The 288,320-nt window shown below is 33.5% G+C and overlaps 9 protein-coding genes, 1 long non-coding RNA gene and 1 other non-coding gene across 26 annotated transcripts; 6 read left to right on the forward strand and 5 right to left on the reverse strand.

The window, feature by feature from the left end:
* Nucleotides 1-10,586: 10,586 nt before the first annotated feature.
* On the forward strand, nt 10,587-39,869 carry LOC131853645 (nuclear receptor coactivator 2-like). The gene is made up of 17 exons (XM_059204618.1): nt 10,587-11,156; nt 18,332-18,451; nt 23,745-24,042; nt 24,341-24,627; nt 26,626-26,822; nt 27,349-28,466; nt 28,556-28,789; nt 28,895-29,256; nt 29,727-29,957; nt 30,933-31,113; nt 31,593-31,718; nt 32,053-32,199; nt 32,768-32,885; nt 32,973-33,049; nt 33,403-33,571; nt 36,159-36,341; nt 39,811-39,869. The coding sequence occupies exons 1-17, from the start codon at nt 10,984-10,986 to the stop codon at nt 39,867-39,869; spliced, it is 4,080 nt and encodes a 1,359-aa protein (XP_059060601.1). The 5' UTR covers nt 10,587-10,983.
* Nucleotides 39,870-53,321: 13,452 nt separating this feature from the next.
* On the forward strand, nt 53,322-161,683 carry LOC131853675 (tensin-1). 10 transcript variants are annotated; one of them, XM_059204664.1, is made up of 23 exons: nt 53,322-53,421; nt 84,345-84,453; nt 85,133-85,170; nt 108,955-109,053; nt 118,341-118,517; nt 131,194-131,244; nt 133,015-133,182; nt 133,528-133,712; nt 134,245-134,394; nt 135,269-135,432; nt 136,223-136,429; nt 137,197-137,376; nt 146,945-147,557; nt 156,286-156,567; nt 156,652-156,780; nt 156,878-157,004; nt 157,330-157,472; nt 158,185-158,360; nt 158,715-158,970; nt 159,177-159,333; nt 159,597-159,769; nt 160,057-160,171; nt 160,582-161,683. In XM_059204664.1, the coding sequence occupies exons 1-23, from the start codon at nt 53,344-53,346 to the stop codon at nt 160,618-160,620; spliced, it is 3,816 nt and encodes a 1,271-aa protein (XP_059060647.1). In that variant the 5' UTR covers nt 53,322-53,343; the 3' UTR covers nt 160,621-161,683. The 10 variants fall into 10 exon arrangements, with proteins under 10 accessions (XP_059060647.1, XP_059060649.1, XP_059060646.1 ...); XM_059204666.1 differs by having other exon boundaries at nt 53,329-53,391; XM_059204663.1 differs by lacking the exon at nt 53,322-53,421 and adding an exon at nt 54,641-54,749.
* Trnam-cau (transfer RNA methionine (anticodon CAU)) lies at nt 75,576-75,647 on the reverse strand. Its single transcript has one exon. It is a non-coding gene; the product is annotated as a tRNA-Met (tRNA).
* Nucleotides 161,684-166,367: 4,684 nt separating the features above from the next.
* Nucleotides 166,368-169,195, forward strand: LOC131853567 (uncharacterized abhydrolase domain-containing protein DDB_G0269086-like). Its single transcript, XM_059204489.1, has 5 exons — nt 166,368-166,442; nt 166,914-167,120; nt 167,507-167,679; nt 168,499-168,665; nt 168,831-169,195. The coding sequence occupies exons 1-5, from the start codon at nt 166,368-166,370 to the stop codon at nt 169,151-169,153; spliced, it is 945 nt and encodes a 314-aa protein (XP_059060472.1). The 3' UTR covers nt 169,154-169,195.
* A 1,352-nt stretch (nt 169,196-170,547) lies between these two features.
* Nucleotides 170,548-198,803, forward strand: LOC131853568 (thioester-containing protein 1 allele S1-like). Its single transcript, XM_059204490.1, is given in 28 exon segments — nt 170,548-170,697; nt 171,397-171,601; nt 172,730-172,795; nt 173,167-173,350; nt 173,659-173,837; nt 177,520-177,676; nt 177,979-178,115; nt 179,442-179,769; nt 180,691-180,867; nt 181,517-181,723; nt 182,462-182,623; nt 183,051-183,218; nt 184,076-184,192; nt 184,395-184,449; nt 184,737-184,893; nt 185,268-185,572; nt 186,218-186,378; nt 186,685-186,930; nt 187,591-187,721; nt 188,611-188,824; nt 189,165-189,342; nt 190,087-190,304; nt 195,176-195,313; nt 196,110-196,282; nt 196,836-196,938; nt 197,779-197,947; nt 198,546-198,657; nt 198,659-198,803. Coding segments are annotated over 27 exon segments (4,410 nt in total). The 5' UTR covers nt 170,548-170,697; nt 171,397-171,560; the 3' UTR covers nt 198,786-198,803.
* A 1,375-nt stretch (nt 198,804-200,178) lies between these two features.
* Nucleotides 200,179-204,815, reverse strand: LOC131853585 (peptidyl-prolyl cis-trans isomerase, rhodopsin-specific isozyme-like). 3 transcript variants are annotated; one of them, XM_059204524.1, is made up of 6 exons: nt 204,732-204,815; nt 201,686-201,890; nt 201,220-201,339; nt 201,016-201,098; nt 200,651-200,793; nt 200,179-200,333 (listed from the first exon to the last, which is right to left on the reverse strand). In XM_059204524.1, the coding sequence occupies exons 1-6, from the start codon at nt 204,750-204,752 to the stop codon at nt 200,237-200,239; spliced, it is 669 nt and encodes a 222-aa protein (XP_059060507.1). In that variant the 5' UTR covers nt 204,753-204,815; the 3' UTR covers nt 200,179-200,236. The 3 variants fall into 3 exon arrangements, with proteins under 3 accessions (XP_059060507.1, XP_059060505.1, XP_059060508.1); XM_059204522.1 differs by lacking the exon at nt 204,732-204,815 and adding an exon at nt 202,251-202,360; XM_059204525.1 differs by lacking the exons at nt 200,651-200,793; nt 204,732-204,815 and adding an exon at nt 202,251-202,360.
* On the reverse strand, nt 203,493-204,809 carry LOC131853584 (zinc finger protein 12-like). Its single transcript, XM_059204521.1, has one exon. It carries the CDS (start codon nt 204,784-204,786, stop codon nt 203,542-203,544), a length of 1,245 nt encoding a protein of 414 aa, XP_059060504.1. The 5' UTR covers nt 204,787-204,809; the 3' UTR covers nt 203,493-203,541.
* Nucleotides 204,816-207,620: 2,805 nt separating the features above from the next.
* LOC131853623 (enhancer of yellow 2 transcription factor-like) lies at nt 207,621-208,833 on the forward strand. 2 transcript variants are annotated; one of them, XM_059204590.1, is made up of 3 exons: nt 207,621-207,678; nt 208,424-208,490; nt 208,564-208,833. In XM_059204590.1, exons 2-3 carry the CDS (start codon nt 208,432-208,434, stop codon nt 208,784-208,786), a joined length of 282 nt encoding a protein of 93 aa, XP_059060573.1. In that variant the 5' UTR covers nt 207,621-207,678; nt 208,424-208,431; the 3' UTR covers nt 208,787-208,833. The 2 variants fall into 2 exon arrangements, with proteins under 2 accessions (XP_059060573.1, XP_059060572.1); XM_059204589.1 differs by lacking the exon at nt 207,621-207,678 and adding an exon at nt 207,688-207,856.
* Nucleotides 208,834-213,846: 5,013 nt separating this feature from the next.
* On the reverse strand, nt 213,847-228,450 carry LOC131853562 (multiple epidermal growth factor-like domains protein 8). Its single transcript, XM_059204484.1, has 22 exons — nt 228,280-228,450; nt 228,018-228,209; nt 227,705-227,931; nt 227,043-227,234; nt 226,676-226,775; nt 226,036-226,478; nt 225,785-225,949; nt 225,252-225,388; nt 224,941-225,174; nt 224,566-224,702; nt 223,795-224,017; nt 223,007-223,545; nt 220,202-222,926; nt 219,689-220,123; nt 219,193-219,357; nt 218,542-219,113; nt 217,858-218,106; nt 217,116-217,378; nt 216,533-216,780; nt 215,652-216,307; nt 214,788-214,942; nt 213,847-214,208 (listed from the first exon to the last, which is right to left on the reverse strand). Exons 1-22 carry the CDS (start codon nt 228,448-228,450, stop codon nt 214,061-214,063), a joined length of 8,376 nt encoding a protein of 2,791 aa, XP_059060467.1. The 3' UTR covers nt 213,847-214,060.
* Nucleotides 228,451-229,976: 1,526 nt separating this feature from the next.
* Nucleotides 229,977-242,312, forward strand: LOC131853632 (uncharacterized). 4 transcript variants are annotated; one of them, XR_009357994.1, is made up of 6 exons: nt 229,977-230,095; nt 231,014-231,161; nt 235,543-235,640; nt 237,091-237,197; nt 237,853-238,135; nt 241,943-242,312. It is a non-coding gene; the product is annotated as an uncharacterized LOC131853632 (long non-coding RNA). The 4 variants fall into 4 exon arrangements; XR_009357993.1 differs by having other exon boundaries at nt 237,853-238,056; XR_009357995.1 differs by lacking the exon at nt 241,943-242,312 and adding an exon at nt 241,354-241,500 and having other exon boundaries at nt 237,853-238,056.
* Nucleotides 242,313-278,106: 35,794 nt separating this feature from the next.
* Nucleotides 278,107-279,009, reverse strand: LOC131853635 (neural retina-specific leucine zipper protein-like). The gene has a single exon (XM_059204603.1). The coding sequence runs from the start codon at nt 279,007-279,009 to the stop codon at nt 278,107-278,109; it is 903 nt and encodes a 300-aa protein (XP_059060586.1).
* Between the last annotated feature and the right edge of the window lie 9,311 nt (nt 279,010-288,320).

The following is a 288,320-nucleotide window of genomic DNA, read 5'->3' on the forward strand; positions in this document are numbered from 1 at the left end:
CAACGTCCTCTTCGCCGCGCACTCATCTTGCGCAGTTTACCTATACATACATACTTCTACATACACTTAAGAAATCCCCGGAAGGATAATTATTACCTCGTAATAAATGTGGATAATTGTAAATATAAAAATCAGACCTATTATTTTTTATTATTACAATTTTACTAACTTAGTATACAACTACGGCTCCTTCTCTCTTTCTTAGAGCAGGTTATTAGTATACTATTACCACGTTGGCTAAATGGCTTAGTGATTGTTTTTATTTTGCACTATTATTTGTCTAGTCGTCTTCTGTGAACTTTGTAAAATGTACTTATATTTGGTTATGACACGCAATGAACTTGCTTACCTTTTTTCTCTATTGTAATTCATTTGAGTATCACAAACAGCTGAAAATAAGCTCTAAAATTAGCAATTTTCCTTATTCTGTAATATAAGTACTGGTCTGCTAGACTAGCAAAATAAATAATATTCATATGCAATTACCTGAGTAAAATTAGTGAGAGAATGTTGATTCATTTCTTATTTTCATCGTACTATGTAGTAGCGATGCTATTGAATAGCTTATTTGACATATCAAGGGTTCTAAGTTATACTTAATATTGACATCCCTATTGTATCTACTCTCTAACGTAAAACATAGTAGGTGAATTACTCGCCCGATGATTAGATGCTGCGTAGTTGCGCATGGTGCCACATAATTTGGCAGAAGTTGTGTAGGAACATTGCTAATATAAGTAAGTTTGTGTTGTATGTACCCAAAATTTCACAAATATTATATTTTTAAGGCTTTGTGTCGTCGCTGGTAGCACACAAGACAATTTTTAAATGTATGCAATGTGTGAAAAAATTACAATACTATTGGAAATAGTGCCTGAATCAGGTATTGGTTCAGTAGAAATGTAGGAGAGTAAATCCTCTACATATCTGCTCGTACTTAAATGTTCCTTTCCAATATTCACTGTAGTCTACCTTAAGATACCTATTCTACACAGGGGCTTTGTATTAAAAATCTGTGGAAACCGTATTTTTACGGTCTTTCCGAGTTATAATGCAAATAGATTATACCAGCTTATTGTTCAGCAGGCGTTTTATCGTCATGATTAACGATAGTGTTTCAAACAGGTGGCATATAGCCATGAAAGTTCAAATTAATATGATCTTCATCATAATTTTGGAAATCACATTCACTTCGTGTAACGACGTTTGGTCGATGCTATTTGTTTTAATGGCATTATGGAACTCTGTATATCTCTTACATTTCTATTTGAATCTCACGTACAGATAATAGAATTTCATATCATTTTTGGTTTGAATACTATCCGATCACTCGTAAAGGTCGCCACTGCAAGAACACAAATGGATCGCTTCAGTTCCTGTTCAGAATTTTCACCTTCTTGTCTAATGAAGTCACTACAATCATATTCCCCCAAGTAGTGTCTCGAGTAGCTCTTCTCTTCATATGCTGTTATTTGTTTTAACACGTCTCTTATATCCAAGCTTCAACCTATGTCCTTTTCTTTTTCTGATGTATATAATGATTTAACGTACCATGTTCAAATGTTATCCGACTTCGTATTAATTATTGACTAATTATTTCTTTAAAATTTAAAAGATTAACTGGTGGTTGCCAAGGTACAAGTTAATTTTATGGAATTTTCTAAAAGACTGGCCTAAACAAAATTGATTTAATTAATTAATTTGTTATGGTGAAATTATTTTATTCCAGTAATAATCTATCGAAATGTAGTTTACTTGTGGCACTGACTGAGACAGGTTAAATTATATTTTGTGCTTGTCTTTTATTTATGTTTGTTACTGTACAGTGTGAAATGGAGAAGTATAGCTATAATTTCAAATAGAAATATTAACAAAATAAAAGGAACTACTTGTAAAAATAAGTATTTAATATCCACTTAACAGTAAAGTCATTTTATTTGTAATTGCAATTTTGCCGTTAGTATATTTACTTTTATTCTTACAGTCAAATATAACGTATGAAATGTATAGTCATATGTATAAGTCTGAGTAAAGGTTGTATTAGTAATGCCTGAATATTAAATTACATCTCGTGATACTTCTGTGCAGTGCGTTAACTCAGTAAGTGTATAGTAAGATATGCTTGCAATCCCGTCATGAAATATTAGAAATTATACAAACGAATTAACCATTTTAGTTGTTACAAAATTCAGTAATTGGTTAGTTATTCTGAACATTTTTTTAATAAATGTCTACTAATTAGTACGTTAGGTTAGTTTGAGATACCGATAAAGGAATTCTATTGGTTTTTTTTATAATACCTGACTAGCAAAAATTTGATTTGATAAACAATCCTATGATAGTAACTTAGTAAGTTTAAAAATGATATCGGTGGGGTTTATAAATATTATTCAAATAACCGCATCTAACTGCTTATTAGTTTTGTAAATTCGTGTAGATCCACGTGGAGGCAAATAATGTAACTCTGTATAGCATAAGCAATATTTCAGCGGGAAGAAACATGACCTTGACCCCAGAGCATAGGCCTAACCTGCCCCAAAAGCGCTCAGTGAAAAGTTAGCGGTCGATATAGGAGACGAACGAGTTCGCGCAAGCGCTGGGTTTGGTACTAGCCTAATCGATCCACCCACCCACGTGACGCAACGCATTTGCGGGGATTCTTTGCTGAGAACTAAGCATAGTGCTTAATTTACACCTGTCCTTACATTAAATTAATTGTTAGTGCTATATTCACACTATGTCTGCGCTTATGTCTGTAACAACCATTAAAAATATTGTATTAGATGGATAAATTTTACTGACAGTTGTTTTTTGCGTTAAATATATTTTAAGTTCGTTTCTGCCTTTTCTATTATACTACGTAGGTTTTTCATTATTGCGTCTGCAGAAATAAATGATACACTAAAATTCGCTTCCTGTCATGTTATAAACCGAAATGTGGAAATATCAACTGTTGTGTTGTCGTTTACAGAATCGTTCATCACGATGTCGACAATTTCTCTGGCTACCCCATTTAACAAATAACATTTGATAACAATGTCGAGACAAACTTACATAATTTTTGCAAATTGTAGTCTTAAAATATTATCTTAAATATATATAGCTAGTAAACACTGCGGTAGATGTTTACAGAAATCATATTAAGTATAAGAGTTTTTAGCATTTTTGTTTATTTCTATGACTACCTCGATTCTGTAGTAATAGAGGTAGTGTGTCAGTTCACGATAACTATTTATTACCTTCCAATGACCGCGTGGTCGATCCCCGCACAATATAAACATTAAATTTATTTTATCTATTATTATAACAAAAATAACTTATGTCCACTAGATATTTAGTAATCACGGTAAAAGCTTTGCTTACTGTATTGTGTACTCGGACCCGAAATAAAATGAAAAGGTAGAAAAACGGATCTTAGATACCGTTAAAGTAACAAATCTATATTATGAGTCTATTTATGAAAAACTATCACACTAAAATGTAATGTCTTCGTTGATTTCTTAACGGATTTTGATAATTTGCACTATTGTAAATTTTACCACGATACAAGGACGTACTTATTGGGTATACAAAATCTTAGATATAATTAGTTTTAGGTTAATAATCTGGTGAATTTCTAACTACTATGTTCTAGGCAAAGAATATTCTTATTAAACATTCTAAAATATGAAATTAAATCCATACTGATATTATCACATGAATATGAAGTGTGTGCATCGATTTGTTACCTTTCACGATTAAACGGCTGAACGGATCATAATGAAATTTATACGTGTATAATACTACTTTATTTGACAGATTTTATTTACGCAATTGCCAATGCCAAATAACCATCAAGAAAAAGCCAAATACTAACCTTGCAAAAGCTCGTCCTGTCTTAGCTCGGGTAGTAATTCGTACTAGTAGCATAGACTTGGTTGATTCCCACGTATTGACTCGAACAGTTCAATTTCATAAATAGTGTAAATATGGTATAATTGTAATCAATCACAATCACCGTACCGTAATTGTTTTGTTAGTATATTAATATATTTTTTTACTATTATTTTTATTTTGTTTTATTCCAAGTTGGCTATAAATATCATAATAATATATAAAAAAAACGTATACTCTCTAGATTAATGATATATTTTTACACATAAAAATTAAATTAAAGTAAATTATGTTCTGTATACTACTTAAATACAGATTTGGTTGAGAAAAATAACCGAAAAATCTTTATTTTTAACCCAAAACATATCTACACTGATTAACATTTTATTTTATTTAAATCTAGTCCCTAGCTAAGCAATGCTTGTGTTTTGGGTAGCTACTAGACAACGAACAGATATACTTAGATATATTTTTTTGTAAATATATATCCACGACCATCAGAAGTAAAGCAGTGTCCTATATTGCTAGACTGCCGAGGCTGTCATGACTATACAATATAGGACGTGATAGGTGACCGTTCTTGTGACTAGTCGGTATATGTACAAATTAATTTACCTTGCCTTGGTTGCTACCTACTGCAGTAGTCAGTTGTCAGAAGAGTTTTCAATAGCCAATGATGTAATAGCATTTCATATTAATGAATATAAAAGGAAAATATAAAGTATTTTGAAATGTTCACTAAATTATATCAACTTAATGAACGAATGAAACAAATTTAATGTGTATGTACAGAGTACAGATACATACATATTATTATGCTTATTTGATTGAGATAACATGATGTATACAACATATTAGCGAGCTCGGGCCTCACAGTCCCCAACCAATATATTACGCCATTTATATTCTCATTAGTTGTTTCATTTGATCAAATTACTTATGCTCCCTTGAGGTAGCGGCTCATCATTTCTTGTCAACATCATATTAGTAGAGTTTCATTTAAACTTAACAGAGCGTAAGATTGTTGAATGAGCAAAGAGATTACCTTCCCATCCAAAATATTAAGTCTGTCATTAATGATGTATCAAAATGGACCGCCCAATTAAATAATTTTGACTATTTCTTGTACCCCGAAATTAGATTCGTTACAATAAAAAAATACCAATCGCAATCGTAGAGAAATATGCATCCATTATAAATAAAATAATTATCTATTCTCTTTATTAATCTACTGTATATTAACTAATATTTTGTGCAACTTTCACACTTTGAGTTTTACAAATATTTGTATTTGTGTTTGTCATATATTGTGGTATAAAAGCGTGGTAGGGACGTGGTAGAAAAGCGCCCTTTTCTATGTATTACGAGTTTATATATTTTGAATTAGGCAGGGAGAACTGAGTCAATTTGCTCTTTTCTTGCTCTTGTTACATGTTTAATAGAAATTAATTAAATACTATATTAACTATGTATTATATTATATATTTTATTTTCCGTGGAATCTTCTTTACCGATATATCACGAGGTATATCGTTAAGAAGTTGACTACTTGCCACTTTTGCTACATACAAGGCTCGAAAAATGAGAATAGTTTGGCATCACTTCTCCTCTTACATTTAGTGTCCTATTTATAAATGATGTAGAACTGGTTTGAATAGTTATTGTTGATACTTACTGTAATATTAGCAACAGGACCCAATGAATGTTACGGAACTAATAAATGTGGTTTAGTTTCTTATTATTTTAGTGTTTTGTGTATTATGTAAATGACAGGCACGGAGTAAAAATGTTTATATATTATTACTATTAAAGGCAATGTAAATATATGACAAAATATTAAAACTACAACATAGTCTTGTAAAAGAATTTAATTCTAAACTCTATATATGCGATACCATTCGACAGTAATGTGACATGAAAACAAATCCATAGTTATTATTTCTTAATTTTATAATTTAGTCGCCATTTTAATTCTATTTTGATTCTATAAAAATTATATTCTTTTTGTATATTGCAACATTACAATCGTGGCGTACAAGTACATATATTAATAGCAACAGTAACACGGGGGTTCACCCATGAGTGTTATGATAAAAAATATCTGTTAATCCATCTGCATTTACAATTAATTGTCAATATGAATAGCGTCATATAAATTTAGATTCATATACGGCGTTAATTAAAATGAAGGCTTCAATAGGCTAACGTTTAATTAATTTATTAGATCTATTTAGATTTGGTACGAGCATTTGCTGTCTACATAATAATATGCTGTGTACAGCTGTTAATAAATTACATAATCATAACATCACATGTTTATATCTATGAAATTTACCCATCATAGCTAGTTCAAATTAATAAATAATAATTATTAATAATTATTAAATAATAATTAAAAAGTAATTGGACAATGAGAAATGTTTTAAAATACTTTGTTGTAAGAAGAGTTTATAGTAAAGGGAAATAATTGTAAGTGGATACATTGACATTTTAGTCAATGTATTTATAAATAAATATTTATATCGCCAGGATAATCCAATAACTTGACGCCGTGATGTTTATCTTATTCCTTATGCGGTGTCTACCTGCACCTGGGGAATATAATGTTAGACAAATTCACGAGAAATTAACCCCGATGTTTCTTATCGCCAAAGTATATTGAATTTTATTTCTTTTGCAAGCGATATTAATATTATTATGACTGTACTGAAAATTAACTAAGCTTTACGATCAAGAGGCCGCCACTAGTGTATGTTTCAATATTACAGTTTGCAATGTCTTCCGGCTAAAACCTACAGTCTGTGGTCATCTTAAATAGTTTGTATCACTTGGTTGAAACATATACAACAGTACTAAATATTATTTCGAACATGATCAATTTCGTACCAGATAGTGTTTTTGCGGGGAGTTCTTCTTCACGACAAAAAAGGAAGATTTTTTTTGCATCGCATTATCACTGGCGATGAAAAGTGGATTCGTTATGACAACCCCAAGCGCAAAAGTAATGGTTCTGCCTGGACAGCCATCAACATCCTTCGCAAAGCCGAATATTCATGGCATGAAGCTTATGTTCTGTACTTGGTGGGACCAGCAGCGTGATCCACTACTGAGCTGCTCAAGCCGAATTAAATAATCACGGGCGAATGTTATCGGACTCTACTCTGACTGCAAATAAACGTCGCATTGAAACAAAATCGGCCGAAATTCGAAGCAAGGCCCAACAAAGCAGCATGACAACGCTCGCCCACATGTTACAAAATCGGTGAAAATCTACCTAGAAACTCTGAAATGGGAAGTCCTATACACACCCGCTGTAATCTCCATACATTACTTCTTCCGACTATTACTTGTTCCGCTCGATGACATATGTGTCTGTCCCAGCACAAGTTTAATTCATATGAACAATCCAAAAAATGGGTCGATGACTGGATTGCCTCAAAAGACGAATCGTGTTTTCGAGCTGGCATCCGAAATTTGCCAGAAAGATGGAAAAACGTAGTGGCCAGCGATGGACAATACTTCGATTAATATGTTTGTAACCATTATTTTAAAATAAATCCGTAAATTTCGAAAAAAAACGCTCATTATTAATTCAAGTATTATACATAGTAATTTTCACGCGTCAGTATAGCATTTGTTTCTGTTTATTCAAATATACTCTTATGTATTTAAAGCGATTACATATTGAAATTACAGAATAAGAGGCATGACATCTTAGTCCTCTGGAATGCCAACGTATCACAGGTGTCAGATGATAACATGATGTACGTTTATGTATGTAGACGACATTTACCACTTACCTACAGCTGAGCCGTCAGCTTGTTTGCTATTCTAATTACATAAAATAAAACAAAAAGATACCTCCTCAATTGTGAAATATTGATTTATTATCATTACTAGAATAATTTTCATTATAATAATTTAGTCATAATTGTGATTTCTTAAATACTGCTAACTAGTAACTCTTTGTATTATTATATAGTTCTAGTTTCAAATCCTGCCCGCGAAGACGGCTGACATATATTCAGACATGGTTTACCATACTATTGGAACACGTACCCTTCTAATAATGTGATTGTTTTACATACCACGGGGGTGGTAGAATAGCTTGCTTCTCATTTGAACGATTGCCGAAATCTTTTTATGCGTATTTTTAAAAACTCCGCCCTATTGTCTCATGAATAGAAATTATACCAGCTTTTAAAAAAAAGGCCCATTGAAATCGGTTCAGATGTTTGCGAGCTAAGATGCCACAGACCTTTACAAATACACATTTGGCCTTCAAACTTATAATAAATACTCTTTTTGTGTCGGGGCATATAAAACAACGTTTGAAATTTTAATGCACCCTTCCGCTGTGATGAACTGATTTTCATTTGAATCCGAAACCCTGGACGTCTCGATTTAGAATCTACAGAAACTAGACGTTCTTGTTAAATATTTAATTCTATGTCCATTATGAGCCACCATTTATCAGTTTTCATATCTGTGTCGACCTGAAGTTGGCATAGATGATGACCACAGATGACAGTAGCATTTCTAATAGCATTTGGTTATGAATGATACGAGTATATTAATATTTCTAAATAGTAAAAACTGTTATAATTGATAAATACTAATATAATATTAATATTAACTTTTAAAACTGTTAAACATTACCTATCTCATATCTATATTCCATAATAAACTCTAGACTGAGTATTATTAGTATAGTGTAGCACTCACTGTGGCGGAAGGATTAACACTCCTCTACTAGATTGTTCAAAGTGTATATGTATATATGTAGTCTCTGCTTAAAGTAGGGTTAAAGATAAGTACATCATTAGAAATCCGTACAAATAGTACCCCTTGGGCTCAAGCTGCCCACGGCGATGATTTAAATAATAGTGTTTCTTCTGGTAATATTTTTATATACATATAAATAGACTTAAAAATATAAACTTTGATTCAAATCGTTGGGAGCTATTTCTGAGATAGAAATCAGAAATGGTATTGTATAAATTTATAGATTTACGAGTAATAGCGGCGGAAAAATATTCGTGATATTATATAGCTGTCAGGAATACATATACACCAATAAGCGCATATTTAATATATGTACAAGCACAGCAAATAGTTGTAGTGGTTTCCAAGATTACACTTCACAAACACTAATTCAGAAAACTGTTTTCCTAAAATTATGTTCTATATTTTACTATTTATATCTATTATATCTAATCAAATTATGGAACCAACTAGAAAACAGTTTTTATAGATTTACTTTAAATAAAGTTATTTAATATTTATAAATTTAATGTATGGCAATAAATATAATGTTAACGGACAGGAAAATTTTAACCTATGAATATATGTCATCGCCTATAACTGGAACTATGACTGTAGGTCATACTAACGTGAATTATTTCAGTTGGTCAATGTCAAACGTTGATAAGTTAACATCGGTGTACTAGGTTCCCAAGCACCGATGTAAATAACTATTTGAATATATGTTACTGGTTAGGTAAGTATATTATGTTAGCGAACTTGGGGATGAAATAAAATAGGCAATTGTAGATAGGTGAGACCGGTGAAGCGGAATTAGAATGAAGTGCGCGCCGCGACTCGCCGCGGCCGTGTGCCACGTCATTGCCGTGACCTACTGACATAGATCCGCGGGGCCGCCTGCACCGATATCTGCACGCGCGCCGCGCTCTTCCTCTACTGCCCCTTTAATTTTATCATATCAATATATAATTCATACATACTTTTTCTTTATTAATCATTTGCACTGTAAAATATAACTGGTAGGTACATTATATGTGCGAATTAGAATTATCTGTCATTAATTAAAATTAATACATAATTAAAAATCTTTTGTAATTAAATTCATTCACTTATTAGAGTATTTAACTATAAAAGTATAGACAGCATACTAAAATATTTAATTCAAATCGTTGAAATATGTAGTATTATGCAACGAATGACCTCGTTATCTAAATTGTGCACTTGACACGAATGTTGTTCCATTTCACTTTCATGAAGGTATAGTTATGTAGTTATTTCACGTCACTGTTTACTGTGTCGTCTGTCACGATTCATGGGATACAGTAGGTACTATTTGTGATTGTACTATCAATAATCTATATCTATAATGTACACATTTCGGCGCAGTTCTTGTATAAACTATTTTTTAATTTTTCTATTTGTATTATAAAATATTGTTCGGATATGTGAATGAATATATTATTAAATAGCACACATCAAAACAAATATTTGCTGCTTTCTAATAAGTGTGACAGTATGAGTAGTACAAATAATCAGATAATGTATAATGTTTTTTTGTATTCTAAAATAAAAGGATTTACCTATTTCTTAAATGAAACGATACACGAAGCACAATAGATCGTAATTTTAATTCCGCACAATTGATTAATGATTGTTTATTACATTTCACTCTTGTTTCGCAACAAATGGATGGCTAATGAAATAGCAAACATTTTTTCTGTTTTTATCCATCGTATTAATTCGTTTATGATCGGTTAAGTTCGACAATCGTTTTCTACGAAATTCGTCTCAGTGAGCGAGATCGTGGTGGTTCTGCTATGTATGAGTAAGCGTGGGTGTGACTGGAGCAGCGATACTGTTCATGTTCAGTCCAGTCAGTCAGTCCAACTAATCCTGCTCGCAGCGCCGCCGCTGTCGCTGCCACAGACGTTTTGCGTCGTGCCGGGCTATGTTGATAATTTGTGAAGCGGTGAACGAAAAGGACGTATGTATACATACGTCTCGTCTTTCAGTTGACTTTCATCGTCGTTTTGTAGCGAACGTTTCGCACGGATATCGATAAGAAATTGCAGAATCGCTACGTAATAAACTTAATGCATGTTTTAATGGAAAAATATACTCGGTACAAGATCGAATACTGGACTAATAAGTTTCTATAACAGTTGAAAATTATTTCATATGTAGTGTGATATCTAGAAATCTCCATAATAAAAAATAGCGTCGCGGCGAGCGTGGCGCAATGCAGTGTATGTTTGGATACGGACACAAACTGTACTGTCCCAAGGTGGTACAGAGAGACGTTTGTCTCAAAAGTGGATGTGAGCACTCGTGGAGTGCGTTATAGTCATGCTACCTATGGTGCAGCCGGAACCAGTGATCTTCAACTGCGGAGGTCACTCTGTCAATGGGGCCGCCGCTCCGTTGGTCACGTTACCTCCATCATTCACACCGGAGTCTGACGTAGATGAACTAGTAGACATCTTTTTTGATGTTGATGTTGGAGTTAACACTTTTCCAAGGTAATTAAAATGCACCGAGCTGGGTGAACACTAGTGAACAGTGTGTGTATATCGAAACTCCTCAATGCGAACACGCCAAAATTAGTTACTTTGTTGAAGTCATTGTCAAAAGTTCAAAACACGTGTATTTTTTTCAACTTCGGAGGGTGATAGTGTTTATCTAATAATGGTGAAATAGGTCTATTAGACAAGAGTCATATAGACGAGAATCATATTTTTAAAAACTTTGTCCTATGCTCTAAATTGAATTCTATTTTACATAAATATAATCATTAATGAGAAACAGGGATGTGAAGATCAATAGTGTATCGCCTAATATAAACATTTATATTTGGCTTAATTATATTGAATCATGATGCATGTGTAATTCTCTTATCTATTCTACATCATACATATCACTGCATTCTGGAATCATAATGAAGTCGTCTTATAAATGTTATTTTACTCCCTTGAGACATCTATATCTACTAACATTATGAAAGTGAAAGTGTGTTTGTATTTTACTTTTTCATTACTAAACGGCTGAACATTATATTTGGCAGTAAAATTACCCTGTATAATGGCAACGCACTAGGGTTAAAACGAGTTTCACATTGTGATGTCCGTGCTGGCGCTTTTCATGTTATTTTCTATAACCAGGTTTCACAACACCGTGAAAAATATCAAAACAACTAAACACCAGTACAATGTTACAAAATAACCTGACATAGAATGTTAGCGGGTCACTGAATGTAGATAAAATTAATAATTACTAAGATAAGAGAAACTGAAATAAACAAATCGATACTAATCCTTAAACTAAGATTTGAAGTGGCTACAATGTATATTTACTCATATATTACATAGTTTTGCTGCAAATACTGTTACAAAGAAGTCATCCTATTGCATCAAAACATATTTTTTCTATTTTAGTATAATCGTATTTATTAGGTAAAATTCAGAAGCGATTAAAATTGATCCTACTGACTTTTTTTTTAGTTCCGATCCGACTTTGTCTTTTCATATATACAATAGGTACTAATTTTAGAAAGTAATGGTGTATGAATATAAAGTATTATTTTCTTCTTTCTGTAGACAGATTTTTTTTGATCTGTTCATTCTTTTTTGAAATAAAGAAATTAACAAAAAGTTTTTTACTTTTTTTTTTCTGAGAGTACCCAATGGAGTCCTCTTTTAAGATTATATATTCTAATTTAAGGCATGGGGGCATTTGTAGATTCCACATTTAGGTGCCTAGAAAATCCGTATTTTAAATAGCACAATTTTTAAGAAATTGTTAAATATCTACCCTTCACAAAATCTATATTCCATACTAATAATATAAATCCCAAAATGCATCTATCCGTTTGTTACCTTTTCTCAGCTGAAAGTGTGAATAGATCTATCGTTATCGTATGATAGATGTTGAGCGATGCTGTTACAACTTATTCATAAAAATATAGCTTAATTTTGCCTACATAGCATATACCCTATAAATGACACTTAAGACTTGAATTGATGAATGCTCACATTTAACTGCAATTACTACCCGACAAGCTTCTTTAGAGCTGTCTGCTTTAGATCTATAAATATGCTCTTTATTGTAATATGTAATATATAAACTTTCTTATTACAAATTGAAAACTAAAGGTAAACTTGAAAAAAATTACAGAGACGTATTTTATAACCATCAAATGTCGTCATCTTTTAAAATACTCGAAATCGTTACGGTTGTATCTGGAATAAGAGATGTTTAGTTGATTTTGCAACATAGTCAGGAACAAACAATTGGAATTTTAGATCAAGTATTTAGCCATTGTCGAGAAAACAGGTTTGAGTATCACACACAGACGTTGTTGTTGTCTAAAAATCGTTGAAGTCTTTCCTCTCTTTTTATATAGGTAATCTTTGGACCCTTAAACATAATAAAAATATATTTGATACTACCGGAAAATAGGGTAGAAACTGTGTTCATGTCCGAATGTACATTGTGTGTGGAGAGGTATTCATAATCTATAAAACACTGTATTTTATCCTCTAATGTTAAAAAAACATGTATAAAGAAATAAAGAGTTTTCTTTTTATGGTATATTTTATCAAGGATAGTAATAAAAATACGTAGTAATAAATTTACACAAAGGCCAAAATATATAAATAGGTTAGTTAGTAGAGGGCTTAGTTTTTTATGAATACATCGCTTAATTATTACAACGATAATCACGATAAATATTAGATACACCTGCGGTCTTGACCTTGTTAATATTTCATATTAAGGTAATGATACAAAATAATACTTTTAGAATATAAATACATTTTTGCTGGTTAACAGATATATGTGAGCAATTTGTCTTTAAAGAATGATTTATGCGATTTACCTAAAATTTTGCATTCAATATAATTTATTGTATAGTTAGCCCTATGTAAATTGTATCCAGAGCTCTAGGCGCATTTAGTTAGATTTATAATATTAAAAGTATAACTGCTTCCCAGTGAACTATTGATTATAGTAAAGAAACACAATCGAGGATACAATGTACAATAAAAGTTAAGCCGCTAAATATTAAAATAAATTGTTACACACGCGAACTTTCACTAAGAGCCAAGCTCATTTTTGACAATCATATCGCAATATTTCTCAAAATTATAGTAATATGCCAGAGGAAGACTTTTTCCAAGCATGCAGCGTATGTAAATTTCATCTATTTCAACTAGCCTTATTACAGCTTCCTTCTAAGTCGGGTTTCTGTTTAAGGGTAAGATAAGACAGTGAAATTACGAGAACTGAAAAGGTATGATATTTTAGTCCTTCGGAAAGAAACGCTTGAGCGGTATCACGGGAGACATGATAACGTAATGTCCGTAGTGCTGTTTATGTATATTAGCAGCAGTTATCACTTACCATCAACTGGACCGTCAGCACCATTGCCAGTCCCATTACATAAAAACGTTGTGTTTCGGTAAAAGAAGGGATATGCCATTGAAATTTCAGGGTGTCGGGCTCAACTTCTTAGTCGTCGCCATAGGGCGTCAAATGAAGTGATATCTGTTGCACTCTTCATTAATTAGCTATTTACCACCGGATGGCCCGTTTGTCATTCCATAAATATAAATAAAAGAAGTACTAATGTGACAAATGTATCATCAAAAGTATCAACAAGTAGAAGTGATAATGAAGAAGCCAGGAGTAACCAGCTGAACAGATAGGTTCTTAAGTATCGACCTTGTGTAGGAAAATGCAGTGTACGACTTGGAAATATTGAAAAATCGATGAACACTGAGTGGCATAATATGCGACAGCCCACACAACAGCGAAGTAAAAAGTTCTGTAGTCTGTGGGGCTTACCTATGTTTTTAGTGGGCTATAGGGAGGTTGTGAATGACAAGATTCACAACCTACCTATTGTTCACTAAACATTCTTATTTATACTTACATTGTAGTGGTTATTTAAAAAAGCAGACAAAGTGGCGAAGAACTAGTATTTTCGAATAACGTATTATGTAACGTATAATATTCGTACAATTATAGCTTTCTAATAATTCGATTGTTCGGACAAACATTAAATACATGGCAACTTTATTTACTTTACTACCAGGCCAGGCATAAATCGTTTAATTTACTCAGTTCGAACTATAGTATAATGATACAGCAATATAACTTGAGTAACCGATACTTTTTTCATGACGATGTTGGAATAATGATACCGTATACAATCATTATATTTAGATAAAAGGAGTTATTAATCTATTATAAAGCGACTTGTATCAATTAGCACACAGCCAATATTACTAAACTAAATAGTTTACTGGAAATTCACAGAACAATATTGATTATACGTATGCCAGCCGTGGCAAACACTTAGTAAATAAATGAATTTTGAAATGTATATACCATATAAAAATAGAATGTGGTGCAATATAATGCTATGACAGACGGTTGCACGGGAAGATTAACAAGTTGACGGAATAGTTAAGGCAATCCTAATTAGATATGTCCAACACATATTTGAATAAACCAACTTACGACTTTGTCTATGAAAATTTATTTTTCTGTTTTGGACAACTCTATATACCTACCTAATATTAGAATGCATGCATTTATTTTTAAAGAGCATTTTTCCCTGAATTTGTTTTGTAATTGGTTTTTCAATGTTAATAAGTAGCATCCTTGATTTTATACTGATCAGTCAAAGGTTATCATCTCTGGTTATGATTGTTTACTTGTTTGCTCATTATTGGCACCGAGAATATTGATATTCAAACTTTTCCCAATAGGACTTGTTTTGAACATTCTTGTGGACTACAATTCTGACTTGGTGTAAATATACTTTACACATTTTTGTTTTCTATGATGATACAAATATGGTAAAAGGAGAATATTTTTTTATGATGTCGTTTTGTAAATGTAAGGTTAAATTATGTCGGCTTCATACCGCATGTTATTCATATATGTATTTGAAGTCCTGATATTTCAGCAGTATTGCAAGTCCATGATCACGACTGAAGTGAAGATGATAGACAAATATGTGTGCCGCTCATAATCTACATTCAAACGTCATATTCATTGTCAACAGAATTTTCAGAATTTTAGTTGATGCTCATCTCACTACACTATACTCATCACGGCATGCTAGATAGTTTTACTTAATTTTAGTTTTAATCAACGCAATCACCGAATTCCACGTGTTTAGTCATCTTTCTGATTGAATTTATTTGTTACGAATCCTGCTTTCATCGTACTTTGAAATGATGTCGCTCCGCCTATTATCATAAGTTGTTGTAACTTAGTACAATAATTAGATCCCAATCTAGCAAACGTTCTTTTGTTACTGATTTTTTGAATTTATATGTACCTCAATACGATGCGCTATAGACATTATTTTAAGTTGCCACAAGTGGCGCTGATTTTATAAAGGTTTTTTTAAGTAATGGGAATAACTTAACGGCCCGTCTGATAGTAATCTGTAACTGTCGTCCATATACATGGACTACTACCACTATTTCGCCATTTCAGAGGACTAAGATGGCATGCTCTTATATTGTAATTTCACTGCTTAATCTGCATCCTACAATCTTAAACACACTTTTTACAGTCTACCTCTGGCTTTCTAGAGGAAAATCTTCAGAAATCTAAATCTACGTATTCAACATAACTAATGTTAGAGTTTCGCAAATCTTAATATAAAACAAACTGCACTGACGGTAGTGAAAACCATAAACTTCATAAAATTGCATCATTAACAAAAAGCTATGAAAACAAATGAACCCACGACATTCCATGAACAGTACTAGTTATTGTCCTACGATGGAAACTTCGGATATTCGCAGAACTTTGCTAATTTAGTTCTCATCATATGTTTATCCAATTCAATTATAATCTTCAATATACTGTCTTCACTATCATTAAGTAATATATAAAAGGTAGGCCGTCATAAACTGTGATGGTATGGAAATGTATGTCATAAAGAGTCTTAAATTCATATTAAAACAAAATAGACAAAACACAGTATATAAACATACTATAAAAGTTTTCGGAGTTTATGTTGGAATTTGAAATAACGCTACTATTTTGAATACTGAATAATTTAATCAGAAATAAAAAATTAAAATAAAATGAAATTTGGTTGTATATCTGATGCTACAGTAATTTTGGCTTTCAAGTTATGAAGGGTTTTCAAGACAATCTAGGAAGATTCACCATGCGAAAATGGACGTGTGTAAAAAATGAAAATCTGTACTACATATTTACTAAAGACTCGTTGTGGGATTTAATGAGTTAAATATATATTTTGAAGCACTTTAATTAGTATACTTCCTACTATAAATGTAAGAGTCATAATATACTATATAACGCACAATGTAATAGTGGACACCGTTTGGTCCACCTCCCATATAAAGATTGTCAGTGTTCTTTGTTAGATTTGTTTGATATAGCAAAATAATAATAATTGTGCAATTTGCGAGACGCAGTTGGACAACTGCGTCTAATAATTATTATTTTGCACCACCCAATGACAATTACCTGTTGAATGACAATTGAAAAAGCAAAACCTTCATCCGTAGACGCTTACGATACCAACTTTCACCTATTTCGATTCGAATCAACTACTGTGGCCGTAGCGCTAGTTTCTTATTTATTAGGAAAACAATATTTTTTAGTTATTAAGTTTAAATTATTTCATGGGATGGATATATCTGAATGATATCGACTACCTATTACTTACATATAAGAAAACCCTTTATTATAAAAAAAATCAACAGACAGAATATTCGCATGTGTTATATCAACATTCTAATCTAATGTATCCAAATACATGTTATGTGATCTGTTTATCGACATTGGTAGTAGTACTTCTGTACTTAGTCAGTCGGCATCATTTCCGGCATTTGATATTTCTCATTTGTTCTTTGTTGCACACATGTAGCGCAACAAATAAACAAAAGAACGTCCCAAACACACAGGATGTAGGCGCTAGCCATGCTAGGAGCTGGAGGCTTCAAAATTTTTCGAGAATTATTTATTATACTATTTCTGGTCACGCTTATGGCGCGTTGTTGTTATTCCGAACATTATTATTTCAAGGTTGCGCGGCCGTCGCAGTGAGGTTGCGTAGTGGGGCTCCTCGGTAGGCGTTCAACTGGTATCTCTGTCCCTGTTTCGCATTAAGCTTCAGTTGGCTTGCTCTGTACTTGGCGTTTGATATGTATGAGTCGAGTCAATGTGAACATAACTAGGTATTCCTTGATAGCAAACTATTCTTTCACGATAATGTACACATCAAGCTGAAGTTTTAACAAAGTAAATAATGTAACCTACCAATGAATGGATATTTTGTAATATAAAAACTTGTATAAACAAATAGCCAGCTACCTCAACGGCATTAAACAAATATGAGTCATACATTTGTACAACAATAATTATTAGTGATTGGGGAATTGTTTGAATTGTCTATCGTTCATCTGGGTAGGTATCTAGGTAGGTAGATAAAATAAATTGCAATGGCTTTTCAAATGCAAATTTGTTTCCCTTCATTTTCATTATTAGCATGTATATAAGTGGATTATTAAATTTCAATTTTACGTTATGCATATTTAAACAAAATATAAACTTCATATGCCCATGTATGTTGTTTTTATATTTAATTGATCATCAATAATTAAAATAACATTAACAGCTTATTTTTTTGCTGCTTCTGTAGAGTTGAATCCTGTGAGCTCCAACTGGGAGACACATGGAGGGGGATGCAAAGCAAGATGAGCGTGACAGCGCCGGTTAAGAAGATAAGAAAAAAGTCAGACAATAAACCGCAATCTCAAATGTACGTATGAGTTTAGGTGTTTTTATACATTTTGGGGTTTATCTTGTTTGCTTTTTCGAACATTCTACACTTTACACAATTTACCCATGACTTATTTATATTACATATTTATTAGTTGAATGACTTACGGAGAAAAAATAGGAAAAATAAAAAAAAAATTAATTATATGTAACTTGTGTCATATGCCGTATCGTAAAAACACATTATTCTCTTTAATTTCCGATTTGGCCTGGGCCTAACATTATATAAGATTCCATACTTCAAATTGATATAATCAGTTAATAGCATCAGTTCAAAAGTACCTTATTTCTTACTAATTATAAATGCGAAAGTTTGTGACTATGTATGAATATATGTATGGATAGATGTTTGTGACTGTTTCATCCAAAATCTATAGAAAGGTTTTTGATGAAACTTTACACTATTATAGCTTGTAGGTACATCAGAATAACTAGAAAAATACAGAGGCTATAAATTTCATGCGGGAACAGCTAGTGACGAATAAAGGACTATATTAAGCATTCTGAAAAGAACATTAGTAATTGATTACATTTTAATACTTTTAATTAAGCTTTAGGAAATCTACACTAATAAAACAATAAGAAAAATGTGGTTTCGTAGAGAAGGCTCTCCAAAAATGTTTTTGGTGAAGAGGATTAAGTACAAAACTACTAGCTTTGAGAAATTCTCTTACTTTTTGAAATATATATTATTACAATTATTAAGTGCCATTCAAACGGATATAAAACTGTGCGAAGGCAGGACGGGCTAGTAAAGCATAACACGTGCGACGTGAAAAATATAATTTGATAACTTAATTAACGTAATGTTACATAATTTATATTCTAACTTTTGACAATGGCTCGGTGTAGGTTTAATTTCTCATTAATTCTTAATTAGTAGCGTTTGAAGATTCACCTTTTTATCGTAATAGGTATTTTAAATTAAAAATGAATAACGTCACGGCTTAACGGTTTACTACTCCTTATAGGCAGCGAATGCAGTGAGTTCGAATCAGGCCCACACCAAAATTTTTTGTCTTATAACAAAACAAATAAAACACGTCAAATAAGCGAAATGTGGCCAAGTCACAACGACGTTAATAGTTGCTACTATCTCTAACGACCCTATCTATGATTACAGTCGCGACAGTACGTTATTGACATTCGGGTATAATTATAAGTAGTTTAGATATTCGAAATACATGTATTTCATAATATTATATCATGACTTCATTATGTAATCATTCATACACCGAAGTGGTAGTGTCCTGTACAGTATTACATTATAGATTTTAATGTTATCCTGTCTATTAATTTATGTATGTCACTTAGATAATTTTGATAATAACTGGACCTACTTATTTTTTGTATAACTACCTCTTAATCCTCTTTGATCTCTGATCTGTTCTACTGATACAGGTTTACGAAGTGTGAGAAAAACCACGTTGTTACTTTATATTTATTATCTATAAAATGTGTATTTTTTTAGAGCGTGTTAATTTATATAGTATTAGTCTACGTCATATAAGAATGTATACCCATTTCCCTTGGTAAAACCATAACTGGAAAACTTAATTGATTTCATTCGTTAGAGGCTACTTGGAATGAAAATTAATTGAAGAAAGAATAATGCTTAGAAAACTAGGAAATCCATAAACTTAACGACTATTTTAACTTAATATGCTTAATGAAATTCGCGCATTTACAAACACAAGACTTCGTCTGTCGGGTCAGATAGTCTTAAGGAAAAAAAATATCTCGATTTTATGAAGTGTTCTATAAGTGAACTGACCAACACACGCTGGGTGTACTATAATAGTACTCTTTATATACTTTGATTGATAAAAGGTAGCACAACAATATTTCGCGTATATTTACTTAATGTAGAACATACCTAATGTCTGTTCTTATTACCTTTAGTTAATATATGTTGCTGTTCATTAACGTAAGGAAAATGCGGTCAGAATAAATAAATTCGTTTTCATGATAGGAAATATTAGTATGGCACCTTTCTGATTTTAATACATTACACTACCTTAAATGTGAGTAAGTAATACAAATCTTATCAGCCTATTTAAAAAAATATGTTTATCGCGTTTCATTCATTTTATTTTTACGTATAAATAGTTTATTCATCATGCAATGAAAATACTTAAATGAGCTTATCACTTAAGATTCAAGAGTTATATATTATGTATAAGATATGAGGACTTTGTTGATATCGTGCTCTTCGTATAATTTTGGCCTGTTTAGTCGCGTACTTTGCTCATTATTTATACAAACTGCACAAACAACTAATTGACTGCAATTTTATTCGCCTAAGCTACGTGTACATTTATCAGCTTGATGTATCAATTTCAAGAAAGGTTTTTTCGGAGTTTCTTAACTTGTAATTCTTAATCAGGACTTAGACATTCGTCCCGGAACTCGTTCTTGATATTGTACTTTTTCTTCTTTTTTTTATAATAAAGAAAGAATAGAATAGAATAGAATAGAAAATCATTTATTCAAATTAACTTACATTGAAGCATTTGAAAAAAATTTTTTTTAATCTTCATCGGAATGCTGTCTCATCACAAGAAGAACAAGCAAGAAACTTGTGTGTTGCATTTTAAATAATTTATTCTTATAAATAGTTTAGTGTGTTCATCGATTGCACTAATGATGAAATAATAAAATAGAAAAAACATTCAATATACAACAACTGGTTAAACAATTAACAAGAGAAATAAGTATATATTAGTGTATAAGATGACGGATGAGCCAGCCACCACTTTGCTCGATATCGTGCTCTTCGTATAATTTTTGGCCTGTTTAGACCACGTCGTACTTTGCCTCATTATTTTATACAAATGCTGCACAAACAAAAACTAATTTCATATTTTAAAATAATTGAATCGCAATGAGATAAACAAATTATAACGTTGTATGCTAATAAACTAATTATTTATGATATGTTGTCGTCTATGAATGTCTATCCTGTAATAGGCTTTCTTACAAAAAATTGTTTAATATAAGATTTGAGCCTCTCTGTCAGAACAGATTCTGGCAGTTTATTATAAAATCTTACGCAATTACCATAGAATGAATTACTGACTTTGTGCAGGCGGTATGTAGGTAAAATTAGCTTATTTTTATGGCGTAAGTTTCTATTTGTACAGTCTTTAAGTTTTCTAAAACTCTCTAAATTCTTCCGTGTATACATGATATTCTCATTTTTTATAATAGGATATTTGAATCTTTAAAACAGAAATAATAGATTACAAATATGAAATGCATGGGAGCAATTATCATGTGTATTTTAAATGCTCCATTTTAATGGACTTTAGAATGAGTACTAAATATAGCACAGAGACAAGATTGAAACAATGAAATACACATTTGAATGTTTGTAGAGCTATGTATCTTGCTTCGCCAAGGTTCTTGCAGCGCTCATCCTATATAGTGAGGCATGGTTAATACGCTAACGCGATCAGTGAGATGGGACTCACTTGTTCTATATACACGCTGGTGCATACTTATTTAAGTGCACATTATAATATGGCAATATTGTAATCTCGCTGATATTTTAATAATTGTATAAATTACGTGGTATAGTTATTATGAAATCACGCGATTATTCTAATTGTTTATATTGCGGGGAAGAAATCAGCATTGAACGTGGTAGGAGTTACATAATGGAATATAAGGAACGAATTTAGTATTTATCATGAATATTTAAAATTAAAAAAAAAATTCGTTAGCAATATTTTTGTAGTGACATTGTAGTGATATATTTATAAAAAAAAAAAAAAATAATCCGTGCGATAGCGGGACATATTTACACAAGAGGTTTTATAAGCTTTTGTGTAAATTATTCATACTTTTTTTATCTGCGCCTCCATTTCGTTCCGGTTAATATGTGATCTACTTTACATGTAGAGCCATGTATGCATGTATTCCGTCAGATGGGTCATCAACTAGCCGGCCGTGTCAAGTTATAAAAAATATACGAGCAACAATGTATGTTGAAATTAGTATAGATATAAGTCAGTCTGATAAGAATGCAATATTATTGTGACAGTCTTGAATCGCAGTCAAGAAATGCCGAATAAACTGATTACAATGTTCGTTGATTACGCACTACGGAATAAATCTGTTGTTAGTTGACAATGCAAGAGTGAGATGAATACCAACATTTTGTTCTGTGTATAAAGAGTAAATGAATCGACACCTTTTCAAACATAAATTTATATGGACCATGACGATAGTTAGATATCTAAAAAATCCGTAAGAATAATAATAAATTGACATAGTTTTTTAATTTTTTAATATGTTCTGATATGTACGGTAAACAATCATGAATGAACCAAAATATACAAGTATATATTCTGTATTAGGATTTTCATGAAAATATTTTAAATATATATTTTTTTTGTTATTACTATTTTTTATTTGTATAAGAAAACATGAGTGATCAAACAACGTGGTGAGCTTACTTTCACTAAGAACTTTATAATTAGTCGTGATGTAGTTCACTGACATAATCATTAAAATGATCCGGCTATTAGGTAATTTATAATCTATTGAAAAAATTAGTTTTATTTTTAATCAGCCGAGCTACATATATCCAAGTGGTAGTCAGTAAAATCTTAATTAAGTATTATATTATTATTATTTTGCTATTCTCCTTTTGATGGGATACACCGAATTATCTTTGCCGCTAAAAATTATTAAGCAAATATATATATAAAAGAAATGATATTGATTTTTAATGTGGAGACATACTATGTGTTTTAACTTTATTTGAATAGAGGTTATTTCTGCTCTTCGCATATGATTCTGTACTGGAACTGTACTTCGAATTACAGTTTGAATAATATCAGATTTATTTAACTTTGTCAGCAAAAGGGCTTGAAATTTTTCAATTAATGTATTGTTTTTTAGCAAAGAGATATACATTTTTAAAAAAGTAAATAATTACCGATACGTAATCATCATCTGTTTTTAAATAATGATTGAGATATTTTTGCTTATAGTAGATATAATTTTGTTAGTGTTTTTAAATAATGATTGAGTTTGCTCATTGGTGGCATTCTAACTTTTAATTTCATAATTTTTCACAAACGTATCGTGTACGTACGTTCCCTAAATTGAGGAAATTAATTAATTACATTTGTTGTACAATACTGATTTTCATCAATAGTTCTTCTGCACTATGACACAACATTTATACATACCAAATACTACATCAATAACTACAACAATTCTACAATCATAATTTATAATTTTTTAATATTTATGCGTTTCAGAAATAAGTGTAACAACGAAAAGAAAAGACGGGAACTCGAAAACGAAACAATAAATCAGCTCGAGGAGCTCCTTGGTACATGTTTGGCCGAAGTTAAGCAGCCGGATAAGAACGGTATCGTCCGCGAGGCCACCCGTCAGATTCAGGAGGTGCTGAAGCGACGGCGTCAGTGCCCCGGCGAGTGCCCGCTGCGCGTCGCACAGTGTCTCTCGCCCGTCCAGGCTGGTGAGGTCAGCTCTACGCAGCCACAACCTCTGGCGTCTGGGTTGCATTATTCAGAGATTGCAACGCTTATTGAGGTGTGCATATCATTTTGTTATTTCAAACACTTAAATGCTTCGCTATAATAGTGATTTAGAATCAATTTAAAACACGATTAAAGCATCAGTTTTTAAATATTTGGTGTAATAGTAGTCACCGTCATTATCAATTGTCATTGGTGTGGTAGAATTAACACTTGACATGCCCACATATTGCTGTACGAATTTGATTTTAATATCACATGGGGCGAGGTAATTGCCGTGTCTCGGATTAATTACATTTTTGTTAAATGAAATTATTATAAATAAGTACACTAATGATAAAATATTGTTTTAGGCGCTTAAGCATTATACTGGAAGCCTCGGTTGGGTTTTATTGGAAATAAACTCAAAAGGAGAAATTGAATGTGTAACCGAAAATATAAAGGAACTTGTTCTGCAGGACAGAACAGATTTATATAAAAAGTCAATATTCTCTATTTTGCATGTCAACGATCAAGCTAAGTTAAGACCTTTGTTAAGAGACATACAGACATTTACGTGGAGTGCGGGCGAGATTGATAAGTTTCAAGCCATTCAAGCCCGGCTGCTTATCAAGAATCCTAATGGTACTGACGGATCTGGGTAAGTTTATATCTTTTATACTAACATTTACTAGGACCCTATACCAACTGGCGTCTAGTCTAGCGTCTAGTTATATACAAAATATATATGTTGCCCTCGGTCGTTATTATTACGAAAAGAACAGGTGTAGTTTCCGTAATTATGTAATTATTGATACGTTAACAATGATACCTAGAGAATTTTATGTTAACTTGTGAATTTGTTAATTAGTTGCTAATTATTGTATTAATTTATAAGACATTTTTTGTCTTGCAATGAGATACCGATAGTGGCAGTATCTTGAGCACTGTCTAGTGGTCTAGTGTACCAATTTACATATTTGATACCAAGTTTTATTTATTTTACTAAAACATTTCTGCACGCTGTATTCTAAGTAATGTTCTATATTTTTATTTTTTATTACTTAAAGTGTTATTTGTTAAGAAATGTTGTAGCAATATGTTATAGAGATCGTTTACTTTTTAGATACATTGATATTAGTTGAACATTATCTGTTTATAAATATATTTCGCTATTTCATTCTGATAGTCAATCGTGTTGGACGAACGATAAGATGTCGATTACACCTATCTATATTATAGCTTGATACACGAATGAAAGATACAAGTAGCTGTTGATTTTAAATAGAAGAATTATTGACTATTGACTGTTCATATGGTAATCAAATACTACAAAAGTTATATTTACGTTTATAATTCATAAAGATTATTAGTTTATTTTTGCTCTCATTAGCATACAGTGTCTAAAAATCTACTTCAGTTTATATAACTTTCCGAATTGAATAGATATGTCGCACTAAAGCATGGGGGCGTAATCTAGACTAGTACAGTTTCATCAGCAGGTTATATGAAATTAATTTATTTGTCACGCAAAAATAATATTTCATATGTATTATATTAAGCTACAAGTTCTAGATAAAAATAAGCGTTAATTAAGTTAGACTAATAAAATATACAACTGTCATTCTTGATATACATGATTCATTTAATGTAGCTTTGACATGTAGTGCCAGAAATAGATGGAAGAACAACATTGGAGACAGTGATACTTTTGGAGTCACGACTCAGTCATGACGTACCCGATCCATGACAGAGTAAACATGATATACATTTAATTTATCTTTGACATGTAGTGCCAGAAATAGATGGAAGAACAACATTGGAGACAGAGTAAACATGATGACACATACATGATTACAATTTATCTTTGACATGTAGTGCCAGAAATAGATGGAAGAACAACATTGGAGACAGTGATGCTTTTGGAGTCACGACTCAGTCATGACGTACCAGATGCATGACAGAGTAAACATGATATACATTTAATGTATTTGTGACATGTAGTGCCAGAAATAGATGGAAGAACAACATTGGAGACAGTGATGCTTTTGGAGTCACGACTCAGTCATGACGTTCCAGATGCATGACAGAGTAAACATGATATACATTTAATGTATTTGTGACATGTAGTGTCAGAAATATATGGAAGAACAACATTGGAGACAGTGATACTTTTGGAGTCACGACTCAGTCATGACGTTCCAGATGCATGACAGAGTAAACATGATATACATTTAATGTATTTGTGACATGTAGTGTCAGAAATATATGGAAGAACAACATTGGAGACAGTGATACTTTTGGAGTCATGATACAGCCATGACGGTACCTGCATGCATGACAGAGTAAACATGATATAGGCACAATTATGAAGCACGGTATTATTCGTACTAAAAACGCATAGTGCGTTATTAGCAATTTTAATTACACATCTAATCTTTGTTAGGTTTGTAACTAAACACACGTACCGTAACAAAGGACAGACGCACTCTTTTATTCACTACAACACCGTCCACGCCCCGCAATTTATCGTGCAGTCAATGTGTCCTGCGTTCTCGTTAAAGATTCACGTGTTTATAAATGGTCATTCTTCTCATAAAGCTATTTAACATTTACTCTGGCGTCGAACAATAATTATTAAGAAGTAGTGTTATTTAAGGTACGTGGAAGCAGTGATCCACGCTGCGCCAGTGCGCGGCTCGTCCTCGGAGGAGGCCGGCTCCGTCATGTGCGTCATCCGGCGCTGCGAGGACGCGTCGGCCGCACTACTCCCCGTCGACGGCGGCCCGCCCGCCATCACCACTAAACAAACTGATCATATCGTCTTTAGATTAGACTGCAACTATATCATTCTGTGTAAGTTATTTAAAAGCCTATTATATAAACGAGTCCTTGTTGAAAGTAGTAGTTGGCTGGTGGTATATATAATACACTATGTGGTTGTTCAGAGAAATGGACAAAATACATATTCCAATTATCATCATATTTTAGATTCGTAAGGACTAATGTGTGTCACAAATCTATTAATTTTAACTCCATTTACTATTGTATAAATCAAAACAGCTGTGCACAACTAATCGGCAGCAATGATACAAATGAAATGAAGATACCCATTTTAATTGAGACTAGGTCATGAGCAGGTCACGACATTGTCCAATCTTCCACTTGTTGGATCTGTTATTTGAGAACTGTGATCTATGTAATTAAAAATGATACCATAATATTATTATTTTAAAATACTGTACAAAAACCGGGTCTACTATGAAATAGTAATAAAAAATCAGTTTCTTCCTGGGTCTGAATCTTCATCGTGTAGAGATGAATGTTTTCAAAAATTCAGTTAATATTTATTCTTAAAGTGTTGTTTAAAATTTTCTTTCAGCTTGTGACTTAAGTGGCGTGGAAAACTATATAAACTCTCCTTTGTCTCTCGTGGGCACTCGCTATTTGGAACTAATCGAAAGTGTTGATCGTGTTCGTGTGGTGGCACATCTACAGCAAGCTGTTAGTTATCCCGCGCCGCCGACTATCAGTGGTCCTTTTCATATACGTATTGGTGTGGATCGACCTTGGCTTAGAGTCAGCGCTCGATCGCGACTGTTCCGGGCGAAACCTACTTCGGGCGAACCTGACTTCATAATGTCGACGCACACCGTGCTCGGCGACGACGATATGGACCTTCTCGAAGCTGACCAGCCCCGTTCTACTATCGGCGGCCCGCTGATGCCCTCCGTCGCTAACGGGGAGTCTTCTACTTGCGATAACCGATATCGTTCCCCGATGAGCCCGGAGCCCTATAGTATTTCTATTAACGATTTCGACCTGGATCCGTGGTCGTCGGCGTTTCAATTGACTGATATGTCGGGCGAAGATTCGAAGGATCGGAAAGACATCTCTACGGATGCGCCGTTGACTCCGCTGACGCCACAGACGCCACGTGCGCCGTCGACGCCGGGCGACCGCACCCCGCCGGCGGCCGCGCCGCCCGCGCCCCCCGCGCCGCCCGCGCCCCCCGCGCCGCCCGCCGCGCCCGCGCCGCCCGCCGCCGCGCACGCCGCGCTGCCGCCGCACCCCGCGCACCCCGCGCACCCCGCGCACCTCGCGCACCCCGCCCCCGCCTCCGCCGCCGCGTCGCCCGTCGAGGAACCCAATCGATTGCGCTCTCTGCTTAGTAAAAAACCGACGTCCAGTACCGCGGATAGCGGCATGAACTCCAACAATCGCATCTTGAAAGATCTTCTCAAACAGGAAGATGAAGAGGCGACTGGAAGCGAAACGTCTGCACCTCATACACCCCTCACTCCGCACACACCTCATACACCACACACGCCTGCGGCGGCGATGTCGCCGCTGCACACTACACAGTCACATTCACGACCATCGCCACATCCCCCACATCCTCCTCATCCACCGCATCCCCCACATCCTCCTCACGCTCCTCACCCTTCATCTGTGCAGCACACACTACAACAATCACATAATTCGGATGTTCTGTTAAGGGTGAGTGTGCTTTTTAATGATTTTGTTTATATTTTTGGTGAAATATATTTTTTTTTTAAGGATTCGCTAAAATGACATTTTATTTGTAGATATTAAACGATAAGTCGGACGAGGATGCAGAGGAAAGAAGAAATTCCGAAGGAAGAAGTACCTCGCAACCGAGTGCATTGCTCTCTCAATTACTTTCAAGCACAAATGGACCTGGTAATGGGCGAAGTCAAGATAACAATGACTATCTAGAGAGAATTGCTGGGGTCAAACGCAAGCTTGAAGAAAAAAGCACTTCTGGGAACGTCAAGCGAGCGACACCTGAAAATCAACAGGTTACATTCTTATTGTAGAATATATCAGAATAGCATGTAAATGTAGATGTGAGATTTGTGAAAGGAGGTATATCTTCCTAAATTGGCCATGTGGTCCATTGGCAGGTAACTTCGAGTGCCGTTCCCGTCGCATCGTCAACTCCATCTTCGACGGCGTCGAGCCCGGCGGCGACGAGTAACGCTGGCATGAGTCCACTGTGCCAGAAAAACCAAATCCTAGTATCGTTGTTGGCGCGGCAGCAGACGACGCCGACGACGCCGCTGCCGCTGCCGAACCCCAACTTGCGAGCGTACGGCCCACCGCTGGCTCGACTCCGCGCGCCGCCGCCGCACCCGCACGCGCACCCGCACCAGCAGCACCAGCAGCACCACCAGCATCAACAGCAGCAGCAGCAGCAGCAACAACAACAACAGAGACACTCACACCACCACTCCACCCTGTCGACGATACTCACCGGGCCCGCACAGTAAGATATTATATTTTTCTTAACTAATAACATTATCAAATCGAGTTCACTTCTGAATATGTTTCATTTCCATGGGACTTAAATGCTAAACAACCTGGCTTATCAGCAAGTAACTGGCGACCGTTGCCTATATACACGAACAGCACTACAGACCTTAGGTTATCAGGGCCGTGATACTCATGCGTATTGCCATTTCGGAGAAATAAGATGTCGTGCCCTTTATTCTGTAACTATGCTTAATTAGGCTTACAAAGTAAACTACTTAGCGGCTCAAATAGGCGAGACCGAGGTAACCAATGCGACGGCGTTGCACAAAATTTGTCCGAAAGAGATCGCTTAAGCGACGAGACCGCCTTTTGTAGCCATACGCTCTAAATATTGTTTAATAAATGAAGAAAGTCTACCCGAGCCACAATATTTTGTAGTCGTAATTCGGTAAGGTAACCTCGTTGAATGTTGTCGCCTCGCAGCAGTCGGGCGAGCACCGTGAACGGCGGCCCCGGGGCGGGCGCGGCGGGGGCGTCGGGCGCGGCGGGGGCGGCGGGGGCGGCGGGCGCGGCGGGCGGCGAGTGCGCGCCGCAGAGCCACCTGCAGATGGTGCTGCAGGGCTCCCGCGGCGCCTACGTGCCCGCGCCGCCCGCGCCCGCGCCCCTCCACTACGCCAACACCGCGCCACACCACGTCTACAACAACCATCCGCCGTCAGTATACTCCACGTTCTATTATACACGATAATAGTGATGTTGTTATGAGATGACAGGATCAGTGGTGAGAGTGTACGCACGGTTGGGTTGAAACTTCTGTATTTTGGTTCCTACATATTGATATCCTAAGCGACTTAAGTGACGTTAAATGCAGTGACTTACTGTATCTAACGTTACTTAAGACTACTGACTGGAATAATCTATTATCTTCCGTGCTGAAATACAATTACTATATCGCAGGACACACAGCGCGCTCGCACAGCATCATCTAGTTTCAAGTTAAGCAAAGTGTGTGTTATGGGAACTAGACTACTGATGTATAATACTTCTATCTAATACTTAGATATATATTTTTTTAAATACATGCGTAATAATTATACATAGAAAATACTCAGACCAATACAAACAATCATTTCATGGAAACAAATGTTTGTATCCATGACTATGATTGTGGTTGTACCGTAGAGCACCGAGGGCGTATAAAATATGCATTATATTATTTTCGCCACTAACTTTCATAAAATCTAATTTATAGCCCAAAGCTGTCTATAGCTAATAAACTGCTGATTTATAAGATTATCCTATAAAGTCTATGTGGACATATTTCTTCATTGTTATATATAGGGAAGCGGTTCAACCGCAAATATAAACATCATCCAAAGGTTACAAAATGGTATACTGAAGATGATATCTGGTGACCCTTGGTTTATTATGAACTAAATGGTGTAATTTACCCGACCTACAGTATAAATCGACTGACTCCTGAATTAGAAAACGAAGCTTGTTATTATTATGTAATTAAGCAGTAATTGATCACCACAATCTTAAGGTACTTATATATCCTTGATAACCTGTTCTTATACCCAATAAAAAAAATTCGTACTTCAGACATACCACAGTTGTGTTAGGAGTATAAAAAAGATTTGTGTGATAAATTAAAGAAAGCTTAAAAAGATGAGAATACATTTTCAGAGGTGGCAGTTCGCGGGCACAAGGCGGCGGCGGTGGCGGGGACAGTGAAGTGCCCAGCGATCAAACCCTATCTGATCTTCTAGACGAAGTAATCGACCATATGCCTGACTCAGACCGACCTGCGCCCGATGTTAGCGTACTAATAGATCAAGAGAGTACTAGACAATTAAGGTCTTACCAGGTTCGTAATTAAAACTGCTGATACTTTTGAAGTCAGGTGTAACCATACCATAACCCATAACCTCGACTTGTCTAAAAATATACTTTCAATTCTTTGGCATGTGATAGTATTTTGAATATTACGTAATACAATTACTATAATTACATAGTCATATTATATATAATAATATAGTGCAACATTAGTTCTAGCATGGTATAATTCTTTTACATAATTGGAATGGCAAACATGCCATATGATAGTAGCATAGTAACCGTCCACCTGTATACAGAAACGTCTCGTGATAACGTGATGTTCATGCGTTGCTATTCCGGAGTTCTAACATGTCATGCCTCTTATTCTAATACTGAGGAACTCACAGCTAAAATGTTACATTTTAAATTAATCTTAGCATGTAACAGAAAAAACAGCGTTGATCAAAAGATCATATTTTTGTTTACAGAATGATTTATACGGTATAGTGTTATTGTCGATGATTACAGGGTGTAAAAGAGAAAAATGCAATGATCAATGCAATCAGACAAAGTTTAATGCAGTGTGAAACTGTGACAAAAAGTCCCGTACCGTCGAGTCCAGGAACGCCCCCAGTTTACGACGTCCAAAGCCCGGTGAGATATTAACACAATGTCTAAAATTCTTTTGTTATAGTTATAATCAGTCAGGCGGTTGTAATGTTGCTTCTTGGGTGTAATGGACTTTTCAAATTTATAACGAATTAAATTTAGAGAATAAAAAAAGTGCAATTAACTGAGTATATCTTGTTGTACTCGCAAAGAAAATGTGATTAGCACACATTTTAGTATTTTAAATTACACCAAATTACAATGCACAAATACACCACGCACTAGGCGATAGCGCGCAAGTACTTACCTGACTGTATTTATGAAGTGCAAAGCACTACGCTTTGTCATTCCTATTGTTAACTAGATGTGGTGTTAGCAGGGGTCGTGCACCATGGGCGGCAACGTGGGCGGTGTGGGCGGCATGTACGGCAGCGCGGAGGCTGCGCGGGGCCGGGCGCTCGCCGAGCAGCATCGTGCGCGACTCCTGCAGATGCAGCGTTCACAGCAGATGCTTGTCTCTCCAGAGGTTCTTATTTATCACATACTTATTCCAGCCCTTCACACAGATGTTGGATCTAGGGCCAGTTACATAGGGCAGCGCTGCTTGTGAATGAGTCGGTACGAATAATGAGGAGTTTCCAAACTCTCACTTCTTCCGTTGATAGTATACACTTTAGTTCTACTGCAGTAGGGACTTATATCATCATTACATAGTATAAAACAATGTCTGTCTGTCCCTTTGTATGCTTAAATCTTTAAAACTTTGTAACGGATTATGAAGCTTTTTTTTATAGATAGAGTGATTCTAGAGGAAGGTTTATACATATAATACATGTATACTCGGGCGAAACCGGGGCGAGTAGCTAGTTTTTAATAAGACATCTCAACTATGTGTGCTTTAATGGTATAGGATTAGTGAATATTTCGTTGATATTTTTATTATATTTATTCCATATTCTTGTTTGAATCTTGTAGGTTAAGTAATAAGCGCTGATGTAAGTGGGTTCTTTTTCAGGAGAAATAAAGTACTAGGCTTCATCCATAGATAAATTACAATATTTTTTAATTAATTTTACTTGTTATATTGTCTCTAGGCTGCTGAGCAGCCACAGCCAGACCTGAGCTCCACCATTACTGCACTCGTATCGGGGACGCCACCTAATGTGGCTCTCACCCGCACAGCAGACTACCACCATTTATATCACCCATCCAGTGAGTGTATAATGTATAATGGTTTTTTTTTATAACTAATCTATTTTTATTGATTAGTTCTTTGAATGACTAATTTGTGTATTACAGATCAAATGGGTTCAAATTATGGTACAAACAAAATCACATCGTCGCAACAAAATCCAATGCTCAGCCGCCAGTTAAGTGTAAGTAACGATGTATATAGTATTTTGCATTTAGCCTCTTCACGTGTAAATTTACAATGTACATATGTAGTAATAACAATGAATTTGGTAAAAAACCATTGCTAAAGTAGTTATTTAAGAAATAGCAGAGGAAGAACTCAAAATTAATATATTTTGCTATATTATTATATATACTGCTGCTGTTCTCCTATCGGTCGTAGTGTATATCACGACTAATAGGAGCGGTGGATTTCAAACGGTCGGACTTTTTAAAATCCGTACAACAGAACCGGAAATTATTCCGAAGAAACAAACTTTACATCTTTATAGTATTGGTATAGTCGAGTTGTTGAATTGTATATGTGTGGCGGTAGGGCCCCGCGGGCACCGGGTACTCGGGCGGCGCGGGCTGCGCGGGCGGCGGCGGTGGCGCGGACAGGGGAGCGCCGCACTCGGTGGCGGCGCTGCACACGCCGCTCACTCCGCAGCCGCAGCCGCAGCCGCAGTACCACCGCGCGCCCACCGCACCCAGGCCCCATCTAGGTAACACATACGCTGCCACACATTATTAAACCGTGTCGCCTTTTAATCTAATCCATTCAGTATACACTGGTCAAGGAGCAAGTATGGAATACGATTTATTGTATGTGTATGTTGGCAATAATTGAGTTGTATTCGGTTTAAGATTGAAGTCCGTTTATTTGGTAATAACAAAAATTCTTTATATAGACCATTTGTTATTGTTGTTAACTATGCATATAAACTAATTTATATTTACTTTATTCAGATTTGTAAGTTACCGAAAACCGTCTGTAGCCAACAGTACCGATATCTTTATTACTTAAAATAATATATATTATTATGAACGCCCTAATTCCATATTTTAATTAATTTATTATACTTTTAATTTTCTATCTCAAGTATTATTTTAAATATTTATAAAAAAGGATATAATTACGAAAGGTTACGTATCAATTAAAGTAATACATTGAATGAAGATTATCTGGTTTATTTTCATTTATAATTAAGTAGAATAAATATAATCTATTTTCTAACCTAATTATAATTGTTACCTTTAATTGTGAGTAAATTATTATAGACTGTAAGTTATTTAATATCATATTACATCGTTAGGGAACCAAGACAGGTTATATCGCTTCTCTCCACTACTCCATGAAGCAGGTAGCTTATAGACGTAAATTATAAATAAGAGATATAAGTTTATTCAATTGATAGCCTTTTATATAAATACAAACATTAATTTGTTTAGTAGTTGTAATAAACTCTTTATAAAACAAGTATAAATCAGTCTGATCCAATTATTTCTTCTGTATGGTATGCTTTATTATTGACAAATACTAAAATTAACTTTTAAGGTAGATATAGATATTAGATTTTTTTATGTATAATTATAATGAGGCTTGTTGATTATATTCTAAATCGAAGCATGAACTTCTGAGAAATGTATTCTTAAGCATGCCCCGTAGTATTTTAGAAATAGTATTTATTGGATTCGGGCTTTCCGAATCTACATACCAATCTAAAACTAATTGCATGGCTTCCAATATCTTCATGTATTCAACTCGTGAAATCGAGGATCCGAGATCGACGCGATCGTTCGTGGGCCCGTGAAGGGACGTGTTGTCGAGAGTGAAACTGCGTCTCCGCGTTTCCAGTGTATATATATATTTAAATATTTAGTCATATACTTAGACGTCACGTAAATTCAAGAGCGTACACAATCGAGACATTCGCCGAAACCGAGCATGGAAATCGAATTCGGAGTTTCGCTACCGACAATTCCGGGGAAAGCGGGCCCGAGATGCGACGAAGTAGGTAGGTTCGTGCGACGCGAACGCACTGCGCGATAGGTAGCGCGTAGTGATAACGCAGCGTGTGTGGCAGTGGACGGCTACTACGAGGAGGGCGGCGCGGGCGGGGCGGGCGGTGCGGGCGCGGGCTACTGCGGCGACTACGCGCGCCGCGCGCCCCTGCCGCCGCACGCGCCCCACGCGCCGCACGCGCACGCGCTCGCGCACCCGCCGCACGCGCACGCGCCGCACGCGCACGTGCCGCACTCGCACGCGCCGCACCCGCACCACGACCCGCCGCTGCCCTGTGAGTACAGCCCCTCGCCCCGCGCCCCGCCGCACCCTCATGGAATCTACTCTACATCATGCACTCTACTCTACACCGCTCCTCGTCCGACTTCGATTGGAATGTTTAGCGACGGTGATTTATTTAGAGACACGACGGACCTGCAGTCTAGGGCTTTACCTTCAGATTGCTGTCGTAAACTACACTAATTTTAAATATTTATCTTCTTATTCTACTGATATATTCATATTACGATTTTATTCATTTCTGTACGTACTGTCGTGATCAACTAGCGACAATTAAAGGTCTTTCCATTTTCGTTTTAAGTATATTTAGCACATAGTTCGATATGTTGATGTATTGCGAAAACAATTTAATGGGAACTAGCTCCCTTACTTTCTCTTTCCATTAATCAAAGATGTACTAAGTATTTAGCCCGGAAACAGCTACTTCTTTTTAATGCTAGTAGCATTGAAAGGAAGACAAAACAAGTATGCTACTCCTAAACGCATCGTGTATTTCGGCAGAAATATTACATATACAATCAATAGCCATATTTTATAGAAAAAGAATGTCAATTATGAATTTAATCTTCTAAAAATGTCAGAACTGATGCTATCCAAAAACACAGTTCAAATTAGTTGAAAAATTGTTGAAATATCGGACTTCAATTAGTTGATCACGACTGTATATGACGGGAAGGTAAGACAAAAGTAGTTGCAGATTAATACGAGAATGGTGGTAGTGACTTTCATATTACTTTATTTTTCCTAACTATCGTTCTGCATGATTAAACTTTGCATTCGCTTAACGATCTTCGCTTCTCTGGAGCGATCGAGCGCATACGCGGCAGCGTGTGCGTTTGCAGATCGGTAGAGGGTTACGCTTTTAGTCTTGCTAGGTTGGATCAGTCTGTTGAAGTGTGTAAAGAGTGCTCGGAGCGGCGTCAACATCGCGAAGGAAAAAAAAAGATACTGTATCTGTCGAAGCGGTGTAACCACAGAGTCACTAAGGGCAACGTGGCATGGTATAGGTGCAGGGAACGGGAGTGGAGCCGGAAACGCTGGCGGCGCGGGCGGCGCGGGCGGCACGTCCGAGTACGTGCGCAACGAACTGCGCGCGGTCGTCGGCGCGCGCTCCGCCCGCCCCGACCTGCATCCGCCCATGCCGCCCTCCGACCTAGACCAGCTCATGTCCTTCGACATGTCTTCTAACGGTTAGTGATACCACTTGGTTAACTTCTTGATTCTGATTGGTTTACTACATTGACATATTGCAATGATTAACTTCTATTTTATGTCAACACTTAATAACATACTAACATATTAAATACTTATAAATGACTAAAATATATCTTAAAATAGCTATTATAGAATGTGATAATTTCGATTCTCAGTACATGAAGCGACATTAAAACTAAGCGAGCAAAGCTCAATACGAATGATTACAAATTTTCTAACGGAGACGCGTATTTCTAGACGGAATAGTGTCTCATATGCCACCATTACTATTATTTTATTTATCATATTTTATCTGCGTTATCTTCAAAAGATACACTCTCTCCTGTTTTGAATTCTGTAAGTACAGACATGTAATATTTTTATTTACATCTAATATTTTTATACTATTGTTAGTTGCCTACTTAGATTGTAGGATATAAAATAAGTATTTCTGAAATGATTGTGTATTTAGTAAATTATCTATTATATTTAAGTTTATAATCACACGACTAGGTAATCAAAAACAATCACAACGTTTAAAGTTTCAACATGACATGCTAAGTATTCGCTCGGAACATAGGCGAGCACTTTATTATTTTTTCCGGATTAATGTAGTTTATTGTCGATATTTTTCATCACCCAGGGAGTTAGGTAGAAATTTAAAATGATACACGTAAGTTTTTGTTGAGGCCCACATTGGTTCTCTCTAGACCTTTTTGGTCTATAACTTGGTGCAGTAAATCAGGCATGAGGGATGTTATAACTTTAACAATAGCTTACTTTACAGATTAGGTTGTTAACCGTTGAGTAAAGTATTATTTTAATATTGTTGTTTTTGACTTCCCGCTATTTTATTGAGCGCTTCTCAGAAACAACTCTAAAAACCATGTAACTACTAGGCATTACAAGCAAATTAAATGTTAAAGTTTGCAATTCTACAATTGCCGTAACCCAAGTAAAAACTTGCGTTATGGCAATGGTTTGCAAATCCATGATTTTGTAGAAAATATAAACAATGTTTAATATAATATCAACAAAGATCCATTTTTGGAATACATGAAAGACATTTTTTATCTATTATTTGTCGCTGTCTTATTATACATAAGACAGCGTTTATGAATTATTATTACTAGAGGATTATTAGTAGGATTATTAGTAGATTATTATTGCTTAATATAAAATTATAGTTATTAAAGAAATGTAAACTATTTCTGTGCCGGTCTGCCATTTATTAAATATATATGTACAGGACTGTAAATACTTTTGTTTAAGATAAAAAATAGACTAGACCATAAACAGAAGATTTATACCAGAATAATTTATTTCCGGAATGTTGTTTTTATTCTCTATAGATATGACATGTAATAAATATGGTAATTTTAATAAATAGAAATAGGACAATTTTTTTTTTATGTTACAATACAATTGCAGTTAATGTAAGGTTTATAATGTTGTCAATATAATATTTTAAATTTGCTGTTTTTACTGTTATACATATATTTTAACGGTGTCTTCATCAATGTTCTACACGAAATAAAAATTGAAGAAGTTGGTAATATGACGAGTCAACATTGCCAGTGTAGGGGATTATCACTGCCAATGTATACGTGTGTACGTATGTAGGTGGCGGCAGTGTGGTGGGGGGCCGAGCGTCCTCTACGTCGGCAAACACGTGGGAGTCGCAACAAAGCACCCCGGTAAGCTTGGGACGCGACTAGCGAGACCAATTTAGCCACTCCACTACTTTCTGTCGGTTTATTTTTTTTGTAGAATATCTATAATTATTATTACGTACTGAGTCTGCTCTGCTGCGTGTGTTGTCGAGTCGTCATCTTGATACTTAGATGCTACTTTAGAGAAATGTGCCAAGTACATACTCAAGATTCATTATACATGCAGAAATTCCTATAAAATTTATTTATTTATATTATTAAGAAATTTTGAATTTCAAAATTAAAGCAGGATCGCGTTTATGTCATTTTATTGGTACATTTCTGAGTATATTTATAAGCTTCTGTGATGTGATGTAATATAATATTTCTTGAACTAGTGAAACCTATTTTATATTATTTTTTACTATGTCTTCAAAATATTTAGAAGTACGAATTAGTTAAGTTATGAACTCACTCGCTTTTAGGTTTGAATTGATAGAGATATAAAACATTGTAAGAATCTTTTATAAGCTTTTCATACTTCAATCGGGAAAACATAGCATGCGCAAATTATAAATTATGGTGAAGGTTTTGTGATGTTGTAGTCTATTTATAAAATATAACAACAACACAATACAAAGGTATTATAATTTTGCAATAGATAGACGCTTATTATTTGCTTCTGACATGTTACTTTAGTGTTAAATTCTTATAATACTTAAGTAGTAGTTCTATTCATAAAATGATTGCATGGCGACGTTGAAAATTTCGAATTATGTCAATTTTTTTGGAAAAAAGCAATAATGGTGGCAATCAAACAGACCTGTGAAAGCCTGTAAAGATGAATCGGTTATAGGTTTAACATATGTGTACTTCAAGTCTGTTTAGATTTCTATAATTTCGAGCCTATATTTTTTATGTATTATATGCTTTTGAGTGACTATGATCATCTTACTCGATAGTAAAGGATCGTTTAATTATCATATGTTTATGGTAGTTTTGACAATACATTATTGCAAAATTGGCTTATCAATCAGTACAGTTTTAAGAACATTAGTATTGGAAGAAAAACTAGTACGTTATATATTTTTAGCATAAGTTTTAGTGCTTATTTTTTTCTATTCTATCGTATACGTACTAGTCAGAGTAAACAGCGAATACAATACGAAATTTAACTAAGTACATTCACATTATTTCTTTGAAATTACTTTAGTTGTCTGTGATTTCGAAACCTAAATTAAAATTGATCCTATCGTCTATTGGATGAGTTTGGAGTTACATATGCTTACACTCACAGCCTCCGTATGTATGCATAATAAATTGATGTGTTTTTATTGATAAAAGATTCAAAAGAATACTTTATTTTGTCCTGAAACTTATTTAGTAGCGACATTGTATTAAAAAAATATTACAAATGCATATAATTATTGTCTGAAATTTTACAAATTTAAAATAGTTTTGCTATGACTACAATATCGGTTATGTTAATATCTGATATTATATATAAGTTAATCTCGTTGAGCTTATTATTAATTGAAAATATAAAAATATGCGTTTGAAAGGCAACAAAATTATTTCTGATGTTATTGTTTCTCAAAATTTTAACGGTATATTGCAATTGTTTTTGTTTTCATTTCTTTATTTTACTTATGGAAAAGGTAGAGCCCCAAAGAAAAAATATAGACTATAATTTGCAGTCATATAATTTTAATTTATTTCATATAATATTTAGTAACAAGCAATTACATGTTGCTTATTTGACGATCGTAGGATGATTTAAAAGTGTTTAATATGGTGGAATTGTGACGCGCAGAGTACTACGGAGGCGGGCTCGGCGGAGGCGGCGTCGGCGGCGTCGGCGGCGGGCGGTGATGAGGCGCAGCCGGCGGCGGCGGCGGCGGCGGCGGCGGCGGCGGCAGCGGCGGCGGCCGCGGTGGCGGAGGGCGCGGCGGCGGCCGCTAAGGCCTCGCTGCTGCAGAAGCTGCTCTCCCAGTGATGCGCGCCGCGCCACCCGCTCCCCGCACGCGCGACCGTAGCCGCGCCCTCTCACTTCCACCCTCGCTGAAGTATGCATTTATTATACGTTTCGACGTCGCGCACGGACGATCATCGACGTTATCAAAATTCCATCGCAACGAATTTCGTCGTTCCGAGTTCATGGTCTACGCGGTACCTCTGTGGCTGTAAATCTCACTCTCGTGAGACCGATATAGTACACGTATTTATATAACGTCTTGCGACACAGTCTAGTAGTGCTAGTGATATTTTCGAGTTGTAAAAATTTTGTTACGATACGTTCCGTCTCGACTTCTCTAAGAAGGCTGAGGCGTTTAGTTAAGTTAACTTTATCTATGTATGTACAATATACCTCTTATAATTTTAGCTAAACACGATGCAAAATATAATGGTAGCTTCCTGTGACGGAATAAAAATAAGTGATTTACTATTACGATTGTCCTGTACGTTTAGTACGCATACACAACATACAATAGAAATATTCCGCGTGCAATATTGTATAGAAATAGAACACATATTTTGGCGTTGTGAACGTTATGTATTATAGTTCGAAGTCAGATGTTACCTGTTATGACAAAGTAATTGTATTATAGTATATAGACGTCGAATGGAAGTTTCTCAATCGATAATATTATTTTTATGTGTGTAAATAATATGTTGTTAAATTATAGCTGTTGCTTTATTGTAAATATTTTGTTACAAACATTACATTGTGTTTAATGTATCGTACCTATAATTTCATGTAACATTTAAACAATTTATTGATATTCATTAAAATATATATAATTTTATAATTTTACATTATTGTTCTTATGTTTTATGCCCATCTGTCGCAGGTTAGTATTTATTCAGCGTAGTTTGGTGTATATTATAACCACAGATATAAAACTTTAGTAGAGATACAATGATTGGAATTAAAATTTAAATAATAATATTATAAAAACATTCAACAAATTGTTACAATGTCAAATTATTTTATTAAACAACATAATATGCTTTTATGAAATAATAAATAATAATAAGAAAAATGAAATAATTATATTAAGATTAATTCTAGTAGAGTAAAATGTAAATCCATAAAATAAGCACAATTTTGGTATTAGAATGAAACAAACTAAAAATTGACAGATTTAATTAAATTTCCAATTGCAAATCGTACATAATAAATTATACTTGATGTTTCATACTGAAGCTATTTTTGCAAGGAAATATACATTGATGTGCAAAATATCCAACCACCTGTAATGAAGCATAACAGCGTTATTATATCTGTGTTTATAATATTAGTGTGTACGATAGTCACTTATTTATCCCTATGAAATTTTTCATAAAACATGTATATTAACGACATTACCTATGCAATCTATTGTTTGGCAGTGGTTATTTATTGCTTCTGATATGAAACAAATACAAATGTGTGTAATAAAAATGTAAATGGGACTAAACGCTATTACCATCGATGGTACAACGGAACACATAGTATTAGAGACATCACACTGATGATTTGCTTCAGAATTAATGTTAGGAATTCAAGAATTTAACTTTGTAATTGTGGGAAATGTATATGCTGTCTATGAATTGGTATTTTAGCTCGATTGACATATTATTTATATTTTGAATATAATTATGTAACTAAAGAAAATCATTAATTATAACGTGTTGAAATTAAGTCGCGAGTGACGCGTCTAAGAGAATAATTAAAGTATTGGACATCTATAGTCCTTCACTTACAAATATATTGCTGTTTTATTATAAAGGATAATCGAGGTGTCATGTCGTAATCCAGAAGTTGGAAAATTATGATACAAGCAGCATACGTAATTATATATATTAGGTATTTTCAACAAAAGCTATTGCGCATGCGCTTTGTCGTGCGGGGAAGATGGACGCAGTGGTAATGGTGCGATGTCACTGAAATGTGCAAATGTGAATATAAACATCTACGTTTGATGTCATCATTGGTAAATTTAAAATTTAAGCACCAATTATTAGCAGTGTTTTACTTGCTTCCACGGACAGTGATATCGACGTATGGCTGTGAGTTCTTATTGTTGGAATTTATATTATTATTGAAATATATTCATACTTCAAGCATTTTAACTACGAAACAAAAGATGATCCCTTCGTTATTACTGCCCGTGAATGCGATTTGTTTCAATATTTACAATTTAAGAAATTTAGAATTGCACAACGTTATAATTATAATAATTATTACTATGTGTAAATGTTCCATAATGTAACGTACATAATTAATGATGGCTGTAAGATCATTTGAATGTGGTGTCATGGTGTGTTTTCCTAATCGGTCTAACGCGCGCAATTTAATCTTTTGATCATATGTTATACCTAATTTAATTACTTAATGTAAGATCTAATGTTTGTTGTTCCCTCACATTGTTACTATGGGGACCACAGCTGTGACACTCCTAATAGGAAATATAGAAATAGTTACACTTGTAATAATAAAACATTTTCTACAGACGATGTTTACAACACGTCGATTTATATTGCTACATTATTATAGATTGCGTAGAACGAGAAACTAAACATTAAATCCCTTGACAAGTGGCAATAACTTAATGCGGGCTGTAAGTACTTAAGTAATACGAGTGTTGGCTCATTAGACATATGAAGACTAATGTTTCCTGATAATGTTGCTTCACAATAATATGTCGCTAGTACACTAACCGCAATGGATAGTTGTAGACCCACAGTAAATTGTGATTTTTATTACCTACCTAGTAATGAACGTACAAATAATATGTGTAGATTATCCATAAAGCAAGTTAACGTATAATCAGTATAGGACATAAAATATTTTTGTACCATTATGAGATAACAAATCTGAATGTTTAGACTATTGACCAAATTCATTTACATGTTATTGTTACATTGAAAAACGTGTTAATAGAAACGAAAGTGGTTATAATAGTGAGAGATAGCTTTACAGTTCTATGACCGTAGCAGTATAAAGTTTCATTCCATTTACACTATGCGGTAAGAATACGCGTCATAATGTGTTATAGCTAAATAGCTAACCGATAAAGTACAAGTGATGGCCTTGTTACGTCGACAACGTTAATCAAAATAGTTGAGAACTAGTCGAGTCTACCTACATTTATATTTAAATACATAGCCTATTTTATTGAAACATTAAATATAAAAGCACGAAATGCCCTCAATTAGCTTATGAACATTTCGATGTGAACGGAATGTACATGAAAAGTTATATTTTTTGCAGATTTACGATAACGTATCTAGTTTATGTAATCAAAACTATCTGAAATGTTCGGAAATACGTCCATGTCATTGATTAAAATTGGTTTTCCATAAATTGTAATGTAAATAAATCGAAACTATAATGACGAACGTATAGGTGCCTGAAAATATAGATAAAACATATTTTTTCAAAACCCACAAAATGGAGAAAATATTTAAAGATTATATTCAAATAGATATTAGCAAAACAAGCACGAAATATTGATTATTACATTATAAGGCAAAACGTAATTTCCATTAAAATTGCTGCTAATCGAAGTTTTTAAGGTAGGTAATTGAATAAAATAATTTCATTGTAAGTTGAGAATAGGTACTGTAATATAAAGAAATTTGACAATAGCTACTAATGCACTCTGCAATATTTTCGGTGTAACATTTTCGCGTACTATAATATAAAGTAGCGTGTAATAATGAAATGCTCACTGATCAATCATTCAATTGTTTGTAGTAATTTCGTCATGGGAGTAATTCCTAATTATTTTAGCTCTAGGAGTTCTTTTTTCTTAAAAATGTCAAACGAATTAAAGTATAACTTGGTAAATTATTGTCTTCCAAAATAGAAATTCACGAATATTATTTGAATAAATAGTAGTCACTTTCACTAAGCTAACAGTTATTACAAGCGCCCCAGTCTGCATCATATACTTAACTTAGCAGCACCGAACAGTTCAATTTGGTCCGTACATAGTTAAGATGTAAATGCAACAATTACAAAAGTATTAAAAAAGATATAGGTTCGTATATCCTCCAATATTTTCAATAAAATTAAGTGAAAGCAATGAATGTCTGCAAAAACGCCCAAGCGATTTGATCAAGCAGGCACATATTACTGCTAATAACTGAGGATTTATTAGAACCGTCTCCATCTACTGTGTTACATTTTAAATTAGGTTTTTAATTGAACTGTTTGACTGTTTACAGAGTTAAATAATAGGAAAGCCTATATTTTTGGCCATTGAAAACTAACACATGTAAAAGGAGCGGTGGAAATTTGTTGGTAGGTGTGGTATGAGTGAGAGATGGACCAGGCAGTTATGCACACATGCATTGTTATATTGGTTATATGTTAACATCACATCGAAAATTTCCATCGTTCTTTGTTCTTTTCCATCTATTTGTTCATTTGTTTTTTTTTATAAATATGGAGCGGTTCTTTCGTTGATCTTTCAAACAAACTACAAATATGTTGTAACAAGATATTAACTTAACATATTGAATATCACAAGTATTGTTAACTAACAACTCACCGATTGTACGCACATGTTTAATGGAATACCAGCCTAAAATGTATTTGAATAAAAAGATATTATTCGCGTGGAAATTGTCTAATATTATAAAAAAGTTTTAGAAGATATTCATCTTAATGTAATGGATTGTAATACCTCATTGTAAAAATGTTATAGTGGATAGTTAAAGTTGTACAAATCGCTACAATACCATTCAGAAATGTTAATATATCTTAGTCATTTTATTTTATTATAAAATACAATTAAATAAGTAACGACTTTACTATTATATATAAGATTGATGAACTATTTGGAGCTATTAATGGTAATGTCGAGTATATAATTAAATCACGGGCATATATTTTACAGAATACATTATATTACGCCTCTGAAAAATTGGTCTATATATGAAATGTTACATATAATTCGGAATTCTATGTAAGAAGAGCATTAAAATAACCGTAATTTGTATAAGGTATTATTAGTCCATTGTCACCGAGGAGGTTTACCTAATAAAATATAAATAGGGTCCAAGTTTTCCATCCAATGTTACAGAAAATACCAATTTGGACTTTAAAAAATGTGATACGTCGATATTTAATAGAAATATTTTTATACCACTATAGTTTGCTCTGTGACAAAGGACTAACAAATAAATTGGCGTTATGTACCGAGAAACATGGATGTGTACGGGAATCTTTGTTTCACACGGAAAGAACATAATTAGTTTCTAATTTTTTTTTTATTTTTATCAACGATATGAAATTTGATTGCATTATAGATTTTCATTGCAGTTTTTGTAGGGTTTATTGAAAATCCCTACGTAAGATTACGTGATAAATATTTATTATAGTTAGATGACAGTTGCTAACACAATGAGGCATTTCCCGTACATAACTGATTTATTTTTTTTTTTGTATAAAGTCGTGTCTCATGTCTTGGCCTGTCGTCTATGAACAAGGGTATTTTTATATATTATGTACATTTCTTAGGTTTACATATTTGTTTATAGTTTTAAACAAGCTAATTATGTTTTTCCAAGACGCTGCACAGTGATTTTAGGTATATTATCACTCGCAGAATGATCTTGGTAAACTTGCTTCTTAGTCGTTTTAGAGCAAACCGATACAAACAGAATAAACGGACTGGAATTTATTTCCGATTTTTTTATTGTAAAATAAATTTTAACAGGGCTTATTCATTAAAGCTAGTCGTTGCTTTTACAGTATATATTCTGCGGGTGGTTATTAAGTCTGTGTTATTTAGTTCTTCAAATGTTAGTTAAGGCCTCTTGTGTTGCTGTGCATTTCTACGCATTGTATGTATGTATGTTTATATATAGTATTGTACATAGCTAAAATACATATATTTTTACGAGTAGCATACACAACCAAAGTTGTTATAAAGTGATGGTTGATTTAATAATAAATTTAAAATAGGTCGTTATTTTTATTTTAGAAAAGATACAAATGAAACTGTACAGTTGTATATGGGTACATCCAATACCATGTCAAAGCCTTTACATAACCGCCCTGATATTAGAAATCGAATTTATTATTTTGGTATAAAAGTTGGATAGAACCAAAAGGCATATAAAATAGTTAAAATTAACAGAACCATGTAGTATGTGAGTGTGGCTTAAGCTCCTTTCGTTCCTAGTAGCTTGTTCAGGATCATTTACCATTACTTGGTATTTGTCAATTAATGAAACCGAAACTATTTCTTTCGAAGTATGTATTCGAAATGCGAATATTTTTATTCATTGATAAAATCCAGGTGTTGACTATCTTACATTAAGTTGTATTTTTTTGTACATTTTAGATTCGAAAATATATTAATATCTAAACGAAAGTGTTTTATTTATATGACATAGGTAAATGCAATTATATAATTTATTTCTTATATTTTTGTGGAATTATAATTTTAAAATCGTGATCAGGTGATTAGGGTGACTACTTTATACAAAGACATCTTACGTATTAAATCTTGGGTACGTAGTGTATTGTACGTAGTAGTGTATTGTAGTGTTTATTTGTATGGATGGTAATGGAGAGTTGCATCTGCATCTGATAACGGTACACGCTGCCGGACACCAATGGAGGATTATAGGATGAGCATGAAGTTAGATCAGTTAGCCCATCGTGACCTATTCACCAGGAATTAACCACAATAGTTTTCAGGAGAGACCGCGTGGAAGTCTACCCCATGTGATACATAGATAGCAAGGGCATCACTAGTTTCGCATTACTGACAATCCTTTCCCAGATACGTATATATATCGTAGTTGTTATAATAATAATATTATAACAACTGATACATTTTTATTGTAAATACATATTACAAACGCCGTTATATTCATTTCACCATTCAAAACCTATGCCAGTCTCAAGTCTGGCAATTTCTTTGATCACTAGGGGGTAATTTGTCAAAATAACTTGGACCTTGACACTAAACACTCATTTCTCTACTCCCCCCTTTATCTTAAGCAGCGCTGTCATGGCCAGTTCACTGTTACATCTCTAACATAATACCACCGGACTGCTCTCCTTTTACCTTTAGTTCAGTGTCCGTAGATGCTGTTAGAAAGACTATCCATTCCATTACTACCAAAGCCATCGGTAGTGATAACTTATGTTTCGATATGATTTTACCTGTTTTGGAGGAAATATTGCCCGTAATCACTCACATTATAAATTAGTCCCTTACGTGCAATGTATTTCCCACTCGATGGAAAAAGGCTCTTGTTATTCCACTTCCTAAAACTTCCAATCCGACTAGCTTCTTGTAATACCGTCCTATATCCATTCTTCCCTTCTTTTCCAAAGTCCTTGAATCAGTTGTCCATAATCAATTTTTCTCTGCCAACTACCTATTATGTCCCTCCCAATCTGGTATCCGTCCTTCTCACAGCACTATGGGGCACTGCTCAATATTACTGAGGACATTCCACTAGCCATGGATGACACTAAGTACTGCTATTATTTTACTTGACTACTAGTGCCTTCAATTCTGTTGATTTTGATCTTTTTGTTTTCTATTATTATTATTATTATTTTACAAAAATTCTCATCTCCTCTCCTTAAGAGGGGAGATGAGAATTTTTAGCAACTTACCCCCGGCAGAAGTACAGTCGGCCAGGGTTCAGGGCCCCAGGGAGAAAAACCGGCGTAATCTAAGAGCGGGCTAAATACGGGCAGAATCTAAGAGCACCGCTTTCTGCATCTTTGCCTCGGAATCCCAACCGTCTGAGATGTTGTTCATGACTGGTTGGGATAAGAGCGTTCACCGACATGACGATTGAAATGATTTCGGTAGACATCACCCCCCACATTTTGGTCACCACGTGAGCCAGGTCGAGATATTTTCTCTTTTTCTCGGTTTCGGCTTTCACGAGGTTCTCGTCATGCGGTTTGGTGACCAAAAACACCAACATGCACCAAAAACACCCTCGAGAGTGTCCGATCCATCACCACGACATCAGGTTTGTTCGCAAGAACGGTCCTGTCCGTGATGATGGATACCATAAGTACGGCAACCTCTCATTCGCGAGGTCGTACTTCAGAGCTAGCTCTTGATGGAGTATTTTGGCTACCTTTGTCACATTCTATGACCTCTCTAAACCTGCAAACCCTCGTCTCTGTTCTCCAGAAAATATGTCCTGAGGCTGTCAATCTCGCGATTGTGCATGATCTTAAGGCTTAACAAGCCTCGACCACCAGCCTTCCGCGGGATGTACAGCCTCATGACTGGATTTCGGATGATGCATTCTATAGGTCATAGTTATGTCATAGTTGTGCGGACTTTCCGATCCAGAGCTTCGAGTTCGGTTTGAGACCATCTGAGCACGCCAAAACTATAAAGGAGTACGGGTATGACCCAGCCGTTATATCCTTGGATCTTATTGCCACCCGACAAGGAACTTTTCAGTACTCTTGTAAGGCGCGCAAAAATGCGCGATGTTTTGTGATATGCCGAAATACCGTTATATTTCAGAGAGAGCCTCGGAGAGGGTTTTGATATTGGAGGGATCTGTAACAATCCCTTCAGTTTGAGTGACCTGTCCCCTCTGCACATGGAGGACAGCGCACTTGTCTATTCCGAGTGCCATCCTAAAACAGCTGGTATAATCGTTTACAATATTTAACAGCTCCGTCAGGCGTTCGACGCTCGGAGCTAGTAGTTTCAAGTCATCCATGTACAGAAGGTGAGACACTCGTGTACCTCCTCTCCGATACTTAAATCCAGTCCCCGAATTCTCCAGTAAATTACTGAGAGGATTCAGGGACAGGAAAAACCAAAGTGGACTCAAACAATCGCCCTGGAATATTCCCTTCTTAATCTCAATAACCGCTGACCGGAGCGGTATCCGTCAATCGCTCACCCTGGATAGTCAGGATCGTCGTCCATTGCCCCATGCATATCTCCAGGAACACCCGAACCGTATCGTCGATCTTGTACAGCTCGAGTATCCTCCGGAGCCAGGAGTGGGGCACGGAATCGAACGCTTTTTTTTAGTCAATCCAAGCGGCGGAGAAATTCCGACGGTTCCGCTTAACCACTTGGCCAGCGACAGCATCAATGAGGAGAAGCTCCTTCGATCCGCGGCTACCGCTCCTGCTGAGTTCTAGATAGGATCTTGTTTTCGTAGATATGACGAGAGATCTTAGCGCTCAGAACGGATCTTAACGTCTTATATATTGTCGTAAGAAGTGTTATGGGGCGATATTTATATGGATCCGCGGTATCATCCGTCTTAGGAGCTAAATGAGTGATCCCGGTTGTTTATTATTATTATTATTGTATTCTTATTTATATATTTAGAGTGTGTAAGTCTTTTTTTTAAAGTATACATTAGAATATTGTTATCTATTACAAAAACTCAAGCACTATCATTGCCCGCTAACTACCACCTCTGTCACAGCGTTAGGTTGGCTGGAAGAGATCTCTTGCAGAGATAAGCCTGCCCTTGCCCATATTTTTGTATAACTGTCTTTGTTTATTAATGTAATAAGTGCAATAAAGTATATATATATATTATATATTGTACATAGAAAACTCCCAGAACAATAGAAACAATCATACTCATGAATACATATGTTAGTACCGTGCAAGAGATCGAACCCGCTACCAACGAAGTTGTCAATGAGTAATAAAGCAATAATTGTAATCTATTTAGTTACGTAAAAAAGGTGAATCCGTATGAGCAAGCGAAGTATAGAAAAGTTCCTTTTAGAATGTTTTTTTATCTTTGATTCATAAATGTTTATTTTATAGGGATAAATGTTAAACTAAACTGTACTGATCTATAGCTAACAATATTTGTAAAGATACTGAACCCTTATTCGTTGGTTCTGTGTTTTGAAGAATTTCAAAGTACACAAGAACAATCTCAAAGTATCACAATTACTTGAAGTGGGTATAGAGTAAACAAGACATATATAAATAAAAACTTATTTAAAATCATACCTAATTGCAGCAATTCAAAAAAACAATGTTTTGCATATCGCTTATTAAGTGTTATTATATTTGGTAGGGGTGGACTAATAGAAATATTAGATAATTGAATCACTAACCTACCTAGTTGAAATTTGCTTGGTTTGTAAAACTCTGGCCTTAATGCTAATTGTTTTAATTTTAAAGTTGGATGTTTTTCGTTTATCGTGATGCTAATTTCAGTTAACAGTTCCTAGGTTATAGTACATACGTACCAGTATCTATAGTAACCACATAAGTGCGTTGATGCATCATCGTTCATTCGATTGCTATGTTTGGCTGTAGAGAGGTGCTTCATTCAGCTTTCAAGGGAAGTTAGATAGAAAAGTGATAGAATAATTACGTAAAGAAAGTGTTTGTTAAGTAATGCCTATATATTTACGAGATAAATTGCCGCAATTAATTCAAGATTATGAAAACGTATGGTTACTGGCAATTATTTTAATAAGTACGTGTTTTCTTTGTAATCTACTACGATTTAGAGTAACAATGCTATTTAGATGGTGGTCAAAAATTTTTGGTATCAGTGATCCCAGAACTGACAACGAAACAAATTCTGCATTGGCCTTGACTGAGGTTAGTACCTATTTATATTATTTACAAATATAACAAAATAATAATACTTGAACGATCTGTGGTAAAAGAGGGTACATAAAAACTATTTTTCGGAAAAAAAAGAGTGTCAAACATCAGGTAGCAAATGGTAAATTTCTAACGAGGTTGTAGTCAATAAATATATTTATAGAACATATAGGTACAAGACTACAAAAACACATTGCAATTGTAGATACCTAATGTAATATATTACCTGATATGAAACTGCCTCTTGTAGAGATTCATTTTAAAGAAGTAGGTGTTATAAAGTACTTCATAAATTGATATAAATAAATTATATATTTACTTTTCATAATCTAAAGTCGTATCCATCAGGCGGGACTTGCCCCCTAACATTCTATGAAGCTGTAAAGGCCACCTGAGGCCAACAGGTTAGAGTAGTCTGAAAAATGTATTCTTCATCATTTTTAGCGCGCCCTGCCGATAAACTGATTTTTTTTCAATCATTTTATTAATATAGGTACTACGTTCCTATCATGCACAGCTAAAACCACCGAGAAGAAAATGTTAATATTTTTATTATACATAGGTGCTTTTTTAATGTAATCTGTTATAGAAAGATTTCTTCAAATTATAAAAGCACCTAGTAACAGAAAAATAAATATTCAGAAAATTACAATTCAACGCACCTACCAATAGCTCTACCCCGATTAATGACAGGCGAATTAAGGCACAGGACAATTACCAATGGTTTTATAAGAGTTGGTACCGTCTTTATGACCGAATTTATTTAATAACAATAAATTGCAGTTTCACATAAAAATTGTTTTCATTTAATAGAGACAGGTTTGTATATGCAGTCAAAACCGCCAAAATGAAATTTGCTAGTAAAATATGTTGTATTAAAAAAAATTTTTACACATTTCTTCAGAAATTATTTTTTTCACAGATATGCAAGCATTAAGGAACCTTAATTTATAAACATCGTTTCCTTTTTAATTTTTTTTGTGGAAAAAAGTACAAAATTAATTTCAGTCCTCAGATTGACTCATTTTGTGAGACTGAAATGTATGAATGTACCCATGTACTGAATTAACTGAATAGTTTGTACTATCGGATGTAGGTATAAAGCTATAGTTGATTTGTCCTAATTAACTATTCACCGCCGATAGAGTAAATTAATTGATGAGGTCAGTTAAAATTGCATGAAATTGCCCTAAATTTGCTGGAACTGAGTGATAGATGTAAGAGTTTGAAAATATTTGAATACGTTATTACCGACACGATGTAATTAATATCAGGATGAAGGTATAGCCACAGTGATGGAAACGTGATAGTGAATAATTAACTCTATCATAATTTCTAATGCGAAAGGCAAATATTCTAGTTTGCGGAATTATGGGAACGATAAAAACAAAAGTACGCAAAATGCTGCTTCATAGCTGCTATGGGAATGATAGAAGCAAAAGTACGTAAAATATATTTCGAAGCAGTACAAGTCAAGCAGTACCTAATGCGCTATGCAGCTTTGCAGCTGCATAGCGCATTAGGTACAGTACACCTATTTGAACGAAATGAAGGTAAAACGTATTCTTGTGGATTGAGTTAATACCTTATAGGAGAGTTGTCTCTTCATCTTAGGTTGTACACAGATGTCGAATCGTTTAATATAACAATGAATTGTCAGTTATCATTCTAATCGGGTCAGTTTCCAGTCCCTGTTGCTGCTTACGATGCAGTTTTATATATGTATTTCCTATCTGTTGCTATTGCCAGATATTTGTGAATTCCTGTTTATGTAATAGGTACCATGGCAGAGTGTTGGTTAAAATATTTCATTTATGTATTTATTTGGATTCGGCACATTCACACAGATTTTCTCTCTTGTATGTATAAATTGTAATAACTTAGTGTATTTTGTAAATCAATATTTGTGTAAGGAAGAATTGTAATCTTCAAACACCGAGGGACAATTGCCTTGTTTGAGAATTACATTATTGGCACAAATTTTGCTTATGTTCTTATGTTTTGTTTTATAGAATAGATAGGGATGTTATCGGCAAATATAGTAGTCGTGATGAAATCTGAAGAAAAATCTCTAGTAAATCGTCTCTGAAGAAAATACTAGCGGAGTCCAGGATATGAAATAAAATTCTTTCAATTTAACATTGTTGTAGACAAATAAGTTTTAGGGGTAAATGTACCACTTCATATTATTCTAACAAGGCGCTAATAGGATGGAACTTGTGTTATTACGTAATAGTGAGTCTAAGGTACTTTTGTAAGTTTTCTAAAACTCTATAGAAAATCAATTTCAAAATGAGACTGTTTCATTGTTATGAATTGGAAGATTTTTTACAGTTCTTAGTGGTCCGTATTCTTGACGGGGGGCGGGCGTGCGCACGACTGTCGGCGGGAGCTTAGGTCGGGAGTGTTTGGGATGGTGTAATATGGCCTGGAGAGTCCGGATAGCCGATTGTCGTCTAGTCCCGACACGCGCGGTCGACGGTACGCACGCATGCGTACCTTTTTTTTATCCTGTTGCACGGGTATTGTACGCTCGTATCATACGAAACGTTAGTTAGAAACATGGGAATACGTAACCTTTGGTCCCTAAATTGTAAATAGCTTTAAGACTTTTTACTGTACTGCAGTATGCTCTATATACTAACGTAGAATTCTACATCTGTGTTTAGTGCTACAATAATTGTAACATAGAAGTAAAGGGTCAATAGTGCAAAGACTGATTATAAAAGGATCATAATAACTTTGAAAATATGCCTTGGAGTTGCCCATGGTCGCGGGACCGGCAGCAGCCGCCTGTGGTTAGCGCACCTCTGCCTTCTATATTGCAGGTTTGTTTATAAAACTTTACCGAAGTCGTTGTGTCGTAGCTATGGCAATAAAATCTGGATCTCTACAAAATTTTCATTGAACTATAAATACTATTAATTAATTAATTATTAAAGCAGTATTGTTTAATTATATTCTAGGAATTTAAAATGACAATAGGTTCTTTGTAGAATATACTTGTTTAGTGTTTTATAATTCGTCGTAGTTTCTCAGTTTTGTACTGCTCTACATTTTACGATCAAAATTTTAAGATAGTAATAGTCAATGAACCCATTATAAAATTCATATGGGGCTGGTTCCAACTCCACCAATTTGAGAGCTATAGCGGGACAATCGTTATAAGATAATGCTGGTAGCCGCACATAATCCCTGAGATTTGTTTTAATGGATTTAAAGTGTTGTATACATGTTTATGTCATGTCCATAAAATGCCTTGATATTAATGCATGACGAGCGACTTAAGTTGTGATAAGTGGTATAACGGGTGACATATCAACCTAATACCGAAGAGTATTGAAAGTTAACTAATATATTCCTATATAACGTATTTAAGAAGAGGTTTCTTGTATTTCATAGTTAACATTTTGCTAACATTAAAAGTACAACCAGAACTGTTATAATCTTGTATTATTTGAATAAGTTTGACCACTTTCAAAATGTTATAAAAAAAGGATATTCAATGAACAGTCAACTTGCAAAAATTTACCTGACTGTTACCTTTACCTTTAAACGTTTAGTTTTATGAAGTAATTGCAATTGCTTGTTTTTGTGACATTTTTAATCGGCTTTAAAAGTTATGTACCATTAAGCTATTTCAATAACATTAAAAAGTTGTTGATTCAAAATACTTGATAATATAGGTATAGATATTACTATATTAAACAATCAAGTGATTTGTAGATAGATACCCTATTAGTGGTTTAAAGTAATAGTGGATGATGATGAAACTGGGATCAGCTGGATGCGCGGTTAACATTACAAGATACTTTTCTACTTTAGTCTTGCTTTGTCTGTGCAGCCGGCCGGCCGCTTGTGCTATATATACATTTATAGTTTTTATACCCATAACATTCGTGATATGTACAGTAGTATACACAACATTCAATTTGTAAAATATTAAATGATTCTATTTTTATGATAAATTGGGATTAAATAAAAATTGTAAGACAAATTGCAAAGTGTTGTGCGCTTAGTTAAATATAAAGACATTTAAGATAATGATAACATTAAGTTGAAACATGCGCCAAAGATGCCTTGGAACTGCTTGTGGGGTTATGAAGCTCCACCACCAACGTGCCGTGTCAGTGGACCGCTGCACTTGATATTTCAAGTATGTTATTGTTTTTATTTATTTTGTATGTATTATTTTAACATAACCACAACTTTATACTATGGAATGTTCAATTCAATTCTATGGAATTCTAATAACATTTTAATATTTTATGCTTTTTACACAACAACATTTTTATTTCATTAGGCGTAGTAGGTGGCTGTAAAAAATGAAACTGTAAGATGTAAGAAATTTTATATATTAGTTAATAATTATTCTTAACATTTTAACTATTCCAACCCATAAGTTTCATTTCTATAGAGATATAGATTTTTTTAAATTATAATGGGCCCTGGAGATGACGAGTAGTAAAATTATATCATATCACAAAATGAACTTTTTCTCTTCATGTCACGTAAATTAAAAGCCATTGAATTGATTTTGTAGAAACTACGAATACCTGATCCACAATTTCGGCTATTTCTGGAAACTTCTAACGTTTATCGATAGGTGTATAGATGTAACAAAGCTATGTAAAATGGCTCAAACTGTTAATTTGGATTAGGTACATATATACGTATAAATAATTAAATGTTGGTCGATAACAATAAAGAGCATTCTAGTATAATAAAATTATTCTTAGCTGTATAATTGCTCATTAATTAATCGATAATCACCTACATACAATCATTCAATCTACTTATTATACAACAATAGAAAAATCTTGTACGTTACCTAACATCTATCTTCTAATTAACCTATTCGAAAAAGTAGTTTTCGGTATGTCCATTAGGAGCTTATTTACCTGATTTAGATTTACACCTTGCTTATCTCATGAGACATGGATTAAGGATTAAGGATATATATATACACACTGCAAATATTGCACTTGTTTTACTGAGCCCACATTACACATACTTGTAAAAGTACTTCAGTACTGTGTGTTCGAATTTCAAGTAAGAAAGTTCAGTGAGGCATAGGATATGTCGGCTTCTATCAGAATCAGAAGGAATATTATACCCTTTCCCACGCATTCATAGTTAATGAGTACAATTAGATATAATTGGTGCAGTGGTGCCGCATGGCCACCCAGATGTGATTTTGTATAGAGATCATTACTGATTCTATTTCATTTCTATCTTCATGTCACCTCGAATAGTGACGTATTCACTGACGATAGATTTTTTGTAACCCGTCTAACTTGGAAATGTGGAAGTCCATAGTACTTATTGATAAAATTACAAAGTAGATATGAATCATGTAATAAGATTATGGATGGATGAAGTTTGGATGAAGGTATAGGGAGAGAGACTCACACTAATCTAAGTAATATTGTATATTTATTTATATTATTCAGTATATATTGTGATCAAATAGTTAGTGCACACTTTGATGGTGGAGTCACGTGTCTTCGAAAACAGAGTGTATCATGAGACGATGAAAATTGAAAAGACTCTACCTTCTCTAACATACGGTTACCTCTGATTACCTCGTAAGGAACTTAGCGTAAAGATAATATAATAAGGGCTAAAACGTGGTAGTAAATCATTATCATTATTACCATAATTACCTAGCAACATCTTATGATTGGTCCGTGTTGGTGTATAGTCAATACCCTATAGAGTAATAGCGGCCTAATATCTACATTAGCCTGTTATTATCACGTTGATTAGGCAGTTTGCTAAAGGATTCTTACTTCGTCATTAGATGTCTAAAAATTATAATCTCTATCATAACAGATAAAAAATAATAGGTTTGCCTTGCCACATACACTATATGTAGTATATTTTTTATAGTCCTAATTATGCCTTACCAAAACATATAACACCACACAGCATTCTTATATGTATGTATATCTACAAAAGCGTCAGCTTGTTAGCTACCCACAAAAGTATAGACAAATATTGGTGTAACGTAGATTGCTTATTAAATATTGTGCAAGTTGTAAATGCTAGGTGTCTTATGTTATTTCGTTATCAATAAATGACTAGAGTAATATGAAAATATTTATGTAATATAATTAGGTATTACAATCTTATTTTCATAGACTCAATGCTATGTTTTCGCGTTTATTTTTCAACTCACAGTGAAGAAATACTTATATATATATTTAGCAATTTACGTTTCCCTTTATTTTATGGGCTATAACAATATGCTGTACAGAGAGGGGGAAGAGAATTGTTAGAAAGGTGGATTGCTGACCCTATTCCTAGCAATGTATCAGATCAGGTTGTCCTCCACGCTGTTGGATTCCCTTGGAAACCACCGTGATAAATTTCTGGTGAATTTACAACGATGGTATAACTGACCTCATGTTCATACCATCATTCTCCACTGGTGCCCCGCCAGCGTAAACCGTTAGTGTAGGCGGATGAACCATACCATTAAAATGCATTAAAAAAATACGTTATAAGAAAAATATTTATTAGATACACTATAACCGAGAAATCCATCCTAGTATCTGGTACTAGGACGTTTCCGAAGTATTCGTGACCTTACAAGTCGCCACTTGGAACCGCACCTTAGACCGCGTGATAGTATCGGGTGCATGGTATGCACGCAGCAGACCCGCACATACTCATGATCAGCGGTTTATCATCAGTAACGATATATTTTTCGATAATATTTCTTTTTAAATAAAAGTCATAAAGTTCATGTTTCTCCGTCTTACTGTTCTTACCATATTCAGCCCCCTAACAGTTTTTTTAAAAAAGGGAATTAAGACAGTGAAATTAACGGATACGGAGATACGAGAAGTCCCCGTAGTGTTGTAAGTACCAGTAAATGGCAACCGTTGTGTATAGTTACAATTACTTTTTTTAAGAATGGTAATGGAATCGATTCATCCTCCTGCAGTAACGGTTTACACTATTGTGGCGACAGTGGAGGATGATGAGATGAACATGAGGTCAGGTCAGTTAGCCTATCCTAACAACTTCACCAGGAATTTATCACGATGGTTTCCAGGGTGAACAGCGTGGAGGTCAACCTGTCATGGCACATTGCTAGCAATGGGGACATATGTCCACATTACTAACAATCCTCTTCCCTCCATTAACAAGTACTTGTAAGAATATATACAACGGTTGCCATTTCTTGTCAACTTATAAGGTAAGCATTCAGTTTCTTTGCTATTCCAATTAGGATTAATGTTTGTCTGTATGTGCTATATCGAATACTAAAACGTAACAAGTTTTTTTCTTGTTATTTAATATTTAATAATAACAATAAAAAAACTTGTTACACATTATTTTAAATGAAATGGCTATAAATAAATTTACTTAGTAATTATATTATGTGTCATATTCTCGAAAGACATCATTTATAATTATTATCTATTACGTAAGACACTTATGTACTTAAGTTTATTGAGTAACAATTATTTATAAAATTCATTTTGGGTATAAATATGAATTTACTGAACAGTATAATATTATATTATATACTAGTTTTAGTGTATATTATTAGTTATTTATAAATTCAAGTTCAGACAGTAAATTAATTAAGCGTAATTATTCCTAATGAGTAATTGTGTATAAATAATTAATTATTTAATAGTATTTCATTCACATTAGTACTTCTAAGACTGTAAATTTATTTAGTCGAAGCACTCAATTGAAATGATCCATAAAATAGTGAATTGAGCAATTGTAAGTACTAGGTATAGGCAACAATTCTGTTTTGTATGGACGGCATAGTGAGGTTACCTTGGCAAGGCAGTAGAGTTAACGGTAGAATGTTAATGTATTGTGGAGTTCATAGCGATGTCGCATGCGCTCGAGCACGCCCGGTACTAGCTTCCCGAATACTTGCGCAAGATCAAGTGCGCCACCGCCCACCACACCACGACCGGGCCTGTGCCCATTGACGCCTCTGCAAGTAGGTAAACATCATCACCTCAAGTTCATTGTCACTCACTTAAAAGAGATATTATGTTATCAAATATAGGGTAATACAAAAGTATGTTTCAAAAAAACTATACCTACCTACGTGTAATACTGGTAGACCATACAATAAATATTACGAACGAATAAACGAATTAACGAAAATGGCTAAATGGTTAATCTATATGCTGTCGAAATAGGAGAGAGAATATCAGCAAAATGTCTTTAAATCTTCTAAAAGATCTTGGCCTGTCTAGAACTGCAAGGGGTTCTATATTAGAGCGTGTACCTAAAGCAAGGCAATCTCCTACCAAATTTGGCTGAGTAGGGAGAGAAACACTAGCCGTGATGTGTGTTGTACATCGGCAAAGGGCCCCAGAAAAATACACTCGGGTCGCGTGTCCCAGGAACTGCCTTGAGTTTTTCTTTATACCATACGATGGACCCGGCATCCGCGCGGTGAATCCATGGAGAAAGCTAAGAAGTTTGTGTCTAGATAAGATTCCAATCATACATATAAATACAGGATACAAACGAAAATTGATCGCAATAAAGGGTACATTTATCTATTATTTTTGTATCATATAATAATAATAATAATATCTCAGGACAATTCACACAGCGCCATCATATACAAATATATTTTTTTTTTCGTAAATACATACATATTATATATATACTCATGAATATGTTTGTGCCGTGCTCGAACCCGCGACCATCGGACGTAAATATATATACCACTAGACCACCGAGGTCGTCGAATATATACTATAATATATATATATACTACTACTACTCGTCCCGGCTTCGCCTAGGTGTACATGTATTATACACATAAACCTTCCTCTTGAATCAATCTATCTATTTAAAAAAAACGTTTCAAAATCCGTTGCGTAGTTTTAAAGATTTAAACAGACAGGGACAGATAGCAACAGCGACTTTATTTTATTGTATGTAATGATGATATAATGTATGCGTATGTATTTATGTAACCTACATGCACAATGATTTGTAAATAATTGATTCAATACTGTGAATCCTCTTGTTAGCATCAAAAGAAAGGGCTCTTTGTAACTATTTATTCATACGTCTACTAGCTAGCCTTCGGTCTTAATATATAACTTAATTAGATGTGTGTATGCGCCTATCTGCGAACAACAAAACCATTCAACATAGTCGGCTCTTTTGATGTATCTATGAAACAGATGCAACTGGCTTTATTATTGAACTTTGTCGACATGATGGACCACCATTTATTTTCTTCACAATAATCTTTATTAATATTATCTTAATGTTGTTCACGAAATAGAGGAGTCCTATTACTATAATACATAGGTATTATATTTAACTGTACTATTTTATTCATTGCGAAAATTAAGATAAATGTAATTTTATATTATTGTTAAAATGTACTAAGAACTAAGTAATTGAAGAAAATGTCTACCCCCATGATTTTGGTAGAAATAGAAAAGAAAAAAGCTGCTGATAGATAGGTACCTACATATTCAAGTGACATACAAAGCTCTACTATCGTAGAGGTCGTCCCTGGGGTTGGATAAGTAAGTAGGTTACTTGATACCTTCATATTTCGGTCTACTGGAGAAACCATGTTATAGTACTCGCAATTAGATTTCGTATCTTCCGTATTATGCAATATTGTTATACAGTATAAAACGACAAATAATTAGGTACTATAGTAATGATTGATGGAGATCACGGTTGCTGGACATTGCCGAAAAAATGTTACGCATCGCTGCCTGCAATTCGATATTGTGCATTAGAGTTTACAAGTAGGTTAGTCAACTGTGAAGAACTTTAGAAAATTAATCTAGATTTAATAATTAGAGTAGTTAGGTATTAAAACGTCAATATACTATTCGGAGATGTGCTATGATAATTCTAGATGCATAGGTGGTATCGGGCTCTTCATTTTGAGATGACATTTCGCCTATCTTTGTGAGTTCTCCCAAATATACAACGGATTGTGTTCAAGGAAATTGTTTGACACAGTGCTTATAGCCATCTTCTACTACCTCAGTACTTACCATCAATAGAGAATTACTTCCTCCTCGTATCTTGTGAAACCTGAGTAGTCATGGATATTATGGTTTCACAGAAGTTTCTTCTCGTTCATACGTAGATCGCTGAATGGGTTACTTGTCGAGGTTTTTCTAGTGGTTACAGAAACTTTCAAGAATAGTAGGTATATTAAAGTTTCTTAAAAATCGGCATCGTGTAAGTGACACTGGTGTTTGCAGTGTCTATAGATACTTACGATAATACGTTTACCATTGGATGGCCTTATGTTCGTTTGTCATCACAAGTATAAAACAAAAGATGAGTACTATATAACATATTCAATGTAATAATGTAATGTTTTTTTTAAATAAACACTAAGACGCAATTAATATATAACAACAGTTATAATTGTGGTAACTCTCGAATTGAAATATGGAAATGTTGATAATTTAAATGTATCTAACGTGTAGGTATGTAACAGTGCGGTTTATAAAATTGAATAATATAACAATAATAACAAAATGTATTATAATATTGAATTAAAATATTTATAATACTCACTACGTACATTAATTTCAAAAATAGTCAGTGGTGTCTTTTATTCGTTTTTGTTTTGTGGACAAAATAGCTAAAATCAGACAAGTTAACTATAACTTGCCTGACATAGCTAAGCTTCCAAATTCATCGTGGCACAAGGTCTACCGTCGCGCCGTCTCTGCTGTGATACTCGTTTTGGGTGGTTATTTGAATATCAAATGCAATTCAGTAATAAATCAGGCTATCAAAATTGGCTTCTCATTACTTTTTTGTAATCTAACGTGATCAGACTTTATTGTCTGCGTCGTAATATCCGCGCCTATGTTGATGGTGTCAAGACAAATACAAAATTGATGTCATTATTTAGTAGTGTGCCTCTAATCCCTATTAGATGGCATACCTAGGTTCTCTAACTTTCATTCAGTACACCCATATATTCCCTTCTCAATTCGTTTGTTGTTTCTTATCGTGATTTCTTATTAATTTTAGGTGTAGTATAAAACTGAAGACACTGTAATTTGTTTTCATGTTGATCTAATTAAGAATCGATTTCAGACAAAGAAAATCTAAATTGATTAGTCTTCTACAATGTTATTGGACTAGGTATTTTCTATTGTGTTTATTTTGTATTCTGTGTCTTATCTAATTAGTCCATCTTAACTCTTAGCTTTATACTGGACAGTCAGAGAGAATTAAAACTTGTATATAGTTTTGACTACCGGTTATACCTCTGTTGATACCCGTTGCTTCATCTATTGCAACTACCTACTACTGTAATATTTCATGCAAGTTTGAATCATACAGTTAGTCTCTATGAAGTCAGTTTCTTTGTCTAAAGAATTTCAAATGACCTTCGACTAATTAGAGCATAGATTAGTCACTAGTTACCCATATGGATTTATATGATTTAATACTGTAAACAAATGATGCACATAAAATTTTAGTACTTTTAGTGAATAGGTACTTAAAGTCCTACTATATGTTTATGGCAAAGCAGCTATAGATTTTTTTAGTATACATACATAGATTATTAGTTACATTTAATTAGTGAATAATTCTACGGAACAAGCAATTAAAAGACATTCCTCATTTTCAATAAGCATATTGGTGATTGCACGCGGATGTTGCGTAACTATGAACCGGCGCAAAGCGTTTTGTTGAACGGAAACATGGTCTCGGCAGCGGGCATGCGGCGTGCTTCGGGGTCAGTTTACAGGTACCTCAGTACCTCTACCTGAGTAACGATGCTCTAATGAACGGCAGGAGCGGCCTCATTATACATAATGCGCAATACATTAGCGTCGGACATTTTAAACAGGTACCCAATAGAAAAGTCAATTAGCCGTTTAATACAATGACAATGTTTAATTTATATTCAAATCAAATTAATTTAAAATGAAATAAATTTATTTATGTGCTCTATTGTTATTAATTATTTATAATATTGTTAACAAATATGTAAACATGAAAATTTTACGTCAAGTTAATATACCTACAGCAAATAAAATATTCAATTCATTATGTGGGCGGGCCATCATAATGGAATTGCGGTTTTTAGAGACTGCAGTACCTACGTAACTTGATTTACTATTTAAGTTATTTTACAAGTGCCGCCGCCACTCTTCACATCTCATCATATTTCATCGTAACCCTGTTGCGTTTAAACTCGTCAAGCATCATACGTGTACACTAATAAGTCAGTATCGAAATGGTGTCTGGTGATAGAGCTGCATAAGAAACATTTCATTGTAAGTTATTGATATTGACGTGGAGCAAAAGATAATACCAATTTCAACATATGAAACTTGTTTCTTGAAAATTCTTCTCATATTTATAATTTACACAAACATAAGCCCAAACGCTAAAACAACTAGAAATTCTATTAATGCGTGTTCGACACGTTCTTGACCGGATAATTATGTGCATAATTTTTAATATCAATTAACTTACCAAAACGTCACTGTCTATAGTTTGCGCTCACTATTTTTTAAATGTATCTAAGATTTCGTTACTGAAATCCAAAACAAGTTGAAGTTTATTCAAAGCTTTGCAAAAAATATCGCGCTTCGCTAAACATGGTCGCCAGCTGGCGGATAAATAGCGTTGTTTCGACGCCCCATGTCTCGAAAGCACTTATTTCTGGCTTCTTCGTCCAAATTCAATTACACCCGATGAGTTTAATGGTCGATTATAATTGTAACAAATTCGCCGTCAAAACGCTTTCATACGTGTTTGAATGGCATCCTACCATGAATCAAACGTTTGAATATTACTAATAAAATAAATTTGATGCTCTCACTGGTAATAAACGGTGAAGTAAAAATAGTTCCTACCACCTGGTTGTTACATTCTATACTCAAGTCATAACTTAGTATAGTGTAAGGGAAAAAGATTTATGGGACTTTGAACCGAGCACAATGCGACCGCAAAAATAACCCTTGACATTTTTTTCTGTTGGATTAAATGTCCTCGTAATAATACTTATTTCGAGTGGTTTGGTTTTTTTTATTAGGAATGCTCATAAATATACAATGTGTATATATTTTTAACCCCTATAATATAAGGAAGCCATAAATTCATTAGACATTGGTAACAAAATACATTAATTCCGATCTAATTATATTTATCTATGAGAATGAGGCGAATTATAAATACAAAGCGTCATAATACTCGGACACATCCCAATATTTAAGAGTCATATAGTTTCTACACGATTGTATTTCAATTAATTGAAAATATATATATATATATATATATATTCTTATTAAATTTTAATATATGAATGAATAATAATAGAGTAATAATTATTATATAAATAAGGAAACTCTATCTGAAGGTTATATAATGTATGCAAATACGTCAATCAGCCATAAATGATTGCAAAACATTAGATTCAAATACACATTTGTATTTTTGAGTCATATATAGACTAGAAAAAAATTATTCTCGCTACCGTTTTTTACGGTATAGATATCATTATTAAAAATATTTAATACCGTAATAAATAACCTTGCGGTGAGATATGCTACGTAAAATATTGTACAGGTACAATATTTAAACAGATTTATTTGTTCAGCGCTTGGTAGTTATGATAGTAGATAATAATAATTTCACACGAATGCTTTTACAGTATATAAGAGTACAAGCACGTATTGGGTTTTTACACATAACACGACAGTTCAGTAGAGCGAGAAATTGTGGGTATCTATTTCTATAAACTTTATTCATGTGGTTTGGTGGTTAGAAATAAGGCGTAATAGTTCGGTTAATAAGTAAAATGTTTTATTTACCTCCTCGCTGCGCTCGAGTGGTGACCAATTATTTTGAATGCTCAAGTTAGAGTAAGTAGTGGGCAGACATTTTATAAATGATAATTCTCTGCACACATACAACGTGGGAGGTCCTCACAGATACATATCCACGTACAGAGTACATTAACTTGATTTATATTATTCCTAGAGAAATACGTTCTTTCTACTTAGTCATTTCAAAGAATGGATACACTATAATACATCAAATTAATTATTTAATACTATGTTAATGTAATAAAGAGAGAGAACGAGTTTTGCTACGAAGAACTAAATACCGGGATTAATGCTTAATCAAAACAAATAGCAAAAAGATATGGGAAATCTATTTGCTATTTGTTTTGATACATTATTCTAAAGTAACATAGACTGACTGTATTATGGTAATATATACAAAGTTAGTTATGAACACCCAGGCAAGCCGTAGCGTGTTACTGCTTACAATATAAACTATAAACACATACGATCCCATGGAATTCCTATTCCTTTTTAGAATTCGTGTTGCTATAGGCAGAATAAAATTTCATTCATGGTGTATTTTTTATAATCCTTCTCACTTGAATATTTGCACGTTTCACTTAAATTCTCGCGGAACGCCAATTTATGTATCTAAGTAACTACGAGTACGTCACTTTTGCCACTGACCTTCTCGAGTGCTAAATTTTATTGTCCGTTGTTAAGTCTCATCGTGGTGCTTTATGGTATAATAGGTACTCTATTTTTCATGGCTCATAACCCCGCTACCACATTGGCAAGTTACATTGGATTGTGTTATAATTATGGTCCATATTTTATATACATAGAAGATATGTACAATTTTAATTCCCTGTCTCATAAAAACCTATTGATAGGGTTTTATGCAGTTAGATAATTCGCTGTTACTTTGAATGTTTAATTATAATGCATACATGAAACAAACGATATTTTGCATATCTGAGTCTCATTAAATAATATTTTGGAAAAAAATACGTATAGTACAATCTTACTATTTTCGTTTACCAGTTATACTTAATTCTAAAATATATTTTTGCACACGCTTATATTTTTTTCATTTTGTGTATAATATTCAAATAATACAAATAACAGAATTTTTATGATTTATGTATACTTACAATGAAATAAAAAAGATAAAATTTACATTTAAATAAGTAACCTTATATTACTTTCATTAGTATATATTGTAAAATGTGTGGGGATTATAAAGTGAATTAAAAAAAGCTTTGCTGTTTGTATATCACTAAAACAAATCAACATCCTCAGCTGATATGTTATGTAGAGTTTTAATAAAAACTGAAAGATATTAAAGCTTGATTGTGACAATAAATATCCGTAGAAAGTGCCTTCAGTGATCAGTCAGTGTTGTGTACAAGTATATTTGTACACAACACTGATATAATGGTGGAAGACCGAATAATAAGGTACAAGAAAGCTAAGGCTAAAAGCTAGTTATAATACATACACATACACATAAGAAACAGGATTACCATTAAAAACTAAACTAAAAATTTCAACCTATTACCTCTCGTATACAAAAATCTCATATATTGGCTTTCCAACCTCGTACATAGTGATATTTTAACCAAATGGGAAGGGAGAGGGATTTGATTACGGCAGCCATTTCTATAGTAAGGGATGACATATATATATAAATATATAAAAAATTGAAAATAAAAATATTAACACATTTTCTTACAATTTTGTATGAGATTTAGATCTGGGGAAATTTATGAATTACCTGTTTGTTAATTTCCGTACATCTAAATCTCATACATAATTATACGAGAATTAGGATGTCCTTGCACTATTTACTTTATACCAAAGAATCTTTGAAGAAGTATTGAAGAATCTTCGTACGGTAGGCACCCCCGGTTGTATTCCTCTCGGCGCCCGCTTTTGACAGCTTGACTTATAGATGCGCGAGGCGGACGGCATCCCCTCATCACGTTATTCTTTTCACTCACTCCAACCGTTGACACTTCCAGCAATTAACTTGTCAATGCCATACGTAGTATAGGTACTACGTATACAATTAAGGACCACAGAGTGCTAACATTTTATTTACATTGATTTACGTTCTGAATGACTACGCAAACTTAAAAAATGTTTGAGACTTCCATTTAGTGAAGTTCTAAAATTCGAATTCTAAATAATAATAATAATTAGAAGAGTCCTGACTCGAAGCTATATCACTTTTATCCGTACTCATATTTGCTGCATTTCCATTTACAATATGGAAGCTTAGGCTACAGTGTTAGTTTCGTTTATAATGTTTTGGCCTTAAGGTCAGAGACTAGGTCTCGCATCTATACGTAAGGATCGAACAAATGTATTTTACTACGTTAGTTAAGTATTATAAACAAAAGCACATAATATATAAGTAGCAGTTGAGTTGTTATCTTAAAATGTATTAGGAAACTAATGATATTAATGCCTAAAGTAAAGTCTACAAGGTTCTTTTTATTTTATTACAAGGCACTCATGCATTTCATATGTACTTATATGGATAATCTAACTACTTTATGTTTTTTTACTAAACGCGTACCTACTATCTTTAGTAGCAGTTGTGAGGTCGACATTTACTTGCCGTTTATGGCTCTTTAGTATTCATGCATATTTAAGTATTACATTGTCTTTTTAAATGTAATTAGAAAACAAAGAGCTTCATAGTCACTGTAAAATGGTTATATAGTGTCTGAAATACAAGTTAACAGTTGCGTAAAGTGTGAGCGTTGATACGCAAACGTATGTACTTACACGAGACATGACGTCAGAGTAGTTTCAACACTGAATAAACAAAGCCACAAGCCAGCCTCTGGTACACAGGTTACCGTGTGCTCATTTCTCGGACAAACAAAGAATATAATTTGGGAAATAAATTTACGTTTATCATTAAACCCTTTGTGTACGGAAAAGATTAAACGAATTCCAGATAATAATTTCCAGAGTGTGTACTGGGTGCCCTACTACAATCAGAGGGCATTAATGAAATGGGTTAGGAATTCCCATTTGGCCCGCACAGTTAAGATTTAATTTAAGTACAGGCCGTATCGATCATTTTAACGAAGATAAATAGATTTTTGATTATATTTTATATGGGCCTAATGAAGATTTCTCTGATAATGTTTGAATAGCAAGTGAATTAGGTACTTCATTTTAACTTTGTTTGTTATTGCTGTGTATACGTGAATTATTGTGTTTGGAACTTGTAAGTGTTGAAGTTGTGTTAAGAATATGATTATATCATGCGAAATAAATTATTCATAATACTTTTACCGTTAAAATCATATTCCATAATATTAAAGCCAAGAAAAGGAAATCTCTATAAGCTAAAGCTCTATAAGGCTTTCATCATAGATTATAAGTCGACTTTGATATTTCATACTGCTGTTAAATGACAGAACATTAAACATTTGTAACATGGCATATAGTAACTAAATTTCTTAACATAAGTCTGAAACAGTAGAGTAATGCTATTCGTTTAAAGAGCTCCGCACAAATTTTATATTGTACGGAGGTAATATATACCGTAGGGGTAGATCACAATGTCCCGAAAAATGTATAATGTTATTCACACGAAAGTCTATGTTGCTATAAATACAGTATGAGCCAAATTTCTTTATACACATGGCCTCAAATTCTTTACATTTTTAAACAACTCTGGTTAATGCTCAACTAAGTACATATATGTTGCAAAGTAATATGCTTTGCAATACATATGTAATATGTGTTAATCGGCGTCTATATTTAAAATTATAATAGAAGTTTCACTTACTACACGATTAGATATAGCAGTATCTTTAGACTTCTGTGTAGGTATTATCGGCAACAGTGAAGTCGGACTCTTTAACAAAATAGAAGAAGCTTCACCAGGCCGTATCAATATACGTACGTACTATGCATTATTTGCGTCAACCTGATGACGATAATGATGATATTGTAGACTAAAAACAAAATGTCTACTAGGAACTATAAATGTGTACGTGGTACTTTTGCAGTTTCTGAGCATTTATGTAAGTAGTATCTTACTGTGATCTAACATTAAGTCGATAATGCTAATTGACATGGAGATCAAGCTAACAATTATTGCCTTCAACGAGAAATTAGTTCACTATACCTATAAACATGTAATTTAAAACATTTACCTGTAATACAAAATTATATGGGTAACTATATTTATACTTAATCTCCGCTAAGGTATAATAAGAAGAGTGATTATATTTCTCTATAATTTCTTGATAAAGTTTACTGTATTAAAATATAAATTAAGTAAAATACAAAATGTAAATAATATAATATATATAAGCTAATTCATATCTTGGGAAACACCATCTCATAAATAATTTGCAAAAGTGAACAAAAATATACAAAACACTGGTAATGGTGTATATTTACATCAGCCACAGCTTCTGAGTTTTGATACGTAGCAACGAGTCTAGTAGGTAGCGTACCAGGAAACTATCACAAATCAATCGTTATAAACCATAAATTTTATATCAGAACATACACTAGGTGTGTACTTATATGTAGCAAGAATACGATATACTGTTTATAATAAACATTATGTTCTACCGCATTCCAAAAATATTTTTGTTACAAAAACCTACTTTGAGATATACTTTATTTATGTGTGCTGTTAAGGTATAATCTGTGGTGATACAGAAAGATTTACTAATCTGTAACTCATTGTCTATGCATTCTCTCTGGTTTCTGTAATGTAGGTGTAAGTACCTAGTTGTTAGTAAAATGATTAAATAAAATAATTAGAACAAGTTAAACATCTTTATTATACATTAATTCACTGCGCTCTGCAATAATAACCACAGAAAACATCAGGTCATGGTCCCAGAAGTCGCAAGAAAAAGAAAATCAACAATTTGAATAAGGTGACGCAATACGCCATTTTGTTACTCAAAAGAAAAATTAAATTGAATAAAAATCAAGATGTTCAAATTGTATAATATGAAGCAATTCGATGGTGAAAATTATAACGCATGGATATTTAGATTACGAGCATTACTTCGCGAACAAGGTCTTATAGATGCCATAGAAAATACGCAGTTCAGTTCAAACAAAGAAAACGAAAATTTGGAAGCAAGAGCACAATCAATCATTATTCAATCCGTGGCAAACAGTCATCTGGAATATTTAAAAGATAAGTCAGCATATAATATGATAATAAATTTAAATAACAATTTCAAACGAAAAGGAACGAGAAGCAAAATATATTTAAGAAGAAAATTAACAGAAATTAAATACAATGAAAACAATTCATTAAAGGAACATTTCATTTCATTTGAACAAATATTCTCACAATTGGAGGACACCGGTACAAATATAACCGAAGACGAAAAAATTAATTATATTATATTGTCAATGCCCAAATCATATGAATCGGTAATCACAGCTATAGAAACAATAGAAGATTTAAAAATAGATTTTGTAAAAAACCGTTTATTAGGAGAAGAAGAAAAGAAAAAGAAACAAAACTTTAAACAAAACTGTGAAATGGTGAATGCATTTAATTGTTACAACTGTGGAAAGAAAGGACATAAGAAATATCAATGTTATTATAAAGGAAATCAATATGAAAAGACACAAGATGTTTGGAATAATAGAAATGGCAGTGAATATAGAGGTTATGAAAATAATAGAGGACAAGTATATAGAGGATACGTAAATAATAGAGGACAAGTATATAGAGGATACGGAAATAATAGAGGACAAGTATATAGAGGATACGGAAATAATAGAGGGCAAGTATATAGAGAACATACAGAACCAGGACGAGCAAATATAGGAAGAGGACCAATACAGAGAGGAAGAAGTCAAATACCTCTGTATTTGACTTGAGGAAGAGGACATAGATCCTACATAGCAGAAAGTGATAGTGATTATAGTGCATTTATGTGTAGAAAAATAAATCAGTGTAAAAATAATGAGCAAGAAATAGAGTGGTATATTGACTCAGGCTGTTCAGAACATTTAACTAATAATAGAGACATATATAGTGAGTATAGAGAGTTAAGTACCCCAATTAAGATATCAGCAGCTAAAAATGGTGTTATAATGGAAGCAATAGGTATAGGAAATATTCATATGAAAAGTTATTTTTTCAACACCGAACGTCATCATACAATAAGTAATGTATTATATGTACCAGAATTGAGGAGGAATTTATTGTCAGTAAGTAAAATTGAACAATCAGGATACAATGTATCATTCTGTAATAATAAAGTAAAAATTTGTAATATTAAACATAATTTGATTATGCTTGGACATAATGAAGGATCTTTATATATTATTAAGTTATATCTTAATGTTATAAATAAAATTGAATGTAACCAAACAAATTCGGTAAACAGTTCTATTAATTTGTGGCATAGACGTTATGGTCATTTAAATTTAAATAGTTTAAGAGATTTAATTAAAAAGGACATGGTATTAGGGATGAGCAATTTGAAAAATATTACAGTTGAACAACCATTATGTGAATATTGTATTTTAGGAAAAATGACACGACAACCATTTAACAAATTTGGCTGTAGAGCTACAAAACCTTTAGAATTAGTGCATAGCGATATATGTGGTCCTATAAAACCAACTACATGGGATGGAAACAATTATTTTGTAACTTTCATAGATGATTATACTCATTATGTTCGTATATATTTAATACAGGATAAATCACAAGTGTTTGATAAATTTAAACATTATTATAATTTAGCTACTACACATTTTAATTGTAAATTATTGAAATTGAGAACAGATAATGGAAGAGAGTATTTATCTAACAATTTTATTGATTTTTGTAACCAAAAAGGTATTATCTTACAAAACACAGTTCCATATAATCCTGAAATGAATGGAGTCGCAGAAAGAATGAATAGAACACTCATTGACAAAGCAAGGACTATTCTTTTAGAATCAGAAATGGAAAAGAAATTTTGGGGAGAAGCAGTATTGTATTCAGCTTATGTGACAAATAGAAGTCCTACAAATAATAAACAGCAAACTCCGTATGAATTATGGGAAGGTAAAAAGCCTAATGTAGCAAATTTAAAAACATTTGGTAGTATAGCATACAACCACATACCAAAGGAATTAAGATATAAATTAGATCCAAAAGGCAAGAAATTAACTATGGTTGGTTATAATATAAATGGATACAGATTATGGGATGATGAACAACAAAAAATTATCACAGGTCGCAATGTCATATTTGATGAAACACTTACAAAACAGGAGGGGATAGTACATATAAATAAAGAAGATTATTACTATGATTTTACAGAAAAACAACATTCTAGTGATAAAGAAAATAAATTATATATGGATCATTTTACATCCAATGAAGAAGAAGAACAAGAAAGTATTGAAAATATAGTAGAAGAAAGATTAACATCAACTACAAGAGAAGAAATAACAAGAGAGAATAAAGTACATGAAGATAATATACAAGAAAAAGCAAAAAGAAATAGACAAAAACCTAAGTGGCATAAAGATTACAATTTTAATGAAGAAAATGAAGAAGCATATCAAGCATATTGTTTTATGACAGATGAAGACACACCTACAAGTTATGAAGAAGCTATAAAAGATAAAAACTGGAAAGAAGCTATAAGTAAAGAAGTAGAAGCACTAACAAAGTTAGAAACATGGGAAGAAATTAAAGAAAAGAAAAATGTACAAGCAATAGAAACGAAATGGATATTTAAAGTTAAATCAGATGGTACTAAAAAGGCACGTTTAGTAGCAAAAGGTTTTCAATTAAAGAAAGAAAATGAATATGATGTAGTATATTCACCTGTAGCAAGATTATCAACCGTTAGAATGTTTATATCAAAAGCATTACAAGAAGATAAAGACATACATCAACTGGACATACCAACTGCATTCCTGAATGGAAAACTAAAGAATAATATATTTATAAAATTACCAGAAGGAGTTATATCAAAAAATAAAATTACAGTATTAAAATTAAAAAGAGCTTTATATGGATTATCACAATCACCAAAATGTTGGAATGAAACATTAAATGAATTTGCTGAGAAAGAAGGTTTTAAAAGATCAGATTATGATTACTGTTTATACTACAAAGAAGATTGCTGGATGCTTATATTTGTTGATACCATATTAACTATTGGAAATGATAAAAGTATAATTCACAATTTAAAGAAACAATTTAATGCTAAAGAAATGGGATTGTTGAAGAACTTTTTAGGAATGGAAATCGAAAGACAAAAGGATAAGATAATCATAAAACAGACAGAATTAATTAACAAAATACTAGACAGATTTGGAATGACATATTGTAAAGGTGCTAAAACCCCAATGGAAATAGACTTTAATATAGATCTGGAAGTTAATAAGAAACCCATTAATGTACCCTATCGTGAACTAATTGGCAGCTTAATGTACTTGAGTGTAACATCAAGACCAGACATAGCATTTTCAGTCTCATATTTAAGTAGATTCTTAGACAAACCAACAGAACAATTATGGTCAAGAGGAAAGAGGATATTGAGATACTTATCAGAAACAAAGAATAAGGGATTAATTTTTATAAAAACAAATGATACTAACTTATATGGATATTCTGACTCAGATTGGGGAGGAGATAGAAAAGATAGAAAGAGTATAAGTGGTTCAATTATATTTCATGGACAAAACCCTATTAATTGGCACTCAAAGAAACAAAGTTGTGTTGCATTATCATCACTGGAATCTGAATATATTGCAGCATCATTAACAGCACAAGAACTTGTAAACTTAAAAGGAATTAGGGAACATTTAGGTCAAACAGGACAAACTAAATTATTAATGGATAACTGGGGAGCTATTTTTATTTCTAAAACATATCAAAATTCTAAGAGAACTAAACACATAGATATAAGAGTTCATTATATAAAAGATTTAATAAGTAAAGATATAATTAAAGTAGAGTATGTACAAACAAAAGAGAATGTAGCTGATTTGTTTACTAAAAGTTTAGGAAAAATAAAATTCAATTATTTTGTAGAATTTATTTTGTATTAAGTTTAAGATGTCAATAAGTATATTTGGAAAAATGAGTGATTATAGTATGTTTAGTATAGAATAAAAGTGTATGAACAAAGTAAAAACTTTTGTATTGTATAATTAAGTAAAAGTAAGTTAGAAAGTAAAATAAGAATAAAGTTATTTTGAGTAAAATTATAAGTTAAAGAAGAAAACTATTTTATGTTAAGAATTTAAAATTAAGCAGACAGAGAGAATATTACTTTTATATAAATAATAAGGAAAAAGAAATGTTTATTAAAACTACATAGAGAAAATTATGAATGTTAATTAGTTTGTTTAGTAATTTGTATTGTTGTAAAAGATTCAGGTAAGGAAGCGATGTAAGCTTTTATTTTCTGAAGTTTAATAAAACCTTAAATCGAGGAGGGGTGTTAAGGTATAATCTGTGGTGATACAGAAAGATTTACTAATCTGTAACTCATTGTCTATGCATTCTCTCTGGTTTCTGTAATGTAGGTGTAAGTACCTAGTTGTTAGTAAAATGATTAAATAAAATAATTAGAACAAGTTAAACATCTTTATTATACATTAATTCACTGCGCTCTGCAATAATAACCACAGAAAACATCATGTGCTAAGACATTAACCATCTGATTTATAACAACTTAAGTATTATACCTATTAGGTACTATGTAATATCACTTTGTCGCTAAATATTGAAAAGGTCATTAATCTCAAAGCGAAGATAGACGAGTCAGTAGATATAAGAAATCTTAAAATTGACTTTTTAGTGAATATCGATATTAGTAATGACTAATATCGATAGCTGCAAAGATTAAGCGGTTCAAATGCAAAAATCTTCAATTAACTACTATTTTTTTTTGCATTTATATTAATAATAATATAGATAAAGTCATATGATTCTAAAGACTGCAGATATCTGTAGTTTATAGTTTATGTATTCTAAGTGTTTACTATTCATAGTAAAAATCTGTAAAAGTATGTAAATGTGACATTTTCGTGTCTGATTTCTACTGTCATTGTGCCATAACTTCATTCTGTAGTTTTTAAGGTCAACGACCCAGCAATAGGTAAAATGTTATTTCCTAACGTTACCGCTAGACTTCTATTTGTACAAGAAATGGATTGATTTCATGGCTCGATATTATTTTTTGCACTGTTTATGAGTTGAATGAAACGATCAACCGTTTCTACGAAGTGTTGTTCCCTAAGCTATACAGTAACACGTGCAATACGTGCCCTTGCACAATCATTATTTATAATCAAAAGTAAACGTCCGGTAATACGATAATTTGCGTTTTATTTGGGTCTTTGGTAGGTATAGGGGAACGGTGCGTGCGTGCAGCATGGTGCGCAGTTCTGTTATTTCAAGCGATCTACCGTCATACTGTACCGTACGTCAATTGCATAATTAACCACTTACTGTTATACAAATTCAGTAGACACAGACAATTGAGTTATATTGCGATAATTTGGAGAGATGAGTTTATTAAAGTGTAAATTTTATAGGTAGGTACTCCAATATTTGTACAGTACTTAGTCCTAAACTCTTTTGTAACAAAAATTTAAAGTAGTTACTAATGTTATATTATTTTAAAAGTTAATCTAATAAGACTTAGTGTTTTAGGCGTCCATAAGCTACGGCAACATTTAACATAAGATGAGCCGTATGTTAATTTGCCACAAAAAAAAGACGATCATGTAGTTTATGTAAAATTAGATTAACCTATGCCGTGCGTGACCATTACTTTTCAACCCTCAGCAATAGGGATCGAGCCCCATAACCAACTATAAAGTAAGGGAGTGTCCGACCATCATCATCATTCAAACGGAGGGGGCAAAGAAGACAATATTAGTTTAAAATAGAGCCCTTTCTACATTCCATAAATATAAGACCTCACTCTATTACTACTATTAGCTCACGCAACACTATTACGTTTATTAGACCGTAATATACATAATAGTATAAAAAGTACCTACTGCTGTAAAGACTATTCATAATTGCTATATATAGACTTGGAACTAGATGTGAAACACTGTATTCAAATAGGCATACAATTAATTTGAGATTAAGAGTTTCAGTACCGATATCTGTAAATATATCATAAAAAGTATAATAGCAGAGCGTGGTTTCGATCCACGGACCTCTGGGTTATGGGCCCAGCACGCTTCCACTGCGCCACTCTGCTACTGATAAACAATCGTGAAATTCAATATCTAATACTAGAAGTATTTAAAATCAATAATTACATTTATAAAACATAAAGGTCATCATATAATAACCTATACGTCGTTTTATAAAACTTGTAAATAATGTAAAATATTTTATTTAAATAAATGTCATATAAGCACTCAGTAACTGGAAATACAACTGTAGCAACACATTTATCCCTTGTTGCCGATACTATACTTTTTATATAGATTTATAACTTTTTATATTTTAACATATTCTAAAACAAAATAAATGCTAAAAGACTGAACGCAATGTTTATGCTTAACAATTCCTAACATGAGGGTTTTAACGAAATATATCACCACTTTTTGTAACATTATTTATTCTAAAATATCTGTATTATTTGAAAAGTTAATTATTTGTGTTATTTATATTTAATATTGGCAATTATCCCTTCGATTAAGATTTGTATTGAATACATGAACGATTTTTTTCGTACATCCCTGTGCTACTATCGACATATAGAGTTCACCTTCTTAATTGTATTTGATAAATAATAAGTGAGAATTGCAATCAAAATTAATGAATGACATTAGATAAAAACTGTATGTATTTTTTTTATCATGTACATTTGGTTTAGTTTGACTATTATTAATTTCAAACAAAAGATTCTGTTGTTCTGATGACTTTTTTGGGCATTTAAATTTACGTCTATTTGATTACAACAACAAAGGGAATAACTTTCCGACCGTAACGGCGCGGCAGAAGGGTCCGTGTTGCGAGGCTGCCTTAATTGGAACTGGTAATTAATGAAACTGAGTGACCGAATAACAGTACCAACTCCTACCTATTGTTTCAAATATGAACAATATCGTAGAGGCACTCTCTCTATACATTTCAAGGGAAAACATTTATCACTTTGTTATCGTAATGTCGGAATAGTAGAATAAGTTGAATAAAATGATAAGGATAGTCGTAAAATATTGTACGCTATGCATGACACGGTAAACAAATAGGTACGTAGGTACATATTATAAACCGCGCGTTATTGCGTGCTGCGGGTGATATATGACACTTTTTAATCGACTGCCTAAAGGAGAAGGCTCTCAATTGAGGACGCTTATTGTATACGTACGTACTGGCTATTAATCGCCACCATATCTGGTTTTTTAATTTCATGGATAGAAGGCTGTCTTACATGTATAAGAAAGCCTATGTCCTTTCTATCCATGCTGCTATATATCTTCACGTCAAATTTCATCAAGTTTCCTTGAGGTCTTGAGTAACAAACAGATAAACATACTTTCGTTTTATAATATTATTATGAAAAACGCGATACCGTCTCAGAAACCGAAGAGAAAGAACTTGACGATTTATTTTTTCAATCGACCTAGTTTATATTCGCATAGATCGAATAAATATTTTAGTATGATTGTCTATTCATGATATTCTCTTTTTATGGAAGAAAATGTACCTGTTACATGAATTACATTGAGTTAAAATTCGTGGTATCGAAAATGATTAAATAATATTCCACGTTCTTTCATTACGATGCGGCAATTGATCTATGATTTGTACCTACAGGCTACGTTGACAGATACTGTCATTGCTATCATACTGTAATACGCCAAACAATACAATAAGTAGAACTAGGCTATACAAAATTAATTAAAGTACGTAAATAGTAAACCACAATTAAGAAAATAATCATCGTATACGATGTTAGGTAAAAATGTAAGTTATATTATTTATTTCCTTGGCTTAAGCCATTTTAAGTCTCCTCTACTGTAGTGCTGCTAGTGTATGAATGTCACGTATTAGTTGAAAACTTGAGAAAGTAATGTACTAAGCCGACACCCATATCGAATTTTTATTACACTGCAAACATTTCTTTGCAAAATTTTGACGCATGACCTATCAAACATGCATGTGCCTGACAGGCAAGTTTTATGACTGTCTATAATAAAATGTAAACTGAATAACAATTAACATATGACACAGAGGAACTATAATGTGAATAACACTTACTATTATTGGAAGGGGACGGTTAATGTATTTAATAAAATTTATGTTATTCCTAAATGTTTTTTTGCTTGATAAACACAGTGAACGTAGATATGTATGGAACATATGTATATACACGACTATTTTATTATGTAGGTAATTAGAAATATCCTATCACTGCTCATTTCTCTTTAAACCATTTCAAACCATTCAGATACGTGTGCACATTAATATTATTAATATTCTCTTATCTATAGTACTATGGGAACCTATTCCATTCTGCCACAAATATCGCAGAAGCTATACAACTTGCGGAACTTCTCATTTAAATATAGAATGAAATTACGTCGATTTGGGTTACCCAGTTTTTTCAGCATTAATTGGCAGTCAATTGCATGTAGGTATTTCTATTTTATCTCTTTATTAAGCAATAGGTAGGTTTTCTTGAATAGGGACTTGTTGTTGAATGAAGTATTTGAAGAAGTGGACACGTGCTACGGAAGCTTAGGTATATGTGTACTCAAAATGATAAGTTGTTATAAATACCTCAGTAGGTGATAAAAATAATGAGCCTTATCAGTTGCCATGTTAATATCTAGTGCAGTCTTTATAAATTTCTCATTTCTTCCAAAATATCAGTTACTTCCATTTGACTGCGTTGAGAACCGAATATCCTGAATAAATGGTAATCAACGTCTTTGTGAGAGATTCGACCCATTGGTATTCCGGCGACATTTGCATTTCTGTGCATTTTCTACCGCCTATAGTACGGAGAGTATTCTGAGGAATTGCTCGGATTAATACCAACTGCTGTATTTCACCTTCGCACTACCCGCCAGAAACTTAAATACCTAGCTCTATTGTATATATTCTAGATTAATGGCGGTCCTCAACCGTGCGTTTATCCAGAAGCTTTTTGCCATGCACAACCACATGTGAAATAGAAGGAAGAATTGGAAAGTGTCTAGCAATAGTATTTTCCAACCGATACGATATTGAAACCTTCAAGAAAATAGCTTATTCCTTCGTAAAAGAATGGCAATGCACTTGTAATTCTCCTTGTATCGCCTGGTGCTCATTGGCGACTAATCACTTAACATCAAGTGAGGCGCAAATTTGTTTATCCCCAATGTTATAAAAAAATCATTTCTGCACCATACCAATGTCCACATTTTACACTTGATTATGAAATAAATTAATATTTCATTTTAATAAGTTACTAGTTAATACTTCTAATTACAGCTAAAATGATATAAAACTAAATTGAGTAGCTAGAATTTAAAATTGATTCAAGGATACAAAATTCAGACCTCGTATATTCTGTGTCATTGATGTTGCAGTATATGAGAGTAGTTATCTATTGTAGTTATGTAGCTACGTATTGTGGGTAGTCGGGTTTTTTCATTCACAATAATCTTGTTTACGACTTGTACAGTATAACAGTTATTATATATTCATTAATTTGTGTAATGATTTAAGCACAAAGCTTTGAATTTACCAAGAGGTAAAATCCTTCCTTCCTAATATATTAATCTTATCAGTAAGTATGTTTGTCAGAAGAAAATTACGAACGTAGTATTACGAAATTTCATGACAAAATATGTTACATTATAATCAACCAAACATTCAAATAATTACAAAACAATGATGATAACATCAAAAGAATGCCGCTTCCGTTGATTTATCGATGCGGCGCACTGACTCTGAGCACGTTCAACGGCGGGGTTCTAAGTTCCGACATTGTTCCCTTTGTGCTCGTCTTCAGCAGTTCAATCACACCACTCTCGATCAACAGTTCCTTGTCAGAAACGAATATTAATAGTAGGTATTTTCACGGGAATCATTCCACACGCAACAGATAATAAGGCACCTAATTGAACACGTTTTATCTAACGAAATCAGACATAGGTACATGTGGTGTAATCACTATTCTTTTATGAATTATGATGGAATGGAAAACTAAAAAAAATCCATCCTCCTTAAAAGTCCATCCAATTCTCTTGGTGTTGCGGATCCTCTACACTAAGCATTAGGTGTGCCGCAAGCTCGTTTGCCTCGTATGCTATAAAAAATGGTTTTCCCATCTGTATTAATTCCACTGGTACATAGGAATATGATGAGATTAAAATAAAATCATGTCAACCGACTATGGCGAATTCCTAGGATGTGATCACGATTTTTTTCAGGAAGATGGCTTAGAAGTTGACCTGATATGGTGTAACAATCCATTTCCTCACATGAATAATTAAGTAAAAAATTGTTAATACTGGAATAGCTAATAATTAAGGCTATTGATTTCTAGTTGTAATATTGAAAATCGAAACTATATTTGCACATATATGACTATACTGTATTGTATTGTTAAGTAACCAAACATATAATTGTATTAGAATAGTTCACATATATATCCATAACAAGTATATGATTAAATTAGTTCAATCATCGCTCTTACGTGAGTCGTGGGGTTTATTTGGATGAACAATATACTGTATGTATGTATTTAATCTCTCTACAGGTACGAGTACTGTCTGTGGACAGAACAATCAATAGTCCTTCACAGTAATCGCCCACAGTGCATTGTTTTATTCTCTGTGTTTCACTTATAATTATTTAGTCAGTTTATTATAAAGCTTTTAGGTTATATTATACGTATTCTTTCTCACGTGTGTAAATTTGATATCAGTTAATAATATTATTGTAGGTAACATTGAGCTAATTTGATAATAAATTTTGCTAAGCTGAAGTTAGCTAAGTTCCATGTAAATAACTAAGAACTCAGTAGTTTTCGATGATTATTTGACTAGATATAAGTCATTGCAAATGAGTTATCTTATTTAAAAGTTATCTATAATATTAATAACTTACCATGTAATGTCAGCCTAAATAATCTAAATATCTTATAACAACTGATTTATAGCAACCTAGTTAACGAAACTATTTCAGTTGTTATCACAACAATAAGGGCTTAGGCCAATGATCTCTATGCAGTTACGTTATAACCTTAAGCTGATATTGCATTACAAAAACATTACCTCAGTCAATAGATATCTAAAACTCAGATACAAGGGCGGAGGCGATTATTTGCAATGGGGACTAGCAGCCCATTGTTGTCAGGACGACCTCCACAAGGGTTCTCTGGAAGCCATTGAAATTCGCAGTGATGGACTGTCATTCATTTTAATTTTATCGTCTTATATTGGAGCCCTGCCTATGTTAGATACTAATAAAAATATACGACTGCAAATAAATAATGTCTGATTTCTCGATTGCTTTCATTTGCATTTACTTATATGTAATACTTACTAATTATTTTATAGAATAAGGGATGAAATTCAACATCTGCCGCAGTTTAGCTCCTACGGTTACCATTGTATTTTATTGTGGGTGAAGGTTCGAGACGTTTTAATACCCGTTTGTAGGCATACTTTGTAGTTTATGCCGTGGACGGGGTGGCTACATTGACCACACCGGCGGGCGCGCTATGCTCGGATTAGATGATTTTTTATTTATTCAATGTAATTATGTCTACGACGTGAAGTATCGTCGGAAGAAATAACTCAATCTTCCCACTTGAATAACACGACTCGTTTTTTATAAAGTTAGTTTGCTTTTATAAGAAGTCTGAGAAAGGAAGCCAGAACTATTGTCATAATATTCAAGCGATCCCTAAAAAAGCAAAGATTTCTTTTTATATTTATGTGTTTGTCTTTGCGAAGGATTTGTTACAGTAATATGAGATACTCGAAATACTTTGAATAAAAATATTTTGTTTTGGTTGCCGAAAATTGTCTAAATCAGTTATTTGGTGTTTTTTCTTATTGTATCAAGGATAACTTTTAAAATGTTCTAAGTAACCACGTGGTCCTTTTTGCCTAAATGACATTTTGATAAAAGTATGTATTGTAGTTATTGTATTATACTAACATATTGTCCTTTGTGTCTTTGTTTGGGATTAACTGATTACGTAATACAATAGCGTTACATTTATGTATGGTATACCAACTTGCCGACAATTCATTAATAGAATGAATCTCTATTTGTCCCGACGCAGTACAATTTCATTGTTCAAAGTTAAGTACGTAACCAGCTGTTCTATGAAATTTGATTCAGTCAGTTAATGGAGCGTGTGAGATAGGTTTATTATACGTTTTGTGTAAATCTTTCTATTAAAGCTGCAGTGTACAGTTGTAAGGTTTTTTGTTGAATGGCACGAGCAGGCGCGGCTGCTGCCGGCTACGGATGGGCCTGATGTTGTTACTGTCTATTTCGGCAGGTGCTCAATACTGCTTGCTGCCTTATGTGTGTACGGTATTCTATGCGTGTGTGTTTGAGCGAAGTTGTGCGTGATTTGATTTGTTATTATGTTTTAGAATTTTTTCGAATCCAGTTGCCGAAACTTGTTTGAAACGAAAATTATAAGCGGTCGTGATTTCCTTTATAGTTTAACTAGGAATGACGGCAAGTTTTGATAGAATTTTAATAAGTTCTGATATAAGTAACACAATACATATAGCGTTAGATGAAATTTCTTAAATGATATTTTAATGGTTTGTATTTTTGACCTATATTCATGTAATATTAAATCTTAATAAAGCACTAACCATGGCGTATAATTGTTTTCCGGTAATAACAGACAACTGTTTGCGTTAAAAGCACTCGAGATTGGCGTCCAGTACTTCCAGATAAGACTGGAGTGATTTATTTTGATCTACGTAACATACAGTCTGTCGATCATGTGTGCTGCAAATGTGGCGCCAGATCACTAGCCGCCCAACCACAGTCTGCGTTTGTGGTACCTACCTACAATGCGCTGTATTGTTATTTTTAGTTTTATAACTGCGCAATAACGTTTAATTATGATACATATCGTCGATCCGCTTGAATGCAAATTATATACGAGTCCGCTGCATCATACCTCATCCATGCTATCTAGTAGAGTAAGACTAGAAGATAACCCGTTTCCTGGTATAGTCGTGGTAAACCTATAACGAGGTCTGATTTGTATCCGTCAGTTACAATTTGCTAACGAGTGTAGAACATGTCAGGGCTTTAAATAGATAAAGATCATGGCCTCTCCGTGGCATTATTGAATGCAAATTGCAACTAGGAGCGACTAATGCTATCATGGAGTCGTTTGTATTCAATGAAAATTAATTATTTACTCACTCATTGTGCTGTCAATGAGTATTGTAGTATGAACTTAGAATTTATATATGACGAAAGATTTATTCATACAATTCTCTAGGAACTTTATTAGAAAGCACTAGCTTGTTGCATTAGTGGAAACAAAGGGACGTTAACATCAGATGAAATTCTGGTTAGGATAATAATGTATGTGCAGGAATTAAATAGTTATGAAGCAAAAGTCTTTAAAGTTAATTTAAAAACTATAAACACGTGTTAATACTAGTATTAACACGTGTTTATAGTTTTTAAATTAAACTTAACTAACACTTGTCTATGTGTGTATAGTTACTAGAACTATACACACATAGACAAGTGTTAGTTGTTCTCTATGCTGAATAAAAATATAATAATATATATAATTTGTGTTGTAAGTAACTTAATTTTCTTTTATTTACAACTAATGACACTTACAACTTTCAATTTTCATTTCTATTATTGTATTTCAGTACTCGGCTACAATTTTTAATCTACTGTATCTCAAAATACTAATATTCTTTTCATTCAAATTATTTGTAAGATTTGTAAGAATATAATTTTTCTATATATTAGCGTCTGAGATAGCGTATCTCATATAAAGTAAAAAACAATTGTTAAATATTTCAAAAAAATTACCATTCTATTTTTATTAATTTTACCACATAATTTGTATTAGACATTTTTGATAAGCATAATGTACACAAATATGTGAGTTGGCTGGCTATATATAGTAGGTATACAAAATCGATTATCCTGTTAATTTATATTCTAAAATAAATTTTATAGTATGATATAATATACTAAGTAGATAGACCTAATGAACAAGAGCTAGATAAAAAATATTTATCTATATACGGTATTTATTATGCGATAGGAATAAATTGAATAGGAACGAAATTATCTCGTAATTGCCGAGTTCGTGCTCTAACATTGAATGGGATCGCCTCCCACCGTTCATTGTGACGTTAACGTGGGGCGACCAGCAGGTATAAGGGCTGGTGGTCAATAGTTGTCCGGTCATAAATACTGGCGTGTGCTTCTTCCTACTTTGAACTTTTTACAATATTTTGAACATTTATTCACATCGATTTGTTTTGCTGAATAGTTTACACGTTTATTAGATATTTGATATTTTAATGTTATGGATGCAATGGATGAAATGATTGTGGTTACTTATGATAATGATAGATTCTTTGATATATAAGTGTCTTAGATAATATGTAGGTACCTACACAAAAATTACAAATCTCTAGGGATATATAAAGGTTTTAGTGCAAGACATGACTTAGTATTGCGTTTAATACTATTGAAATTTAGTTCTTCTATTTTTACAATATATCATGTCTTGGGAAAGTAACAAAGAAACAAAAATCTTCACAACTATTTATATTAATGATTTTGTGACGACAAATGTTCCTACTTTTGACGAACGTAATTAAAAACACGTTCCATAAATATTTTAAGGACGTTCAGAGTTTGTAAATTATAATAATTATCAGTAAATTAAAACTTACACGTGTGTAACATTTGCTTTTTTTATTTGCAGAAAGAGGGTGTGGCAAAGGCGCATGCGTTTCGAACTAAGAATTTTCGGAAGCCAAGACCCTGTCATTGGTGTCATCAACCGGTGCAAAATCAAGGATTATGTTGTAGAGGTAATTTTTATTATATCTGGCTGGCCTGTAAGACATTGCATTTCGTAGTAAAAGCGAGAAATGTGAGAATAAAATATATAAATAAAATCGGTCAAGTAGTACTAAAGTGACTATAGGGCGAGACATTTATTCTTTCTCTTTACTCTAAATTAGTAGAGCGATATTAAACTAGAGGTGATAAATTCTTCTCATAATTATGAAACAACATTTATAAGTATCTATATATCGAATTTACCAAGAATTTATGGTGTTCGGCTAAAAGTCAATGACATTACGACGCCTGTTATTTAATTAAATGTATTTCGGCAAGTCTATATTACACAGTACGTTTTTAGTTTGTCTTAGAATTTCAATAACGTTTTGTCATTCCAACGGATGATATTCAAAGGTCACTAAGGATGAAGTACAGACAGTTTTAAACGAATAAATAATTAAATGTCACGTTTTTAAATTGAACATTATGGAATGTCACCGTCATACCGCTGCGTAATGAAATACACCCGTACCATATTTATGACTGAGGGTCTATGACTGACAGTCGCAATTTAGTAAAATATTACAATAATATTGAATTAACTATACTATTAAAATACTTTTACTTTTGCTTAATGTTACATAATTAAATAAGAGTTGCCTATTCAATTTAATATTTTCTGAACTGATTAATTTTTGGTTGCAGTGTGTAAATACGTCTGCCACACTGCCTGTGAAAATAAGGTAAGTTTTTTTAAGAATTTATATACCGATTTACGGATTTCAATAAACCTTCGTTGTTGTAGGTTGTAAAGAGTGAAGTAATTTTAGGTCAAATTTCATATGTAAATAATCAAATATATCTCTCAGAATACGAAATGCCATTCTGTAAGTAATATTTTATTTATAAAATAAATTATAGATTTGCTCTACATAGAGGCCCTTGAATAGATTACCAACATAGCGCCCTCTATGTTGAATAGTTGAATTAATATTAAGAATGCTTATGCGGAGTCACGCGTAGCGCGCATGCGTATTGTTGATTATGTGCTTCTGTTTTATTATATCGCTACTAGATGGCGTAAATTGGAAATATAAGAAACGCTTTTCTTTTCTAAACAACAAATTTTAAGTTCATTAATAAATTTTATTATTAAACTTAAAATATACCTGTAAGGTTAATAAAATAGGTATTCATATATTTATCTTTTTAAACATAGTTTTAGACACTGTACTATATAATTATATGGCATTTTACATGTACCCACCCATTGGTAGGTACATGTAAAATGCCATATATTATTAAGATTTTTTTATACATTTATCATATATTTTATACAATAATAATAATATTATATCCTATATAAAGTTACCCATTTTGAACGCAGAGAAGTGGCTGAGTATTGGCCATATTGGGGTTTTGTCTCGTGAGAGCCAGGAATGAATAGCAATCGTTCATCGGCCGTAGACTATTGTTTGCGGCCGCATCAAAATTAGCTTTTAAACAAACAATGCTGACATTATGGTGATATTTTGTAACAAATTGACGTCGTGTCCTGAGTGTCGTAAGTCAAATTACAATTTAATAATCATACGTCTATTGTTGTTTATCATCTACTAAAGACATTTTCTTGTAGATATGCGCGATTTAAGATAACTAGATACATAATAACAAACATAAGTGTAATATATACATGTAATTCATATGTGTTTTATTTATTTAATTGAATAAATAAAACAAATTTAAAGGTAAAAAGAAGTCACGCTTGATATTAAACCGAATTGAATATTGCAGATATTTCTCTTCATGTTATTGCAATTCCAAACATGTTGGTTGTCTATCTGATGGAAAGTTGTAACTGGCGCCCTCTACAGATATATGAATTGTACCACAGACATCCTTTTGTGACGTAATGCGTTGACCTTTTTGAATACTAAGGTTTTTTTTTCGGACTACTCTAATTCTGTTGGCCGCAGCTTGTATTTACAGCTTCGCCGGACGATAAGAGGCTAGAGCAGATGGCACTTGAAACTCGCGGAAGGACTTATGGAGTGGCTGAAGACTAACTTCTGCCTGTCGGGTACGAATTTAGTCTGAGGTTACCGCACCGCTAGGGTTTCAAATCTTGGCTCAAGCCGTCGTAATTTAGATTCCCGTTTGAATTGGACAAGGAATGAATCGGAAGGGCGAATGACTAAGGTGTCACGCAACTTTAATCTGTAATTTCACTGGCAGATCTTTCAATTCAAACCGTATTTACAAAGCAGGTTGCTTGGAGACATATATATATATATATATATATATATATATATATATATATATATATATATATATATGCGATGGATATAAAGACACAAACGAGTTTGTACAAATTCTATCACGATATATAGCTAATAAAAAATAAAAATCAGCATAGCGGCTCGTTAAGATTTGATTTAACAGAAGATTTAGGAAGGATAAATGGCAATCATAAAGTCTAAATTATCCGGTATGGCCTGAAGAATTTGATACTACTTGAGCATTTAGATGGGAGGTAATGTTTTTTTTTGCAAAATGGTGCCTCCTAATACTCATTATATAATTTTTTTTCATTTTGTTAACAATACATATGCCTCTTTATAGAGAAATACTTCCGTTTATACAATTTATTACGTGTTGGTACACAGTACCTACTATAGGTACACTATTGTATTTATAAGTCATATACATAGTTTTTAGTTTTATCTTAATTGAAATAGTCGTTTTTGTGGAATAAACGCAGCCTATTGTGTAGATGCTATAGTTATTATATATTTGAAACTACAGAAATATCATATAATCATATTATTAAAATAAATTTTGTACATAGGTACTACTTTGTAAAGTAGTATGTAATGTTTAATTTGTAATTAAATGAAGTTTTAATTTTATTATGTAGAATTTGATACGAGGTACGAGGTAGTCAATTAAATTAAGATCGTACATATAAAAATATTTTTTCCTGCATTTTCTTCAAACCTCCGTTTATAGTTATAAACTATTATAATGTGAAAGTGAACTTAGATTAAAATAGCGGTAGATCGAATGACGTATGTATAGTAGAATTGTAATTGTATTTACTGCTATGCATACTCAAAACAGATATCACATGAAAACCGTTATTGGCTTTTTAAATGTAAATTGAATCGTAAAATGCTCGTAAATTTTACTGCACGACAGCACAACCGACGTTTTCGTAGAAGTTAAGAAGTACGCGGACGGATTCATTTGTAGCACACAGCTTTTGTGGTTTGGTCACACACACAAACACACGTGTACTTGCAATTATATTATATTTTATAAATAAAATAACTTGATAAATATAGTGTTTTTTACATAAAAAATATAACCATAATGTTAGTAACATAATGAATATAAAACGACCACTTAACTATTTATTGCAAAATAGTCTTCAACATAAGTACAGAAATTGCAATATGTTTAAGACAATTGATAAAAAGAGACGACCACAGTTTTGTTATATTTTCAATAACAATTTAACGTTGTTATACAACTTTTGCCCTTAAGTTTCCGAAATTTTCGTTAGCTTAATTTTAAGTCTATTCGGTCACGGTCACTACTGTACAAGGGCATTCTCTCCCTTTACAATTTGACTTGCTTTCATAATTTCCCAGGTCGCCACGTCCCAGGTAGTATGTAATATCTGTGCTAGAACTTAAATTAGCTTAACATTGAATAGGTAATCTGAATTTATCTTAATAATATCATAAGTTTTTTTTTAAATTTGTTATTTTAAATGGTATACCTACCAACATTTTTAAAATTTTTTTTTAATGCACTACCCACATAGATCTCTTTTTGCCCAATGGTAGACTGGGAGAAAATACCTCATGGTGTTAATTCCGCCATATGCATCTATATTTGTTTATTTGTGCATAAAATAAATAATTAATAAATAACTGTGAAAGTTTGTGAGTCATGTTTGTTACTCTTTCACGCAAAAACTACTGAACGGATTTTGATGAACTTTACAGTAATATAGTTTATGCATAAGAATAACATAGATTTTGAAATAAACGTGGGTGAAACCGCGGGCACAGCTAGTTACGTTACTTTTACAAATAAACATAAAAATTGCTTATGCAGAAATATTTTATTTCATAAGAGTGGAACTTAATACCTGAATAGATATTATGACTGTTATATTATTTTAATATCGGTATCTATTTAATTTTGTTTATACTTAGATAATAGTTTGATTATTAGGTTATTCAGTTATCTGTGTCTAGTCTAGAATGCTGTAATCGGTGTAATATTTATCTAATTTAACAATTAATTACTTGTATTATTTCTATTCATATATGCAGAAATGGATAAGAATCAAAATACAGAGGTTTATAGTATTTAAAAAAAAATAATTTTGTAAGAAAGAAAGGCAATCCTATAAAGTGTATATAAACTATTCTAACAACAGAATAAGAGGCCATTGCGACTGTTATAAATTCCAACGTGAAATATGTCTGAGAAGGTCGTTTTGAGGGGATTAAAGTTTTACTTGAACTTGAATGAATTTATTGTAACAAGCACTACGACGAATATGTTAGGTAATATTTCAAAATTAAGTGGTCGATTAAAAGTTGAGACTGTGAACAAGTGTCATTGTACGTTACAGTGTATATCGCATGTAGGTACATCATGAACTGGAAACCATAGGCTGACATATGACGTCATCATTAAGACCACTGGTGCAAACTACTTATTAAGTACAAGTGGTCAGCATGGCTAATAGATGACTAAATTTTACTTTTATGTAGTGAGACTCATGCCCGGAAATTAACTTTGAATGTATTTAGCTCCAGTATTTCATATTCTGTATCGATGAGTACCTAGTCTATTTAAGATATACCTTGTACTCTTTGGTTCTTAGAAAATACAGCTAGATATCTGCATATGTCAAAATTAATACTAAGAAGTAACACGAGCAGGATCGTGCTGGAACGCAGCGGACGGGATCGCGAGTCCCATGATACCTGGAAGTTGGGTGGAAGCTGGAAGCGGGCGTTGCGGGTGCTGCGGGCGCGGGCGAAGTTAAGTGCAACGCACGCCGATCGCTCTCCGCCGCGCCACCAAACGGTCGCTCTACAGTGACGAAGCGCGCGCCATCAGGCCCACGCGCACGCGAAATTCACATATTCGCAATATGACTTCGCTCAAAAGCGACCACCATTCTCAAACAAAATCCTTTTATAGACAACCATGAGCACTCTATAAATAAAGACAACGGGCCGGGAGTGGTTAGCGATTTCGCGAATCTGTGCATTATTGTAGTGTAATGGACTGTTAATAAGAGAGAACATCTGGTGATTATTCTATATATTCGAACTTATTTATTATGAATTTGAGAAATCTATATCCATATTAGGATTTCTAGTTATAGAACTGGTGATATGTTGGGCCATATGGTGGATAGTAGGTAGATGACTAATCTGCTTTTAAATCAAATCAAGTTTTATTATTACACTTACGATAAACTAACGCCAGTACTTACACATTGAGGGAGGTTCAGCCAAGATGAAAAGACAAAAACTCGGCTATTTTAAATTTTAATTATAACATATATCTAATGTAAAACATTATATTTAACATATAAGAATGATATTCTGACTATACAATGCTATATTTATTATGACTATTCTTGGAACATATTTTGTAACATCTTACAATTTGGTAATTTTGCATGGCCATAAGACAGGATTGCTATCACTTTTATCATTTAGCTTAGAGGTGAAGTGAAACAAACAAGGTCATTGGCCATTAGCGTGCGTGTTCCTAATATCCATATGATTATTATCTAAATCGTCAAACTTTTGGGTAGAACAGCTTTTGCTATTATCCTTATTAAGACTCGTCCTTGGGGTGATTTATTTGTTCTTTATGTTCATAAGTTGTAATATACAGTAATTTTATATAATTGATATCTTGATTGTCATGATTGGCCGGTCCATTCTAGAAAACAATTTTAATCCAATGGCATTGGATTGCGCCGTAACATATTAATTACGTATTTCGTGATTAATAGAAGAATTAGTAATAATTAATTACATTGAGATTAGACTAGTGTAGAGCAGCATGTAGTCCACTTGAGTATTCCATTTTGAGTTTCGATGTTCTCTTTCTTACTAATGTAATATCGCTCTATTTTTTTGCAGTATGAAATCGTAGTCTCTCACTCTCTACAAATTAATTTTATTATACTGTATACCAGTGGGATACCTTATATGGCCATCTGTGTAGGTAATTTATTTGTGCCACAGTGCAGCTTGGTTTACCAGATATATCCCAGTACTTACTTGCATAGTACTGATAGTACTGTGATATATATGGTTATGTTCAAACGATGTCATTTGCCAGAGATAATTAAATGCATGATCGTTATAGACGAGAGGTATCCTAATGTCTTCTTTTGAAGTTTACCACTTTCTATCAGATCAGGTTGTTTATAATATAAGTTATACCTACTTACTGATTACTAGATATAAAAGTGTGAAAGTTGTGAGGCCTGTTGTGATGGACGGATGTTTGTTTACTCTTTCATGGGTTGGATTTGAATAAAATTTTAGTCACAGATAGATCATATCCTTGACTATCGAATGGGATAAGATAGAATTTTTTACACGGGAAGCGCTGTGGGATGTATCTGGAAAAGTATAATAGTTTGTCACTACTTCTTATCCACGGTGATAGTGTGTTCGACTATCTTTTCAAATAATATTTGATAAATTCCAATGAAGATACCCAGATATTTAGTGTTTATGTTTCAGAACGTTATCGATAAGCCTTTTCCTTGAGTCACGTATGCCATTGCTCAATACGCAGGTGTAATACGATACAAAATATTGTTAGTCGATTACGTACATTTACAAATACGCGACGATTTACATAACAAACCAGTAAAGTATAAAAATATTACGTTTTTCTACATAATCTTTGCTAAAAATACGGTTTTGTAAAATACGTATTCTTTCTAATATATTTAGTTCCGTGTTGGTAGTTTAGAAAATGTTTAGTAGTGTCACGTGCCTATGGCTTTACTTAGTTGAAACAAAGTGTGCTTAATTACAGTGTTAGTGACTGTTAACTGAGGAAAGCCAAACGTCTACTGAGTGCGGGTGAATGTAGTGAAGTCCAACCAACTTTTGTGATAAGATCCGAATCTTTTATTTTTTTATTTACAATGGACCGAAACGGATCACTGAGGAGATATAACAGCAGTACATCTACATCTTCAGGAAGCTCAGACTTGCAGGTATAAACATATTTACAGCATTCATTTAAATGAAAAAAAAAAAACACATTTAACTAGTCATATGAAATACCAAAATTTTTGTATTGTACTGGAATCGAACACGTAATCAACAATAATTCATCAGAAAAGTATAACATTACGTTACTTACGTCACCTTTGGCATACTTCCTTCAATAAAGTAAATTATTATTATATCTACAATTGTAGATTTGCACAGTCACGAAAACGTACTAATAAAGAAATACTCTTCTGAAAATTAATGAAATAATGTTTGTGTAGTATAAATCTTACATTACGTCAGACGTATGTATAGAACTAGTTCTCAGATCGTTGTGAACTGTAGGGTTCACAGGTTCAATAGTCCGAGGGAATATAAAGACAAAAGTGCGACACCTGGCTTACAAACTACATTGCAAGACTTTGATGCTTCTTTGGGGGCTTGTAACACGTGGGTCAGATGACATTTGCTTCGACTTTGTTACTTATTTAGATATTTGAATACGTAGAACCTAGCTTTTGGTTAGTACCTAAAAATTAGATTTTTAACACATTTACAAGTAGGACGGAACATATAAAAAATAGTTTTTAGTTTCATTGTAATACTTTATTGTACGTATAATAAAATTTAATATATACGAATAGAATGAACATATGAAATAAATTTGTATAATGGCGAATTTATTCCATAAGAGAGATTTCTTCCAGGATTTCCAACCTTTGAGTGGAGTGATGAAAAATAAGTACAACATTTTTATCTAATTTACAAAATATGGCTGATTAATCCAATAGAGATATGGACTGTTAAATATTTTTTACAAAGAGGTTCTGAATTCGATATGTAGAGTTTAATCCCTATATTGTGATTAATTGGGACCCATTAAATTCGGTCTTTGTAATATCGAATTATATCGTAGTTACTTAGAGATGAACACCTATATAGCAAGGTCTTTAAAAGTATACGTAATATAAAATATACATCACTAATTAAATACCTGTTAAAACTTTGTTAATAAAAGTCCGGTTCTATATTATTAAAAAAAGTTAATTTAATACCCTAGGTGGCTACAAAACAGCAGGTTTTATGTTTTGTGCCTACCACGAATTCATTTAAATATTTCATGGATTCGGCCCCAAAAGTAGCGATGTCCTGTAGCTGACTGCCAAACTGGCGCTCCATCATACCTACCATCAAATTGGCAAGCAATCACAACTTGTTTTGACTAAATTACCGTTTCCGACTCGTTGAATGCTAACTAAATATCACACTGGTATAAATGAATATTCACCAATCATTCTGTCGTTATTTGAAATTGAAGTCAGGTTTCAACTACGCGTTTACCTACTACCTGTAATAATCCATACTAACATTATAAATGCGTCTAAAGTGTGTGTCTGTCTTACATTTTTCAGGACCTAAATTAATGAATGAACGATAATTGAGTAACGGATTTTAATGAAAATGCATTGTATCACGAATACGTACAGCTTGTATCTAAAATAATAATCTGGAGTAAAGAAAAAATAGACGTATTTTTTTTTAAATATTGGTAATGAATTTTATATATTTATTATCTGTACATAGGTGCTTGAAAAAGATCTGATCCTCAGAATTTGTAACGCGCAAATTATGACAACCTTGATCTTCTCTAACGCGAGTCATTTTCTTGTTTACTATCTTAATATTGTATGACTATTAATAAAGGCGAGGTAGGTAAATATTAGCAGCGATATTAACCAATATATAAATATGACTTACTAATTATTATTTAGTACTATGACTTCTATTTTAAACTTTTATTGAAGTTGGTCTGTTTATTGTTATGATGACGGATATGACGGCCTCGGTGGTCTAGCGGTCTAGCACACCGCTTTACGACCGATGGTCGCGGGTTCGATTCCTCGCACGGCACAAACATTTGTATTCATAAGTATGATTGTTTGTATCGGTCTGGGTATTTTCTATATATATATATATATTTACGGAAAAAAAATATCTATGTATTTGTATCAGTTATCTAGTACGCATAACACAAGCTTTAGCTAGCTTAACTTGGGTCTAGATGGCGCTGTGTGAATTGTCTGGAGATTATTATTATTACTATTTTTATCCAAAAATTCTCATCTCCCCTCTTAAGGAGAGGAGACGGCAACACATTATTATTATTATTATTATGATATTTTTTGTACAAAATCTGTAAAAACTGTAACAATCAATTGGATGAAGTAGAATCTAATGAAGAATCACCAATTCGACTAAATAAATCTTAAGAAGTATAGGAGTATATTACAGTAAAGATCACATAAGAATATATATAGTTTTGAACAACCACATGAATTTTGTGTGTTAAATTTGGGTCTAAATTAGACACAGTAGTGCTTAATTGACTTTCGCTGAACTTCAATTTAAAGTGCACCTATATCTAAATGTGCGCTGTCTAACTTTTAGAACATAAATTATGTCAAAAAAGTTTGTAATGTTAATAAAACACTATTAAAGGCGCCAATAAAGAGTAAATGACTATATAAAAATTTAAAACCCAGGTATATTAATGCACATGAAATTTTTTTTGTATCTAGTTTTCCCAAAGGCTTCATCTACTTTACTTAAATTTGCTTTAGTTTAATTTGTACAAGTCGTCTGGTTCACCAAACGGCTTACTCTGTAAACAGTGTTCCATTTGAAGGGTGTGAAGGGACTGTGAAATTACAAGACTTATGTCCTTTATAGAGGCAGAAAGTTGTTTACCAGAATGGAAAAGTATCTGACCGCATGGGCGCGGCGTTACATGCCGAAGTGTTGTTAATTAAAGACGATGCTTACCACTTACCATCAGGTGGCGTCACAGTATTTGCCATTCTAGCTATATAAAAATTCATCCAATTATATAATCTCACATCTTTTGATGATAATGGAATGGTGCACTCGCCTGCGCTAGCGGTTTACGGTGGCGGGGCAAAAGTGGAGAACGATAAGATGAGCATGAGGTCAGGTCAGTGTGCCCATGGTGGTAAATTCACAATGAATTTATCACGATGGTCTCCAGGGGGAACCACGTGGAGGTCAACCTGACATGGCATATTGCTAACCATGGGATTATTAGTCCCTTCCCCCTATATAATCTCACTAAGGAATACAAGATACAACGATGTCATTATAAATCAATTCCTAAATTACTATAAAAAAATGTGCTTACGCTTATCTAAATAAAATATTTTGCACCTTTATTTGTTATATAAAAGACTACAGTATTATATAATGCGTACGTGGATAACTTCGCAAGTATGAAAAAACACAAGTGGCAAAATTCGTTACATAAATAAAACCCATCGTACACGGTTATGTATTTAATTAATGTACTCAGTTCAAATTAACTAAGCAAAGCTTGCTGCTTTACGGCGGTATGAGCTTTCTCTGAATTTCTTAATGTTGAGAATTTATATATCTACTATGTATACGTTCTAAATTGCTATCTTACGCGTCATCGCCCTACGAACCTGCCATCTCCTCTTCACAAGTGCAAAAACCCTAAATTTCAGCTCCGATGAGCAGGTAGGTAATGAAATATCAGGATTTATTTAAGAGAATTAGTTCAGTATTCATGTATGTTTATTAGGCATGTATGGTTATTTTATATAAAACAATGTTTACTAGTTATTCCATTCTATAGCACAGGTATAAAAAAATCTTTTGTTAAAATATATACTTGTATTTTAATACGAATTGAGTTATGCAGCATTGTAATTTAATATTGTCGTGACTTCTATTTTAGTTAATAAGGTTTAGGAAATATATCATTACATGAAACTACATTTATTGACGTTTAAATCGGCCAGGTTAGGTACTCCTAACGTATCAGAACGTTTCATGTTTCCATTTTCATTCATATCACTATGAATGAATCAACACAATGGCGCCAATCTACCATAAATCTTACTATGAATATTACACTGGTTGAGTGCCTTCACGAATAATTGTGCTACGTGTGACGTTTAATACCTACTTCATCCAGCGCCTCGGTCGATATTTTAAAATATCATCCAATTTCCTTGGCTGTCGACTTGTAAGAAGATTAACTACGGCGAACGGTCTTACCGATGGGATTAAGTTGATTAACAAGCAGCCAATTTAAGTTTAATGTTACTTTAATATTAAAATTTTTAAAAGTATTGTTTTAGAAAGTAATTAGATATAGTTTGAGATATTTTAAAGATAAGGATTTACCCGCACTGCGAAAATCAACTGCTATGTATAGAATACTAGCTATGTCCGCGACTTCGTACGCGTGGAATAGTGACCATGAACAAATAAAAAAAATAATGTAACCTAAAAAGCCAAAGAAGTAAGTTTCAAGCTTCTAGCTTTAAAAATGACGAAATTTACAACCTATCATCTCCCCTTTCAACCCCTTACAACTCTGTTTTCGCATTAAAAAGTACCCAAAGGACATTGGTTATTCATATATATATGGTATATTTTGACTTTAAAAAAATATATTTATAAACATTAACATAAAAAAACTATTTAAAATATGCCCCGGTGTATGCCTCCAACTCACATTTTAGTGGATTTTATTTTTATTCGTTAATCACGTGTACTGATATCCAGAAATCACGGAGGGCGCATAATTAGAGTTGTCAAGTTGAAATTATATACTACTATAATGTATGTAAACTAAATAGGCATGTAAGGTCATGACAAGAAGTAGGTATAGTTATCTACACATAATAATTAGCGCTTTCATTGACTCTACAACATTTATTGTAATAGATTAATTATTACAGTACATATTATTATATTACATAATACAAAGATACGAAGACTCAAATTTACTGATTGATTGATCCATTTTACAACTTAAACTTGAAATATAAGTTTCGTTCATATCATTATTATTAGAATTAATAATAATAATATCTCTAGACGATTCATACAACGTAATGTTTTTTTTCTGTAAATATATACATACTTAGAAAACACCCAGACGAATACAAACAATCATAGTAATTCATACAAATGTGCGAGGTATCGAACCCGTGACCATTAAAAATGAAGCGATGTGCCAAACCGCTAGACCACCGAAACCATCGAATTAACAAACAATACGTACTCTCTAATATTAATCTGTTGAGGACGTAGATATGTGGATTATAGTTTATCAGAGATTATTAAATTGTATTTGTATTTATTATATACAAGAAGTCATTTGATTAACAATCATAAATTTATTAATTATTGTAATCAGTGTCCGGTATTGAATTATTTCATTCTTGTTCAGTCCTGTCTTTTTATTAAACACCACAAGTCACAGTTGAATAAATATTTAATGGACTTTCTTTATTACCACTAAGAACTTAAAACAAATAGGTATACAAAGAGTATTCGAACTTCAATTCTTCTTCTAATTTAATTAATTTTACTTGACACAAAATTGTTTTTATAAAAATTTCTACATACATATACAAAAACCACCTACAAAAACGTTATTTATATGTGTTACGTTATTGTTGTTGTTACATACATGCAAGTACATAAATAGCATTTTTGTAATATTCATTATGTCTAAAACAATTAATGTTGCACAAACTTTACTCATGACTTTCAGTGACTAATACAAAGAGATAACATCCTAATATAGGCAGAAATTTAAATCTGTATCATGCCAGAGTTGTATTTATTTATATCCTCCGCAATATTTCACCAGCGTCTGTGGTATTCGGTGATTGTTTTAGTTTGTTTGCTTATGCAAATTCAGTCCCACTAAGAACATATCTACTTAACAGTGTACAGGAATAAATTTAAAGAATTTGTTTATCTAAATATATTAGTCTCACGCTACTTTGTACAATGTACATAATATCATATTGTATATCATAAAACAAATTTACAAAATGTAGGACAAAATTGGACATTTCAGCATTGGTATCCAAGAAACTGAGCTTTCGCAACGAAATACTCGTATAGATACTATATGAAAATTAAAAACCAATATTAATTATATTTCTGGACTTTTCATACATATATAAACATTACAAAAGAAAGACGTGACACAGAAAACAGGAGCATTTAAGTTAAATAGAAATTTACTTACCAACATTTACAAATGTTGCGATACACGTTTTATTAATTAAATATAAATACATACATATTTGTTTAACTTAGCAGGGTGATGTTGAATGTTCATTAAAATATCCTTTGTTCCTCTTCCTCTTATTGTAAAATAAATAATTATTCATTATTCATTTTCGAGTTATTTCAACCACGATAAAGTCAGTACCTATGAATAATGAACGAACGTATGAACTATTACAAAATTATAAAAATAAATGTTTGTTTATATATTTAAGCCATAGTCGTATTACTTCTTTTTCTTTGTTTATTGAAAATAATTTCTTTCACCTTATATATCTTCTTAAATGCGTAGGCCTGAATGGATAAATTTAATAAGGCAATGCTTTTCCTGAAGCATTTTCATTATCTTGTGAACACTCGTTAACTCGACGTTTACTATTTAAATTATAGCATGAGCCGTTATTTGCGTGTGGGTTCGCTAAATAGGTGCAATTGGCGTAAAACTATAAGAGGTAGTTATTTTATATCTATTATAATGAAAAACGGTTGAAAAAATGTGCCAAGTAAAAATTTGTACCATTTTTATTTAATTCCTATGATGTTATAACTGTCAATTAAAAGATAACATCATTACATTTTACACAGTAGAAAATAAAGTCGCTGTCGCTGTCTGTCCCTATGTATGTAAGTCTTTAAAACTACGCAACGGATTTTGAAGAGATTTTTCTTAATAGATGGAGTGATTCTAGAGGAAAGTTTATATTAATATATCTACACTCGTGCGAAGCCGGGGCGAGAAGCTAGTAACGTAGTAACGTAATCTCTAATACGCTGTATCTACCTACTAAACCGTCTATCAAACTATTTGTCAGAACTCAGAATCCGTGCTTCAATTATAAGAAGAACAAATATAAAAAAAAAACATCAATAGAGACCCGCACTTACATACCCGGAACTGGTAGTCAATCATATTTGCCAATATGAACTGCTTACAAAGAACGAGCCAATCGCACACAAAAGACATTCAAAAGTAACATCTTGTATTCTCGTGCTGTCTGTATACATGCGCTAATCGCTTTATGACGAGCAAATTTTTTGCTCGATTAAGTCATGATTTAGACACGATAGGTACCTACTGATTGAAAGAGTAGATAATCGATTTCTCTTTAACGAAGTGTTATAGAAGATTTCTTATGCGATGTGATCTTATCTGACTTATTTGAAATTTTGCCAGCGTTTAGTTAAAATAACACGACGAGATGGATCATCCAATAAAATTAGAAAATAGAGTTGTTTTTTAAATCCCGATAATGTTAATTTTTACACTAGTATTATTATAATTATTAACGAGAATTTAGTCAACGTACTATATTTTTGACTATGGAGTCAACTTTTTATACCTACCTCAATTGAACGTCGAACGTCGTTATTTTAAGTGTGACACATTAGTTGACAGCGCATCGCCACGCACAATGCAACGTAAGATAAAAACACTAACAATAATAGGTAATTAAAATACCAAATATTAAATATTAAAATAAACAAACAACTTCCATTATGCTATACTGAAATCAAGAGACATATATTCTTTTGTTGGTTGATAATTAACTTTCATAATTCTTAGTTTACAAACAAGCTGCTGAAGATAGAAATAGGTAAGATAGAGGCTTGGTAAATGACTCTACTTGATAATTCTGTTGATTCTTCTCAGCTTCTCAAAGCCTGATAGTATCTTAAATCTAACATAAGACGTAGAATGTAACTTAAGCGTATTTTTTAATAAAATTATCTACACGATTATCAAAACCATGTTATTTTATTTACATTATGTATTATTATTTCTAAAAAGAGTAATACTAATGTGAAAATAATTATCATGATAGTAAAAAATTTAAAAATATATATATATATATATATACGAATCAACTAAATAGGAACGTTTACTGAATGTTACCTTGTTTAATGATACCCACTCATAAAATCATCATTAGAAGACGTACCAGAGCGAAATGAATTTGAGTAAACAGAAGTTAAACAATAGAATTAGGTATCAGTATTATATGTTAATAAATACGACTATGATAAAGTCGGTGTATATGTTTTTTTTAAATAGTGATGTCCATAATAGACTAATAGTATACCCTGACAGGCCACCATCCATCACCGTTTTGATAAATTCACCATGAATTTACCACGATTATCTGTAGATTCAATCGAAAATATTCTGTAAAGCATTCCCCGCATGCAACCTAATTTCAAGGTTGGAATTAAAGACAATTTTATTACTTTATCGTTTCGCTGTAATCGAGTCTCAAATTATGAAGCTGGGAAGTAAACTCATAACTGTTCTTTTATCACAAACGGCGTTGCGGCGAGGGATATAAAGATGCTAAATAATTAATTACTGCAATAAAATACTGTACAGACACTCAGTTGTGGAGTGCGATTTAATTCCACCCCAAATATTTTTTTCGATCATTCACAGGTAATTGCATATCAAGGCTGAATGAATGTACGTGAGATATGTCGAGAGCCATCAAGTTGAATTTACACTGTAATCAAAAGAACAGCCGATGTCATACCATCGAAATGAGACGTACTGTTGTACAACACGATCTGTCAGTGTGTCATGAACGAAATTTTTAATACTTTTTTAAACCTTTATTACATGCGAAATTAAGACGTATATTACACGCATTTGTAGGACTTGGCAATTTCTTTATTCAAGTATAAGATAGTTTGATGTTTAATGCAAATATGTTGCAATATTGAGAAACAAACAATGATAAATTGTAAGTGTTATTTCTATTGTTGACGCAATAATTTAAAATAAATTATATTTAAATGGTGTCTAATTACCTATCTAGTTGTTGGTATTACGTAATCAGCATTATACTCTTTATGTTAGTTGGGACATACATATAATATTGTCAGTTGTTGAATTTATTATCTTCACTTTAAGTTTTATTTATATAGCACTATGTACTTTAAAAGTCATAAATAAATATATTTAGTTTCTACAATAATGTTATTATTTTATTAAAATACTTTTGAAAACCTTCTCAACTTTTAATTAATGCTAATAGTAAATACGTTGAATGAATTTTACTAGCTTACGAATCTTGTGGAGTCGTTTGTGTTTACCTATTCCTGCTGAGTAATGTTTACTTACATACAATTTAATGGAAATAGCAAGACATGCAATTAAGTGTAAGTGATAATGCATGGAACTGACGTAGATGTCTAATAAGTAAGTCATTTAATGTTTTATCGACTGACGATTACTAAATTTTTTATTTTACGTGATATGTTTAGTGGTTAGTGGGTTTTCAACTGTGTCATCTCCAATTCCAGCAATTCCATTATTTTTGTATAAAACTTTGATAGGTGTAAAATAATCTGTAAATGATAATAAAACATATACCTATATTTATAGAATGTTTGGAAGATAAGACTCCTTTCATTTTATGGTAGTTGTAATATAATATATTTCTCGTTTTGAAGGTATTAAAATAAAGAGATTTACATTGATAAATATTATTATAACAAACTTAAATAATTAATTAAGTTAAAATGTCGTTATATTTATTTGTGAGACGTTATCGAGATATCGTATTACAAGTAAATAAGAATAACATTTCTACCATACATAACATACGTTTAATATCTATTTTATTTATATCAAATTAATCTCCTTTTAAAAAAAATGGCCTGTTGCGTAAGGACAAATACGTTTTAATGTTAAGCTTATTGTCGTAAACCACTTTGAAATACTATGTGGTAACGTACAAACCAAGCCAGGACCACCTTACGTGATTTAATTAATAGTAGCATGCTTACAAATTGAGGTTTAACGACTGGCAGACTTAATAGCACACCGATACATGCAGCCTGTGAAATTATATGTCTGATACAAGTGAACATGTCGAGTGACATGCATGTGCTGAAATTGTACAATTAATATGTCATGTTAGCATACCAGATATTACTTCATCTATTTATTATATTTAATTCAGTCTATTTTACATTCAAGGAGGAACGGCATTTTTGTTAATTAGGCATAATAAGGGCACAATTTAAAGTAAAAAATTGATATAAGTACATACATGGTGACTGAGATAGATTTTATACAGTAAAATATTGAATTTACTTACTAATTAACTAATCTGGAAGTGAAGTTGCATAAAGGCATATTGCGTATTATGCTTTTTTAAGTATTGATATGACAAATCACCGAAGGTAATGCCGATTTAATTTTTGTTTAAATTATAGTATTTTATTAGCAAAACCAAATTTGATGTCATTTTTTCTAGTAATATTGAAATAATGTCGGTGTACCAAAGAAAATAAAAAAAATTTAGAAAAACACATATAAAACTTAATTAGTTTATGTTATGATATAACATCCCAGTTTCTTTATGACGATAAATAAAATTGTATTATAATTTTAAGATATATATTTTCTGTTATGCATAAAAAATCATTACATAATAGCATTTAAATGTATTAGCAGTTAGATTGTCGTTCGTTAAGTGAAATCTATAAATTGTATTGATTTGTCCGTTGCCGCACCTTCTTTAAAGCATTGGAAAATCAAAATAAACCACCAGGCATTATAGCTTTGCGATTTCCTGATCGACCTAATAAACTTGGGTAAGTGGGGGCCTGCAGTCGATCAACCAACACAAATGGGGCCGATTGCTTCCACAGGGCTCCACTGGGACTAGGTGTGGCGTTGGATGTTATTTTTACTGCAATGCGCTTGAGTGGAGTGGCTTTTGTATGGACTTGGTCGGTCGCTTTGGCAATTACTTTGTTATTTAGCAGACTATTCAACTACTTGAGGTATTTTGCTGTAGTCAAATAAATTACTTGTAAAATCCCCTCTTGGTAAGCGGTATTTCATTAGTTATATTACAGATTCCAAGTTTGTATGAGCATCACTCAGCATGCACTCGTACTTGTTCGTTGGTAGAAAAAGGAAGCAAGTTCATATATGTGTAGTTCCTAATATTAGTCTGTAGTCTGTACTTACTTCGGGGCCAATAAAATAGGTAAACTTAAAAGTCTTACAACTTAAAGTATTAATGTATATTACTATACTCCTTTTTATTGTATTCTCTATAAAGTAACACAATATTGGACTCAAAGATTTATGGAGTGGCATTATGCTCCATTGACGGGCAATACGAGCAATTTCGGATTTGGCTTTTATTACATTTAAATTGAAATTGACTCGTTCATTCGGATAGCCTTATCTGATTTATGTAGTTCACACATTCAGGTACATTTTATGTAATGAATACAGATGGCAGGCTTTTATAAAAACTTGTTAGTAGCGGGCGGGTGAGAAATGTGCGAGTCGGCGCCGGTGAGCGATGCTCCCCGATACGTCACGCTACCGAGACAACTGCCCGATGTCCGACGGGCACCGTGACCACATTATTCACCCGCATGTGATATGAGGTTTTTCTTATTACGGCATGCTCATTATCTTGCTACTAGGGATGTGTCCGCTGTAAGGTGGGATTGTAAAAATCATCTCTGATTTATATAGGACGCATCTATTATAATGACTATGATATATACTGAAACATTTGTACTAGTTGATACTAGTACTTATTATGCGTGAACTTCCACAATTATAATATTAGTATATTTATCTAGCCTAATATGATATATTTTGAGTAAATACAGATATAATATCCTCATATATTCGAGGGAGTCGGTGGTCCAGCGGTTTAGCACATCGCTTTACTTCCGATGATCTTGGGTACCATTCCTCGCACGGTAAAACATTTGTATTCCTGAGTTTGTTTACAAAAAAAAGCTATCTACATCGACTCATGACTTTGTAAAGTAATACAATAAAATGAATATTATTATACCTGCGTCTTTTTACTTGTATTTGTGAGTAGGTTTGTCATGACATAATACTGTATAATTACGATTATTTAGGTACATGTATATTGTAGAAGGTACTTGCCGACTAAATGTGGTCATCATTAAATCATTAGCGGCGAGGGTTTTCAAAATACATGCTAATTTCGAGGTAAACAATTACAAAAATTATTGAAAATTGTTTCTTTTAATACATTTAAAACAATTTCGCTGAAGATTGCGTGCGCATGTTAGCTGCTGCTATGATTTTACGTAATTGCTCTACTTGTTCAACATGAAAATTTCAAATAAATAAAAAAACTGGCAAGGTGCGAATTGAACTATTGCGGATACTGACGATTCCAAACAAATATTTTAGACAGATTTATGCGATAATTTATTTATATATTATTTATGAGCTTACTGTATTCCATCGCTCGTAAATAATCCTATCATATTTACGTAATCTACACAATCGTAAATAATTGCGAACGAAAATTGTACTACTAAAATAAAATTATACTCGTATATAGATAAGAAAAACACAGTTATTGCTTTTTTGTTTTATTTTTTTTATATTTAGAGAAATGATGATACTAAACTTTATCATCACTATGATTTTCTTGGTTTAGGAAATGGAAATGTATAATTATATTTATTTATAATAGATGTTTGTTGATTTTTCAAAATACTATGCTTGTCGTCGTCCTTTGAACGTCTTTTGAATTTATTATATACTATACATTTTTGTTTTGTAAGTCTAAAACAAGATTTTTTAAAAAACAAAGTACATAGTACTACTCAAAGTATTATATAATTGAATGTTACTTTAATAAAACAAATCAAAATGTCTGCCTTAAGGGGGTCTTCCTATGTCATGGGTTGAAAAAATCGATTTTTTTTTTTTCATAAATTGCTCCCTTAACATGTCTAGAATACGGTAGTAAAGCGATTTTAGAAAATTCGAAGTCGTTTTAAAGATACAGCGGGTAAAAAATAGCGGTTCGGAGCGGTGAGTTGGCAGTTAGAGACCGGGCCTATTGTGTACCGTCGGCTTTATACCTGGCCTCCCTTTTATTAATATATTTGTTTATACAAGTTTAGACACGTTTCTACAGACTTAAACAGAAAAGGAGCAGGTAAACTTACTGATAAAGTTATCCAAGAAATTACAAAATTCTACGGATTAGCAATTCGACGCCATCCAGATTCGCTTGAAGATATATAGTTTGGGCAACGTACTATCACAAATGTTCTTCTGATGAAAACCCTCAGCATCAATTTGGTCCAGAAGGCGAAGACAGTTGGTGTAAATGGCGTAAGGCTGAAGCTAATAATGAACTGGACCAATTTCATCACGATAAACCACCTCTAATTCCGCAAGTCCAAGAAGCTATCAAACCGGTTTTCGAAGATTTATCGAAAGACGAATTATTAATTCGTTGTTTAGGAGCAGAGACACAAAACAATAACGAATCTTTGAATTCTTTGATTTGGACTTTCGCTCCTAAACATCTTCATTCTGGTCCCAAAGTTGTTGAAATTGCTAGCTACTTAGCAGTTATTATCTTTAATGAAGGTTTTCAAGGTATTTTAAAAGTTATGTCGATTATGGGATGCCCTGTTGGTTGAAGCCCAAGCGTATGTTGAGAAACGGGATGAAAAGCGAATCTTACGCTCTGAGCGGCGCGTAAGTGATGTCGTTAAACAAGCCAGGATTGACTCAAGAGCTGAACAATCTGCTTTAAAAGAGTTTCACGAGGAAGAGGAAGGAATACTCTATGGACCAGGCATCGCCGTGAGTGTAAGTTGATTTTTTAATAGTTTTTAACGGACTTGAAACTTTAAACGCGTTTTTCTCAAAACTGTGTTTTTCAAACTTTCCTCCATTGTATCTCAGAAACGGCTGGACCGAATTACTTGAAATTTACAGGGCACACTCAATATATGTAAACGCATGGAATGAACTATTATCAATCGAAAATTTTCAAAACTTCGATTTTTTTATAGCAAAAAACAAAAAAAAAACGCCTAATTTGCAACTTTTATTTCAAATGTCTATCAAAAATCCAATTTTTTTTATATTCATTTGATTATAGGTCATTCCGTGCTTTTAAGCCTACAAATTAAAACGCCGTTTTTTTTTTTTTTTCAGATAAGCCGATCAGCCGGAATCGTGGAGGAAGTGGGAGCTCTTTTTTTCGAGGCGGGGGTGTTCAGAGCGCTGTAACTCTAGTTTGACTGAATATTTTTAGCTGAAATTTTATATTTATACTGTCCAAATATGTGTTAATAAATGATAAAAAACTTGAAGCTCTAAATATTTACTGGTCGTAGAAAAAAAATCCTAAAATATCCCTAAAAAACAGGCCGTCACATAGGAAGACCCCCTTAATACCTGAAGAACAAAATAGATTACAGAAAGTTTATGCAAAAGGAGACACATTCATCTTTGCAAAGTAGTGACATAAAAGCATCCACTATCTCCCTACACAGCAAAAAATATAGATAAATCCTATCTGGAATCATCAATATATATCCAACTAAAGTTTGAACATATAACGGATCGAGCATCGATTCTGGAATTTCTTTGTATGTAGCTAGCTAAACAATGTGCTGTACAGGTCCTTCACTAAATAATTATTATCGGTAGATATCCATTTCTCGCAATTTCCTATCCCCGCTATGTATGTCATCAAATATGTATGTATTCAATAACCTGTACGGCATAATAGAGTAACTTTCAAGCATTGTCCCCTGACAAATGCGGGGAGATATCGCCGGGAAGACAATAACCACAAATTGCTGCCCTTGGGCGGTTTAAATCGTGCACTCGCCGCCTGGCTGCCCAGGTACGGGTACAATACCGGGCCTTTTACGTCCCGATACGGACTATTTACCACTTTCTCTATTTAACTCTATTGCCTACATTTGTTACTGTAATCTGCTATCTTATCTTATTGTATATATTTTCACGAAGATATACGCATTGTTGAATTTTACAATAATTTTAAATCACCCTCAATTGTCTGGACATTTCCGTTAAAGCTCAATCCAAAAAGATGTAATGATTTCTGAGATAATTATTAATTGGTAGGTACCGAATTTAATAAATTGGAGACAAGAATTCTCGAGAACAGTTACAGATAATATAATCAGACGTCAACACTGACTCTTACTTGACTGATGCCTCTGGTGTTGCAGGTGAAAAGAATGAATGTCTTTTGGTCCTTTTGTACTTTGAAAAAATTTTTGTTTAATGTAATATCTCCCAATAAATAATGAAGGAATTCTCGATCGTACGTAATATTTAATACGAATTTTCAACAGATAACATGTAGATACCTATAGCAAAAAATCTACTTTTTACAAGAAATAGAGAATTATTTTTATTTGGTTGGCGTAAAAAGAAGGAAATGATAATAAATAAATAATCCATAGTCAGATAAACGAGATATAATTTGGTAAATGATAAAAATTGATTTGTATGTTAAAATAACGACTATGTTGGATATAAACGTAGTTAAAAGTAGTAGATAACCTATTTATATGATTATCGTTCTATGATTTATCTCATCGGTCGTCGGTGCTGGTCTTCGTGTACGTGATCCTACAATATTAATTGGTTAGATGGTTAAAAAGTAGCAAACATCACCTCTAACGCATACTTTTCGAGGTATATTAATTAAGCTATTTTGTATTTATTTACAAAAAAGAGTACTTATATCAGTTGTCTAGTACCCGTAACAAGCTCTGCATACCGTGGGACTAGATGGCGCTGTGTTCATTGTCTAGGGTTATTTATTATTATCATGTACATACAATTATATCCGAAACCAAATATATGTAACATATACAAAGCATATAACTAAGTATTGTCTATATTCGAAGATTATATAACCAAGTTCATAATACCACGCATATTCACACTTGGTTATCTACAATTCATTTATACTTATCACCGAGTATTACATATTACTTGTAAACTATTTATACTTATCAATCCTGATACACTTACGATATGTATATTTGTATGTCATAAAATTGATTGAAAAATAATACATAACAATTTCCAACAAATTACCAATTTCAACAATACATAAACTGTTTTGAATATACCACTTAGTGGACTAATATTAAAACTTTAAATTATAGTATACTACGTGGAATATAAATACAACATTATTATCCGTATTATTAATAATAAAAAAATCATACTTTAATAATAATAACAATAAATTAAAGCAAGTAAGAATTTATTAATAGGATAAGTAAATATAATAGGATTGATTAAGTATTATAATAAATTATATCCGTACGTAGAATTAACTACGTATTACAATTTAATCTTAGTTCACTAGTAATGCATAATGATGCCTAAATAAATAAAATAATATTTTTAAAGCATACAATTTAGCATTCTATATGAATTTTTGTGGTTTGTGTATAAATAAAATAAATTTTAATAAAAATATCTTCATGGAAATGTTTAAGACACCGCTTCGTTTATGCGTACACTGATTACGCCTCGAGGTTTGAGATAAAGGAAGAATGTAATTTATTTATCAATTCGCCGCATGTTATCTCTCCTTTTTTTGTTTTTTATTTATCCCTGTCATCTCTGAAAGGGATGTTTTACTCGCAACGACAGCAACAAGTGAATATGTAATGTGTCACTTTATAAATATAAACCATTTTCGGTTTTATTAGATTATTTAAGTGCCAAGATATTAATTCCACTTTCTAAAATAAAAAAAAACGTGACGGTAAACAAAATTTTTTTAAATAATTTTGAATTCTATTTCTGTAGGCGCAACTTGTATTTGTGTTCGAAACCTATTTTTCGTGTTACCTAATTTTAAATCGTTACAGCTATAAAAGTCATATCGAAATTATGTCAATGAAAAATAACTACAAACGGAACCCAATTCCGATTTTAGTCCGTACCTTATTATGTATACGGCATACATTTTAGTTTTGATTTCTTTTATTATTAACAAAAATGTTTTTTAAAGTAAGTAAACAGAAACTAATTTCTACATTTCTACTTAAAAAAAAAATAAAGGGCACTAAATAAGTTTTGTCATATTTATTTCGGAAGCTAGATTTAACGGTAAATCCCTCATTTGATACCTGATAGTAGATAATGGTAGATTTAGTACTATTTTTGACATTAGGTATGATTTTCTAAATAAATATGGAATATAAACTATATACAAGAACAGCGCCTTTTAACTGCCCAGGTAAAATGCAGTATGTGACTGACCTATTTAAAATATATATTTGTTGCAGGTATCTGGCGCCATAGAGTTGGCAGACCCAGCCAATGCAGCCCAACTGCTAGAGCAATTACAAAGCGCGGTGGGTAACAAAGCAATAATACCAATAAAGGTATACACAGCCTATACATATTTCCACGACTATCTTTGTTTTCAATATTTAAAATTGTCTGTTTTATATATGAATTTTCAGTATTGAAATATTTTGTTCCTATACAACACTGTTGTAAATTGATCTGATTGGTAGATGTTAACTCAGGAATAAATATATACTTACGAGATTAAATAATAGAATCGTATGAAGTTAAGTTTTATACACATAGTATTATTAAACGAAGAATTTTGCTATATTATTTTTAATACTAACGAATGACTTAACTTATTCGAACCAATTTACGGGAAAATTGTTGTTTGTATGTGTAAGTATAGCGTGTGGCAGATTTATATAAATTTATCTGTGGCTAATAAATTTTTAAAATGTTAATTAGTTGTAGAATTACTATGCCTTGTTGTTTTTTTAAATTTGTAAATTAATTTATTATGTGGTGGCGTAGTAAGAATACGAAGTATCACTCCTTTATGTATTCAAGATATCATAACAGTAGTTTATAAAGCATCGGTACAATAAAGGGAAAACTGGTAATAAAACCCTATTTCAATCCGCTTGGATAGCATGGTAATAGTAGGCTGATATTCTCCTCCTATGGCGAGAGATCGGTGCCCTGTGATGAGTTGTTATGGGTTTTATGGATAAGATATATATTGTTGTTAATGACTGTTAGCACTTGGTGGAATACAGTAATCTATTAGGTTATGGATGAATATTTATTACTCTTTCACGCGAAAAATACCGGCTGGAGACATTAACACATAGAATAATATACGGAGCCTAGCGACATTCAGCTGCTATTAATATAAAGAGTTATCGCTTATGAAATTATTAATAAATTATTACCGTTCTGATTTCAGTGCAAAATATCAATATAATAAGTCAAACTCCACAATAAAATAAAGTTAGCGGGTGAAGATCGAATCATTAAGGAACGCTATCAGTACCTAATGGACTTATACAGTTATTATAATGAAATGAATACAAAAATTATACATTCTGTATACTGGGTTTAACCGGTAATGGCTGTGTTTACAGCCACCTAAGTATATATAATATATAAATTTAATGCAATTACTGCTGGAGTCTCTTGTCGGAAGGGTCCACATCGTTAACTTTCATATTCGGCGCTCATGGTAACTCTCGTGGATATGAGCTGCGAGATATGGCTGATATAAATGTGTGTTGGCAGCTGGAAATTGCTAAAATTACCCCCCATTACGTTTATGGGTGGCATGCAAGAAAGTGGCACGACCGGCGGCGGGTCACAGCGTGTCTCACGACGTCACCGTCAACATATGTGTTATATTATGCATTCTAAATTACTCTAACGATTTCGGTGAAATTTTGTGTCCCGTACTTTGCCTCATTATAGTATAGTATTTTCGTTTGGTACCGTTAGAACTGTAGCGTATTAACAGTTATTTAATAAAGTATATGTACCTGTGTTATAACAATTAATTATTCTGCTATGTTTCGTAAATATTTTCTATTTCGGTTTCCGTATTTAGATATTTTGTTAATTTTATACGATATAAAATGTAATGTCCACGGTCTACTTCGCTTATAATAAATATGTGTATATACATATATGCATAAATTAAATTCTTAATTAGAAAAAATATAATAATGGAAGATAGTAAGTACCGTTATATTATGAAATACTTGTAAAAAATTCTTTTTTTTTTAAATTAATAATAATGTTTTAAAATGTATTAAGTATCCGTAGATCTTAACAATAAGTTATACTGTAGGTATTTAAAATACAACGGTTGGAAAGGTAAACCTCGGGCAAGGATTTAGAAAGCTCTAAGTACAATACAAACATTAGCAGGTTCACACCGACGCACGCAGTGCTACATTCCTTACACATATTCCCTTTCCTGTTTGATTACTGACCAAACACCGTTTAGGATGTAATGATACGTTATCGTTTCTTTAATGCTATTATGGGAAAATTGTATTACCAATTATTTTTTTATGGATAAATATGGTACGACACACCAGGCTTCGCTAACGATATATGCTGGCGAGGTACCAGTGGAGGACTATGCATTCACCAGCACCAGGAACTAACCGGGAAGGTTTTCAGAAGTACCGCATGAATGTCAACCTGTCATGACAATACTAGCAATGGGGTTAATAATTCCCAATACTAAACAATCACCCTTTCCTGTAATAAAATTTCTAATACTTGGCTCTGGTTTATTTGTTCAACATTTAGTACTACTACTACTGTGGTACTATGTTGTTTGTTGTCTACTTTCCCAGGATATAGAGTTTCATGCCATCAGGCAATTGGTTTATTTATGTGGCTCTAGTGCCAGTGCCAGAGCGAGATATAAAAGTGTTTAATGTGTTAATCTAGAAAGTATGTATTATGTCTATGAACCTTAATTTAAATTTATCATCATCATCATCATCATCATCGCAGCCCGGAAGACGTCCACTGCTGGACATAGGCCTCCCCCAAAGATCTCCAATTTAAATTTATAATGTTTAAGTATTATTCAGTAAGAATATATACAAACATTTACTAAGTTATAATATTAGATTGAATTTAATGTATTAGTTAAATAATAGATCTACCAATTTATATTCATGATACGTACTATTTTCCGTCCCTTGCACTGGTGTATTGCCCTTTATTCTCCTAATCGTGAAACATTGCATTCTTACTGCATCATCATACTGATAAAATATATGTAAACAAAGTACTAATTCATGATATATTGTTTGTTTACTTATTAAATATATCTGAAATAAACAGCGGTCCTAAGCTCAAACTCTGTGGCCATAATCAATTATAATTTATTGCTCATAATGAAATATTTGTGACTGACGAACGCTGTGATATTCAGTTGTTACTGAGCGATTCCTGCGCAAGTAAGTGTTGTATTATTACACAATACTAATGTATGTATGTCTGTATATAATTTAACTATAAGTTAATTAAAAATTCAAATGCATTCACATGTAAATTGATGCGTATATCGACGTCTGTGTAATCTAAACAGTATTCTTAACACGTGCGGTTTGATTGACATCAAACTGGGAGTAACTATGGCTGTCCCGTTTATAGAACTTTGTTTACGACAATCGCGGATGCTGTGTTTACGCAATTGAAGGTAAGCTTATGAAAGGAATACCTTCTATTTATTAGTTCTTATATTATTACGTTATGTGTTCATCTATTAATAGTAGGTAAATCTAAACTGTTTTTACAGTAATTACTACTTTATCAGAAACTCTTAGAAAGTGTATTCAACATGGGCACTTAGCATAGGCAACATTTATAAGTCCCTTAAAGCTCGGAATATCAGTACATACTGAAATAAGAGATTGAAAAGGAGTGATGTGACACATTGTGTTCTTCTATCTTACTCTACTTCAACACAACATGAACATCCTACATCCTGCTTTTTAATCGTAGTAATAATATTGTAAGTGCATATATTTAGTACAAAGTGATATATCCTAAAAATACATGCAAAATCTGTATAAATTATATATAACGCTTAACGTAGTTCTGTTTATTAATATACTTTATAGAAAATATTAAAATTAAATATTGCAAATTTCGAAAATATCAAAGTTATATATCAAAATTATTATTTGTGTTAATTAATATCTCATAAATATTATGTGTGGTATTAACTTATTTTTAACACAACTTACAAAATGTTTATTTGTAAAGGGTACTAGATGAGTTTGTATTTGCAGGTTTCTCTCGGCTGTACCTATCTGCTTTTTAAATGTTACAGTAGTATCTCTACATTTCTATGCCATTAAAACATTGTTGATTACAAGATAGATATCACCAATTTATATACAAACATGTCACCGCTGATTAATCGTGTCGTCCGAAGACGTGAAACAGCGCTATTACCTTAGATTGCTATTATTAGGTACATAGTTTAGTGTATGTCAGCCAAATTGTGAGGGGTTTGGATGTTAGATTATGATAAATGTTTAGGTGTATTAGGGTTTGGGGATGTTATAGTACTGAATTAATAGTGCGGAGGCGGTGCGGTAGTTAGCTGCCACAGTGTGGCCGTGGTGACGCTTTGTGGCGGTGAGTAGCGCGGCGCCCCGGGCCTGGCCGGACCAGTGCGCCGCGTGCCCGCGACCTGTCCGCACACATTATACTATCCACACGAGCATGCGCGGCCAACTGTCAACTCACGTGTTACTTTATAGTGGTTGGTGTTATTGAAGCCAGTTTACGCGATTTTATAGAACAAATCGCGTGTAACTTGGCGGTTCCCAGTGATGGTGCGTGACAACCGTTGTCTTTAACTCCTGAGTAAAGACGGCGCGCTTGTATTATAGCCACTTTAAAAATGTTTTTATACTGATGTCGTAACAAACAAATGATGTGGTGTTTTATCGTCTGAGGCTCGCTCATGAGATGACATTTGCGAACCGCCGCCGGCGACGTCTCAAAGATGAAGTTGTTTAAGAGGAGCTTGTCGTTCAGCCGAGATAAACAAAAACGGGTTTCACCCACAGACGATCCCTTTGAGAATGAGGTAGGTACCTGCACCCTACCTCCACTTCTCTCTTTAAAAACAAATTAGCACCCCCGTTCAACAGTGTGATATTGCATGGTCGACACTTTCTTTTTTGATACTAGCATTTATTTTGTATTTGTGTTTATGAAACTCGATATTTTGTAGACTATTATTAAATGATTACTCAAGTTTCTCAGAAATCTACATTACTTAAAATTTACTAGCGAAGTGTAAACTTTAGATATAATATCGTGTCTATTTATTTCTCGATAGCTGATAAGCGTAATTACAAGTGTTTTTCTAGACTAGATGTTGCTACGTTTCAGTAGAATAAATTGAAAGGCAAGGTTATCTTATCAGCGGAGGCCACGGCGCACAGTTCCGAAGCGTTTAGTCAGTTAAGGTTCAATTTTGCAATTCGAAAATAGGAATCCGGCTTCTTGTTTACAAGTATGGTAAATACTTAGATATGTGTATTTCAACTGTATGGCTTGCCTTCGAATCAGGTTATTATTGACAATAGGATCATTACAATTAAAATTCTTTTAAATTATTATGCGCTACAATGATTACATCACTATCGTGAGAGTGTCAAGTGGTTATGAAAATTTAATGACTTTAAGTTGCAAAGATAAGTTAAGTTACTTATTGTCAACTCGACGTATTCTATAAATGTACCTAATCCATTCATCGCGATACTTAATTTGCATAAGTTTATAACTAAACATATTCTGATACTATTTACAACGCAATAAAAAATATTTGTCTTTAGACCTGTATGTGGGTAAACACAGTTACTACACATTCGGACATTTTATTGTTACTAGAAGTTATTTACACAATTGTTTAAATAATATACATCATATCAGACATTGAAACAAATATCTAGGTTTGAAGCAAGATTTGCGGACGCGAGCGCAGGTCTATTCAATAGTGATTGAAAACCAGTATCGGCTTTGTTCGACTGCACCTATTTGCATAGAAAACGGGCTTCAAAGATGACATAGAAGGATAAAGGAGTCCAGAGAGGTAGAATGGAGTGTAACGAATACACTACAGCCGGCTATCTCTACCTAATCGATTTGCAAATGCCCGTTAACCAATTGTCCTTGGCCCTTGTTTGCTTAGCAAGTAGATATGCGATCAACACGATAGATGATGTAGTAAACTATTGAAATAGAATGAATAAATGTTGCTTCCCTAATTCCACATGTGACCTAATCCAATATAATTATAAGACTTCCGAAACTGAGCGATGAATGCGAATGAGGTCGTTGTAGTATTTAATTTTGTACCGAACTATTTAAAACTATAAATTAGGTACACACGAATCTTTTGTATATCGTTCGAGTATTATGATGAACTTCTATTGCCAACTACTACGATAGTGACCACGGTCCATTTTTTGAGCCTTCCTTTCCTTATCTATACAATTTTTGTTATCATATGACTTTCATATGTATATAACAATATAGACAGACACGCAAGATATGAAATATATCTAATTATTAAAACAAAGCTTGGCAAAAAAATAAAGTAATAAACCTGTACAGTTTTGATGTTTCGCAGGATCATCCCTCATACTCTTGAATAGGTGATGGCTGTGAGAACCACTAAAACATGTTATTTATTAATTTTCATCCATAAAATCGAAATTCTGACGATCAAATCTTAACATCAAAAGAAAAAATTATGTAAACTAAAATTGTGATGTTTATTTAGAAAATATGTTTCGATGTGTTTCAGTTTAATCAAATTAATCAATCATCTATATAAATATAATAAATAAAGATACACTATAGAGATATGTTGAGGTGGGCACTGCTCTCCCTTAATTATTAATCTGAATAAAATCATAGAATTAAATATTGAATCTTTCTCGTTTACTAGTACATAAAAATTTAACATGATATAAATTTATTTATTACCCACTTTATCAATAATATCACTTTATAATAAGATGACTTATTATTCTACAAAAGAACGGACTTTTATAAATAACTAGTAGTCGACCCCGCCTCAGGCCGAAAATAAAATATATTACTCTGTAATACATATATATTTCAAATAGTGATAGATTTTCTCAAATAGGTGCAATGGTTCTGGAGTTTACTTTCCCCATAACCGCTCTCTCTCTCTTTGTAATATTAGTATTTTTTTAAAATACATATGACTGGTTAAAAATGACAAGCAAATTTTGCAGATATATTTCATAGTCATCTCAGACTAATGAACCATTAGAAAATATACATTTAGTGCATTTCGGTTTTTTATTTTATTTAAGCAGGTCATATCACCTGAAATAAAAAGTTTCTGAAAGAAATCACTTACTATATTAGAGTCCTAGGGATGACACACAATTACAAATCAAATTCCGTTAATATCGGTCCTTCAAAAGGACAAAATGTCCATTCATTAAACAATCTAATCGCATCAGAAATGTGTTGCATCTTTGCGTTGATAACTTTACTTTAACTTTAAATCTTGGAGCTGGCTTATCTCGTCCATACGTGTTGAAAGTAGTAACGAAATATTGAGTGCATACGCCCACGTGTGCCCTTCATCGCTAGCGATGTGTACTATTACCCAGGGATGCCAACTGTATGAAAATCCTCGTATAAAATAACAAGATATTTAGACATGGGGTGCGAGGTATGAGGACATCTTTATCGTCGTACAATTTTACACGCGATTTTGACCTATGGAAATTTATGAATAAATTTTACAATGAAGCAACAGTTATTGTAGTAACAAGTCTAATTATACTAATAGGCGTTATTTAAAACATGATGTATGATGTCGTAGAGCTAAATTAAATCAAGGACGAGATCTTTGACCTCTTTTGAATAAGGCTAGAAGTATTAGGTCGGCAACCTTAACTAATACCATCGCGTTGCATTTGTGGCGAGTGCGGTCCATGCAACCCACGTGGCTTGTTTATTATCTTATCTACCTGCTCGTTAATCCGCTGTGCTATTTTCACAAAATGTGGAACATATTTTGAAATATAGAAGTACCTCACCCAACCTAACGCTACTCTCATAACATCGGCGCATCACTAATCTATATATATTAGTTTGCAGTGTTACATTACATTACACATTACGATTACAATAAATTGTGTTTATTCTTAATTTAGCGATCTTAATACTAGGTAGCTTTGATACACAGCACACATACTATTCTTGGTACAAACATCAAGTAGTCGTTTTTAATAATCGCTACAAATTAATTAATTTAAGCAATCAAATTTATTCTTTCAATAAAAATGTAATAAAACTACTCAATTTCAAAGTACTACCGCGGCACCAAAGTTATCGAACCAATCATTATTCAATTTCACTCAAATTATCTGGATTGGATCTCGGTACCTGCGCCACATAAATTTGAAGCTACATTTTACGCTGACATTCAAAATTAGGGCCTTTAGCCACATAGATAGTCATGTAAGTAATAGCCATGTTAGTAGGTTGTTGATTGGAAATCTAAAATTATGTATGTCACTACAGCAATAATATTTGAAAAGTACTGAACAACTGAACGTGGTTTGCACATTTACTGTGTCATTAGGTTACCTAGTCGCGAGCTACATGCCTTTTTCGATTAGTTATAACCAATATCCTGTGCAACCTTTGTATTACAAAGAAGTCCAACTGAGAGCCGAAAACGTGATGGGAATGCCAAGTGCGCCATGTTGTCTGAACAAGGTCAATCGATTTGCGAATTTTGTTACATAAGAGCGATTACATATTGGTTTTAGAAAGGACATTACTTTTAATTATATTGTGTAGGAATAGTAGTATTTAAATTGTGCATCAGTAGAATATCCGGCGATTTTGACCGTGAAGAAGAATGTCTACTATTCCGGTCTAGACTTCTAAATTATCTTTATTCTATACATTTTTAGGTAACCATAGAAATGTATGTAAAATTTTTTAGTAGATCTCTGGGCATTGAAAAATCTTCCAAAATATATTTACATTACTTGTTGTTATCTATTCATAATATTAGGATCTAAGTAATAAAATTATTCAACTCATCTTCACTTCCCCAAATTGACCTGGCATGGGAATAGAATACAGATAGATAAAAAATCTGTACTTAAAGAGTGTATCATTTACTCCCGGATCTTCAAGTCTTTTGTTATCGGAATTGGCCGCGAGTGCGCCGAGAGCATCTACATATACAAACATGCTAATAGCGTGACAAATGACATACTTCTCTTTTTACACTAATTCAATTTGCAACATTTAAATAGATGTATCCTACTTTGATACTCTTAAATTTTTTGTAGTAAAATCTTCAATCAGCTTTGTGTACTATGCTTATTTGCATCCCGTGTACAGATGCACTCATATGTATAAGTGTAATATAGTAGCTAAAGAGGTCAGAAATATAGTAAGACTTATACGTTATTTCAGTATTACGGGATTCTCTTACCATTTTTATTATGCTCTATCCTGTGTATGCCAATTTGGATTCGTCACGAAGCAAAATCTAATTGTGTTGTTGATGAGATGTTGATGATTGAATGATACCTTACCAATGTAATGTAAATCGCTCTAGAAAGTGCCAAACTATAATATTAATCCACTCTTCTTTTTTCTTCTTTACAAACAAAACGAAAAACGTCTCCATACACTGTCTTATCCCACCGTTCAATAGAAACACATCCCACAACGCAAGCTTCTTGGCAGTGAAAATAGATGAAACAGAGGTGTCCACGGATACTATGCAATGTCTACTTCAATTTAAATAAATATTCTTTGTTAATAGGACCGACCAAGATTTACGGATACCAGTTGGCAAATTCATCAAAGTTGGATCCGAAATGGCGAACCGCTTCCACTACCACAGCCAACCACACGAACGCACCTTGAGCCGCTCAGCGCTTCAGACGCTACTACAAATGAACCAAACGTTGATCGAAATGGAATTTACGACACTATCAGAGTAAGTATCTTCATATATTAATGTGTAATCTTCATATAATAATATTAATGTTCTTGACTTGTAATTGTATCTTGTATTATGGTGACTACATTTTATCACATTTTCTCTTCATAAATAATGTAATTCTTGTATTAGATCCCAGATCGCGACTAATTATGGTTACATTAATGATGATTATTAATTATACGTGTATTCACGTTAATAACCTTAAAATTATTTATATATTTTGTTATCTTTAAATATATCGCGTTTTGAGGATTATAGTTTCTGATAACAACGTAGTGCTGGCGTTATCAGCTATTTATTTTGATTTATCTAAATTGTGTACTAGTGAGACCAAGATGTACTCCATGGTGTTATATCGACACCATAACGATCAGGCAACGGACAAAGAGGAACAGCTGATTGACCATAGGCTATCATGCCATCATATAATGAACGCTAAAATATCTCTAGTTGAAATATAAAATGTCTTCAGATAACAACTATGATGCCCTACAGATAATATTTAAATATAAATGTATATTTTATGTATAATCACTTGATTACAGTGACGTTTTTGGCAACTACAAACGCTCTTACATATTCGTGACGTAGCTTATATTCTCAATGTAATGAAAATTTTACATATAGTTTTACAGAACCAAAATAGCATAGATAATTGTATATGTAAATGTAATAAATTACTTTAGCACTTTAACCCATGCGTATTCACGCATGGGTTAAAGTAAGTCCAACTCAATGTGAGTTGGACTTAAACGACGAGAGCCCGGTAGATTCGTGCTAATGAAATATCGCAAGAACAACTTTTAAAAACTATTGGAGAATTTTTATAAAGTATGCTCTTACACAGGATTAAATAAATTAAAACAAAATTGTAATTCAGTACAATAACTAGAGATCAACGGGCTCTGCTGCGCTGGTTTCATCAACTGTTTTGTCCATGTCCCCCTCTTGATCTGAGCATAGAAATCGAACTGCGTCTTTCAAACTATAATATGCAGATTTGCATTAACCGCACATAAATCATAATCGCCAGTTCATGCCAGGTTTAGAGGCGTACTCGCAACTCGCTAGTTCCTGTTGTTTCTCTAATGCACCTTTGTGCTGGCACGCTCGTAAAATAGGGTGATTGCCCGCAGACCGTCGCCTGTTGTCACTGAACCCCACTGTTGTTCCTGTTACAATGCAAGATTTCCTTTCAGGTAGGTAACAACAACAATTTTATGTTTAGGAATCACATAAACTCTGGAATGTTGCCAGTTATAAGGTTAAATTTCTTTCGATAATAAATAACCTCCAATATTGAGCTATTGACACAGAATGAGGGTCGCTAGCCACCGCTGATAAATTGAGTTCGGTGTCAATTTGCGGAAATACATTATACTTACTTAGTACCTATAGCTCTACTATTGAATTTATAAATATATAAATTGCACGTAATACGGCTTGAGGGAAAGCTACTTGTACTATTAGGTGGCAGTTTAGCTAAACAACATTTAATGCCTTATGATATCTCGTTGAGATATAATAAAATTTTATACAGCAAAGACGGTATCATTAAATATAATGATTCATTTGATATGTACTCACAAAATGATAAAAGACACGTAATAATAAATTTACTTATCAGCTATTCAATTAATCTGTAATGACGATTTTATTATTTTATTGTCCCTTTGTTACAGAGTTTTCGGTAGACTAAACAAGTATCTACCTCACTGAAAACTAAATATCTCCCAATCAGTTATTTACGCTAGGTGTGATGTTACAAACGCTATATTATAATGATTCAAAATGCAAAAATGCTGTAACCCTTTTATACATCCTTTATATACTTTCTAGACATTTATTTAATCTAGATTTTAGTAAAAACCATTTATATGTTATAGGTCTAAATAATAATACAAATAATAATATAAAGCACCTATCAATTTATACAAAAACGTACTTAAATGCACATCAGTGTCTTTTACAAATGCATAGACTAAAACAATGATTGATTATAGTGACATTGAAATTGATAAATGGGTTGAGTTGACAATATCAAAGTAGACCGCATGGCTACATTTATTTACTAAGTTATTTCAGGCTATGGGCACTATTGTTGCGCTCGTTTGTTCCAATGTAGTGCCGGGCCCACGCAAATCGTGTACAACATTTCAAACAATTCGCTTTCCTTCATAGTTACGATATACATAACTAGAGAATAATACTCAAACGATAATTTTGTATGTATTAGAAAATCGACAAAGTACAACTAGCAATTATAAAATTTCCTTTTTATACAAAATAATTAAATATTGCTTATTACGTAAAATAATACATATCACATACTTTAGTTAAAAGGTTATGGGAGAAAATCGTAAGCATTATTATTTTGTATACCTAAAGTGGAACTTTATTTATACAGCTTATTTTTTACAAATTCACCCATTTCTACATCCGTGTTATTAATATTTATGAAAATTTTAATAAAATTATAACTGTCTTTAAAGTATGTATCACATAGTACATAATGTACTTTATTAATTCTTAACATAAATTACTTCTTTTTTATTGTATGAATATACTTAATTATTGTACAAAATAACGAAAGTCAACGAAGTCTTAATTTATATTACCGCCGAAGTTTCTTTTTATATTCACACGAAAGTAATATCAAATATATTATATTACCAGTTTAAAGGCTACCCTTAGATTTTACGATATTATACCATCCATTTTATTAGGCATAGGACGTGGAAAGTGCCAGGGGAGCGGGTTCTACGTAATGGGGCATTTGTGTCTGTCTGTAATAATTGGTGCATCGATCAGAACTTCCTTCCGCGAGCTAATCTATCGCTTTTCTTTAACAGTGGTATATAAGCCTAAATATAGATACAGTTTAGTAATACATAGGTTAATTAAGTAAGTAAGACTTAGGTTATTTACAATCTAAGTGAAAAATGTTATCTATTATAAAATATTAAAGTGCCCCATGTTTAAATATTCCATAGTATACTTGCTGTGAAGTTTGTAGGTCTTATGGTATTAAATTGCGAAGAAAATCAGATACCTTTATAAATTATTCATGAGCTCGAAAGAGGAGAGATCAGCATACGGGACCGTAGTTTAACTTCTAAACTTCAGATTGTGTGTATATTACTTAGGAGACCTTTTTACGTATCTATTAATATTAAGTTCCTGCCTATAGGGACCTATTATTTATTATATACCTACTATTTATTCTGTAATAACTGAGATTACTAAACAGTAGTCATAATGAAAGTTGGATGCTTGAAGCGTCAAGTATCGAGGGCATAACAAAAATAGTTTCATCGGCATATAAAAAATAAATCTTATCAAAATTGGATATAATGAGAATACTATAGCTTTTTTGATCACATGTTACATTCCCTCTCTTTAATCCATTACTGCACGGTGTCCCGATAATGTACAGCATTACTACGGACCACTAAAGACACCTTCTTCAACTATATTTCTAGTAAAGCATACAAAGTATCCTTATCTGGAAAGCATCGTGGTTAATTACTGAAGAAATCTCCTTCATCCAATTATCCTCCATTGCTACCCGAGCATGCCATTTCCGCAGACAGCAGCATGCATGTTCATCTAAAAAATACACAACGTAATTATTCAGACAACAACAGTAATGAAATATCGTTCCCTAATACAATATTTATACATCTTTGAGCTCTGACTATATTTTATATTATATTTTTGATAAACTTGAATATTCAAGGAACTTTCCTATAGGAATGGTTTCCATAAATATATTGTAAGAAACCATAGTAAAAATTACGTAATGTCTATATTTACGTATTCAACAAAAGTCAAGAGGAAAGTAAACTTCATGGAATTCTAATGATTTGCAAAACATTGGCCATATCTAAGTAAGGTCGACTTCATTTGGAATTGTAAATGTGATGACCTAATCACATGATCTCCTGCGAATAACTTATCTATAAATGACTTCGTTATATTCACTGTATTATTACTTGCGGTGAGCGCAAAAAATCAATCAATGATAGATTTATTAATTTGACTGTATTAAAAAGGAATTAGGTATAGGTATAAAAATCTACTAATAACAAAACAATATTCAATAAATTATTGCCGAAGTTTTATAAAATAACAATAATATCTGAACAAAATGAGAGACATGTCTGAGGTATGTACACCCCTAAAAATACACCTATATTTGATAAGAAATTGTCATATCTCAAACAAATTATCCTAGCGTAATATCTTTTTCCTTTTTTACAGATATTACTTATCTACCACTTAGGGCGGCACAGCAAATCTATATCGTATATGAATCATATTTTCATTTAGATTTTATGATAATAATATTCATATTGAACGATATGAATGGGAACCCGATCCTTATTCATACGGGTACATAAATTAGATTACACCTTTATAAAATACACAATTAATACATAGTTTAAACCGTAGCAAAGTATGTATATAACAAAACCTTTTTCAAAAATTAATCTGTCATTGACTGAAAACCGCAGGAAAATCCATTGTTTTTAAATTATCACGAACATACATGTACAGTACATACATACGAGCGGCTTTACTTTATAACAAGTACAGATAAAATAGATTTAAAATATGTTTTATTAGACAAACATTTGGTAGTATTTCTCAAACAAAAAGTTTAATTAACTAGTAGTACTTCTACGCACTTTATTAAAGTACTACTTTACGCCAATTAAGAGTACTTGTATAACAACAATATCTATATGCATTTCTGTGCTATGTGTCTAAAACACTTGTGCGTATTACATAGTAATAATAGTATACGAATGGCAAAGTACTTAACTAGCAATCTCTCGACAAATATTTATAATTTCATTATCATTTTTGTTTTACGTAAAAGCGAGCATCCTGTAGTTACCTATTATTGATATAAAACATTTGCAGAGAAACGTTGTAAACAATAGAATAAGCAGCCTGCACTGCAAAACTGCCAGCAGTAATACTTTAATGACTTAGTTGGCAGACAGTCACTTAATTTGTTTTCTATTAGATAACTGTCTGTCTTGAAGCCACGTCCTGTTCGAGGTAGAGGCAAATGGAAACATGATGCCCGTAGTGTTTGTTGTTCCTTGTATATAAGCTACAGTTATCACTTGGGTACTATCCGCTTATATGCTATCCCAATTACATAAAAAAGAGTGATTAACTGATTATATAACAGCTACATCCATGTATACAATTTAATTTAGTTAGTTTATAATACTACTATGTAATATTATGTTGTCTGTGATACTACCAATAAACACTATAACGTGATCTGAATGTCTACTTTGATCTCTGATAAACCTTGAGACGTAATTTAGCGTAACAGTAAAATATCGCTAAATAGTATAAAACTTAACAAAGGATGGCGCGTCAGCGCCTCGGAATGTTGTTCGAGATTTATTTCTGAGTGATGTCATTATATAGAAATATTTATGAATAGAATTTTACTTATACTATATATTTTTTTTAATTTTACTTTATATAGAATTATTTCTTTGTAAAAATAACAAACTTTCATTAGATCAAACCTGTTTGATCTATTGAAAAATCGTTGGTAAAAATCATCTCCCAGATTAATAAACTTAGATCCTCTTTTGACTTAGTTTTCTCCGTTATGCAAGGCTGTCTTTAAAAATATTGCCGTTACCAATTTTGACCGTGCACATACCAATTGTCAAATGTTGTAATAATATAGCATGTTGTTGTATAGTTTGGCACAGAATGTCGTTCATAATTCGTTCATCGAGCCCTGGGAAGATGCGACCACCCGCCGTCGTTGTGATAGCGATCAGCGGCGTCAGGTGTCGGTGCATAGGCCATCACACCCGTTAGGCACGTCGCGTCGCCATAAATAAAATTCGACACTTACACAATGGACGTAGCGCCCGACCCGGCGCACGAGATCAACAGATAGTGTCCTACACTCCTCCGCAATCAAAACATTTTGAATTAAGCAACCAACCTGAGCCGCCGGTAACATGATACCTCACATATACCAATATCGCAGTTACTTCAATAATTTGGGACATCACTATTTGAATTATCCAGATATTATAGAAGATTTTACTAAAACAACATACAGATAGGGATCAGAAGAATATAATTATAAATAGCTTTCCTTTCATAGCTTGATATCAAAGAAAGCGAAGATCTGGTATTTATCTGCTCATAATAATATTTAGATAGGAGAATGCATTTGTTTATCTAATAAATTATTTTATTTGAAGAGAATGACTCATAACTTTCGTAAATTACTACTACTGTGTTTTGGTACAGAAGTTAAAAGATTAAGATATAGTAAAATCACTGGATACTGAGTCCTAATTACATACTTTATATATTTGTTTATTACCATACAGGTACGCTATGTTTTGTTGTAGTAAATGGCATTAGGAATTAGGAAGACCTACGTCCAAGTATAAAAATACAAATATTATCAACAGGATACTCAATCAGAGTTGACCTTTATCATATAGAAAGTATCCAAATTATTATATAGTAAATAAAATAGTAACAGATTATAGCACTAGTACAACACAAAAATCCTTACCTAAAAAGTCAAATGAATTAATGTTCACTCGACTTTTTAGGTTTTTAGCAGAAACTTTGAAATTGTCACTTCGATGAAGACCACCGTAGGTATCCATAAAAATTCATAGTTACGAAGCTTCAGGCAATAGACTTAGATAAAGTGATAGAGCAAAAACGACTGTAGTGCTTTCTCACGATAGCTTTGCGATATTGTGGCCCCGGGCCCTCCGGCAACATTTTGTTCATATTCCTAGCTGTAGGAATGCAGATAAAATATGATGGTGTGATAAGTATTACCTATAGTTTATTTCCAAATTAATGAATGCAATCAATTACCGTATCTGTTACTTTATCGCAAAACAAGTCTGTAGACACTTTGTTACAGTAGAGACAAATTACTTTTTGTAGCTGTTTCCCGAAGTACACGTTCACTATATAAAAACAGTAAAGAATAAAAACAGATAAGTAATTGATTATGAATAGTAAGTACCTATTAGTAGTACATTATAAGATTGTTAAGGATAGTTTTATTGACTGCCACACCGACAAATATAAAGTCACACTTTCTAACTCCTTTTGTACAACGATTATCACTTTTCTATATCTACACTTTTAATTTGGTGTGTCAATATTGTTCCTTTAGCAAAACATGCTTGAGAGAGAAAGTAATTTATTATACTTTATATGCACATAGTATATTTATGCTTATGTGCTGAAATAACGTGTACGTACTAAAATATTTGTGCTCTGAGTTTACGCTATGCCTTTGGAATACACAATACACTTAGTTGCTATTGAAAATGTTTAACTTTCATTATAACTTGCTCTGTTTCTTTAAGTAATTATATTTTAGCGGATATTTTAATTTATCTTTGCGACTTAACGCAACTTTGTAATCAAGTAATGGGGGTAATACAGAAGTGGTATTGTCTAAACTTGTCTCTTTCATTTTCTCTCAATTCGATTTCAAGAAAATTTAGAGTAATTATCTTTGAATAAGAAACCCGTTTTTCATTGAATCTTCTTACTCTTTAGTTCATCTTTGTATCTGCCGCTACTATTTTTTTTTCGTGGGGTTGTGAGAGATTTGAGTAGTTTGAAAAACGGTGTTAATACTAATTACTGTTTTTCCAACTTACACTTAGATTGTGTAATGACCTACTGAGTTTTTCTCCAGAGACAACAGCATGGGTTTTTCAAGAAAAGTATATTAAGGTTTCTTAAGGGTCGGCAACGTGCACGTGACACTTCTGGTGGTTCTGGCGTCCATAGGCTATGGTAACCGTTTACCATTTTTCAGGGGTATATCTGTATGGCAGTCGTAATTACTTATCCAGTCAGTCTAATTAGATTTATTATTTAACTAATGAGTAGTCTTAATAAAAGTTTGCTTTTTGTTTCTTGTTATCAATTGTAATTTGTTTGTTATTTATACTCAATTTAAGTTAATTAAAAGTCCAATTATCGAGATATGATCGTCGGGTAAAAAGAAGCTAATAGCGGAAAGTGCTATCCCACAAAATTATTTCACATTATATATTTTTTTTCAACACATGCCTTTTGTCGTTGTTGTGTTAAAGGCCTTGTATGTTTTAAGTTTATATTATCTCAGATAAAGTACTGTTTATATACACCATGAGTGATGTGTATACACCATAAATATACAACCATACGTTTGATAAGAGAATGATACACACCTGTGCGTGCAAACTATACCTACATAAATACTTTTAAAAAAAATTTTAAGACTGACGTTGTCTTAGGAATTACATAAAACAAATTTTCATGCCGAGGCCATTTGATTATGACGTGGTGTAGACATATCAAGGAACCCAAAAAATTGATAACATTGTATTGTTTTATTTTACAGTCGCCTTCTAACTCTATGATCGATCAGATCAGAATATGTTGTCATTTTACTTATATATGAGCCTACTTCATATATACGTAAATTTTTATAAATAAATTTTAAAAATGAAAGAAACAATCTAAATTGATTAAATTATAAAATAATATTTATATAAATTATGTATTTCATAAATAATAATAAAATACTACAAAACTCAAAGTATACCTACAAAAACTTTATACATAAAAGACGTGGTATTAAATCATCGGTGGATAGAGCGGCGAACGAAATATAGCAGATCAGACTCTACAAAAACTGCAAACCAACATACGGTACTACCGTATTTACAATATTAGTCCCATAAAACGAATTATAATGTATGCCGTTTTTAATAAACACTACTTGTACTAATTCAGAATTTCAACAACTTAGTACCTATAGGCATATGAATTAATAAAGGTGTATAAAAAGTTAATAAAATTAAAAAAGTCATCATCATTTTTATTATCATCATCATCATTAAGATATCATTATTATCAATATTCTCACGACACCTGCTCTACGCAGGGCAAGCTCGTGCGTGTCAGTCAAGCACAATTATTTTTGCTGCCATCTGACTTTGCAGACAAACGTCAATTTATATTAGCATCCATCTGTAACAAGACATGGTGCAGGTATAATAATTTTACTTTCACAATTTTCTACTTCCAATCTATGTTATATATGTGGATAGTTAACAAAGGGTTTAATCCATTTCAAACGAAATACACTGTGATTTTCCAATCTCCTTCGCAACCCTTGCAAAAAATTGACAATTATTTCCTAGTTAATAATATACATTTACGATGATTAGTTTCAATTGGAATCTTTCTTAAAACTGTTCAATATTAGATACTGATACAGATGCAGGTTCTTCGAGCCGTAAGAACTAACCGAATAGTAACAAATATTTTGTGTCGTCTGAAACTAGACCTACAATCTTATAAGTTTTATATGCTCCTCAGAATGTCAATAAAACTGTTAACAAAACATATTATTTTGTAACGAATACAGAAATAGTGCAGCATGAAACATGCATATAGCATTAGAGTCCATGCTGAAACGGAAAACGCAACTTTTATTATTGCGTCAATACAGGAAATGTTCGGATGCTGGAAAAATAGTACATGTTAGAGAACGTTGCTATAGTAGTGAATGCGTCGGTTGCTTAGCAACGCGGCGTCGCCAGTTCGTCGAGCGCCGGGACGCTGCGGTGCGCCTCTAGTCGGCGTCGTCAGTGTTCCTAACGGCTCCGCGCGCGATACAGCACAGCTTCTCCCAAAGAGACAACATTTCAACACGTGTTTTTATCATATATTTTAAACTAATACCTACAGCGAAAAGACTCAAACAATACAGTGCAAAATAACGTTCCTAATTTAAAAGTTTCCCATACGTGAAATATTCATGAAAATAGTGAAAAACATGATATGTAAACTCGTAAACTTTATTTTTCGTCGTTTAAAGTAAATCGAATCTATTTTTACACATTTCATGGTTTTATTATATTTTTATGAGCTTCATCTCATGATAGATAACTTAAACATGTACAATAACATATGATAACTCCACAATCTCTATTTAGAGTGTTAAACTGTTTGCTGATATTCATTTACACGTACATTTGACATTATTATATCATTAATAATTGTTATATTTCTATAATTGTAGACTTTTAAAAATTATGTTAATTGTTAGTTTGCTAATATTTAATAAAGTAAGTGCTCCCTGCGCCAGATTCTATGTGAATTCACGATACGAAGTGGAGATTGATTTCGTAGTAAACAGATCGCTTAAGAATCTAGAATAAACAATAACAGCTGTATGCTGAATCAGTATGAAAGGACGTCTCGACCGTCTGCAGTCGGTGACCGTTCATGCTCCTACATGTGACGATCTTTTATTTAGATGCAGCTCACCCCCGAGGTCGTTAACCTCCGCGCGTGTTGGGCTCGTTTTACGGGGAAGGTCATGGTTATGCTCGAGTTTACAATTATCGTGATAAGAATTCTACACTATTATCTTGCGTCCAAAATTCCAAGCGAAAATTCATCACGATAATTTACTTTACGTCAATTGAGATAAGATTGTTTAAAGTTGAATAATACCAAGTACAGTAAAAAATAAACAGGGATGAGAGTAAAATGTTAAAATTAAAGTAATCAGTCGGTAGAATAGTGAAGATGACGCAGTGCAGAGATGCATGTTCCCCGGCACGGGCGGCGCGCCGCGCCGCTTATACTGCGGGCGGCAAACGCCCAGAACCGTTGGCCACCCTACTTTCTTGTTATCACAGACATCGCTTTTCAGTAATCTGATTTTAAAGGATCCTTTATTCCTCTCAATAAAATGGGTCCATAAAATCTATGATTGTTTTATACCATAAACTATAAATTAAAACGGTCTTAAAACGGTATTGAACAAGCTTGTCAACTTAATGTGACTGACGGTCATGGTCAACATGTATATTATAAGTAAAGTATCACGAGTATTCATAAGAATTTTAGTTAATTAAAACCAATAATAAATGTAAGTACTTCCTACATAGTACAAAGAATGTAAACTACCACGGAATGTTTTGGATGGTCGTGAATTCGTGACAAAGAATTGGATAATCATTTATGTGCATACTTCAAAAAAGACATAAATACGATTTTGGACGATCTCTTAATGAATTTGTAAGACATTATAAACTCAAAGATTAGAATTAGCATGAGTACTAGCTTGTTAAAGTTTTATAATAAAATAATATTAATATATATAATATTATTTGTATTGAAAATTCTACATACGCGCTAGTGGGTAATTAAGTCATTTAGTAGCAAAAATTTACAAACTATGTTAATTACAATATTATTTTAGGTTACTGATTTAAACACCGTATCTATACGTATGGAGAATTATTTCGAGAACGTTATTTACAGATTACCATTGCATAGTTTTTAGACAAGTTTAGATGTCCGACAGAAGTGAAAGTGTCATGTCATTACACTGAATATTGATGGGAAATTTTGTGTGCCCTTTTGGTGAAATGGATTGCGGAGGTAGTGTGCGTAGGTGAAGTAAGAGAATGCGTGAGAGAGCACGACGGTACGGAGGCGGCGCGGACGCAGCGAGGACACTGCATCGACTGGCGTTTGCATTATGGCGAGCTGTGTTCTACTTACAGCGAGGGCCTAGAGAACTTCGCGCCCGATCCCGCAGCTCCGTTGCTGGTTCTCGTATACGTCAATCGGTTTGTTATGTAACTTACTAAACCTCTGCAAAGAGGCGTCTGTTCGTTATACACGTAGGCATATTGGACGTTTTTACAACAAACATATCTTGCTCTTATTCGTCATATTGTTTGTATAAAACATAGACTTGATTATTACCATAATATAAAGATTTTATGGGACGGTTGGTCGCACAATTCTCTACGACGCCTACATCTATATTTTTATATTTCTAAGGACTTATAAATATAAACGAATGACCAATCAAATTTATTAATTTTACTTTTCATAACTAATAAAGAAATGTTTAAATAAAGAGTTATATCTTCCTGAACATTTATTTACATATATTAGGTAATGGATTTTTATTTATTTAAATAAATACAGTGACCGAAAAAATAAGTGTTTGTAAAAAGAACACATAAGGAATAGAAAAAACTCTATCCCGAATTATCTTGCAAAACTCAACCAATTTGTTGATGATTCATTGCAAATTATATAAGAGCGGCAATACATGTAATAAACAGCGAACAAGCGCAGCACCCCACAAAAGCTGCAGTAATCACTTAAGCCACACCTTGGCACCCGAGTTCGTTTATTAGCTTTATTGAACTGGATCCGTCCATCCGATCGCGATAGGCTCCGGGCCATACCGTGCCTCTTGACGTATTATAAAGTCTCCGTTAATGACGAAATTGGTAATATATATATATATACATACATAATGGCCTAATTATGTAAATATATACATTTATTTAATATTGATACTGTAATAATCTTAATAATATTTAGTGGTATTTGTTTTTAATGGGTGATAGACTTGATGCATTCCACTGAATTCTGTCTCTTTTATTCTATCTTCCTTACCAATGATTCGCCTTCTATACAGTATGTATTTGCATAATAATCCACATTGTTAATTGTCTTCACACTATTGAGCTTTCAAAGAAGATAAGTAAGAGAAAGAGTTTTAATGTCATATTCAATGTATTTTTTTTTGTTTCAGTCACGAGCAGTTAGTGCACCTGCTACTCCTGCTGGCTTCACAAGAGAACAGGTTGGCCTTTTCTTGAGTCATTGAAATCGCAATTAATAAATCAAAAACTAACCTTTGGTGTTAGACAAGATTTTATTTATTTACAAGAAATTCTGATAAATAGTAAATTACTACAAACCAATCTATGTTAGTCTTGCTTTATTAATAAACAATAAGATATTATCCTCCTTTTCCAATAATAATTTACAAGTCGAAAATATGTTGTGTTTAATATACAGTGAATCTACCAAAATACATTTTGATTTATAACATGTTGTGAAATGTTTGTAAATACAACACGTTTTGGACATGACTGTAGTATGGTGGAAATACCGTGACATGTATATTGATGGAAACGAGTGTAGAGGTTCCTACACATAAAGATCGGTTATAGAGTAGGTACTAACTGATACTCGCGATTAAGACAAATTATCGTACCTTAATTCACCCCTTTCTAGATAATAGATAATAATAACTCAGGACAATTCACACAGCGCCATCTAGTCCCAACCTAAGGAGAGCTTGTATTATGTTACTAGATAACTGATAGAAATGGATTTTTTTTATAAATACATACATAAAATACATAGAAAATATCCAGACCTGTACAAACAATCATACTTATGAATACAAATGTTTATACCGTGTGAAGAATCTAACCTGCAATGGTAAGATTTTTTCGTCTCACTCCTAAAATCCAAACAATAACAATAAGAAGTAATATATATCAATAAGATAACAAATAGACTCTACTCTTTTATAACACTCTTTTATAGTACATGTGTAATGTAATGTATGTGGCAAGTGTAATATATATGTTGTAATTGTAAACGTACAATATGTGTGTAAAAGAGTCCGGAACTGACGACCATTGACAACACACATATAATCTATTTTGAGTAGCTATCCACCATTATCCCCGAAATAATAAACAAATATAATACAAGTATGCATTTTCTGACTTTATCTCATTGGAATAATGTTCTAAATTGCTTTAATTAAATCTATTTTCTAAGTTATAGTAAAAAAATATTATTAGCTTAGTCTTTTCTCTCCAGTATTATATTTTTGTTTTTGTTCCATTCTTAAATCGTGAAAAATCACACTTGCACATTCTTCTACATCCAGTATATTATTTTTATAAATACAATACATACTTGACTACCTAACTGTAATAGCAATTATTAACTTTATCGGTAAAATCCAATGTACCGGCACAAAATAAACGTCTTTGTGCTTAAATGAACTTACGTAGAACTTGTGCATCGACCAACTTAATCGGATTATATGCTTAGAAGTCCGCGTTCAAGCTGTCACGTCGCATTTGCGTGCGCCTACGCATGGATTGTGTCACTTTCACAGAATTATAGCGGGCAAACAAACTGATATTTGATATGTCATATAGAAACGAGAAAACTATAGCTTATTCTGCTGATTATATGAGCTGTAGTAGGATTATTATCAATCTATCTCTTTTTCTCTGGTTAGATATCCGTAAATTGTGTTTTATCGAATTTGAATATCTTTTTTTGCCTTCAATATAAAAAGGGATATTGTAAGTCTTTGTTTGTAATATTGTAGATCCGAAACAAATGAACCGTTTGCAATGTTTGCAATGTTTTCATTTTATTTGAAGAGTTGTTTTATCAGACAGATATTATCTTTCGTATCTTGGTTAAAATTAGAATCACCTATTATCATTCCGTAATTCGCTAAACCTTTTGTTGTTGAAAGTTGGATATGTCGTATCAAATCAATACAATTATTTTAAAATGAGTTTATGATTTGTAGAGTGGACCACGATCAGTGAGTTACTCCGGAAGCGCTGCGGGCACCTCCCGACTAGACTTGTGCTATGTGGCCGAACGGATGCTGGCTTTACATCTACCTGAACGCGATGCACAATCAGAAAAGCAAGCAGCGCACATGCTAAACAACAAACATGGTGAACATTTTATGGTGAGTGCATACTATAACAGTTCATTGATTATTATATTGATTATATGATATGTATGATTTTCAATTGGGTCTAACACGAATAATTTTATGATAAATAAAGATATTTTCTACTAAGACATTCGACATTTCGACTAAGTTACAGTCAGCTCGTACCTAATCAAAACATAAACGTAAGTCGAAAGATAAAATACCACTGAATATGTCTTATTTTTTATATTTAAATGGCAAACAAGCAGTGAGATCACCAGATGGTAAGTGGCAACATTATCATATGACATTTTTGATATCCTTCACACATTGTAAGTTTGCTATTCCAGTTAGATAAAAAATTATAATTATAATCAGGTGTTCGAGGTGAGCAGTGGCGATGGCAGTAGCGACAGTCGAGCACGTAACGTGTTCGGGAGGGCGAAACTGCTGGGATGGGTGGGAAACCTGGCACCACCGCTCGAGAAACTTTGTGCAGCCTGCAAACACATTGAGAGCTGGCTCGCAGCGCATCCAAAGAATGTAGCTGTATTATTAGCCTGGTAAGTTACCGCAGTTATTATAGCAGTTATAAGAAATTTCAATCAATAAGTCAATAACCCGAAATCGTTTATAGGTCATACATAGGTTATCAATTTTGGATATATCCTGTAATCATCATTTCTGAAAGAAATCTAATATTTCCGCAACCTGCAAACACATTGAGAGCTGGCTCGCAGCGCAACCTTTATAACCTTTGAAAAATGAAAAATAATGTACAATAAAATTACTTGTATAAAATATAATGTTATCTATATAGGAAAGTTACAAATTTCATTGTCTGTTTATTTTCATGGATAAACTAAAAACTATTTTTACCTAATTTCACTATCTTTTAGGTATTACTTGGGTATAGCTTACTACAGGTGTAAAAAGCTATACCCTAGTAATATGAGTTTATTCCATAATAAAAGAGTAAACGTATTTGTTAAAATATCTTTATTCTTCGTAATAAATCATATCGTTTTATAAATAATATCTAATACTTATTACAGTATTTATTACTAATGTATACCGATGTATGTCCACTTACAGGGGCAATCGAGAGGGCCTCGGTGTTTTAGTGGCAGCGTACATGCACTATTCTGCGATATGTGGAGCTCCAGAACATGCGTTAGATCGGTATGCTATGAGGAGGTACCTTGACGATCGAGTGCCGGTCTTCGGTTTACCATCGAACAAACGGTAATTAATTTTTAATACTAAATATTCATGTATTTTTTATTACTTTATTGATTTCTTTATGGACACTTGTAAACATAGCTGATAGTGTTAGGTTACAAGTTACTGAAATACCTTCGTTGCTCCGTAGCTTTTATTTCCTGCTCGCTAAAACGGATTAGTGTCCAAAACGTATATTTATAGACACTTGCAAACATACCCCAGTACACTTCAATACGCAGGATTTTCATTTTTATTAGATAATTATTTGAAAGCGCCTGCCGTGTTTGGTTTCGTTACGGCTGTCAAACTACAGACGACGGATAGTATACAAAAAACAAATTTTATAATTGACTACTTAGATTATTGAAAAGTGGCCAATAATTACTACTCATTTCATTATTATTGATTCTTCTGGTCAGTTTTGATACATGAACAATAAGGGCTAACAACATTCTTTAGTTTCTCATTAGCATTCTTGGACAATATTTCACCTATGCATCGCATTATTTTGTATTATTGAACTAACAAATCTCTTCTAGTTCTTATTCATACAGTTTAAATTCAGCTTAATATACAGTAAATTGTCTCCGCTTCCTATTTGTGTATGTCATGTATAAAGAGCTTTGGTTATTTTTTTTAAGGATTGATCACTAGTTTTATTTTGCAAAAAGGTAATTCGCATGCACTAGTAATATATACCTACTGCTAAGGTTATCATAAAGGGCGTACGGATGATATCAGTTGTTGAAATCAGATCGTTGTGGTGAATTCACGAAAAATGGACCATGCATTTCTTGCAATAAAGCCCTATTGGCCCATTTAAAAAAACAAGTGGACCGTTATCTTATTTGTCACTTCTAATGGGTAGTAGTTATTAAACTCAATATATTTACAGGTATATAGATACATTCGCGGGGTTGTTGGCGGGCCAGATTCGCGTGAACGCCGCTCCGCTGCACTTGACTCACGTGAGCGTCGCCGGCTCCCTGGCATCACCAGCCGCTCCTACTATAGCATTCCTTAAAATCTATGAGAACTTCGTCTGCGTGTACACATCAGGTTGGTTTACAGCTGCAAAACATTATAAAGAAGAAAAATTTCGACATTTATAACGATAATACTCAAAAACTACAAATTAGAATGCTACATTATCCGTTAGTAATCCGTAGTTTATATTTATTATTAGAAATAAATTAGGAATCCCTATTAAAACTTCAATAATAACTCAACTTAAGAGGAAAAATCTTCACCATTTCAAAGCCGCGACGAGCAGCTTGTGTTATAATTATCATACACACAATTATTTTAAATATTTGAACGTTGGTATCAATGTTCAAAGTTACTATGTTGAACTCTGTTTTTTTTTTTATTATAACTGGAATGGCAACAAGTGGCAAACCCATTTAATTGAAATCAACCATATTAATGAACGAGTCTAAGGTGTTATGCCAGAATATAACGATTCTATTTTCCCTGTCTTCAAACTGAAGCACATCTATAATCGTAAACGGACGGAAGTGTAAACTTGCGATCATTCATTACTGTTGATGTCTACTACAATCTATGGCTACAACTTTTCATAAGGTAGGGCGTCAGAGACGATGAAGGAAAAAATGAGAAAGAGAATTCATTCACACGGTATATTACATTTTATGTATCGTGGTATCACATTTCACTGTTATATCCAAGTCATAAAATGCCCAAATTCAGTAGTATATATCTTTTGTCCACTTCTAATTTTATAGTCGATTCAAAATTGCTTCTCGCCATATAGAGTTCAAACTAGTAAATAGATGATAACGTAAACGCTATTTTGTGTAAAAAATCCAATTAAAGATTTTTTTGGCAGGTTTATATATGGTGAGCGGGGGCGGTTGGACGGTGGGTGTGGGACGACTGGCGCTTCGTGGCGACGTGCTAGTTCGCGCGTACCGGAGACCTGCGCACGCGCGCTCTCCGCCGCGAATGCTCGCGTTCGCGTGCCAGTTCCATACCTGCGCTGTTGCTGACCACACATTATCTTTCACCAAGCAACAACTCGACCATGCCACCCATGGTAAAATTTATTGTCATTTCATAAATAAAGATAGAAAAGAACTCAGCATATATCGGTTTATTAGTTTGGTATCCCTTATGTGACAAGCAATATTCAGCCACGCCTCGGAAAAATTACCGAATGGCAATTTTTCCGTGGCGTTCTGACGACGGTAAATACTTGTAATAAATTTAAATATTACTCTTACTAAGTGGAATATATTCGGTAGAACGCGTGTGAGCAAGTGGCATATCGTGTATTATCTATATCTACAACGATATCAATTCTCGAACTGTCATATTTAGATAAGCATATAAATAGAGTAAGACTTGATAGACATATAGACGCTGTATAACCTGATCCAGATAAACTTGTCGTGATCAAGTAGCGCAATTTGATTACAATAGGTTAATACCAATAAGGTTATAGCTACTGTCTGAGTGACAACTAAAGTATCTCTAGAACTAGGGATAAGTTAGCTACATAGACATAGGTCCTCGGTACTCAATTTTATGTTTAACCTATAGATGTATAATTCCTATATTAAGACATGTCTACTGCACGTCGTGGATTGGATTCTGACACGAGAGAAATATTTGCACTCGTGAATATTATTGTTTGTATTAGTAGTGTTTATGTATCTCTATTAATTGTATACTACCCATAGGTCTACTTAGTTTGTACTTATTGAATTCTCCTGGTATATGTATAGTGGTTGTTATTATTATTTAGGTTAGGTTATACTTTTTTTATATAATACTAATTGAATAAATCTTAATTGTTGACAGATCCATTATTTCCGAATGATGGGGCTGTGGAACTAGTATTTGCTCGAGGCGAGGGGACAGGCGGAGCGGCGCCCGCGCCGACCCCCGCTGCACCACTGCGAGCTGCCCCCGATGCGCTTGCAAGAGCCGACTCACTCGAACACTTGAGGCCGCTCTCGACGCTAACTGATGACGACAATGGTGAGTGGATATTGTAACGTTTGACTTTTATTGTTTTTATATAGAACTAAAATGACAAATAAGTTGGCGACGGGCCTGATGAAAAGTGATACCGTCTGCATATATAAACAATATCACGAAAATCACATTAAACTAAGATGTCAATCCTCCATTGATTGATTCAAGGCTAATTATACTGGGATTTCAAAAAGAAGGCTGCTTGACGGCATAAATAGATGAGAAAGAAGTCAAACCCATTCTAATATATCCATAGAAGGTTTTGTACAAAGTGTACGTAGGTGATTTAAAGTTTGCTATTCGGTATTGATTTAGATAATAAAAATATGCAGTTTGAATAAAATAAAATTATTTGATAAAGCATAAGTTTTGTGAGTAAAACACTTTAGGTACAATATGCTATAAAATTATACAAATAATACTTATAATTTCTACACGTATTGAATATAATATTGTCGATACGAATAAAGAGAAAAAAACAAAGAAATTGAATGCCTTATTTAATAATGCTTTATTAGGAGTGTCACTGAATTTTCGAACGTCTGCATTAGAGGCAATTCCCACTTTATGTTCACCACCTGACTTCTCCACCTTGTTAAGAAATTATTCATAAATATTAGAAATTGTGTAATTATTGTGAGCCTTCGTTAGTGAATAACTATTTTCAGAAATCTTACTTACATGGGTTTTTATTTCTAACTAGCTTTGCCCGCGATTTCGTCCGCGTGTTATAGTGTCCTGGACCAAATAATAAAAAATATTCAATGATTTGTTCTCTCTCTTTGCATTGCATAGGTCATAATCACTTTTTATACTAATTTAAATAAAAGTTACTATTAGTTACTATAGTAACTTTTAACTATCCCATTAGATATTTAACTATCCCACTGGAACTCTTTAATTTTCCGTGATTAAAGATATCTAAGACGTTGACCGGAGATGTAAGCTACCTCCATGAAAAAATTCATTTAAATCAATAACTTTTAAATTTTCTAAATGTGTTCTATTTCACTTCTAACATCCCTCTGACACGGTTTTTTTTCTTTTTTTCTTATGTACAGACATTCGACCTCTACAGTTTTATTACATGTCTAGATATAACCAATGTTTTTAAGATAACAAAATGTAGCCACACATATTCATATAGAATAACGGTAAAGTAATTTCAAAGTTCGTTTAGAATAAAATAGATTACTTCCTTATTGTTAAATAATTTCCTAAAATAACTTTCTGCTACTAATAGGTACTTTTAGTACGTTATTAATGTTTTTCATTATATTATTGGATATAAGGTTACTTTGTGGTAATACATGTGTATTACCGATATTTATATATCGGGATATTATAATTGTGCTTCTATTTTGAACATACCACAGCTTTGGCATTTAAGATAATGTTATGGTATATAGTAATAAAGCTTAATTGGTGAATAAATATTGTTTCTGTCTAGTTTGAGTAATTTTGAATATTTATATTATTAAGTAATAATTTCCAAAAAAAATATTAAGTATGCCAAATAGTTGTCTTACCTATGGGATGTATTCTGCTTAGTGTCTTAATGGCGCTGTGTGAGTTGCTAACGCTTGCATATTTATTGGCTGTGCCCGTAACTTTGTGCGAGTTGCATTTGGAATGACAATAGTTTAACTTAACTTGTTGCTTGTAAACAGATTAAAATGGAATAAACATTAAGCGCACTAGCATGCAGAAACAGAAGTATTCTTTTAAAAATATATTTTTTGTCCTCAGTACATACATATAGCTACGGACATTTATTTTTAAATATTATAAACCAAATTTCAATTTCAAATCTTACTAACCGAAATCTAATCTATCAAATTCAGCTAAATGTAGATTTTTATTATATAATGTCTAGTTACTTATCAAAATAATTTAATAACCTACTCCTGCATACGTATAAATCAGAGCAATTTACATTCTTTGAATATTTGCAGAGAGTCTATTCGTGTTCTGCTCATGCGTGGTTTTGGAAGCATGTTTAACAAATTTATTTGTTTCATGTTGCTTTTATGGGTATTTATATGAAATCTATTATCCAGACCAACATTATATTTTACTGCTGCAACATCCGCAGTTTTCAGTCTATTCCTGTAATATTGGCACATGGAAGGCGTGTCTAACTAACTACACCTCTCAGACGTTTTCATGTGCTGCAGCACTAATAATATTATTAACTGCGCGTCCGTTACTCGTTAGCAAGTATGTAGCTAAAGAACGGCAGTGTTCCTTACTTACTACAGTGTGTATATTACTTAATATGTAATATATATTATATAGAGTACATATTATTATGCAAGTTTTTTTATTAATACGGCAAAAATATAAGTAATCTTTAAAATGATACTAAACAAAAATATATAAAAAGTAAGTTGTTTTAGTAGTGTAAACCAGTTTAGGAATTATACTGAGTAAATTTTTAAATACTTTCCGGGCTAGAAAGCTTTTATATTAAAAGTTCTATGTAATTGAATGGAACAATGTAATGGAATAATTGTGTATTATGACTATATAAAACCAACAACTAAATTGATATCGAAATAAATTATTTTCGATACGCACCACCACCATCATGATCATTACAACAATCCATTATTATTCCACATATTGATTCCATATAAGTTTCCTTATCTTGAGAGTTTTCGATTTTCATGGTCATCTCCTACAATACATATGAAAAAAATGATATTGCGTTATATTCATAATCCGTCCCTACGTAAAAAATAAAATTATAAATACAAGGCAATTTAATGATATTAATAACATATGAAAGAGTTACATAAGCTAAACTTATTATACAATGACAAAAAGCTTCTGATTACTAATACTTACATACAATCGATGGTGAAATCATTTTTTTATTATCCCCGGTTCTTATGTACTTATATATCTGATGCGTAACTAGAGATAAGGTGTATATAATTAGGATTTTATATCTGGCTCAAGAATTAAAATTTTATGCATCTATACATATATGAATTTCAAGTGGATACTTATCTATTTTAGTATGGAATTTATTGAACATTTATTTTCGGTTATTTATATATCGAGTCAAATAATGAAGAAACATGTGCTGGTTTAGCGTGTCGATTAGTATCGTGATCCTATACCTATTGTTAATTGTGAGTTTGCGACGGAACCATACAATTTCAAATAGTGACCGCCGATTTCCAGACAATATTTAAAACAATAGTAAAAATAATTTAGAATTAACTATAGAGATAACTGACACTATGTTCTCGTAGGTAGATAACTAACACTGGGTTTGTATTTGTAAAGTCAAATGGCATACTTAAAATTACTTCAAAGGCTTTTTTACAATTTTTAGGTCTATACTTAATTGCATGTGCCTTTGTAAGTTACTAATAAGTGGGAAGACATTAAAAGTCGCATGCTGTACAACATAACATACCTATGTTATGTTGTAAAACTATCAATGTCATCATATAATCTCATAAAAATCTTATGCGCCAAATTATGAATGCATAAGTGACATTCAAACTAGCGGTGAGGTACAGTCTTGATCGGTTTTCTGAATGTTATACAGGATAAAATTATTTGGTTTTAGTTTCCCAATTTAATTACAGAATGTAATAAATATTTATAGGAGACCAAAACCTTATTCGACCGATTCGATATATGTATACCGAATATACTAAAATTGTTTATCATATTATCTTGTTAAAATTATAAACCAATACTATAATAGTTTTTGACATTTGTTGATACGGGAAAGATAAACTTTCAAGTCCGATCAACTTTTATGTCCGAGACCCGTATTTAGAGTAAGCATACTTAAAGAGCATGTTCTAGTCAAAATTAATATACATAGAAAATGCCTTTATTCTGATAGAACCTTTTCAAAGGCATTTTCTATATATCTCTTGTTTTATTATACATATTCGTAATTTACAATTATAATTACTCAGACTATGTCCGGAGCATAGCTAGTATATAAATACGCGTCATATCAGTATAATCGCAAACGTAACCGATAGCTGTTAGTTATAGATATAAAGAAGTTCAATCAGTAGTATTACAGTGGTTATTTTTTTTTATTGACGTAAAGTGAAGAAAGTAAGTTTAAATGTGTCAAAGCACCGTAGACAAGGCGGTCGTAAGCGGGCAGGTCGCGGTTTATCTGCGGTGCTGCAGGTGCGAAGCTATTTTAGTGTTAGTAGTCGGCACTGTGTGGTGGCGCCGCGCCGCCCGGAACGAGCCAGCCGTCGCCGCCCGCCCAGTCGTCGCCGTATCTCGCGGCGGCACGCTACACGCTCTCTCCAAACTATAACACAACTACTTTACGATTATTATAATTTATTAAAGAAACTGACTAAAACTAATGTGACTAACATAGGAGTTGTGTAACAGTGAGCTCGTAAAATAAAAGCAAAACACGAAATTCGGTAACGGTCGTCTTCTACTATCGAAGAGTTAAAATCGAGGTGAGTGGGACAAGTTTCCAATTGTTAAACACGCTCTTGTATTTTGTTGGCTTCAGTAAACTTTATGTTAATAGGTGGTAGATAAAACTAAACTGTGTCAAAAATCAATGCGTGTGTGGTGACAGGCGTGATAAAATTTATCTATAATGTGTACAGACATGTTTTCTTTAATAACAATAGAATTTATGAGAGGACTGGACACGGTATTGTTATTGATGACAAACGAGATGTGAGTGCGTTGGTTCCGCTGCGGCGGCGCTTGCGCCGCTTGCACTAATTGACTGGTGTGGAGAATCGCTGATGGATATCCACTCGCTCTCGTCGGCGCGGTGACTTTTCGCCCCGAGGCATTCTCGAGGGCCAACCCGTTCGTCACAGTTCGTCTCAATTCAGCCTAAACGAACCGAAACAATCACTGACTCACACGAGTAGGTACTTGCCAATAGTCAAGTTCTGTTTATAAAGTGTACATCCGCTATTATGTTCTTTATTGATAATATTTTAGACTCGTATATATCTGTTACTGTCCCAGGTTATACATAATAAGGTTAAAAAAGAGACACACTGTCTTGCTTGTGTATCTCCCTTTAATAAATGTTAGTTGCGTTTTGTATTTACATGCGATGTTTTTTAATTGAACTCAAAACTGAGATATTGCTATGAGAATAATGTCGGTTATTTTGTACCTCTTATCTGTAGCAATATCAATTTTCTCTTAATTGGAAATGCAGCTGGCGGACTTTTGCTTGAACTAATACAAACCAATATTGATTTATGTATATCAATTGATGAATATCAGACCCTAGTAATCTAATATTTTTATACACAATGTTATCAGATTAATTAATCTGACATATCCAATGCTTCATGCTTATGAAAGAAGTGAAATAGCAAGAATAATATTCTTTGAATGTTTTGCTTACTGCTACTTCTTATCAAATATCAGACGGAATATTCTGCCACAATCAGTACTTTATCTTAAGCTTTTTCTGACAGTCGCGTTCTTAAGTCCAGTTACACTGACGCGTGGTGAATGTGCATATTCCCTTCCGGAACGTTCAATTTAGGTAATGTACTCGTTCGACTCAGAGTCCCAATTAAATGCCTGTTATTATAGTTTGAATATGACTCTTCTCCTTTGTCAACTTCTAGGTAAGTCTACTAGGTAAGGCATATTCACTGGGTTTGCTTTCGTACTGTCTATAAGTACCTACACAATGTTGTAAATTATTAAACTAAAATAGCATATTTGTTCATTGAATAATGTTATGAGACGATGATAAATTGTAAAATAATAGTACTTAAATTACCTAGATATTATTCGAACGATCTTTATGTAATTTTAAAATAGGTATAAAGATGGCTTTACATTTTGAAGCTAACGACTATAACGAACGGAGATAGGGAAGCGGTTTGAATAATAATACAGAGTTTCGTTTCGTAGAAACACAAGGTGGAGCGGCCTGATGACATCATTGCGACCCGGCGTGAACACACGTTCACCTTCATACAACACAGCGTCATTCTTACAACAGTTCAATATCTGTAATAGTTACTAATAATACCTTCACGACTGTTATACCAGATGGGACAGTCATAAGCATTGTTATGTGTTGACGTCATTGTAAATGCAACAATTAATATGCCCACATTTCGCTGAATATAATTGAATCCAAAATGGCGAGAAGAGAGCCTATAGCCATCTCTTGGATTAATTTAGTTTGTTATCAGTGTATCAATCACCGGAGAATCTTTTATGTTGTTAATTGACATGCAAAGCTTTCTATGGCAAAACTCATGATATTTGAAACAGTTTGGAGGGTGGTTAACTACTAGTACTAGAAATTGTAACTTATAGGAAAGTAATATGTTTTGTCTATTAACAAAACATATTACAAAAAGTATTAATACAATTCGTAAAGTGGGCGTGACAGGTGCGTTACCAAAAACAAGGCATCATTGTACATGGACACGCTCATTTTCATTAGTTAACGAACTAAAAAGCCTGTCTACTACACCGACGATATATGTCTTTCGGCGATAGATAGTAACAATAGGATCAAAAAGTACATCGTAATTTATTAAAAAAATATGTTTTATGTGATTCTTTCCCTTATGAAAAATAAAAGCTTTTAATATTATATATAGAAAACATTTATTGAGCCATTTTGAACATTTGCAAATAAGTGTACAAATACTTAAGAAGTAGGTACCTACTTATTTAGTTCCTGTAAATAATAATAATGATAAGTACTCTAGATTTAAGCAAATAATACATCGTGTCTTTACTTATTTTTGAGTATAAGTATTACACATAACGTCAGCTATATTTTTTGGATGATGATGGAATTACTAAATATGATCTAACAATGTCGCTTACTTGTGATGATGCTATGTAGACCATAATAGTATGAAGTACAATCCAATTTTTTTTATAATTTCCTTTAAGGCAAATCTTTCATTAACCATGACAGTTTCCAGTCAATCAACATCCACATAGTTTGGTGGATCTGTAACTGTATAGTATTAACAGTGATACCATCCCTCCACAAGAAGTATATTAGCTTTCCTAGATGATAGATCCATTATAATTTTATGTAACGGATGGCGTCCTAGGCGAGTAGGGCGCGGGCGTCGATCGCAGGGCGCACATCCTCTTCCTGCGCCGGCGCACATTTCGTAACAGTAGCCCCGCGCTAAGCCGAGCCGCGTTATTTTCGTTGACATAACAGAAATAACCACATCTTCCTTAACAGCGGCCGACGTCGACGGTCACCAGACGCTGACGTTGATATCTTTACACTAATTGCGTTATTGACAACCTCAGTTTCAGTTCTCTTTCGAAACCATACAACCGTCCCTAAGACACTTGAATTAGGTATTAAGTAGTACAAAATTTATTACAAGATAATTTTACGTATGTTTTATATATATAATGTAGTATCTTTTTTGAATTGTCACAAAATTTAAAAGCTGCTGATACTTATAGCAATTAATTAAGTAAATATACAATAATACTATAATTAACATTATTATTTTAACAATCACCATGCAGTTTTCTCATTGGCATTGAAATATATTCTGACAGTACCCATGTACACTTAATAAAAACTATTTAGAATACGACGTATATTATGTCTTTACATAAAAGATACCTTTAAAAAAATAGTTATAGTAAACCTCTTCTCATGTGTTATCTTTCTCTCAGCATTAAAATTGTATACCTAAATATTTACCAACATATTTCACCTAGTTATGGATTTACTTAATGGCACCTTTGTATGTGGATACTAAATAATGTTGTAAAATATGTTAACGTAAGATACGTACAAGTTCAAATATATTTTTGAAAAAGTTTGAATATACAAAAAAGATTCTATTAATAAATTAAACGAATCAGTTCTTCGTTTATAATATTACTATTGTATTACCAATACGTTGAAAATAGAATCGGTCTTTACAGGTTTAAAGACATCGCCAGTAGTGTATGTTTCATTCTAAGCCGGTTTTTTAACTTTACTGTGACTTTCCGTTTGTCACATTGTCACTTTTTTTAAATGTAATTGAAAGCGATGACAAACTTTGAGATGTAAACGAGACCTAATAAATGCACAATCATCGAAGTAGCTAGAGATTTTCTTAATCAGCCGGCCAACTGATCAACCACCGGTTTCGCTTTCGACTTCAGCAAATCAGGATATCAGTAGAAATCTAAAACTTTCTAGGAAGTACAACAAGTTTTTAAAGGTCATTGTTACCCCGTACCCCTTCCCTCTTCTTGTACGTACTGACTACGACCTCGTATATAAAATTATATAGTACACCAATGTGAGGGACATTATTTTATACAATACGAATAAAGTTATATATATATATATAACGATGAATATAATGAATTTAAAATATATAGACAGTTTTATAGTACATACATAAAATATAATGAATGAGAGGAGAGTTAACATAACCCACAGAATGAGTTTCATTTCAATTCTGAAGACGGTTTTTACATAGTTTGTAAAAACCGTCTTCAGAATAAAAATTTTTTGGAGTGAACTATTACCTAATTATGATCCATTTTAGGGAAAACGTCTCGTAACATTGTCATCGAATTGGCATCCTCCGCCATTAAAAATATAAACAATTTTTTAATGTTATCATTTAAGGATAACTTGCAATGCTATTATTCGAATTAATTATTAACAACGGTACAGCAGTAACAATAATGATGCTATAACTAAAAGCAGTTGATTGTAACGAGTTTTGAGGCCACTTCCTAAATAGCCTGTATCACCTTGAACCGCCAACTTGCGAGAACATATCCTCCGCTCATACTTGCTTACGATTTTAAATTGAGGTTATCTGTGCTCTCGTCATTCCAAATTTTGTTAATACTAACATACTTACATATCCAATACATTTTTAGACTCGTATAATAGTAGCACTGTTAACATACAAGCCTCATTAGTATGTTTATTTATTAGATGTTTCCTCTGATTTTGTCCGTTGAAAATTAATTATTTCTTGTAATTATGATATGTGGTGGATCTGGTCGTCTCTAAGTAATTTTCGTGAATAAAACGTAACTTCTTTATTTGATAAATGGGCTAATAATTTAAATTTAAATGACTTCAAATCTTAAGAAGTTGTTTGTTTGTGATCGACTTCACAAGAGATTCCACAATTTATACAACGGTGCAATGTCACACATCTGGTAGGTTAACGGGATGTAAACTTAACCCTTTTAAGGATTCAGTCAGACTCCGACTCTCCAGTTACACGTAACTGCACGGACCACTGAATATAGAAGATGAACGGTTAATTAATAGCTCACTTCCTTGCACCTACAGCACTAAGTGCAAAACGCTGGTAGTCATAATTTGCAATTACTAGTTATAAATATGTTAAGTGATACAAAACACACACTACTGAAGAAAACTAAACAAGTTTGAGATAAGATCACTCACTACCACTTGTTTATTGGAGCAAATCGAATTCAATTTAAAAGCTATTTGTAATTTATACTTACCATTGCTGAACATGTCACCTCGAGACATGATTATTACTATTGTAGTGCATTTATAGTATATTGGATCCTATTTTTGGCACAGGCGAGAATAACGGCAGTGCCGAGGGTTCGGGTTCGAGCGGTGAGACAGGCGACGGAAGCGAAGCTGCCCATACATTTGGACCTCTCGACGGGTCCATATACGCGACGGTGGTGCGCGCCGGCGGCGGCGGGCCAGCCTCACCGCTCAGCGCCTCGATGGACTCCGGCATATCGTCGGCGGGGCGCCGCGCCGCCCCCAGCCCGCCAGATGAGCTCGACACGCTGCTCGGTGACATGCTGCGAACGGTGAGCGCGCTGCCCGACCCGCCGCCCGCGACCGCCGGCTCGCAGTCGCACGCCGACCGAGCCCCAGATATACCGTACCACGCGCGCGCAGACTCCGCACCCTTCACATACGGAGCACCCGGCTTGCGACCAGGCATGCTTCGCGCATCTAATCGTCTTGCCAGCCCTGAGTTAGTGAGGCGAGCCCTCGGTAATGACCGAAACTACAGGCATATAGAAGATGATGATGATGAACGAACAGTCACTCCTGAACCGCCGTCACCACGCACTCCATTGTCGCCTCGCACTTTCCGGAAGCTGACACACGAGGATGTTACCACAACCACTACTGCAACCCCGCCACCAGTTTCTCCACAATCTAACGGCAGGCAAGTCAATTTTGTTTTGTTATTATATTAGATTTTCGTTATCTTCGTTATCTCGATTTTGACAGTAGGCAAAAAAAATGGACGATATGATTAGATCTCATCTGTCTCAAAAGTCTTGATAGGTGTACAGTTAAACTTTATCTCGTATAAAATAAATTAAAAAATATATATATTCAAGTATTTAAGAAAGTATATATACCCTATTTTTTATGTTTTATATACTTATTTAATTTGTTTCCGGGAATTAAAGAGTTACGATTTTAAGACAAATAAGTTTCTAAATATCTAATTGCTTTGGCTACATTTCGTCGTAATTGCACAGCCATTCCATTGTTGACTGGCAATGGCAGAATTGCCTAATCGTTACTAAACGACTAAATTACGTACGTTGCCTACTTATTTTACTAAATAGTAGACGCACAATTTTTTATATGAGGTTTCAATTTCTAAATAGAAATAGAAAATAGAAAAAATTTCTAATTTAACATTAAGCGGTAAAAGGACATTTTCCATTTCAAATTATAACGTAATATATATATACGAGCTTTGTTTTTAAAATATATAGCACATATTTGATTTATAATATTTTGCGTAGGTATCTAAATACCACAATCTCCGCCATAAACTTGTTTCTTACGAAATTTCCTTAATAACATAAACACAGAGTACTGTACAACAGGAATACTTAATTTAGAATTCTTATATGATATTGTATATTTATTAAGATCAATCTAATAAAATACCAAAAGTTATCTTGAGAAACCAGTTATTCTGTAGAGGACTTTATTGGGGCGAATTCTTATACGCCGATTTAGAGTGACATTTTACATAAATATTTATGATTTGTAGTTTTGCTATTCTTATCAAAATTTTTCTTTTTTTATTAACGTACATACCATATTTTGTTGAGTTAGAAAAATACTCGACTACTGTCACCCCATACTGGTAAATAATTATAGATAGCTCTATCTATAATTATTTACCTCTATCATGGCGTCTTAATTTTTTTGTAAAAACAAGTTTTGCTGTGAACTCACGAAGAAGGTAGAAGTGACAGTGTATTAATAGTAATTGTCTTTTAATTAGTTAGTACAGTTTCAGCTAAAAAAATCGATTCATTACACTGCGAGATAAGAAAGAAGAAATAGGAAAATTAAATATGAATAACTATGGTGTCGTCATAGAAACTGTTTTTTTTTTTCTATTATTTTAATAACGGCTATTTATAAAAACAAACGCTTCAATGTAATTAAATAAAGGGGATCTGGAAGCAGATGTAAACATGTGTTCCTGTGTAGTGGGTGTGGAGGCCGCCGCGCGCCGCGTGCCGCCTACACCACACGCTTACTGTTTACATTCACAGACCTACCGATACCTAGCCAGGTTTTAATGAAATGCATCTAAATAAACAGTAACCTGATGTAGATTAATGAACTGTTGAGCTAAGGCCCAACTCCCATTACATAATGATGTTACTATACATTCTTATTTGAAACGAATTTATTTGTGTAGTTATGTATGAACTATTTAGTTGCAGTTTCAAACCGTACCGTGGTTCGCATCTTCAATTCTCAAATGATTCATAGAATATTACAAACCTCACAAATTTAATCCGTAATAGTTGTGAATTGTTAATAACATCCTAACATAATTAGGGCACTGGTGGGAAAAGATATTTTCAATTATTCTACTTGAAACAAAACTCAATGTATCAGTTAAACAACATTAAGGAAGCAAGTCATATTGATTTATCTTTTAACTAGCTATTCGCCCCGGTTTCGCACGGTTGTGAATGTAATATATATACATAAACCTTCCTCTTGAATTACTACATCTATTAAAAAGAATCCGTTTCAATCCGTTGTGTAGTTTTAAAGATTTAAGCATATAAAGAAACGGACAGACAGCGACAGCGACTTTGTTTTATAATATGTAATGATTAACTATACAGGAACAATCTACTCGTTCCATTATAATAAACTTGTTACCCGCAACTTCATCCTCGTGACACAATCTATCTTCACGTCAAATTTTATTAAAATCCGTTCAGCTGCATAGTTGGGAAAAGTTAACAATCAGCCCGATAGACGGTAAATTTTTCGCTTTTATGGTTTGGATATAGATTAAGATAAATATATCTTTACAACATTGTTTTGTTTAAATTATACGATTTTGTTATAAAGATTTATTAATTAAAGAATATAATGCTTCTGTTAATACTTATTAAAATGAATCGCCTTATTTTATGAAGCGAATTTTCTTTATTACACATAATATTTCTTCTTTAGTTGTAGGTAGATATATGAGATCGATCTAGTTAATGGGCACTATGTTAACTTTGCGTTGTCCGCTAACCTACGTTTGAGCGTGGGACTGAGCCAACAATCCCGTGGGTGATAATTGAATCACAATGATCAGAACAAAAAAAAACTACGTACATTCTTTGTACTCAATTGTTAAATTTAGAATTACATCGCTTATAATTTCGACTGAACCAATAATTGCTTTTCAGCACTACGGTACCAATATAGAGCAGTACTACGGTATGAATATAGAGAGTGTCTTATATTAACTAACTTGCAAAGGGACGATAGTAATCCTATAAACCTAGTATATTTGTATTAATATATCCGTACTTCCATACCTAATAAGGACAGAAGAAGGCCGAGTTGTGTGGACTGTTAGACTGTGTGGAAGATGACATGCAAGAAATAGAGTAAGTAATGGGATAACGGGAAGAATTGAAGAGAAAACATATTAGGCCGACCCCAAATGAATGGGATAACAAAGAAACAAATGATTACTTTCTTTGCTTTCTTTCTTAATATAATAATTTCGAAAGTGTATTTGTCTCTCTGTCTATTTGTTACCTTTTCACAATAAACAGCCTAACAGGTTAAATGCGTAAAAATACATAGATTGTATTATAAGGACTGACATGGGCTTTTATCTCAATAACAACAAATGAAACCGCGTGTAATACTCCGTTTAATTATAAATTTTCAACGGCTGGCTAGTTTCGTTTTAATGTCAATATTAGGTATGCAAATGACCATTAACCTGTCATTATGAGAACCTTTACTTAAGATATATCTCCCTGCAAAATATGACTCCAACCAATCATTAGCATTTCAACACTCTTAATAAGACACGTACTCGTATTTCGCTTCTTAACAAGGCATCGTTCATAGCAAACCTACATAAATTATAAAACCAATATTGTAATAAACGTGCGGCATCTAGAAAATAATGGATTTTTGAAATAAATTAATTATGCAATGGAAATAAGATATGTATTCCAAGAAATGACAAGATTTATTAATTTATTGAGTGTTTAGTATGACAACAAATGTTATATAATTTGTTGGTCTACACGGACAAACAATCTCTCTATCTTTAATCTTAGACTAGAATAGAGTAATGAAGCAGTTTAGTTAGGTGCATCATAGCGTCGTATTTTTTTGTCTTCGGATAATTTGACCAGATCTGTGTTTATTGTTTTTAATTAATAGAGTTCATTTTCTTGTTAAATCATTTATGTGTGTCCCAACATTTCTGGCCTATTAGAAACCGGTCTGTTATTGTTCTTTGACCTACATTAATATATTAAATATTGTTTTAATGCATATACGAATACGTTTCCTCGGCATTACATGTTATAAAAAACAAATTATATGCAGTTGCTAGGGAATCTATCCTATGTATTTCCCTATGCTTTCAATATTCTTCATTTTTTATTCTGTCACTTCAAAGTTGGTTACGTCAATTGGTTAATAATGAAACCTTCATTCTAACCTACATAAACAAAACACTAATGGTTTTAAACTCGTAGCAACAACGTCATGATTTAATTGAAACCATACATTAATGAATATAGACACATTGAGTGAGTAATTACTACGTTTTATAGACATTTCAATAGACTTTTAAACACAAAGAGTTGGTTTAGATACAGTTTTAGTAGAGTTTCGGAGCTATATTAGTTTGGTTATTCTCAGTACGAATAATAATAGTAAAAGTACATACATCATCAATATACATCACACTAATATAAATGCGAAAATGTGTCTGTTGGTCTATATGTTTTAATATAACGATAGATTATTGAGGACGAAAATAGGCTCTATGGTATATCTTAAAAAAAACAAACGAATACACCGCATACACTCATTATTATAAATCTGTCTATCTGTCAATCTGTATATTTTATTGTTCAAGACTAAACGCCTAAGCTGATTAAAAAATACACAAAGTAATGATATAAGTACTTGTTATTGTGTATTTTATTTATACATTAATTTCAACATATCTATTAATGCAAGTATAAATCATTTGAAGACATATACGGCTAACTCCTTTTATAGACACTATACATTGGCGCGCCGATCTTATGTAATAGGCTATAATAAAGTGTGTCAACAGTAACAAGGAGCAAATTACAGTTATTATCTGAGTTAGAGATGTGTGGCGGTGATCTAAGAATCCAAACATAATACGATCAGTTGTTTTGTTATCGTGGCCTACCTACTAACTAGCCTTTCATCCGGAACATTATTAGATTGCTGACGTATAGTAGGTATATGCAACTAAAATCATACCAAAGTAGTCTTAAAGAATTTAATTTAACCGTATTGCTTTATTTTCTGAATATAATAAATGAAATGTTTTATTTTGTGACTGAGCCAAATAAGTGAACCTATTAGACATATTGATTAATGCAGCCAGTTAAATACAAATATAAAGATTTGACAATATATAAAAACTCTCGTATAATTGGGAATTATACTTCTATTACTGATATTTTTGTTGATGATTTTGGAATAATCGTCCCACTTAAGCTAATGGTTAATATTAACGGTGTACCCATGGTGTATGAGAAGAAAATTAAGGGGGTCTTCCTATGTGACGGCCTGTTTTTTAGGGATATTTTAGGATTTTTTTTCTACGACCAGTAAATATTTAGAGCTTCAAATTTTTTATCATTTATTAACACATATTTGGACAGTATAAATATAAAATTTCAGCTAAAAATATTCAGTCAAACTAGAGTTACAGCGCTCTGAACACCCCCGCCTCGAAAAAAAGAGCTCCCACTTCCTCCACGATTCCGGCTGATCGGCTTATCTGAAAAAAAAAAAAAAACGGCGTTTTAATTTGTAGGCTTAAAAGCACGGAATGACCTATAATCAAATGAATATAAAAAAAATTGGATTTTTGATAGACATTTGAAATAAAAGTTGCAAATTAGGCGTTTTTTTTTTGTTTTTTGCTATAAAAAAATCGAAGTTTTGAAAATTTTCGAATGATAATAGTTCATTCCATGCGTTTACATATATTGAGTGTGCCCTATAATTCGGTCCAGCCGTTTCTGAGATACAATGGAGGAAAGTTTGAAAAACACAGTTTTGAGAAAAACGCGTTTAAAGTTTCAAGTCCGTTAAAAACTATTAAAATATCAACTTACTCTCAATCGGCGATGCCTGGTCCATAGAGTATTCCTTCCTCTTCCTCGTGAAACTCCTTTAAAGCAGATTGTTCAGCTCTTGAGTCAATCCTGGCTTGTTTAACGACATCACTTACGCGCCGCTCAGAGCGTAAGATTCGCTTTTCATCCCGTTTCTCAACATACGCTTGGGCTTCACGACCAACAGGGCATCCCATAATCGACATAACTTTTAAAATACCTTGAAAACCTTCATTAAAGATAATAACTGCTAATAGCTAGCAATTTCAACAACTTTGGGACCAGAATGAAGATGTTTAGGAGCGAAAGTCCAAATCAAAGAATTCAAAGATTCGTTATTGTTTTGTGTCTCTGCTCCTAAACAACGAATTAATAATTCGTCTTTCGATAAATCTTCGAAAATTTGATAGCTTCTTGGACTTGCGGAATTAGAGGTGGTTTATCGTGATGAAATTGGTCCAGTTCATTATTAGCTTCATCCTTACGCCATTTACACCAACTGTCTTCGCCTTCTGGACAAAATTGATGCTGAGGGTTTTCATCAGAAGAACATTTGTGATAGTACGTTGCCCAAACTTCCTTTCTCATATCTTCAAGCGAATCTGGATGGCGTCGAATTGCTAATCCGTAGAATTTTGTAATTTCTTGGATAACTTTCTTGGATAGACTAAAATAACTTCGGTAAAATATTATAACAATAGAAATTTCTGTTTAAGTCTGTAGAAACGTGTCTAAACTTGTATAAACAAATATATTAATAAAAGGGAGGCCAGGTATAAAGCCGACGGTGCGGCCCGGTCTCTATATTTACCTGCTGTATCTTTAAAACGACTTCGAATTTTCTAAAATCGCTTTACTACCGTATTCTAGACATGTTAAGGGAGCAATTTATGAAAAAAAAAAATCGATTTTTTCAACCCATCACATAGGAAGACCCCCTTAATCGCCCCAATATGTCACAAGTAAGCTAAGTAATCTATGTAACGATGGTGAATTTATAAGGAATTAAACTACATATTATATTATACTAGCAGATCCGGCCACGCGTTGCTGTGGTTAATAATAGACAAATAAATTAGCAATAAAATAATATTAAGACTATAAATTGATAGAAATAGCTTACATCTCTATTTCTATCTTTCAAGTTGGATCAAATTGCCCACAATATGTAAATCAAAATTGCGATCGGATCAGGAGTCCGTCGCGGATAAACAACGTAACATGTAATTTTTATTGTATATAAAGATTACCGATCACTAGTGATATAAATTTCATCATAATATTATAATATATAATATTGTACTCTACGTTGTTATGTACTGCATCCTTAATACAATATTTGATTAGCATTAATTAAGAATTTTGAGAAATAAGATTAAAATTATTTTTTTCTAATTCTAAAGATTTAATTTTCTAAAATATTTGTTGTATTAGGTGTGCGATATATTTATTCCCTTTGTCGTGTCTGAAGGACTACGATTTAAATTCGACACACGTGCCTTAACGTGTATGAATTAGCACTGTGGAATGAGGTAAACAAATCTACGTAACGGCGACACTTGTGCAAATGTTATTTTTATGGCTAAGTAAGGCTTATTCATGAATCCACCATCTGTTTAACTTTTCCTGTTTACGCGGGAATTTCAAGAAACCCTTGACGCTTACTAATACTATGTGAAGGGATTAAGAAATGTCTGTATACATTTTTTTTCTAAATGCGACAGTTTCGGTGGTACATAAATTAAGTAAATCAGTTTCTTAATATATTGTAGTCAACTTATTGACACTTAATAGGCATAAGAAGAAAATCACTGACTATCTTCTGTTCCCATAGGTATTTTTTCTAACACCTACCTATGATTCATTTTCAAATGTAAATTGATATTTTATATTATTCACTCCACTGACAATTTCTGACAATCTATTCTATATAATAGACGTACCATTTGTACAATAATAAATACAGACAGAAAGCATTAGGGGACACACCTACAGTCGCGGGAACAGCGGCTTTCCTAATGGCTAAAGACTACTTAAATACATTATAATCATTATCAATTAGTTAGTGCCCTATGCAGTCACTGTAATTTTTTATATGTTATGAGCTTGATATGTCTTTGATTGATTGAATCATAGACAGTATACGTCGTATGTACAAGTACGTACTAGATTGAACAGTTGGCCTTATTAATTATTGACAAGCGAGGTCGTCGTCGAGAAACAAAAATATGAATTCCGCAGATTAGTTATTAAAATCTTATATGCTGCAGTTCTGATACACTCCGTAGCCATACTTCCCATTGGGCTGAATAGCTGTAATAATAATTTGGTAATGTTTATCTAATGCTATAAATATTTGATTGTCCAAAATATTAATCTTAGCCTTGATTAGCGACTCACCACAACTTCGCTCGGGTATAGTTTAGTTTATAGTCATAGTGCAAATGAGGATACTTCAATATGCACTAATTTTTGACGCAATATTTAAAACATTTCACATTGTTATCTGCCTATCTTATATATAATATACTCCATAATTTAAATATTATATAACATCATCAATGAAGTGAATAGCTGCATTCCCTTACACGTATGGTTTACGATAAGACTTGCCATAGTAACTCGCAATTCGCCGATTGATTTGGAGTGACGGCGTGTGATTGCGTCCTCGCCAAGAACCAAACATGTTGCTATTTCGAGATAACCGTCGCCATAAACGGTCTGTGTTGACCGACTAAACGGCGCTTGGTGTCGCCGTTTACATCCGCAGACCTCTGTATACTTTCTAATAAAATGTAACTATGTTATTTACCGAATCTCTTATGTTTGTTATTGTGTCTTTGTCTCGATTACAATTATTGATATGCATTATTACACCAACACCAATAAACAACCTTAGAACATAAAGGCATTCCATTCAGAAAGATTTGCGGAAGATAATTATTATTCAAATGTACACGTATTAATGATTATAGCACATTATTAATAGCTCTGATCAAGTTTGTTTTACATTACCTTAAAAGCGTCGAAACCTTCAGACCTACGCATGTTTTAACAGTAAAACTTTATGATGTTATCATAAGTTCATCCATTTTAAAGACAAGTTTTTATAATAGCCTGTAACGTGATAACAATATACCTACCTATATATATACTTTAATAATATTTCCGTAGCATCATTAGAATTTGTCTATAATGTAATAAATTAGTTTTTCATGGAAACCTTACATTTCATATTTATTTATTATCTATAATTGTTACTAGATGGTTGAACGGCGAAGCAGACTGGAAAGAGCGATCTGCAACTAGTATACGAAAGACACCAGATAATACGAATTGGCGAACAGCAAGTACATTAGATTGGCGTGAAAATTCTCGTCTAAGAGAACCTCGAAGATCAGAAAGTGGTGTGGAAAGTACTGGCCTAACTTGGCTACAAAGACAACAACAGAAACTTCGAGAACGAAAAGAAGCCAGGGAAAGAGTCGCCCGACTACCACTTGAGTGGAATGGTCCCCATAATGTTCGTCGTTCGGCCAGTCATCGGTAATGGAACATTCTACTATATTTTTAAAAGATCAATTAATATAATCAAATAATGATAATTCACGATAATATCTTGTTTTTTAGAGTTGACGGTTATACAAGTGACACGACAGCATTCGCGGACGATGACGACGATTTTAGCGTACCTTTACATGTTAACACGATACGTACAAGTCATCGAACAGATAGCATCAGTCCACAGGCACCTGACAGGTAAGTAATTTTATAAAAACTGACAAGTATCAGGCTCTACTATACTGGCTACCTACCTCTATTGTTACAGCGATTAATAAAAAATATTGTTTTGCAGAACCTCTTCTAAGAAGTTTATGTATGAAAAGACGACGTTGCGTGAATGGAGTACGAACTCTACACCAAGAAGTACTCCGGTGCCCGGATTGTTATCTTTAGCGGAGCCCCTTAACAATGATACTCTCGTAAGTTAGGATATTTAATCAGATTTCTCTGGAAAAAAAAATTAATTTATAATACTTTATTTTACCAAAGCAAAACATAAAATAATAAAAATACTGATACTATTCTTTCTATTTAAAACAAAACAAACGTGTCTATTGATTGTAAAAAGTATAATAAATATCGGAATAAAAGCGTTGAGGAGATAAAATACGATTTAAGATACTTTTTCCTTTATCTTATTCAAATCAATTAATAATATAGTTTCTACCCTTAATAATTACATTCTACAATAAAATTCCATATGATGGGTATAACTTGAGACGTGTGTACATAATGTTTTCATAGATCCGAGAGCGGTCGGAGAGCTGGTCACGCGCTGAGTCCCGCGCGGGCACGCCCGCGTTTCCGACACATCCGCGCACGCCTTACCCGCCGACTCCCACGCCCTCGATCAGCGCGCGCCCTCCGCGGTCGCCGCCAGTCACAAGGTACTTGCCAAATTTATACAGCTTTATTTTTATTACGCCGTATCCATTTATGGAGTTATACATAAAATCAGTTCAATGTTGATGCTGATACACTTCCAATTAAGTCTTTACCTTTAATTTCGTTTTTACCTTTTTCGAGTAAAAAAAAAAACTTTGTAGTGATAACTTACGTTGCTACATATGAATTGACCTCTTTGATTTTATATATTTTTTTAATAATACTCTTATCACTCTATTATCTATTTACCACTCATAAGAATGCTTATTTATAGTTGTACTTTTTAGTTGGAAATAATTCTTTATGAGGGTTTGGTTTGGAATCTAAACTAGGGCGTAATGTGTACTATAAGTCCCCAGGCTATTCCAAATACGCTTGCTTTTACAGTATTAAAAGTATACATTACGATAATGCTGGAATTTCGTATTTCATATTCGTTAATTTTATTATACATAAAAATATTCTAACTAAACTGAATTCTTTAACACAAGGCTAATAAACAATGTCTAATGTTGTATAAAAATATTAACAATTAAATTAAAAATAACTGAAGATGCAACAGCTGCCGTTTTAGTCTGTGTATGCGTTGATAGATAACTGCTTTAGGGCCGTAATGAAGACTTAAACTATACACAATGAAGAAATTAAATACTACTAAGACATGAAATTTTATTATAGAGATATATAATTATAAAATAGCAAATAATGATATAGAAAAGAGCGCGATGGCAGCCCAGAGGTGGAGTACCGCATATACAACGGCAGTCTCGGCTCGCGGCGGTCGAGTCTCGGCGGCAGCGCAGAACCGCAGCACGTGGCGCCTGACAGAGTGCGCTTCGCCAGAGACACCAGCCACTACTGGTACAAACCAAACATATCCAGGGACGATGGTCAGTAAACAACAAATCAATATACATATACAGTAATAAGATCTCTTTTAGATTAAACAAGATCCGTGGATTTGATTACTGTTATAACTATTAAAAGACTACAAAATATAAACTGCGATGCATAATAAAATACAGAACAAAAATAACAATATAAACAAAAATAAATCACTGATAACACATAGAATTATCAAATTCATGTAAATTTAAGAAAGAAATAAAAACATGACTTTGTAACTGTAATTTTGTTAGAATTTCCAACACTATTTTATAGTGATTTAAAAACATACCAAAATGGAACAGAAGAACAATTTTACTCAGTAAAATTCACTACTTTGTTTTATTGTTATTTTGCAGCCATATCTGCTCTTCTACCATTGGAGGAAGGCTCATTTATCGTTAGGGACTCAAATTCATTCCCGGGAGCTTTTGGTCTGGCGGTTCGCGCGGGCGGTGTTGGCGGTGTGAGGCATTTCCTCATTGAACCGACAGCGAAAGGGGTACGATTGCGAGGCTGTCCAGATGAGCCAGTATTCAGCTCGCTTTCTGCTCTCGTATATCAGCACACAGTCACACCACTAGCACTGCCCGTGCCGCTAAGCTTACCTGACAGGTAAATATTATTTCTAATATTATGTAATGTTTTACATAAAATATATTATTCGAAATTTAGTTTTATTAATTAAAAATATAATAATTATATAGCTTCACGACTGATCTTAGATGGGTCCGACGATCTTGGGGACAAAACTATAAGTTCACGTTGTTCAAATTTTAATATATAGTTTTGTGATTGTTAATAAATATACATATCCACAGGGATCCATGGACAGGTGGCACCGCTAATGCTGCTGCGCGGGCCCTGCTAGCTACAGGCGCTGCTTGTCAAGTCCTTCTGCTTGGTTCAGAGAATACTGAGGCGCTCACAGGACCCGCAGCGGTGACGAGGGCAGTACAAAATTTATTGCAGAAAAAGGTGCTTATGGATATATGTTATTTTATTTTAAATGTTACAGTAAAAATATGAAGCAGTTGAATTTTTCATTAACTTCAAATAAATGTAATTTTAGTGCACATATTTGTTAAGAATAAACAGCATTCTTATTGAGTAAATCAATTCGACGAATTTAAATATATATACATATATGTATATTTAATTATTTTGAACTTTGTCTCTATATTGATTGTATATATTATCATAAAAATATATAATATTATAATTTTGTATATTTATTTCAGTCACCTGCGTACGTAGTTAACTTCAAAGTGTTCGGTGGCGGCATCACGCTAACGGATTCAGCCCGTAAACTGTTCTTCAGGCGTCACTACCCCGCCTCCGGTGTGTCCTACGCTGGTTTGGATCCAGAGGGAAGACGATTTACCTATGTGGATAATGGGAAGCAAGGTTTAAAGTGAGTAGAAAAAAATATAACTATGAAATATATTTGATACATTTGAAGAAGATTTTGTACACGATGTATCAAGTAGCTTGCTTTACCGTCCAAACTAATATTGGAAATGCGAAACTATGTCTATTTGCCTACTTCTTACTTTTTACGACTAAATGTCTGATCTTTAAAATTTAGCGAGACGATAGGATAGATTGTGTGACGAAAATGGACCTAGACTATATGTTAATTAAAGAAAGCAAACGAAGCGGCGGATAAAAGATATTATTTATAGTTATTTATTGTTTTAGGAATATCTTCGCATTCGTGGCGCGTGTATCATCTGGAGCCGATAATCAATGTCATGTTTTTGCTGAATTGGAAACGGAGCAACCGGCGACTGCCATCGTCAATTTTGTAAATAAGGTACATACACTATTTAATACATGTAACAATACTATATAACTAACTGTTTACAGCATAAAAATATAATCTTGAAGCAATCTAATTTTTAGTCAAAACTACTGATATGATTATCAAACATATGTTGAATGTATTTTCGCCCGACATCATGGAAGTATATAAGTGTTTTCTTAAAAATATTTTTGGAACAATAAAATATGTTTCTTATACAATAGGTAGGCTATTATTAGAATATCTAGATACTAACTAGTTTGAATTGTTGTCTGTACCAAATTTCATACGACGATAATTTACTTAAGTTTGTCAACCTTATTATTTCTTAAAATATACGTATTATTATAAGAGAGGCCATATTTTTACTCCTGTATTCTATTCTTTATATAATAATCTTGATATATTATATTTCCTTGCAGGCTCTACTTGGAAACACACAAAAGAAGGATATAATATAATTCCACGTGCTTGAATCTATTTTACCAATAATACAGTACAATAATAAAAAATTATGATATATTTATACACTTTATTTAATACTCATAAATGTGTTAAACACTTGAAATTTAATTTATCTTCGATAAAAATAAAAGGTCAGGAATTGCTTAATCAATTTAAAAGTATTTTTTTACTAAAATATTTTTGTTAAACTACTTCTATGTATAAATATTAGTTTGTGAATACCATCTTCTTGTATACTTTTTTACATTGAACTTGGTCATTATGAACATATAATTTTGTAGATATTTTATTCAAAGATTTCCCTACCAATACGCTTCAATATCACCAAGTACAATTAACCATCGGTGTGTAAGGTAAATATAGATATTGTAATAATATAAAATATAATATCTAGTATAAGGAAAGAACTAACTAGTCTCATATTAATTTAATGTAGAATAGTGAAATCATGCGTGCCTAATGTTTTATAAGGTGACTGACACCAGTTAATTACCGTATTTTTTTTTGCCAGTGTCACCATATAGGTGTAAAATGTTTGGAAGTAGTCACATAATATGTAGGTATGGTATAAATTGCCTTGTTAAAAATAAAAAAAAACATTAAATTCATTATTTCAAAATTCATTGTCGTATTAAGTAGCAATACTACCACAGACATAAGCTTCATTCATTCCCAGTGAGTACAACGAATACATTATTGCGATTTATTTGATATGCTTTCATTCGAAAGTTACATATAAATATATGAAGCTTTTATATATAATTGAATATTGAAACCATCAATATGCATTTACTATCGTTTATAAAAGTAATAATTATAAAATCTAGTATCTAGATATTTAATATTGCAAATCGTCATGGCCTTAATACAACGATAGATAAAATATTAGAAACATTAAGCGGGTAATATTTGTGTTAAAAATATAAATGAAGTTTAATGAATGTAAAATTTATTTAGAATCAGAGATATTAATTATATGGTTAAAATGCATGAAAATTGTATTGTTACTTATAATTACAAATTTCGTTAGGAGAAGTGTAACACGTTTATTGTAATTAATATCTGTTTAAAAATATTTATTGTTTAAATTACATTAATTAAAATACTATGTGTTTAATTTAACATGTTTCCTATATTTACTTTTTTGATATACCTAGTTTTTTTTGTGATTCGGATGGTACTCAAACTGATTTTGAGTAGCAATCATCCCTTTTAAAGATGGGTATACCTATATTGTTGCGCCTGTGGTATCTTATAGATACCATTACCATTAATAGAATTAGGATTAAGGATTAGGGGTTGAAATAATAACAATTTGTAACTATGGTATATTTACATATTCGTTTCTATTTCTACATTACTCATAATTACACGGAGATGAAATACCCTGCCAGCCACATGGTAATTCATGTCGATTTAATAAGTATCTATTAGTAGATACTACATTATTCGTAGATATGCTTAGTTGTGGCATGATTTGAATAGCGATGGTACTTTGTGAACGGTAGCATGTCGTTGGTCAAAGGCGCGCGTGCGTCAGTCGTCAGAGCGACCGAACCTTAGATGGCCGTAATCATCGAAGGAATCATCGGCCCGAGCAACCCGATCCCGTATAAGGTTGTAGTCCCTATACAGTGGTCTGGGTCGGTATTCATCGTCATCCTCAGGCAACGCGAAGCCGCGCAAGTTAGCCCCTTCGCTGCGTCGCAAGAACAAAGCAGCAACCACAGTCACCGCCAAAATAATGATCGTTAAGATCCGCATGCTGATGATTTGTTATCTAGAAAAAAATATCATTTTAAAAAGTACAGTCCATTGATAAATTTAAATATCTATATTACTATGCATTAGAATTCCATTTGGTTACAAATATAAACATGGTACACAGAAAATAAGTTCTATTTTCAACTTACCGCATGGATTACTAAGTTGAAAATAGAATATATTGTAAAAAAATATTCTAAATACACAATCGGGTTCAATACAATATTTTTGTTAGATAACTATGACTGCATAATCAGACATACACTTTTATTTAATAATAATAAACATTATCAGATTAGCCAAGAATATAAAAAACGAATACCTAAAAAAAGTTGAATGAATAAAAGATAATTAAAAAAAAAGAAAATTATTATATTTATCATTTATTGCACTTTTGTACAACAAAGCAAATACTATTTTTATATTATTAGGTATCCACCTACCTTAATATTTAAACACACCGGTAAAAAGTCTTCAGAAGAATGAACAACGTAAACATTTACAAGGGTTTATATAGTGTACCGAGTTCAACCCCTGGAAAAACAACTCTCCCCCTTTTTTAATATTCCCCTCACAAGCTGCCCGTTCTTTAAAGATAGTATGAAAATTGACACACTTCAATTACGGAATCGTCTGAATTGATCCGATTAGGTGTTGATAAATTATTTTTCTCAGGATCAGAAGATTGTTTTAGATGTTATTGTTCTTGTACTTGCTGCCCAATAAAAAATGTAATTTGTTCGAGTTTATTTTATTAAAATCTACATATTTACCTTCAAATTAAGGTAGCTTTTGTTTTCAACTTAGGTACTCTGACTAATCTTATTACTGTTTATTTATAACTTTTTGTACTTACAATCTAATAAATATATATGGGTTTTGAAATCGATAATTATATCGATTTCAAAACATTCCCTATGGTTTTTAACGGACATCATTTCTTAGCATATGTCATATCAAGTTAACCCCCACGTGGGAAACCTCCATAATAATATCCTCTACTGGTGCTTCGGCACGACTACGAGTAGGTATCATTATCAATCAACGACCAACGACAGCGATGATGATAATGATGCATAGATACCTCATCATTTATTACAAATAAGTATAAACCATATCTGTTCCGAAAGTTGCCCTTGTCTATGAGCAAGTAATCACTACGTTTAGGTCTTATTAAAATAATATAATGGTTGCAATTCCTCATTGATACCTACTTACTAGCAGACTATACATAATGACTAGCGACTACTATCAATATTAAGTTATTTATATAAGAGTTGACACTGTTTTTATGAGAATTGAACAATAGAAAAATCTAGACACGCGGCAGCGTGTCAAGCCGAGTTTCAAGTAAACTGGCTTGCAGCACCGTGTGTATATTTACACGAACCATTTGGAGCCACTTTTGACCCCCTCATAACTCAAAAACTCTTTCACACAAACCTGTCAAATTTGGTTCATATATTGAGACTTGCGAGATAAATATGTGTTCCAAATTTCATAAACATATCTCAAACGGTTATTTAGATATTAATGTCCAAAAATCGTCATTTTTATCACTGATCAACTATAGATCAAAATTATAACCCACTTCCAGATGACCTAGGAAGTTCAAATTTGGTATGCAGATAGGTAATTAGGTGAATATAAAGGAAAAAATCTGAAACTGGTAAATTGTTATCATTTTACTACAATTTTTCACTTTAATTGATTCTATTTCAACTTATACTGGACGAATACTAAAATTCTATGAAAACGTCGATAGCCACCAATTGACATTGATCCCTGGCGAAAAATCTCATCTTGTACTGGACCGAAAGTAATATTGTATGAAAACGTCGATCATTACCAATTTACGTTGACCCCTTCACATCATTGTCGATAACTAGCAAACTTCAAATATTGCAATGAGCGGTAAACACTAGTTGCTATAGTTTAGATTCTGTCTAAAATATACTCGTACTTATAACTAGGAGTATAGTCGAATTTCGTATTTATTATGTTATTAACTGAGATTTGGTATTAATTATTGTTTCAATATTTAGCGCACATCGATAGTGTAAAATCATTATTTTTATAAATAATTATTAAATAATAGGCATTTCGGTATAGGGCGCCGCGGCGGCGCCGTGTGGGAGCAGTGCGATAAAACTCAATGTTTTGTTTCTGGATATCTAACCTATAAGGTTGCGATTTATGCTACGAAATTTATAGCTTTCTTAAATTATACTTATATATTTGTGATTATATTATTATTACATTATTTTAGTAAATACGTATGGTATAGACAATAGTTTAAACCAAAAATTAATAACAATTTTAGTATAGTTATAAGTAGGAATGTACAGTTAACTCGAGAATGAGAACTTATTGGTAACAAATTGTTTTCTTGAGAATTCAATAGATAACAGTCAATTTGTTACATAATCGTCTTTACGAACTATAACGTGTCAATACCAAGTTTCAGATATTAAATAATGTATATGTTGATAGAGAACAATTCCGTATTTGCTTAACATATGCTATTACTATCCACAAATCACAAGGCCTTAGTTTTGGCAGTCCTCTTCTCAACATAGCCTCCTCTATATTTAATAAAGGGCAGGTTTACGTTGGACTCTTCAGAGTTAAAACCTTAGATGGAGTACGTCTTAACAATTTTGATCCAAGTCACGAGAGCTCTATTGTAGAGTACAACCATCTGTGGACGTTATACCGCCCCGATTTGCCCAAAAATTCCTGATACTGAATTGGCAATGCACTTGAACATTTAAAAGTTACAAGAAAATATAGAAAATAACACAAAAAAAGACAATTATACCCCGTAAATATACGAAAATACAGTAATTTATCAAAAATAATTTGGTATTAATTTAGTTATAAATAAGTACCTCGTATAATTTATATACAAAAAGTAATGATATCCCATCAAAAACATAAATGTGAAATGATAGCCGAGTTTAATATTATGATATATACCTTGATTGTTGACTTCTACGACAAAAGAGATGAGATCTAAATGGGTGCCAAGTTCAATGATCTGTCCTGAAATGTATTTATAACAATATAAAATATCATTTCTTCTTATAACTTAGGATAATATACTGTAGCCTAAGGTCTAACTTGGCTAGTTTTCATATACGAAATATACTGTAGCCTTCGCAAGTTCTAAACATGTTACTTGTCGGTTCCTATTTTAATATTAATAGTAACTAGCAATCGAAAGTAATAATTGGTATATGAGAACTGGCCAAGTTAGACCTTAGGCTACAGTATATTATCCTAAGTTATAAGAAGAAATGATATTTTATATTGTTATAAATACATTTCAGGACAGATCATTGAACTTGGCACCCATTTAGATCTCATCTCTTTTGTCGTAGAAGTCAACAATCAAGGTATATATCATAATATTAAACTCGGCTATCATTTCACATTTATGTTTTTGATGGGATCTATTTAAAACCAAAGTTCTAAAATCGAAGGCTTATTATACAGAATTTCACATATAATCGTTTTGTTTAAAACGTGCATATGAGCATAATACATTTTAAAAGAAGCAATGCAATTATAGATTACTAATACAATATAGGTACCATGCAATATGTCAACTCCATACATTTTTAAAAACAAAAACCCCAAAACTTATTTAGTAAAAAAAATACCATGCTAAAATTTGGTATCACAGATTATTTTGTGCCCAGGCACGCAAGCCAGACTACAACACTAAAATATTATTTTAATGTTGTCTGTATTCTTTACTTACTTTATGATGTTAGTAAAATTCGAATTTCGAATAAATAATTTTTAAAATTCGCTTGGCGCGCATTAACTATTACTACTAAATAAACTACTCTATGCATAAAAATCGAGTATTTAGATAAAATACAGGAGACTAATTGTTATTTACTTACTCAGTGTATAAAAGCACATGACTTTCTTCCATACGTATTTCAATAAATACAATTAGTTTTTGATTATGGGTATAAGTACAGAATTTGAAAATTTTGAACAACAATTCTTGGAAATAATTGGGGAGTTCCAATCTATTTCGGTAAGTAACTAGCAGCTATATCATATTATTATTCTCAATTATTTATTATTAATGCAATAATTTATATGCCATTTTTTTAATTATCAAAATATACCTGCTAAAGATATATACATATGAAACAGATTTATAGTTTATAAATGGTTGGTGTTAAGTATGTTAGTAGGGGCTAAATTTATACGTGTTTTGTTCTATATATACACAATATATATTATAAAAGAAGTAAATAAATATATATAATTAAATATATAAGTAAATAATCAATAGTATAAAACAATTAAGAAGTAGGAGCATAAGAAAATTTGTATGTCTGCAGAATTCATATTGTAATCTTTATTTTCCCGCGCAAAACGTAATGCGCCACAGATGCACAATATTGCGCGCAGCGTGCAGCCGCAGAAGGATGACGAGCATCATAGTTGTATCTCGATGTTAATACTAGTAAAAGTATTAACAGTTGGTAATGTTTCTAAGGATTCCGAAAGTCGGCTTCGAGAAGCTCTGCGTACTGAATCCACGAAGGCCGAGGCAGCAGAAGTGGCTCGTGAGGCCGCAGAGCGAGCTGCAGCGGAAGCCCGTAGCGCAGCGGTGGCCGCCACCGCCGGAGCCTCCCAAGCTGCTGCAACTCTCGCTAAGGCTCAAGATGAAATCACTGGCCTCAAAATACAAGTAGAATTAATAGTATGTTAGAATATTACATTCATTACTGTGATTTGATGACGTATTGTTGTGGTGCTGTTCATGTAAGTATATAGACGACGGTTGCCACTTGCCCATCACACGAGCATCAAAGTAAATAGAAATATGAAAATAATATATATTTTTTATTATATCCGTAATTTTAGTAATTTACATTCTTTAATCGCAGTAGCAATTGCTTAAGTAATTAATTTGATTGTATGTTTTGCGTTTATTATATACATTTTTCTTTATCAATAATATAATACGAAAATGCATTCCATTTGTATACATATAAACTGTATATACATAAAATGATTGATGTTGCGTAAGTGGTAGTAGGTACTAGTTTATTTATTTCGTTACTTAGAAATTATTTAATATGCAAGGAACGGCAACGGACTCTTCTAGAAGAGCGTTATGCAGCATTTTCTGGGCAAATAGCTTTACTAGAGAGAGAACTTCAGCAGTTGAGGCCCTTACAAGTGTCACATTCAACACTCCTACGACAATATACGGAGTTACAGGAACGTGTTCGAATTACGACAGAGGATACTCGCAAGTAAACTATATTGATTTAATATACATATTTATATATAAGTAAGTAAATATAAATTCTTGACTGTATCTGATCGAATTAAGGATTTACGTAGGTACTTATGTATGTTCGTCTATTCCCTCGTAACTTAAAGATCTAAAATCATACCTTGTTAGATTATATAACAGCTTAATTGATCCATTTAGCTTATGGAATGGGAGTAATTTCTTAATTCACGCCTCAGATGTAAACCAGATATATCTTCGCTAGAAACCCATGTAAAATATATTATAATTCTATAAGAAATTATTTTAAGATTTAAAATTAACAACTCCTAATAAGTCACGCCCTAAGAAATATAAAATAAGAAATTATCTGATCAGAAAATATTAGCCGTGATCATATACCACCAACAACATTATATACATACATACATACATTCTAATAAAAATAGTACCCGATGGCATACACATATAGCCATGGATTATAATTTCAGATGAGAATATATTTCATTTCATACTTTTTAAAGCGTGATTTTTCTTTAGTAGGATTTTAGTTTAAGTATTTGTTGTCTTATCGCTAATGTAATATTGTCAATATCGTAGTTTCGCTTTCGATCATCGTATTGGCCAATTTATTGTCAAAATAGTAAATGAACGAAATTTTAAATTTTACTCCGAAACTAGTGCTACTAGCCAACCACGAAAATGTCATATATATGTAGTATCAAATGTATACAGAATACTTTAATAAGAGCACTAACAGTTAGTTTTTGCAAATTAAAACAATCTGATTGCTTGTCACCTTCTTTCAATACTTGATTAGATAACGTATATTGTTTAGTGAAGCGTCTCGTTTGGAAAACGACCTTCGAAGAGTTGAGAAGTGTGCTGCAGGTGGCTCAGAATTGAGGGAAAGAGCACGCTTGGCTGCGGCAGCACATGCACGTGAAAAACGATTATCTGCTGCTGAGCTCCAACATACGTCTCGAGACTTAGTTGCTGCTAACTGTAAGATCTATTCAACTCTCCATTTAAGTAACTAAGAGAAAAGTCTATTGATTTTGCAGTTTTTGTTGTTACTTTTGAAGACAATGTGATATGATATGTTAGTTGATCACCTTATTGGCAGTGTTCCTTAAAAAGATATTAATGTTAAATTATTATTAATTTCAGCTGAAATAGTCAGGCTTGGAGCACATGTAGCTGAATTACAACTACGTTTATCAGAACATACAAATAAAACTGATTCAAAGATGAAAATATTAGATCATGATGCTGAGGCTATATCTGAAATAAGAGCAGCTCTAGAAGCAGAGAGAGCGGGAGCTGCTCGTTTAGAGCGTGCCCTAGCAAGTGCTCTATCTGATAATGCTACATTGGCAGCGCGATTGCACGATAATGATAATACTCCTTCACAGAGTTCTCAGACCTCGAAACCGGTTGAAAGCTCAAATCCTACGCACTTTTGTCCCATTGATGCATTTCTTGCAGATTAAATACATATAATTTCTTCCTAATAACAAAATAAATATATTATATTAAAGCGGATTTGTGTATTATTTCAAGTACAACAGAAATACATTTAATAAGGCGATCCAACTATTGCTATTAACAGCCTTTTAGCTCAATTCCATTTGGAGTAAACATATAGCCCGTTATTAGAGATCTGTGGTTACATACGAATTACGTAAATTCATTTAGAATTCTTGTTCCATAAACTTTACGATTTTTTCCGTGTGGTGTCAACGAATCGATGGATATACTAAAATACCAATAATATACCCATTGATTGCGATAATTGCGTATATATTTGGAATCTAGTCAGTTTTCCTGAACAACATGCAAAAAATGTAAATTTATGATCGCCTAATAAATAGTTAAAAACTTTTAAAATTTAAAACTACTAAGGAAAATTGCAGTGATGAAACAAGTTTCTTGGTTACCGACTAAACACTAATAATAAAATCTTATCATCATTTCAAAATGATCAACAACAAAATGTATAGTAGAGAATCCTGTCTACTATTCAATATCATTATTTCAATAACGTATTTTGTTGTAGATCTATTTTATAGGTAAATTAAATATAGAAGAAAAATGTTAGGAATACGAAGATTTACAAGAAGTTGAAGCATAAACAAAATGTACAATAACAGACCTATAAATTTAAATACTAATTTAGACATTTCTGATTAGCCAGTATAGTAACAGTATACAACGTATTTTTATTTCAATATTATATAATAAATACAAAAATATAAATGGAATGGAAGAATGGTAAGCGTTAGCATTAAAATATTAAGCGTGTAAGTTATTATAATCAATTCCATTCGTAATTTTTAAGTCTGATGATTTTGTGGTATGCATGCATCAGAAAATATCTAGTATACTACTGTTTCATCCCGCGATTTATGTTTGACTAATGCGCTATTGTGTGGTACTTCTAAAACTTGTTTCTAGGAATGCACTGTCCCACCACTGATCGCGGTGCGCAGCCTCCGCATCGTGCATCAGTTCGTGAACGTCAATTGCAATGGGGTGCTCAATTCGTTCTGTACCTACTTGTATATATAATCTAGTTTCTTACAAAAAACTTTGTATCACATGATTACACAATCATATAAGAATGCAAATCTACATGTACCCTTACTAACTATACTTTCTACTTTGCTTTCAGATATAATGTAACTATATATTAAATTCTTTCAAAGTATATACGATATGTTAAAAAAAATCTTACCTATCATTATTCCATTTTATATTGGTGCGAATTTACTTATTTGCAAATCTATGGGTTCGAAAATTTCAAGTGTAGGTGCAACGGCACGGTCAGTGGTGGCCGATTTTCGCAAGGCTTCGCGGCGCCCCACCTGCGGTCTGCGCAGGCGCCGCCACAACCAGTCAGTTGTCGAACTGCATCTCGCGCGGACTCGGTGTACCGCGCCAACCTGACATCACATCCACTATGAACACCCGAATTAAACCTACTGTGATATAGTGATAATTTTTAAAACTACAAGTGATTGCTTTGATAGTTAAGGTCAGTGGTATATGGTGTTACGTGAATTACTAGGATTGTATTACGGGTTGCTTAAGAGTATACAATAAGTCATTTGTATATCCTCTAGAGTCTGCTACTAGTGATGTGTTGAAGTTTTACTGCATTACTATAGTAGGTATAGAAATCGTGCGTATTCAGATGAGTTCAGTTAGGAAGTATTATCGAGAGCGCTCTCTGTATCGATTGTTTTGTTAAGCTTGGAGGTAAACACACCCGCGTGGTGCTGCGCTGTTTAAGAGAAAGTTTGTATCTGCAAACGTACAAATCTGACGTAGAGATATATACATATATTCTAGACGTTTATTGTATATTATCTTAATGTACCTTTCTAGTCTCATTCATTCTTTCCAGCTGTAGCTGTAGTTTCCCAGCAATCACTATTTCATAGGGGACCTAAATCTCTTGTTACTTAGAATAAAATTATTATTGTTAGTTTAAAGTAAATTAAAGAATATATTTGGGTATGTAACTACTTTTATTATAAATAATGATATATAAATATAATGATTGTTGTTATTTAAATGTAAAAAAAACTGTTTTCATTGCACGTAAAAGAAAACATATGAACTTATTATTTTTTTTATTAAATTATTATAAATATATATATATATATATAATATTTATAAACCAACCTATGTACAATTGAAGACATAAGTTATATTCTTAGAAGTGTTTTAGATATTGAAAAACTTGGGTATGTGGGCTGAACTCAAGTTTGCCTTACCATATTGATTAAAAAAGGTTGTTCCGCCAACGCGAAATGTTGACGTAATGAGTCAGACGTGCTGGGACACAAGGACGATGAGCTCAATAAGTATGACAAATATGTGAAATAAATACATATGCAACAAACAGTTCACCCACGATCACGACAATATATCAGGTGTGAATGATTCTATCAAATAAGTAGATGACTAAACATCAACTACAACTACAACTCGACTACTGTTCACTAAACCTTTTACAAAAAAAAATATAGGACTCATTCAATACAGTTTTTGTATGTATTTTACGATCTTGTTTTGATTATAAGGATTTGCCTTAGAGTCATAATGAAATAACTAATTTGTCTTATTATAAACGAGAGTCACGACTACATAGGTATAGTCGTATAATTACTAAAGCATAATATCTTAAAAAACGTTTCTTGCGGAAGAAACTCCAACGGAATAAACTCCAAAGAAAAGAAACTTTGAATGTACCTAATTTGCAACATAAAAGGAAAAAAAATTGTTGGTGGAAAAAGCAGCTTATCCATTACTACCCTGTATGAAAAAGCATGATATATGACAATGAGTACATCTGTTCACATACAAGGAACAGGTTCTATGAAATAGTAACTGTTCTTTGTGACAGAATCTATTATTATGAATGAGCATGATCATATCCATTTCAAAATATGACTCTGATTACAGGTACTTTTTAAATGATTGCTCTGATTATTATATTAGTGGTTACATTGTTGAAATGCTTCTAGTGTACTAAATTCCCAAGACAAATCTCATAATCGATTGATCAATCTTCAATGTCAGATTCGATCATGATTCTAATCTCTCTTTGCAGTTGTAATCACGTAGAACTAACTATTTTATGCGTCATGCCATACAGATGAAGAAAATGTTATCAAATAAATACGCATACTCCATAAGTTGTCTCACGAGGTCAAATTCAATTGAGGGTACAAACACCTGTATTTGTTTTATTAACACACTGGATAACTTGATATAAAATATTGTAGGTGTACTTATACCAATATATGATTTGGATATATTCATACACATTTGTATGAATATATTCAAATCATATTCATATCATAATCATATGGGAGAAGATTTATTAAGTGAAAGATCACTTAATAAATCTTCTCCAATAACAGTGCAAATATATGCTATTAATGTAATAATTTATTGAATCAAAACAAGTCCTTAAAATATTAATTTTGGTCTGCCGTCATATACAGGTTCACACTTATACTCGTATAATAAATAATATTCTACGGTTATGTTTTCAGAATAATGGCACAAAGACTTTTAATATACTGCTCCATTGTGGTTTTGGCCGCTCCTATTGTACAATGGTAAGTTATATCATGAATAAAATGTATACCGTCTATAGATAGGTTACTATATTTTATTTCATACCTATATATCATAATTATTTTATATTGACTAAAACTTATAGTGACAAGAGTAACTATTATCGTAGAATTATAAGTAACAGTATAAAATTATTATGCGTATAAATAGAAACCTCTGCTAATTAGTCGTAATCTTTGTTTTGGAACAACGAATCTATTTAAGTTTTATGAAATGTTAAAACGAAAGAAATATTAACGGAACTATTTTAGTAACTGTTATTATAAGTCTTTTAAAAAAACTGTATTATACTGACTATCAGTATAATTGTGGAGGAAGTAAATTAGATATTATGTATATGTTTATGTTTTAGTATATCTGTGGTCGGTCCCAAAGTGCTGAGACCGTTCAGCACGTATAGCGTGGCTATAGCTGGTGGCTCCCGCGCCCACAATCTTTACGTAGCTGTAGAGGGAAGGCGGGTCAATGGAGAACAGTTCACGCAAGGACAAGAGGTGCAAATACAAGCCGCTACGTCTAGACACATCGAGTTCAATGTAAGAATACTGTTTTCTTCTCAAGTAATATGTTATTTTCTCGTGTTCGTATTTATAATTCCAAAAGCACTGCAGGACTTTCTGTTGTATATTTACCTAGATACCTATTAAAATATACTTAAATTGAATAAGTATTGTACTAAAAATACTAATATTTAAATATTTTTTTATAAATAACCACATTACATAAAACTCCCACTCCGATCAATTGATACAGAATTGAATCCGCAACCGCTCGAAACTGAGATTGTTCATACCTACTTACCACCAGTCAAATTCTCATACATAATTATTCGTTTTGTTGACAGATTGGTGAACTAGGTCCTGGACAATATTCATTAATAGCGCGGTCCACATCAGGGCCTCTATTCTCATCATCAGCGCCGCTAGTATACCAACCACGCAGTTTCTGTATATTCATACAGACCGACAAACGGGTGTATAACCCAGGAGATACCATCAACTTACGCGTTATCGCCTTGAACAAGTGAGTCATATCATAATTACATATGCTGCAATTTTTTACACATACATGTATATTTACTATCCTCTAGTATAAATTAGTAATGCACACCAATGTACATTAGTAAATACTTATATTATGTTGTAGAGACAAGTTACATTGACTATCAATTATACAATTACTGCGGCGAGGCGATGTTAGTATTGAAGACTAGTTAGTGGCTCCGTAACTAGCAAAGGTCGCCTCCACGCGGTCTCCTCTGAAGCCACTGTATGTCCAATGATACCTCCCTGTAATTTCTCTGAACCCATCAACCGAAACACAGCTTACAAAGCTATCAGTTTGTCGTCTATAAAGTGAGATTTAGACTTTTAAGAAAGTCTACCTAAGTGAAAAGTTATATTGCATTTTTATACATTCAATATTAAAATGGTATTCTTAGATTATGCTACGCAGAACATAGGTAATGAAGTCAGTAACTAAAATTAGAAAAGTACGTAAGTGATATTACGCGTCAGACTACAGTTAACATGACTGGTATCAGGTTTTTCTGTAGTAATTTCATTAACACCTCACGAGCCAATAACAGCGTAGCTAGCGGAGACACTTTCAATTTCGATGCCATCTCCGGCCACGAACAGTTCATGCGTGTAAGATTACGTGTGATTACGACGCGGTCGGTGACCTCAATGGTAACAATGCAGGTTATGGAGCAACATAGTAAATAGTGCTGTTACACAAGTCAACAACTTACTACTTAATATAACATACAAACCATTAGCTTACGGGGAAATTAGCAAATGGAAAGCTTTCTTCCTGGTATCGAATCTACAAACCTATTGGGATTACCCGTTCATTTATTCATGTAATTCTTATAGATCGATTTACCACATTGAGTATATGCGTCTCGTCACGTGTGCGAACAACACATAACAAAAAAAAAGAAACTTATTAGTACCATTAGTACTAAGACATACCCAGCAATAGGAAAATTAATTGAAGCAACAACTAGAGCAATATGTAAACTATTGCTCTACATTAATAATATAATAGTAATAATATGTCCTTCTAAAGTCTCAATTGAACATGTGGTAGATGTACATTTAAGCAATGTTATTATGCTAAATCCTCATTATTAGGTAAGTAATAGCACAGATAACATAATATTACATACAGATACCCCATCCCATACAAGAAAATGGTTCCTTCCTAACTCGGGCTATTCTTCGGGCTATTTTATTTCGCCGCCGTAGCCGCTAGATGTCTCTAGATCTGAAGCAGTTCGGATTACTAGTGGGTGCTTAGTAACAAAGCACGAAAATAGATGGCAGTCAATTCAGTCTACATGACATCTGTTTTGCAAAGATAGGTATATACAAGATATGTAGGTAACTGTATCGTGTACCTCATTAGGGACGATTCAAGATTCAATGTAAATGTGTAGGTATAATATCGTCAGCCGATACCCTGCATATATGGCTTATGTGCCAATATATATATTATGTTATAGTTTATTCTACATTCCATGCCTATTTTTTTCTCTCGACGAAGATATGTTGTAACGCGTCTGCGCTATACGTATAGCCCGATTTTGATACGTTTATACTCGTATCGTATCCCTGATTTTTTATTTCAATCGTTATGTGTAAGAGACTGGTTTTAGCTACAATGAATTTACTGTTATAATGTTACTGTTATATACTTCATGTATTCTACGATGTACCCCTCTTTTCCCTAATGAGAATTCCGCTATATCTTATATATAAACTTCGTATCACAGTGTTAGTTGCCATATTTCTCCCACATTTTGATGAAATTTGATATGTATACTTGCTAGGTCTGAGGTAGGGTTGTTATCTATTTTTTATACCCCTAAGTCATAGGGGTGGCCTACCCTGAATTTTTTTTTTTTAATTATGGACAATTTTTTATTTATTATATTATACACGCCTAAATTTTGGCCCGTCTTTCACCAACCCCTATTTTTAATAGCGATATTCTTACAAATATTATAAATGCTAAAGTAACTCTGTCTGTTTGTCTCGCGTTACACGTTAGAAATGTGTAACGGGGGAACACGTTACTTAGTACGAAATTATGTATATTACAATAAAACTTAACGAGAAAATATTATAATGATGTCACTGGAACACTCATTGCTTTACTACTATACCGTCCATTAGTCGCGAACTTTCTGGATGCGCGAGAGGCGCGCTCCTATTGGTCCGTCGGTGCGGTTACCGCACGACGCGCATGCGCTGTACGCTTAGATGAGTCTCACGGCACGGGCGTAAGTACTTACTATGTAATATATATGGGTATACATATGGGTGTCACAAATGTTTTTATTACAAGTAATATTACTCTATTATCTAAGCCAGTAATGTGTGCTTATTTTGAACTTGATAATATTCAGAATTACTTGTATACATAACTTTCGATATCTACAATAATAATATCTTTGATGTATGAAAGAAATGTATGTACCTACATTAAAAGATAATTTTTGACATGTATGAAATGTATGTACCTACATTAAAAAATAATTTTTGAAATGTATGAGATGTATGAAAGAAATGTATGTACCTACATTAAAAGATAATTTTTGACATGTATGAAATGTATGAAAGAAATGTATGTACCTACATTAAAATATAATTTTTGAAATGTATGCACCGTATAATAACAATACACGTTAAACATCATACCACAGAGTCATACGCAAGTTAAAAACAAACTGCTATGATATTAATGAGAAAGGAAAATCAACTTTATGGTATTCGAGTTAGGGTCGATTTCTCTCTTTTTTTAAATACTATTTTAATCTTGCCAGTATTCAAAGACAACTACGATTCGTACTCGATATTTTAAATTATTATGTAATCGATTTTTAGTACAAATGTAAATAACCAACGACACTAATAATGTACTACTATATTCCGTTCTTTGAAACGGAACACTGCTATAATACAAAATAATGAAAATTTACTGTTCACAACGACTCATTAAAAGCATCATCGAATAATGCGCTGTAATAAAATCCTGTTATCGATTATTCAAAAAAATCGATAATACATGTATTTATTTTTAATATGACAACACTTCATACATAAGTATTATTGGAAATAGTATTACTTGCTTGTTCGGCTATTTTTAATTTACTTAAAATTTTTTTATATGTTTAATTTACAATAATGATATATTAAGTGCTTTTTATTGGAAAATATAAAAAAGACATTTAATTAGGCCGATACAAATGACAACAATGCCATCTATGAAAGCATTTTGAAAACATTGAGCCCCGTATTAGCACTGATTAAATTAATTAAGTACTGGAAAATAACAAAATGAGTAAATATATGACAATTACTTTTCTAAACGCATTATTTCATTTTAACATGTATATATAACTTTTTAAAAATTGATTAAACATTTTTGTAAACACAGTTTTGTTTTTTAAAACGTTTGCAAAACTATGAAGAATTCCATCGATCCCAATCACGCCATCTATATGCAACTTTTAGTAATAATAATGGCTACTTCCTCACGGATTGCCACTGGTAATAGTAAGTTTTAGTTCACGGTCCGCATTACATACCGAGGAAAATTAATGTCTCAATGATAGCATAATATAATTAAATTAATTAGGTAGGCATTTACAGAATATATCGTTAAAGTCAACTATAAAACATTTGTTCTAATACAGATACTTGCTACCTTTAACCGGTACAGTGGACGTCAGTGTGCTGGATGCTGGAGGTTCACCAGTCAGGCAGTGGGCCGCAGTTCCGTTGGATAGAGGCGTCTTCACGGACTTGTTGGATCTTGCCGATGAGCCGGCACTAGGAGAATGGACAATTCAGGTTCATTTCAATTTTCTAACCGCATATATTATTGTTTCATAATTCTTTTGAAAATATCAACATTATGTAACTAAATTTAACAATAAAGATTTTTTATAACGATAATTTTAACAACGATTACTAAAGTATGAAATTAATATTTACCGAAATCTTTGAATATTAAGATTGAAATTACGAATAATGTATAATAGCTATGTACTGTAGGAAGCAATTAATTATGTGGATGATATAATTCGTTCACTTCGACGTGGCCCCAACAGTTTTGATATAAAGCGTTTGCATAATGTAGTATTGTATAACAGGTGGAAATACGTGGGCAGACATATTCGCGACAGATACTAGTGGCGGATTACGTGATGCCCAAGTTCCAAATGGATCTACAAATGCCAAAAGAGCTGCTTTTTAGCGAGGGACGATTTAACATCAATGTCACTGCTAAGTATGTATTACTTTAATAATAATCTTAGGACAATTCACACCATCAGCACCATCTAGACCCAAGTTAAGCTAGCTAAACCTTTATTATGGGCACTAAATAACTGATACAAATACAAAGATTTTTTTTATAAATACATACATAATATACATAGAAAACACCCAGACCGATACAAACAATCATACTCATGAATACAAATGTTTGTGCCGTGCGAGGAATCGAACCCGCGAACATCGGAAGTAAGGCGCTGTGCTAAACCGCTAGACCACCGCGGTCGTACTTGTACATACGTGTACACCCTGGTACATACGTGTACAAAACCAACGCCAACGTTCCAGTTCCTCATCCTTCTCGAAATTCTATACTAGATACACTATTCTTAAAAAAAAATCATTGATTTATATATAGAAAATTATATTTTTTAAATTATTATATAGAGACAAAATATTCACAATACGGCTCTGTTTTATGAATCACAAAGTTTTCAGTTTGTCCAATCCATACTACACTTTTACTGCTTTAAATGTATAAAGCTACAACATAAATATATTCAAATTCTTAAATTAAATGTGTATTTATGTGTAATTAGTATGTAGCATTTGTTTGAACTTTAGACGATATCATTTTTCATGTTTTTATCGATACGTAATACGATAAATCTAAATAATAATAATAACTAATAAATCTTTGACTTATATAAAAGTATATACATATTAACTTCATGTTTTGAAAGACCTTCAAAAACTATTTGCTCAAATATATTTACTTGGTTCATTAGCTCTAGCACAATCTTGTCTATATCTGTAAACAAATTATTCATTCGCCTATGAGACATAATAAACACTTCGTTTCACCTGAATGCCTAAATCCTCTGTTTTTTTTGCAGCAATAATCATCTATTGACATTGTATATACACAGATTCAACGCAATAAATAATGTTTTATGTAATCGATATTATTAAATATAGCATCTTCTCTCCTTGAAACGTTCAACACAGAAAACAATAACAGATATTACTGCGTCAATATTACTTACTGAACAATACTTTCTACTATTACTTGTGGGGAGAAGTAAAAGTTTTTATGTCGGTAATCCGAAGTGTATTGGTCTCGTTAGAAAGTCACATAATTGTGAATAGCAACGCTCCCTATTGCAGTTGTATAGTGCCTAAACTAAAGTTTAACTTTTTTTATATAACCTTGAATGCGGGAATACTCATGGAAGTACACCTCTAGTAATTTTAATATCGTTTTATATCAGCCTACAAATTGGTAACTTGAATGCAAATAGACGGAATATTACGTATATCATTAGTAATTTTGTTTCAGGCATTTCAATGGTTTACCAGTGCGTGGGGAATTAACTATTTCTGCATACATTGTCTTCTTCTCGGGACTATTACAACCAGTGTTTTCATCGCCGTCTCGAAAAGTTGTCGAAATCAATGGCAACACACAAGTAACATATGACCTCAAAACTGACCTAGATCTCGCGGAAGACGAAGCGAGGCCTTTGGTTATCGAAGCCGTTATTGAGGAAAAGGATACACTCATCAGACAAAACGTGTCATCGAGAATACTTTTGTTGAGGACACCGTACAGGTTGAAGGTGACGGCGCCTGAGTACTTCAAGCCTAGTCTACCTTACAATGTTCAAGTTAGTAGTATCTCAGAACTCGTATTTTATGTTTTAGAAATTAATCAACTACTAATGATGTTAATGTATATTTATAGACAAGGTGAATGTATTTGAAATTATTACTATAAATTTTGACAATTACACAAGTAGTAAGCTATGTTAGGTTTTACAAGTTAGGTCTTGTGATTTCAGCATTTTCAATAATTTTGTCAAATAATATGTTTTCCATTATTAAATTAACTTTCTTTATCTATGCGTAAGAATAAAATAAAAAAATATAACCATTCTATAATATTGCCAATTTTGGCAATAGGTATTATAGAAATATTACTACTTATTATTATTATTAACTAACAGATTACGATTACCTATGTACGGATTATAAACAGATGTGTGACATAAAGTGAATAAAATAGGTTACATAGTCGGTCACCTCATAAAGTAACTTTCCGTCAATACAATTATTAATCTGCTTTACAAAATATTGCACGTAATAATACATAGTACACGTAGTAATAATATGTATTTGAAACTACAAACAGTCACCTCTGATTGAAATGTAATTTATTTGCGGCTTTACCTACAAACTCTACCAAACACCAATCGGGCATGCAGTTTATTTTTTGTTGTAACTGCTAATAGTTTATTGAACTCACATCGCTCTATGTTGTACTTTCCTGTGAATTTCAAACAATTCTAGTGTATGTGCCACAATTAACATAGCTCAAGTTGAGAATATTACACAGTTTTGAATATCAATACATATTTTTAACTGTATAATTTTGTTTTCCGAGTATACTAGCACAGTACTTATTTATAACCAATATTTTTTTATTGTATATAGACACAAATATAATCACATACCTATTAAAAATTGATGCCCAGAATAATAAAATAAACATTAAAAAAAGTATAATATAATGTTCATGGTTTCCTTAGATTGAGGTGACAGATTCATCAGGTGAAGTAATGAACACTGGTGGCGAAGTTACAGTGGAGCGTCTTTGGGACGATGGCGCTCCATCCAACACAACCACTGTCTCTTTGAAAAATGGCCTCGCCACATACACTCTAGTACCAGAACCGGCGTATACCAACTCAACGCTAAATTTACAGGTATTATAAATGTAATTGCAGAATTAATTGTAAAAATTATTATAACACTAACATACAAAAGCAAATTAATTGTGAATAAAATTTGCAATATAAAAACTCATGAAAGTACATATAAGCCATTGATTAAGTAGATCAGCTCATTTATTATGTAATATGATTGGTAACTTTTTTAAATTGTAACAGATTAAAATCGACATGTTTGCCAATTTGAATGTACCATTTAATAGTACAGCTGGTAAATAACGGGATCATACCACGTTTTATTTTTATTGAGTTCCCGATATTTCGGCAGTGTTCAACCGCCATGATCACGGATAACCTACCGAAAAACGTGGTAAGATCCCGTGATTTACTAATTATACTTATAACATAATTACTATTTCTAACAAGAATTACTACATATATCCTCAAATCTTGTTTTTTTTATGGAACTGTAATTTAAACAAAGTGATCATGCAACTGTGTGTAAGTGGCAATCGTTAGCTATACATTAGCAACTACAATAGCAATGAGATCACGTCATTATTTGATGCTTGTTATCCACGATGAAGTACTAACATGTCATATTTATGTGCCCTGTAAGTTCAGCATTCATGGTATAATCAAGGGAAATAAAGCTGACGCTTGGTAATATAACATTGTCTTGCAGGTTCGTTACAAAGAAATAACAGAGCGGGTAGTAAACGTGCAAAGTAGTCAGGCGTCCGCAAACCAGTACCTAACGGTGGAACTCCTCACACGGGGGACAGCAGTCGGAGACGAGATGCGTGCTCGGATAACTGCTTCGGAACCAATGGACTTGGTACATTACGTCGTTATTGGACGTGGCGATATCCTCATTGCCAAGACTTTGGAGGTAAGCAATAACATTTCGACTCTTTGCTTCTGATTTAGTCATTGTATATGTACCTATCAAAGATAAAAAATAAAAAACATTTTCTAGCAATAATCTGCTTGCAATTTGTTTTTATCGTCAACATTTTTAAGATAACAACAATACTCAGCAGGACTATTGTTAACTGGACTATTCATGTAGATTGTTTAAAAAAGATAATACCTATATGTAAGAATATCGTAGATTTATTTCTAAGAAAATCAGTAAAAATATTACAGATATTGTCCTTAGGATAAAATACACTTAAAAAATAACACTGAGGTCACTTGCTCATTCTTTTTTATCTTATTTTGCTTGCCTGATGGATTAAAATAACAGCCGATTTCTTATTAATCGTTACTTGAATAGTTATGTCACTTGTTTTGACTTAGTACCTTGAATACTCAAAAATACTAATTTATATATTAGTAACTGAAATTCACACTACATAACGTTTCCAACCTGCTTAATTTATTCCACTGGGAGACGGGTATTTGTAAATTGTATCATAGAGTGTATAAGTTATGCAATAATTTGGATACTTATATATTGTGGAAATAAACATGATAGCGACATTTCTTCAGAATCTTTCAAGAAAAGGCCTTATTTCTTCTTAAAAGGCGGGCAACGCACTTGCAATTGCTCTGATGTTGTGGGTGCTATTAATTGTCTCCTAATCTATAACAAAAACCCTATGTAATTTTTCAACTCTATTTCCAGTTGAACCCGGTCCGTCGCAGCGTGGACGTGTCGGTGTGGGTGACGGCGAAGATGTCACCGGGCTGCATACTGCTGGCCTGGTACCCGCGGCTCGATGCCGCCAGGTATCCCATAGTGGCCACCGCCGTTTACGCGCCGCAGCGGAACTTATTACAACATAAGGTAGGTACTTCACTATTTACATGTACATAAACATAATAATAATATCATTACATATTGCATTTTTCTATTCTTTGTGGTCACTCTTTGCGCGCCTTGCGGGAATGAATCACGGCATTCGCTACTTTTTAAATTCTATTTTTTATTCCAAAAAAATTATTTCTATGTAATTGAACTATCAATAACCTAATACTCATGTCTTTACTCTATAGTCGGTGTCAGGCGTTTTGTAATATCATTACAATAATTTATTACAAAAAGGCGTTAAAGCGATGACGATTGAGGAACGCGGGAATACATGAGCTGGCAGCGCGTGCGGTCTTTCTCGTTCTCTTTACACTATATTCCCTGTGTAAAAGCCGATTCACATTTGCTAAAGTAAATTACTGTAGTCGCATTAGATAAAAAAACGAAAATTATTTATATGCAGGTGTCAGTGAGACCGACGGTGAACAGCGTGCGGCCTAGCAGCGTGGTGGAAGTGCAGGTGGAGGCGGAAGCGGGCAGCATGGCCGCGTTGTTGGTGCAGCCGGCCGCCGCCGCGCGCGCTCACCTCGCATCGCCGAGAGGACTTGGCAGCGGACTCGACATCAACACGGTTAATATTTTATACCACGCTTGCCTAAAATGCAACTATTTCCTTTCTACTGAACATAGATGAAAGTATGAATAAAACAATATAGTACGAATAAAAAGATATCTCTATATAGGTACATAATATAAAATCTAGTCGCTTCCGATGTTTTAAAGTACGCCACAGATTTTAATGCAGTTATTAGCAGTAAATAGAGTGGTTCAAGTGGAACGTTTATATGTATAATACATGTATACCCGTGCTATGCCGGGCAGGTAAGTAGTTATAAATAATTTCATCAGTACAATTCACACAACACCATCTAGTTCCAAGCTATAACCAGAGCTTGTGTTTTGTGCTCTGGCCAACTAATACAAACACATGTTTTGGAAATAAATACACAATATACCTACATAGAAAATACCAAGACCAATACAAACATTATCATTACACGTGAAAATGGAAAATTTATTTATATTGGTTCAATATCAACTATTGCTTATTATTTTTCATTCATAAAGATGTAAATGTACAATAATATGAATAACGTAACGTTTCGCGCCAATACTCGACGAATAAAAAGTTTGGTATTCTAAATTCGAATGAGGAAAAATCAAATATCTCACACGTACCTACCAAGAGAGTATTGAAAATAATTCGTGACTGGGGTTTTTATTTGTAGAGAATTCGTTAATTCATATAAACGTAATATTTATGGCAGTAACGATATTTCAATTTACGGAAAACATAGAATAAATATTCTTCTACTTAATAAATTAAATTATAATTCCTATTACTTTCCACAATATCGAACAGAAAAAAGAATAAGAACTCACGACTAACTATTTATTTATTTTTATTCTTTTATTGTAAATTTTTAGATCGAACGGGAAGTAGAGAGCTTCATAGGTTTGAAGCATTCGTTCTTTAAGAACGAGGACTATCTGCCTAGCGCTGGGGTTGACATAGGAGGCAGCAGTCCCATGGACGTATTCCAGGTAAGTGTTATTATTTTACATGTCAACTTGGATGACAAATTTAGCATGTTATTATAAAGATCATATACGTACAAATCACCGTCTCTGTTTTATTAGACTTCCATAAACACTTAGATATTGTTAATTTTATGTAAAATTATGATGTATTTTTTTCATAGTAGCTTCTTACGATATTCTCGACTAAAATATATATTCGTTACAGAATGCTGGTGTCATAATCTTAACTGATGGAGTGATAATTCAGAGTAATAAACGGGGTAAGTGATTTTTTGTCCTACGTATTTAAAATTATATTTGCCTATGAAGGCCATATCTCATATTTTGAAACTATACTAATACAATCTACCAATTTTAACTATAATACATGGAAATCTCTTACCAATACATCCACAAACTTAAGTAATTAATAGTATACCCTAACACCAAAACTTCCCCACACAACGAGCCCCCCATCCAGTAGACCTCCTGAAATCCACGGCGAAGATTGCATCCCGCGGTTCCGCCATATTTTGTCTCCACTTAATATTAAATTGTCGTACGGCAGACGAGTCTAGTGAAGTGGAGAGCGGCACCCGCGCGCCGCTGGCGGGCCCGTACGCGTTCAGCCGGCTGCCGCCGCCGCCCGCGCCGCGCCTCTACCTCACGGAGGTACTACCGCCGGTCTCGCACACCACACGAGTCTTCAATAACTTCACCGTTGGGTATGTCATATGCTTTAGAATTCTACTATTATTTATCTTAAGCGGAGAGAGAAGACAATTAGGTACACCCAAGAGGTCGTCGTTAGTACAAATCTGGCTTACATTAAATTAAACTTGAGATGTCATTTTTATCCTAGAGACGGCGGTAAGCTCGCCTCCTTAACAAATTGGATTCAAAATATACTCAGCAAAATGTGGGCATGCTAGATGTTAAAAGCTAAAGCTATTAACAGCAAACAGACTTGTACCTAATAAATTATAAATTATTATTTACTTGATTAAATACGTCCACTAAAAACTATCTATGCATATTATTATTATCACTTCAATGTTACTGACACTGTTCTACTAACCGGTATTATTTTGTTTTTTAGTTCCGACGGCAAGGACTCAAGTGAAATTCGATCCCCAGGCTTACCCTCAGAACTCATAGTAGGAGGCTTCGCTATAGATCCGAATTTGGGTCTCGGTCTAGCTGAACCCACCACTTTATCGGTTACTTTACCGCTCTCCGTAACATTGGAACTACCAACCACCATGCAAAAAGGGGAGACATTGGCTGCAATCGTAATGCTGAAGAGTACCCTTACAGTCGACATTACCGCTGAAGTCACGTTCCATAATTCTGAACAATACTTTGAGTTCGAACCATTGGACAATGATGTCGGCTCGTCTAAAAGTAAGTATAAATGTCTTCACCATAGTAAAAATAATTTACCGGAACCTATTCTCAACATTTGAATAGGGATCAAAAAAGATTATGGAATGATTATTAAATTGTCTTGAGTTTCTGACTCTTTGTACTCACATTCTTATTCCTAATGTAGTTTTTTAATAAAATATCACAATAATGTAATGTTTGTTTCAAAAGAGCATACGGAGTTGGTATAATCATAAAGAACGATTGTAAATAAAGGTTACAATACAATATATTTGAATAAAAATTATTCTAATATTTATTAAGAAATAAATAGAGGTTTAGGATTCTAGGTAACGTTACATAACTTATCTTAACTTAATGTTGCAAGTTATTCACAAAGTACCGAGGAAGATTTATATGAAGTCATTTTTGTGGGTACTTCAGTCTCACCAATTTTAGCCGCTAAGCTTAAAGGGAAGAAAATGGAGTACGGATGCACCTTATACCTTAGTCCTTTTAGATGTTAACGCATCATCATCTATATTAATTAAATTATAAATAAATTAAAATTAATTACAACGTGACACCAGTGGTTCCCAGTTCACAAATATAGGCGACGTTTACGGTTTACATAAATAAAGGTTAGAAAAAAGTTTGATACAATCTGACAATGCTTATTTTCAGAAATCGAGCTATTTCAGCGAAACAGCGTGAAGGTTCCAGCACAGGGAACGGCCAGCACGGCGTTCCTTGTAACGATCATCCGCGATGGCGGCGCTCCCGTAATGGTCGAAGCCACCGGGAATGGATACTCCCATTCTGTTTCTCGAACCATCGACGTTATGGTATCTTTGAATACAGACTCAAATGTTATCTCTAAATATAAATTATTTTTCTATCTAAAGACAGATTTATATACTATATGTTGTAGAAATAGATAAATATTTCCCTAATGCTGACGCTGTATTAATTTGGTGTTAACAATATATCATCGTCATCATCATCATCAGTCCAATCCACTATATACTACACGTCAAAATGTGACGATGTTTGGAAACTTAATTTTATATTTCTTGGTCGAGTCAATAGAAAAATTGGCAACCATATTGGTAGGGTGTAGGACTAGTGACGAGGTGGCAATGTGACCGCAGGACGGGTACGAGGAGGACGCGTGGTCGTGGGGCATGGTGGAGGCGGGCGGGGCTGGCGCGCGGGTGGGGCTGTGGTCGGCGGCGGGTACGCGCGGCGCGGGCGGCGGCTGTCACGTGTGGGCGGCGGGCGAGCCGCTGGCGGTGCCGCTGTCGGCCGCGCTCGCCCGCCCGCCCGCGCCCGCCGCGGACGCGCCGCACGCGCTCCGACCGCTCGCGCTCGCCTGCGTACTCATCGACTACTTGAAGGTAGAAGAAGGACTCTATTGCGCACACATAAACAAACTATTGTACTTTGTTGTTTGGCTGTTGTTCATTATTGCCTCTATGTATGCAGCAGTACAAATATTATTTATATATTTTTTATGATTATATTTGCTCCGCTAATTATTATATTTCGTATTGACTACGAAGCTCGTTTAGCTTCGTGGCCTATGGCTTTCTAACTTTCTTCAAAGGGCAAATTTAGTAGACATCGAAAATATTTTTATAGTAATTTCTTCAGGCATTAATGTTTCTGACAGATTCTAGTGATCTATAGAAACACCGATAACAAACCAAACTAATCATAGAGACAGCGATATTTGACAATGCCTACTCCTTCTGGTACAACAGTGAATATTATTGCTTATTTTTTTTTCGGAAACATCTTAGAGGATGTCTGATGTCACCATAATATATATATATTCATATATAAAAATAATGAAACTGAACCCACAAAACACGGCACTACTTATTTATCGCTTATGTATTTACATCATTCTTTATTCCATATTAAAAAACTGTTAAAAACGTTTGAATTCTGAAATAATTTTGACACAATGATTTTTCTTTTAGCCTGCAATATTACCTTATTATGTATAAAGTAATAAATAAATATGTGCTAATAAAAATCATTATATTGTGTAGATTAAAGATCAGCCGGTGCCTACAAAGATCCACTCCCTAATATCAACCGGTTTCCAACGGTTGATGGCGTATCGCCGCCCAGATGGTTCATTCGCACCAGAGGCGAACAGTGAAGTCGAAGGAGATGTATGGTAAGTCACTTTTAGAAATCAGATTTGTTAGGGCCTTAATTATGTAAGTTATTTATTGCTTTTAACAGTGGAGCGTGATCAATTTTAACCAAATTTTATACTGTTTATTTAAACTTCATACAGTACAATATCAATTAGTTCCTTCGTTGACCACGAAATATGAAATTAATACGATGCTTGTATTTAATATATGAGTTTATGCTCGTGAAAAGGTACGCAACAGTGCAATTGAATCGGAATTAATTTCTACAGTAGGCTTGCACATATTGCATAAAGTGAATGCTCTTTTACTAAAAATAATAACTAAAATGTGCTTTCCAACTGCTTGATTACAATTGCATATTGTGTTCAATAAACAGAGGTAATAACGTTAGTGTGTATCTTATATAACACAAGGTCGCCATTACACAAAGAAATTGGTTATGCAACTGATGTCGCAAGCGTACATTTTGGTAACCGCTTATTATTTGGCAGAGCGTACATAAAAGTTGTTTAAGTATAATGTAAGTTTTCAAACCATACATAGGGTCCTGTGAGTAAATTATTAAACAACTACTATTCGTGTCTTTATTGCTGCATACTTTTTTGTGTTCGCTCTTTCGCGCGCTTTTATTTTCTTTTAAAATTATATTTTTTATTTTATGGGTTTCCTAAAGACACGTTTAAGATTTTTATAGTATCAATAACTCCATAGTCAGATGGACTCCATTTTGCCATATTAATTAATTATTAAAAAAAGGCGCTAAAGAACGCACGATTGAAGAACGCGGGAATACGGCATTGGTTTCTCATTCTTTTAGTCAACATTTACATGTACATTATTTCTTGAAAGCCTATTCACACGTGAAAGAGCATGTGTAGAGGCAGCCAATGTGTGATGGATGTTTAGGACGACAGCGGTTTCCGCGCGGTGGTTGGCGCGGTGCGCACGACACGTGCAGGCGGCGCCGGACGCGGGCGTGCGCGCGGCGCGCTGGCTGGCGGGACGACAGCGCGGCGACGGCGGCTGGCAGAACGCGCGCCCCACGCACGTGCTCGCACCGCTGGCACAGCGGCCGGTGCCGCTCACCGCGCACGTCCTGCTCGCGCTACTACAGACCAAGGTAAACACGCCATGCCATGCTTCTTACTATTTCCATAGGTCGCATATCAATCCGGCTCGATGGGCCATTTACATGTTCGTCAAGTCAAAATGGTTATAGAGTAAAATATTACATATATGAACGAATTCATATACGAATAAATGTCTAATAATGGTAAGAAGAGCATACGCGGTAAGTTTGGTGACCGTACATGCACTAATTTTGATAGTGACTAATTGCATTTTATAATTTTTTGTGATCACTCTTTCGCGCTTTATGACAAAAAATTCCAGTGTAAAAGCGGATTCCCGGGTCAAAGATCGTACGTGTAAAGGCAGTTCAAGTCTCGATCAATTGTCAGGGTAGCGACGTGCTGTACAAAGACAACATCGAGAGCGGTGTGGAGTACATCGCGCGTGGGTTGTCGCCGCAGCTGGACGCGTACTCGTTGGCGGTGGCCGCGGCCGCGCTCGCCGCCGCCCGCAGCCCGCACGCGGCCACCGCGCTGCAGATGCTCGACCGCTACGGGAACACCACCGGTACCTTCTAATACCTCACTATTATTACGATGATCACGATCTATATGATTTATCATATATCCGTCGCGAGCTTTTAGATTGTCTTTTAATCCAGTTACTAGTTTTTGCAAGCTGACTACATCTGCATCTTTGTTATAAAAGATATGCATGTATTCGTTCTCGTACTGCAATAACTTCAGGTGTTTCAGTAGAAATCTATTAGCTGTTTAATCCTTTATATGTGAAGTGATAACAATTAAGTACTTGTAATACAATACAATAAAGTTTTTTTGGCTCGTCTTAACACAATAATAAGTCACACATTTGCTGTTAGTGATCTCATTTCTGATTGCAGTTAAGTCTACACCCATATTGCCGGACGTATTTCGCTTTTAAATGAGATTCTCATTAAGCAATCAATAGAGCTTGGATATAGCTTGGACGCTTAGTATTGACTTTTCGATGTCAGCTCATAAGGTCGTGACTTTTCTAATAATACATATATACTAAATGAAACTAAACTGTATTAAATAATTAATTCATGAATTGGATTTTCGCAAAATTACATTAAACTCAATAAAAATGTACGAAAATCGTCTTCTCTTCATATAGTCAGGAATAAATGTTCGTTCCGTTCGCCGTTTCTCCATAAAGCGATAGCATAAGTCTTCATTCCGTTTGCTAACTTCTACGAGATGTAGATGTCGCTACGTTTTCTTTCCTGCCACCTGACTGGCACGAGACGTAAGCGTCGTTATTGAACAGGTTCGGGTGCGTACTGGTCGCGGCCCGTGCGGGGCGCGGAGTGGCGCAACCCGTGGCTGCGCGACAACAGCGTGGACGGACGCACGGCCGCGTGGGGGCTGCGCGCGCTGCTGGCCGCGCCGCCCGCCGCCGCCGCCGCCGCCGCCGCCGCCGCCGCGCGCCCGCTCGCCACCTACCTGCTGCGGGCCGCCGCCGCGCGCCACCCTGACCCCGACGTCGTAAGTCTTCCAGTGTCCTCTATACATCGTCGATTAAAAAAAAAAATTTTTTAAATTAGAAGCAAGTAGATTAAATTAACCGTGCCATCTTAATCGTTATCTAAATACTTTTAAAATTATATATAATACTTCTGTGTAAATTTAAAACTTTAAAGCAAAAAATAATTTATATAAATTTAAAAAAAAACTTTGAATGCTTGTCTTGTATAAGTTATGTCATCATGATGTGCGGATGGAAGCGCCATACGAACATCGTTAGTAACAAAGTGGACCCGACATCCGCACGTTTTGGCTATTTTTTTTTTATTGGGTTGTTTGGGCTATTGTCAGATGTGTAGCACCTGTAGCACTGCGACCTACATAGATCTATTGTGCTCGCCCTTTTCAAAGTTCGCTACCTAGACCCGTTAGGGACAAGAATTGAAAGATATTCTTAGGAGCGATGGTTTTTATCTCCTCGGGAAAGAGTGTAAACTTTCCAAAGGAGATATTTCGTTTATGCATGAGTGGGCTACAACCACATAGGATGTGAAGCGGTATTTCCTCTTCAGTTTGGTAGAATCTGCAGATACTTGTCGTGCATAGGCCTAGTTTAGCCATATGCTTGTGTAATTTGCAGTGTCCTGTGAGGGCCCTAGTCATCATGCATATGTTGTTTTTACTCAATAGCAGTAGTCTATTGGAATATTTGTTCGAGAATCCCGATATGTCTTTTGAATGTGTTAATCCTGGCATTTCTTGCCAGTGATTCAGTGCTTCTCGTTTGGTTATTAATTTGAGATGTCCCAGTTTTAGGCAACGATGCACACCACAGAAGGGTTCGGGGCCCAGTTGGACGGTTTTCGCCCCTAACTTTGCCAGATGGTCGGCATTCTCATTGCTTTCAATATTTGAATGCCCGGGGACCCATCTCAGTATAATATTATTTCTGCTTCCTACTTTATTTAGTAGCAGGATACAGTTTCTAATAAGTTTAGCTTGACTGTCCGAATAAATGTATATGTTCTGATTGATGTAGTTAAGGCGTATTATTTCCAGACATCTAATTAAGGCGTAAGTCTCCGCCTGAAAGAATGAGGCGTATTTTCCTAAGCCTATATAGTTGCAGATTTTGGGTTTTACACCGCATATTCCACATCCTACATCATCTCCTATTTTGGACCCGTCTGTAAACCAAACTAGGTCATGCTCTGAGTGAGTCGGTGTATGGTCGGTATACGGTTTGGCTAGGTATGGAAAGAAACCCAAACGATTAAATTAAAGTCAGTGTTCAGGAACAGCTCGGAGTTTACCTCTCTGCCACGCGATGGACCCGGCACCTGTGTGAAGAAGCCCTGAAATGCTTAGTAGTTCGTCTCTCTAGCAATTATGTACCACACATTCTTATGTATACTAATATTATAAAGCTAGAGAGTATTATTAAGTAAGTATTTATTTGGTCGAACACTCAAATCTCGAGAACTAAGAAAAAATCTTCAGTGTTGATTAGCCCATTCAACGAGTACCTAAGGCTTCATGACTATACGACTAATTGCAATGTGACGCAGACGAAAGTGCACGGTTAGCTAGTTAGGTACTCGTACTTCTTCTTTGTCGGTTCCTCAAGACTGAGGGTCATGACCACCAGGAATGCTCCTTCCAACCAATACTCTCCAGGCATTTCTATCCTGTGCTAAATGGACCGCCGACTGTATATTTTGTTTGACTGCTTCTCGTACAGGATCAGTCCAACGTGCAGGTGCCCTACCTCTGCCCCTTCTACCGTCCACGTGGCCCAACATTATATTTTTTTCAAAATTATCTGGTTTTCGGCGGGCTACGTGGCCGAAAAAAGTTAGCAGACGCTGGAAGCACACAGTAGAGAGACGGGTTCTGATATCCAGTTGTTCCAAAACAAATGCATTAGTGCGACGCTCCGTCCATGATATTCCTAACATTTTGCGCCAACACCACATCTCGAAAGCATCTATTTTGAATTTTACGTGTGATTTCCAGGTCCATGTCTCAGAAGCATACAAAAATATGGAGAAGATTAGAGTCCGCATTAGCCTAATCTTGGTGTTTCGAAATATGTTTCTGTTTTTCCATATCTTCTCTAGTTGTTTTACCGCTGCTTTAGCCATCTGCGATCTTCGTGTTATTTCCTTCATGCAGTCTCCGTCATTTGTTATCAATGACCCCAAGTATACAAACTCCTGTACTGTATCTAGGTCACGTAGCTCTAGGGATCTCTGCATTTGTCCGCCTCGGTCCACAAACATCAGCTTGGTCTTACTTAGATTTATACGAAGTCCGTATTGCACACTTACATGTTCGACTCTACGAAGCAGATCGGCGACCTCCCTCTCGTTTAGTCCTATTAGAGTAGTGTCGTCGGCAAAACGCAAGTTGTTAATCAAATGCCCACCCACACGGATACCGCCTTGCCAGTTTTCCAAGACTTGGCGCATAATATGTTCTCCCACCAGGTTGAAAAGTTGTGGTGAGAGTTTACATCCTTGTCTCACGCCACGCTCTGTTTTGAAGGGCATTGATTCCATATGATCCAAACGAACTCGGGACGTGCCGTCCAGATATAAATTCTGCACAAGAAAGGACAGATGTGTGGGTATTCCCATTTCCCTCAGAACTTCAAACATTTTCTGCCAGTTTATGCAGTCGAAAGCCCGTGCGTAGTCAACGAAACATATTACTATCGGTACGTTGAATTCCCTGCTCTTTTGTATCAGTTGTCTGAGATTTAGGATTTGTTCTCTAGTTCCTTTACCTCGCACAAAACCCGCCTGTTCCTTTGCTATCTGTTTTCCTATATAACTTTCGAGTCTGGTGTTCAATATATGAAGAAGAACTTTTCCTGCATGTGAAATGAGGGAGATGGTCCTGTAGTTCTCACATTTAAGAGTTGAGCCTTTCTTGTGTAAGGGTATGATCACAGAATCCGTCCAATTTTCAGGCCACTGACCCGTTCGCCAGACTTTTTGACAAATGGTGTGCAATATTTTTGTGCCTTCAATCCCAAGACATTTCAGGGCTTGTGCCGTGATGCCGTCACCACCACTAGCTTTGTGTTTCAGCTTGTTTACTGCCACTTCTACTTCCTGGAGGAGAATATCGGGTTCTCTCTCAAAGTAATTAAATCTCTCCTCTACAATGTCATCTTCAGTAGCTGCTGAATACAGTTGTTGGCAGTACTCTCTCCACCTTTGAAGCACAAGGTCCTTGTCTGTGACGATTTTTCTCTGAGTGTCTTCTATAGCCCAGGTTTTGGGTTTGAAATTTTTAGTTAGGATTTTGACCTTGTTGTACATGTCTTTAGTGTGGGTGGTGTACGCATGTTTCTCAATATCACTGCAAAGAGAATTGATATAATTATTCGTGTCCTTCCTGCAAAGTCTTTGCACACGAGCATGAAGCTGTGAGTAATTCCGGCAGTCTATATGAGTGTTAAGGCCCCTTTTCTTTGCATTGTTCCTTTCTGTAATAGCATTCCATGTTACTTCAGTCATCCAGTCCGCTTTTGGTTGTTCAAGTTTTGTGTTATCGGATAACGTTTTGACTACTTTAAGGACTACATGTTTCAGTTTCTGCCATGTTGTATCTGCTGATTCAAATGGATCTATCTCTAATTGACTAAGACGTGTCTCCAATATGTCACGCAAAGGTCGTTCTGCATTTTTTGCAAGTATATTGCTAGTTATGGCTTTTCTCTTTTTCACTGTCTTTAGTCGTATTCTCAAAGCAGCTACAAGTAATTGATGGTCACTACCACAGTCTGCACCAGGACGAGTTTTGGTATTAAACACAGAAGATCGCCACCTTTTGCCGATCAGAACATAATCGATTTGATTGCGGTAACCAGTAGGGGACTGCCAAGTATACAGACGTCGAGGGTGCTGCTGGAACCAGGTGTTCATGATGGTCAGACTATTTTCAATACAAAAATCCAGCAACATTTGTCCGCGTTCATTGCGACTGCCTAGCCCAAATTTACCAACGAACCCACGCAGGTCAGTATCTCCCGCTGTGTTGCCAACCTTTGCATTAAAGTCTCCTAGTACCAAAGTGATCTCCTTGTTCGGTATATCTTGATATACTTTTTCTAGTTCGCCATAGAAATTTGCTATATCTTCTTCTGAAGAGCTTGATGTAGGGGCATACACTTGAATAATGTGTACAGGTAATGGGCGGGCTGATATTTTTATGGAAATAATCCGATCGCTTATGGTATTGTATCCAATAATTGAATTTTGCGTTTTTTTGGAGATCAAAAACCCAACTCCACTAAAACTGTTGTTAGAACTGCCCGCATTCACCATCATTAGTCCATTAGGTGTTCTATGATGGCCACATTCTTTGATGTGAGTTTCACTTAGTCCTAGCACATCTAAATTATACTCTTCCATTGCTCTCTCTAACTGTTCTATCTTGCCTGGTCTGGAGGTCCCACGAATATTCCAGGTTCCAACATTCAGGGAATATTGGTTGGTAGTCAAATTATTCGTCTGAGGTGGTAATGGTCCTACAGATGCCCATTTTCTACAAGGAGCCTGAGGACTCACCCGCTTGTAGGTACTCGTACTAATAGTCCCTTAACTCAATATTCAACACGACCATCGTCACAATTTGACTTTTACTCATACACTTAATAACACATTAAGGATTTCCACGATTTTTCTAAGCGCAATACGATACGACACGGATTTCAATATATTATTAAGACATATTTTTACAAAACATGTATATGTAACTACACTACATCCCAATATTATATGTACCTATGTATATATCTGAGCGAGGTCGAATCACGCCACTAGTATGATTGTAAATAATCTGTATATTAATCTAATTTTATCTTTTTGCATACTTCACAGGTCGATGCATTAGCTCAGTTTTCTGAATCCATTCGAATATCAAGTAACTTAAGAATGTCAGTGAACGTGAGCGATTCTGAAGAACCCAGACAGTTCCAAATTACACCAAGCAATGCTTTTGTAATGCAAAATCAACAAGTAAGTAACCACGTTTATTATTTACACAACATACAAAAAACAATGAAACTTATAAATAAATTGAATCTTTCTCACAAATATTATATATGTATGTATATCACAACTCTCAGTAATGAAGATGCAATGAAGATAAAGTTTGGGACGATATCTTAAGATCTCATTAAATATTGGTAACCAAAAATCAATTGATGTAGGATTAAACTGTGGTGAAGTATAAAAATAAATAGGAAAATCATAATTATACAGAAATTAGTATTACATACCAAAATATGTAAGGAATAACGTATTCCAATAAACACTTCTAGAAAATACCAGATGTGTAAAATTTATAAAAGTTTAGAGACCAGTTCCAGTATTACGATGAAAAAATAAATAACAAAAATTTGTAGGTAAGAATTGTATTTGACGGTAGTTTAGCGGTCCACCATACAGACTTATTGCCAATTGTAGCAGGTTAGAACTCACGCACAATGAAAACATTTGCATTCATGATTATGATCGTTTGTAATTGTTGGAGTGTTTACTGAATACATTATTTATGTATTAAAGTAGTAACATTAGTTGTCTAGTACTCATAACACAAGTTTTGCCTATGTTGGGACTACCTGTATGAATTTTGAAAAAATGGTGATTTGTGCTAACGGTATAAACTGACGGAGCAACAGTGGAAGATAAAATCGAGTAGCATTCATTAACCACGATGGTTTCCAGATGAAATCGCGTGAAATTTAGCAATGGCCCCATTACGAACACTTAATCTTATTACAACAAAAACTTATTACGACTACTCTTACAGATTCGCAACGTTCGTAACGTGAGCGCCGTATCAGAAGGCAGCGGCATCGCTGTGCTGGGTCTATCAGTTAAGGGCTACACGAATGTGACAGCCGCGTGGCCCCGGTATACCCTCGACCCGCGGGTCGATCAGGTCTCCACCAGCTACCGGCTCCAGCTCTCCATCTGTGTCGGGTACTAACTTCTAAGTACTCTGTAGTTTATATTTGTAGATAATCATTTCATAAACCACTTCTGGAACATGCGAGCGTGAAGTTTGTAATGGTTTGAAATTTATTTTATTAGATTCAGTAGCTGTTTATTTACATTTTCATACATTTTCTTATACGTGTAACATTTTTCGGCAGGTAATTCTTTTACAATGTTGAGATGATCTGTAAGTAGCTATATAATGCCAACTGTAGGGTACCTGTAGTTGTTGATGGTTTATGATGTTAGGTATTACGCGTGATTTCTGCAAAAAGTATACACCCATATTACAGCTTCTTTTGAGATAAAAGGTAACCTTATCTTATGCTCGTCTATGTAATACCATCTAAATTCATGTAAATTTTTAGTAAGATTTGATTAGCCATTCAGTAGTAAAAAGATAACAAATATACAGAAGGACTGACTGTTTGGCATTTAATCTTCCTATATTTTACATTATTATTTTTATCCTATATCCTTAGCTCTCTAATGCATGTCATAATATAAACGAAACTAATACATGCATTTTGCATTTTAGGTTTGTAGCTCAAGGCAATGACACAGAAAGTGGACTTACTCTCCTTACCGTCCAGTTGCCATCTGGATATTTGGCCGATATAAATACACTTACGGAATTAACGGTAAGTGCGAAAATAACTACAATAGAACAAGTCACACATTGTTACTTCTATATTATTTTATGTGATTTAATAAGACTTAGACGTATAGTTCGTCGTAATTTTTGGCACAATTGTAAGGTGGACGGCCCGTACGCGCTTTATTGTTCTCTTTAGCTACCTTTACACGACACGTTATATCAAGCGCGATCACAAGAACGTGATTTAGCACGTCAAAGTCAGCGCGTGCAATCATCTGCGATTGCATTTTACAATTTTTTTGCGATCACTCTATAATAGGATAGCGCGTATGTATTCAGCCTTTTCACTTTCTATTCACTTGGTGGCGTGGCTGCGCGCTGCGCGTTCTATATTGATACGTAATGGTGTGTAGTGTGTGGTGTGTGGCGGAGAGCGGGCGGCACGTGGCGGGCGCGCGGCTGCAGGCGGGCGGCGGGCGCGTGGTGGCGTGGCTGCGCGCTGCACGTTCTATATTGATACGTAATGGTGTGTGGTGTGTGGTGTGTGTGCACAGAGCGGGCGGCACGTGGCGGGCGCGCGGCTGCAGGCGGGCGGCGGGCGCGTGGTGGCGTGGCTGCGCGCTGCACGTTCTATATTGATACGTAATGGTGTGTGGTATGTGGTGTGTGTGCACAGAGCGGGCGGCACGTGGTGGGCGCGCGGCTGCAGGCGGGCGGCGGGCGCGTGGTGGCGTGGCTGCGCGCTACACGTTCTATATTGATACGTAATGGTGTGTGGTGTGTGGTGTGTGTGCACAGAGCGGGCGACACGTGGTGGGTTGGTACTCGCTGCGCGTTCTATATTGATACGTAATGGTGTGTGGTGTGTGGTGTGTGTGCACAGAGCGGGCGGCACGTGGTGGGCGCGCGGCTGCAGGCGGGCGGCGAGCGCGTGGTGGCGTGGCTGCGCGCCGCTCGCTCCGAGCGTTGCGCCACGCTGGCCGCGCCACGTGCTCTCGCCGTCGCCAGGCAGCGGCCCGGCTGGGCCACGCTCATCGATCTCTACGACTCCAGTCAGTACTCCTACTATATCATTTCATTACCTAACTAGCTACCCACCCCGGCTTCGCACGGGTGTACATGTAATAGGTATTATACATATAAACCTTCCTCTTGAATCACTCTATCTATTAAAATAACCGCTGCAAAATCGGTTGCGTAGTTTTAAAGATATAAGCATACATAGGGACAGACAGCGACAGCGACTTTGTTTTATATTATGGACCACCTGATGGTAAGTGGTAACTGTCGCTTTAACATTGAATGCGTTATGTAATTACATCTAATAAAACGAGCTGCTTGGTTCCTTAGCAATAGAAAACTTGGTATGTTGCATCCTCAGGAATGGCGTCATACATCCTCATCGCCACCTTAATCTTCACGTATTAGGAGAATATTTCAGTGCGAAATATAATTCTCTAATAGCCTGAGTGCGGCTGTCGTCTCCTCTAATGATTACTAAAATGAATTAGTCCATTTAAAGTTATCTATAAAAACAAATTAAGGAGCAACATTTATTCATTTTTATATATTTCTCATTTAAAGAAGCTCGTGTAGCATATAATGTATGTGTACCTATATGTAATAAAGCGAGCATTGTGACGGTGTCAGGTCACCGTGCGCGGCAGTTCTTCCAGCCGGTGGCGAGCACCGCGTGCGAGGTGTGCCGCGAGTGGTCGTCGTGCGCGCGTGCGTGTGGCGCGGCCGCCTCGCAGCGCGCGCGCCCGGCCCGCGCCCGCGCCCGCCGGGACCCCCGGGGCCCCTGACGCCGCCGCCCCCGTCGCGCCTGCACACGTCCTCCTACTGCTACTTCTCAGTTTTACACACTTTATCAATCTTGCAATGCGATAGCCGACAGCGAATTCGCAGTAAGGCATCCTATGGACAAGTTTACTGTCAGTATGTTATGACTATTGGTGGGATAAGGTTGTGATGACTGACGTTGTGAACTTCTATTGCGGTCACTCCGTAATAGAAACATAAATTATTATAGAACATGATCCTTAGATCATATTCTATAATAGTTTATGAGATCTTAATCTCAGATATCCAGAAATTGAAAACAAGGCAAAGTGTGATAAATCATGTGTAAGATAAACAAAACATAGGTATCAGAGTGAGAGTTGAAGTGTAAGTTTGAGTTATGTAATCCAGATGCATATATATTTAATTATTATAATTATCTGGTAGGTATTAATTCAGAACACCTCAAAGTGCTTAACAATATGTAATAATTGTGACGCACGATAGCTACAAAATAAGTAAACATTCTCTTCGTATTAATTAAAAATTAATAACAAGAGAAAACGATGCAAATAGTAATAAATTAATAATCAGAAACAAAACGTTTTATTTAATTTGACGCACAGGTTTTTCCAGATAAACTCGGTACGATAAATGAATATTGCTTGTAAAACAAAAGTTTCACTTTTTATATAGACTACCGAATGACTTAACCTAAAAATGAACAGTGAAATCTATATAATATACGTTACATAATATATCTACTTTTGTTAATTGTGTTTGTTAAACCATGACTTCCAGAATAACCTATACCTACATATTATCGTACGTGGTTATAATTATATTACTGTTCAGTGTTAAATGTAGGTACTTACCTGTCTATAACTAAAATAATCAAAATATTAACAAACCTTAAAATTCTAAACATACAAGTATCTGTAAGTTCTTTTGTATGTGGATTTTGAATGATCTCTTAATATGTTTTCGCTAAGTGTAGGTATGTGTTACATATTATTATGTAACAAATTCTTTGTGACAAATGTACCTATATGTTAATTAATATAGGTACCTTCTTACCTACTTACTAAGTTTTGTTCAAAAGCAATGTATACATAAAAAGTACCTAGTTTTATTTGTAAATATTAAATACTTTATAATAATTAATGTCTAATATAAATAAATAATAACAACTGTACAATGGACGCTTTTTCTTAAATATGAACTTTTTTTCCTTTTCACTTCAAGTCATTAAAACACACTAATTCCTATCTTACTCTGCAAATATCCGATACAAAACCATGTGCATATTTGCCTAGCCACTATAATAGTTACAAGGCACCCCGCCTAAAAAATATAATTTTAAATAAAACTGAAACGACATATCTCGTATGAAATTGTGTTAATTTATTTCATCATTTCTTTTTTATGAAAAAAATACTTTGGTCGAGAAAAAGAAAAAGCAGCCAATATTATAAGTAAAACTTTTAATATTCAGCGGTGTTGAAATCTAATTCACAAATTACAATCATATAAATTAATTTACATAAATTGATAAGTTTTTATATCTCCATCTTCCGCATCATCCAATGAAAGAAACCTAATATCGAAAAAGACATGGTCAGTGGTACCGTAGACGCCTTGATCCACGCCCAAATGCTGTAAATAAAATTAATAATGTTTCACTATGATAGTACATTTATGTACATAATTAGACAACTCACAGGATCATCACAAATAAGATATGAATGAATGGTGGACATACTTAAATACATTTTTATTATCATTGCATATTTATATTATACCTAGATAAAAAAAGCATAAATGCAGTTACGTCTATATAAACAATCTATCGTATCATAATCCCACTAGATAGGTTGTAGGCGGTCTAAGGAGTGATGAAATGATTTCCATCATGTGGACCGTACGTAAGCTGTAGTGTTATAATAAGGAATACGAAATATCTAGATACCTACTCGTAAGGATCATCAGAAACGTAAAACGGCTGTGGAGTGGGTAGGAGTCCGCAGTCGGCGATATATACACGCCGCGTGGGCCGATCTTGTGCATCCGTCGGTGTATGTTCCACCACGTGCACCACGTTTTGACCCTCCACTATCTTCAAATAGTCACACAATTTCTTATTATTAGTTTTCAATAAACATCAAAATAGAGAAGTTTCTGTATAACCGACTTTAAGATGACAAGGTTTGAACTGAATACATATTAATGATGAAATTAATTAGTATCATAAAATCAACCAAAAGGTAGGAAGGGATATAATCATTTTCTCAAGATAAGTAAACTTACACCAGTTATTAGATAATTCAGAAATAAATACCTTTCCAACAATAGTATGTAAGTTATCCAACCACGGCGTTCCAATTGTAGTTATTATAAATTGACAGCCGTTTGTATTTCTTCCTGTAAAAAATATGGTTGGAGTTATCCATCTGGGGAGATTACGTCATGCTGTACTTATATTATTTATTGTTTTGTTACTTAGGTACCTACTGGACCACTTTCAACATACTAATATGTTTACCTTTATTGGCCATTGATACAAATCCAGCTGAACTGTGTTGTGTATCCAGATTTTCGTCTTCAAATGACTCTCCGTAAATGCTTACCGAACCCGTTCCATCGTCAGACACTACATCACCTCCTGAAAAATAAGCACAAAATATATAATAAATAAATTCGACCTATGCACATACATATAGATGTAAATAGTAAAATATAACAGGCTTTGCTTTGTTTGTTATTTTTTCATTATTATTTTACTAGTTTTAAAACCTATATTGTATTATACTATACTATATTGTATTATAAACTATATATAATATTTATTAGGCGTAGATAAACACCTCCGCGTTGTCCGGGCGCGTAATTTTTCTTAAACGGTTCCGGGTATGATCCTCGTTGGAGCCAATTTCTTCTGGTCTCATGATACAATATTTGATTGTGTGGTAAATCGTATTGTACGTAAACTTTTTAAATAATTCACCTACCTTGTATCATAAATCTCTTTATAATGCGATTGAAACTTGTGCCTTTGTACGACATTCCATTTATGCCATTTGTAGCCAGTACCTTAAAATTCTTGACAGCCTTCGGTGCTAAATCTCCAAATAAGCCAATTACAACTCGACCCAAGTCCTTATTCTCATCACGTATATCTAGATATACTTGATCTGTAACTCTAAACTGCCGTGCCTATAACGGAAAAAAATAAGTAACAATATATTTTTGTACAAGTTTGAAGATAACAACAAATCCAGATATATTACCTAGGGCGTACTCTGTTTAAAAAGTGCGTAGATATTTTATAGTTCCTTCCAGTTACCGAAATGATATTGTTATTGTTAATAAATTGTGAACGCCAATACAATGGAACTCATGAATACAAACTAAGTATTTGCGAGAATCGAACCCTTGATCATCCAAAGTAAAGTAAAGCGGTATAGGTACTATTTACCGTAACAAAATATCTTATTAGCACATTATCTTATCTATGTTCGTGTAAAGCAATGACGAATCACTAGTTCATAATAAAATAAATATAATTCCACTTACTCTCACTAAGTAGAAACACTTAAGAAAACAAACGATTAATAATACTTTTTGAAACTCCATATTACCATAGGCGTATTTCAAGAGATACCCAAATGAATACTAGCTAAGGATTAAAGTAATGGAATGGGAAGTTAATTGAATATGCCGGCTGTGAAACCATATAAGTGTTACTTTCCGGTATGTTAAGTTTATATTTATATGTTTTTTTTATTTTAAGGGAACCAACATATCCACATTATTTTGTTTAAGTATACAGCTACATTATGATTTACAATATAATATGCAAATTAACAATACGACTCTACATATATGACTAGAAATCATTAAATGCATTGCTATCATTTAAATTGCTTGCTTTTTTTGCTCTGGGTTCGAAACTCGGCTAATTTCAATACCCGTTTAAATTTGGTATGGGGATCGATCGAAGGGGAGACTGAATTGCGTAGTCTAGGCAGTATTTTATGTCGGTTTTTCCTGAAATCTCGTGTCTGCCGGCCCTGAAAAATAGTGAACACTTACTGCAAGGAAATGCAAAATTCCAATCCTAAAGATTTGTGTCCCAATTAGGGTATGTCAACCTGCGAGATAATTAAGACGCCATTCCCTTACTCCTTCAATCGGCGCGTACATTGAAATATAATTTAATATTTTTGGCCGCACATTTAAAACAATATTACTGTTACTATAGTTTTATTAGTCCAAGCCAACAATTTCTTCCCGAACGAAAACTCAAAACGTTTCAGAGTTGTATTATATTATGACAGTGCTGGATTATGTAGGTATAGGAGTTGTAATAAAATAGAAATTCTATGAGCGTTTATTTTGGCCACTAGTCGATTGCCAACCTTCTAGACTACCACCACTAGCCGCAGCTGGGTCAGCTTGAATTTCGAATTAGACAAAAAATTTAGTATTTTTATTTGTTTAATATAGATACGTAATAATTATCGTTTATACCATCTGTCACCAATACATAATTTTAGAGATTCTATATATACATTACATTTTCTTAGAATATTAATAATTTTAACTTGCCAAATTTTTATTGTAAAAATATAACTGCTAGAAATTGTAATAATTCTATATCTTATTATTTACTTATTTTTATTATTATTTTTAACTAGGGATATAGTATATGAATAAAATGAAACATTTAGTTTTAACCTTTTAAATAATTTTGTTTATAAAATATTAATAGCTTTTAAATTAACATAAAATAATTCAATACATAAAGTAGTTACAACAATTATATAAATATTTTATACACTTAAACAGAAAAAATCTAGCCCTTTTAAAGCTCCTTAATACTATTCTTGTGATCTAAAGGTACTATACATATCTCTACAGTGCCTGCTTCATTATCATTCAACTCTTTATGTTGAGTAGAACATATTGGCATATGTTTTGTATGAAGTTTAATATGTGTTTTTAATTTGTCACTTCTGCTAAATTCTTTCTTGCAGTTTAATGTATCCCTAAATGGACAAGTAAATGTTCTCCTTAACTGATGTATTTTCATATGCCGTTGCAGTAAATCTGATCTCTTAAATGTATGGCTACAAATACTACATGGATATTGTCTGTCACCATGTTTTAACATATGAACTGATAAATATTTTTTCATATGAAAACTGCTATTGCATATATTACACTGAAATGGTTTTAATTTTCTATGTATCTGCAAGTGGAGTCTTAATCTTTTGTCACTTGCAAATGTATTTCCACAGTGAATACATGTCTTTTTGTGACTTTCAGTGAGCATATGTAAGGACAACTTCTCCAATCTCCTAAATGAAGCATCACATTGTAAACATTTATATTTTTTGGGAATGGTGCTACATGCTTCAGTTCTGCATTCACTATGATTTTGATAATGTATTGCAATTTGTTCCAAAGAGTTAAACACATTATTGCATGTGGGATTATGGCATGAATACTTTGGACTTTTGTGATCAATTGTCACATGATTAAGTAAATTTTCAATACTATCATAGAAACTAACACATCCATCTTGTATACATTTAAATTTCTTTAATGACAAATGATTCTTTAAATGTGCTCTAAACTGTATATAACTAGACAGTACCATATCACAATATGAACATGAATAACTCAAAAGATCTACTTCTGTAGATTTGGCAGTAGTACCACTAAGTCCTTCTGGCCACACTCTATGGCACTTAATGTGTCTTTGCAAATGAGAATTCTGTATAAAACATCGACCACAAATTTGACATTGATATGGTTTCTCACTGTGTGTCTTCATATGCGCTAGTAAAGTGTTAATTTTCTTAAATTTTTTACTACATTTATTACATGTCATATCCTTTATCGCCTTATTTTCATTTGATGTGTCGATTATTGCACCACATTTAGGTGACGCTTTATTTGGAGGATCTATCAATTGTGATTGATTATCTTTGATACATCGCTGACCTTTGTGATTTGTAAACAATTGCAAAGAGTAGAAAACAGTCTTACAACAACCACAAATGAAGACATCTTGATCAGAGTCGAGAACTAAAATATGAGCCATTGAAGTGGATTTCTTGGCTTTCTACTTTTTCCTAAAATAAGAAAAAAAAGGATGAATTTAATTGAAATAATAGTCTATTTTTATGCTCACTTATTGAATCTGTATACAGTAAGTGTGAGTGTAAGCCATCACATAGCGTCTAGAATAGTAATTTTATTAATCAATATAATTTAATTATCAATAATAATAATATTTACCTAATGAACTTAATTTAACTAAATATATAAAAGTACAAATAAATAGACACAATAACAAAATAAATTACTTTTAGATTTTTATTTTATACCAATAAACCAATCTGTCAATCAATGTGTCATTGTCATTTATCACTAATCTGTTAGTCATTTTCTTATTCCTCTCATGATTGCTATAGAGAAAGGTAATAAAAAACAAAAATATTTATTAACGTAAGAGTTTCTCACATTTTACTAAACCGTAGTAAGAGTTTCTCAGATAGAAAATAATCTAGGCTCAATGTTTTTGTATATATAAAATCGTTAACACATATTTTTAAGTGTACCATGCTAGTACTAACACCATAACTACTAATCTACCCAAAATTCTATAATAGTGAATAAATAACAAATGACTAAATGTTAAAAAATAATCCAACTTAGTCCAAGTTTTATATATTAAAAACACAAATTTTAAACATTTTTGCTGCCATACAAGAAGAAAATAAATCATGTTTTTTTTTTTTTTTCTTCTTTATGGCTTGGCACGTCTGTGCATTTGCCAATATACAAAATTTGGGAAACAGTAGTTCAGGTAAAGGAAATTTTGGACGATAGGTTTAAAGGATCAGGTAAGTTGACAATAGGATTAATTATAAGGATTAGACTAAGGTACTACACTATACATATTAATTATATGCAATATGTCATTATACTTATATAAGACCTTAATATATTAACAGACAACTATTTACATATGATATATTTATATAGAGGCAGTCAGTTTTATATTTACAATTTTATATTATTACTACTTAGAAAAATCGAAATACTTTTATACACATCAATATCATTAAGATATAATAAAATTGGAATTGATGTAGGTAAAGGAATTCGGTGAGATAGGAGATTATTAAAAAGGTAGGAATGATCATACAGAGGACAACTGAAAATGATATGGTTCAAGTCACCCACTTCTGTACCACAGCTACATATATCATTATCTACAATTTTTAGCTTAGCTAGATGTGCAGGAGAGCATACATGCCCCAATCTCATTCTAATTATTGACGTAGTCTCGCTTTTGTTCAAATTAATTTTGAAGAACAAAGGTTTAAACTGAATAGTTGGTTGAATGTTAAAATAATGTCGTGCCTTATTCTGGCAGCTATTAGGCCAAAATTCACTCCAAGCATTATGTAGATATAATCCTGGGAGAGCAGCCAGATCATGACAATAATTTTTATATGGAACAATATCACCGCATCCAATTGCCTCGTTCGCTAAGCGATCTGCTATCTCATTCCCATGTATGCCAGTATGTCCTGGAATCCACGTAAGCGAGACAGAGAACCCCCTCGAGTTACATAACTGCAGCAATTTTCTGATTTCTATGATAATAGGATAATTAATATTTGATTTAAATGGAAATTTTTGAAGAGCTAACAGTGCACTTCTGGAATCAGTACACACTATTGTTTGCTGAAGTTTCATAATTAATATATATTCGAGAGCTTTGTAAATACCAAAACATTCACCAGTAAATACAGATGTTTCTGGAGGAAGTTTTATTTTTTGGACTATTTTATATTTTGAATGGTAAACTCCGATCCCAACACATCCAGTTGGATGATGTTTAGATGCATCACAAAAAATTCGGTGCCAATTCCGCCATTTCTTGTCTACAGTTGAGTTAAATTCTATATTTGAGTCGTGATTTTTATGAATATTAAGGTCAAAAATTATACTTGGTTCAAGAATTAATGATTCATAATTCGTACAGAAGATGGGAAAATATTGTGAACGATGAGTAGGAGATGTAAGAGATGAAAATTTCTGGAAGCTCTTTATAATACAAGGAATAGATTTATGGCGCCAGTATTCAGAATTATTAATATAATTAGATAATAATTTTAATTTACTAAATAGGGGATGAGTAGTACATTGTGCACTGCGAAATAAAAATTTATCAGAAAGATATTGACGTCTTAAATACAATGGCGGATCTGAGCATTCCACTTGCAATGCATTTATCGGGCTTGATCGCATAGCCCTAGTTACAATTCGTAAAGCCTTTGATTGTATGCCATCCAGTTTTTTAAGACCAGCTGAGCTACCCGGCTCTAGTAGAAATGTGCCGTAATCCAATATACTTCTAATAATGGTGTTATATAACAGTTTGAGTGAACACGGATGAGCGCCCCACCAAGTTCCAGACAAACATCGAAGAATATTTAATAATCGTTCACATCTTAAAGTAATGTATTCGCAATGGGGAAGTCCACTTAGTTTTGAATCTAGTATTACTCCTAAAAATTTGCTTTGACTTTTTACAGGTAAAAGACAATTATTATAATATATAGAAATAGGAGGAGGCATACGCATTCTGGAGAACAAAACTGCATTGCTTTTGTTAAGTGACAACTGCGATGCATTCTGATCAAACCAAAGCTTTAGATATTTTAATGCAGATGTCAAATTCAAACAGCATTTTTGAACAGATTTGTCTATGGCATAAAAAAGCAGATCGTCTGCATATTGTAAAATAAAAATATTATTATTCATATTACTTAAAACAGCCTTTTCATAAATCATGTTGTCACTGTCACATTCATATACTTTAGGGTCATTTCAGTGTCAGTCTGTGTCAGTATGTCAAATAAAATTATGATATGACTGCAACAAACAATTCTATCTTGTTTGTTATTATTAAACATAGGTTAGTTAATTGATAATTGTATTTGTTTCATTAGAAATAAAATAATAACAAAACATTGAAGATTTATCCATGGTATTGTCTTAATAAGAACATAAGTTAAAATATTTGAAACAACTTACCCACACCACTGAAAATTATTTGTTATAAGAAATAAATTTCTTGAATCCTTATTATAAAAGTAAGTAAAATAAATTAACGCAAAAGTATAAATACATGTCATATCCTTATCCTCTATTATCCTTACCAAATTTATAGAAAATGGTAAATAAATATACAGATATTATTTTTATACCAGTTACCTGTCATTAAAATGGCTTGTCTGCTTAGCTCTAACATTCCATACTATTATTATATTTGCCAAAGTGTATCTGTATGTACCTTTTCGTGACTAAAGGGCTATTTTCATGAACAGGCTAAATGCCTCTTAATCGTTATAGTATCTTGAGAATGGAGATAGGCTCTTTAACCTTAATAAAAATAGTCATTTTCTCTAGTAACAACAGTAACATCTTTATATAAAAAAAAATACGTGTCACGTTGTTTGTCCGCGTTGGACTCCTAAACTACCTATTGCAATTCGATCCAATTGAAAGGTAGGGTAGGTAACATCTTAACTTTCGTGTCGCAATATTATTTTATGCAAGAACCTTACCCACACCAGCGCAGTGCCGGGTCTGCTAGTATTATATAAATGTGTGTCAACAAAACATTGTCAAAAATTATTTCTATCTTTTTATATTTTTAGGAGCCGACATGACTGTTAATAATACAATTGCACATCAACGCTTAATATTAAGTGGGGACCGAGAAAGGTGAGCATATTCGTTAATAGTACTTTTTAATATCAATAATCACTTAAGCAGTGCAAGAATTCTCATGTTTCAGATTCAAAGAATTATTGAGAAGACGTTTAATTGAATGTGGCTGGCGAGATCAAGTGAGAATGTTGTGTCGTGAGATAGTTAAGGAAAATGAGAGCAGCAATGTCACTTTTGATATGTTGGTGACAAGGGTCACGCCTCGTGCTCGAGCATTAGTCCCCGACACAGTGAAGAAAGAATTACTACAGAAAATTAAAACACATCTTTTAACACAAAAAGATCAGTAGACTTGTTAGAATTTCACTCAATGGTATCGAAATAAAATTTGTTTTACAACCAACAGTATATTTTATTTATAAACATTTATACAATTAGCTTAAACAAATATATATAATATATTGCTTAGATATAATACTGCCATGATTTCTAATTGATGTCATGAATTAAGTCAAACTAGAGATTCTGTCATGGGGTCACAGTTACCACATAACCACAGTGATGCAAGCACAGGCAACCGCTCACTTAAATATGTCGAAAATTGACAAATCTATAATTGTTATTACTTACAATAACGATTGATAAAACAATATATTTATTTAATATTTGTATATCCATGATGATAAAATAGGAAAATAAAAGGATAAGCTGAGACAAAAGTCTATGATATCACAATTTAACAGAAATGTGTGGTTTGTGAGAATATCACACAGTATTTATTCACAGTTACGAAATTATAAAGAAAATTCATTACACCCTGATTTATAATCATAGATAAAATGCTGTTTTTTGAAAATACTACAAAACAACAACATCACTCATTGTATGTTTGTAGGTATTATTAGAAAGTAGCTAAATAATATTTAATTATTCAAGAAACTAGAATCTAAACTTTAAAGAATATTACTCCTTATTAAAACATCAAATAATAGTAACAGATCTTTCATCCTTTTTTTATTTCCAGCAAAATAATACATTGTATGGACAAACAGATCTAAACTCGAGTCTAAATTCATTAGCAATGGACCCCTTAAAATAAAAATACCATCAAATGTAATTCACAAAGATTTAGTATCATAACAATATTATTTTGGCAGTGTAGATACATTAGGATATTCAATGTTTTTCTATTGAATCTCCTAACACATACACACGTTTTCCAAGTTATTGGTGTTCAAGAACGTAATAAAATATTAATACTGATAAATACTAAAATGTTTTCTATAATTTACTTATTAGATACAGTAATAACATGTATTCGTATAGACATATTTTATATAAATATATTGTAGTATTGAGCTATAAACAGAATAAAATAAATTTTGAGCAATTAGGTATGTGAGTAAATGAAATGTAGATGAAGATATTAAAAGAACTATAGGACTATCGATAATGTAATTATATCATAGATAATATACTAAACTTGAAATTTAAGCTGCCATTGCAATATTTTAATTATATATTAAAATCAATGCATTGCAATACATTAAAATCAATACAAGTAAAAATATGTACCTTTTAATATGATAATTTATTTCTTTTTTAAATAAAATTTGGTACTTTACTTAATAATACATAATGCATATAAAAATATAATGTAGTAAGGTATCTTTTCAAATATTACAAAATAATTCATGGTACCTCATATGTCAAAAGGGTAAGACTTATTCAATGTAATGTACTGTTAATATTGAGATGACCATACCTTTCTGAGATTTAAATTCGAAATTAAATGCTTAAAATGTAAAAGTAAAACCATCGAACTCACCTACTAATTCACCTATACCAAATATATAACATGTACTTAAATGCCTTGAATGTATGTATAGTAAGAAAATTCGTATAGAATAGATGAGCAATTTATAATATCTTAGTAGGTATAGCATCGTTAAAGCTGTTCAATGCATGACCAATATTTTATATTATTACATATGTACAAAGATATACAATTGGAATGTAATTTGGACTTGGACTTTTGATCAAATACGATTTATTTGATTATGTTTAACTTATTAAAATAGTTATAACAATATCAGTACTCTCTTAAAATGATTTCTATAATAATTATTTTAACTTAACTTTAAATTACACCTAATAACAGGGCCATAGTCTGAAATATAATTTGTATAAATTATTCTATGGTAAGAAAAAAATAATAAAAGCCTTTGACAACATTTTCCATACCCCTGACTACGGCTCCATTCAAAATAACTCTACTTACAAGTCAAATAATTGATCAATCCATTTACACAATACTGTTGTTTACTACTGAGCAATAAAAATTCATTTAATTCTTTCGCTAATAGAGTTACAGATATTCTAATGACTTTAAATTTTCTAATGATATCATTAAAAGACATCTAAACTAATATTTCTTGTGTTTATTTTACTAAAAGGACCAATAACTGAAGCTATTAGAAATGTTACATCTAATTTATATATAATATATATTTAAATGTTGCATATAAAGAATATAATAAAATAAATAACATTTCCCAGTCAATATATTTTGGGTAAGAAAATGTTGAGTAGCTAAATTATTATACATATATGTATATTTATATTATTTGCAGATTATAAAATAAAATTACGACACGGTTTTACATAATTATATTCGTGATTTACAATGTTTTATATAAATCACTATTCGATTTTTCTAACGTGAATTTATAATTTTTTACTAAGAACTTTCGATAAATCGACTAATAACTATTGATCCTAAATACAAATTTTATACAGACGAATAGATGTACAGCCTTTTAAACTGAATCGTGAGAAATATTATTTATTACTTCTTATATATTTTATGACATAATTCATTCATCAATATTTCATGAATACATGAGTAAGAATATAGTTGCGTCCTGTAATAAAAGCCATTCATTTTTTTATATATGTAAAATATTATAAGTCCAGGAACTGAATTATATAAAGCTCTTACCTACAATCCTCAATTGTTTGTTGTGTGGTCATATTTTTTATAAACCATTTCAGAGTTACAAATGTTAAATTAGTAAGCTAAGTTGTATAGCAAGTAACTGCAAATGTGGAATGGTATTATGGTAAATTTCTATTGATATTAGAGTAAATTTCTATTGAGAGCATCTGTTTTAATCAAGAATTGTTAGTAAAGTGTTACCTGATTAGGCCGCCGGCACTCGTAATAGAACAAAGATAATGCAAATGGTTCGTAAAAACTAAATAGAGTTTTACAAGTTTCTGGTTACAAGGTGTTATGTTCATTTCCCTTATTTATATAAATAAATTTAAACTAAACCTCTGACCGACTAATAGAACGGAAATTCAAAAGTAGAGCTATAAAATTATAAAATTTGAAAGTACAGGTTTACTGAAACAGGATTTCTTTAAACCGACATGAGAGAAAATAATAATAAATAAATTATAATTTGCACCGGTATGGCTTTTTCTTTAAATACATTTGAAATATTGGATTTATATTACAGGATGATGCATTTCTTGCACGGTTACAACCGTTACCGCGGTTTTGGGAGCGGATTGGACGGTAACAAGTGGCAATTTCCACCCCCTTACAGTCTATAGCGGCATATTCTAGAGAAAATATCGTGCTATACGAAATTTCGCCTCAACCATGATGGCTTCTTGTTTATACGTCACAAGACTAAAGATAGAATTTAAGCGAGTTATAAACAATGATAAAATCCAATAAGGAGATATCCTTTATGTAAAGGAAAGTTTTCAGAGAATGCAATATAATTAACATACATAATAATTAATTACGCGTCAACGTGTAAATAAACATGTTAAGTTTGTGTACGCACAATTCATTAATAATAACAAGCCTATAATAGAATTTCAACATTCATAATAAAATTTTGAAATAATTAACACAACAGATCTACCTACTACCGGCTATTCACAACCCGCGCGGAGACGGCGCAACAATTTTGATTCCTTTGGCTCATTCATGACATTGTTGATAATAATATTACAGCAGATATTACCTAAAATATTTCAGGCAATGTAAAATAAATTAATGGCAAAGTATAAATATTAATTAGATAATAATATTAACACACATTGTATAATTGGAGACCAATTCAATTATTCTTAGATACAAAATATACAAAACATAAAACAATATATTTCTTAAAATTAAGTTATTCTATTTTTTCGAGTAATAATAATTAGTACAGCCAATCTCATTAGAATCTGTAGCGTGAAATGAGGAGTAAATTTTAAAATGCGCTCGGTCATATTTATGCTGCTAGGCAACTTCTTTTTTTTAAGTTCATGTATTTGATACCCTTAACGAAATGGTGTAAGTAGAAGTGCGAGGTGTAATTAAAACGTCAAGGGGTCATAAACTACAGGACAGTCATTTATATAATATCAGATCTGTAATGAGATGAAAACATAAAATATCCATATATACCTATATATATATATATATATACCATCTTCGAAAAAAAATGCATATTCAAAACCTCTTATTAAAAATCATATCGCAGATACAGTTCATGACAATAATAATATCAATGGAGTATTAAAAACTGTTACATTTACTCAAAAATAAGCATTGAATACCATAGTCAGTTTAGATAATATAGTCTAAAATAATTTCATTATAGATATTAAAAATAATATAATTTGTTGTAATTTCCAGAGAAGTTACGTGTAGGTACTACAGATATCGATGTGATTAATTCAACTACTTAGTACTTATTTTGAGAATATAGCACACATTTTTATGTACTAATTATGGCGAAAGCCCGTGGCATGGCTGGGCACGGCGCAAATAGCAGGGTGGGGCGAAGGAGAGGTATTGATAAAGATACATTAACTCATCAGTGCCAACTCGTGACGTAGGTCTTTTCGCCATATTCATTATGCAATCAGCAGTGAACTAATTGACAGCAAGTTCGGCATCCGTTACGTATATTAAACAAACAGACTGAATTTAAAAAGAATACCGAAATATTGCCAACATAGTAAAATAAAAATAATTTAGTATACCTACAAATGCTAAAAAAGGTGATCATATGGTCGTAAAGATTGTAAATAAAAATAGTGTTGAAAACACTCTTTAGTTAGATAAATATGTATAAGGCGGGGAGTGGAGTACTTAACAATTGTGTTAACTGAAGGTACTTCGGCATTTTTTATAAATAAATTATGACTACTGCCTTTACAGGACTCAATCGATCAGAATTAGCGCGGGAAAGCCAGCGCGCGCAATCGTGTGTGGTTGATTTTACTATTTTTGTGATCACTCTTTCGCGCATGAGAAGCGCCAAGTTATTTTACTTTTTGTTAAATTAATTATTTTATTCCACTGTTTTTATTTTACAAATAATAATATTTATGTCTCTATTCTATATATAGTCAGATGTCCTTCATTCTGCAATATGAATTAATTATTATAAAGAGGCGCGCGCGGGTATTCTCTTTTTTGTCTACTTTTACATACACATTCTGCGTGAAAGAGCGTACGCGTAAAGGCAGGTAATAATCGAAGTAATAGAACAACCAGTCGATGAAGGTATGGGTGGGTGATAGTGAGCGCGTGCGGCGGGCGGCGAGGCCTAGGTGTTGAGCGCGATGCGCGCGGAGGCGGGGTGCGAGGGGAGGCGCGGGGGCCGCGGGCGCGCGCGGGGCGGCGCGGCGCGCGACACCAGCACCAGCGACGACGCCAGCGACAGCCGCACGGGCGCGCGCGCGCCGCCCGGCAACCTGCACCACCGGCACACCACGCTTACACCACTCATTTCTCAACACATTTTTATTCTACACACTTTTTTTAATACTACGATGGTGGCACACGAGTCTAGGGTCCATCTGATGGTAAACGTAACGTGGTAGTCGTGAACGGTTACCGTAGCCTATGGACGCCTTAACTGCTAGGGCTGCGCGTATATCCTTAAGAAACCTTAATATACCTTTCTTGAAAACCCCAGTCAGAGAACCTCGGCAGGTAGTTACACTTCACAATTCAGTAGTACAAACTAAAATATATAAATTCTAATAGTATAAACTCCAAACAAGGAGTAAGAGATTTTAAATCGTTTACATAGGTGATATCACCTACTTTAGTAGTCATGTAAATTATTATGTAAGATGTGTTTCGGTCGAAGAGATGAATAAGGCGGTGAGATGAAATTATAATATACGAGGGATTACATCTTCGTCCTTTAGAAAAGCATTTCGTGAATAATATCAGGAGAGTTACACGATCCGTGGTACTGTTCATGTCGAAGGTACTAAAGGAAATATTATAGGTTATAGGTTACCAGATATGTATGTGTTGGTTACCTGACGAGCACGGTGGTGACGGCGGCGCGGCCGTCGCCGGTGGGCTCGATGGCGACGGGCCGCAGGTCGGGCGGGCGGCGGCGGCCCACCTTCACGTTGCTGCCGCTCACCACCACGGTCACCGCCGCGAACGGACGCTTCGCCATGTGCAGCATCTGGGGACACCACCAAACGCGTGACCAATCGCTAAACATGCCACTGAACACTGACAATATGCGTGCTGCCATCGGTTACTACGGAAATGATAGCTTTATTGTTGTGGTATAAAAGAAGAGATGCACAAGGACGGTCAATGGATTAATTGTATAACCATAAACTTCAAAGTACCGACGTTCAATCGAAGACAACCGGTTTCTTTATTTGTTCATCTTTGCACTATTAATTATAGAATAAAAATCCTTTTTTATACAGAATGACAGACCATTTTTATGGTATTATTATTGATAATGATGTAAACATTTTTAATCTAAACTTAAATACATAAAAAAAATAAAGCCCTATCTAAAAACTGGTTCATGGTGACCTGTGTTCATAACTGTAACAGAAGTTATTTACTTAGTCACACTTCAATAACATATTTATCTTCTTCTTAATTTATTCCTTTTATCTCTGTCTTTTTAAATTGTCAATTATATTGTTATGGTGTCTTTAACAACTAAAATAAACAAATAACTACTAACTATACTACTACTAACCACCGCTAACTATAAACAATTGTAATTGTATTTGGGATAGGTATGAGATTGCAATTGAATAAATAATTGACTACTGAATGGCGAGACTTAATAATGAAGAAAATTAAAAGATCAAAAATACCTGAAGAAATTAAACTTAACAAATATGAACAGTATTAACGGTAGTTACCTCGACAACGTGTCTCCGTCGAGCTCGCCTCACGTCAGCAGCCTGCTTCGCTTTCCACGCGACCACACATGCCGCAAGGAATAAGAAGAAACAGGAGAAGAATACTGAGAAAAACACGAACAGATCGATGTGTAGTTGATCTTGGCGGAAGAACGTGACACCGAAACTCGCGGCGCCATCTTCCGTATTTCTCGCTTTGATGATAATGTAGAACTTTGTGTGGGTTAAGTCGTGGACGTTCTCGGGCAGGGTTAGGACGAGGCGGTTGCGGAGGTTGCGCACTCGAAGCAGTATGTTTCGCCTGTCGACCGTCACGTAAGTGGCGAGATCCTTCGCCTTATAATCGGCTAGTGTGTACTCTATTTTGTCGTACCACCACGAAACACGTGGTTGGTCCGGCACGTGGTCGTCGAAGGACGGTATCTTGCGGAACGGTTCGTGCTTGTAGTACGATGGGTCTAACTCCACTGCGTGTGCGCCGTTGCTTGCGTTTACGGCTACCACGAACGAACTATCATTTGGACTCAGATACAAATCGACAGCGCCTTGAGTGACGTCTACTATGACCCGTATATCTACGTTCATGTACCTCGGGTTTACGGCTACGAATACCGTTTGGCCTGGATATAATGGGCGTGGTTTGATCTTACATTCGTCTGGAATGAAATATCATTAATATTATATCAAATTAATGTTCTAATTGGATAAGCCAACTACTTATTTGAAAGTGGAAATATAAGTGTTGTTATAATTTGTATTTTTTTTAATTTTATTACTATTGTTTGCAATGTTTGAACCAAAGATGTTACATTTTGCATACAAGGTCGTCTATTAATTATTTCAATGGATTATTAATTTCCATCAGTAATAATGAAACTGACCTATGGACTTCCCATCGAAACATAATTTATTTTCGATATTGATGGTCTTGTAACATTGATGTCCATTTCTCGGGTCACCCATGTAGAGGTCCTTGCATTTCACGCACTGGTATCGCCAGCATTCTTGCGCAGAGTTCTTGCTGGAGCTGGCGGTCTGGCATGAGATGTCGCTCTCGGTATTGTTCCCGCAGTTGCACTTCTCTCCGGTCACCGGGTCACACGTATCGCCGTGCCCGTGACATTCGCACCTGTTACATTTTTATTATTATAGAAATTTATTTAGTTTTTGTAATAATTAAACTATACACGCCGTGACTAAAATTGTCTACTCAATGTACGATGTTCATTCAGAACTGTAATAATATAGCTTCAAAATATATCTCCGAATTATAGGAAAATAAAGGTCACCTCTCGATTCAACTCGGTTGCACTAACTGACTCGGTAAACTCGTGACCGCGACAATAAATATAGAACGAAAATTTAAATTAAACGCGAAAATTAAAAAATATTCATGGTCATCCCCATCGTTCACTAATACGGTGCATGTGCAGCGGGGTTAAGAGAGCGTGTCCGGGTACTGACGGGCGGCAGAGGTCGCGGAAGTCGTCGGAGCCGCGGAAGTAGCCGGGCAGGCAGCGCTCGCAGCGCGCGCCGGCGGTGTGGTTGGCGCAGCGCAGGCAGCGCGCGCGCGCGTCGCGGAAGTACTCGTCGTCGGGCGCCGCCTCCGCCGCCTCGCCCGCGCACGCCGCCGTGTGCCCGTGGCAGAACGTCGAGCACGGCACGCACTGCCCGTTGTTGGTCGGCTCGCCCACGAAGTTCGGCTTGCACTTTTCGCACTGTTTGCCCTGTATTTCGAGTGAACGGCGAGTGAGTGGTCAGTTTTTCCGATTACGAGGGCTTTTAATATACCATTAATCTGATACTTTAACCTGAAATATGACACTGACAGTCACTGTTTGTATATTTTAATATAATTATTTCATAATCATCCGTGTTTACTGTATCATATAGTAAACGACTAACAAACGTAGGAATATTTTAAATAATTAGTAAAATCATAAAATGGACATGACATACTTTTAGTATAAAATTATCATGTTCCACATTCCATAGAAAACAACATAATTTTCGCAAGCGGAGGCTGAACTATTAAGGCAAGAGGTAACAAATTTTCTTTGTATTGGCATGAACGAAAAAATACCGCAAAATACTCTATATCAGTGGTTGCGAACATATAGTAATTATGACGTGTCTAAATTCTAACTAACCAACAGACACAGAATATGGTATCGCAAAGGTTATGCAGGTAGATAGTCGATCGCACCATGGTGTTGTTGTGGCACTGGAGGCAGACGTCGAGCTTGTCGGGCCCCTCGCAGTGCGAGTGGCCGTTGCACTGGCACTGGATGGTGCAGTTGGCGCCGACGTAGCCGAAGTCGCAGCGGCAGACGTCGGGCTGCACGCAGGCGCCGCGCACGCAGCCCTGCGCGCACACCGCCTCGCACCCGCCCGCCGCGCGCCGGTGGCCCGCGCCGCACGCGCACGAGTAGCCCTCGGGCAGGTCGCGGCACACCTACCATACACACGTATAACCAATTTTTACACGTACATTCATATTCTTTTATCTTACAACAATCCAATTTTACTGTTCATATACCACGGATAACTTTTATGGTGCCGATTAAATAGTCCGAACAATATTTTACTTATGTTATCCGAGTAGATTTATTGTAATATGACTATGTATACTAGTTCGACTTATTATCTACCCTAATTTTCTCTTTCTAAACTTTAACACCTATATACTTATAATTGTAGTTAATTTTATTGGTAAAAAAAAACAGCCGACCCATTATCAATTTGTACGAGCTTTGATTAATTTTTGCATCTAATTTTCCATACAAATAGGTGTGTAACAAATTCTTGTTCCACTTCAAACTATATAGATTAATAATAACATACATACTTAACATAGTTTTATCAGACGAAGTCAGTTTCAGTATCTCACCTCGGAGTCCGCTTTACATTGATGGTGGTTGTTCTCGCACTCGTTCTCCGGCGGGCAGCGAGTGTAGTGCCACGAGAAGGTGTCGTTGAGATCACGCTGGCGGTGTGCGGCGTCATACACGGCCGCGCACGTGGTGCGAGTCGAGTAGTCGAGCGGCGCCTCCACTGAGCCTTCGGTGCAGACGCCCTCCCCGTTGGCGCCGGCCAGCGCGCACCAGCCGCAGTGCGAGTGGTGCAGGCACTCGCTGCACTGCTCGAACGTGCCGCACGGCGCCGGACACTTGCTCTTGTCCGCCTTCGTGAGCACCAGCCCGCACACGCCGCCCGCGCAATACACTGGCTGATGCGCCGGCGAAATGCACTTGCCCAGGTATGTCGCCCAGTGGCATTCTGACGAGCCGCCCTCGGCCCCGTCCGCGCTCAGGCACGACTGGCAATCGTCGTACGTATAGCACCGGTTGGGACACTCCTCACGAGATGTCGGCCGCAGGCTCGCCCGCCCGGCCTCCTCGATGGATGCACAAGTCCAGTTGAATAACTCCAGTGGGTCCTCAGATATTGTTGTTTGTTGGCCTACAATCATTGATCGTCTACATAACTAGTAGTTCTTAATAAAAGAATATAATTACAAAAAGAAGTAACTAAAGAATACCTTCTCTACTGGCTTGTCGTGTCCATGTACACTGATTGGATACACATTTGTCACAGTCGGATGCTACACAACGTAGTTCTGGACATTGGTCAACGTCACTAATATATGTAGTACCCGCATTGCATTTGATGCTGGTACATGATTCGTCAGTAGGCACACATTCACCTGAAATAATTACATATTTTAGTAATAAGATAAAATGAACAATTGCTCCTACTTTTGGATATGGGTATCTCCTATTTGAGTAGGAGTTAGACCACTACCATGATGATGAGGCAGCTTAGTATAGATACATTTAGAGATTTCCTTTCCTCATTCTGAACTTTATTTCCTTAGTCATCTTTGATGATATTCTTAAATGAAAAAGAGTGACTAATAGTATCATTATATTAACCCACAGATCATCACACAAATTTTTAATTACAATTTTTATAATATCTGTAGAAAAGTTAAAAAATACAAAAGCAGTTCACATAAATATAATGAAAGTACTGACCTACAGCAGCCGCACAGGATTCACACCAACGGCATGCAGGTTTCTCTTCTGGATATAAGGGCCAAGCAGCTAGGCACGATGTACAGGTAGTGAAGTTTTCACAAGCTCGTCTAGAAACTAATTCGGCGTCGCAGGATGAACCAGAATTCGTAGACACCCGATCGCTTCCTTCACACCCAGGCTTGTCCACAGAATAGCACTTTGTATAATTTCCAGTGCTACAAAAACTACAGCCCATATGACTACGACATTCCATTTTGCTGGCACTCCACAAAGAGCACAAATCATCGGGCAAAGATATACGGGTGACTTGACAATCGGCACTCCCGGTCCATCCCCCTATTATATAAATGTATCCTTCATTTTCTGATTCTATATCGATAGCCATAGCATGTGCTATTGTAGGTGGAGGTGGATGACCTACTATACTCACTCCTGAAATGAACACATTAATGTTAGTTTTTTATCAATTAATAAAATTATATAATTTAGTTTCCAGAAATTAAAACCTACCTTTAACAAGTCTAACCCACTGATTGCAGCTATAGATATAAGCAATAAGGGTGTCGGTTCTATGGTCAGGATAAGTTCTCCCTCCAAATACAATCATATAATCATTTGTTGTAACCGCTGAATGTAAATACGTAGCTTGTGGTAAATTATCATAGAAGTGATTCAGATTCGGGAATGTTGGCAATTCACTCCATTTTTTCGTTGGATAATGTAATGAAAACAATTTATTAGACATCATTGTTCCATTATAAGCATATAAAATACCTCCATACACATACAAACTTTGCGAGGGAGCGTGATACACAGTACTGTGTCCGATTATACCCGCAGGCTTAGAACCTTCACAGTTTAATTTTATCCATTTTTCATGATCGAGATCGAATTCCCACATATTAGCCATAAAACCTTGCTCTAATGAAAACCCACCAATTAAGACCAAACTCTCGTAGTCTTGATATTTTTGCAATGTGAGTGTGTGGCCAGCAAGAGGTGGTGGTTGCTCGTCTTTACTTTTAATGTTACTCCATCTTTGGTCTTTCAAACTGAATTGCCAGAAATCACCTAATGTTTTATTTTGAACGCTTTTCTCTTGCAAACTTAGACCGCCGTAAATATAAATGTTTTGTTTGGAATGATAAATCTCGGCTGCGTGGAAATATCGGCCTTCAGGCATTTTAGCATCAGGAGTAGCTTCTACTGTAACTTGCATCCAGGTGTTATTTTTAGTATCGAAAAACCTTATGTCATTTAAAGGCCCATGAGAAAGAGAATAGCCTCCAAACATCCACAATCCACGTCTGTCGGCAACTAAACTATGTCCAAATCTTGGCAATGTTTTCCTTAAATGATCTAGACCATCTGACAAATATTCTGAGTTAAAAAGTTCTGTAAAGACTAGTTGCGTGTTATCCAATTTAGTAGAACAATCAGCGCCACCATAACCTTCATTGCAAAGACATCGGCCGTAACTTGTGTCGCATATACCTGCATTGATAGATACACTACAATTATTCCTACATATCTCAACCTCGCAATCTGTTCCCCCATAGCCTTCTCTACACACACAATGTCTTTTGTTGCAAACCCTCGGCCATGTACAATATCCTTCACATGCTAAAACTTTATACACTCCTTCAAAGCCTTGTTCTGCTTGTCCCTGTTTGTAATGGACTGTCAAATTGCCACTTCGTGCTTCCACGACTCCAGAGGAAGCTCCATTACAAAAAACACCTAATAATTGGCTCTGCTGATTATTGCTCATATCTGGAACACCACCAAGTCCATCGTACACGTACACAGCATTCTCATCACAAGGTACGTCGAACGTAGACGAGTTTATCGTAAACTGAATTATAGCATCTTTGATATCTTCGGCAGATATAATCCAGAGGCATTCTTTGGATGGTCCAATTGTTTTAATGTCTGGGTCTGTTTTATAAGAACCAATACCTTCTGTGTCAGAAGCATTTAACATACCTCTAGGTTCACACTGATAGTAACATCTTCCACCATGTCGCGGATCCCCATAAAATTTAGATTTACATCGTTCACAATTCTGACCTTCAGTATTATCTTTGCAAATACATTCTCCTGTTGCGACATCACAAATGCCTTTTGTCTCATCGCCGTGATCATTACAATCACAGCGCCTACATCCCTGTCCGGTAGTAGCATTACCATGGCTACCGGGCTTGCATGTGTCACAAAATTCTCCTTCAGTCCAATCCTGGCATTCGTCGCAACGTCCTACACCAGTTCGACATGTAGAGTGATTATGACACCCACAATTAATGGAACAGTCCGCCCCGGTCCATCCTAAGTCACAATAGCATTTGTACTGTGGAGGCCCAAGACAATACCCATGTATGCAATTGTTGTAACAAGTTCGCATACAGCTTTTCTTGCCGTCACCAATGTAACCCTGTTTACATTTACACGTGTACGATCCATGAGTGTTATTACATACGGCATGTTCGTGACAATCGTGAAGACCAAGTCCACACTCGTCGACATCAGGACATTGTGCGTAGGCCCAACCTGCATCAGACGACGTAACATTTAACAGAGATGCACAATCGATGTGAGCCCTGGTAAAATCACCCTCAGTGCACATCCCATTAATTGGGTTCTCGTGGGAGTGGCACCAACCGCATCCCATGCTTCGTAGACATGTAGAACATTGTGTGTGGCCCTGACACGACTTGCACTGTCCCGATTTCCGAGCGGCATCATCAGTCGGAGTCGACGCGCGGTCGAGCCACTCGCGACATAACCCGAACTGATATTCGCTCGTATAGACACTAAAGCTGAAACATTGGCGCGTGGCCTCGCACCAGACGCAGCGGCCGCGCTCGTCCAGGCAGTGCTCGCAGTCGAGCCGCATGCGGCAGGGCGCGGGGCACTCGCTGGTGTCGAGGATGGCTCCGCCGGCACGGCCGCGACGGGCGCAGCGAGCCTCGTCCGCCCACCACTCGCAGTAGTTGCCCGCCACGCACCGCTCGCAGCTTATGTAATTCGAACAGTTGGGACAGGCCGCCGGTTGAAGTGTGAGATACCTCCACTCGCCGTCGGCGGCGCACGCGACCGTTTCGTCAGTATTCCTGAGCTCGCAGCGATTCGTCAATTCACACCATCCACAAGCAGCATCCGATAGACATAGTAAGCAGTTACCATAGTTTGAACATTGTCCATCCGAATAGGGTTCCAGAAATTCAAATGTGAATACCTGCCAACAAAATAAATAGTTATTCAAGGCTGATGTTGTATAAATTAATACATATGAAGTAGTAAATCAATCAAAATAACCTTTGCACTCTCTTGCGATTTATTATGAAGCAACTCCATTTTGGCATGATGATGAGATGGATATAAACCTGTATGCAATGAATCATTAGCATGCATATCAACTGAGAGTCGTCCCGGAAACAAGGTCGGCCAATCGACTAGTGAGCAGGCCGATGGCTGCGCTGTCAGATTAGCTGCCGAGCTGGTGTTATCTCCTAATTTTAATGATATATTAGAATATCCGGCACAGATGTGTAATGTTTCGCCTGTTCCATTCCAATATTGGGGTATATGCAGCCAACCTCTTAATCTGGCTTCACTTGATCCACTAAATATATGATTACTTCCTCCACCCGTCCCCCAATCAACTGTGGTGGCATTCACCACTGATACGGCGTCAGGGTGACTCCAGTCAGCAGGCTGCTGGTATCTTAAGAAAGTAAGTCCAGGTCGTTTATCTAACACTTTACATTCTTCCGGGGTTGTTACTTCTGTTCCCGTCGTACCCCACCAGCCTGGATTTTCGGATGGGGTATCTTCTCCACAAACACCATAATTGTCTAAAAAGATACATATTATGTTTTAATCATTCTTGTTTCTATAGGTATAATAAACAGAATATGTATACTATGATGGCGAAGTGGTTTCATATAGTATTAAATCTAAAACTTGTAACAATCTAAATACTACCGTAAAAACGAATAAGTCTATAAGAGGCGAATATTTACATGTTAAGTAAAATTCATTGGATTCGTCTGCTCTGCAATATTCTTTATTTAAAATAACTTTCCCAATGAAATCTGTATTACCATTTTTATGATGACAGCGAGCATTCTGAACACACCAACTGCATTTGAATAATCCTAGTTTTGTGCTGACTGACGGTAAAGCCGTTCGCGTACTATTTTCCCCTAGCGGTGGTCCGTGAATGAGGCAAGAGTGACAATCGTCGAGAGCTGGACATATACCTCCACATCGTATCGATTGCAAATTCGTTGTGCAATTCGAACCAATTGTCCGTCCATAACATATCTGAAAGGTATAGGTGTATTTATAACATATTTATAGCAGAGACGAAATTGCACTGTCGGTTATTATAAAAATAATTTGAATTATCTGTCTCTATGCAAGACGCTAGAGATAATAAAAAATCCCATTTTAATACTAGTAACGTTATCAATATCATAGCACCTCTTCGCCTGAACTGAGAACTTTTTAATATAACTAATAATTATAAACATGATATAATAATAGTATATCAAATACAATGCTCGGCTCAATTAATTTACCAATTATTTCTTTTTGTGATAGATGGACGGTTCCATTAATTAAGTTTTATAATTGTTACATATATTAATACAAAATAAAGAGAAAAAAATATTAACTTAGGGGCGGCGTCAAATTAGTATTATAATGGCTTCAGAGCTTAGATCAAATATATACAGGACAGGGTATTGCATTTTCTGCGATCTTATATTTATACACCTCACGGCGCATCACAACATTATTATGTCAACGGCATTATAATATATAATAAAGTTTATTTCCTACAGTTAATGTGATAAAAACTGTATACAAACGTCATCAGCAGAACACCAGCCGCATTCAGGGTCCGCGAGACATTCAGGTTGCGTCTGATGTCGGGGACACGCCGACTCTGGATTATTGTTGGTAATTCCTGCTTGCCAACTAGGAACAACATATGCGAGCAAGTCTCCTGAAAATTATTTGTATTTGGTTAATATTAAACTTACAGTGTCGAAAGTACACAAATAGAAATGAGATAAATAAACGCATTGAATCCGCTTTGTATAAGAATACAATGCAATAATTGTTTAGTTATAAAAAGCATTGACCTCTTTTTCTGTATTACGGTAATTACTATCAATTACTCAACACTTTCATATCGGCGCAATGTCAGAGCAATCAAGTTATAATCGACATGTTTTTCATACCATTGACATTGCCGTGATATCCTCCGGCTATTAGTAAAGTAGATGGAGTTTTTAACGCCGCCGCGTGAGCGAATACACCCTGTTTCTTTGGATAGAATTTTGGTGTTTTCCCTAACACATCCAACGGAATCCACGAATGGCATCCAAGATGGTACAAATACATTTGACCGTCGTAACATATTTCTTCTCTGTTATGTCTATGAGAGTAGCCACCGAAAACAACGAGATAATTGCCTAAAAATAACAAAAAATGTTAATTATAAAATTTATAGTATTAATTCTCTTATTATGTGCACTTTATACATATTTACCAATAATAGTTGAAGTATGAAATGCTCTTTCTCGTGGAACATATGTATCTCTTAAATGTGCTCTCGGGTAATGTATTTCACTCCAATGTCTATAGTCTATATCAAACGCAAACATCCTATCCGACAATTTCGAAAACCTGCAAATATTATCACAATATAATTAATAAGCTAATTTAACCTGAAACATTCAGGTAGAATTAAATTTTATAGGGCGATGTATCACGCCCAGTTTGACCTGTCGTCCGGTAATCTTCACGAAATTACCGGACCTTTATTTATTCTTGAATTATCATTTCTAATACCTACTAATCTGATATCTCACCACCTTCGTAGCTTATTAGGACTGCTTCGTTTGTAATATTTAAAAAGTTTAAAAACCAAATAAGGCCAAGTATTAAATGTAATTCTTGGCGTTATTTGTTTCTTATTTGTTATTACTGTCAAAATAAATGGTAAACAAAATATGTTTGAAACTGTGCAATACATACAGGCTAGTGCCACTCGTGTAAGTAGTCTTTTCTAAAAATACATACCTTGCAACGCTAGCAACAACACCTCCATAGACTAAAATGGAATTAGAATGGGAATGATAAACAGCAGTGTGTGCCACTACACGGACATCCAGTTCTTTTCCACCCCTAACTTGAACTTTTTCCCAAAATTCTGTATTCACATCGCCTAATTTTATTTTATACATACTGAAAGAAAAGACATAATTAATTAAACTACACCTGTAACTGTGTTATGAATATTCATATGCGACGATATGGAAAAAAGAAATTACCTGGAAGAAAATTCTCCTTCCATTGTACTTCCTCCAAACAAGTATAACTGATCTTTCACAGCTGTCAGTGTGTGTCTTGTGAGTCCAGGTGGAATGAATGTCGAATTGACAGCCCGTAATGTCCATCTATTTGTTATTGCATCAAAAAACCACAACTCGGAAGAAAGACTCCCATCTGACAGTTTTCCTCCATATAGAACAAAACCCGTCCCAAATGCACATGCAGAGTGACCATACCGTGGCTCAGGTTTTGTATAATTTGATTTCATTGAATTAAACATCTCTGGTCTATCAGTAAAATGCAGATAGCTCTCTGAGTATGGTGCAGGCGAATGAGTATACATAACAGGAAATGTGGTTTTGTCATTGTTAGAGAAGGATGATAGAATTAATGTAAACAATGAACTTCCATTGCCTATGTGCCAACTATCATTAAGAACACCCTGCAAATTTTATAGGTATTGTTATATTTATAGTATATTCCTTTTTACAATAAACTGAATGTGACCCTATTGTTAAAATACTATTTAGTAAAAAAAGAACATATTACATATTTAGATCTCATAAATATAATTTTCAACTAAACTTCTATTTATCTTATCTGTATTATTAATGAAACAAGTACATTAAAAATATTTACCTTCTTGAAAAGCGTCAACAATGATTTATCAATTTCTTCATTTGTGGGATACCTTCTCACAACTTTCCCATTTTCATCATACCATTGACTAGTAGAAAAACTGCAAATAAATAATATGCATAATATATATTTATTTTTTTAATATGATAAATAATGGTCTATGTGGAATATACTTTATTATGTATATATAAGATTGAAGGTATAATTGAAATAAACTAAATTTTGAAATAGTACAAATGTTATCTAAAATGTTCACTAAAAGCCACAATTGATGCCGTCATTACAAGCCAACATTGTAATTACATTTATTTATATATTTCAGTATTCATAATGAAAACCTGCAATATAATTTTAGCTGATTACTCACCTATAAACCTCCAATAAACCTAAAACCTTATTCAGATCATATCCTCCAAATACATACAGAGAGTCTGTATGATTGACATAAACAGCCGAGTGAGCTGCCCTCCTAGTCATACCACTCTCTGTTCGTGACAGCCAATGCCAGCTGTTGCCATCTTTATCTATACTTTTTAAGGAGCATGAATCTCCTGAATACCTGAAAGTACAAATATCCAACTATACACATTATAAAATGAAATGTAATAATAATATACAATATTGTTATTCAAATAGGATATTTTTAATCCACTGAACTAAATGAGTCAGTTATATATTTGTGTAACATAATATGTTGACAATATTACAACAATAAGATTTTATTTTCTTACGTATTGTATGCTTCTATTTTATTAATATGCTAGATCTCAATCTTTTAACATTACTATTTAATATTTAAGCATTTAAAATCAGACAAATGAATTATAGATATCTTATTAATATTTATAATTAACTCTGATCTAAAATCAACTCTAATTAATAATTTTCCTTCTGTTAACTATTATATATTATAAGTGAAGACAAAAAATTGAATTTTACTGTGTTAAAAAGACCATATGATAATTATTGGTAGCCTAAATATGTTGATGTATTTATGGATTTAATAGTCAAGCAAATTGAAATAATTACCCTTTCTTACAAATACATCTATCTCCTTTACATTGTCCATTATTTGAGCATTCATTAGGACATAATTTAACACTACAGTCGGGTCCACCCCACTTGCCTTCACAGAAACATTTGTTAGACACACACTCGCCCTGACCTGTGCAGTTGTTAGGACAGTTGTGTATAGCATATGTAGCCCGAAACCCATCTAGTACATAATTTGTATCACTATACAAAAGTATTAGCATCTGGAACAAAATAATAAAACAATAAACATGTTGGTGCTGCGGGGATATAAGTGAAAGAGAAAAAATAATATCCATCTTATACTTACATAACCACTAGAAGCAGTCACATTTTGTGGTTCAGTTTTTCCACTGAAACTTCCAAGTAGTGGAGCATCAAAGGAATCACCGTCATAAACAAACACATAATCATATGAGCACTCTGTACCCATACGAATAAAACTTAACGTTATATATTGGGATTTATTCGAAGCTTTGATCAGCCATTCACAGTGGGAATCCTAAAATGTTATTGAAATGTTAACATGTTCCTTGTTATTAGAGAAATGAACTCAAAAGTATTTGACTGACTTGTGTATAATTAGAGTTGCTTGGTCCATCGGTAATGATGCCGCTGGGCTGTGTGAAAACCCTGCGGGTCTTGTCGCAGGGCGCTGTGGACGCGGCGCACAGCACAGCCAGGCAAGTCCAACTGAGAACTATTAACCCTGCACCTTTCTCCCGAATGCGTGGATAAAACATGCCTCTTCCCAATTATTGTGAAACATAAGTCAAACATCAAAGCCATATAATCGTGAATTGCCAACTAATATCACTAAAATGTAAAATAAACAACACTCATTTAAGATAATAGATGACATCTACTTCAAGGCTAACCACTTAGATGAAAAATAGCTAATGACTGTGGTTACTTTTTGCATTGATTTTATAGATGTATGTATTGCTTTCATGTAATTATTTTATGTATTTATTAATTTATTTGCTTGTTATTAATTACTTTCTATCGAGTTTTTCACAAACAAACAATTCACAGATCCATCACAGTATTTTGACATTTGACGACTGATTAGATTGACTGCTTAGACTGACTTTTTTTTTTGACACATCTGGACTGACATAGGTCAATAGATCTTATGTTTTTAAATAACTAAATGGAAATATAGTGATTAAACATCCGCTTTATCTTTATTATCTTGTATGCATGTAATAAAATACTGACGAGGCAAATAGTATCTGACTATGTGTTATGGTTTCACATAAAAAAGGCTAGAGGAATTATGATGTCATTTTTGCACAGAATATGGAGATTGCCAGTAATGTGGTCTAATAATCCCATTGCTAGCAATGTACCATATCAGATTGACCTCCACGGGGTTCCCCCTGGAAACCATCGTGATAAATTCTGGTTGAATTTGTCACGATGGGCTAACTGACCTGACTTCATGCTCATCCTATCATCTGATTTAGATCTATATGATTATCACTTTATGCCCAATAAGTTAGTACCATTATAAAATTTCTCCTTCACTTTTGACATAATACCAGTACTTACTTGTGTTTGTCACTAGTGTGTGTAGTAGGTTTGTCTTACAGCAGATAAATAATAAACACCGTTGTATAACATAGTGCATTTTTTTATTATTATTATTAATGGGTTTACGCTTGGTCTTACCTCATCTGATGGGAAATAGTACATGCATACCGACTCGACTCTTATTCCAAATGGCATAGTCAGTCATGTCAAATCTCGATGTTGCGGTGGACACAACACTTTTATGCTCACATTTCGTTCGGTATATTTTTTTCCAACGTTGCAGCGGGTAAGCTTTCTCCACCTCTAGGATAATATATATAAGTGATAGGAAATATCAAGGATAAAACATAAAATACTTTTTTAGGGTCAGTCAGATTAATGCTCTCGACCTGACTGAATGTGTCTTAATTTAAACTTTTTATTGTATAATAGCATGATAATAAATTTAAATTGCAATACATTACTAAATATCTATGTCTGATGATATTGCATTAGGTCATTGCATATACCTGTACCTTTAATAAAAGTAATAGGTGGTTATATATTTAAAACAGAGTTAAAACATATAATAAAAAAAAATACAAAAAAGTAACATAAGCTATATAAGTACATATATACGCACGTTCCGTTACGTTCATGTTTCATGCTTCAGGCTATTAAACACCGGAATGCTTTGCCCCTTGACATAAAATCTAGTACTACCAAATTTACCTTTAAATCCAAAGTACATAAACATTTTTCCAAGGATATCGGTAATTAAAAATGCGACATTACCTAATTTATGGAAAATTGTCAAAATGATCTCTCGCTTTCACCGGAATATTCATTGTTGATGTGTATAAATATATCTATGTAGGTATATGTTTTTATATATTATGTATTATATATATATATGTATGTATTTGGCTATATATATTTAATTTATTAATTTACTTTCTTTATACCTACTTCCTTTTATTTATTTTCATGTTATTTTCTTAATACTCCACCGCCCACTAATCTCTGTTTAGCTTATGGTCGACTGGGAGAAAATGCCTTATGGTGTTAAGTCCGCCATTTGCACCTTTATTTTTGTATTTGTGCATTAAAGTTTTTATAAATAAAAATAAATAATATATGTAGCTTTCCGGAATAGGCTTTCAGAAAGAAAAAAAAAACATGAAACCAAGTCGGTTACTGTATATATTTTCAAGTCATTCATTGTTAGAGGTACCTAATGCTTGTGTTGCTATACGTATCTGACTGTACTTCTACGATAGACTATAATTAAGAGATATAAGTTGTTCTAATTGATTATATCTTGAATTTCACAAATATTTTAGTATATAGGTACATTTGTCAAATTCAAGATAGAATCAACTGGACATGTGTCCGTTTATCATGCATGCAACCTGTGTGTTGTATTAGGTGTTAAACCATATAGTATAGTTTTTGTCGAATTTGGTATACCCACCTAGGTATACAGAATTCGACAAAAACTATATGGATGACTCGAATACTACTTTATTAATTGTATAGAAAACTAGATACAGGTAAATTAATTTTGTCCTCTCTATAATATATAGTATATCTAATACAATCTAAAATACATTGGATTTTAAAAATTCACCTTAAATATGGTTAATTTAGTAAAAAGTAACAAATACAGTAAACAGAAGACACATTTTCGACTATTTCTAATAGTTACTTCACCTATCTACGTCCTTCATCTTGATAAAAAAAAATTTTTTACATGCGAATTACATTGTTTATTATAATAATAATTTGCAGTCCAGAATTCGAAGGCGGCTCAGTATACGAGAGAGAGATGCGTATCGATCGCGTGCGCTGCTGACTCGGCAGGTGGCTGGTACGCTTCAGGGTGGCGTAGCCTGGAACACGCACCAAGCAAACTTACAGTATCTTTAACAATTATCAAGTAAATATTATAAATTATACCTATATAAGGTATAATTATACTAAAAAATACTTATAACCTAATAAACAGATATGTACGTGTATTAATATTTACTAAAAGTATGTACTTAGCTAAGTTTTTGGGTAAGAATCATTTTTATAAAATAATGCATGCCCGGCTTCGCACAGATGTACATGTATTTATTATATATATAAACCTACCTGTTTAATTTCTCTATCTATTGCTGAAAACTGAATTGAAATCCGTTGCGCAGTTTACAAGATCTGAGGGTAGCGGGAGCGATAAATTTTTATATAATATAAAAATATTTTACATACATAATGTACCGATATGGCTGTTTATCTTTATGAATAGTGATTATGGAAGGATAACGGAGTCACATCAGGTTGTTAAAATGTTAATAATAATGTTGATTATAGTATAAGGGTGAAATCACCACATATTATGTACATTTTCTAGAATAGACCGTGTGAAGGAGGATCTCATTGCCCTTTCCTAACAATTGTTGCTAACTATTAAGTCACTACTTTTTTAAAAATCGGTTAAGTAAATTATTTGCAGATAAAATACTTAACAAAATACACATATCCATGTAAGTTTTGAGACGACTTAACAATTTAATTAATTATAAGGTCATTACGGCCTCGGTTCTCTAACGGATTAGCATAACTAATGGTCGCGGATTCTATTCTCACACCAATCACTCGTCTTTATATATGTTGTTATATATATTTACAAACATATGTATTTATATTTAAATATTTCTCCCAATTGTTTAGTAATCTTGGTTCAACCTGTGCTTAATTTGGGACTAGATGACATTGCGCTGTATGAAGTAAGTATATGTGTCGGCATTAATATGTATTTAGATTAAGATAAATTTTATCTATACTGTAAAGTGGTTAACTGAATGACAAAATCCTTGATTATGCGACGTGTACCATATTTATGAAGGTAAAAATTAATAAATCATTAAAGTGCACGTGAGAGCCGCCGAGAGCTGTTGAAGTTTTTTCATCCGGAATGAAGTGATAACCGCTAATGACGCGCCCTAACCGCCGACTCATCCGGTATACAATCGGGTGTAAATTATAAAAATCTAAATACAGTCATATCTATGCTAAATAATCCATTATGCACACTAATCATCTAATCTCTACTGTCAATTAATATCGAAAAGCTTTCCTTAAATATCCGACTTTTAATATTATCTCAATATTATATTTTTTATCAATTTGTTAATTTTAATAATGTAAATATAACTTTTTGATTTTTGTTGCCTTTAGTACGTATTAAAAAAGTGAAATAACATTGGCGCTAAAGTGCTTACAAAGAACACTAAAAAAGTTATAATACCTATTGTATAGAGATTTTGAAATTGAAGACAACTTAAGAGCAAACGTACAACGTAGTTCACGTATTTTTACAGTGAATAGACATTTTATTGTTTCAAATAAAGATAACCTATTAGGTAAACAGCTTCAGTACAAGAATTTCTACATATCTAATTAACTGATTGTTTGTCTGTACATGGAATCTTCCATGTACCTACTAGAAAAACTATTATTCAAGGACTTTTTAATTTAATGGAATCAAACCTTAACCTGTCTTCGTGCGTTTTTACACGTTACATGTATTCAGTGTACCTACTTTACATGTTTTTCAATTCTTTAATACCTACGTTTAAGCATTAGCTATATAAACGAAAACATTTTTAAGAATTGCTGAATATTAGAGGAAAGTGACCAAATATGGAATAGTATCCTAATATGGAATACGTCCATTTCTCTAAATTGCGAATTTTACACATTACAGTGATTTTCTACCTTTTTGTACTCCTATTTACGCATACAAATTGTAGAATGTCAATCGAGGAAGCCTTATCGCTACCACATAAGTTTCTAAGTTATGTAAAAAATAAATATTTCACGTACAGAAAGTCCACACGGTATGGTTTTTATAGCTTTCACATACTATTTAGATGTTCTTTCGTATATTTTAGCGGTATTATATTGTATGACTTACCTACATAAATATAAAATTGATGATTTCCAACTGACATACGTCAGTTGGAAATCATTGGAAAATCCAAATATGGACAGATTACAGTATCCAATTATAGACTATTCCATAAATGGTTCCCTGAAGTATCACCTAACCTGATAATTTTGTTAATTATATATTTTTCATTAAAAGAAATCAAAAGAGAATACTAAGCCTACGTCAGATTCAAATGATGAGGAGGTGATGCTATTTGATGCAGACAGTGAACCCAATTCCTTGATATGATATTCAGCTCCAGATTCTGCAGATTCGGAGTATATTTTTTGTAATATGCTGTTTTTGAATGATACTCAAGGGAAACATGGATTAAGTGCCTCATGTGTGGGCTCTGGGTACATAATAATTGCGTTAGCCCCGAGATTTATACCTGGATTGACGATTTTTGTACATAATTTGTATTGCTTTCTATATTACCAAACTTTTTTAAGAGTCTCTTAAAAGTTAAGATTAATTTTTAATATTGTTTATGATATTCCACATTTGGGTACCTATTCCATATATAGGTAGGTACCTTTATTGCTATTTAGTTTTTGAGAATTTTTCTTACCCCAAAGTAATCAATATAACTTAATATTTTCACAAGTTAAGTACAAATATATGACTATTAATAATTACCACAAAAAGATTTGTGGAAATTATGCCTCAAAATCAAAATGGTATTCCACATTTGGTCACTTTCACAATTTTTGAAATAAATATCGCACATTAGTAAATTCGTACTTGCCTACCTATAACAGAAATTACGAGTATTATTTTTTACACTAGTTACTCTGTAAAATTCACAACTCGATAACTTCCAGTCTTGTGAGCGCGCGCGCGTGACGGTCCATTCTAAGCGCGCGTTTACCATGTTAATGAACTGACCACCGTCGTTCATTTTTTTACACAAACAACAAATATTGTCTCCATTGTTTACTTTGACGCCCTATTTTCATTCACGGTCACACGAAACCAGGTTTTTCTTTATATATTTATTCATGTCTCTCATGTCGGTTGCTTCAAACTCGTTATCATGAATAGCCAGTTACGGGCATACGACATTCGTTAAATGAAAAAATTATTTTATGTATAAGTTAAGTTTATTTTTATTATGGAATATTTATTACTATATATTTTGTATCTTATCACAATAGCACTCAATTACAACAGTATTTAGAAATGCTTAGAATTTGTCTGTTATATAAATATGATAAATAATGCCTATGTTATGCATATCAGCACTCAATTACACGTGGTCTGTTATATAAATATGTAATCTGTTAGACAGAGTTTGGGAATGCCATTCTTCACTTGAATCTAACTTACTTGTATATAATTAAATTCATAGAATTCATGTGTGTACAAGTACCGGCCGACCTTCTTTTCTTGTCCTGTAGCTTTATTAATTGATATTTGAGATTTGAAAATGTTAACAAATATAGTCTCTTCAGAAGATGAAGGACTGAAGATCAAGTGCAGTAGTGTGCAGCAGTGGACTGCAGTAGACTGATGATGATAACTAACAAATTCTTATTTACAATTATCGTATTATAGTATCAAATAGCGAGGAAGGAAGGCCAGAATAGTGTAGGTACTCATGATACAAAAAAGTACCTAAGTCTATACAAGTTAAATAGTGAGACTTAAGTTATATCTAGTTAAATATACTACTACCACACTACTTTCTACAAGGCACTTGGTGTGCTTGCTCGTTAAGGGTAACATTTAGTGACCATTGAGTAGCGCCCGAGGGAATGGCCACTTGGCGGGCCGCAGCGGCCGCATCATCATACAAATGGGACATTAGCGCCCCGCGCCGGACCGCCGCTCGTCGGACGCACCTTATCTGCCTCTCAACTATATTTGTTCTGCAGCGGATTACCAGAGATTTACCACGGCCACCGACCGTTAACACACGATTAACCGTCCTCTGCAAAGAGAAGTTAAATTTAATGCCAACGCGTGACCCGCTTGCATTTTAAAATATATTTTAATTTTGTCATAGCATATTAAGCGTCTACTTTGTTGCTTTTATCGAATGTGTATTAATTTTATATAAATTGATAAACTTTTATTACTGACATAACAATAAATTTTATGAAAACCCAGCTCTTGTTCTCTGTTCTGAATGCCTGGTGCCGTTAATTAGTTTTGCTAAATTCCGTACTTAAACTAAGTTCCAAATTAGCTTTTTAGACAATAATTACGGCAGTATATTTATAGTTAGGACAAATTATCATCACAAAGTATGTTTGCGATAAAAATAGAAAGTAATTACAGCTTATAATTATGATTAATTTATTAACACTTGTACTTATTTGAATTTATTATAATTCAGAACATCAAGAAAAGAACAAAGGTGAAAATAAATTTTAAACTCAAAAGTTTGTATGGCTCGGGGATCAACTGTCGGCAACATTCCATGACAATTGGAGCGTAAGTCAGTATCATAAATTTCTATAGGTATTACAGATGTTGTTAAGAAGTCCTATAAGTGTCAAAACTTCTTGGACGTACAAATACCGAACCAATTCGGGACTATTTTTTTTAACAATCATCAAAATTACATATAAAAGACCAACGAATTATGTTTAACCCTCTCTTGACAGTTAGTTAAAAATAGTAATACGTTATATTCTGTTTACATAATTGCTACGTATGCAGCTCTTTTTAAAAGATGATGTGGTAGCTTTATTTGTTGGATGGTCATTGCTAGAAAAATAAACAGAGACGGCCTCGGGTGCGATAACGCGGCTCCGCTATAAATCAGAAGGCCTGTCGATACGGGGCCGCCCCATTGCAGCTCGCGGCTTGATTTGTCGCGTCCATCCCATACGAATGTACAACCTATAGTGTTGTTGCACACCATATTTATTACACTAGAAAATTATATCGATACCAATTACCAACCAGTGAATACCAACTGATATTTACACAGCAGTGTGATAGAGTAAGTAAATACAACACAATATAACTGTACATTTTTATTGTTAAATAGCAGTATGAAATTGATTCCATCTGTGAATATAATCGATGTAATCAAAGTATTGTTTTAATAGGTGCTGCAAAATATAAGATCTATTTTTATTCTCATTTAAACTTTCCTTATAGATAATAAAGAAGTATCTACATGCCAGTACATTATAATTTCACATTAAATTAAATAGAAATTACAAAAACTAAAAATAAATAGCTAAATTTTTACAAATAATTATTTAGGATTCCTGACATTTTTTGACACTTCAATCTCCAAAGCAACTATAAATATTAATAATAATTCACAAAAAATATCATCAGACGTAGGTAATATACCTACGTCTGATGATATTGTTTGTGAATGAAAATGATGTTTTGATTGTATTTAATTTTCAATAATATCTGTATTGAATATTGTAATTACTTTAAGCCTTTATATCGATACCAACAATACCCTTAAGTTTATTTGTTACCATCACTAATTCATTGATAGTCGACCAATAAAGCGTTCAGTAAAGTAAGTCGTCCCGACCCGGTCAAGAATATCTTAACTACTATTGTGGTCCTATTGCATAATCACATGTCGTTTCAGAACAGAAATACCAGACAGACTGCTTGTTTTTATTCTCATAGTCCAGGCATAAATATCGTAAACCATAAAATTCTTAATAAATAAGTATATCAGAAATGGACATGGTCGTTGTCTTATTCATATTCTAATTATCTGTCAGGATTATTTTAAAATGCTGTTACTATCCATCAGAAAGCATAAAAAATATAGATATTATGTTGTATAATATGGAACTAGTAATATTATTACTTTAATGTATTTAAAACTAATTTGGAGATAGCAACACTTGGTAAAGACCACTGACCTTTAACATCGTTGTGAACTGTGACCTAATTTCAGATCGATACGCTTTAAGCTGAAACCTCACTAAGCAAGCGATAGAATGAACTAACGTCGTTCACACTATATACAAGCTGAAGCGACACAACGAGCTGATATCTGACAATGTTTGTATTACTTTCTTAATTCTTATCCATTACGCAAGTTTGGCGACTAAATAGATTTATAGTTTCCGCCTCGTTCATTACTCGTATTGAGTCGGAAGTAAGCGGTGGCGATCGACGCGTGGCATAAATCTGAATCGAAGTAGGTATGTAGGTAGTAAACACGCGCCCGCCCTAAGAACTTACCAAACTTTTGCATAAGTTTATATACTTTTTCTTTACTCACAAATACAACATAAACTATAGTAAAAACAGTCTATGTAATTCAAATCTCTAATATTAATCGAATCGAGAAATTACAACAAGGTGTTAATCTATGCGTATTTGTCCGTCAATCACTCACATTGCAATATTTAAAAAAGTAGAACTATTTCTTCAAAATTAGGCAGAAAGGCTAACTTGGAATTATTAATAGAGATAAACATTAATAGCTATACCTGTAACAAATAAAAGTAACCTTGTATTGATGTAAACAATAAATAATTATACTGAAGTTATTTTATATGTATTATCAATTCTGACCAAATGTATATTTATAGTTTTCCTAAGCCCCTGACCGAACAAAATTATTGCGGAAACCATAACCCTTGCTACAGCAATTTCTTTCAATTCGCATAATAAATTTTATTTATTTTGTTTGTTGCCATTTTTCATGTAGTTAAGAAAAACAAGAGCACCATAATTCTCGTGCCGGTTGATCAGATACTGCCGTAATGGCAATAATGGATCCTGGTCAGCGGCCCGCATGCAAATAAATCTGCGGCCCGATGCAATGATGTGTGGAAAATGGGGCTCACCCCTTTTGCCCAGTCGTGTCCCACCTACGCTGATCTGCTGGCCCGATGCTGTTTTAGTAACAAATGTAATGAACTAAACTTTTTACGCAGCCGCTATTGAAGGAGTCATTATGTCTTTGGTGGATGAGTATTATGTATATGTAGGTATATGTACACATATTTATGTAATGCTTGAAGCGTTTTAATAAAAGGAAAATTCGGTACATTTCTGTAATGATATATTTGATAAATTAATGTAAACAATCCTATATATAGTTCCGTTGTTATTGCATTAATTAGGTATATCTAACATTAATTATATAATTTTTTTTATGATATTTTACTGTTAAGTATCTAGTGCCTACCTATATTAATGGTATAATGAAGCTTTCAAAAAAGTTCTTATACAGATACAATGCGCACATTATTATTTTAATAATGTTCTACATTTGAAAAGTGCACATTACGCATTAGGGTTGTAAAAGGAGGCAGTGAATAAATAAACAATAAAATATAATATTATTTTAGAGCTATAAAACGCATTGAATTTAAATCAGAGTATTATAAGGTCAAGGCTGTTATACATTCGGCCATACTTCTGTATCGGCATTTTGACAATTCGTTTTCTGGATACAACTCACCTGCTGTTGTTCTATCAGGGAACTGGGCAACAATAAAAGTCAGAGCAAATGGCAGTCAATAAAATAAATAGCGGTAGCTGGGTGTTCTGTAAATAAGTCGGTGCCTGGGTTCGGGGCGACGATCGTCTTTTTTATTGGCGCCTCGATTGCTCTCGAAACAACGAGTGTGACACGAGGCGCGGGCGACGCGGTGCCGACGCGGTGGCGAAGGCGGAGGCGGCGGACGCATATTGCATCTCCTTGCTGACGGTGCAGATTATACTCCGAGATTAGAAATGAAATTCCCGCTGTGTAGCGGCATTGTCTGCAATGGCACGAGGCACTCGAACACTCCACTGTCCTATTTGTGAAAATCTTGATATAAATATTACATTATATTAGGTTTATTTTTTAATAGTCAAATTTTTAAATAATTCAATGCCCTGTATCATTTTAGTCTATTCCTAATAGTTTCCGTAGCATACGCAATATAAGAATATTTTTTTCATACGTTACATTACATTATTTAAGTTTTCATAGAAATCTCTGACATTTTGAAAGATATTCGACCACCTAAGTTCATCAGGTATAATATAAAATTCTAATGAAAAAAAAATAGGTTGAGAAGATGATCCAGCCGTTTCGAAGCTTATTAAATGAAAATAAACAGTCAAGTGTTTGCTCTTTATAATATTAGTATAGAGGAACATAAAAATAATGACATGACTTTTACACGTGTATTTTCTTGTTGTGTTGTGATTATTTTACAAGTTTTAGATTATGGATTGGTGACTGAGTGTTTCGTTTATCATTTTCATTCCCAGTATTATTATTTATTCTCGTAAGATGTAAATATGAGACGTCGTTGCAATATAAGAAAACTTAAATTTTAACGTTATGTCAAGTCGTCTTACATCGTATACTTCTAAGCGTAGAGACCTGTGTTCACCACTGGGAAAACAGTGAACTGTAATGATGATATATTATCTGTGTACCATAAAAAGAACTGAATCTCAATACGTGAAACTTTACTAACTGTACTCTTAAGTACTTATCGCTTTCGTGGTCAAGTTACCCACATCATGTCTTCAAACCCATGATTGTCCCAAAACCTTCTCAATCACTCACCGAATAAGGTGTTACCCGTAAAAATTGTATTAGGATAGTATAATAAAGTATTCTGTGCGTATCGCAGTAGTCGCGAGGCGGCTCCGAGATAGATGTATTAATTTGTAAGAATTTGTCGTCCGACCCTCGCCCCACACCCTGCTTGCATTCCAATCACGCACAACAAGCTCCGTAATTGCACCTAATAATTTCTTTAAATACGTTCACCGCTGTACCCTAGATATACCGTCTTCAGATAGTATGTGTAATTAGGCTTCATATTAGCCGTGACATTGTTTACGTGAGTATATATTTTTTTCAATATATTTAGGTACATACATAAAAACTGAATAACTGGGGCAGGATGACATTTTTAATAACATCGAGTGGTTGTTTATTCCCTTCGTAGTTATAGGTAGAAACTAATATGACCTTAAATTAAAAAAAAACATATTTGCTACGTTTTACATAATTCACAGTAACCTATTCACCAATTCTCAAGTAATCATAGACAATTAAATTATTAAAAATTATGTAATTGTACCTACAATATGTTTTCCATGTTACGATCCTATATTATATCCAAAATAAAATTACAAAATCTATAAATACCGACATGTTTTACGATATAATATCATTCATATAAAGAGTAATAAAACGAAAAGATATAAAAAACAGTTTCATTAGATTTTTATGGGGTCCGAGTGAATGGCCTTTCCGAATACATTTTATTTGTATTGGCATCGCTGTTATTAGCGTCGTCATCGTGTCAATGCGTCGCCCAGGGCCGGCGGACAGTCCCTGGGGACTCGTCAGTGCTAGACAAACCCAATCCAATCACAGCTATTGGCGACTGCACACGCCTTCCGTTACCGAAGCCGAATAGACCTGGTATGCGATGCTATAAAAATGTAACTACATTACCTACCGACATTTCACATTATGTGTCCAGAATTTAAACACTACACTTAATTTGAGTTAAACTATAATTTATGAAAAAATATATAATAACTTATCGATTTTACAAAGGTTTTTTTATACCACGTAGGCAAACAAGCATATTGCCCATCTGATGGTAAACGGTTACCGTAGCCTATGGACGAGTGCAGTGAATTTTTCGTTTTAAAAATAAAATATATTCTGAAAGTTCTTTTAAAACATAAAACAAAGCCAATGCCTGATTATTTATAGAAAATAATATCGATTTTAAGATATTAAATCCAATCTATTCATTAAAAAATTCTTTCCTCCTTATGATATATAAATTTTATAATATTAATTATATTATAATAATTAATTTTATGTAAAATTAAAACAGTAATTTATTAGCTTTGTATTTTACACGAATTTCTTATAACAATGAAATTTAAATAAGTTATCATGTCTATCTATCACAGTTCAGGCCATTAACAAATATATCCGTATAAGAGAAGGAGACCTCAAAATGAAAATCCATTACCGAATAGTTAAGTCAGTATAGTAATGGAAGATTAAATACTTATTTTCAGTCCAATTCAGCTTTAAAAAGATGATGAGTGGCTATAACGATGATAATAAAAAAATAAATGTATCTATTTAAATGAACGCCTCCAACTTTATAATTCAAATTCAAGAGAATTTAATATTTTATTTGGTAATAAAGTTTTCGACCAACAGATAAGGCGGCAGTGGCACGCGTCACGCGACTGTGATGGGCCTACGGGCTACACCGTAGCGCTCTCGTAGAAGGAGGCCACTTAATTTACCTAAGCACCTTACCGCTATCTGTTTTGCGCCCGCGCCGAGGATTATGCTAATTGCGAGTTGTAATTCTCTTATCGTGCTTTGTCTACCTACACTTGAGACACAATATTTAATTAACATTCAAATAATTTACTTCATATATTTTCCGAAGTGCTATATTTTCTTATATTTAATGTAGTAATTTTGTTTTATATTTTTATGAAAGACTTTGCTTAGTTAATATATTTAGTTCCACTACAACTGTTTAGAAATTATCACATCTGTATCATTGTCAGCATGTTACAGTTTACTATCATGATAATTAAGTAATAAGTAGTTAATAAGTAATTTATATACACGATTATTCGATACGATATAGATATTAAAAACTACAAGCAAATTGCAGATACTTAATCAACAAAATACATAAAATACTGAAAAATAGTCTTAATAGACACATTAAAAATCATTCTTCATTAGGAAGTCGGTTAAAAACAATAATATTACTATTATCATGTTCCAGATAAACCTGAGGTTATAAACGGCACGGTACATAAAGATTAAATAAACCTTCGCAGTCTACGCTCAATTAGCCATGAAACTAATAGGGAGGCGGTGAGAAAGAATGAGGTGCATTAAAGGTGTTTGTAGTACGCCTGGGCACAGAGCAGCCATCTGTCCTGCCGTAGTCCCACAAACTCACGATAGGGCAGTCAGTACCTCCGAATAATGGACACAAGACGAGAGGGGACCGACTATAAGTCACAAAGAGCTATCCTTTATCAGCGAATCAATGACCGCCCGTTATGATACATGGGACTTACCGGGTACAGTTTTAGCTATCTCTGAAGAAATGTAATATTTATAAGGGTAAGCCTCGTTAAAATCTTTATGATCCATATTAAAAGTATATCGCTACTACATTCAATGTTATTTATATGTAATTAGTGTTCTAAAACCGTATAATAATTTAGATGTGTGATCATGATCTGCTAGTCAATATGCTCATATACAATTTCAACAAATGCATAAAAATTTATGCAAATAACTAACTACGGTCAATGATATCGATAGAGCAATAAAACAAAGAAGAGTAATAATATTTTATTTCAATTTTTTTAATAAGTACATTTATTAACATAGCCGGCAACTTATTAGATGCCTTATAAAAATGTTCGCGTAGATAGAAACTATGGTGGACACCTGTCATGAGCATTGTCACTCGCAAATTGTGTGACACGGTGTAGGGGTCTGTGCTAAGGGCGCGCGGCGCTGTCACCACGGGTACGGGTCTCCAGTTTTTAGGCGCGAGGGTCGCTTGTTAGCGCGAACGTGCCGCGGTGCGCCGGTAAACACGTGGGTAGATAACAATCCATTTGGATTGCCTCTATATTTCATTTTTCCCCGTGTATCCAACGCTAACTAGATACAGGCGCCGATCATGACGGAAGGATAAAGGAAATACGGGCAAGATTCTTTTGAGGTAATGTCAATATTTGTTTTGTGTAATATCGAAGCTCTAAATACTTTGTATTACGATCTTAGTGGTTCAGCGGGTTAGCACTTTGACCTAGTTTCGCGGAATCGATCCTGTCACAATACAAATATAAATATATTTTATTTTCTGTGTATATAAATATATATAAATATATACTATACTACCTATATGCTTTACTTAATTTGAAACTAGACTGTTTTCATTTTATTTAATTAACGTAATTATTGTGAATATTAATACTGTGTATAATGGTGTAATATTATCGCTATTATTTTATACTTATGGAATAAAATGCCATCTCTGAATAGAACAATAATAATAGAATACTTTTTTAACCTTATAAAAATAATAATAAATAGACTGTATGGTTAGTTAGGTAAAATTTACACTGAGGGACCACTCGTTGGTCAACTGATAGTTTGTGCACACATCTGACACCCCATATTGATTCTGTAATGCAATCACAAACGTAGACTTACACGCGGTCTGCATACGAAAATCACGCGCCATTCACAAGAATGTATAAAACCCTAAATATTTTAATATCGGTCTCTATAACTAGAAAGTCTTACAGGCAGTCGTAAGAAAGAATTATAGGAAAATTCGTTTCTGAGAGGCGGATTAAGAGATTATATTTCTAGAGAAAATAAAAAAATGTTTTAAACTTTTTCTCGTTTATTTATAACTACTTGTGCCTATGGTTTATCCCACATGGAATTTATAGCCCATATTATTATAAAGTTTCATTAAAATTAATTCAGTAGTTTTTGCTTGAAACAGTAACATCCATACTCACAAACTTCTACATTTATAATGTTAGTAATATTGTACAATTATACATATCACATTTTAGCTTATAAATATAATTAATATGATAAATATTCCGTTCATATAAAACGAAACAAAACGTTCGTGTACGAAAGAAATAAAATATTGAGATTAAATATATATACCTGTAATAGTATAATAGGTGTATGGAACACCTATTTAATAAATAATATTTATTTATTTAAGAAATTATTGTAACATAATGGTAAAGTATAATGCGAAAAATATGCGACGGAAAGAAGATAGTAAAATTGTTAATTTCAGGTAAATATTATGGTTTTAAAAATCTTTTTTCAAAATACAAGTATGTGTAGGTAGGTATATAGTATCCTATTTTGTCAGTGCCGCCATACGCCCGCAACTGATACTCTCTGAAGGGGTTTTATTATTTTTAAAGTGTGCGCTCGTTTGCACGCGAATGGGCCACTTAACCACGGAGACAAGAGCGAATGTAGCACGTAGATTTCCTCCTTATACTAACTGCATTAGGTATTTTTATGTAGAGAGAGGGTAATAGTTCCGCCACGCTTTTTACATGTTTTTTTGTTCCGACACTAAAATTCCGAGACGTCTATCTAAATAAACGAGTATATACTCAATAAACGGATTTAATCGTTTATGACGCAACAAAACCGCTTCTCTGGAGCTTTAATAATAGTAACACTGGGTTTACGAGTGCGAATGATACGCGGAAGGCCAATCGGCTCGTTGTCGATACACGTATGGTGGGTGCCGTGTTCTATGCAGTAGCTGTACGGACTGTAGACAGGATCGGCTGTAACACGACACGTGACCGGCATCGTGAGAAGCAGGCCAAAGTGGTGCACAGTTCCATTTCCAAAGACAGTGAGTCACGATATTTTTTCCTGTCATTTATAATATATAGTAATATAATTAATATTAATAATAGAAAAGTGGTATTAAGAATACCTAATAATATTAATTTGCTTGCTTTGCCAGGGAAAGTATAAAATTAGGTGAAATAGAATAAGAATAAAATAGATGGTCATGGTTAACTTAAACAATTTCACTTAATTGGTTTTGCTCGGATTCTTCTGTAGCTTACAAACATGCAACCTCCTTGGAGTCTCGTAGGAGAATGAACACATACATATGAAGATATATTAGAAAAATTCAAATTAAGGAATTTTAATATTTCTGGGTACAAGTTTTGGATGCCCGTCGTGCATCAAAGTTAGATTTTTGAAATGTAATTTCAAAGAACAGCTCTGCCCTTATTTTTAGAATCTGACAAATAGTTCATATACCTAGTAAATAAGTAACCCATAAACATAATAATATAGATTGCTTATTTCATTACATCAAATATCTGTATTGTTCAATGAGAGACAATTAGTAAATATGAAAAAAAAATGTAATGGTGCTTTTATTGGTAATAAGACAAAATCAAAAAAAAAGATACATATTCCTGACCGTAATGAGAATGATGACTATGACATCTTTCAGTGAAAACGAATGATAACCCCGATACGATAAAAATCAACAGAAAATAATTTGTTGTAATGTACTATGAAAACGCGCAGTTCATGATAATCGAGAAGGGAATGCGCTCTTTGAATATCTGCACTTGGAAATTTATGATTATATCTTTTGCTCTATCTCTATTACTGTCAAACCCTTGTCTGTATTCTTCGCTGTACTCTTTCAACTTTTGTTACTTTCGTATCTTTTTATTTATAGCTATTACATACATTTATATTAAATTGTGCAGAATTAACAGATATTACTTTTCAACTAATTTCAGACAAATCTAAATATTTCTAAAGAATTTTAACAGATATAATCCGTTTTGATGACGACCTCTTTTTCATATGGGTATAGTATATCTAATTTACTTCCACATAAATCCCATACAAAATTTTGTTAAGATAAGTGTCCAATTTTCTGTGTAATACAATCTTAAATTATCTAAAATCACAGTATCATGAGGTAGTTTCGAAGCTGATAATAATACACATAAAAATTTACAATCGTTTCATAAACTCGTAACAATAAAAATTTAATTTTAATTTATATTTATTAACCGTTAAAAGGCAGAGTCATAACTGCGATTCACTAATTTGCAACCCCTCACTTGCGGTCGGAGTCCAATACCCAGGACGCGCACACTTGACAGTGCAGTACTTGTACCCGAGGCGAGCTATACCGAGCGACGAACGTATTTGATTCTTATAAACAGCTCGGGGTTGGGTCGACCGCGTTATAACGATTTGATAATGTATTCACTTGATAAAGCGGAAGGTGGTACTTCGCGAATGCCGCATTAAAAAACCAATTACACCGTGACTAAATCGCGCCGCCGCCGCCGCCACCGCCGCTCCCGGCTATTTGTCAGACTCCGGAGGGATAAAAAGTATATTCTAAATTTAATTTCACGCAATTTTCAAAATTGGGGGACAGTCGAAATATTATTTTTATAGAGCACCAGTTACGAAGTTTATTAATCGGATGAATTTTGTTATAAGAAGTGAAGGGGCGTCGTATGCCGAGAATGTTTTCGGTTGTTACTCATTTAATTTGTGACAGAAAATTATAATTTATTACTATACCTTTTAGATTTACGAGTAGGGATTCCTCATCTTAAATTCGTAGTTAATATATAAATAATATAATTCATTCTAAATTTGCTCACAACACTAAGTTAAAAAATGAATGAAATAAAAGTGGTCTGTACTTTCAACTGGGTCCATTGTATTAGCAATGTACCTATAGTTACAATTAATATCGTCCCTAGGGTCACATCCGCAGTTCACAAGCTCTCCTAAATTGTATCAGTAAGCAATCCTAATTTGAGAATGGATTTAATGAACTAACTAATTATTACGTTATCTGCTACATTATACCTATTAGCCGCTTTAATTTCTTACAACGATGTGATTAATCTATCTAAACAATATGATTTATATCAAACACTTAAGTCCCTAAGTATTATTCTAATTAATAACTTATTGTTGGATATACCAACAATTTTCAATTCTATAGACTGGTTTAATAAATAACTGCTCCTAACATTTCAACTTTCTTTCTTACTTCTTTTCTTTTTTTATATTCTTGTTTCGCTGTATCCAATAACTTATAAACTCTATTACTTAGATTCAATGAAAAAGTACAATAATATTGAGCTAATTATCTATGCTTATTCCCTCTTATCATAAAGTCTTATAACAATATAAAAATGTAAGTATCTCATATGTTTTAAAAATATTCTGTATGGTGTGGGGCAAAGGCATAGTGTAACAAACAGCCGCCCTAATACAATAACGGCCGGAACAAACTACGCTATAAAATATCACCAGTGAATAAATCAGTTTTGCCGTGATGCGCCCGAGACCGACCCTCCACCTACCGTTACTATCAACGATTTATGTTCATACAGAATTATACCACAGATAAAATATTAATTGCTGCGCTTAAAATTCTATTATGTATGATAGGTACAATAAATTAACATTACTGATTGACGAGTTCATTATCTTACGTAATTAATAGTACGACTTGAATTAATAGTGTTAGGTACATTTCAAGTAACGAATATATTTCGCCTAAAATGCTGTTTTATGCTGCAAATACCAAATTGTGGGGAAAAAAGAGGAAAAGAACACAGCAACTGGATAGATGGAAGGAGACAAGAGAGTTGGTAAAAGAAACATAGTTGTTATATGGAAAATATACTGTTATTTATAATTAATTAGAGACGAATACATTTAACGATTTCAGTAATAAACGTCATTTTAGTGACAGTTTATATAGTAGATATATTATCATTTATAAGACCTGTTTATTCTATAGTAAATATTTAATCGCTAGACAATCGCGGCTCGGTGGTCTAGGGGTTCAGCACATCGCCTTATTTCCCATAATCGCGGGTTCTATAACTCTAACGACACAAACATTTGTATTTATGAATATTATTAGTTTTGATTATTGATCTGGATGTTTTTATGCATATTTTGTATTGTTGTATTTATAAAAAAAATTATTTAAGTATTTCTATCGGTTGTCTAGTTATATATTTCAAGTTCTGCTTAGCTTGGAAAAAGATGGCATTGTGGAATTGTCCTGGGTTGTTGTTATTATTATCATGATTTTCTCCATCGAAAACTATCCACTCCCGTATACAGAATTCAGTCTAATATGTATATAATAATAATATGCCTTCCATACAGTTTGTACGGACCTACATTTTTAAAACTGCCTCGACTACCGCATACTGCTATTACATTATTGGTAGTTTTGATTGGAAATCTTGTGTCTATATGTCACCATAAGCAGGGCGGTTAATGACTGTAACTTATTTCGGACGGAATACACCAATTAGGACTATTAAAATATTCTTAAAGTTTTAGGATAAGTAACAGTAAATTGTATAATTTGTATGATATTGTATTATCTGAAATAATGTTACCAAAGTTTTATTGAGTTTACACGAAAAGCTACTCCATTTAATATATATGTAATATTTTGTATGATATAAATTCTACCACTGAGTACAAAGGGAAGCAGAAAACGCGAGCATCAGTATTCAAGGCAACATGGTGCAGCAAGCGTGAAACAACGGCAGGCGACGGTAGCGCCACCTAGCGGCGTGCGGCGGCGTGACGCGCGACACGCCCCTGCACTGATTGAGCCGCGACAAGTTAAACGATTTGAAACAATTTAATAGAGATCAAAAATTCAGGACCCCACGACGCCCGCACTAACTTTTGAAGTTTTTCCCTCGCTAAAGGGATTCGGTGATCGGGATCGGTGAGCGGAAGCTATGGGGGATATTTTATGGATTTTCTTGATAATTTTACGTACATTCCTTTCAATTTACTTTATATTTCTAATATACTCTTACCATAGTACTTTAGTAAATATAAATTATCGCGTAGAATAAGTTGGTTTATGTTTTTCAACTCTTAAAATATTTAAACTTGTATTTAAAGTGAATATATTTTTATTAACAGACGTACGGCCGTAGTTTAATCTTTAGGTATTAAATATTTAATTCTTTATGAATGTTCAATTAAAAAGAAACCAATTAAAATTACGATCGTTACAGCCTTAGAATCGCTTTTTACGGGGAATATCAACGTTATGGAAAGTGTATGTCAACTGTCACCTAACAGTTAAGAACAACGGATATTACCATGGATGGAGCAATGTGTGGAAGTATGCTGTTTTGCAATTTACATACATATATACCTAATGTACTGTTTGACAGCAAAACTATTTGCAAAACTATTCAGTTTTACAAACAGAGTCGCTTTCTTAGAGTAAAAAACATTAACAACTTTATATAATCAAGTTACTATTATCACGTACCACTTTAAAAAATAATGCATTAATAAAAAGAACTAATAATTTCTACCCATTGAGTAAATTGTTTTCCATCCAATGAATACGTATGTTACATTTATCGAGAAAATAACTGGAGTTTTACATTATTATAGTCCCTGATCGAGTTCACGTATCTACTACACTTCTTTTCTGGAACGCTATCAACGTAAATATCTGCAGATTTCATCCACCCTAGAGTGACATGGTAGTAAAACAGATCTTTTTCAAAAGTTGAACTCTATTTCAAAAGGAATACGAATGAAAATAACTGTTTCATAATGATGGAACCTTGTCGTTGCTAGATATACTACGATATGCGATTGCGTTATGATAGGATCAGGGTTCACCGAAGCGTGGTCGGTATGAAGAGCGTTGCAAGGCCTCCAAACTTTGCTATACTAAATGCACATCCCTGTATGATGCTAATGACATTTAAACGCGATAAACACTTTTTTGTTTAAAGTTTAAAAAACGATGTAGGTATTTCTTTAATTTAAGAATCCAGATGAAAATAATTTTAGTAACATACCTTTTTATACGCATTTAATACTTTTCACATTTATATTATATTATATTTTGCAATATTTTTTATTTTTTACAGTCAATAGAATTTTCTATTTATTTGGATACATATAATACAAACAACCGGGGGGGAAGGGAATTGTTAGTAATGTGGACTAATAACCCCATTGCTAGCAACGTACCATGTCAGGTTGACCTCCACGCGGTTCCCCCTGGAAATCATCGTGATAAATTTCTGGGGAATTTGTCACGATGGGCTAACTAATCTGACCTCATGATCATCTTATCAACCTTCACTGGTGCCCCGCCAGCGTATACCGTTAGCACAGGCGGGTGCACCATTCCATTATAATATATTAAAAAAAAAATACAAACATACGAGTCACTAGTGTAGTATGTGAAAATATAGTTTCACAAAGTGTAATTTTATTTATGTATTTAATCAAAATCATCGAATCGAAACAGGTTGTTTATGAATATAAATGTAGACGAAATAATAATTTTCTTTTTGTACATAACGGTTGCAGATACTAGTTTCGGCTCAAACAAGTGGCATACAATCTAAGCCAGTGCAGTCCCGAGGATTATTGCTTGGTATAATGGAGCAGAACGGCATCTTCCCCAATCGGTTCATCCGATAAGCACAACCGAGCGGAACGGAGTCCCCCATTCGCATCAATCGCACTATTGATTGTACTGAAAACTTATAGTGTCCCATTTCAATGTAAAAGGATAATATTTTAGATATAATTGACTGATATATATTAGAATTTCTTGTATATATACAATGACTACAAATGGCAATTCTGCGAACACACTAAGTGTTAGAAAACGGGATCTGCTCGTAACCTTTACCTAAACAACACCATAAAGTACACATAACGAACATTGAAATATTGTAATTTCTATAGACTTCCAAAAAATGGTAGAGAAATTATATAATATTAATCTCCATAACAAGTAAGTGACTACCACTGACCCTTCAAACCGGAATAGAGCATACAAACCTTTGTTTACATGCTTGACTACTGAAATTAAATGAGCCCCGAAATGAGATACCCCTTCAAAGGAATTTTCTATTAGTGATCCATCACCGGAGTATTAATCAGAAATATAAATTGACATTCAAAGTTTTTTGTACCAGTTTTGTTAGCCAAATTCAATGTCTGCAACTTTTAAGGCGGTGACTAAACAGATACGCCACCGAGATACCTTCTAAAATATATATAAAATTTATCAATTGGATAATAATGTGATTTTCAGAAAACATTACAAATTAATCCATCGATATAAATATAATGTTAGAGCTATATGTTCATTATTGTTAAGTAGGTATAAGATGTAATTCACAATAACGATGCAGCAATACAAAACAATAATGTGAACTGTATTGCTGCAATTGGTATCCGAGTGTCGTGTAATATTACGAAAGTCAGCAACTATATGAGTTTCCTGTTGCATTGCGGTACTCCGGCGCAAAGCACTGTATACATATACCTAATATGATACTCTACAAGGTAGATCCTCTTCAATGTTATTACTAAGAAGTGTCCTTTATCATTGTTAGCAAGGTATACATACTTTGTATATAGTCGGGAGAGATTTGTCTCGTCTATTTCTATTAAATGTAGATATGCATAAAAAATACATTACACACATTACCATGTATATGACATACTCACACATATATACTCTATTGTTTATTGTTAAAAAGTTGTTATTCTATTCTATTATATTCATATAAAACATCAAAGTAATAAATACAAGTTTAAATAACATGTCTTCTCAGATAATTGCATCCCATTGAAAGCCTCTGAAGTAAAATAATCCAAAAGATTAATTTCAAGAACAACCTCGTAGACTGATTCAATCCCACTGAAGTCCTTTAAAGTAACTGTCCATTCAACGTTTCTAATGTCCGACGTTCGTAAGACTCAATCCTTTTGAAAGGCCACATCAATTTCAAGTCGCGTATTAAATTCCAATGGGGATTATATTTTTGTGGTAAAACACAAACACAATCATGACTAATCGGATCTTGGCAAATGGCAGTCGTTTAGAGAAACGATCGTGGCAGTGGCCGAATGTCCCGGTGACTATCTAAAGTAGTGAGATAATAGGTGCGGGGTCGTTGTGAGTACGGCGACGGCGGCCGGCCACCCCGCGTCCCCGGACGGACGGACGCTCCGGACGGTGGGGCAGGGGAACCATGGGATAATGTAAGTGTCCGGGGCGACATTTGCGCTGAACTGCCCACGACCTCGGCTCTTACTTATGCGGTTTTTAATATTTTTATTGTAATGCCTGTGCTCACTCGCATAGGGGTGGTATAGATTGTCCAGTTTATTTTTTCTTTTTGTATACTGAATAGTTTAAACATTTCATGTAACACAAACATGCTCTAATCTAATAAATGGCTAACATAAAATACACCATTATCTCATATCAAAAAGTAGTACAATTAAGTTTCTTGCCAGTTCTTCTCAATTGGATCTATGTATATATACTGAACTGGATGGTAGGAAAAAAATTATAATATAAAAATATTCATAAGCGGCTAAAATATCCTAAATGAATAACAGATTTTGGAATTTGAATATTAATTTAAAAGATAATGTAACGTGGCATTCGTACATATAGAAGGTGTTATAAAAAATCTTTCAGATACAAATAATAACCGTGCCATATACAATTAGTACGGTTGCCTTTTTAGCATGCATTGCTGACCTAAATGTAAAAACAATTATTCTGGAAGTATCAGTAATAAAATCATAGTAATGGAAATCGTTCCTATAATACTACAAATAGAGAAGGTTATTATTATTTCTAAATAACACAACAAGTACAATTATCTTTTATTTTCTTCAATATCTTAAAAATAAATATTATCAGTGCTTTTCTTAGTTATCTCTACTGTTTTCACAATTCTCGTGGCTCGTTCATGGACATAGGTTGTAAGAGAACGTGTAAAAAACAGCTGCGCCTTCCCCGCGACACCCTCGCGGTCATCATTATTTGGCGGCGACCGTATAACTGCCCATAAACCACCGTCCACCGTCGTCGTGGCCAAAAGTCACTGCCGCCAGCACTGCACACGCCGATACATATCTCCACACTTATTGAAACTTTCCATTTCCGATAGCATATAAATAATTTCCTAGTTTAGAAGATATGAGTAGTTTCCTTAATGTCTTTAAATGTTCTTCTTTGTTTAAGTTCTTTATTTTGTCGATATCTAGGAATGTCGACAAAACTACTTTTATAAAAGTATTGCTCTCTGTAAACTCTATGAATGTTTCATTAAATATGGAAAAATATTCTTATAACATTACTTTATAAGATTTATATTAATTAAATATACTTGTACTTTACGTGAATTAAATATAACAAATTTTGTTGAAAATACATGGAAAGGAGACATCTACCTACCTAATATCTATATATTTAAAAAATACATTACATAATAAACGTTGTACAATCATTATTAACGTTGTCAAAACTATTAAAATAAGAGTTATTAGAACAATAGGTACATTAACCAATCATTTAATTCACTGTTATTTGATTTCAAAATTGATCATTCCTGTGTCTGAAATTTGAGTTTCACCCTTTCTCCACATAGCATGAAACAATGGAACAAGAAATAATGGCGTTCGTCTATGAACCAATAAACCAATTAATTTAAAGAAAATAATGATCAAAACATGATTGATAGCTAAATTAGTCAAGAAAATAGTTTTTAGCTATCAAAAGAGCTATACTCATCATAAACATTACATTTCTCTTACTGTAATAACTGTCTGTGAAAAATATTTAAGAAATCACATTAAAAGAATCAAAACGATGGTTCATATTCAATATTAATATGAAAGTCCACGTGCATGACTGAACATAATATATGATCTGAAATAAAATCTGTCACTGACCATTTATGGCGGTAGAGCCCTGTTATTAAAATGTAGCGGAGCGGACGCGGGCGCGATGGAGGAAGGACGAAGCGGCAGCGACTCCTCGCGCCGCGCGCCGCGCGCCGGCTGCGATGCGACACACTCTGATTTATGTTCCAACCAGTCGTATTTTATTCCATGGGCGCCTCAAGAAAACTATAAGTTTCCGTTTGGCAGGACCAGGGGAGTAGCCCAGTAAATATTGTCTCCGCTCACTGCATCAATACGGACAGATATCTATATTTATTACGCTCCTTTGTAAGATAATTTGGTAATGGATTGGGGTCATTAATTTCTTATTTTGTGAATTTTTATGTTAGTTACTCAAATTGGTTTTTTGAACTGTGAATTAATTAAGATTTACGAAGAAATACGTTTTACGTTTTCCGCATGTCGATTTATAAATTTTGTTTTAGAATTGAAAGTATATACAGTTATGATCCTCTTTTGCCATAAAATTTCAAGTTCTATATTCGTAATGGTGTGTCAAAAGTAAGATTAGAAACAAACGAAGGCAATTTGTCCGTCACACAACTATGGCTGGAGGCGTTTACCGTTGCTCGAGAGAGTATGGTGAACACCCTTTACACGTCTATTCAGTCACTGTATCAGTTTAAAAAGTGATATATTAAGATTATTGTTAATATTAAGAATATTGATGTATTGTTAAAGTTGCGATTATTTACGTTTTATTATACCATCATGTTTTTAGATAGTATTTTTAGATTGTTTACTAACGAGAAAAAAGCTCTACTTTTTTATATTAAATATCGTTTTAATTTATTGAATTCCTATTATATAACAATTGATATCTAAATATCACGTTACTATAACTTGTAACTAAATATAACTAATCACTTTAGAATTAAGTTTACATTTAGACCATTATAAATATTAATACCCATTATGAGTTTCATGATTCAGTAATACTCAACCGTGTATGATCTTGACTAATATGGATACGTAAGACAATAAGTAATCTATAGGCTGTTTCTTAATAACTACTAACAATGACAATGATCACTCACTAATGAGTCGTCAACGTGTCAGGCGACGCCCGCTCCAGCGCACTCCGCCCGCCCTAGCACAAATGACGACGCATCAACGCCTACCCTAGCGGCAACTCTCAGTCAAGTGATCCTGATTGACAGATCACAGCCTTAATTTCTTTAATTTAGCTAATTTACCACTGGAACATTATATCTATATGTAATTTTTTCTGTTTTTTTGTTTACCATAGTTTTAGTTCTAAATATTATTATTATAAAGACTCATGAAGAGAGAATATAAAATTATTCCTAGTAAATATATTATAGTCTTTAGTATGTAGTGAAGTACTTTTTTTAAATTTATAGATGATGATTTATACTTTGCATTGCAAGATTTCAAAAAATATATAAAATTTCGTGAGTATGTACATCCTTCACACCTATTTCTGCTCTTAAATCTATGTTGCTTAAGGATCTGGTTTTATGGCAGTGAAGTTAAAAGCTAAAAAGACACGACGTTTTACTTATTAATAATGGAAATTATTAAGTGGTAAGGTGAGAAATAGACATCATAAAATAAAATTGACATACGTAATATCCCATCATCGTCTATGGTACATATACATACATTTTAGACATGTCTTTATAGACAGCTTTATAGAGTCGCTTATGCCACTGTTGCTATTTTTCGTTACTTATGCCATCAAGCAGTTATTTTTTAATAGATAGAGTGATTCTAGAGGAAGGTTTATGTATATAATACATTTACACCCATGCAAAGCCGGACCGAGTAAATAGTATTTCATAAAAAGTTATCAATATTACAGTATATTACTCTTACTAATATAATAAACATAAAAGTTCATAAGTATGGATCGATGTATGGATTATTTTTACTCATTCACGCCAAAACTACTGAACGGATGTCGAAGAAACTTAACAGTAATATAGCTTATACATCAGAATAACACAGGCTATAATTGTAAATCTAATGATAAATATGAAGTGTGATGAAGACGAAGTTGCGCGGGTCAGCTAGTAAAATATAATGGAAAGTGCAGAAGCCATTGGATCGTTAGTTTCAAGTCATTGCCCGGTCAATGAATAATAGTTAAGTCCAATTACGTGATTGGATTAGCTTCCGGAGGTATTAACACACTGGCTATTTTTATACTAGAAAATAATAGTATTTTCTTGTAGAAATAATAAACTCTTAATACGCTATAGTGTGTATATTCTACTGAAATATTATTAAATTTTCATAGAAACACAAAATGTGTCTCAGACAAACATTTACGTATATGTATATGAGATGAGATCACAAATGAATAAACTATTTCATGTATTGTCTAGATGAAGGTACTTATTATATTAGGTAGTTAAACATTCGCCCTAGAAGGAACCAAAAGAGACCGCAGCGCAGTGTATCACACAGCATTGCATAACATATGTATGTTTCTTCATTTATAATCTGTTACGACCACAAGTATAGATCTAAATAGATTTCGCAAAATCCATACATAATATGTAACTTACTAATTCCCATACATGTAGAAGGTTTTTTCAAAGGACAAACAAGCTAACGATGCACCTGAAAGTAAGCGTACCTACATGAACAATACAACGGACATCACGTTATCATATTACACCTGTAGTACCATAATTCCACACATGTATTGTCATTCCAGAGGAGTAAGATGTTATGCCTGTAGTATCTATCATTGTCTAATCTGCACCCTACAATCAAAACATAATATACAAGACTATGCAATATTATGTTATCTGTGACTAACTACTCGCCCCGGCTTGGCACGAATGTACATGTATATATATAAATCTTCTTCTATATTCACTCTATCTATTTAATAAACCGCTTCAATCCGTTGCGAAGTTTTAAAGATTTAAGCGTACATAGGGGCAGACAGGGCAGCTACTTTATTTTATACAATGTAATGATGATAATGATATGTAATATTATGTTATCTGTGATAATGATAAGACTAATGTATAAGCAGACGACTTTCTACAGTCTACCTGTGGCAAAGCGCATTAGGTACATTTTTTAAATAGAAGAATGAATACATCTACATAAACTACTGAAAAAATTATATTTTTGTCATTCGTATGTTCAGAATATCATATATCAATATCACTAACATCACATTTCACAAAAAATACATATAATCTTATCGATCAGTTCTAGCCATGTCTATAGATACAGACAGATTTATATTTTATTATTAATTATTAACACCATTTCATTATTGTTATTGACGTTATTAGTTGGTAAAATGTGAATGCCCTACAAGACACCTTCACCTACTTACAAAGAATGTTTTGCAATTCTTTTTATTACTAATTGCTTTATTGCAGTACTGACTCAGCTACAATTGAAAGATTTGTTACTATTATAAATCAATTACAAGTAGCTATACAATTAGAGCAATGTATAATTTATAAAATCAACAATACTGGAATTCTTTTCCATTCTAAAGTTCAAAATATTATTAATATTTAATATTATAACTCATACATCGACATACTACGTTACAGCTTTCCACGGCGAAACCATGGTAAACACCTATAGCATTCCATGAATGAAACTGCCTTTAGGTACACAAAAGACTTCCATTGTCGAAATTGTTCAAGCTTTTCAAATCGTTCCCCCATTACATGCATAGTTTGGTGAACGTTATTACAGAGGCGAGGGTCATTAGAGACCGATTGTTTTGCACGCTGCGACGGCATTCACGGATTCCTGGATTATCGCTCAATGCTAGATGAGCGGTGCCACCGGCCTCACCATGTCTGCCTTTATGTGGTCAGCCACATTCTGATTGAACTCTTGTTTCACAACCATTAATCACTTAGCTGCCTTTAATCGAGTGCCGCCCTAACAATGTTATTACATAGGTACAACGATTTTGAACAGAATCTAAAGACAGATATTTAATATGTTCTTTTAACTTAATTTATTAATTTAAGTACCTACAACAATAATAATGTGATACGCTATTACCTAGATATTACAACAATAATACCATTTCAATTTTCACTCTTACTTTTAGGTACTTTATGCGATTTTGTCATAATTAATCGAATACATTAACTTTTTTTAAGCTATACTTACATATACTTTATTATCAAGATTGATACTTCAATAATAATATTACAAAACTAAGTATGTGAATTAATATTGAAATAATAAACTGAACGGAATTTGGTTTCTCTAAATCCCACGTAAGAAATTATGAAGACATTGCGCACGGTTGGTTATTTCATCTATATACCTAATTACGACTTATATAATTAAATATAAACATATAATAAATAATTATAGATATATTAAGGCATAGATAGAGCTTCGTATAAAATTACATTATATCTATATACAATAGGATTCAAATGACTTTGATATGATGCGATGTTATGAAATAGTCACCTTGAGTGTGTGTAACATGATCCTGCCGACATTGTTTTCGTGAACACGATCCAATGACGAACTTTATTCACTACTTGTGTATGTAATATACTCGTAGTATACAATGAACACTTGAATAACTGAGAACATATTTACTTATGGAGCGGCATACTCAACAGATATATTAATAGTTACATTGTTATTTTTTATAGCTTAATGTTTTGTTGTGCTTCAGTCTGGAGTAAAGTATCCAGTCTCGTCTTGCCACAACGGTATTAGTCATCAAGAGTACGAAAATTTCTATTTTACTATATATAATTTACGTTTGTAACTTGGTAATTACTTTTTTTTATGATAATGCAATGACTTGCGCTAACTGACGCGCCCAGTAGAGGATGATACGATAAGAATGAAGGTAGATTAATTAGCCTATCATGGTATTAACCAGAAATTAACCATTATGGTTTTCAGAGAGGACCTCATAGAGATGAAAACAAATGAGACTGTTAGTCTAGTGTTTTTCAAACTAAAAATCTCCTTCATGAAAATGTTACCGTTGTATTGTTAACATTGTACAATTAATACAAATAGTTATTTCCTATTCTCCCTAAAAAAATGTTTTCCGTTACGTAGGTAAATAAGACTATTATTAATTTTATGCAAAAATAATACTTAATGTAAGTTATAGCTACAGTACTAATGTGTATATTCTCTTATGTAATTAGAATGGTAAATAAGCTAATAGCCTACCCAATGGTAAATGGTAACATTCGCCTATGTACGGAAACAGCACTACGACATCGTTATCATATGCAGCCCTTGATACCTATCCACAGATCCTACGATCCCATTGTGGAGGACTAAGATGTTATACATTACCTGTAATTTGCTTAATGCAGCCTTCAACCAAAATAGAGTTTAGAAAGTAAGCAGATTGGCGGTTACAATAGGTAGATAGAGGTCCAAGATAACTTTTTACAAAGTCTACGACAGGCAAAGTATATGTTTACTATTTCCTCCTATAAATACTGTAGCCATCTTACCTGACGAAAATTGCTTAAGGTAGCGACAGAAAATTGCCACAATTATAAGATCAAACAAAGTATAGCCAATGAATTGTTGCGGTTTCTTAGATTTCATTTGGGCATCAATGGCTTTAATAATATACACATCTATCAATATCTAAATTATAACAAATCACATTAATACGTGACGTCAATGATCCGTGTAAATAAAATAAAACAAACATGTCATTGTTACCACTTGCGCAATGTACGATGTACGTATTGACCGAGGCCGCAAACTGCCGGAAGACTTGACAAGACGATTGTCACGTTAGTTGAATTTACATCTCAATTAGTGATCTAATTGTGCAAAGTTTTAAGTCCGTTATCGCATGACTTATGTTAACTAGGTAAATTAATAAGGATGCAAAATAGATTCATACAAAAGTAATATTGTGACGAAGAAATTGTATTTACAATAAGCTTACCGATTTAGATTTATAAAATGTCGAAAAAATAGTAATTATTTCTAAACTCAACCCCTTTAATTACATTTACATAATTCTTGATGTTCTTTATATTTTCTTACCAAAATAATATCATAATAACACTCTTTACGACATAACAAAAAGGACTTTCTAAGACTGATATACTATGCTAGTTACTTAAAAATATGTTTAAAATACTTTAAAATTACAATCATTTTACAATTACAATTTTGCCGTAGAATCATAAAATTTATTTCATAAATATTGATAAAAATGAAATCTATTTCTATCTCGCGTAGGCGGAGTCGCAGGAAACAGATAATAAATAACACTTCTAATCTAATTCATATTACAGGTATCATTACATATTGTGCTTAATCGTAATTTTACTTATTACCGACTCAAACACATGTTGTTATGACTGACACCCACCATTCACCTACAGTCGGATACAGGCCCCTCTTCCCAATTGGGCACACTGGACACGTGACCAGGGCCCCGCGATGGATTGGGGCCCCCTAGTCCAGTCTAGTCCCTACTCCATCACCAAACGATAACCGATTGCTACTCTACTCTCGCCTGAAAATCAATCTTATCAAATGCTTACCGAATATGGTAAATTTGTTATTTTTTTTATAAATGTCATCAAGTCAAGAACTTAAATTCCTCATCACATAACGACTTTTTAAAATTATATGCCTGGTTTTGAAGGTGGGATATCCCCATATTCACCTCTAAAAAGTTCAAAAATGACCTTGTCTATTCTAACAAAATAGTGCTTTATTACTATGGTCATAGGGGCCCCATTATCCTAATGTTCCCTGAGCCTCTAAAAGGTGAAAGACGGCCCTGGTCGGACACGTTATCGCCATCCCTTCTTCTAAGTAATGCTAAAACGGATGTCGCCTGTAATTCGATACCTTTAAGTTATAATGTTTGTGTATCGTTGTACAGTTACTGAATCGAGCCACGTACAACATTGTTTCGCATGAGTATCGGATTATATTGAAGTAACTTTCTACGACTTTGCTTAACCCCTTATCGATTGTTTTTAAAGTATACACTTTATGTTCATATGTGTGGGAATATGTATATGTCTATCAATACTAGTAGTCGCCAAGAGGTCAAAATTCGACTATAATTAATTATATGTTCAGTAAGACTAAACAAATAATTAAAGACAAACAATAATGAGCCCACACTTTAACAATAAACAAAAGAGTATATATGCGTGTGTATTTATTTAATGTATATTCATTATGCATTTCTTCTCTATATAAACTATTTATTTTTGTGAATATAGGTACATGTCCTTACCCCTTGTATTAATATATCTGTAGATTACGGTATAATAATAAATAATATAGTATTAATTTTAATACTTAGACAATACAGCAATAAATTGTTGCCGGTAGTCTTTCTAGACTTGAGCTTTCTTTTCGAACTTTCTCACTCATTCTCAGACTCGAAAGAACCCAACCGTGAAAATCTAATACATCTAGTACAAAACCTTTTGTAATTGTATTTGTATAACGTTTATTTGTATAAGAACGTTTCTTGTATCACGGTTTATAAATGAAATCTTATTTAAAATATAATTGTAGTGGCAAACTAACTAACGGACCGATATGTATAATATGACCGATATGGACAACACCAATCGCTCCCTTCGCACAACTAGAAGATTTCTACTTCATGTCCCGGCACATTTGTCCGGTTTTGTCCATCATTCTTTCGCCGTTCAGGTTATCAAACTTTGGAACGACTTACCCCTTGACATCAGGACTGCTACGAGTAAAATTTCTTTCAAGCGAAGATTGCGGAACCATTATCTTAACATATAATTTTGTGTATTATCATATATTATCTTTTATATATTTTTCTCTTTAGCATTAAGTTTCTTCATTTTTACTACAAGGCGAATCATATATATATTTTTGTGTATATATATATATTTTTGTAATCACTATTTCATTGTCGGATTAGTCATATATTTATGTATTATATTTTTGTGTATATTTTAGGAATATTTATGTATTTACAAGTATATATATATATATATTTATTCATGTATATTCTATAAAATATTATAATATTATTTGCACCGCCAACAACTTATCTCTGCACAACTCATGGTTGACTGGTAGAAAATGCCATTAGGTGTTAAGTCCGCCATATGTACTTTTTACCTGTGTATGACGTGCATTAAAGTTATTTAAATAAAAATTTAAAAAAAAATATAATGATAAACTGTTTGTTTCTATTACTATACATATATCTACAATTGATTTAATACAAGAATGCGCATTTTAATGTATTCTCTCCATTGACTTTCGATAGTAAACATGAAAGTTTTTCGACAAAGGGAACAGGTGGCGCGGTACATAACAGCATGCGACGACTCGCAACGGTTCGTTTACTAACAATCGCGTTTGCGGCGGCGTCGCGACGCCCCGCTGAGAATAGCGGACTGGCAAGTTACATGCTATCTGTATGCAAAGCAACTTAACATGGAGAGTGTTCTATAAAAAAATCGGAAAGAAACATAAAACAGAACAAAGTCGAATCTTTTCTATAACACTGACCTGGAGTCGGGGCGCCAGCTTCATTAACTTGTGCGATTATTGTAGCAATAACAATTCTTTTATAAATAAAATATAGTTCATATTACTCAATTATAATTATTTATACACAAAAATATTGTTTATACACAAAAATGTTGATTCCTCAAGAAGAGAAATCAAATCAATCCAATTACTTAATTCGATTTTTACTATTGTAGTATTTGATCATTAATATTGTAAATAAAATTAAACCATCAAAAGCTGTGAAAATGGGACAACAGTAAAAATAATAATAATATATTAATTACAATAACAACAAATATGAAAACATAGCAGTTATTTGAATATTTATTAGTCACTCACGCTTAAACTTTTGGTCAGATTAGAATTAGATACTACGTACATTTTGTTTTTATTTCTTATATATTCTAAATTAAAAAATTTTGTTTAAAATTAGTTACCATTAATTATAGTATTATAAGTACAAATGTATAATTATACATTTGTACTTATAATGCTATTTTTAGATAATTCTCCATAATACTTAGCCCAGTTACAAAGCATTCTTTGATGCGTATGCGATGATGCGTTACAAAAGATGTGAGCACCGTTGCCGCCCGCCCGTCGGGTAAACGCCGGGAAGAGGGCGGCATAATTCATTTACCTACCTAAATCACGCCACGAAAGAGTTTCACATCTTCAATGTAGGTACCTTAATTATTATTAATATCTAACACATTATTAACAATTAAGATGAAGGTGGTACCAAGTCTGTTAATGTTGCAATATAGAGGGTATTATTAATAATGACGACCTCGGTGGTCTAGCGGTCTAAAACACCAGTTTACGACCGATGGTCGCGGGTTCGATTCCTCACACGGCACAAGCATTTGTATTCATGAGTATGATTGTTTGTATCGGTCTGGGTATTTTCTATGTATATTAGGTATGTATTTACAAAAAAATCTATGTATATGTATATATTAATTTATGTAATTGTTATATCTTTCTGTGAGAGGAACAATAAAGAGGTTTAATTTAATTTTACCGTATCAAATGCCGTCTGAAGTAGAAAAATCTATTAATATACATATATAATGAGAAATTAAAAACAACAGGATATAAAATTTTAAATAATTCTACTTACCATCAGGTTAACTGTCAATTTGGTTACCGTTCCGATTACATAAAAAAATGCATTGAAATTATTATAATAATGATCAACAAGGTTATCTTGTGACCAAATATTATATAAATCTTCCCTACATACTTACAAACACTTGTAAATTTAATGGTTCAGCATTATAACAACAATCTGAAAAAAGGTTTCGAAATATGACTTTATTCATTTTGTCCTTACTTTATTATTGTATATTGTATGAAAGAACGATAGGCTTAATCCAAAAATTCCAGCAAATAAAATTCCAATTACACGGGAAAGAAATGACATATTCGGTTTGCACAAATCCTTAAAACGTCATCCAGATATCTATTACATGTCTATTAAATCTTACGACATATATTTGTGGGGCTCAGTCAGCAGAGTTCCCCTCGCAAACACCGCGCCGATTACGAGCTCGGCCGACCGAAGTAAACGAATATAAAACACATGCGGGAAGACGAATGCAAAATGTACTTGTCAAGATTTTTGCATAGGTAAACAGTCAGTAGTCGCTTCACCCCTTCAGAGAGTATCGGTGGCGAGGTCACAACCCATGTTTCATTCTTCCAAATCCTATTAATCCTATAATAAGTCGTAATGTTATGAAAATTCTAATATACGTTGAAACGTAAAGGATCAACTTTGTCTGCATCACACTTACTTGATATGCGTTACTATATTCCTCCCAATTCACATAATATCTCTTTAAATTATGGCCTATGTATTATTCTATTTTATAAGCTATGTTACTGTAAAGTTTCGTCAAAATCCGTTCAGTAGTTTTCGCTTGAAAGAGTAACAAACATCTATCCATACTCACAAACTTTCGCGTTTATAATATTAGTAAGATACTATTTTTAATCTGTTTTTAATATAATAAATGGGCGTTACGAGCCCAATCATTATATTATTAAATAATTTGTTGTCAATTATCGTCACTAGATTCAAATAAAAGTTCGAGACAGGCAACACTCACAATATCCATGTATTTGTTGACTAATCAGTAACATTAGTCATGATAATTAATTATGCTAAAAATAACAATTTTTAATATTTTTGAAGGATATATTCTAAGCAAGCAGAAGAAATGGTAGTTTAAAAACTTGTGAATAATGTGAAGATGATTTTATTTAATTGAAAAAACAACATAAATCAATCGAAATTAGCAAATCATTTTAAATACAATGTCAAAATTTCACTAATGAAAAAATAAATATAAAAATTTATTTCTATCTATATTTTTTAATAATAGTGTGTGACTGTTAGACGTAAATAATTTAACTATACTCAAAAAACTAGTTGTAAACAGAAAAAAAATGAAGTTGGTAGAAAATAATCTGGATATTCAATTGAAAATAAATTTTATACAAAGCAAATTTTAAGTAAATAATATATATAAATAGACTAAAGTAAAATGACTAGCACAGTTATCTGTAAATAGATTGTTTACATAACATCCTCTGTTTACTCTTATCAACCTAATGAGAAACCAACGCAAAGTGAAAGTGTGCTGACGGACTGCTGAACTTGCTATCCCACAGTCGTTAATACTGAGTAGACTGTTTCTATGAACTCTGGATAAGTCGTTTGTTGACGACAATTGCCGAAGTAAGTATAATTGTTAGGTATTTTTAAATATATTTAATTGTACAAAACCATTTACATTACATTATTATTTATTTTATTGTAAGCACTTACATACTGATGAAATATTATGGACAATAAAACAAATTAGATTTATTTACTACAAGCTGATCTAGTAAACTTTGTTTAAAAATATAATGTATTTTTAGATAGCGCTACCCTTATCACTATCATCTAGAGGTATAACAAGTAGCCTATGGCCTATACCTACATCGATACCTACATCCACCACAAATGATATGTTTGTATTTCTTATTTCTTGTCAACGACTACAAAACACACAGATTTTCATTTTTATGTAAGTATGTAAACTTTAATAATTTCTCTTTAACTCGCTCTTCGCCATATTTAGACGAATCTAACTTGTCTTAATAAAATGAGATTACAATCATTGCTGGTGTAATTGTTAGAGTATCGCTATCCCCCACCAACAGTCTCTAATCGATGGTTTTTCTTGAAAACAAATCCTGCAAGTGGTCGAAGCAGACAGTGCGGTTTCCGGTGCCGTGTCAACAAGACCACGTGGAGTTCAGAGAAAACCTGACCTACAAAGCTAATTTGAAGGACATCGAGAAAAGGAGAGTGACCTGACGTAGCAGCATCTAAAGTGATGAGTCGCGCGTGTCCGGCGGGCCGGGTGGCGCGCGGCGGCGGCGACGGTGCCGCGCTCAGCTCAAGTAACGACCTATCGATTGGCAATAGTGCCTAGTTAGCGATCCTGGCTCGCCGCCCGCCCGCTCGCCCGCCGCCCTCGCGCCCTGCCTCCACTCAACGCACCCGCTACTTCGCTTTAGCCTTTGGAACAAAAACTAAAATTAATTTGCGAACTTTAATTATCATAATATTTTGAAATATAAATAATCTGTATTGAAATAAACTGCATAAAAACAGATTTAATTGATTATATTTTTGTTTCCTGAGTCCAAATTCGGAACGCAAAATCGATTATAATAAAAATGGATGAAAAACTTAGTTGGTGCACTTTTCAAACAATTTTATTAAATATACACAAATATTCTATTTAAATTTTAAAACAATTTATCTCATTTATTGCCTGTACTTTTTTTTAAGATAGTCAAGTAAGTAACGATTTACGAAGAGAAAAGTTCTGCTTGATTAATGCCAGACACAAAAGAAGGATTGTTATAAAGTCTTTACGTGTGCATCTGTGGTACATACCTATTGATGAAACGAATTCAAACACTTTTTAAAACTGTGGTTATTTCTTTATGTTTAATATTGTTGAAGAAATATGTCTGTATGTACGTTTATTTTCAGTTATTGACCGTTTATATATTTTTATAATAATATAATATTACCCAAAAAAATTATCCTGATGGAATTCATACTTATTGTAAAGTCGTTTTATTGTAATAGAATTTAAAATTTTATAGTAAAAAGTATTTTATAATTTAAGGTACCTATGTAGTATAGGTAGGTATACATAACAATAACACAACATACTAAACTGATATAAAAAAGAAATAAAATGTAATGTATTTCCTTGAATACGGCTCCACGCTAACGCCCCTATCTAAAAAAATAGACCAAATAAAATGACAAACATGACAAAATTAAAATAAATAATAGGTACTATCTAATCCAGTGACCGACAAACTGATACACAGCGTAGCAAAATCGGGCCCCGTCGGCTTCGTCAGCGCCGCGTCTGCTATTTTCTACGGCGCATGATGTTCAGCCGATGCGTCATTTCGTTTACTATTTTATAAGTTGTTTTAGAAGAATAATTTCTCACATGGCATTATTTTATTTTCACTTTAGATTATCTTTTATCCCCTTTATTAAAATTACGTACACCAAATAATATTTATATAGGTATATATTTTTTAATTGTAAAGTATCACTGATCTAACGATATGTGACACGTTAGTTTTACTTCTATTCTAGATTTTTCAATAACAGTATAAAACAGTGTATTTTTAAATTGATACCTATAAAGAAATATTATAAAATTTTGTACTGAACATTTATAGTTGAAATAAAAATATATAATGATATCTGACAAGATCCTAATTTAATGTTCTTACAAATATATCTATAAATATGCACATGAATGTTGTTTCAGATGAGCTATTCACAGGTAGATATTAATTATCTATCTACGCAAAAGTACAAAACATCGATATAGTTATAAGTTTTACTATCAGTACCTACATATATTGTAGAAATAAAATATCGTAACTTACTTAATACATAACAACACTTAATTGAAGCATCTTTATCGAGATATTTATGTGTATAAATAAAAATCAATCGCCCAATGTATGTAACCACAATACTTCAGGATAGTTATTTCCCTACCTATTTCACCATTTCTTTTAAATAAAATTTTATAATCAATAATAAATGAAATATTAGACTAAGTACGCAGTTATTAGAAATAGATAAATAAATGTAGACTACTATAAAAAACTAAATGTATGTGGAGTATCGGCTGAGATTGAGGTGAGTCGACCCAGTGCAGGAGTATCGACCGCGGGCGACCCTGCCGCGCCAGCACTTCGCCGGGTAGCGTCAGCCCCAAGTAAGCGCTCCGGTTCTACACCATCAGCCCTTTTTACTTCGCATAACAGGTGTTTCCCAATACTCTATGATTTATATCTTTGTGTTTTTACATACTGCCAATATTAACTGTCATTTTATGATTTGTATAAGTATATATTTATAAAATATATTATATTATTTCTTTCTATAAAAATTTTAGATATAAATAAAAATCATCAATCAACAATCCAGTACAAAAATTTTATTTGCAATAATGGTTACAATAAGTATTTTTAAAAACAATAATTACATACCTACTTTTTATTACCAGATTTTTTTTCAAAGCAATATCTACAGCTTATAGAATAAGTGTATGAAAAAGGTCTAAAATGTCTCTATGAGATTTGTTTTAGCTTTAATACAATGTTTTGACTTATAACGAGTGCGTCGTAGACTATAGAGGGTTCACTCTGTAGTTTTAGTGCTGATAATATGACAGTTTGGTGAAATAGATATTATTCCTGCTTGAGGTTTGCATTATAGCAGTGACATTACTACTACAGACTGGAGCACAACACCACAGTCTTTAGAAATCCACGTATGTATTTTGCTGTTTTTTTATAATCTACAGGCGACTAGTATCACTTTCCATCAGAAAGTAAAATATCAGCTTGTTTACTATTACATGCCGATATCGGAATTATATAATCATATCTCAGGACAATTTATACAGTGCCATCTAGCTGCAAACTAAGCAGATCATGTTTATGTGTAGTAGACAACGGTATACCTACGGATATTTTTTTTATTGCATACATAATAATTTTCCTAGAAAACATTCAGACCTATTGAAACAATCATATCCATGTATACAAATGTACCGTAGTAAGGGGAATCGAACCAGCAAACATGAGGACTAACTCGATGTGCTAAACCGTTACACCACCGAGGTCGTCAAAATATATTCACGAGTGGCACATACACGTACTAGTTTTAGCTCTTCACTTCGTCTTCTTTTTCAATGTGTCCGTTCTCGACATATAATCTGTTATAATGAAATTTTTTTTAAGTTAGGTACAGTAAAACAAATATTTGCATTTAAAATTTTAGTATGGATTAGTTGTGATGCAGTTTAATATATACACATGAATAAATCAATCGTATAATATTTGTTTGTCTCAACAAAATTGGTTCCGTTGTGATAAAGTATAATAGTTCAGGTGTAAAATATATTTATATGCATATATAATTTACTAACTATATGTACAAGTCTGTAGTTAGTTACTTACAACAAATATGATGTATATAATTTACTAACTATAGTCAATAAGTTAGTTAATTATAACAAACTAAATAGCTCTATTTGAACTCTTAAATAACCTATGGCTCCCATTACGTGTGGGTTCGCCAATGGCTAATTTTATTAACTACATATTTTAAGAAATCTAATCGTATAATAAATTATAAAGTACGTTTGAAAACAAAGAGTCTAGTTACCTCGGAAAATGGAAAGTAGAGTGTAATGGTGACGTCAGTGCTGGCACAGCCCGACCTTGCCACTAGAAAAATGTGCCGCGTCGCGGTGCGGCGGCTGCTGGCTCATCAGAACCAAGAACTCGACGCCCGGCGCCCGGCGCCCGGCACGCCACGTTTGTAGTACTCTCTCCATTACAATCTGATCGAACAGGATGTTTACACTTATTACAACTAATCAAGAATATTCTATATTTGATTTTTTTTACCTTTAATTTCTGTTCCATTTACTTCAACATCTTGATAAACTTAATGAAACGGCCATTACCTGAATATTTTCTTTCCTTTATATTATATAGTAGCTGTCTCGTGCCCTCTTTGTTGTACGGTAAACATTTTTACTTTTGATGAATTTATGAGTGTGGTTCGATTATTTGGAAACAAAATATATTATCTTTCAGTATTTCCAACCCAAGATTAGTCAACATATAAACGCCCATGGGAAAATATTGCTTTCTGGAGTCAATGTCCACCAGAGAGAATGTTTGATCCTAGCTCTTAATAATAGTGAAGGCGAAAGAGATCTTGACGGGATATTGTAGCCTTTTAAATGGTCTTAATAAATCTTGTTACATACTTTTGTCATATTAACCATAACCACCAAAATATATATTTAACGTCCAAAAAACTGCTTTATGTGACTTAAATATAAAGAGACATACGCTGACACTAACTTTTTTATAGCCAGTATCAAGCTCTACAACTTTTCTCAAGAACTTTATCATATATCTCTCATTGGTAACGAACTTTCATAAGATACTTTTTCGATAATTTTTTTCTCAGATTTGCCTGTAGACGAACAAATCTCTTGATTCTTCGGGTTAATAAATAGCGCGTATGACTCACATATAACGTGACTATTCATTCCATTCTATTGGTAAAAGAATTTTCAAAATCGGTTCAGTATATCCAGAGATTATCCCCTACAACCTCACAAACATAACCATTATCTTTTTATATTATTGTAATAAAGATATAAATAGGTAAAAAGGTAAAAAATATCAGATGTTTACTGAAGTTGATCAAATCCATTATTGAAATTTGCAATTAAAATATTTCTTTGGTTAAACAAATTAATGTCGGTTACTAGGTAGCGTTATACTTAATCTTATTATTACTAATTATAAACGATTGTTACTTTTTCATTCAAGAACTACCAGACAGATTCGAATGAATTTTGATATACAGATATATCATAAAATATTGTTATCAGTAGATAGATATTGGTATCAAGAATCTTTATAAATTAGTACCACTTGTACCAATCTCATGCAGTATTATATAAAGACATTAGTACTTTGTCATAGTAATATTCTTGACAATTCCAACAATTCCAATAAATTGCCTTTATACGAGTGTATGTGAGGTTCAAAATAAAAGTTCATATACCTAGGTGACTCTACTTTTCTTTTGTTAATACAATAAAAAAATATGAAGTTCCAAATTTAAATGTACCTATGTACCTCTGTTTTCCTTTTTTAATAAAATAAACTCCAGTAGAATCTAAAATATAAATTACAAATTCCAATACCTACTACTGAGAATGATAAATGTGTAACTTACAATTATATTCCCAGCGCAGTTAGAAGCCTGTCTACCATCTTTCGGATTACTTTTCTTTCTATATAAAACAAACATTCTGTCACTATATCGTATAGGGCAGTCAGAGGCATAGTCAAATGTCGATATTGTGACAAACGCAACACTTGACATGTCCACATTTCACTCAGTATAGGTATTTGAATCAAACGTGGTAGGGGGCTAACCGACCTCCGTCTCTTGGTTCATTTTGATTTGATATTGGTATATCCATCACTGGATAGTCAGTCAGAAATATAAATTGACACATAAAGTTTTTTATGACAAAATATTACAAAGTCAAATTTACAAGTAAATTTCCACTAGTGGAGCCGTCTTTGACATAATGTAGTTCCGGAGCAATTCAAGATAATGGAAGTCCAATGATATTGATAGAAGACTAATTTTCAATAACTAAATGGAATAGGAGCTAGGAGATCTTAGATAATCAATGAATTGTTATTGAAAAATAGGAATAATCGAGGAGAGATATCTACCTGAACCTTTTTAACTAATAGTAGTTAGCCTTACTTAATAGCCTTATTAATTTAATTTAGTACTATCTATGAATTGAATATCTTTTTTCCGTCTCACAACTACCATATTACACTTACCAAGGCATAGACGGTAGGTTCATTAATTCTAAAGTAATTTTTAAATATATTATATTATATAAAATATAATATAAAAGTACCGTATATACATACACTTATAATAATATGTAAGTAATAAATGAAAAACTGATAATTTGAAATTACAAACAGTCACTTCAATTTTATTTATTTGTGTAGACTATCTGTGTAAAATATTTATATAGGCCTGATATATATTTATCATAAAACCATATCCAAGAATGCAATCCAATAGTATTTTAGGAATAATAAAATTGTTCCATATATTATCATGATATACGCCTACAAAATGGGCCATTACGCTGCCGTACCCGCAGTAACAATGGCTATAATTCTCCCTGACTTCATTAACAGGCCTCCATTTGCATGACAGCCTGAACTTATGTACATCTATAGTGTAATAAGCTCCACATGGATAGGAAGAAAGGAGCATCGCTCGAGCTCACAACCACGAGCTATGTATACCTCTATAACTGATTGTCGAGGGAATTTGGACTTTATAATTAGGGTGTTAGATAATATTGGAGAATTTTGAAGAGTTGGGAGATTTGGGTAAACTGAGATTGGTAGGCGGTGTTCTCGTCGTCTCACTCTGGTAGGGCGTGCCGTTTTCGACCACGCCCCTCGCACGGAAGCGTCGCGCGCTGCGCTGCTCGCTTCACGTCACGCGCCCGCCGCTTCGTAGCGTTGCTACGTACTACGCCGCGTCGACACGTAGATGTCAATACAACAATCAAAATACCAAATACTAAGTTCAATATGCAACAGTTATATTAAATAAACACTCAGTTCAGTTATTATGTTTTTAAAACAATTGAACAGGTTTTTTGTTTTCTCTGTCTTTTAGGAAATTGATTTTGTTACATGTAAAAATAGTTGTTATAATTTTTTAATTAAAAGTTATTTTGTTTTGTTCCCATGTTAGTTTTTGTAGCATAAATTATTTTAATTATGTCATAATCTTCGAAAATAGAAACTTTTAATTAAATATTTAATTAAATATATAACAATAAAACGTTACTACGAAAATGAGGAAAACAATTTACAGAATAGATTTAGAAGGATTCAGTAATAAATCTAAGGAACTGGTATGTCACAGAGCAAAATCTTATGCACTTGAGTTGACATATAAACTTGAGGTGTACCTATTTACACATAAATGTACATAAGATAAGAGGATATTGTCAGTTGAGTCTCTACGGCAGGCTGGCATACAGCTTGAAATTTGTTTACTAAAGATAATTACAGGATTAAACAATATGCAATAAACATTTTTCAAATCAAGCATTTTGTATAATTTTAATACCAATTATTGGTATAATAAAACAATGACTAATATGATATTTAAAGGAATTACCCAACTATAGTCCTAATAGTCGTATTCGTATCGGGTTCGTATACCTACTACTAAATAAATTTCGTGAAATCTTGCAACTGAATTTTAGGACAATCCTAATTATTTTTATAAGAGAACAATACTTCATTCTCTCTTTCTTTTATTTTGACCGGTGTATATGAACTTATTCATATTTAATCTTTGTACTGAAGGTCATCATCAAACCTACTTACATATCTAGTACCTAATAGATTTTACATGCCTCGAAGGCTCTGCATCACTTTATATTTTATGTATGTTTTTGTGGATAAAAATAAATAACATACCTATTATTATTATTATTGTAGTAATGAGTATTAAAGAAACATTGTTAACTATATTTTGTGCTTAAGTTATTCTTTTTGAAATGTTATAACAATATTTTTATAATTGTAAATAGTTAAAACTGAGGTAACTATTTTATGTTCTTTTGATAAACGATTCTGTTAACCGAAACATTATTTGGTACATAGTAAATAGATATTATACCGGTACAACAAATCTGGCGTAAGCATATCTAAATGAGTGAAAATTTTGTAAACGATCTGCACCAGTAGTGCAATCTTAACTTCGTATTATAGAATGAATATTAGTGCCAATTGATAGATAAATGGTCAGTGAGACGGTATTTTATACGTGTATATTGGGGGAAAAGGATCGTTAGTATTGTGGACTTTCGACCCCATTGCTAGCAATGTACAATGTCAGATTGACCTCCACGCGGTTCCCCCTGGAAACCACCGTGATAAATTCGAGATGAATTTCTCACGATGAGCTAACTGACCTGACCTCATCTTCATCTTATCATCCTCTGCTGGTGCCCCGCCAGCGTATACCGTTAGCGCGCCATTTCATTATCATACACAAAAAAAATACGTGTATTATATTATATATACGTTATACGTGTTCGTATAAATTTAATGGCAAGTGCCAACATTTTTAAAAATGACGAGAATGTAATAGTTACTGCATCCATAATATAGTCTATTGTACCAGAATAGCTATTGTCACAGGTAAAGGAGTATGAAGTCCGGACTGTCGAATTCGTTAGACATCAACTTTGATAGTTACCAGGAAGTCCGCGTGCAGGTCGACATGGAAGTGGATTTTTTTTTTCTTTATTGTACAATGTTACGTGCACAAAAGGCGTGCTAGATGCCTTATTCCATTTTCTACCAGCTAACCGATATTACTAGAAATGAGACCCTACTTCCCACTACTACTACTCCCCTTTCTCCTATGTCGACTACATATTTGCTCTTTTACTATAACCACGTGAGTGAGCCACATTTTTATTAAAATGGTCTTTATCCATAAAAGTATTTTATAGGATCAACTGTGAAATGCAACATAGTTTCTCCATAAAACATGACTCGTGGCTAGTACAGGCTAGTAATATTATAACAAAGTATCAAATGACCATTACGTACATACAAACATCGTCGGGCACATATCTACTTATAGATATGTATGTGGTTAGTAGCGACTGCAACATTGTTTAATTTCCTGTTTACTTTTTATATGCTTAAGAGAGTTTGTTAAATCAATATTCTTAATGTTAATCTTTTATTAAGGACATTACGCTAAATAATAACCCGGACAATTAACACAGCAACATCCAGTCCCACGGTAAGCAATGAGTACTAAACAACTGCTATAAATGCTTAGATATATATATTTTTGTAAATACATACAGAATATACTTAGAAAACACCTAGACCAATATCACACAAATCATACTAATTAATACAAAAGTTTGTACCGTGCGAGGAATCGAACTCGCAACCATCGAAATAAAAAGCGGGGTTCTAAAGCGATTGATTATATAAATATATTGTTATAATAAAATGTAATGTATGGAAATACAAAAAACAATAAGCTTTATTTTATTTGCAGCTTTTGTTAATACACGTTACATACCTATAACAAACTAGGTATAACCTGACTAGAAAAATATTGCACACTATTTTGTTGAGCTAGATCTGGACTTGGATCTCGGAATGCAAACTAAAAATCGATAAGGTCGCCCTACAAGGGCATTACGTTTACCTTTTTACGGTGTTTGCATGTGTACAATAAAGAATTAAATTTTCATAATGATTTGATTTTTTTTAATAGATTTCCAACTCAGATGTTTCTAAAAATAATAAATATAGACAGAATTCAAACTCTGTCCTCATTAGATTCTCCATACATTTCTGACTCTGCTTAAATAATTATTAAGTTGTATTGTAAAATAATTTAGAATCGACACTATTATTAACAATTCCGAGTACAATTTATATTACTTACATTACAACAGTAAATAAATAATTTATACCTAAGTAGGTATATGTATATTTCCACCAGTAATTTATGAAATACGTACTTACTACCAAATTCGACCTCATTTCCCTGAAAATGTTAAGCAATTGTTTACCGTCATCAATATCGCGAATATTGCATAATCGACATTTCTTTAATGTCATTGGACTTAATGCATCTTATGATTCATTTGTTATATTTGTCAAAATTATAAATTCACATTATTTTGTTGAACTATTTTTCCTTCTTATTAGTCTAAGTAATATATAATGTCTAGTTTTATTGCTCTGAACATAATTATAATATACTAACCATGCCCGATATTATTAGCCTATGTGTTATTCTGATGTATAAGCTATATTACTGTTTCTAAAGTTTTATCAAAATCCGTTTAGTAGTTTTTGCGTGAAAGAGTAACAAACATCTATCCATACTATCAAACTTTTGCATCTATGTCTTCTTAATATTATAAAATATTAAGAAGATATAATATATATATAACCTCTACCCCAAAAAAAAGACAGGTAGAATTTATAAAAAGTCGTCTACGTGTGTATTTCAATCACATCTCTTTCAGCCGCCAAGCAGTTTGCTTTGTAAGCTGTGTATCGATTGAAAGGTGAGATAAGGTAGTGAAATTATAGTATAAAGGCATTAGTTTTCCGGAATGGTAATACTTGAGCAATATGATGAGCAGGAAGATAATTTGATTATTGTAGTGCTGTTTATGTATAAAGATGACTCTTACTACTTACCATAAACAAGGCCGTCACTTGGTAATTTTTATTTTGCTAATTAGATAAAAAAAGAAAATGTAATAAATATTTTTATTAACCTTTTTTGTATTGGCAATATCAGCTAAAAATTGGGAGTGATATTCATAGTTTGCTTTTGGAAACTTTTAGTTCGTAATATATTTTCTTTAATAAATAATTCATAATTCACTCATCTCAATAATATGACATACTACATTAAACTGTTACATACATATACATATTAATGACACAGGAATGTGCATGTCTGTGGAGCTAAGTATATATCAGAATTAACATTCTCCGTCAACCTGTTCCATTTAAGAAAATTAAACAATCTCACAATGGCTTGTCGATTTCCTATTCAAAATATATTAAAATATTCTCAATTACTAACTATAAGCGTCTCTCTACGGATTGCACTAGTTGTCTAATGTCTAATCGACTTCAAGAAGAATTTACTTTACAAAATACTTCTACTATTTTTGTTATTTATATAACGATGATGAATTTTTATGATGTTTTTTGCTGTCGATAAAATTTGCATTCGTGTTGATATATCGTTCTAATTTCATTACAAATCAGTCTTTAATGTGTAACATTTAATTTAGCAGATCAAACTGATTAACGGTATGGCGACGCGTCGCCATTCTATACGGCAGTGTGAAACATCTTTTACAGTGCGATGAGAATTCGTCATATGCGCAAGCGGCTGTGTGATTCTCTCTCCATTTTATCCAAATTATTATTTATCAAATTATTTTAAAGTATTATGTTTCAATTCAATTGTTGAGAACAAACTAAAAGTCCATTACCTCACATAAGCTCTCGAAACCTTCATAATATTTTCTGAATACTGTGTACTGAAACTAAGCAATAGACACAAACAATATTCAGAGATAGTCATCTAATACCGATCTATCTCTAAATAATTTTACACTATAAAATTCAAACCTAACTTAAATATGTAGATACTAATGTAGGTAGGTTTTAATGTAACAAATGTAATAATATAGGATCTTATTTTTTTAATTAATAGTTATTATAATGAAAGGATTCATAATTTAATGTTTAAGTTTATACCATAAAAATAATTAATTAAATTAGTTTATTTTAAATAAAATCTAACGAAGTCAAGTGCATAACGTAAATAAAAAGTTTCAAAGTATACCTAAACAGCTAAGTAAGACACTACAACGTACTGTGCCTGATGCGTAGCTCACTCTTATTTTCTTATGTCTGATCTTGCATAGTAAAAAATGAGATATCAGTACAATTACGAGCAAAGAAGACATACCGGTATCATCAGCATCAATATTCCATGAAAACGCTGTGGAGGTAGTGTAATGTCGCTTATCATCTTGTAGGTCTATACTGTTGCATAGCCATTATTGTGTATTGGCACTTTTCATCAGTGGGCAGTAGCTATTAACTAATTATTCTTATTCCAGTCACAAAAAAACTTTATGGTTTAAATGTGAACTGAACTCTATTAGAACGCAAGAACTAAACGCAATAGCATGGGCAATTTAGGTGAATTCCCAGTTTTTTCTTTTTACATTCATAAGATTTAAAAAATATGAAATGCTGAAGTAGTTTTCCTTTATTTATAAATGTGTAGATGTGTCAAAAAGTTGACGGTGAAATGTAGTAACAAAAAAACATACTGATAAACAAATGTCGGTCAGTTAAAATTTACACAGGAACACTGAGGGAATAGGAATAATATTATTGATTTACCATCATATACCTACATACTATTTACATATACCACAAAATAATAACAATTGAGAACCTGTTACTTTTGACAGTATGTTGGAAACGTTAAATATCTGGTATAAATTATTTAATATCTTGATCGGATTTTTCTTTTTATTATATTATATTATAGATTTTTAAACAAGACAAATTATGTATAAAATAATTATAAAATTGCTACTTTGTTTTACAAAAGAAATAATTATTTTAAATTATAGATACGTAAGGTACTTGTAATGAAGAAAGTTACCTTTAATTTAATCGTACCCAGGGTGATTACAAAATTTATATTTTTAAGCTGTACACTTTTTATTTAACCCTCTTTTAAAGAGAGTATTACTTAATTATTATTTTTCTGTACACTTAAAAATGCAAACAGGAAATGTGTGCATAATAAATGAAATTAAAGATTTATTCAGGAATATTTTTATTAGGAAAACACAAATTCTCCTAAACATAATATTCATGATTTACTTTTATAAGAGTCTATTTACATTATTGAATAATCAGTTGTTTGAGTCATATAACTTACATATAATTTTAATACATATATTTTAACGAAGCTATGCATATCTTACGACACAACCATACATTTATAACACGGTGTTTGAATAGCCGTTCCTGTCGGAATCCAGGACTACATTGTTCCACCAATAAAAAACTATAAAACTGGAACTGATGATAATTAAATTTCAAACTTAACAAAAGCACGACTGGGCTGGCGGCGACGGCGTCCAGCGCGTGATCGTGCTCGCGGGACGCGCCGGGCGCTCAGTAGCGCTGCCAGGCGCAGGAGGACGAGGCAGCGGAGGCGCCGGCTCGCGGCGCCGACCCCTGCCGTCACAGCTCCGAGAAAAACTCCGGTGAAGAATGAGGTGTGGGAGGAGCGTGCTGCGGCACAGCGTGTTCACGTCCCACCATTGCTAGTCTTTGCTTCAATAAATCCCTTTCGTGCGTGACGCGAGCCACCTGCAGTTGCAGGACATGCAACTCGTCCTGCAATGATCGGTTTGTCAACTCTAGTTCTTGCCGTTGCTGTAATCTCTTGCTGCGACAGTTTTGAGCGTAGCCTCTGTTTTTTAATGTGCGTCGTTTTTGTTTCAGTCGTGTTACGTCTTCGCGGGGAAATCCATGAAGACGCTTATTCAGCTCACGAACGCTCAATGTCATCAAAAGATCATCGCTAATGAGATCTTCACCACACGACGAAGGTTGATAGGAGGGATGTGGTCCAGTGCGTGGAGATAAAGCTGAGCATGAACTCGCCGGTCGTAATGCTACTTGTTGTATATGATGATCCTGTTCTCTCCATTCTCGCCGATCCCAATCTTCGAAAGTCCCGCAGGGTACTGTACGCATATCCAGCGGTTCACGCATATGAGGAAGCCACAAAACATCGTCGACCAGAGCCGCGCGACACGGGCTCCGTCCGACGGGTGCTGGTGGCGTCTCTGGAGGTGTGCTAGGATCTACGGCGATAGCTATATGTGGTTGAGGATACGGTCCTGTATCTGGCCACGGTCGGCAAGCGCGGGCGCACGCAGGGGGTCCTTCTGCCATTTCGTGCCAACCATTTCGTAAAGGCTCCCGTTTTACTAAATGATGATCTTCGAGATGATCAAGCTCAAAATTTTGCACATACTCGTCGGCGAGCTGGTCTTCTTCAGCTTCTCGATGCGGCTGTGGGGGCAGGGTTTGCATGGCGCTCGCCTGAGTGCAATCTACGAGCGCGTGTTCCACCATGAGGCCGTGCGGGGCGCGAGCCGGCCGTGAGCGGACTGCGACGCGACTCACACCGCCCCGAAACTCCGCCCTCCGGCCCAATGACGTTCAGCGACGCGCGCATACTATTACAGCCTTCTATATTCACGATTATAAGTTTGCTAACACCAGAATATTCTAATAATATAAACATAACATGACACACATTCATGAAACAAATCGTAATAAGTACGCACTTACATTGTTAGTTATGTATGTGTGTTTCTCAAATAAATCAATGCAATATGCAATATTTTTAAATTATCGTTACTTAATAAGTTTATTTATTTGTTAACGGCAAATGTGTGATGCGGTGCTATGTGATGAATGTAGATTTGAAAACCTTCATATCCAAAACATCAAATTAACAGCCGTGGCATTTTACTAACAAACAATTTTCGTAGGACGTCTACGAAGAGTTCGCATTCTTTATTTTACCAACGTGAATTTTTTAGGTACTAAGGACGACTAAAGTCCCGACCCGGTTTCGCATGGGTTCTATTATTGTAAGAATTGTTATTTTTATTAATAATACAATACAGAGCATGATGCCTACTGGCTCATATGATGTAATTTATGTATGAAATAACTTTTGATATCTTTAAGAATACTTAAGTATTTAAAGTAAATCACTCGCCTTTGTAGTATTAGTTTAGATATATTTCTTATATTTTCTTTTCATTAACAATTGTAAAAAAAAATATAGACGTTTCGGCAGCGAGCAGATCAACTACAGAACAAAGTGATTTCACGCGTGGCTGATTGCGGAAGGGTTAACTTCAGCATGCATAATTCCAAGTTACATTTAATCACCGGCCACAAACCGGTGGGTGCCACTTTAAATATCTAACCCTCCCTCGTTATGCCGAATAATCGAATCGATGCGCTTATTACTGCAAGAACAATCTTAGAAATGATTTATTTACTTACTACATTAACAATCTGTATATTTTTCCAATATAACATATAGTTCATAACTAAGTTATTTTAGAAAGATATAAGTATTTCATACAACCGAGTATTTTATTTTAGGTATATAAATAATTAACATTTTTAAATTTTAATTATTTAAAAATGTTAATTGAATAAATGAAGGACATTTTTAAATTTATGGCGGACATTATTTATACTCGCTCAATACTTATCTCGACAAATTTATCGGGCGAGTTTCAATAGTAGCAACAAACGAAGATGTCTGAAGGTAGACGAATATGCCTATACATAAATTTTATTTACTACCTACCCGCTGCTCTTCAGTTTACCCGTGATCAAGACGGTTGATACACTCCCGAAATATCGGAAAGTTAATAAAAATAAATAAACGTGGTGAGATTTTCCTAATTTTACGTAACAAATGAAAAACTACCGACTAATGCTGACAAAACCTTATACAATTAATTTACTTTTTTTATTATTTAGTTCAATTATTTAGAACTACACTTCTATTAAATATTTTCATGGAATTGTACATGACCAGTTCTGATCTCAGAATGGCAGGAGGGGTCAGATTTACTTCTGATTCAGGAAGTGCTTGCCTGATTTTTTAGCTGGGAACTTTTTTAAATTCAATTTCATGCAACATTCTAATTATGATAATAAATAGTTTTCTAATAATATCTTATTCTACGTAAATCTTGACAAAATTAGTATGGAGCATTAGAGCGTAATTAAATTTTGTGTATTTTCCATACATTAAAAAAACATTGTTACAAATATATATTCAAATATTACGTTATACGAGTCGTTGAATTTCATTCTCAATAAACTTATGACTTATAATCTACAATGGCATCCTTATTTAAAGGTACATAAATATAAAATGGTTGATTGGAAATATCTTCAGTAAGTACAGTATCAGGGATTATTGGACATGCGAACTTTCACTTCATATAATTATAGTTTTAATAGGTAATATTAATTATCATTGGTGGAATTGTGGGATATTGTTATTCTATTGTAGTACTTATTATAATATGAAAAAAAAATTAAACATATTTTTACTGTTTTCACAGTTTTATTAAAAAAATGTGAAAACAGTAAAAATAAAGCCGTATAACCATATCATTAATTTAATTTTAAACACAGAAACGTTTGTAACATCATATTATATTTATGAGTAAGTACCTATTCAACAACGTACGAGTAGGTACGTACGTATGGCGATAGGGTTGCGATGCGGTAATATCTACGCAGAGCGGCACGGTGCGGTGCGGTGATCCGTGGGCTGACGCAGCCGCCGCTGTTTGCACGCCACGGTCAACATTGTTAGCGGCTGTCTCTCCTCTCCCAGCATTCCCGGCACACTCGGCTCGCACAGCAAATGTTATTACGTAATTAAACCCCCGTAACACGTTACCGACTTGTGTTTGACCTCGCTCTGTTAATTGCCCACTTCGATTATTTCGCACCAAATAATGTTGTTAATAATAGGTACCTTAATCTTAATCATACATATTATTTCCAGATTAGAAAGAAGTCTTTTAATAAATATTAAGTTGTACCTAATAAAATATTTTTAGTTATTTGTATCGTCTTCCAGATTTCAATTGAATCATTTTATGTTACGAGTACCTAACTGTTTACCATCAGCATCAAGTTAGTCAAAAATGAAAATTAACACAATGTTTTAAGGTCGGCTCGGTTTATTATAAATAATAATAATATGGTGCATCCCACTACGCTAACGATGTACGTTGACAGGGCACTAGTGAAGGATGATAAGATGATTCCTTAAGTATTAATCACTGTAATATCCAGGCGAGTACTATAATCACGAGGAGATAAGTCACCTTGGTTATCTTTAATTTATAAAACATGTATAAAGCCACTACTTATATCATATTTTTTACAGAATATCCAAATAAATAGAGCCTTTATGTTAAGATATACCTACAGTTTGAAAGGCTCACCTACTTTGCTATTTGTTAATTTTAATAAGGGTTCAAATAGCAAAAATATTCATTTATATAGTAATATATGAACATTGACCGATTTCGGTCACGGCGACAACTTCAACTTACAACTACTCAAAGTACTTTCTAGTCGAAGAGTATATTGTATTTATGAGAGGTTTACCTAAATTCGGTAATTGTTAGCGTTGGTGTACTCATGTAGTTAATATCCAGAAGTGTACTCTAAAAAACTACGTGGATACCTCTCTCTCTTATTTCAGCCGGCAAGCAGCTTGCCTTGTAAAATGTGTTTCAGTTATTAGGGACAGAACAGAAGAAACTACAGGTTAAGAGGCATGATATCTTGGTTCTCTGGAATAGCAACGTATGGGTGGTATAGCAGTTGTCACATGTAACGTGGCATGCGTATTGCTATTCATGTATATAATCGACAGTTACCGTTTACCATCAGGTGGGATGCTAATCTGACGTTCTAATTACTTTAAAAAAATCCAAATTTTGTTATTCATATATGAAATCTATTTATGATACAGTAGAGATTGAAATATACAGTCAAAATTTGTTTCAGACTCAGTGTAACTGGCTGTGGGAGTTTTTGAAGCTAAAAAACTAAACAGTTTGTACCTTGTAGGCTGTTGTTTTATAAACAATAGACGGGCACCCCAGTGCACGGTAAGAGTATAAGACTCCCAGAGGCGGAACACGTTCGTGCGCTATCGAAGACTCTTCATCAATTGATTCGACGCCCAGCGACTCTCACGAGGCCGTCGATCCTCTCGGTACAGCCAGCAAACTCTCATGATTTAAATAGTTCTACAAAAAAATTACAACAAACATTTTAAATGTATCTACCTACCTTTATCGTTATATCGTATTATTTTTATATCGTACTTATCAAATAAAAAGTTTATTGGTAATATTGTAGTAGGTACCTATACGACTCTCATTGAAATGATTTTAACGATTTCAATGAAAATTAGTATATACTTTGATAACATTTTGCTTTTCTAGTTTATATATTTAAAAGAAATAGAAATAATCTTTATTCAAATAAACTCATTACAAGCACTTTTGAATAGTCATATTTTGATTCTACCACTCATTCGGAATGCAGATTCATCACAAGAAGAATGAGCAAGAAACTTGTGTGTTACTCTTTCTAAAAGATGTTTTTTTATATAAATAATTACAGTATAACAAGTAAGAGGCTTGCGATAATCAACATAGAAATCGCTACGCACTCATTATTAGTGTAATCAGATAATATTGTCAGTGCTATGTATTTAAAGTTTTTCTATAAAAACATTATTATCGTTAACGAATTCTTCAATTTTATAGTAAGCTTTTTTGCAAAGGAAATGTTTTATTTGACATTTAAATCTTTTTTCTGGCAGATTTATAACAGACTCTGGTATTTTATTGTAAAACCTTACGCAATTGCCATAAAACGAATTACTAACTTTAGCCAAACGACATTTAGGTAAAATCAGTTTGTATTGTTACGTAAGATTTTATTAGTGCAATCACTAACTCTTTTGAAACTGTCTAGATTCTTCCTGACATACGTGAAATTTTCATAATTGTATTGAGAAGCAACGGTGAGGATATTTGATTCCTTAAAGCACTCTCGTAAAGACTCCCTGGAACCCATACCATAAATGGAGCGAATGGCCCTCTTTTGTAAAGTAAATATTGTATTTATATCAGCTGCTTTGCCCCATAACAAAATACCATACGACATAATGCTATGGAAATAGCTAAAATAGAAAGTTTAGCCGTTGCCACGTCTGTTAATTGTCTAATTCAATATTCCAAATTGAAAATATATATACTTTTTAAAACACTGCTCTATAAGTTAATCCATGTAAACCGTCTAGATGACCAAAGAAACTTGGTAGCAATGTATATTAACATTTATTGATGACATTCGTAGTCTAGCGGTTTAGCACACCGCTTTACTGGTAGCGGGTTCGATTTCCCGCACTGTGCAAAGATTTTTATTTATGAGTTTATTTCTATTGATTTGGGTATTTTTATATAGGTGCCTGTATCTATTGTGTACGTATTTTTGTAAAAAAATGTATCCGAGCATTTATAATAGTTGTCTAGTAGACATAACATGAGCATTAATATGATTATTAATAGTATGTTATCTACTTAGGTAAATCCGCTGAAAAATAAATTGTAAAAATGTATTCAAATAATAAAGGCAAAAGTAGTATAACATAGGTATTAAATTGACCATATCAGTGGAGGGTCAATAACTATTAAACCTAAATAGAAATAATTATAGACTCAATAACTGGCCCGTGGTCATAAGCACAGCTAATACTGGTTTATTACCAAAGAATTGGCGATACTCGTAAAGCAATCTTATGAAGCCATTTACTCAATAGAAATAAAAATTCGCCACAACACACTTCCTGACCTGACTTCATGAACACCCTATCATCTTTCACAAGTTGACCTTCATGGAAAAATCTTATTAAGAAGCCAAATAATAGAGTCCACGTTACATCATAACATTTATATTTTATATAAAACATTCAATTAAACAAATATAAATTTTAATGAATAGGCAAACGTTTCATCATATCAATTAATAACTTGAATACTAAAAAATAGAGGCTGCTAGTAGAATATTGAAAATTTAGGAGTGTATTTTTCATGTCGAATCATAATGAAATAAAAAATGTCAAAATATAAAAAAAATATATGGGGTAGCCTTTCTTATCACATAGGGGTATGAAAATAGCTAACAACACTTATCGAGTACCTGTACATAAAATTTTAATCAAAAAATTAACCGTTTCGGAGAAGTAAGGCAATTTTACCTAAATGTCGTTTGGCTAAAGTTAGTAATTCGTTTTATGGCAATTGCGTAAGGTTTTACAATAAAATACCAGAGTCTGTTATAAATCTGCCAGAAAAAAGATTTAAATGTCAAATAAAACAGTTCCTTTGCAAAAAAGCTTACTATAAAATTGAAGAATTCGTTAACGATAATAATGTTTTTATAGAAAAACTTTAAATCTATAGCACTGACAATATTATCTGATTACATTAATAATGAGTGCGTAGCGACTTCTATGTTGATTATCGCATGCCTCTTACTTGTTATACTGTAATTATTTATATAAAAAAAAACATCTATTAAAAAGAGCAACACACAAGTTTCTTGCTCATTCTTCTTGTGATGAATCTGCATTCCGAATGTGTGGTAGAATCAAAATATGACTATTCAAAAGTGCTTGTAATGAGTTTATTTGAATAAAGATTATTTCTATTTCTATTTAGACAGGCACGCACACAATACAATTCTATATAGGGCCTACCTACACACATGCCGACTTGCAAACACAGCACGCAACATGCGTAGGTACAATATGTAGAACAGCTCTTCGTAGTGATGTCGCTGCATATATTAAGTAGGTTTAAAGGTCGTAATATTAACAGTGTATTTCTTTCACTCTTTATACGTGGAGCACTCAAAGTTTGGTAAAACTCAATAATTTCTATTTTTGGTACCATCTTACAAATAAATCTTTTCAAATATCCAATATCTTCAAATCCATCAGTATAAATACAAATTCTTATCCTAATATCATCTGAAATGTAAAGAACTCGGATAGCATGATGTTTTTCAAACTGCTATAGAAATAACATACTCAACAACAGTGCATCAGCGACAGTCTACAAATAATAATTAGGCTTAGGTAATCATATTTAACCCAGGACAATGCACACAGCGCCATCTACAATAGTTCGAAGCTAAACAGTACTTGTGTTATGGATCATCACTACATATTATAAAACAAAGTCGCTGTCTGTTCGTCCCTATGTATGCTTAAATCTTTAAAACTACGCGACGAATTTTGAAGCGGTTTTTTTTAAAAGATAGAGTGATTCAAGAGGAAGGTTTATATGTATAGTGCATAGGTATGCACTATACATATAAACCTTCCTACCTACTACCTAATATTGTAGAGAAACACTGATAAATTTAGAGATTTCTAATGTAATGTCGTAAATAAACACATTTTTTTGCGCTTACATTGCAAACGCTGGCTGAACCCGTACAAGATAAATCAAAATAATGTACTACAGTACCTAAGCCTAACCTAAGCCTTAAAAAGGTCATCAAAAAAGTCCGGGATGGTATATGTCTATCTCTTAAGAATAACCACTTTTTATCCTTTATATTTTACGGAAAATATGGCTTATATACGAAGTGATTTTAAGCAATACAGCATTAATTTTTATCTAGTAAAGTATCTTAAATACATTGTCAATTTAATATAGATCAATATGGCTCTTACAGCATATAATTTTAACGAATATTTCCGAAGATATTACAAATTTAAAATGCAGGGATCGCAGGGTCGAACTTTCAACTTTGCGGGCTTAGATTTGACCGTTGAGTGTTTTATCTTGGTCTTTCAAGAGTAACCTCTAAAGAAAACATGGTCATATTGCCTAATGACAAAAAAGCTGTAAATGTTGTTTTCTATAAATTTAGTATCAGCATTGCACCCGTGCGAAGCCGGGGCGGCTCGCTAGTCCTAAATAAATGACAGAAATATTGTACTTAAATACTGTTTACATTATATTTATTATATACATATATATAGAAGTCATTGACTAATTGACGAATATGAATACCTATATATCTATGTATCGTGCACGGAAACGACCCCCTACCTTCGTACTAAATAGCTAGACCACCCAGGTCGCCACAGGTATAAAAAATACAGTCAATTTTAGTACCTCCTTCGATATGAAGTCGGTTAAAAACATTGGCAATAGATCTTGCTGTGTGCACTGATAATATTGACCTTCAAGACAATCAGATTAGGGTTCATCACCCTCGTAGTTACTACACACTTGTCAACACGTGACAAGTCAAAGGTTATATCTACCTAGAAAATGCTAGATATAACCCATAATTATGCAATATTACAGAAACACAGCAGTACACAGCCAGTCCCCGATATGGTCTCTGAACATGTAAAGAATGAAAATGTAATGTAAAAAATGTAAAGAAGAAAAACGTGCTAACTTTAGAATAGTCGCATATGTAATGTGGAACATCTTACATCTGAACAACCTCTCGAAAAATTTGGCTCGGATCCCGAATTAATACCCTTCGATTGTCAACTCAACCACGGCGCGCGCTCATCAAGTTGGCTTCATGTTACTTATTTTTTACTTCTTTTCTCTAAAACACTCCCAAACCACAAAGAAAACTAAGAGAAAGGACACAACAATAACAATAACATCTGTAATCTCTGTGTCCCCTAATTTGTTCACTGTGTATTTAAATTAATGCTTATATCTCCTGGCCTATTGCCAAGAGATATAGGCAAGGTACACTAGTGCAAACCTTGGACTATGGAGTAGATACCCGTGGTTCATCTTGGTAGTCCTAAATTACAACAGGTGTGGTAAAATACTACTAGTAGTAGTAATAGTATAGTAAACACTTATACACACGCTGTACTATATTTATTCCAATCGGTTTACTAACAAGAGTCTTAATCCATTGTTATTCCGAATACCTACAAAAACACTCGGGTTTGAAGTCGCGGATGCAGCTAGTGATAAATAAAAGTATATAATTTTTTAAAATAAAATATATATTTTTTAAACAAATTACAAAATAATAATTTATGTTTAATTAGAACCATAATTTGGAATACAACCTTTGGTGTGAAAAACGTTTTTTTATATAATTATATCAAAGTATAAAAAAAGCACTGTATAATTTTGCCCTTTTTCTAATTTATATCATCACCTTTACTGAGCTTAACACAATAATATTAAACAAACACATCAACGCAATAAAAATTACCAATTCTACTAATGACTATAGGTACCTACTTATTGTTGTGTTTTAGTTATAAATAACAAAGTTATTTGTTTTATCACTGATATGAAGATTAGATACGATTTTAACAAAGCATCCCCACAAAATCATTGTCCTAAAATTGTGTAGTTAATCAGTACCAAAACTATTATTATTATTAGATAGATTATTATCTCTTTTGGGACCAAATTATAAAAATTATATCAACAAACTCCGTATGCGTTTCCTCTTACACGATCCATTACAAATATTTCATATTCAACAACATATTCTTGTACTATACATTATTATTCAATAAAAAATATTATACTATAAATACATAATTTTATTTTGCCGATAATTTTCACTTATCACAATATATATAAACATATACATGTGTGCATAGGCACATTCAGTCTTGATTTGACTTTTTATAAATTGAATATTCAAATTCATAGGAATGGTAATATTTAATATTACAGTAAACATAAATGCAATATAAAAATAGATATATTTTGGTTAAAAGTGTTAATTAT

This window comes from Achroia grisella, unplaced genomic scaffold (assembly GCF_030625045.1).
Source record: "Achroia grisella isolate CSIRO2021 unplaced genomic scaffold, CSIRO_AGI_Agris_v1 utg903, whole genome shotgun sequence".
In the NCBI taxonomy this organism is placed as follows: domain Eukaryota; kingdom Metazoa; phylum Arthropoda; class Insecta; order Lepidoptera; family Pyralidae; genus Achroia; species Achroia grisella.

Excerpts from the sequence above, each read along its gene's own strand:
- LOC131853635 (XM_059204603.1), bottom strand. The coding sequence starts at position 279,009 with ATGGTGGAACACGCGCTCGTAGATTGCACTCAGGCGAGCGCCATGCAA.
- LOC131853585 (XM_059204522.1), bottom strand. The coding sequence starts at position 202,310 with ATGGAGTTTCAAAAAGTATTATTAATCGTTTGTTTTCTTAAGTGTTTC. Across the intron at positions 201,340-201,685 it reads AAAGAGATTTATGATACAAG|GAGGTGATGTAGTGTCTGAC; the intron begins GTAGGTGAATTA and ends CTTATTTTTCAG. Across the intron at positions 201,099-201,219 it reads TGTATCAATGGCCAATAAAG|GAAGAAATACAAACGGCTGT; the intron begins GTAAACATATTA and ends TATTTTTTACAG.
- LOC131853584 (XM_059204521.1), bottom strand. The coding sequence starts at position 204,786 with ATGGCTCATATTTTAGTTCTCGACTCTGATCAAGATGTCTTCATTTGT.
- LOC131853567 (XM_059204489.1), top strand. The coding sequence starts at position 166,368 with ATGGGTATAAGTACAGAATTTGAAAATTTTGAACAACAATTCTTGGAA. Across the intron at positions 167,121-167,506 it reads AAATACAAGTAGAATTAATA|GAACGGCAACGGACTCTTCT; the intron begins GTATGTTAGAAT and ends TTAATATGCAAG. Across the intron at positions 168,666-168,830 it reads AGACTTAGTTGCTGCTAACT|CTGAAATAGTCAGGCTTGGA; the intron begins GTAAGATCTATT and ends TATTAATTTCAG.
- LOC131853562 (XM_059204484.1), bottom strand. The coding sequence starts at position 228,450 with ATGTTTTATCCACGCATTCGGGAGAAAGGTGCAGGGTTAATAGTTCTC. Across the intron at positions 228,210-228,279 it reads GCAACTCTAATTATACACAA|GATTCCCACTGTGAATGGCT; the intron begins GTCAGTCAAATA and ends ATAACATTTTAG. Across the intron at positions 226,479-226,675 it reads TGTTGACGCTTTTCAAGAAG|GGTGTTCTTAATGATAGTTG; the intron begins GTAAATATTTTT and ends TAAAATTTGCAG.
- LOC131853623 (XM_059204590.1), top strand. The coding sequence starts at position 208,432 with ATGACTGTTAATAATACAATTGCACATCAACGCTTAATATTAAGTGGG. Across the intron at positions 208,491-208,563 it reads TTAAGTGGGGACCGAGAAAG|ATTCAAAGAATTATTGAGAA; the intron begins GTGAGCATATTC and ends CTCATGTTTCAG.
- LOC131853645 (XM_059204618.1), top strand. The coding sequence starts at position 10,984 with ATGCTACCTATGGTGCAGCCGGAACCAGTGATCTTCAACTGCGGAGGT. Across the intron at positions 24,628-26,625 it reads AATGGTACTGACGGATCTGG|GTACGTGGAAGCAGTGATCC; the intron begins GTAAGTTTATAT and ends GTGTTATTTAAG. Across the intron at positions 29,257-29,726 it reads ATACTCACCGGGCCCGCACA|CAGTCGGGCGAGCACCGTGA; the intron begins GTAAGATATTAT and ends GTCGCCTCGCAG.
- LOC131853675 (XM_059204663.1), top strand. The coding sequence starts at position 54,669 with ATGCCTTGGAACTGCTTGTGGGGTTATGAAGCTCCACCACCAACGTGC. Across the intron at positions 84,454-85,132 it reads TCAAGGATTATGTTGTAGAG|TGTGTAAATACGTCTGCCAC; the intron begins GTAATTTTTATT and ends TTTTGGTTGCAG. Across the intron at positions 156,568-156,651 it reads CGTCGTTCGGCCAGTCATCG|AGTTGACGGTTATACAAGTG; the intron begins GTAATGGAACAT and ends CTTGTTTTTTAG.